This window comes from Rhinolophus sinicus, linkage group LG13 (genome assembly GCF_036562045.2).
Source record: "Rhinolophus sinicus isolate RSC01 linkage group LG13, ASM3656204v1, whole genome shotgun sequence".
In the NCBI taxonomy this organism is placed as follows: domain Eukaryota; kingdom Metazoa; phylum Chordata; class Mammalia; order Chiroptera; family Rhinolophidae; genus Rhinolophus; species Rhinolophus sinicus.
In genome coordinates this window covers 16911917-17158036 of record NC_133762.1, presented here as the reverse complement: position 1 = coordinate 17158036, position 246120 = coordinate 16911917, and the positions used below count along the sequence as shown (strand labels likewise).

The 246120-nt window shown below is 60.6% G+C and overlaps 12 protein-coding genes and 3 long non-coding RNA genes across 54 annotated transcripts; 7 read left to right on the top strand and 8 right to left on the bottom strand.

The window, feature by feature from the left end:
• Nucleotides 1-7121: 7121 nt before the first annotated feature.
• On the top strand, nt 7122-19813 carry ARFGAP1 (ARF GTPase activating protein 1). 11 transcript variants are annotated; one of them, XM_019753477.2, is made up of 14 exons: nt 7122-7280; nt 10241-10304; nt 10510-10619; nt 10761-10932; nt 11367-11467; nt 11939-12025; nt 12550-12646; nt 14011-14067; nt 15410-15442; nt 16371-16400; nt 17153-17209; nt 17688-17747; nt 18221-18291; nt 19169-19813. In XM_019753477.2, the coding sequence occupies exons 1-14, from the start codon at nt 7123-7125 to the stop codon at nt 19476-19478; spliced, it is 1407 nt and encodes a 468-aa protein (XP_019609036.2). In that variant the 5' UTR covers nt 7122; the 3' UTR covers nt 19479-19813. The 11 variants fall into 11 exon arrangements, with proteins under 11 accessions (XP_019609036.2, XP_019609035.2, XP_074173310.1 ...); XM_019753476.2 differs by having other exon boundaries at nt 18215-18291; XM_074317209.1 differs by lacking the exon at nt 16371-16400.
• A 2988-nt stretch (nt 19814-22801) lies between these two features.
• COL20A1 (collagen type XX alpha 1 chain) lies at nt 22802-47817 on the top strand. 8 transcript variants are annotated; one of them, XM_074317208.1, is made up of 37 exons: nt 22802-22908; nt 23575-23666; nt 25708-25818; nt 28731-28874; nt 29175-29318; nt 30652-30810; nt 31105-31224; nt 31832-31996; nt 32506-32670; nt 32928-33097; nt 33415-33544; nt 34404-34549; nt 34637-34760; nt 34953-35092; nt 35523-35652; nt 36078-36220; nt 36360-36489; nt 36886-37028; nt 37222-37351; nt 38384-38419; nt 39491-39629; nt 39929-40071; nt 40242-40351; nt 40819-40977; nt 41095-41172; nt 41635-41721; nt 42313-42366; nt 43766-43861; nt 43957-44010; nt 44124-44177; nt 44415-44468; nt 45237-45308; nt 45918-45953; nt 46074-46140; nt 46289-46435; nt 47178-47255; nt 47636-47817. In XM_074317208.1, exons 2-37 carry the CDS (start codon nt 23585-23587, stop codon nt 47659-47661), a joined length of 3966 nt encoding a protein of 1321 aa, XP_074173309.1. In that variant the 5' UTR covers nt 22802-22908; nt 23575-23584; the 3' UTR covers nt 47662-47817. The 8 variants fall into 8 exon arrangements, with proteins under 8 accessions (XP_074173309.1, XP_074173307.1, XP_074173304.1 ...); XM_074317206.1 differs by having other exon boundaries at nt 38381-38419; XM_074317203.1 differs by having other exon boundaries at nt 34637-35092.
• A 2785-nt stretch (nt 47818-50602) lies between these two features.
• On the bottom strand, nt 50603-61503 carry CHRNA4 (cholinergic receptor nicotinic alpha 4 subunit). 2 transcript variants are annotated; one of them, XM_074317678.1, is made up of 6 exons: nt 60702-61503; nt 59145-59296; nt 56877-56921; nt 56670-56779; nt 53532-54915; nt 50603-51011 (listed from the first exon to the last, which is right to left on the bottom strand). In XM_074317678.1, exons 1-6 carry the CDS (start codon nt 61150-61152, stop codon nt 50886-50888), a joined length of 2268 nt encoding a protein of 755 aa, XP_074173779.1. In that variant the 5' UTR covers nt 61153-61503; the 3' UTR covers nt 50603-50885. The 2 variants fall into 2 exon arrangements, with proteins under 2 accessions (XP_074173779.1, XP_019609057.2); XM_019753498.2 differs by lacking the exons at nt 56877-56921; nt 59145-59296; nt 60702-61503 and having other exon boundaries at nt 53532-54779.
• Nucleotides 61504-79110: 17607 nt separating this feature from the next.
• On the bottom strand, nt 79111-126966 carry KCNQ2 (potassium voltage-gated channel subfamily Q member 2). 16 transcript variants are annotated; one of them, XM_074318044.1, is made up of 18 exons: nt 126477-126964; nt 110117-110207; nt 109247-109373; nt 108723-108898; nt 107913-108038; nt 107095-107205; nt 106250-106345; nt 103734-103828; nt 102588-102617; nt 99243-99311; nt 98957-98986; nt 94993-95046; nt 91388-91611; nt 90667-90775; nt 90061-90192; nt 88053-88160; nt 85526-85649; nt 79111-84571 (listed from the first exon to the last, which is right to left on the bottom strand). In XM_074318044.1, the coding sequence occupies exons 1-18, from the start codon at nt 126770-126772 to the stop codon at nt 83840-83842; spliced, it is 2730 nt and encodes a 909-aa protein (XP_074174145.1). In that variant the 5' UTR covers nt 126773-126964; the 3' UTR covers nt 79111-83839. The 16 variants fall into 16 exon arrangements, with proteins under 16 accessions (XP_074174145.1, XP_074174146.1, XP_074174148.1 ...); XM_074318045.1 differs by having other exon boundaries at nt 90667-90772; XM_074318047.1 differs by having other exon boundaries at nt 91388-91575.
• Nucleotides 113273-117968, top strand: LOC141568286 (uncharacterized). The gene is made up of 3 exons (XR_012491404.1): nt 113273-114186; nt 114340-115648; nt 116253-117968. It is a non-coding gene; the product is annotated as an uncharacterized LOC141568286 (long non-coding RNA).
• A 9989-nt stretch (nt 126967-136955) lies between the features above and the next one.
• Nucleotides 136956-146702, bottom strand: EEF1A2 (eukaryotic translation elongation factor 1 alpha 2). The gene is made up of 8 exons (XM_074318099.1): nt 146435-146702; nt 144862-145092; nt 142897-143076; nt 142094-142390; nt 140554-140704; nt 139127-139383; nt 137970-138204; nt 136956-137355 (listed from the first exon to the last, which is right to left on the bottom strand). Exons 2-8 carry the CDS (start codon nt 145003-145005, stop codon nt 137228-137230), a joined length of 1392 nt encoding a protein of 463 aa, XP_074174200.1. The 5' UTR covers nt 145006-145092; nt 146435-146702; the 3' UTR covers nt 136956-137227.
• A 1838-nt stretch (nt 146703-148540) lies between these two features.
• LOC141568292 (uncharacterized) lies at nt 148541-151803 on the top strand. Of its 2 annotated transcripts, none has more exons than XR_012491412.1 (3): nt 148541-148707; nt 150851-151101; nt 151257-151803. It is a non-coding gene; the product is annotated as an uncharacterized LOC141568292 (long non-coding RNA). The 2 variants fall into 2 exon arrangements; XR_012491411.1 differs by lacking the exon at nt 148541-148707 and adding an exon at nt 149738-149872.
• Nucleotides 151804-154201: 2398 nt separating this feature from the next.
• Nucleotides 154202-155753, top strand: PPDPF (pancreatic progenitor cell differentiation and proliferation factor). The gene is made up of 5 exons (XM_019753490.2): nt 154202-154335; nt 154840-154920; nt 155050-155127; nt 155204-155300; nt 155384-155753. The coding sequence occupies exons 2-5, from the start codon at nt 154866-154868 to the stop codon at nt 155496-155498; spliced, it is 345 nt and encodes a 114-aa protein (XP_019609049.1). The 5' UTR covers nt 154202-154335; nt 154840-154865; the 3' UTR covers nt 155499-155753.
• Nucleotides 155640-162939, bottom strand: PTK6 (protein tyrosine kinase 6). 2 transcript variants are annotated; one of them, XM_019753487.2, is made up of 8 exons: nt 162660-162939; nt 161772-161893; nt 161254-161414; nt 160469-160622; nt 159775-159936; nt 158542-158723; nt 157710-157863; nt 155640-157548 (listed from the first exon to the last, which is right to left on the bottom strand). In XM_019753487.2, exons 1-8 carry the CDS (start codon nt 162887-162889, stop codon nt 157361-157363), a joined length of 1353 nt encoding a protein of 450 aa, XP_019609046.2. In that variant the 5' UTR covers nt 162890-162939; the 3' UTR covers nt 155640-157360. The 2 variants fall into 2 exon arrangements, with proteins under 2 accessions (XP_019609046.2, XP_074174201.1); XM_074318100.1 differs by lacking the exon at nt 162660-162939 and adding an exon at nt 161959-162228 and having other exon boundaries at nt 161772-161844.
• FNDC11 (fibronectin type III domain containing 11) lies at nt 162251-179662 on the top strand. 3 transcript variants are annotated; one of them, XM_019753489.2, is made up of 3 exons: nt 162251-162378; nt 162692-162865; nt 178632-179662. In XM_019753489.2, the coding sequence occupies exon 3, from the start codon at nt 178635-178637 to the stop codon at nt 179613-179615; it is 981 nt and encodes a 326-aa protein (XP_019609048.2). In that variant the 5' UTR covers nt 162251-162378; nt 162692-162865; nt 178632-178634; the 3' UTR covers nt 179616-179662. The 3 variants fall into 3 exon arrangements, with proteins under 3 accessions (XP_019609048.2, XP_074174204.1, XP_074174203.1); XM_074318103.1 differs by lacking the exons at nt 162251-162378; nt 162692-162865 and adding an exon at nt 177032-177115; XM_074318102.1 differs by lacking the exons at nt 162251-162378; nt 162692-162865 and adding an exon at nt 177032-177120.
• SRMS (src-related kinase lacking C-terminal regulatory tyrosine and N-terminal myristylation sites) lies at nt 165098-172675 on the bottom strand. Its single transcript, XM_019753361.2, has 8 exons — nt 172311-172675; nt 168771-168892; nt 167994-168160; nt 167235-167376; nt 166992-167150; nt 166373-166554; nt 166116-166272; nt 165098-165872 (listed from the first exon to the last, which is right to left on the bottom strand). Exons 1-8 carry the CDS (start codon nt 172673-172675, stop codon nt 165679-165681), a joined length of 1488 nt encoding a protein of 495 aa, XP_019608920.2. The 3' UTR covers nt 165098-165678.
• Nucleotides 179663-181613: 1951 nt separating the features above from the next.
• Nucleotides 181614-194954, bottom strand: HELZ2 (helicase with zinc finger 2). Its single transcript, XM_019753470.2, is given in 26 exon segments — nt 181614-182299; nt 182382-182549; nt 182655-182811; nt 182964-183182; nt 183329-183463; nt 183582-183774; nt 183851-183967; nt 184074-184221; nt 184304-184465; nt 184540-184671; nt 184762-184892; nt 185037-186507; nt 186510-186913; nt 186915-187069; nt 187071-187167; nt 187169-187259; nt 187262-187327; nt 187330-188727; nt 188800-188875; nt 189091-189874; nt 190442-191083; nt 191169-191686; nt 192038-192145; nt 192227-192410; nt 192714-193820; nt 194868-194954. Coding segments are annotated over 25 exon segments (8733 nt in total). The 5' UTR covers nt 193766-193820; nt 194868-194954; the 3' UTR covers nt 181614-182174.
• Nucleotides 194955-207455: 12501 nt separating this feature from the next.
• On the bottom strand, nt 207456-229830 carry GMEB2 (glucocorticoid modulatory element binding protein 2). 3 transcript variants are annotated; one of them, XM_074317738.1, is made up of 10 exons: nt 229735-229830; nt 223978-224163; nt 220197-220294; nt 219267-219394; nt 214856-214959; nt 212789-212946; nt 210881-210952; nt 210465-210602; nt 210156-210278; nt 207456-209788 (listed from the first exon to the last, which is right to left on the bottom strand). In XM_074317738.1, exons 2-10 carry the CDS (start codon nt 224106-224108, stop codon nt 209160-209162), a joined length of 1581 nt encoding a protein of 526 aa, XP_074173839.1. In that variant the 5' UTR covers nt 224109-224163; nt 229735-229830; the 3' UTR covers nt 207456-209159. The 3 variants fall into 3 exon arrangements, with proteins under 3 accessions (XP_074173839.1, XP_074173841.1, XP_074173840.1); XM_074317740.1 differs by having other exon boundaries at nt 207456-209785; XM_074317739.1 differs by lacking the exon at nt 229735-229830 and adding an exon at nt 227712-229318.
• Nucleotides 229831-230094: 264 nt separating this feature from the next.
• LOC109459145 (uncharacterized) lies at nt 230095-232607 on the top strand. Its single transcript, XR_002139346.2, has 2 exons — nt 230095-230659; nt 231338-232607. It is a non-coding gene; the product is annotated as an uncharacterized LOC109459145 (long non-coding RNA).
• A 1588-nt stretch (nt 232608-234195) lies between these two features.
• STMN3 (stathmin 3) lies at nt 234196-244810 on the bottom strand. The gene is made up of 5 exons (XM_019753382.2): nt 244490-244810; nt 238494-238589; nt 238073-238248; nt 236522-236713; nt 234196-236028 (listed from the first exon to the last, which is right to left on the bottom strand). Exons 1-5 carry the CDS (start codon nt 244506-244508, stop codon nt 235969-235971), a joined length of 543 nt encoding a protein of 180 aa, XP_019608941.1. The 5' UTR covers nt 244509-244810; the 3' UTR covers nt 234196-235968.
• Between the last annotated feature and the right edge of the window lie 1310 nt (nt 244811-246120).

Genomic DNA, 246120 nt, shown 5'->3' with positions numbered 1-246120 from the left:
AGCGGCTCCCCACCCCCAGGGAACCTCCTGCCCCACAACACCTCTTGCGTCTTTCCTGTCCCCTGGTGTGACCCCCTCCCCATCAACCTCCTCCCTGGTGGGGCCCCAGCTGTCAAGAGCTCAGAGGTACTCAGCCTGGGAGTGACCCCCAGGGGTAGGAAGAGGGACAGGCTAGCCTACCAGGAGCCCTCCCGCCCAGGGAACGTGGGTCCCCCCCCCAAGGCCAGGTGTGCTCTGACTGTGACGAGGCCAGGGTGGCTTCAGGCCTGAGGGGAAGGGATTCCGGAGAGACCTGGGTTTGCTGGCAGCCAAGCTTGAGCAGTGGGAGTGGGAGGACTAGGGGAAAGCCCCCTAGGCAGAGGTGAGAGGGAGGCGGCTGAGGTGGGTCCAGAGGCTTTGCATACTGGCTGGGTTGGACTTATCTCACCTGCCATAGGAAGCCACTGGGGTTCCAGGCCAGGGAGAGCCATGGTCACCCTGTCCTCAGGAGAGGAACCTTGTTCTGAGAGGCAGGAGATGGTCCTGGTCAGGCCTCAGAGGTGTGGGTCCTAAGCAGAGGGACACGTGGGGTGGGGGAGAGGGTCTCCACCAGGTGAGGAACATAGGCAGTCCTTCTGGGACAGCCCAGCAGTGGCCCTGCAGCCTTGGGCAGTTGCTCTTGGCTCCAGCGGCCCAGGGCCAGAGGGTCCCAGCTCCTCCGTGACCTGGCCCAATAGCACCACCAGGAAAGGGCACATGCAGAACACCCGCTGGAATCCGATCCTTGGACCTCTGGGTGCCACTCTCACTGGCCCCTTCACCAAGGAGTCAGCTAAGATCCATTTCCTGCAGCAACCTCAACCCTAACCTGCTCACTGGAGTTTACAAACCACCAGAGGCGGATTACAGGCAGCAGGAAACTGCAACAATGTGAGTCCTAACCAGAGAACAGAGGTGGGCTATCTCCAGGGTCCCCCAGGCACCCCCCCCAAACCAGCGAGGGGCAGGGGGACACTGACAGGAGTCTGACACTTGGCAAGGCTGCCTCAGTCATCAGAATGAGGCCAGAATGCCAACAGGACCCACAGACTAAGCAGGGACTGCAAATCAGGGGGAAGCCCTGCTCTTCGGGTCTGGGGACAGAGCTGGGACAGTTAGGGGGCCTTCTACAGGGCGAAAGCCAGACCCTGCAAGGATGAGCATGGGGCCATTTCTTCCTGGGAGGGGCAGCCTCACTCAGAGAGCTGCAGGACAGAGCTCCCTCTGACCAGGACTTTGTGTGTTCTTTCTTTTTTCTTGCATAATGAACCTGGTATATTAAATTGCTGTGGCAACTGTAACAATGTACTACAAACTGGGTGGGCCCAAACAGCAGAACTCTATTGTGCCACAGTCTGGAAGCTGAAAGTCCCAAATCAGGGTGTAGGCAGGCCATGCCCCCCGGACGCCCTAGGGGAGGGCATCCTTGATTTCCCGCGCTCATGGTCCTCGTGTCGCGGGCTTGCGGCCCCATCACTGCAATCTCTGCCTCTGTCCTCTGCGTGTCTCTCATAAAGATGCTTGTGATGGCATTTAGAGCCCACCTAGGTAATCCGATCTGTCACGTCAAGGTCCTTAACTCAGCCACATCAGCAAAGACCCTTCTTCCAAATTAGGTCCATTCACATGTTCCAGACATTAGAACATATCTTTTTGGGGCTGCCATTCAACACTGCACTTGAAGAGGATGGGCTGAGGTTCTGGGGTGCTCTCCTACACTCCCACCCCACCCACCCAGCAGAGCGGCCGGAACAACAGGATAAGCGGGTCTGCACGCCATTCCTGGGCACTACCCCTGCACGGGAATTGCCTCACCACCATGGAGGCAACACCTGCAGGGCCCCTGCACCATACTGCCATGTGCACAAAATCTCCAGGTGACACTGGAGAAATTTCTATCAACAAACACTCTCAGAACATAGAGGCCCGAGCCCCACAGCTACACAGTGGGGACAGTCTGACCCACACCGGACCAGGTGGGAGGCAGCCCGTGGATGGCAGCATGGGCTCTGCTCTTCCTTTGAAAGAAAATTTGGTCCGTTCCAGTTCACGGCAGAAAAGCAAAGGGGGGTGGCTCCAACATCTCTGTCCTGAAGGGAAAGACCCCCACTGATAACAGTGTTCAGACGCACTTCCCACATGAAAGGGCTTGCACCCTGAACCCACCTCAGCTCCCCACACGGAAAGCTCACCTGGCCCCATGGAGTGTGGAGATGGGCCTCAAAGTGCAGATGTGTGGGCCGCCTGCTCTCCAGTGTCTTGCCCTCGGCTCCCCAACACCTCACATTGCTGTTTGGGGGTCCCTAGAGTTCCGGAAACCAGCCGCCTCCAGGGCTCCAGGGCTGGAGCTCCCAGATGCCACAGGTCAGCACATTCCACTCCTTGGCCTGTGATTGGCTTAGAGGTGGATACACGACCCAAGCTAGTGAATCTCAGGCTTTTGGCTGGGATGTTGGTACAAAGCCACGTTCTCCCGCTGGATGCACACCAGGGAGTTTGCAGCCTTGGGAGCTGCATCTTTGGACCTTAGGATGAAAGTGGAGCTGTAGAGCAAAGAGACAGAGAAAACCGTCCTTGGCAATATTGTTGCGCTGCTAGATCAAGCCTCACCTGAAAGCCAACTTACCACTGAACTTTTCATCACATGAGTCAATCACTTTCTTTTTTTTTTATTTTATTTTTTTTTTATTTTTATTTTTTCTTTTGTTTTTAAAGCCATTTTGGGTTGGGTTTTATGTCTCTAGCAACTAGACTCTGGAAAGATTCCCGACTAAGATAGACGTAGGAGGGGCTGAGGTGGGGTGGTGGGGTCCTTACTGCCATAGTCCCAAATCTGAGCCAACAGGCGGGCAATCTGAGAAGCTGGCCCAGTCGCAACACATTCTTGGCTGTGACTCCTTAGCCTGTGTGACCAAGTGTCACCCAGAACAGCTGCAAGTCCCTGGGTGTTTTAGGACAGAACGACAGGTCGGGATTTCCAGGGACACTTGCGCTGCTGCAGGACGCACAGCCTCTCAAATGAGCAGGGTCACACGTCCCAGCATCCTCCCATTTGTCATTTCCTTCTGTCACAGTCCCCAATTCTCCCTGTGCATCAGTCAGAGGCAGCAGCAGAGGGGCCAGCAGGCCCTCTCTACGTGAGGCTGTGTCTGAGCACTCAGCAGGCCAGGGGCCAGGAGATGGGCATCTCGGCTGGGCAGACCCGAACCAAGCCCATGCTCTGGTTTCCAGATGTGGGGCAAAGCTGTTTCAGGAAGGACCTGGCAGTGGAAAGTGATCAACAGAAGACACAAATGGGCAGAGGACAAACAGGAATCAGGAGGGGATGGACGCTGCCCAGTTGCATGTGTGCCTGGCCCCGCCACCATTAAGAAAGTGAAAACTCACACGTGCTGCTGGCACGGCAAAGACAAGCAGCTTGATGATGCCTGGCCTGGCAGAAGTTGTAAGAAGAGCCACGCTCACATCAGCGCTTTGGTACCAAGGCCTTGGGGACAATTTTGGAGGATCTGCCAGAATTCGCCCAGAGCTTCCACTTCTGGGGGCCTACGCCATGAAACACATGAGCACAGAGAGATCATTGCACAACCATGGGGGTGAGGCAACATAGTAGCAAGAATGGTAACAGTGATGACAACCAAAGGCGCAGTTAGAGAAATTACAAGGTGCACCTGCAGCCAGTAGGCTGACAAGGGAAGAGTTCCTTCGAGCAGGGTGCAAAAAGTGCCACAGTCTGTATGTTGATGTGGGAAAATCAGCTTGGCAGGTCCAGCCCTGTGTGGCCCCAACTGTTTCTTCAGGCTCTACCACCACTGCCAGAGCTGGTGGACCCCCTAGACCTGCTGACCAGGCTGTGGGGCCCCCACGGGGCCACTGACAACCAGCGCTCACAGCCCCACAACCAATTTCTCTGTTACTTGCACATGTTTGGAAACAAACCACTGTGGTTCTGCCTCTGAGACTGGGGCTGGGTTTCGGATCAGAGGGCAGGATGGGCCACCCCACCAGGCCCGAATTCCACTTGCCCTCCTTCTGCTCTGACGACGGAGCAGAAGCTGGGTGCAAACCTTGACTCCATACTTACTAGCTTTTTGACCTTGGGCAAATTACTTCATTGCCGTGGGCCCCCGTTTCTTCCCTTGAACAGTGGGTTCATCTCAGAAAGAGTATGCGGGTTTGCTGTGTGGCTTAAGGGAGGTCGTCCTTATCGAGCCCAGGGACTGACTTTTGGCAAGTGCTCAGGACATGTGGGCCCCTGGCCTGAAAGGGGAATTGGAGACCTCCTTTCACAGATGCGGAAACTGAGTCCAGGAAAAAGTAACACTTTTGCCCAGGCCCCACAGCGACTTCACAGACCACCTGCTCTCATGCCTGGCTGGCAGTGGCTTCGTTCCTGTTCCTCTTGTGAGGCCTGGCTAATGCCAGGAGCCCTCCAGCTCTGTGCAACCATTGACACTGAGGCTTTCGTTTTGCTGCCCTTCAATTCCCTTGTTTTAATCACATTGAGAACTTGGGGATCCCCGGGGAGGAAACCACAACGATGATCACATTACATATGATAAGTGAACATTAATGGACTGCTGGCAGTTCTGAGAGTAAAACAAATGATCTCCGTGTTTTGGATGGACTAATAAAATGCTGTCAGTCTGCCTGCTCCTCCACTCTCCGCTGTATTGCCCAGACTCTGCCCTTGTGCGTGACCATCTCATCTTCTCTGTCACGTGGTCACTGATTGAGCCTGAGACCACAGAGCGAGGCAGAGGCTGCCGCACAGGCTCTGAAGCAGTAGGCTCGCCATGTCCTTGGAAGGGCCACCCCTCTAGTCTTGGCTCTGGAGGTGAATGTAGCCCCAGACCTCCCATAGCCTGGCGTGGGTGGAAAGTTGACTTTTTAGAAAACTGATCAGAAAACTGGAAATCCAGCCTCCACTGCTTGTTTGGTGTAGTTGGTGCCAAATGTGCCCTTTCCAGGAATGCCTTGACTTTTCCTCTTCTCCTTTTCAACACCTTATCTTTCTCAGCCTGCCTCCTCCAGGAAGCCCACTGTAACTAACTGATCCAGCACTCGCCTCTCATTCTCTGAACCCATGGAGCCTACACAGGCACAACCACAGGATCTGAAATCTACACTGACATCTGTGTTGTCTCATATTACCGCCTGTGTAGACCCTATTGGTGCTTTGTCCACACCATCTCAGCCCTTGCCATTTCTGTGAGTGCCAGCGGCTTCTTACTGCAGGAACTGGTGACTCTTCCCATAGAGTGGCCCCGGACGCAGGAGGGTGCTTATGCTCAGCTTGGCACAAGGCAGGCTGGAAGTGCTGAGGGTAAGGTAAGCACTCAGGGCGTCACTCAACCAGTGATGGAGAGAAGGCAGATTAAACTACAATGAGATACCACTTGGTACCCACTAGACTGGCTGCAGTAAAAAGACTGACAAAAGCAAGTGTTGACAAAGATGTGGAGTGACTGGAACTCTCAGACTGCTGGTGGAAATACAAAATAATACAAGCATTTTGGAAGGATGTCAGTTTCTTATAAGGTTCAACATACACCTACCCCATCACCCAGCAATTTTACTTCTAAGTAATTAAGTGAGAGACGTAAAAAATAGGCCCACAAAAAGACATGTACATGGGTTTTAGGGCAGCTTTATTCGTAATAGCCAAAACTTAGAAATGAGTCCAGCGACCATTATGTGAATGGATAAATGAAATGGTATTTTCATTTAATGGAATAAAAAGGAACAAGGCACTGATTCATGCTACAGTGTGGATGAACCCTGGAAACATGATGCTGAGTGAGAGAGTCAGACACAAAAGGTCACATATTGTACGATTCCATTTATATGAAGTACTGAGACTAGATGCACACAACATGGGTGGATCTTAAAACCGTCATGTTAACAGAAGGAAACCCTAAGTACATACCGCATGTCTTACTTATGTGACGTTCTAGAACAGACAAAACTGAGTTATGAGGCTAGACATGAGAACAGAGGTTGCCTCTGATGGAAACGTCCTGTAGTTGATTGTGGTGGAGGTTACACTGGGCATGCGTTTGTCCAAACTCACTGAGCTGTACAAGTTATGGAACGTAAAAATGTTTATACCTGACCATCCCAAGTTACACAGATCCCTAAAAGTATGTGAAACGCAGAAAAGCACAAATGAATAACTGACAACCACCTGCAATTATACCCCTCAGAGATTGCTTTCAACAGTTCTCTGCACAGTCATTTCCCCTCTTTGGGATCCTACTATTCACACTGCTTTACAGCCGGATTGCACCGTCTGTGTGATGTGTCCTCTCCTCTCTCTCTCTCTCTCTCTCTCTCTCTCTCTCTCTCTCTCTAATTTCTCTCTATCTCTGTCTGCAGCTGCGCTCCATACCCACCCCCCACCCTCTCCACCCCCGACTACACCAATGGGCTCAGCCAACAGGAGGCAAATAGGGAGATGGGAGGGTGAGAGGCCAGAGAGGCCAGGTATTTCTTCTTGTGGCTTCTCCTTCTGGTCACCGTGGGCTGGAGATGCCCTCAGACAAAGATGACAGCTCCTCTGGGCAGAGGCCCTAAAGACTCTCTCCTTCCTGGGTACCAGCCCCTCTCCCTCCTCACTTTCCTCGGAGTCTCCCGACGTCACAGCCCTGCTGCTCCGGCAGAATTCCTGTGGTTTCCCTAAACCCACGCACACCTTCCTAACTAGTGCCCGTGTAAACAAACCGTCCTCGAATCATAACTTGAACAGGCCGTCAGTTTCTCGAACAGACCGTCACGATGCGCGTGAACGCACTTCCGTGTCCACGTTAAGGATGGCCGGCGGTCCCCAGGCCGCCAGTTCTGACACAGTCGCTAACCCAGCCCCGCGCAGCAGCGTTGGGGATCCGCAGGGCCGACCACGACACGGCGAAGCGACGCGAAGAGGACCGGGAGTCCGGCCCCAGGGCTGTCCGCTCTGGCCTCCTGCTCCGGTCGGCGTCTGGGCCAACCTGGCATCTGCGCGGCGCCGGGACGCGTCCCCATGGCGACAGGAGGGGGCGGTGCTTCCGGTTCGGCCTGCAGAGCGGAAGTCCCGCCCCTGCCAGCAGGCCCCGGCCTCCCGTGATGCCCTGGGAGGCGCAACGTAGCCGGAAGCTGGTGGCGGCGGGGTGGGCGGCCGGCGAGAGTCCTCCGTGCAGCCAGCTGCGCGACCCTGGCCCGGACCCCGCCCGAGCCTCCGGAACACGGCCGACCCGGCGCGCAGAATCGAGCCCGCCCACCAGGTAAGCGCGCGGCCTGAGGCCCCTGGCGCCCGCCCGCCCGCCCGCCCGGCGGACGCCCCCACCCTGCCGCGTCCTCAGCCGGCCACCCTGCTCTCCTCTGACGCTGCCCCCACACCGCCGCCTCAGCGTCTGGAATTCTCCACCCGTCGCAGGCCCCTGCCCGTCATCCCCCCGCCGTGGGCCGAGCCGCCCCGGCCCCCGGCCCGTCCCTCGGACCCAGCGCCTGGCCTGGGCACAGGGTCGCGCCCGGCCGACTGCGAAGGGCCTTCCAGCCCTAAGAAGTAGGGGTTCCTCCAGCGGGTGTTGGGCGCGTGTGGGGGGGGCAGGGTCCGTCTAATCAGAGAGGGCGGCCTCCGCGCGCTTCCCTTCCCTTTCCTCGCCCTTTGCCGCGGGTGACTCTTGAGGGAGGGAGAAGAAACCAGGAAAGGACTGAAACGTTTTCCGTGTACGTGGATTTACATAGAAGAACTACGTGCTCTTTGTCTGGCCTGTAAAATAAACAACTTCCTTGCAAACCACCGATTTTGAGAAATACTTGTGCAGGTGTCATATTCCGCGTCCTGTGTTTATGGCAGTGCCGGACGGGGCTGCAGTGATGGCCCGGGAGAAGCCGGCGCTTGGGTGCGTTTTGGCCTCCCTTCCCAGGGCCGCCCCGGGAGGAAGTTCGGAAATGCTCTCATTAGTGTGAGAAAGGGCTGGTCTTAGAGACAAGTGCTTTGAGTGCCTCGCTCGGGTTCTGAGAAAGGTGACTCCTGTTTCTGCCTGTCGCCCGTGTAAGGGCCCTGGGGGCGGAGCAGTGCGCTCTAGTCACCCCTTCCAATCTCAGAGGTTGAGGAAGAGCGAGCAGTCTGCAGCCTGACAGGTGGCTTCTTTAATGACCCAGGACAGTGGCTTCCTCAGTGACCCAGGACAGAGTGTCCTCGCTTGGTCCAACATGGGCTGCAGTGATGTCCCCTTGCAGAAAAAGCTACGTTGTGACACCTTGGTTTCAAGTGTTAAGACAGGAGTTCTTAGATCATTTTTCAAGATGAATTAATATTGAAGCTTGTGAAAGTTAGGAGGTGCTGTATCAAACAGCATGTCAGAGGACTCGACGATTCTGACGGGCAAAACCAGTGGCTGAGGGCGGGGAGGGGGGTGTCCTTTTAAATCCAAGCTAAGCCATTCACTTTTCACATGTTTTTCTCTGTAGTGGTTCTGCAGATGTTCACTCTGCTGTTTTCCACGCTGAGAAATGCAGAGCAGGCTCACCCCAGTGCTGACTTCTGTGTGCCTGTGTCCTGTTGGCCAAACGTCAGCCTCTGAGGGCAGGCACAGCTCTATGAAGCCAGGTGTGGAGACCTGTGTCGGGCAGGTGTGCGTGTCAGCCCCACACACTTGCCTGCAAGGGGCTCTCCTGTGGCCACCGTGACACCAGTGTGTGCAAAGGGCTTTGTAGATTCTCACCCCCCAGGACGTCTCGCCATGTGTGTGTTTGCCCACTTCTGCCTTTCGTGCTGTGGAAGAGTACACGCTCAATGGAGTGACAGTATTCCACCAGAGTGGGTGGAATGGCCAACGGCCATACTGGGCAGGACTGTGCATTCATATGTTTGCCTCTGAGGTCGGGTGGTTTCTGGGGACCGTCACATGCAGTGCAGAGAACTCCTGGGCAAAAAGGAGCCTCCGTTGAGCTCTGGTTTGTTTCCATCAAATACAGAAAACAAACGTTTATTTCTTAACTTCATCTGGCTTAGAAGTGGACACTGAGGGACATTGGAGTCCTGGACTCCAGGTTTAGGCTTGGTTGTGTGCATAGTCGGGGTCCCTTAATGAGTCACATGTTTCTGCGTCCCTATGATTGAAGGCGAAGTAGAGGATGGAGCTGCCTCTAGTTTTTACCTGCCCCTCAGCGTGAAGCTCCAGCTGCACCACTGATAGGAAAGCTGGTGTGAGCAGTTCCCTTCCGTGCAGCAGGGAAGTGGTAGAGAGGTGGTGGTGTGGGATGCCCAGCAGTGCAGGAACCAGCTCTCTGACTCGTGTTCTCGAGAGGATGTGTGGTGCCATGTGAGTTACAGGGTACAGCTCGCAGATTCCATTCACAGTCGAGTGAAGGGCAAACGTCAGAAAGGCCACATACCCGGTTGTGGGCTGCAGGTGGTAGAGGTGGCCTGAATCCCAGGCCCGTCCCGTGGTGATGCCCAGCATGTGCCTGACTCCCACCCCCTCCTCCTGCTGGAACCTTTTATTTCGGTTTTCCTGGTTATGAATTCAGTGGGCCACAGGTTGAAGTTGAATTTCCCGAAAGCAAGGAGATACGTTAAGAAATAAGTGGCTTTTTCAGGCCAAGCTGTGTGACTGCCGTTGCCCAGCAGTGTCCCTGTGAGGCGTGGGGATAGATCTGCCCTACTGTGGCCGTGCCATCTGTCACCTCTCTCCCTCCTGCCAGCCAGTCTCTTCATGCTCTTCACATGTCCGTCAGGGCCACCCCCCCACCGCGCAGTAGGGATGGGAGGGCAGGTGTGCAGTGCAGACAACGTGGCTGCCTGTTTTGGAAGGCTGTCAGCCCAGGGCTGTGTGTCGCCCTTTAGGGGGTAATCCGTCTGTGTGTGTGTTAGTAACGACCACCCTTGCTGTGAATGAAGTTTTTTAGAGGACAGGACTCCCTATAACTTATGCAGTTGTGGGGTGCGTAATGCTTAAGCAAAGGGGACACCCATGTTGCCCCGCATGGTTGCATTGCCCTTGGCCTGGGAGCATCCACCTGCTCTTGGTGCTCTCGGGGTGTGGAGAACAGCTTCCCTCGGTCAGCGGTCCCCGGCGCTGCCTGCAGTGACAGCGGCCTCACCCTGCCGATGCCAGGCAGCGTAACAGAACTTCTCTCCTCTGAAGCTGTGTTGTGTCGTGTTCTTGCGCTGACCACCGATTGTCTTGTAAAGTGACCTGTTTGTGAGTCTTACGTTTGTTTTTCTTCTTTGCAGCACCATGGCCAGCCCAAGGACCAGGAAAGTTCTCAAGGATATCAGGGTGCAGGATGAGAACAACGTGAGTGTCTGCATTTCTTTGCTGCTTCCGTTAGGGCTTGCATCCTCGGGAGTCGCTTGCAGCATCAGAGCCCTCCCCCGCTGTCACTGTCTGTCCCCCAGCCAGCCTGTCCTCTGCTCCCTCTTGGGGCCACCTATTGGGTCTTTGGGGCTCCTGGGATCTGGCCTGAGCTACCCCGGTGAGTGGTATGTGGCCCGTTTCTCAGGTGTGTTTCGAGTGTGGTGCATTTAACCCTCAGTGGGTGAGCGTGACCTATGGCATCTGGATCTGCCTGGAGTGCTCAGGGAAACACCGCGGGCTCGGGGTGCATCTCAGGTCAGTGCCCGCTCTGGCCGCTCCGCATGTCCTCAGCGTGCCCGTCCCAGAAGACAGGCGTCTGATCCCCAGCTGGCCTGGGGCAGGGCCCTTGGGTACCTAGCTCACCGCAGTCAGGCTGATCGGTCGTCTGGTTTCTAGCTTCGTGCGCTCTGCCACCATGGACAAGTGGAAGGACATTGAGCTGGAGAAGATGAAAGCTGGTGGCAATGCTAAGTTCCAGCAGTTCTTGGAATCTCAGGAGGACTTCGACCCCGACTGGTCCCTGCAGGAGAAGTACAGCAGCAAAGCTGCGGCCCTCTTCAGGGACAAGGTGAGGACATGCCAGGCTGGCTGGCGGTACCCCGGTGCTCCTGTTGGCGGCTTCAGTGGCTCTAGGAGTTGGGATTCCTGTGTGGGTTCTGACATAGCCATGGCAGCCGAATGCAGTCCATGGGCGTGTGGCCCTGTCTCGTCCCACCCGAGGGGAAGCAGGTGGCTGATAGCAGGGGTGAAGGGTGGGCCTTTCTCCCCAAGCCCTGCGAGGGTGTGGTGTCCGCTCGCCTCCATCCATCTTGGTTAAAATACTCCTGAGGACAGCAGTGCCCACTGGGGGACACACAGGTGGGTCCTGGGCATTTGGGGTTAGTGTCACTGCAGAGGGAGGCCCAGTGACAGTGCTCAAATGAGGCCGAGACCCAGCCCACGACCGCTGCGCCCAGGAGGCTGCACTGACAGTGCGGGCTCTGACCCCTGTCCCCTTGGCAGGTGGCCACTGAGGCCGAAGGCAGACAGTGGTCTCTGGAGTCATCGCCCGCTCAGAACTGGACCCCGCCCCAGCCCAGGACGCTGCCGTCCACTGCCCAGCGGTAGGGGTCATCTGGCCGCTGCTCTCGGGGTCCTGCTCTCAGTTATAGCCCAGTATCCCATGCTGTTGTGGTGACAGCCAGTTGTGAGCTCTTCCCAAAAGTCAGTGGGAGAAACAACACTGTACGTTGCTGTTAGTGAAAATTCAAGACGTGTTTAAAGGGAAATGTCAGTCATCAGCCCAGGGCCGGTCATTCCTGACATGTGCCCATGACCTCTGTGCTGCTCTGCAGGACCTTGCTGCTCTGCAGGACCTTCCTGCTCTGTCCTGCCTGAGGGCTGCCCACCTCCCCAGAGCGCAGGCGCTGTGGGCGCGCTGGGCCCAGGGTGGTCCCCCTGCGCCTTGCATGTCAGAGCTGGTGTTCCCGTGTGAGCCGGCTTGGGTCCTGACAGTACTTCCCAGAGGCCCAGGTGGTGCCGGGTGGGCGTCTGCTGCCCTCTGGTGGCCATACCGACCTTTGACTCCGTTTCAGAGCTCCTGGCCAGCCGCAGAGCTCCACCACCCCCTCTGACAAGGCCTTTGAGGACTGGCTGAACGAGGACCTCAGCTCCTATCAAGGGTGAGGCCGGGGGGCGGGGGGTAGCGGGGTGCTAGGCTGACCAGCGTGGAGGGTTTGGCCCCTCAGGGCAGGACCGCCCCTGCGGGTGGCCAGGCCTATTGCTTATGCACCCGAGCGTGCAGTCAGCACGGCTGCTGGCCCCAGGTCTGCCCAGCGTAAATGGGGGTCTGGAGTGGAGACGAAACCTGCTTAGAAGGAGAGAGTATGTGTTCCTTCCTGGCCCCGCCTGGCCTGCAACGGTGTGTGTCCGGAACCGTCAGCTTACACTGGTGGCTGGTTCTTGCCACCATTGCTTGGTGGCTGTGGGCCTTGCCCGGGCTCCCTGGCTGGATGCAGCAGGAAGGTCTCCAGTGAGCTGAGGAAAACCCGCCCCCTGTGTGCTGCCGTTGCAGGACATACGTGGGCATCCCATGTCCTAAAGGGGTCCTGGGGCCGGCCAGGCCATGGGCCTGTCCTGGGGTCTGGGCGCCGCCCACACCCGCAGCTTTCAGGAGCAGCACGGTGGCTGCTTGTGTCCCTGTCAGGGCCCAGGAGAGTCGCTACGTGGGGTTTGGGAACACAGCACCGCCTCAGAAGAGAGACGACGACTTCCTCAACAACGCCATGTCGTCCCTGTACTCGGTGAGGACGCTGTCCTGGGGCCTCACTCAGGTCCTGGGGCCCCTCCCCTCCCATCAGACTCTCCGTGTGGCTCAGATCCCAGGCGCTTTCAGTCACGCGCTCGCTCTGGTGACATTCACAGTGTTTCGAGTGTAACGATGCATTTCCTCCAAAGCGCTAACGCCCTGGGAGTAAGCTGCGTGGCTGACCTCTCACCTGGCACGGCACCGGGCAGCCCGCCTGACTGAGCCCATGTTGGTTCACGGCGTTGCCCTGTTGGCCAGCCCGGGAAAGATGAGGTTTAGCAGGCAGAGGTTACGTGCTCCTAAGCTGCACGGGCTCGGTATCCTCTGGGGATGGCATGTCCCACCTACCCTCAGCTGCTCCAGTTTAAACCATCATTTTCCAGGGAAACTTACTGTTTTTAAAAAACGGTGTTTATTCATTGCCGCCTCGACGGTGATACTAATTGCAGACAATCAAGGGTCTGCCCGGGGCACTGGTGGGTGCTGCTACACGTGAACACGCAGGAAGGGCTCTTTACGCTGGAGGGACAAGGTCTCCAGTGATGGGTGAACAAAGCGAGTACAGGAGGGCGGGTGTACAGGGAGACACGGAAGCAGTCCCCGCCCAGCTGTCACCTTAGGGTCTGAGTCAAGCGCAGTGGGGTGCTCACTGCCACTTTGTACCGTCTTCTCCAGCTGTGTCAATTTACTCCAAAAACCAATGCACTTCTCACTGAGAGTTATTTACAGCTTCCTTCCCCATGGGGCACCTGTCACCCAGCCTCAGCCCTGCACCCTGGAGCCTGGGAGGGTCAGCGGGAGCCCTGGGCCCGAGCTCGTTTTGCCCACAGTGGCTGCTGAGGCTTTTCCAGGGAAGAAAGGCAGAGTTGGGGCCGGAAGCCTGCTATGGGGAAGTCTATTTAGAAACAGGCCCGCCCTCGAAGGTCGCATCTCCGTGGTCCCCGTGTCAGCCCTTCACTCCTCGCAGTCCCCTCGGTGCCCGTGTCCTCTCCCGGCGCCCTGGGGTTTCTCTCAGGAGGAGAGACTCCGGTGGCACTTACATCTTCCTAAATAGCTTGCATTTGTTTGGGGCCTTAGGAGAAAACAGCCTTGAACTCAGGAGAGCAGGGTGCAGTGCCCCCCGCCCCAGGGTCCATCTGTCCTGAGTGGGTGCCAGGCCTGTACCCCTTGGGAGGCGGTGGGACCGAGAGCCACAGGAGGAGCAGGCACAGGCTGAAGGCGGGGTTGTGGGGCAGGCGGGGCCCCCATGGTGTGGTCCAGGCCTGCCTCTGCCATGCCCTTCCTCTGACCTTGGCGAGGTCAGAAAGCAGCCTCGTGGGCGTCGCCGAGGGACTGGACATGGCCTTTGTCTCTGTACAGGGCTGGAGCAGCTTTGCCACTGGAGCCAGCAAGTTCGCCTCGGCAGCCAAGGAGGGTGTAAGTAGCCGCCCCCACGCTTAGGGCTGTGTCCTGCCACCAGCCAGAGATCCCAGAGCCACACAGTTCTCTGCGTGAACAGCTGTGCTTGCCCGCGTGTCACATGAGCTGGCTCTAATAACCACCGTGTTGAGTGGGGGCAGATGGTGACCCAAACTGCCCCCACCCCACAGTACTGGCATAGGCCCATGGCAGGAGGTGGTGGCCCCGTGGCCCCTCACGTTCTGCCTCCGGGTCTCAAAGCAGTCTGATAGAGTTTTGCCTGAGGCCAAGGGAGGGGGTGGGGGTTTTGGGGGTTTTGTCAGGACTGACGAGTGGGAAAGGGGAACGTGCTCGTGTTCCTGGGAGTGACCCGTGTTCCCGGGAGTGACCCATGTTCCTGGGAGTGACCCGTGTTCCTGGGAGTGACCTGTGTTCTTGGGAGTGACCAGTGTTCCTGGGAGTGACCCGTGTTCCTGGGAGTGACCCGGGCAACTGCCGGGAGGAAAGGAGCAGGTTGGGAAGCGAAGCGGCCTGAGGAGAGAGCCTGTGGGCCGGGCAGCGTGGCCGTGGCCGTGGCCGTGGCCGAGAGCCCTGGGCAGGGACAGCAGGTTCCTGCTGTGCTGACCCTGGGCACACAGGAGTGCCGAGGGCCAACGCCGGGGGGGGTGGGGGGCTGGGGCCAGCCAGGTGCCCGCAGCTCCAGGGACAACCAGGGAGCTTGGGGTTGGCTCTGGGCTGGAGTGAAGTCCCACAGACCACTGCTCCTCGCGGGCCACTGTACCATGCATGCCCCCAGCTGCCTGGAGGGGGCCCTGGGCGGAGCCTGCTGTGGAAGGGCTCCACACCCCTGGCACCACTGCCTGGCCCAGCCCTGTGGCTTCTCTACGAGGCCCTGTCCCTGAAGGAGGGCTGCAGTCGGGGGCCCAGGCGCCTTTCAGCTAGACTGTGTGGCCAGGCCTTTCCCTTCCTTGTTACCATAGTGATTAGCTATTGGAACTGGATCCCGCAGGGCTGTGGGAAAGCCCAGTGAAGGTGGGATTGGGGTGGTCACCCCTGACCAGTGGGCCTGTGGGACCTGTCACCCAGAGAGCGAGTGGGACAGAGTTGGCCCTGGGCACGGCAGGGGCACCCCTTCCCTGCTGGCCTTCCTCCAGTGTGGGGTGGCATCATGATCAGCTTTGCTGGGCCCCTCGGAGCTGGTGGGGCCCTCAGAGCCACAGCAGGGTGAGCTCTGGTGCCTTGGTGGCCTCAGGAGACAGGCCTGGGACAGCGTCTGTCTGTGCCTGGGGAGAACGCGGCCCAGTGAGTGAGTGGCCAAGGCAGGACCGTTGGTCTGAAAACCCGTCTCTTCTGCTTTCAGGCTACAAAGTTCGGATCCCAGGCAAGTCAGAAGGTGAGAGGACGCTTCTGCCCCTGTGCTCGTTAATCTGGCCTCAGGCCCTCAAGTGGCGTTGTCTGGTGTGTCCTCAGGCCCCGCACTCAGCGGAGGGGACATGCTGTGTGCAGCCTGGGCCCCCACAGGCCCCCACAGTGCGCGGGTTTGTCCCCCAAGCTTGCGCCAGTGCACGTTACTTGGGGGCCTGCGGGCTTGGAGGTGGGATAAGACGCTGCAGCCACTCAGGGCCTGTCGGGCTCACACCATCACCCCGTCCACCGCAGCCTGGGCGCTGGGCAGCTGGCCCCTTCATCAGGGAGGAGCAGGCGGTCTGCACCGCTGGGCAGAAGGAGGCTTAGTGTCCCTGAGGCTGTGCTGTGACCCCCGAGCCGGCTCCTGGAGACGGTGGGGCTGACCTCTGTCCCTGGGCCTTGTAGGCGGCACTCGGGCCTGAGCCCCTTTTTCTTCAAGTCTTGGATAGGGCCTCTTGCCATCCCCACGAGGTGCCAGGACTCTGGGCTGGCCCTCCCTCCGGGGCTGGGGTCAGGACTCACACAAAAGGCAGCGGCCACAGGGCTGTCCCAGGACAGCTCAGCTGCGTGGGACCTGCCCTCAAGCCCTGAGTAAAGGGGGGCACCGCCTGCCTGGGGGGTGCTTTGTCACCTCCCTACCCAGGGTCCCTGCTCCACTTCTGTCTCTGAGCCCCCCACTGGGGCCCCTGAATTGCACTCGCTCACACCATTCTGGAAGGTGGCTGGGGGTGGAAAGCGGTCAGGTTCAGCAGCGGTGAAGGTAGCCCCAAGGACCTGGGGGGCCATTGGGTGATTCTATGGGAAACACGACGTTAAGGATGTGTCCTGAGGTGCTTCCTGATGTTGCCCCATGCTGCTCCTACCGCCTTGCTCTGTCTCTCTCTCCCCTGTCTCCCTGTGCCGGCTCGGTACAGTTTTGGGGCTCCAAGCAGCAGCCAGAGCTGGTAAGGCCCCCTGTCTGCTGTCAGCATGCCCCTTCGTCTGTGCTGTGCCCCAGCTGTGGCCTGTTGTGCTGTGCTTACGTGTGCCAACGCTCAGGGCTGTGCACGCTGTCCTGTGGGGGTGCTGATGGCCTGGGGCCCCTCGGGCTACTTGGCGGGGTTTCCATTTCACCTTCAAAGGCGTCTTACCCAGGAGTGAGGGCCTGACAGCCCCCCGCCCCCGTCAGGGCCACCGCTCCCCGGCGTCCTTTCTCACGGTCCCCCAGTCGGCCCAGTCCTACCCCCACCTGAGCGTGATCTCTCCGGTCTGTCCCCTTCCCTGCCCCTAGCCAGCTCCCACAGTGCCTGCTGCAGAGCGGGCAGGCCTCACGGGGCTGCTGATGACTTTGTGCTGGCTGCATCGTGGGGGAGCGTGTTACCTGCTCTTGGCACATGCTGTCGTCACCAACGGGACTCACCGGACTCTGATGGGGCAACTCGGGGTGGTGGCTGGACAGGGCGGGCCAGAGGGCTTGTGCCGGCCTGTCTCTGGGCGCCTTCCCACACCCGGGGCAGTGGTCTGGCCTCTGTTTGGCCAGGTGCCTGGGGACCACTTCTGTGCAGCTGCTGTGAGAGTGGGGGCACATCCTGTGTGCTGCTGGGCGGCTCACCGTCGCTGCCCACAAGCTGGTGCTGCTGTGCTGTTCTCGTCCTGGGGGGAACGTGTTGCCCAGGGGCTCCCCACCTTCCTCTCATGGCGTCTTTCCTTCACGCAGGCATCAGAACTGGGCCACAGTCTGAATGAGAACGTCCTTAGGCCCGCCCAGGAGAAGGTAACACTGCCAGTGCCCGCTGGATGCTCGGGCAGGCTCGTCATGTGTCCCCAGTAGGCCAGCTGGGAGCGCAGTGCCTTGGGTGGGGCTTTGGCCCGTGTTCCCTGTGCTCCTGTGCTCTCCGTGTCCCTCACACTCCCATGTCCCTATGGGCTCCTGTCCCCAGGCTCAGTGAAGTCTGGCCCTGCCGGTGAGGGGTCCCCCTGCTGGGGCCTGGTGGCCCAGACTAGGCAGGAGAAGCTCTTGGTGGTCTGGGGACTTTGGGAGCAGTGCCAACCTGCCTCGGGGAGATTGGGGTGATGTGGGAGACCCCCAGGGGCCGGCGCAGTGCAGGGCAGCAGGGCTGTGTTGTCACTCTGGGGCTGGGGGGCACAGCTGCGAGGCAGGCTCAGCAGACGCTCTGCACCGGTGGGCGTTGTCCTGTCAGTGAAGAGCAGCGGCTTCTGCCCTTGGCTGACGACACTGTTTAATTTACCAGGTGAAGGAGGGAAAGATTTTTGATGATGTGACCAGTGGGGTTTCTCAGTTGGCGTCCAAGGTAGGGTGGGCCCCGCCTTATGTGCGGCCGCAGCTGGCGGTCCCCACATTCCCGTGCGTTGGCACCGAGAGCGGCCCTGGGCCGCCCCTGTCCTCAGACATGAGGGGTCAGGCAGGTGCTCTGGTGCTGACAGCTGGAGAATGTGGGGATGGCTGGATGGCCGGCACAGCCCCTAACGTGTCGCTTCTTTCCTTGTGCCCTCTTGCTGCCGCTGACCGCCCCCCTGGTGAGTGCTGGCCCCCTCTCCTGTGGGGGACGCCTGCCCGCCATCTCTGCCTCCCAGTGCGGGGGTGGGGGGCTGCTTCCTGTGCCTGCCAGGGAGCCTGCCTCACTGAGGGCCATGGCCCCTCAACATCCACCCGGGGTCCCGCCTGCCAGCAGAGCCCACCTGGGGGAACCGTGGTGACACTCTCACTGTGTGTGCTCACGTGTGAGCCCAGGCTGAGCTGCCTCCTGTCTCCTTCCAGGTCCAGGGGGTTGGCAGCAGGGGATGGCGGGATGTCACCACCTTTTTTTCTGGGAGAGCAGATGACTCCTCAGACAGGTATGGCGGGTGACCGTCCTGGCATGGGTCCCCTCTCTGGTGTTTTTCCCACAGGGTCTCTGGGAGGCAGTCAGGGGCCCCAGGGGCCCAGTGCAGTGGCCCAATTCTTTTGACCCTGTGGGAACTGCCGCTGGGGACTCGGGAGGGAGGGGCGGGGCGGGCTGCAGGTGGGAGCAGCAGCCCTTGAGGAGGGTGGCCGTCCTGACCTGCTGTCCGCGGAGTCTGGGTGGGTGCAGAGCTGCCCCCTCACTAGCCCAGTCCTGAGTCCAGCACTTGGGCCTGTGCCTGGGCCCTTCTGCTGGGACGCCATCTGGCTGGGCTTCTTCTCTGATTCATGGGTGGGACCCTGGGGGTCTGATAGGCAGGTGGCCATGGGCCGGGCCTGGGGCGGTGGCTGCTGAGAGGCCAGCCCGGTGGGCGTTGCCGGTCCGTACTCCCAGGATGGGGCACGTTTGCCCTGCCCACGGGCTGATGGCACCACTCTCTTCCTGATATGCTGCTTGGTGTTGTATGTGGCGTGACTGGGTCGGTAGGCCCTGTGCCGAGCTGGCCAGCTTGAGTGCTCTGCGTTTCCGTTTTCCCTTAATCTCTGCAGAGCCCCGATGTTTTAGGTTTGTTCACGCACCCTTCATGCTGGGTGGGCCTGGAGAGAGGGCTCTGGCGGGAGGCCGGACTGAGTGTGCCCACCAGGGTCCGTGTCCGGGGCGCCCTCCTGGGGCCGCACTGAGCCCAGCGTCCTCTGGCCTGGAGCGAGAATGGCAGTGGGGCTTGGGTGGGCTCTTCCCGGGGCCGTGCCAAGGGCACGCTAGGCACTCCAGGTGCTGGGACCATGTCCTGCTTTCGAGAACAGCTGTTCATGACCCCCTCTGTTTCCAAGACCCCCAGACGGCCAGGGGTACCAGAGCAGCTCTGTGGACCAGAGCTTCTGGGAGACCTTTGGAAGTAATGACCCCGCCAAGGCCCACAGATCCCCGAGCAGCGACAGCTGGACGTGCGCCGACGCCTCGGCCGAGAAGCGGAGTTCAGACAGCTGGGATGTGTGGGGCTCAGGCTCTGCGTCCAACAGCAAGAGCAGTGACCATAGTGACGTGGGGGAGGCCTGGGGGGAGGGCAGGGCCAAGGCTGCCAGGAAGCCGGCGACCCCCGCCACGCAGGTGGATGAGGGCTGGGACAACCAGGACTGGTAGGCAGGCAGGCCCCTGGCCCCCATTGGCTGAGTCTGACTTGGCCTCATTGCACTTCCTTCCATCTGACCCAAGAAATCCCGGCCGCAGTGTGAAGACAGCGCCTTGGGCAGGACCCTGGGGGTGGTACTGCTGGCCCACGAGGGGGATTCAGCGTGTGGGGACCCGCACTGGACGGCCACAGCGGGGTGGAGGCCCAGCCGCTGTCCTGCCATCCGCGTCCCTCCTGGGTTTGCAGACACCGTCCAAGGCAGGTCCCCGCTGCAGGCTGGTGCGCTCTAATAAACACCCTCCTGAGTGCTGGTCTGCGTCTGTGACGTGAGACATGAGTGTCCTGATTTCTGTCTGCTTGAGTTCTGTTTTCATAGGAAATGCCCAAGGTTTTAGAGACAGATGCTAACGTTTGCGACAGCAGCTCTGCTGCTGCCGTCCCCATGCCCAACCTGAGCTGCTGTCAGCACTTGGACTCAGCTGTGTCCGCTAAGCCGGGGGCAGCCCCCACCCAGGATGCCCCAGACAACTCTGGAGTGCATTGTGGTCCAGGCGGCAGGCAGGCCCAGTGCTCTGTGAGCTGCGATTCCCCTGCCAGGCATGGGGGCATGACGGCAGGGTGGGTTCCCCAGCGCCTCCTTCCTGAGTCATCGCAGAGCATTGTGGGGCCTTCGCTGGGCAGGGGCTGGGCCATGCCACCCTGGACTCTGCCCGTCGGTGTTCTGAGGCGCAGCCAGGACATCGGTGTGGGCGATGGCTAGGCCTTGGGAGCATGGAGCGAGTTTGCGCCTGGTGGGCTCCAGCACTCTGTCCCCACGAGCACTTGCTGCCCCTGCTGGCTGTCATCTCTGTCGTTTGGCTTTCTCCATCCTCCCAGAGGCACCCGGCTTTGAGCTGCTGTGGGTCGGCCACAGCTGTTCCTACAGTCAAGTACAAATGGGGTGTCCGGTTGCTCCCCGTTGGTCTGTGGTACGAAGCGGTGGTCAGTCCATCTGCTGACCCTCGTGTCACTGTCATCCAAGCTTTCACCAGGCGCATTGTATTCCAGTGGCTGGCTGGCTCTGGGTTGAGACTCTCCAGACCCTGTGCCTGGGGCAGCCAGGGGCGCGCGGCCTCTGCCCTCCACCCGAGCCTATACCCTGAAGCCACTGAGGAAAGTGGCTGACTGGAGGGTCTGGAGTTGGAGTTGTGTCTTCCCGTGGTCTCCTGTGGGTCGTCATGTCCCAGGCGGTGCTTCAGGGTGTGTGGGCTGAGGCTGGAGAGGTGCAGGCAGGTCTGGGTGGGGCGTGCTGAGCCCCATCGCCCCATCCACCTCGCTGGCCAGCTGGGTGGGAGGCAGGACCAGGCTGCGCTCTACCTGGACCAGCCAGGCTGATCGGGACCCGTGTGTCCTCCACTGGGTTAAGCCTCCTGGCCAGCCTCCACCATGTTTGCCCCAGACCCTTGCCCAATGCACGGGACTGACCAGCAGACACGCTTCAAAGCCAAACCGCTGCCCAGCTTAGCTCTCCTTTCTGGAACTTACGAGCAGTGTGGTCTGTGTGTCCTCCCCCTTTGCCCATCCGCCTTTGCTGCCGCCTTGCTGAGCAGCCACCCCCAGCTAGGTGGCCCTGCCAACAGGCCTGCACACCCAGCTGCTGTAGCTCTGCTGGGACCCCTCGCCTGGGCAGGGGGGCGTGGAGGGGGTCAGAACAGGAGCTCCTGGGGCCACATCCCCACCTGCACGTGACGGGAGGGCGTGCACAGCCAGGAGACTGGCTGTTACGCCACCCCCAGAAGGCAGACAGGACTCTCTCAGCAAGGGGCCAGCGCCTGGCTCTGTCCTGCCCTGCCTCAGCTGTGACCTAGGACAGCCCCGACTGCTCGGTGGTCTGCGGGGCGGGGCCACGGGCATGCCGCTCACTGGGTGCAGGGAGTCTGGTGCAGGCACACAGATGAGGGTGGTGGGGTCCAGACAAGAACTCCGGAGACCTGACGGGCACGTGTGTGTGGTGTGAGGTGCATGTGTGTCCCGAGTGACCCTGACCTGTGTCCGGGGTCTGGTGGCTAGGCCGCATGCCCTCTGCTGGCCGCTTCATGGGTCTGCAGAGCCCTCTGGATGGGCACCCTGGGTGCCAGGACACCCCCAGTCCCAGCTCCAGTCGTCAGCACACCAGTGCCGTGTCTGATGGCAGGACACCTTGGGTCCACAGGCTTGGGTGGCTCCTGGGCTACAGCACATCACGAGTCATGGAGCTCTTGTCCTGAGGCGCTCACGGTCAGGAGCACCGGCCGCCAGTGAGAAGCTGGACTCACAATGCTGTCCGCTGTCTGTCTGGATGGGGGGGCCAGGAGGGGCCCTCAAGAGACCTGGGGCAAAGTGGGCTCCTGGGCTGCAGTTTCCTCGCCCAGGCCTGCGACTCGGGCCCTCCCAGCAGTGTTCCCAGGCTTTGAGCTGGTGGACCAGGCAGCAGGGGTGAGGCAAGGCGGTCTGGGGAGAGGAGTGAGCCCCACGGAGTTGGGGACAGGCCAGCCCCCGATCTCTGCCCACTGACCCCTGCCAGTGTCTCGCAAACCTCACTTCAGCCTGAGGGCCCGCGCTGTCTGCCTACCTCCCCCAAAGCGCCTGTCTCCAGAGGCCGAACCCAGAGCAGCCCCCAGCCCTGCTGGGTTCCTGGCAGCCTCTGAGCTCACCCAGAGGTCAGGTCTTCCCACCCCTCAACTGCCTGGGCAGGGGCAGGGCCTGGTGGGTGCCTGGGTCCCAGGCTGGGCACCGCCTCCAAGCACTCGTTCCCAGCTGCCAGGTCGGTCAGGCAGTGTGGCCGTCCCCTTGGAGGCTGGGAGGGCACGGAAAGGGACCGAGCTTGCCTGACCGTGCAGACTAGGGAGCATTGTAGAGGCGTGGCCAGTAGAAAGGCGGCTTGGGCAGGCAGTGGGGGCCAGGGCTCTGGAGACTACTGCAGAGACCCAGCGGCTCAGGTTTGGGGACCTGACCCTGGTGGTGATGCTGGACGAGTGGGGAGGGAGTGCAGGCTGGTGTGGCCCCAGGGTCTAGGTGCTGGTCCAGGCTGCCCCCCATGCCAGCCCCCAGTGCCCACTACCCACATTGTGGCATCCAGGGCCATATCCCTGCTCTGCCTTCCCCATGAGCCCCTTTGGGGCAGACCCTGTGGAGTGAGATGTTTGGCCAGTGCTGTACCCTCCCCGACATGGGATCCCCACCCTGCTGTGAGATGGGGTCCTTCACACTGGGGCCTGTGTCCCCCCTCACTCTTAGAGGGACATCCTGTGAGGACAGCCAGGGGAGGGGAGGAGGCCAAGGGGTGGGCCAGGGGGTGGGCTGGGGCAGTGACGTCAGAGGGAAGGGGCCTTCACGAGCCCGGGCTTCCCTGTGGCCACAGCACGACCAGACCGGACCTGAGCACCCAGGGAGCACGGGACGCCACCCTCGGAGCAGGAGCAGGTTGGGGACTCACCTGTGGTCATAGGGGTGGGTGAGGAGGGCCAGCAGGGATCCGCCGAGCTCTGTGATCTGAGGGTGCCCTAGAGCTTTCAAAAATGGTGGGAGGAGCTGAGCTGGGGGGGCCCAGGGCTCCTGTCTACAGCCATGATCCCGTGCCGCTGGAAGGGGCCCCACAAATGGGGACAGTTTCCTGGGGAGGGCTGCCCCCGGCGGGCTCCCCCAGGACCCCAAGCCCACCTCTGTGGGCCTCCCCCCCACTGCTGAGAGGCCACCCCTGAGAGGTTCTGCTCAAATTGGGGACCCAGTCCCACCCCGCCCACCTCAGCCCTGACAGCGTCCATCCCAGTCTGGTCCTAGTGAGAGTGAGTGGCGAGCAGCGGTCAGGACCCGTGCTGCCCTGTGGAGACTGTCCTGAAGGCGGGATTGGGACTGAGGCTGTGACAGGGCCAGACGCGTTGGGGGGGGGGCAGCAGGGCAACGGGTCTGCTCCCGGAAGCTCCTGCGGGCGCTGGCCCACACTGGACAGGCCCCGGGGTCTCCACACCTGCACGTGTGGGTGTCCGACATGGGCTCAGCCCCCGCCCACGAGCGTGTGGATGGAGACACTGGCTTTGTGGTCAGGAGGGGCAGACAGACAGGGCTGGCTGAGCGGCCTCCCTTCCACAGGGCACGCACCATGAGTGCCCCCGTGCGCCCCCACCTGGGCATCTGCCTCTGGCTGTGGTTGGGTGTCATTCTGGGACGTGGCCAGGGACAAGGTAAGGACGTGGGGTGAGGGCTTCCCGGGAATCATGTCTCTGTCCGCCCCCTCCTGGCCCCCACAGCAGCCGCCTGGACCGAGCGGCCAGGGCAGAGGCCCCACTGGAGAACGAGCTTCTGCCTCCTGCTTCTGAGCCCCAGTGGCAGCAGCTCCCAGTAGGATGCCCACGCCCTGAATAGCTAGGACCAGACAGCCCCAGGGGTCGTCTGTGCTCCCCTGCCCAAAGCCTCGCTCCAGCTCTCGGCTTGACCTTTAGCCTTGCGACCTTTCACCTTGTCAGGGATGCGTCTGTGTTCTGGATTTTTTAAAAACAGATATTAGCCCTCTGTGCACTTAATTCTCTGTCGTTAATGTTTTGTTTTTAACTATTGCACGGATGCCTTTTCCACATAAAATTTTCACTCAGCACAAATCTGCAGTAAAAGTGAGGCCCCAGCACCAGGGCTTGGCTTCCAGCACCTCCCCAGGTTGTTTTAGGCACCTGCAGGGGTCACAGTTCACACCAGCTTCTGCCCCTAGCCCCCACATGTGGCGTCCATTCCCTGTCATGCCTTTTGGTGGTTGTGATTTGTCCAGTGAGGGGACGCTTCTGTCCGACTGCTGCCTGGTGGGCATTTTTGGCATTTCCCTTTCGGGGTGACGTTCATTGCGGTGTCATTTGTAACACCCCAAAAGGGACATGTCCTGGCTGAGCTTGTCCCAAAGAGAGCTGGGTGAGACCGACGCTGGGAGATGGTCTCTGTGTCCTGGGGACTCCGAGGCTCTAGTCACGCAGGGAGATGGCTTTGCCCCCAGCCATGTGTGTCCCTCGCATGTGCCAGCTCCCACTGGGTGACGTGAGGGCAAGAGGCCACATCGCATGATGGTTCTGACGCTGTTCTCTTGGATTACCGCTGAGGTCTCACGTTGGGTCTGAAGAATGCTTCTGCTTTGGGGGCTTCAGGCAGTGAGAGCAGCGGGTATCCCCAACCTGCTAACTGCTTTCTTATTTTGTGGCAGGTCTTCTGTTTGGTTTCACACCCAGGTTGGTGACTGCTGCCTGGGTGGGTCCCTTGGTCCCTGTGACTCTGACAGGACCACCCCAAGGTGGGACCAAGTCACGAAGTGACCCCCGGAAAGGCTGAGTTCAGAATTCACAGGCTGGGCTGCCCCTCACCGGGTCCCTGCAGGCCCTGGGCTGATCCTGGGGTTGCCTGGCCCGTGTGTCAGGGCAGCCCTTCCCAAGACTGGCCCTGGGGAGGGGCTGCTCCTGGGGAGCCCCCAGCTGTCTTCACAGTGCCCTGCCTAGGCCTCCAACAGGGGTTCCCCAGAAGGCAGCCTGTCAGAGGCACAGTGACAGACAGAGGGCTCTTCATGAGCCAGAGCTGGGACCCCTGCTCACAAGTGGCCTTTCAGAGCCCCTCCCCCCCCAAACAGTCCTGCCTTTCAGCCTGACGCCCCAGGGGAGCAGCCGGCCCACCAGACACAGGCTCAGCTGCTTCCCTCTCTGAAGCCATCACTGTGTTTGCCCCGGGCACCCCAGCCCCGCCCTCTTCTGTGCACCCCAGCTCCCAGTGGGGCGTCCAGAAGAAGCCCATCTCTGTCCCGTTATCCAAAAATAGCTGCTTCCGCCATGGAGCTCCGGATGCTTCTCTGGAGGGCTAGACCATGCCCTAGGGCGCAGGCCCCCACTGCCCCCCAGGGGAACAGACCCCATGGGGCTGTGTGAACCCAGCTGTGACCTTGGCAGCTGAGGGACTCAGACTCGGGCTGGCGGGGCGGGTCCTGCCTGTCCCGGATGTTGGCCTGACCCTCACTAGGCCAGACTGGGGGGAGCAGGCCCTCTCCGGGAGCTACCAGGCGGCCCTGGCGCCTTGGATGGTCCCCTCCAGCCCTGGGTGGGGCCTCATTTCTCAAGGTCCTCCCAGGGGGCCATGGTCCCCTCTGAGCCCCCCGGTGGGGCCAAGGCCTCCGTACACGACTCTGGGTCAGTCCCCCTGGCCCCCAACAGCCAGCTAGGGTGGTTACTGGGGGGCAGTCCTGACCACCTGTTTCCCCAGCAAGCGGCCGCCTGAGGCTGGCCGTGCTGCCCGAGGACCGGCTGCAAATGAAATGGAGGGAGTCGGACGGGAGCGGCCTTGGCTACTTGGTACAGGTGAAGCCCATGGCAGGTAAGAGCCTCTGTGAGGATGGGCAGTGACGGTGCCCAGCTCCATGGCTGCTGTACCTGTGCCTGCACCTCAGCGTCCTCATGTCTGTGTGACTCTGTCCCCTCCAGGCCGTCTGCCCTGCCCTGTGGGTACAGCAGGAGAAGGGCTTGAATTTCCCACGGCTGGCTCCCCGGACCTTCTGGTGAAGCAGTGAATCCCCGTAGGGCTTAGGGCCCTCCCAGCAGCTGAGCGGGTTGGGGGTGGCATCTGCCACAGGGTGAACCCTGCAGTTACAAGACGGAGGCCGAGAGGGCCTGAAGGCCTAGCCCAGGCCGGCCACAGAGCGCTGCAGACGCCATCACACGCGAGTTGTGAAAACCGGAAGCAAAGCCCACAGACAGGAGTGTGTAATTGCAGGATGTGGGACAGGGGTGTGAACCTGAGCTCGCCTCCGGGGATGAAAAGGAGACCCCAGTCCTGTCCCCGGCCCCAGCACTCTCCACTCCCACGAATGACCCGCTTGACATGGGCATAGCTTTCTGTTTCCATTAAGCTGAATTCATTTCCCTCATTTTTCAAGTCTTTTATATCTTTCCCAGTTTTACTGAGAAATAACGTAGGGCATGAGGATTTACTTTGTATATATTGTGGAATGATCACAGCAGGTTCGACTGACATCCATCATCTCTAAAGATACAACAGAAGAAAACAAGTTTTCCTTGTGCTGCAAACTCTCTTAACAACTTTCCTATGTATCCTACAGCTGTGGCAGCTGCCGTCACCATGTGGCACGGCACGTCCCTCACTCACTTGTCCTATAACTGGATGCTGTGCCTTTGGACCACCTTCCTCCAACTCCCCGTCCCCCACCCCACCCTCCGCCTCTGGAAATCACAAGTCCCGCCTCTTTTTCCAGGAGTTTTCTTTTGTTTGCTTTTTTAGGTTCCACATGTGAGTGAGCTCACACAGTATTTGTCTGTCTGACCTATTTCACTTAACATGATTCCTTCCGGGTCCTTCCACAGGGTCACCGATGGTAGGATTTCCTCGCTTTTTCTGGCGGAGTGGTACTGCATCACCCCACATTTTCCTTATCCATTTGTCTGTCCATGGGTGCCTAGGCTGCTTCCGTGTCTTGGCTGTTGTGAATCACGTTGCTGTGGACACAGGTGCAGGTGTCTCTGACACAGTGATTGAGTATCCTTCAGATAAGCACCCACAAGTGGAGTTGATTTTTTTGATCTACGTATCCTATCAGTTCCTGAGAAGCATTTAAATCCCAACTGTGGCTGTAGATGCGTTTTTCTCTGGCTGTCTTACCAATCTTTGCTTTAGACGTGCAGGCTCCAGAACGATTAAGTCTTCCCGGCACGCTGAGCCTTTCCGTAGCAGAGGGCCCCTTCCATCTCCCCATAGTGTTCCCACTCACACCACTGTCCATGCCACGGTGCCGGCCCGGGTACTGTTTGCACTAAGAATTTTCCCTTTCCCATCCATCCACTCCGCCTTCCTCCAGTCTTTCATTTGAGGTGCATCTTCTAAGGGGCGTAGAATTGGTATTGTTTTCGTCCAGTGTGTGACAATCTTTGCCTTTTAATTGAAACATTTGTTTCCATTTCCATTTAATTTCCATTACATTTAATTGCCGATATATTTGAGTTTAAATCTACCATCTTCCTATTTTTTTGTTGTTGTTACATTTGTTGTACTTTTCTCTTTTCCTGCCATTCTTCGCTGTCTTGTTGGCTCTCAGCCTTCAGGCAGAGTCTTAAAAAATGTTCTGTCCGGGTTCCTAACCCTCGCAGCAGGAGGGGTGCCCATCGAGTCTGTGGTGTGGACGGTGGGCAGGCATCTGTACAGCAGTGGTCGCAGGGACCACACAGCCATGAGCTCGCTTGTGATGTTTCACGCTTGACCTTTTAAAAATAACGAGCCTGCAAGAGTGCGTGGGGCACGTGGGATTCGGGCTTTGTTCTTGTGCCGCGGCTCGGCTGCATGACGTCAGCGTCCAGTGCGTGGCAGCGGGGCTGGTGTGGGCGCCCGGGCCGGGCAGTGTGCGTGCGGGTGTGAATCCCACCATCTGTGCTTGTCAATCACACATCTGCGCAGGCGGCTCAGGGTTCGGACAGACCTGGACCTGAGTAATTAGACAGTCCCTGAGTAGGCTCAGTTCCCGCTGCAAAGTGACATAACGGGTGGGTGAAAATTACACAGCTTGTTGCACGTGAAGGACCCAGATAGCTGCTGGGCGCGTATTGGGTGCTCAATGAAAGGCAGCTGATAACCACACCCGTGACACCCATGACCTCACCCCTGCCTGCCTGTCCCACCCGCAGCCGCTGGGCCCTGGGTGAGGCGATCACGGCCGGCTGTCCCTCCAGGGCTGGGAGCCCAGGTCCTTCCTCCTGTCTTACAGTTGAGGCTGGAGGGTCACCAAGCCCTTCCTGACATCTGACCGCCATCTGTCCGGTCTGTTCCAAGGACGTGTCCTCTAAGAACAGGGCAGCGTCCCTTGGAATCATTTGTTTTTAATACTTGAAAGCCGTCCCAAGCTGGGATTCCTGGAGTCACAGAGCAAGAGGCGTTTAGAGGCTGGCTGGCGTCACAGCGTCCAGCCCCTGGTGCCCAGGGCAGTCGGGGCCCGGTGCTTCCCATCGTCCTCGCTCACGTACCCTCAGGCGCCCCCAGGCTGTTGAGCTGGGTTCTCACTGGGAGAAGTACCCCTGGGAGGCATTGGTAAAGGACGCAGAGGTACACTCTCACTTGATGTGCCAGGAGTACAGGGCCTCCCATCAGGTCCTACTGGGGAGCAAGGGGAGGGAAAGCTGAGGAGCCTGGGGGATTTCCAGCCCCTGACACACACGCACACACATGCACACACACAGACAGCCACCCACTTGGTGGCCTCGACAGCTCTCCCTAACCCCACCCAGGGGACTCGGAGCAGGAGGTGATGCTGACGACCAAGAGCCCCAAGGCCACGGTCGGAGGCCTGAGCCCCTCCAAAGGGTACACCCTGCAGATCTTCCAGCTCACTGGCTCAGGGAACGTCCTGCTGGCTCGGAGGGAGTTTGTGAGTAAGTCCCCGTTTTCCACATGGAATTCCAGCCTCTGGGGGGTGAGTGTGTGCGGAGGCTGGCGCTGAGCCCTGCTGGCACCTCTGGGCTGGGAGCCCTGCGCCGGAACTCTGCTCCCTCATGCAGCTGCCCACGAGGCTTGCTTAGAGCTCCTGCCAGCCCTGCCAGTCTCCCAGGGACTGGGGGAGCCCAGGGTGTGCCTTTGCAGGGGGGTTGTGCATTCAGGCCCCCCAGGGCCACCAAGCCTCTGCTCCCGCCCTGGGCAGTGGGGTCCTGACAGCCCCTTGCGTCTATCTACAGTTGAGGATTTGAAGAGTAACTCCATGAGCAGGAGCAGCCGGAGGCCACTGGGGGCAGCTCTGGGGCCCACACCCTCCCACGTGGGGAGCCCAGACCCTGATCCCCCAGTCACCGTGGCCCCAAGCCAAGACCCGCCCAGTTTGGGTGAGTCAAAGTGGGATGAAAGTAAGTTGCTGGGGGGAGTGAGTAATTTTTAGCTTCCCACATCTTCTCTCCATGAGCAGAAAGTTCTTCCTCATATCTGACCTCATACTCTCTAGCTTTAACTGAAGCTTGCTGCCCACTCTCCTGGGTTCTCTCAAGCGCACTGGGGGCAGGTCATCCACGAGGGTGTACTTGAGGCCCCAGTGCCTGGTCCCACCATCCGACCCCTCTCAGGTGTCCCCCTGCCTGAGTGTGGCAGGTAAGAGGTGACACAGCTGTGACCTTCCCCAGGTGTGCCCAGCGAGGAGCAGCCTCCCCCCAGAGGCCCTGGCGGGAAGGCCCCTGCTCAGCCCAGCCCAGATCTGGAGAGGCAGAGCCACGCCAGGGCCTCCGTGGGAAGGAGAAGCCGGGTAAAACGGCCAGGGCTCCAGGCTCTGCAGACTGCTGTGTGACCCGGCACAGGGCAGACAGCTGGGCGTGTTCTGCAGGCAGGGCTGTGCCCCCATCAGAAATGGGATGGCCCTGACTCTGTCTCTCCCATCAGACTTGGAATGGAAGGAGGTATCTGCCTCCTCAGACAAGCACAGCCCCTCTCATATGGGGTACTGGGGTCCAGGCCCCCCGCTGTCTCCCAGTGGACATGGGGTCTGCCAGGATGGTCTCCCAACAAAGCAGGGCCTTGAGGGCAGGGCTGTGCCTCCCCGATTAGACGGTGTCCCAATGCACTGCCCTCCCAGGAGCCTCAATGTGGGGTCTGACCCTGGCTCTGGGCTCACCCTGGCTCTGAAGCGCTGTCTGTGCAAAACTCAGGGAGCCTCAGACCCCAGGTCGGAGGTGGGGGAGGCGAGGTTTTGTCTCCCAAGAGCTCCTGGGTCCTCAGGACAAGCCGCCGTCCCAGAGCAGGCTGGTGGAGCTGTCCGCGGTGCTGACCACACCCATCTCAGTGGACTCAACCGTGGGCAACCTCTGCCTGCTGGGCCTGGGTGTTGGCTGGGCGGCCGGGAAGATGGCGAGGCCCCCATAGCAGCCCCCACATAGACAACGATGTCATGAACAGCCCTGCCAAGGTCACTGGAGGGCAGAGGCGCCCGAGCACCTGGGTGTCTCATTAGCTCTCTTTAGGGGGCTTGGAGGGGCTGAGCCGATGGACCAAAGTCCACATGGGGTTTTCTGACTGGTGAGACCTGAACGCCTCAGGAGTCCCTGCCCTCCACGATTCAGCTTCCTTCCTCACTTGAGGCCAGAGCCCTGTGGCCCCTCGCCCCCCACCAACCCCCCGGAAAGAGATCCTGGGGGCCTCGCCCACACCTCCCCTCCTTCCTCTCCCACCCAGCCGTCCCCCAGTTCCGCTGCATGCCCCCCACACCTGCGGACATGATCTTCCTGGTGGACGGGTCCTGGAGCATCGGCCACAGTCACTTCCAGCAGATCAAAGACTTCCTGGCCAGTGTCATCGAGCCCTTTGAAATCGGACCAGACAAAGTCCAAGTAGGTGGGTGCCAGTCCTGCCCTGCACCCCAGCCCTGGCGGGCCTCACAACTTACCAGCCCCCGCTCTGGGAGAAGTAGGGGAGCAATCAGAAGGAGAGCTGCACCAGGCGAGGCGGGGTGGGTGTCCCCACCTGGACTGATGGGATAGCTGGCTCCTGGGAGGGTGTTCTGGAGACTCCTGTGTGGACAGCGGGGCTTTGCACACACTGCCCTCCGCGGTGACCCCAGGCGGAGAGGCTGTGTGTGTCGGCCTCCCACTTGGCTCTCCAGCAGCCATGCTTGGCCCCCCTTCCCAGGCCTGACTCAGTACAGTGGAGACCCTCAGACTGAGTGGGACCTGAACGCCTTCGGCACCAAGGAGGAGGTGCTGGGCGCTGTGCAGAATCTTCACTACAAAGGGGGAAACACGTTCACAGGTCTGCCCCCCCACCCCGTGTCCCCACCCTTGGCTGTCTGCTCAGGTACTGGTCCTGAACGAAGCCCCTCGCTCCATCCTGCACATCAGCCTCCCTTTAAGCCCCTCCCAGATCTGCAGACGTGTGTGTAAACTAGGCCAAGTGGAGTGCTGGGTGGGGCCGAGCCCCATTCTCACCTTTGCAAACAGCAGATCACCCTTATTTGTCCTTGGCGAGAATGTGATTTGTGTGGGGCAGTCACTGAAAGGGAGTAGCTCTGAAGACAGAGCTTCTGGAAGGGGCAGCCAGGAGGTACAGGCATGGCCTTACTGGAAGCAGCCCCTCCGGCACAGGGCACAGTCTCCTTCCTGTTCTCCCATTCTGGGTCTCCCTGCTCTCCCGGAGGCACCAGCTGCTCAAGCAGCAGGGTGTGGGGTGCTTTTCAGGGGAGGGGAGGAGGAGTGCCCGCCCTGCGAATGCCCCCAGCCTGGACAGGCCAGGACTGACAACAGCTGGCAGAGCACGTGGGCCAACGGGCTGGGCCAGTGGTGGCGGGTGAGCAGGGCACCGGGAAGGTGCGAGGAGGGGCGTTTGGGGCCACCTGCCCTTTATTCTCAATGCACCCAAGGCCTGGCCCTGACCCACGTGCTGCAAGAGAACCTGAAGCCCACAGCAGGTCCCCGTCCAGAGGCAGCCAAGGTGGTGATTCTAGTGACAGATGGCAAGTCTCAGGACGATGTCCACACTGCTGGCCGCGTCTTCAAGGACCTGAACGTCGACGTCTTTGCTGTGGGTGAGCAGCCCGGACCCCCACCGGGTGGGCTCCTGGCACAGGTGGGAGTGTGTGCCCCACCGTCATCCTGGGCTGGAGGTCTCGAGGCGTCTCTGAGCCTCTCAGCCCCGAGTCTGTGATGCGGGAGACCAGACTCTGCTCCGGGACCTGGTGACAGTGCACAAGTGAGGACCTGAGCACCCATGGGGGCTCGGCAAGTGGCCCCAGAGTCCCTCGCTGGGGAATAGGCCCGTTTGCTGCATCGTCTGTAGACATCGCCGTTCCCAGCCCCCCAGGGCATGGCACAGCCTGGGAGGGGTCGTGGGGGGTCTGGCCCCACCTTTACACCAGTCCCAGCTGCCGTGTCTCACAGGGCCTTGCCAGGTGACCCCTTCTAGGGACCTGTGGGGTCTTGTATGTGGCTTGGGAAGGCCCCAACCCACCAGGTGACGGGCAGGGTCCCAGTGGCCCGGCTGTACGGTGGAACAACAGAACAAGGGGCACCTCTCACCCCCATGCCCCGCGGGCAGGCGTGAAGAACGCCGATGAAGCCGAGCTGAGGCTCCTGGCATCCCAGCCGCTGGACATCACAGTCCACAACGTGCAGGACTTCCCCCAGCTCAGCACGCTGGCCGGCCTACTCAGCCGCCTCATCTGTCAGAAGGTCCAGGGCAGGAGGCTGCGTGGGGGCCCAGGTGAGCGGGCAGGTGGTGACCATGCTCACAGCCCCGCCAGCCCCATCTGGACACTCTGGGCAGAGGAACAGGGACTGGCTCCCTTAAGGAGCTCCCCGAACCCCCTCACTCCCCTATTCCCATGGCTCCTAGGGGGTCTGCAGCCCCCACCCGGGGAACACCTGTCCTTCCTGGAAGCAGCCGCCAGGGGAGGCAGGCGGAGCTGCTAATGCCAGCTGCCTGCTGGGGCCGTGGACCATGCACCTTTCCTCTCTCAGCTAAACCAGCCTCAGCCGCTCCGGCCCTGGACCCCCTCTCCACTCCCACCAGCCTGGTCCTGAGCCAGGTGACCTCCTCCAGCGTCCACCTGTCCTGGACTCCAGCCCCGCAGCCACCCCTCAAGTACCTGGTCGTTTGGCGGCCTTCTAGGGGTGGTGTCCCCAGGGAGGTGAGAGATGACCCTCTGCCTGCTCCCTGCAAAGTCACGGCTGGCATGAGGCCCTGGGTGATGAAGTCAGCGTGGGGGATGAGCAGAGGGGGCGGCCGTGCCAGAGACCGCAGGCCCGCGGGCGCACCCAGGAGGCCGAGTGAGCAGGATGGAGCATGTAGGGATGTGCTTGCCCGCGATGGCTGCTTGGTGGCTAGGAGCTGCTCTGCTCCCGGAGCCAGGGACGAGCTGCACAGGGACTGACCCCAGCCTCCCCGAGTTGGGCGTGTTTTCCTGCCCTGTACCCCACTGCCCACTCCACCAGGCTGCCATTCCAGGTGGTGGTGGAGGGACCCAGCTCGTCCACGGAGCTGCACAACCTGACCTCCAGCACAGAGTACCTGGTGTCCGTGTTCCCCGTGTACGAGGCAGGGGCGGCAGAGGGCCTGCGGGGCCTGGTGACAACAGGTGGGTGGGGGCGAGGTGGGCGGGGCTCAGGGTGGCGACTGCTGCCACCTGCAGACTCCTCTGGAGCCTGGCACCAGGAAGGGCCGTGCAGCGGGCAGTTATGGGTCTTATCCTGGGGTGTGGGCACCCTCCCCAACTTGCTGTGTAACCGAGGCTGACTCACTGGACCTCTCTGACCCTCAGTGTCCTCTTCTGAACAAAAATGACATCATTTGTGTCATTACCACAACCACAACTAGGACCCATTACTGACTTGCTGCTCACACATTTGTGGAGCAGCCCCAGCCCAGCCTGCTGCCCTGGGCTGCAGCCCCAGGGGCCTTGAGCCCCTCATGACAGCTTCATTATGACATGTCCTGAAAGTCACCATTTAAAGGGTACAGTTCTGTGGTTTGTTGTACAGTCACAGAGATTTGTACCCATCACCACACTCAACTTTAGAGCAATTTTGTCACCCTGAACAGAGACCCTGCACCCTTAGCTATCACGCCAATCCTCCCCCTCTCCAGCCTCTGGCACCCCCTAATCTGCTTCTGTCTCCAGGGGTTTGCAATTTCCGGAACTTTTATATAGATGGGACAACAAGTATGTGGCCTGTCATGTTTGGCTTTCCATGGGCCCTTTGCCCATGGAGGCCATGACCCTCACACCCTTGAACAGAAACCCACAGGGTGGCTGTGTTTCCCCAGACACTTGGCTGTGAGTCAGACACTTGGCCCAGGGCGACTTTGGGGCAGAGACTTAGACTTGTGCATGGGGCACGGCCCCAGGAGCTGTTCTCCTGCCTGCGTCCCCACAGGAGATCCTCTGTCTCCTGGTCCGTGGTATGATCTCTACTGTGCTGTCCCCCCTCTTCCAGCACCCCTGCCTCCACCCCAGGCACTCACCCTGGCCGCAGTGACACCCAGAACTGTCCGCCTCACCTGGCAGCCTTCGGCGGGAGCCACCCAGTACCTGGTGCGGTGTGCACCTGCCGCCCCCAAGGGGGAGGAGGAGGACAGAGAGGTGCGTGGCAGACAGGTGGAGGAGGGAGCCGGCAGGCGGGGCGGGGAGGGTGGCGGGCAGGAGCCAGGTGAGTGCCTGTCCTCACAGGTGCGGGTGAGGCTGCCAGAGGTCGTACTGGACGGCCTGGAACCCGCCCGGGACTACAACCTCTGGGTGCAGAGTCTGAGGGGAGCAGAGGCCAGTGAGGCCCGGGGCGTCCGTGCCAGGACCCGTGAGTGCCCCCCCAACAGGCTGCTGCCCACCCATGGGCAGAGGTGGCAGCCCGGTTCCCCAAGCCTTCCGTGGGGTGGGAGACCCCAAACCCCATCTGGCAGCCCCCTCAGCCCTGGCCACCGCCCATCCTTCCCCCACACACTGCGGGAGGGGTGGCACCGGGTCCATGAGGTCTTGGTCGGCTCCGCAGCACCCCCGGCCCCCCCCAGACACCTGGCCTTCTCGGATGTGAGCCATGACTCGGCCCGTGTGTCCTGGGAGGGCACCCCAAGGCCTGTGCGCCTGTTCAGGGTCAGCTATGTGTCCAGCGAGGGCGGCCACTTGGGGCAGGTGAGAACAGGCCATGTTCTGTGGGGCCACGGCGGGGGGACCCAGCCTGCAGGGGGGCTGAAGTGTCCACAGGGTGACTGGCGCCCTCACCCCCACTCACAGCCTGGTGCAGGGGAAGCCCAGCAGCACTGACACCGCAACTCTTGGGGGGCCCGTCTGATGGGAGTGGGAGGAGACAGATAGGAAGTGGAGCCCTAAAATTACCAGGAAGGTCAGCCCTGTGGAGGCTGAGAGGCAGAAATGCAGCTGATTGGGCTGTTTGACACGGGTGGGCAGGGCCCCAGGAGGCCCCGCCCCAGTGTGAGGTCCCACACCTGCCCCCATTCTGGGTGAGGTCCTGGGCCTGGACCTCTATCTGGGCAAGAGCTGCCCCCTCTCCGACTTGGGGGGTCGGCTCCAGGCCCTGCCTGTGTCCCCACCCGCTTTGCAGACGGAAGCTCCTGGGAACGCCACCTCAGCCACTCTGGGCCCCCTGTCCTCCTCCACCACGTACACCGTCCGTGTCACCTGCCTGTACCCCGGGGGCAGCTCTTCCACGATGACTGGGCGCCTGACCACACGTGAGTGGGCAGTGGTCAGGCCGGGCTGTATCCCTCTGCCCTCGTGGACGGTTCAAATCAACACGTATGCTTAGGTTTCTGCTGTGTGCAGCCCTGAGCCAGGTGGCGACAGGTACATGGACAGGTGAGGTGGTGAGGTGCAGGGCCCTTGAGGGCAGGACACAGCGGCCCCGGCTGTTGAGCAGAGGTGGGGCTGGACCACCTTCAGGAACCAGGCCCGCACTGGGAAAAGGGGACATGTGGCCATGGCAGCCATGTGAGGACTGGGGCCTGCCTGGCCCCCAAGTGTGACCTGTGCCAGCAAAACCTCCTTAAGGAGCACCTGAGGGGGTTTCCAATGGATCACCTGAAGGGCTTCCCTGGGGCAGTCATCACTGATCCAGGCCCTGCCACCCCGGCCTCAGTGTCCCTCTTCCGTCTTCCAGGGAAAGTCCCCAGCCCGAGCCAGCTGTCGGTGACAGAGCTCCCTGGGGACGAGGTCCGGCTGGAATGGGCGGCTGCAGCGGCCTCTGGTGTGCTCGTCTACCAGATCAAGTGGACACCGCTGGGAGATGGGAAGGCCCATGAGGTGTGGGGTGGGGAGAGAAGACCCCCTCCCACGCCCAGCTCCCTGGGCTCCCCCCGCAGTGCTGCATCACGGAGCACCTGCCACCTGTGGCCTGGGAGCCGACCCCGGCCTGTGGACACTTGGCCCCCCCTGTCCGCAGATCTCCATCCCGGGGAACCTGGGCACGGCCGTCCTGCCCGTGGGGAGGCATTCGGAGTACGAGATCACCATCCTTGCCTACTACAGGGACGGGGCCCGCAGCGACCCCGTGTCCCTCCGCTACACCCCCCGTACGTGACCCTCAGCTGCATGGGCAGGAGCAGCCCCGGCTCCCCCACCTCCATGAGCTCGGGACCCTGAACTCCCAGAATCACTGACAGGCGGTTGCACGAGTCCCTGACCCTCTGGCCTGACGACTGGGTTCTTGGGGTCTCCCTGAGCCCTCCAGGCAGGTGTCCCTGGGTGGCTGAGGGTCCAAGTCACCTGGTGTAACAGTGCTCAAGGTGGTCTTGGAGCTGACCTGGTCTGTGCTGAGGCTGCAGGACAGCGGGCGTCATGCGGGGGGTGGGCAGGAGTAGTGGGGGAGGTGAGGATGGTGGGGGGCATGGCAGGGTGGGTACAGAGCTCAGTGGGGGTCTGCCTGTCTTCTGGCCCCGCCCTTGCTGAGCCCCTCCCCCTGTGTTCAGTCAGCAGGAGCCCGCCCTCTAACTTAGCCCTGGCCTCCGAGTCACCCAGCAGCCTGCGGGTCAGCTGGACACCCCCGAATGGCCGTGTCCTCCATTACCGGCTCACCTACGCACTGGCCTCGGGCTCAGGACCCGAGAAATCGGTGGGTCTTGGCGGAGCTGGGAGCCATCGCCCCTTGTGGGCCCCTGGGTCCTGGTGGCAGTGGGGGTCATGGCCCACCTGCTTGTTGAGGGTGCCAGCTCTTCTGTGGTGGCACACACAGACAAAAAGGAGCTGAGTTGCCTAAGAGATCAGAGGCTCTCAGGAGGGGTGGCTCAGGTGACATGGCCCTCCAGGTCACCGTTCCAGGACCCACGAGCCACGTGACACTCCCCGACCTGATGGCAGCCACCAAATACAGGGTCCTGGTCTCAGCAGTCTATGGAGCAGGGGAGAGCACGGCAGTGTCTGCCACGGGCCGGACAGGTGAGCAGGCATGACAGCCCGGACCCTGCCAGGCCCCCAGGCGCCCACACCTGTAGGACCACTCTGCTGGGTCCTGCCAGCTGGACGTGCACCCTGCCACTCCCCGTACGGCCCAGCGCTGCAGAGCTGAGCAGAAGGGCAGTGGAGCTTCCATGTGGAGGTGGAACCATCTAACAGGCTGGTGTGGCCAGGCCCGCAGAAGCCCAGACCTGGGGAACGGCCATCCTTCTCCTCTGTCTGCGTCTGGGAGGTCAGGGCACTTGTCTAGCCTGTCAGAGCAGCCCCTGGACAGGGCGGACAGGCAGGGGGCACACACAGGAGATGACTTAAGAGAGGCCCCAGGCCCGTGGCTGTGGCAGCAGTCGTCCCTGGGTCCCGTCCCCCCAGGCTGGACCCCGGCTGGAAGGGACCTGCTGTCTCTGCTTGTCTGTGCTGGTTTCGTGGACAGTGGCACATGGGAGCACAAAGCCCTCTGAGGCCAGCCTGCCCACCTCTGCTTTCCTGTGTCCCCTCCATGGGATTATCTAGTTCTGGCTTGGATGCCTCGGGGTGGGGACCTCACTACGCATGAACAGCTGTGAAGGCACAGCCCCCTTCCCATTGGAGGGCCCTGTGGGTCCCAGGGTCTGCCTTTGCTCACCCACAAACACTTCCGAACGCCTGCTGTGCGCCTGGCGGGGGAGCAAGCCAGCACAGCCAGGCCCATCGGCATGCCCACCATGCAGCCTCTCCCTGGCCCTGCCATTTGGGGCACGTCGGTGGCTGGTACCCTCTCGGGGTTCAGTACACAGTGGGAGCACCTCGGCTGGTTGCTATTTTCTGGGGGTTGGGAGTGAGAGCTCTGAGATGGCAGGACACCATCCTGTCCCTTCCTCATCCCTGAGGCGTGGGGACCATAGGCCGGAGGTCCTGCGAGGGGGCGCGTACGGCAGTGCAGCTCCAAGCCACTCTAGGACCACAGGGCAGATAGCTGCCCAGGAGGAGGCTGAGGCCCTGTCCACTGACCGCCCCCTCCCTGTCGTCTCTCAGCAGCCTGCCCGGCCCTCCACCCAGACGGCTCCCTCGCAGGTGGGTCCTGGCCTGTGTGGCAGCTGCTCTCCCTCCCAGCCCCCCTGCCCCCACCCAGTTCCTCCTCCTCTCGGGTCCTCGTGGGGAAGGGTGGGGTGGCCTGGGACTGGTCACTGGGACATCAGAGGGTGTTTAGACAGGCAGGGCTCACACCTTCACAGGAGGGTCCCTCCAGGTTGACTGGTGCCTTTAGTGCTGATTCACAGTCCAACTTACTGAGGCTTGTCCAAATTCACTTGTCCAAGGTCACGGTCAGGGTGTGGTGGGCAGAGGCAAAGCAGGGGCCCTGTCCAGACTCCGTGAACCTCTGCTGACCGAGCGCTGGGCGGGAAGAGGGCCTGCCTGGGGTCACTCAGTGTCTTTAGTGCTTTGTGAGTCTGAGACCCTCCCCAGAGAGGGCTGACATGTGGGTGCCAGCTGTGGGGTTGCAGGGAGGGTCGTCCACCCTGATGGCTGAGTCTCCCGGGGTCTCAGACCACAAAGAGTGCAGAGCCCACCCGTGGCTGGGCAGTGGGGACGGGCCAGGCTGCTCACTCCTGCCTGCGCCCGCCCTGGGTGCTGAGCACCCAGTGAAGTGAGATTTCATGCTTACTTTGTGCCATTAACGTTGGAGAAGTCGCAGGTGTTGAGTCGACCAAGGCTGGGCAGGTGGTGGGACCAGCCACTGGGCACCCATGACTCTGCTGGGCAGAGGGTCAGACTCAGAGTCACAGGAGGCTGAGGGCTGTGGGCAGCGGAGGGGGTGGGGCGATGCCAGGTCAGGACAGAGGGAAAGGGCCACCTGGGGGTGCAGTGTGGCCGGAGGGGTCTCGGGGTGCCAGGTAGACTCTGAGCTCCCAACTGCCACCCACCCGAGTGCCGCAATTGGCCCTGTGCCTCTTTATTTTCACCCTCTCCCCATCTCTGTGTGTCCAGTCCCTGTGCGTCCCCATCTCTATCCTAAGCCCTTGGCCTTGGGCGTCTGCTCTCTGCTCCTCCTGCTCTCTGCCGCTCACCCTGACACCTGGTTTTCTCTCTCTTTGCCACCTGCCCGACCCTCCCTCACCTCTTGTCCCTGTCTGTCTCGTCCAGGCTTTGACTTGATGGCCGCCTTTGGCCTAGTGCAGGAAGAGTACGCCTCCATCCGTGGCGTGGCCATGGAGCCCTCGGCATTTGGCCCGACCAGAACCTTCACCCTGTTCAAGGACGCTCAGCTGACGCGCAGGACCAGGTGGGGCAGGGGATGGGCTGGCACACGGGCGTGGACACTGGCTGTGGTGGGGTGGTCTCTGGCCCCGGCCTCGCCTCGGAGGCAGAGGGCTCGGTGCCACACCCTCGGAGCTCTCACTGAGCCCCTCACAGCCCTGGGACGCAGTTCTGTCCCTTACACCGCGTGTTACTCATGGGGAAACTGAGGCAGGGGAGCCCCAACTCAGCCCCATTGGCCCCTACTCGGCAGTCCCGTGGGTCTGGGCTCTGGGGAATGGCCATGACCTCCAGGCCTGTGGCCGCCCCACCTCTGCCCCACAGTGACATCCACCCAGCCGCCCTCCCCCCGGAGCACACGGTGGTGTTCCTGACGCGCCTGCTCCCCGACACACCCCGCGAGGCCTTTGCGCTGTGGCAGATGACAGCTGAGGACTTCCGGCCCATGCTGGGCGTCCTGCTGGATGGTCAGTTGGAGGGAGGTCGGGTGCAGGGCCCAGCTTGCCCCTCGAAGCCTCGCAGGCTGTGGGTCCTGAGCAAGTCCCCCTCCAGGCCTGGCTGAGGCGCGACCCCCACGGCTCTGCACACCCTGGCTGGGCGTGGCAGGGTCTCACAGTTGCCTCACTCGCCCCTGTAGCCAGCAGAAAGTCCCTGACCTACTTCAGCCACGACCCCAGGGCGGCCTTACAGGAAGTGACCTTCGACCTGCCCGAAGTGAGGAAGATATTCTTTGGGAGCTTCCACAAGGTCCTGGAAAGTTCCGGAAGGACTGACACACACGTCTCCCCCTGCCTAAGATCCTGCCCTGCTCTTAGATCTGCCTATCTCCCCCTGCCTAAGATCTGCTCCAACTTCTGGAACAGACCCCCTTGGGCTCTGCAGGACTTGCGTACCTGCCTCCCCACAGCAGGCTGCTCGGCACCAGGGGTCCCCCCAGAACTCCAGAACTTTCCTGACAGTTATCTCTGCCCCTATGGTCCCCTCTGCTTCAGATGCCCCATCTTAATTTCAATTGAGAGCATCTCAGCTCTGCTCTCTGGTCTCGCAAATCCTGGGACAGGCTCGCGTCAGTGTCATGTGGCCGATGTACAGAGGGAAACTGAGGTCCACGGAAGGGTTCCCACGGGGCTTAGGGGTGGGATCAGGCAGCAGGTGATGGGCACTTCCCCCCCACCTGGCCGGAGCTGCGGGGGAACCTCCATGGTGTCTCGCAGGTGCATGTGGCCGTGGGCCACTCCAAGGTCCAGCTCTATGTGGACTGCCGGAAGGTGGCTGAGAGGCCCATCGGGGAGACCAGCAGCCCACCCTCCACTGGCTTCGTCACACTGGGGAGGCTGGCCAAGGCCCGGGGGCCCCGGAGCAGCTCAGCCACGGTGAGCCTCGGTTTTGTGCTGCCTGGCCAGTCGGGGGCCAGTGGACTGCCCGCCTTCCCCCTCCCAAGCTGAATCCCACTGACCTTGCCCCACCCCCCCACCCCCCGTGCTCTGTAGTTCCAGCTCCAGATGCTACAGATCATGTGCAGTGACACCTGGGCAGAGGAGGACAGGTGCTGCGAGCTCCCTGGGTCGGTAGGTGCTGAGTGCCCACCAAGGGCCATAAAATCTGAGGGTAGACAGGCCAGCCAGGCTGTCACAGTGCTGGGAGAAATCAGGCAGGCTTCCTGGAGGAGGCACTGTCCTACAGGCCCTGGGGGCAAGGCAGGGTGGAGTGGCCAGGAAGTCCCCAGCTGCAGGGTGGCTGAAGCCTCAAACTCGGGGGCCCCTGGTCTGTGACAGCCCCGTGTACCCACGCTGGGCTTGGCCATGCTGAGGGCGTGCTTGGTAGTGAGAGGGGGTGTCCTGCCCTGGGGCTTGTGCTGGACAGCCTGAGGGTCGGCCCCCAAGATCAGGTCCCCATCTATCACCCCCAGCCTCCCAGGTCTGAGTTTGGGGGTTCTCTGGACCAAGATGTCTATGGCTACACTGAGCTCTAGGGTCAGACAGGAGCCAGGGTGAAGGTCCACTTGATGAGCAGGGTCTCCCTTCTTCCAGAAGGAAGGAGAGACCTGCCCTGCCTTGCCTTCTGCCTGCCCGTGTTCCTGGCAGACCCCTGGGCCCCCTGGGCCCCAGGGACCTCCGGTGAGTCCAGCATCCCTTCCGCGGGTGACCAGGTTCTCCTGGCAACATCTCGCTGCCACTGGCAGACGAGAGTGGCCCCTCCCATGTCCCTACATGGGAGCTGGGTCCCAGCAGCTGTCCCCAGGCCTGCTGCACACACACTTCACTAGTCCCCTCATTGCCACATCCACTTCTCCTGGCAAGCTCCCCACACCCACTCCCTCTCCAGAGCCGACCCTCTCTGCTGAGAATTAGTATGGCCCATCTTTCCTGGTGGGGGTGGGGGCCCAGGCCCAGCAGGTCTGCAGCACCAAGGGGCAGGCCTAGCCCCTCTGCCCACAAGCGAGGCTCCAGGGCTGTAGTGGGAAGGGGTTTGTGAGCACTGCTCGGCCGTGCACAGACCTCACCTGACTGAGGCCACCTGAACCCCAGTCTGCATCGTGACCAGCGACCAGCAGCTGTAGGGTGGAAGGGTGGACCAGGGGCCCTCACCCAGAAGCCCCTTCCCCTTCTCCACCCCAAGGCAGGGCCTGGCGTCCAGGGCAAGGCTGGGGCCATGTGCACCCCACCTCAGGTGGGCCGTGGGGGACTCAGCCTTGCTTGTACACACAGGGCCTCCCCGGGAGGAATGGAGCCCCCGGACAGCAGGGCTTTCCTGGGCCCAGGGTGAGTCATGGGGGGTCCTGGATCCTACCTCCCAGGGGAGAGCCCCTGGCACATTCACAGGAACACAGGAGTGGGCACCAAGCAGCCTAATCCTGGGGGGGGAGGCTCCCCAACTGGGAACGAGGTGCCCTCCCCATGAGAGGCCAGGTCCCCACCACCCACCCCGAGCATCTAGAGTGGTCACTGGTCTTGGCAATGTGACAGATAAAGATGCGCTGTCATTTGCGTCCCTCCAAGCAGCAACTGCAGCCTTTGGAATTTGCTGGGATTTTCTGGTGGGACATGTGTCCTTTGGCCCTTCTCCACCAGCTTATCTTTCTTCCTGATTCTTGGGAGCGCTCTGTATTTTATGGAAATGAGCCGCTTTTCTGTGATCTGAGCCAAAGAGACTTACCATTTTGTTGTCTTTTGACCTTGTTTATGGCCTTTGTTTCGTCAGCTATATGGGTCTGTCTCCTGTAGCCTCTGCCTTCCTGTCATTTTCTGAAAGGTCTTCCTCGGCCTGAGGGCATACATCCTCCCCAAGTTGCTTCTAGTAAATCCAGTACCTTTAAACATTTCAGTGTCGATTCACCTAAATTTGTTTTAAGGTATGAGCGAGGGGTCTACTTCCTGCTCTCAGGGTCACTGCCATGTTGCCTGCACTTTTATCGAACGGCTCTTCCCTGTCCCTGTCACACCCGAGCTGTCAGACTCTCGTTCCAACACTTAGACCTACACCAGGCAGACTGCGCGCGCAGCTGGTGTCCGCTCCGCCATTACCTCCCCGAGCCCTCGGACCTCTGTATTATGTTTGTGCCCCCTTTCTTACTCAGTTATCCTGTTTGCAATAGTTTTTTTATTCTCAGGCGGTTTTCTTGGACTTTCCTGGTTTAAATGTACATCAGAAACCTGCTCGGCCTCTTTCTGACTTCGATGCTTGTTTCTGTATCTCGCGCCCTGAGTGTGAACACGCAGAACTTTGTCCAAGGACAGCAGGGGGAGCGGACGGACTCCTCCCGGGCTTTTGGATTTTCACATTTACAAGCGAGAATTTTATAGTTTTCTTCATGGAGTTTGGCACGTTGATATGCTTGATTCACAAAAAATATTTCAAAGCATTTTTTCCCTGCAATCTGTTTAAATGGCGTTGGTGTCATTTGTCCTTAGAGGTTTGGTAGAAGGTTCCAGTGAGGTCTGATCTGGTGTTTGGGGTGTTCTCGCTCACCAGCTCTGTGACCTGGAGAAGCGGCCTCGGCCCCGCAGCGGGACCCCCACCCAGGGTGGGCAGTGGCGGTAAAAACCCCTCTGAGGGCCTGGTCTGGATATCACAGGCAGAAGGGCCTGGAAGACAGGATCAGGGGAGGGGCTGCAGGAGGGGCCGGGTGCCTTCTCAGCCCTTCCCTTGCCTGTGCTCCAGGGAGAGCCTGGGCCACCTGGACAGACAGGACCTGAGGGGCCCGGAGGTCAGCAGGGCTCACCAGGGACCCAGGGCCGAGCCGTCCAGGGACCCGTGGTAGGTGCTGCCTCCCCTCCCCTCCTCCTTGCTGTCCCTCTTGCCCTCGGCCCCTCTCTGTCCTCCCCGCTGCCCAGTCTCTATTTCCCCTCCAGGGGCCTCCAGGCGTCAAAGGAGAGAAGGGGGACCATGGACTCCCAGGCCTACAGGTAAGGAGGGGGTCAGACCACACTCGGTGTGCCCAGGAGGGTCTCAGGGACACCACCTGCTCTGCTAGGTCATACGTGGCCCCAGCCTGGCTAGTGCCTCTGTTCTCTTCCAGGGCCACCCCGGCCACCAGGGCGCCCCTGGGAAGGTTGGCCTCCAGGGACCAAAGGTGGGAGAGAAGCCCACCGGGGAGGGTCTCGCGATGGATGCTGTGGGGTGGGGTTTCCTCCGCTGCCCCCACCTCATCCTACCCCCACTGGTGGCCTGGCTGGGGGGAGGGAAGCATCAGCCCGCACATGGTGGGGGGCAGGGGGCAGGCCCTCAGCTTGGCGGGCAGCACGCACAGGCATGGGAGGGGTGTGTGGGGTGTGAGCCCTAGCCCCAACCCACCTTCCTTTGCCCTCAGGGAATGAGAGGCCTGGAGGGCACTGCTGGCCTGCCCGGACCCCCTGGCCCCAGGGTAGGCACCACCTCCCCCATGATCCCTCACCCCACCCACCCCGCCCACACGCCCTGAGCTTCCTTGGGGCTGAACTGAGAGCGGTCACCCCATGAGCGGGAGTCCTCAGTCTCCTGGCTGGCGCCTTCCCGGTCCCTGTGGGCATGTGAGTGTCCTTTGTCCCCGAGGGAGGGGAAGGCCACCCTGGTGAGCAGCTTGCTCACCCCCACTGGGCAGGGTGGCGTGGAAATGCAGCATTAGTGCAGCCCCAGTCACGCCTGCACCCCGACTCCACACGGCAGGAGGGCATCTGGGCCTGACTGTGAATGAGCGTGACCCAGGCCCTTCTCCCTCTGCCTGGGAGGCTGGTGCACCCTCCTTCTCTACGAAGCACCTTCCTCCTGGGGGCCCATGCTGAGTGGGGATCCGGGCAGGCAGCCCAGACCCTGCTGGGATCTCCCTGCGTGGTCCTCTGCTGGGTGCCAGGGAGCCCAGCTGCCCCTTCCATAGGAGCCCACCCTCTGGAGGGCCCAGAACACAGCCAGGGGGCATTAGTGCAGGGTTGTGCCATCAGGCAGGGGTGGGCGGGGTCTGTCCAGGCTGCTAGATGAGCACAGTAGGTCCTGGCCGATCTACGAGGTGGGAGGAACAGGCCTACGGAGGCTGGGGGCAAACGGAAGGGTCTGGTCTGGGTGTAGGACAGTGGTCCAGGATGGGGTCAGGGCTGGAGGAAGGAGGGGCCAGACTCGTTGGGGGCTGCATCAAGCCCTGACCTCTGCATCTTGGCAGGGCTTCCAGGGCATGGCAGGGGCCCGGGGGACCAGCGGGGAGCAAGGACCCCCAGGGGCTGTGGGGCCCACGGTAAGTCCCTTCCCCAGCCTGACCGACAGTGTGGGGCGACAGACGTGTGCAAACTCGCCCTGGATGCTCAGGGATTTCCTGCAGCCAGCACGTCTGTAAGATGAGGCCTGTGCACACAGAGCAGGGGTGTGGGGTTTGCCTGAAGCAGCCAGAGCTGCAGCTGCCCCTGCCAGGCCCTAGACAGATGGCTGGGGGCAGCTAATGGGGGGTGAGGGGTCCAGCGGGTTCCCAGGAGCTGGGGAGGTGGAGGCAGGAGGGGCAGGGGCTGAGCTTGCTCTGTACCGGCCTGGCTGGCTCAGGCCAGGGCGCCTGGCTGTGGGCTGGGGTCTAATTTCCTCGGGGTTCTTCCCCATCCAAGAGGCAGGTCTTTTGCCCACTGGCGACTCCTGTGGCCAACCTTTCAGGGATGATGAATTCTGTCCATTCTCTGGGGTCCTGCATACCTGGCTGCCCTCCTGCCAGATGGACGGGACCCCCAGGCTGCCAGGCAGTCAGGACAGTGAGGGGAGCAGGCGGGGTGGCTGGTGGGCATGCGCAGGGCCCCGGCTTCTCCCTGCTTTGGGTTTACTTTTCTCTGCTGACCTGATTTTTCCTTTTCCTCCCCCTCAGGGGCTGCCAGGGCCCAAGGGGGAACGAGGAGAGAAGGTGAGTGCACAGGGTTGGAGGGCTGGGCGCTTCCTGCAGGGTATGAGGGTGGTGCCAGCCCCCGTGCCCCTGGGCCGGGCGGTCACCGCACAAGGCCACGTGGCCCGTCTTCCCTCGCAGGGCGAGCCACAGTCCCTGGCCACCATCTACCAGCTCGTGAGCCAGGCCTGTGAGTCTGCCATCCAGAGTGAGTGGCCCAGCCTCCTCGTGAGGCCCCCGTGCTGTCCCCGCACTCAGCCTCTCATGACCATGTGCCACAGAGCTGGGGGAGGTAAGGGGCCTTCCCACCCACCCTCCCTGCTGATTTCCTCCCTCTGTCCACCCACCCCTCTCAGCACACATGCTGAAGTTCGACTCCTTTCTCCACGAGAGCACCAGGCCCCCCAGGCCCATCTTGGAGGCCCCCAGGCCCCCTGGTGTGAGCAGTGAGATCCAGCTTCCTGGAGAAGGGGGACATGGTGGCCCCCGCCCTGAAGACAGAGGTACTGGCTTCCTTGGGGAGGGTCTGGAGTGACAATGTCTCCCCTCTGTGGACCACAGCAGCCCCCCCACCAGGCCACCTGGCTGTGGGAACACAGCGCCTCAGAGGTTTATCACTGTAGAGCTGGAAGCCGCTGGCTTCCGGTGCGACCTCAAAACGGCCCTTCCCCCATCTCCCTGAAGCTTGAGCTGAGGGCACCTCCCCACCCTCCCATCTTCCCCTCATGCTCCTCCCCTCTCTCCTTGCCTGGGACACACAGGAGGCTCGGTCCAGTGACCTTGTCGTCATGTCCATCTGACCCAGCTGCTCAGATGCTGAGATAATTAGGGGAGATGGGAAGGAGCTAGTGGGGTGAAAGGGCTGGGGGTGGGGGACAGCCCTGCACCATGTGTGAGGGAGGGGAGCAACTCCTGCCTTGCTCCCTGCTATGCATTCCTGGGTGCAGGGGAGGGCCCCGCCTAGGGGAACCCCCTGCCCGCCCCGCCCATCAGTCCCCCAGATTGTGCCTTTGGGATCAGCACCCCTCTTTGCACCACCTGTCCAGACAAGGCTGGCAGGTGTTGTCCTCCCAATGCCTCCCCCACTGGGCCCTGCCTCCCTCCCACTAAACCTCAGCCACTGAGCCGACCATAGGTGCCTACTGAGGGCTCAGGGACCCACGTCCCCTTGGCCAGCACAGGGGCGCCGAGAAAGGCCGTGTTGCCTCCTGCACCCTCGTCCTAGCGCACCCCCCTCCCTCTCAGGTGAGCCTGGCGCCCTCAGTCAGGTGGGCAGCCCTGGGCCACAGGGGAACCAGCCTCCGGGACCCCCTGGAGGAGCAGGTGAGCCCCACCTGTGGGAGGGGCAGCCGGGGTGGGGGGTGCAGCGAGGACCGAGGACCAACTGTGCAGGTGTGAGCAGCGGGGTGTGTGGGGGCCCAGCCAGACTTGGGTGGGTATGGAAAGCCCCCTAATGGGAGCCCAGGGGGGTCCTGGTCTGGGGTTAGCATGCAGGCGGTGGGGCAGCCCACACTGGAGCACGGCCGAGCAGAAGCCAGGCAGGGGCAGTGGGAGTGGCGCTGGGGAGTCTGTTCAAGCTGAGGGCGCACGCCTCTGCCCCGCTGGACTCACCAGACACTGGGGCTGGATGCATGGCGCTGGGCGGGCTGACCGGTGTCAGCCGGCAGCCGCCTCCCCCAGACCTGCCCGCCTTGTCCGGCCAGGACATTCTCCGTGCTGCCCCGAGTGACCTGCACTTCGCACTGGAGTCCCCAGACACTGAGCTGTGGACGGAGGAGCCTGGAGACAGTGTGGGGAGGAGCGGGAGGTAGCAGAGGGGACAGGCCTGGGAGCCCTGCCTCTGCTGTTTCCATGTTCACATAAACCCGAGTGCTGTGCTCCTCAAGCAAGGTGGCCTCTCGTTACTGGGGGAGGGCGTGTGCTGGGGCCAGCGTGCACCCCTGTCACGTGGGGTCGAGACTCCTCACCCCGTCTCAGAGAGAAGCCTCCGTCCTTCTGTAGCCTCAAGGAACCCACAACGGTCTCCCTGTTACCTTGAGGCTCACCCCTCCTTCCCCCAGCTCCGGACCCCGCAGAGCTCAGGCCAGGGGTCCTTGGCCTCAGCTGCATTTTGAGTCACGCTCAGACTCCGATGTGACCGTGTGGACCAGCCTGTGCATCAGCATCTGAGCATCCTCGGCTCACACCCCAACCTCCACCCAGCAGCCTCCCCTTGGCCAGGCCATCTATACTTGCTCACCTGGAAACCTCGACAGCTGTGGGCCCCAGGTGTCACCTGCTCTGCCTTCAACACCAAGTCGTAGTTTTCTAAACACCAGGAAGATTTGGGGGCAGGGACTTCTTTAGATGCAGCAGTCAGCTAAGGCTTCCCAGGTGACAGTGAGAGAAGGCAGGGACAAAGCAGGGAGTGAGGACGACAGAAGGTTGCAGCAGGGGCACAGCACATGAGAAGCCTAAGGCTGGACCCGGCTGGGCACGACCTGGAAACTGTGGGAAGGTAGATGGCGGGGACAGAGAAGGCCGAGCACAGCGCCAGGAGAGGGCTCAGTGCCAACCTTGGGCGGGCACTGTGGGGAGGGATCTGGTTCTGCCCTAAGAGGGACTGGGAGCCACCAGGGTTCTGAGCAGGGAGCTGCCGTGACCACCTGAAGATAAGAGCTCAGGGAGCCACGTGGTGTGGGACCTCAGCCATCGTCCACTGACATGGAGGTGGCTTGGCTGTGGGGAGGGACTCAGGCAGGCAGCTGGCGAGCCCCTGGCTGAGTCGGGGAGACCCTGGGAGACCCCAGGAACAGGCTGTGGGCAGGAGAGCAGGTCCCAGGTGCAGCCCACCAGTAAGCAGGTGGTGAGGGGAGCCAGCCGGGAGGGTTGGCGAGTCCACACCTGGGCAAGAGTGCTATATGTGTGCACACGTGGGAACCACACGTGTGCATGTGTGAGCCGTGTATGCATGTGAGTGTGTGTGCAGAGATCTGTGATGGCTTCCCGTGGATGACTGTGCAATCGGGATTGGCCCACAGCGCAGGCCGAACTGCTAAGGGCCAGAGGCAGGTCCCTGATCTCTCCTGCCGCTGCGTACATGCGGGGTCTCTCTCCAGACCCAGAAAAGCACATCTACAGCTGGGCCTGTGCAGGGTGGCTCCTGGCAGATACCCGCACAGCTGGCAGCCGTACCACTTATATAAGAGGATCGAGGCGCTTACTTCTGAAATCTGCATTCCAGCTCCCCCTGGGGCCTGTGTCCCCCCTGCATCCTGGGTAAACTCTCCCAGCATCCTGGGGCTGAACCCCAGACGGCCCCCAGGAGGCAGGTGCCCGCACAGCTGGGCTCCTAAATGGGCTGCGGGCCGGGGAGGCAAGAGCGTCCAGGATTTAGGCACTGGGATCTCTGCATCCCACCCCTGGGCACGAGGACCCCCCAGGCCCAAGTCAGGGTCCCCCTCTCACAGGCACCCGGGTGGGGGTGCAGCCCCCCAGTCTGGGACTGGCACGTCAGTCTCTGGTTCATCTATACTTGGCCTGTCCCGAGCTCCGAACTCCACCAAATTATTCTCTCAGTCCCCCAAGTGCCTCGGGGCCTGGTCCAGCCTGCTCACAGTGCCCGAGGTGGGACTTGGACCACTGACAGGAGGAATGATTCCTTCAGCCACCAGGCCTCCTTCTGCCAGCCAATGTCACTCGTCACTTTTGGGGAAGGGGCCACAGTGTCCCTCCCACCCCCACACTTGGAACTTGAGGGTTCCAAAGAATTGGGGCCTAGGGTAGCACTCACCCACCCCCGCCGGCCACCCAGGGGCAGTGTTTCCCCAGGTCACAGGGATCAGTGCTGGTATTACCCCGTCCTCTGCCTTCGGGGGAGGACACTGGGCCCCCAGAACCATTGCCCTTGGGCCTCCCCCCACCTCTGGGCAAGATGACCCTTGCATTCCACGTGACAGAGGCTCCTTGGCTCTGCTGGTCCCCAGAGAATGAGTCCAGAGGCAGGAGGCCATTAAGAGGGGTCCCCTCCACCTCCCACAAAGGCCCCCCCAAGGGACCACACTCCAGAGTGTCCCAGAGTGAGCTGTCCTCAGGGACCCCCAGCCTCACTGTGGCTGAGAAGACCCAGAGTGGATCTCGAGGGGCTGTGTGCAGGGGGGGAGCCCACAGGGAGGTGTGGGGACAGCCTGGACGCTGCTTCAGGACCCTCACAAACCTCCAATGCCCATGGGGACCGGGGTCCCTGCAAAGTGCTTGCACAAGACCCCACAGGACCCCTGGAAGGTGGACGTATGGAATCCCGGAGCCCGGGGGTCCCTCCCGTGTGGGAGACCTGCCCCCTAATTCTCTTCCAAGCATGACCAGGTCTAACAGCTCCATTCCCCAAGGCCCCTCAGACACAAACTTGGGTTTTCACTAACTTACTGAAACAAAACAAAACGAAACAAAACCCCTGCTGGGACCCAGCCTGGCAAATGAGATTTGCGTGTTTGCTGACTTGCCAGAGCTGGCCAAGGACCCGGGCAGCGCCCCCACACCCAGGAGGAGGGGTAGCCATGGCCTCCAGGGGTCCCACAGGGAGGACAGGTGTTTGGGGCTGAGAGGGGCAGAGGGCGTGGTCACAGGACATGGGGACGGCGGGGACCTTTGATGAGAGTGGTCAGACACGCGTCCTGGACAGGAAGCCAACGTGTGGCCATGCTCCCAATAAGCTTTATTAAGACTCGGGCGGTGACACCGCCCTGCAGACAAAAACAAGCATTTACCAGCCCGGCCCCTTTGCCGCTGGAACTGAGCGCCCTGCACCCCCAAGAGGCAGGAGCTCTTCCCAAGTCTGTCTTAGAGTAAACAGAAGGGTGACAGTCTGGGAAAGGGCGTGACCCCGGCTGGTGCAGGGGGTCCCGTGCAGAGCAGGTGCAGCTCTGCAGACGCTGCCGTTGTCATGCAGGCGCCGGGGCCCCGCCGTCCCGGCCCCTAGAGCATGCCAGCCAGCCAGGGCGGCAGGAAGAGGCCCACGGTCCCCAGCAGGCAGACGATGATGAACACCCAGAGGAAGATGCGGTCGATGACCATGGCCACGTACTTCCAATCCTCCTTCACCTGCAACACAAACACGGCGCTCCTACCACTGCCCGGCAGCCTCACAGGCAGCAGGAACATTCTAGAGCCTGGTGCTTTCCGTGGCAAGTTCTCCGTTTCCTATCCTTGCCAGCAGGGTCACAGGTACACCAGTACAGAGGTGACAAGTAGGGAAGTGGCCTGTCCAGCTGAAGTCTGGGCTCAAGGACCCTGGGCTGCCGAGGGGCCAGTGCCTCTCGGGGCGAGCGTCGGGGGCCGCTGCTGTGGGAGATGTGTTTGGCACTGTGCCCCACGGCACCTGCCGGGCAGGATGTCTGAGCCCCCAGGGGTAGAGGTGGGCGGGCTGCCTTTGGAGGACACCAGGGCCCAGCTGCCTTTGGAGGAAACCAGGGCCCAGCTGCTTCGCGGTGAACATGGCTCTGGGTTTGCTAACGGTGGGCGGGGCGCTGTGGAGATCACGGAGTGCACCCCCATTGTGCAGATGGAGCAAGCGAGGCCCTGAGAGGGGCCGCCACCCCCGCAGGCCGTGCAGGACAAGGGCCAGGAGGACCCTTGGTGACAGGGCCTAACCTGCAACCAGGGCCTCAGGGCCCCCATGCTGGACAGCGTCCGAGCATGACTGCCCTCCACTCCTGCCGTCCCCGCCTTGGGGCAGGTGCTCGGAGGCCAGCTGCCTACGTGGCCGAGGCCCCTCACTGCCAGTGGGGTCTCTCAGCTTTGTCCCTAAAGCCCCTCGAGGTGGCACAGCCCTAGGTGCTGTGAGCAGAGGGGGAGGGGCCCTGGGCTTGAGGGGATCCAGACCGAAGCCATAGGGTGGGCCATGGGTGCGTGCACACACACGCATGAAGCACGCTGAGCACGTAATCTGCGGTCGCTCACTTGAAGAAGGTGGCAATACTGTCCCACAGAGAGGTGGGGACACTGAGGCCCAGCGTGGCTGTGGGGGGAGCAGACCCCAGTTCAGGATGGCTCCTACCCGCACCCCTGGCTCCACCTGGCCTGAAGCAGGAGTGACATCTCCCTGGGTAACCCCAGGAGCAAAGGCTCAGGGGGCCTGGCAGGGCCACAGCGGGTCCTGGGGGAGGGAGGGCAGCCTGGCGGTGCCCAAGTGATGGGAAAGGAAGCAGCTCAGGGCCTGGCCAGCTGATCAGAGGGTCTGAGAGGCCTGGGCGAGGGGCAGGACTCAGCGTTTCTGTCTGTGGGCCCCTCACTGGCGTTTTTTGTCAGCTTTTTAAAGTCATCAGAGGCGTCCTGATGGTTTAAACCAAACCAAATGGCCTGTTTATTCACAGGAACCCTGAGCGCCAACAGGGTCACTTATAAATAGAGTCCACCCAGGAGCCCGCTGTCCCCACTCTGCCTTTCATCCGCCCCCGGCGTCCCCATCCTGAGGCTGCGACGCCATCGCTGCCCAGAGCCGCCAGGTTCCGGAACCAGAAGCAGGTCTGGCAGCCGGAGCGCGCAGGCGGTGGGGACACGGCACCCGACCCTGCATTCCACTGAAATGGTTCTGATCTGGCGCCACTCAGACCCGTCACCAGTCCGGAGGCGTCTTGTTTTGAGAGCTGGCGGCAAAATGCTGTCCCAGAGCTGGCTGCTCCCGGGCAGAACTTTCCAGAAACCTCTGGACCGGCTCCACAGCCTCTTGGGACTCAGTGGGGTGATCAGGGGAGACTGGCTCACTCACTTCTCGGGGGTCACTGTGTGGAAGCCCTGCTTCCTTTCTGGGGTTCACTCGGCTACCAGGACAGGTTAGTTCTGATAAACCAGCTCAGCCGAGACCCCAGGAGGCTGTGGCCCCTTCAGAGGAGGCAGAGGGGACGAGGAGGAGCCCCAGATGAGCTGAGGGTCAGGGGAGTGTGTGCACTGGGGTCAGAGGAAGCTGACACAGGGCTGGGCCCCAGGAGAGCAGAGAATGACTGACAGGCGGGCAGGCAGCGCCCTCCCCCTGCTGCCCCAGGGCTGGCCCTGCCCTCCGCTTCCGCCCCTGCTCTGAGCTGGGGACTCACCATCAATCTGGACGCACCCTCAAGCATACCCCGAGATGCGGCTAGCAGAGCCAGAAGAGCCCAGAACTCAGGGAGCAGCCCCACCGTCTCCTGCACCCCCACCCAGACTGTGCTCCCCAGCTTGGGGCTGGCCTGAGGGCCAGGGCTGTGTCCCAGATGCCCCCTCCTCTCTTCCTGCCAGGCCCATCTGGCTCTTTTCAGCCCCTCTGGGGCACAGATGAGGCCAGTGGCCCCTCCCTGCTGCCCACAGGTTCTTGTATCCTGGAGCCCAAAGGAGTGTCCCCACAATGTGCTCCCAATAGCCACTCTGGGCCACCCACCCCAGCTCCACCCCAGGAACCCAAGTGTTGGCGGCTCGGGGAAGAGGGAACAGGAGAGTGGGGACTCGGGCTGGCAGCCTGGGTCTGGGCCCAGTTGCTGGATTTTTTCACTGGCCACTCCCTCCCTCAGAGCAGAGAGGCCAGCTGTGAGTGTCCGCTTGCCTCATTTGGGCCAGGGGCACCTTGGGATGCAGCCAGGGATGGGACCTTACCGAGAAATCTGTGTCCTCTGCCTTCAGGTGGTCTGCGATGTACTGGACGCCCTCGACTGCCCGCGTCAGGGCCGGTGACAGGGGCAGGTGCCGGGGTGAGGCCTTGGTGCTGCGGGCTTTCAGGGCAGCGTTTGGGGACCCTCTGGACTGCTCCCTCTTGCACTTGCATTCGCACGGAGAAGCCTGGTCTGGGGGTGGGAGCTCTGCTGGGGGGACCTTCAGGGAGGCGGGGGAGCTGGCGGTCTGGCCATCAGCCTGGGAGGCGGCCTGCTCTCGGGGAACGCAGTACTGGATGCTGTGAGACCTGCACCGGACACCGCCCTCGGCTGCTTTGCCAGGGCTGGACATGTGCTGGACGCTCAGGGACCGGGCTTTGTTGAGCCCGGCGGCCTTGGTGCTGGTGAGTGAGCAGAAGGGGCCGGGCGAGGGGCAGGGGCTGGCTTTCTGGGCCTCTGAGGGCTGCAGAGCGGGGACCTGGTCAGAGGGCAGCTTGCAGGCAGGCTGGGGCCTGACGGGCTCATCCAGGGGGCCACAGAAGGACCGGCTGGGCGAGGGGCCCCAGCTGTGGGCTCTGCTTGTGTGGTGGGGCTCCCCCTGGGGCTCGGGCTCGGGCCAGAGGCGTGGGGCACCGGCCGTCTTGTGCATGGACTCGATGAGCCGCCGGCAGCTGTCCTTGACCACAGACGGCCGCTTCATGAGCAGCAGGCGTGGCATTGCATCCAGGAAGACCCGACGCACCCAGGCGGGCATGCTGTGTGTGCGCGGGGAGCGGTGGTGCACGTTGAGCACGAAGACGGTGATGACGATGGACAGCGTGACGAAGATCATGGTGAAGAGCAGGTACTCGCCGATGAGCGGGATGACCAGCGAGGTGGACGGGATGATCTCGGTGATGAGCAGCAGGAAGACGGTGAGGGCCAGCAGCACGGAGATGCACAGCGTCACCTTCTCGCCGCACTGGGACGGCAGGTAGAAGACGAGCACGGTCAGGCAGGAGATGAGCAGGCAGGGGATGATGAGGTTGACCGTGTAGAACAGCGGCAGGCGCCGGATGACGAAGGCGTACGTGATGTCGGGGTACACCTCGGCGCAGCACTCATACTTCCGGGTGTTGTAGGTGCCCACGGCCTCCACGATCACCCACTCGCCGCTCTCCCAGAAGTCCAGCTGGTCCACGCGGCTGTGCATGCTCACCAGGTCGATCTTGGCCTTGTCGTACGTCCAGGAGCCGAACTTCATGGTGCAGTTCTGCTGGTCGAAGGGGAAGAAGGTCACATCGATGCTGCAGGAGCTCTTGTAGATGGCGGGGGGCGTCCACTGCACCCGGCCGTCGTGGAACAGGTGGGCCTTGGTCAGGTGGGTGACAGCGAAGTCCCCGTCCGCGCTGGGCAGGGAGAGAGAGGGAGGGGTGAGACCTGCTGCCCTGCCCCCCACCCCTGTGTGCCTGCCATTCCCATTTCACTGGTGAGCAAAGGAAGGCGGGTAGCCTCGCCTGGGACAGCACTGGGCAGAGCTGGCTGCTGGCCCTGGACATGCCACTCGCCTCCCCGCCTCAGCCTGCTCTCCCCTACACCGGGGGTGACACACAAGCGTGTGGGTGATGATGATGGCGAATGTTTGGGGCTTGTGGCAGGGACTGGGGCCAGTGTCCCCAGCTTCCTCCCGGGCACCCTGAGCCTCCATGCCCATGGAGTAGATGGTGCCTCGTCCCTCCCAGTCCTACGGCTACGAACAAGTCTGTATGGGGAACCACCAGGCAGCCTGGCTGGCGATGGAGCCATAGCCCACAGGAGACCCCAGCTGGCCTGGCTAGTCACAAGGAGGCAACAGTGGCCACCCCAGGACCCTCGGACCTTCCGTGCGTGGCACCCAGCACCCTGCTGTGGCCTGGACCTAAAGGTCCCCAATCTCCGAGCCCCCAACAGCCTCAGTCGGTGCCCACTGACCCCCTTGCACCCTCCTGGGCTGGCCCTCCTCCCATCGGGCTGGCTCCACACAGACCACCTACATGAGGAGTGGACACAGAATGGCCTCATCTCGTTTACTCCCTTCCCCTGGCTCCAGCTCTCCAAAAACCAGTCTCACCCCTTTGAGGCACAAATTCAAACGTGCTCACAGGACAAATGAGCAAACGCCTCATTCAGCAAACACTGCGGGGACCTCAGCAGCTCCCTCTAGTGGTGTGAGCTGGTGGCAGCCCATGGCACGTTCCAGAAGATCACGGATCCCAGGGGCTTGGAATCCACGCCCAGGGCCTCAGGTCTGGGTTTCTCCACCCACAAGACGGGAAAGGGGCCTCCTCAGTGGCTGTGGCCCAGCCAGCATCAGCCTCCAGCCCCAGGGTCCAGGCTCACCCACCCCCCAGCCCCATCCAGAGACGGCCTCGGCGCTGACCACAGCCCCACAGAGAAGTAGGGTGCACTCCACTCCTTCCATAGGTCCTGGCAGGAGGAGAGAGGAGGGAACTTGGCGGGGCCCTCCGCACCTCTGGGCTGCAGCCTGGGGGGCTGTACAGGCCCCAGAGCCTGTGGGAGAGGTGCGGTTCTCCCCAGGGAGTTGTAGCTCCCCCTGAACCTGAATGCTCCCCTGGGTCCCAGAGCATTAAGCTGATGTGTGTTCCCTGGAGCTAAGGTCCTGGGGGTGGGGCTCAGAGAGCTGAGCGTGGGCCCCAGGAAGGCTGGGGGGCACCAGGGATGTGGGTGTGGGGCGGGAGGATGCAGGGCTCCTGGTTCAGACCCGGTGGCTTTCAGAGAGCAGAGAGCCTGCCAGGGGCAGGGGGAGAAGTGCCCCCCCAAACTGACCCCCTAACGCCCCTGAAAACCATCTCCCAGCTCCTTCATGTGTGGCTGCTTTTCTCGCTGCCATTACTGGAATCAATTAAGTTGAAGAAGAACCCAGCCGTTTGTAATCAGATAATGTTTTGTAGGTCAGGCCCAGCGCCCACGGCCCTGGAATGGGCGGGGCAGGAGCCTTTTGGGGTCTGGCAGTGGGGAGAGCAGGGGGCTGTGGCCAGAAGGCCGGAACCAGAGGGAGCTAAGTGCTTCCAATTGCTGCATTGTAAGCGCTACGGAATCCCAGGCCTGCGTGCAGCTCAGAGCGAGGTGGCCCAACCTATCCGCTAAGTCCCCTGGGGCTTACTTGTTGTACAGGACGATGTCTGGCCGCCAGATGAGCTCGGAGGGGATTCTGATGGAGGTCACATTCTCATAGTCGCCGGGGTCCCAGCGCAGCTTATAGTCATGCCACTCCTGGGGCAGGCAGGAGGAGAGAGTCACCTGAGAGGGCGTGTGGGGTAGGGGCAGGGGGTGGGGGGTGGCAGCGGTGGGCGTGTCCCCTCCCACTCACCTGCTTCACCCACACATTCGTTGTCATCATCTGGTTCTTCTCGTCCTAGGACACAAATGAGAAGAAGGGAGGTCGTAACCCCTTGGTGACAGTGATGGGACACATCTCTCTCTGGCCCTGAATGCCCTTATCCACTAGGACAGGCCAAGGTTGAACATGGGGAGGGAGTGAGCACCTCATCTCTAGAGGCAACCAAGCCCAGGATGGCAGGCCCTGAGGAGACTTAGGGATGTGGGGACAAGGACCCCTGACTCTTTCCAGAAGGAAAGCGGGGACAGTGTTTAGCCGACTTCCTAGGTGGCTGGCACCTGGCCCTCCCCCAGCTACGGGCGGGTGTGTGGGAACGGGAGCCGGCTCCTGGCTCCTCCTGGACAATGTTGCCAGCCAGAGCCCCGAACCGGTGCCCGGCAGTCCTGCCCTTCCTTGTAGGAGGCCAGCCTGCCCCTGCTGTGCCCCAGTAGCCCCCCACCCCCACCCCCAGGGATTTTCAAGGTGACAGGGCCTGGCCTCCTTCCCCAGTGGCTGTGCCTGCCCCCGCCCTGTGTGTGAAGCGCTCTCTGTGCATTCTTGCAAAGTCAGCCCAGGCGGGGAAAACACCCAGCCGCCTCAGGCTCCTGGTGGGGTGAGTTCACACACGTAAGCTCGCCTCCAGACACAAACCTGCGGCAAAGGCACAGGCTGAGGGACTCAGAGGCGGCTGCCCCTCCCACCACAGCATGGTGGCCCTGCAGCCAGCACCCAGGGCTCCAGGGAGGCTGGCTCACCAGCATGCATGCATGTGTGGGGCCTGTGCTTGGTCAGCCCCAGGGCCACAGCACAGCCTGGGAGCTGGTCCCTCCCTGCCTGGCGCTGCCACGGGCCTGGGGTCTTGGAGCCGGTGTACTCCCTCCTGGCCTCAGCTTCTCCTGGGCATACTGGGGAGATGGGCGGTGCGGGATGTGAGGAGTGAGCCCCAGGGAGCTCAGGTAGGCAGCCAGGCTGCTGTGCACCGACCCTTAATCTTGAGCGGGCGGCCGCCAGCGGCTGCCTCCACCAGCTACCACCTTGTTTGCCGTGTTTGCAAACCCCAGCAGGTTAAGGAACCCTGGGCACCTCTGGTTGCCTCCTGGCTGTGGCCCAGCCAGGAGCACTTTGCAGGAACCGTCCAAGGACCTGTTCCAGGTTGCCTGCTGGCAGAAGCCTGGGCATGGCTGAGCACAGGGCAAGCTGGCCGGGTCTCCTTGCTAACGGGACCCATGTTGGCCCTTTCTGTCCTTCTGAAGGTGACCACAGCACCTCCCACCTCCCAAAGCCCCTTGGATGTTGCCTTCTCAGCCCGAGGAGGCCACGCTATGCTCAGCCCATTTCACAGATGAGGAGACAGGCAGGCAGCTGAAGATGTCACCATAACGGCCTGACACAAGGGCCTCCAGAGCCCTCACAGAACCGACCCGAGGCTGGGGTCCTGGCAGCGGAATGGGGTGGACATTTGGGGGTATCTGCAGCCCCCTGCAGCTGGATCCTAGTGTGGAAAACCCCAGCCCTTCCAACCCAGCCGGCTCAGGACCTCCTCATGGTGAGTGAGCCAGGCTCCCAGAGGCGCCTCCCCACCAGGCAGGGGCACACACGCCAAGGCCCTTGGGACCCCCACCCCAGGCTGTGTACCCAGCACCGTCAGATCACCCCCGCAGGATGGGCCCCACCCCAAATAGATGCCTCAGCACCTCCATAGCAATGGCTACTCAGAGACTGGACCCCTGCACCTTTCCAGCAGCCCCCTGGGTCCCTAACCAGGAAGATAAACACCCCAGACCTGTCCATGGCTCACCTGAACCCCTGCATTCTAGACCGGGCATAAGGGGGCCTCCTGGAGCAGCTCCAGGTCAGCCAGCACACAGCTCGCACAGAAGCCCCTGAGCTGGCCACGTGCAGGCCTGGGCAGCCGCCCCCCACCCCCACGACCCCCACAGAGGCATTTTCTGCTCTTTGCTTCTGAAGGTGGCCTCCCTGACCCACTGAAAACCTGGCACTTTGGTTTTCCGTGTGGGGGAGGGGAGAGGAGGGCAGGGCCTGGAGCAGGGGTGCACAGGGCCTGCCTGTTGTCGGAACCCCATGGCTAAGGCATTCCGCAGGCCTGGACAGTAGCCCTTCCAGCTCGTCCAGACTCCCCAACCCCAGGGCCACCTCAAGGCTGGCCTCCCAGACACAGGTACTCCTGTCAGGGGACGCTCTGTCACCATGTGTGACAGCCAAGGCCCACAACTCCCTGCCCCCCACCCCCACACCTACCACGTCAATGAGCTGTGCGATGGACAGGCCGAAGTGGACCAGGACCACGTCCGAGATGTTGGCCACAGGCCGGGACCACTTGTTGTAGCCAGAGAAGAGCTTTCTCAGCAGCCGTTCCTCTGCATGGGCCCGGGTCTCCACGTGGCTGCTCGCTGGGGGACCGGCAGACAAGGGCTCAGGAGCAGGTACTGTCCAGGCTGCACTCAGCCACCTGGCCTCCTCCCAGCTCCTCTCAGCACGTTCCTCTCACCTCAGGACATTTACACCCTCCTCCAGGCCTCGGGTTCCCCTCTACCCTGGGAGTAACTGTCATGTCCTTAGGGAAGCCTTGCCAGACCTCCCAGACCCCTCAGGCCTTCCAAACACCTGCATCTCACACAGAAGTGGACAGCTGTTTCCACAAGCGCTGATGTGGGTAAGTCCCGTTGGAGGCTGTATCTCCAGTGACCAGCAGAGTGCGAAACCTTCTCAAAGCACAAGGTGGGGGTCAGTGCAGGATGAGGGACAGACGGCAGTGGGGCAGGCCCAGGCGGGAGATGGAGGGGGGTCAATGAGGGTCCACACACCCACAGCCTGCTCCCTGAGGCTGCCAGCAGCGCTGATCATCAAATTACCACCTAGAAGGATCTCTCTCTCGTTCCCTGATGATGTGTAAGGGACATTTTAAGTGCTGACTCTGACAGCGAGCCCAGCATCCTGTGTTCTTGGATGGACACACAGATTGACCTCCACGAAGGCTGGGGGGAGCCCCCCACTGGGGAGGGCCTGGGAGGAGCCCTTCTCGTACAGCCCACCGTAGCCCAAGGGTGCTCTGTGGTCTGCAGGCCTCCCTGCCTCCCCTGGCGCCTGCATCATGAGGGGCTTGGGGGAGGGGACAGGAGCCCTCCTGCTTGCCTTGCTCACCTGTGAGTCACAGACAGGACTTGAAGAGGACTCACACACCCCTGGGGTCCCTCCTGGACACTGGACACTGCACCCCCAGCCCAGAGCACCGACCTGGTCTCCTGTCCCTTTGACCAGGAAAGTGTAGCCACTTCTCAGTGGAGGCCAGGGCTTCAATTCCCTCCACTTCCCCTAAATAGCGAGGTGCTGCCCTGGGTAGGGGCGGGGGGACGGACTGGAACTCCCTCTGTCCCTCTGAGCCTGGGGGAGCAGAAAAGCGCAGAGGCCACCCCTCTGATCCCTCCCAACCAGGAGCAAGCATGGGGACAGGGTCTGCAGTTTAATTTGGCCAGATGCGGGCAGGGGAAAGACGAGATGGACCCCACCTCCCTCAGCCCTCGTAGGAGTTTCTGGGTCCAGCTGTTGAAACATCAGCCCCCACCCCACCCAAACCCCTCTCCCGCATTCGCGGGCACGTTAACTCCTTCTGTGCCGGCTTCGCCGCGCCGCAGGACAGCCTTTGCGTTTCGGGGGTGCGGGAGCCTCCGCGGCTGCCCCGTTGCGCGCACCCGCGGTTTGGGACCGCAGCCAGGAGCCTCCCCTCCTCTGGCTTCCGAGGTCCTGGGCTGCCCTGAACGCGGACGAAAGGGGGCCAGTCCAGAGCCCGAAACTTACCAGGCAGGAGGCCGATCCCGAGAAGCAACAGCAGCGCCAGAGGCGGAGGTGGCAGCGCCGCCGGGTCCTCGAGCTCCATGGCGCACCGAGCGGGCTCTAGACGCGGGCGGCTCCTGTCTCCGCCGCACCCCCGCTGCGAGGCCCGCGCGCGCCCAACTTCATGCACCCCGCGCCGCGCCGGTCGCTCCGTCCGCCTGGTCTGGCTCGGCCGCTCCTCCCGCGAGCGCGGGACTGTGGGCTCAGCGGCGCGTCCCCGCCCGGCCCTGCCTGCCTCCAGCCGGCGGGGACAGGAGGAGGGGGAGAGGGAGGTAGCCGGAGGGAAGGCGAGGGCGGGAGGGGAGGGGGAAGCGGGGCCAGACCGCGAGCCGACAGGGGGCGCGGAGGCTGGGCTCGGCCCGCACGGGGTAAAGTTTTCCTCGTCCTCCAGGGGCTGAGAACGTGCCCGAGTCATGGGTGGGGACCGTGGTCACTGCGTGCTATTGGGGGATCGCGGCGCAGTTCTGGTTTCGGACGGACCACGAGGCACCGACCCCCAGTCCCGGCTCCCCGCAGCCTGCCCGGAAGGGTACGAGCACCCAGGGGTTTTGGGAGCGAGGAGGGGTGCCCCGCACTCGTCTGGTTAACTCCATCACCCCCGCCCCGCTTTGCAGTTTGGAAATCACAAATCCCTCATCATCTGCCTGGTGAGGCGTTCAGGAAAGAGCCCACCCCTATCGGCCTGTTCCCGGCAGACCAGGCAGCGCCCAGTGGGGAGCCCAGGCCCTGCGGCCCTCCTTCTGGGGAGAGGCAAGCCACATCTTGCTGCCTCCTGGTCAAGCCTGGGGCGGGAGTCTCAGCCCCACCTCCTCGGGCCAGCGAGCCCTGGACTGCCAGGGCGTGAGGGCACCCCCCCACCCCACGCGCTGTGGGCAGTACGGAGGATGTCAGGCTCAGGTGCCTGGAGAACAGACTCCTGGTGTCCCCGCACAGATCTTCAACACTGTGGGCCTCAACAGAGGTTCCGCGGGCTGCACTGCTTGACGGGCAGGGTCTCCACCCTCAGGCAGGTCAAGGTTACCGCCCACAGAGCAGCAGGTGCCTGGATGAAGGCCTGGGAGGGGCTGCTTTGTGCGATAGAACCAGTCTGCAGCGAGGGCGAGGTGAGGGGCGCTCAGCAGGAATGAGATGGACAGCCATCCAGGGCTCTGCGGGGAACCAAGCCCCCCAGAGACTTCCCTCCAGCATGGGGGCAGAGAGAGAAGGCACCCCGCCCCTGAAGGGCCAGAATGTCTGTCAGCCCCTGCGCCCATCTCTCCTGCCCTGCCCTCTCCACCTCCCCGTTCTTCTCACTTGTCCACTGGGGCAGGCACACACAGAATTTTCACATGCTGGGCCCTGAGTGTCCAGTCTCAGCTGCTTGCTCAGGGTCTGTGGGCTTCCCAGATGCTGGCCCAAGCCTTTGAGAGGTGTGGACTCACTGGGCCCTCACAGCACCCTGAGGAGGTGGGCTCTGGGCTTGTCCCTGGATGGGGATGAGGAAGGGGATGCCCAGAGAGGTTAAGCCACGTGCCCAAGGTCACACAGCCAGTAATGAGATTTCAACCCAGGCCACCTGCCTTCAGGGTCTGCAACCTGGCTTCCTCTAGGCCTGGGGCATAGCATGTCCCCAGGCTGGCCTGTGCCCCTACTGAGATGACCTCCTGGTGGCAGCCATGGTCTGTCCTCCCCTGGAGCCAAGGGAAGTCTGCCCTTGGGGAAGCCCCTTGAACCTCCCAGCCCTGGTACATTGCCCTCCTTTGGACCAACCCACAGACCTAGAGCTGTAGTCCCTCCAAACAAGACTTCCTGTCCCCCTTCTCCTCCTTCTTACACACCAAAGCCCCTCAGGCAGTGCCAGACACTGGGTTCTTCTGGCATTGTATGCTCCTTCCATGAGCCAGCTCTGTGCTAGGAACCAGAAGGTTCTGCAAGCTGAGTGGAGAGTGGGCTGAACCAGGAGCTGGTGAGCAGGGCCTGCCTGTCATTGACAGAGCACAGGGAGGGTTGGAGGCTCCCAGACCATTCCCACCACGTGGCAGGCAAAGGCCACCTCCTCCCAGGGCAGGGCTACCTGCCAGAACCCCCCTCTTGGGGAGGGGTCCGGGGAGGGTGATGAGTGTGGGAAAGTGCGTACAGCCTCCTTTGTCTGTACACGCTCTCTTGAGAAATCCCAGCACAGACAGGACAGTGCTGCATGGGGCGGTTTACAGAGCTGATTCCACATTCTTTTATTAGTGGGAGAGGCCAACCGTGCTCTGGATGGGTCCCTCCCAGCCATGTCAGCACCCCTAAGAAGCAGAGGTCACCATTACGCTCCTTTGACGATCTAGGAAGGTGAGGCATAAACAGTCTGTCACTGTCTGATAAAGTGACATTTGCCTTGTCCTGTCATCCTGTGCACACAGATCTCTTGAGGTGAGGAAGCTTCCTCATGCTTCTGCATTTGGGCTCATCCGTTGGGACTTAAGGTTGGGTGCTCCCGAGAATGTTAGAAGAGAGAAGGGTGCATGGTGAGCTGGACCAGTCTGTGAAGGCTTCCTGGAGGAAGGGGCACATGGGATCGTAGCCCCAGGGACCATGGACATCCACTCTGCCATGCACAGGGAATAGCCTGCAGTTTGCTTAAGTTCCAGATTCTGGCAATTCCCGCACGCAGCCTATTCAGCCTGGGTGGAGACCCCCAAACCTGTGATCTGTGACTGCCACCTCAGGCAGCCCTGATGCTGGAGGCCTCAGACTTGGAGCTGATTTGGCCCAAGGATTCATGTAGCAATCAGGCGGGGCCTCCACCCATGGCCAGGGCTCAGCCTGGCGTCCTGGTCTGGGCAGGTGCTGGAATCGTCCCCAAGGCACACGTCTCTGGCGAAAGAGGCCCTATGTTCTCGGCAGGAGCAGCACACACGCAGTCAGCTGCCCTGCTTCCCCTCACTTTGGCCAGCTCAAACAGTGGAGATGGTGCGCTTGTGACCACTCCCACAGGTAAGTTCAGTCAGTGAGCCCAGCAAGGCCAGCAGACCCGTCTCCCCTGGCGCCCGAGGCCAGGCTGGGTTAGCGCCAGTCCTCAGGGCTCTGACATGCACACTCTCACACATCTGTCCAACCTCATTTGGCTTTCCCAGAGGATTTGCTAATGTGGCAAGATTAATCGGGTCTAACTCATTAATTTGCACAGCCCTCCCTCCCCACCTGGGCCCGCTGGAAAGCACAGAACCTAGCAATCATCGCATCCTCTGAATTGGATCCTTACTCCAGGCCTCTAGGCCCCTCCCTCTGGCCGCTGCTGAAACTGTTTCTGAGGGAAGGAAAACGTGGTTCACAGACAAATGAGACCAGCTCTGGAGAGGGTACCTCCATGCCTGAGTCCTCTGAGGCAGGATGGGGTCCTCTGAGGCCAAGGGGAGGGGGTGTGGCGCAGGCTCCCGGAGACCCCTCCCCACCTGCACCCCCACCCCAGCCAATGTCACACTAGCTCCAAAGGCTGCTGCTGAAAGAATGTCATCTCTGCAGGAAGGCTTCCCCCCTGCTGTTGCCCTCTCCACCCTCCACCCTGTCCCAAGGACATTTCCATGGTAACCAGTTATTGGTATAGGCAGGGATTGGAATTAAAGGTGGGAGCTTCGGCTGGGTGCCCAGTCTGAGCTGCATGATGTGTGGGGGAATCATGCAGAGGCTGAGGGAGGTGACCCCGGGAGGGGACAGGAGGGGGCCCATCAGCACCAGAACCCAGTGGGGCTCCAGTGACCCACATGAGCCCAGGGGCAGTGATGGTGAGCTCAGCTGGGTGGCAGAGTCCTGCCTGTTCTCCCACAGCCCTAGAGACTTCTCCCACCTTCCGCCCGGCCTCACCAGAGGGGCGGGGGATGTCCATCCCTGCCCTGCTCAAACCTCTGTCCCCCCCAGGTGACACTGTACCAGATGTCCCTCCATTTCTTCCTAGGGTCAGCCACAGTAGCCCTTGAACACCAAGTACCCCTGATGGAGGGGACCCATGCGACGTGCAGCGCTCCCTTGTAACTAAACTTTCCAGAAGTGTTTTCTCTCACCCCACCTCCCCGACTTCTGCTCCATAACCAGCTTCACGTCTCTTCCTAGTACTCAGCACCACCACACATATTGCATGTCTTCTGTTGCCTCTCCCCTGCCCCCACCCTGCTAATAATGTAAGTTCACGAGGGGAGGCTCTAGGCTTTACACACAACACCTGGCTCTTAGTAAGGGCTGGGTAAATGTGTTGAGTGAGTGGCTGGATGATGGATGAGTGGGTGAATAGATGATTGTCAAGAAGATACAGGTGAGGCCAGGTCCATTTGGGCCCCTGTGTGCTGCACACCGACCCCCAGCTGGCCCAGACACTGCACATTCAGGCTGGGAGGACCCAGGTGGTTTGGGTTGGTCCTGAACTTACAGACAGGTGATACCAGGAGGGAGAAATGATGACCATGTTGGGTCAGGCAGGAGCAAGGCTGCTGGGGGTTGGGGAGGGGTCCGAGAAACGCTCACCTCACTGAGTTTCCTGTCATCTGTCAGGAATGGATTGGAGTGACTTTGGTGGTTCTCGCCTCACTAGGCCTGGCGAGGCCACTCTGCCCTCCCTCTGATGCCCCTGGCACCCACCGTCTGGCTGCCCCCAAAACACTCTTCTTGGCCATTTATGCCCGTGAGACCCTCCCCTAATGCACAGTGGACCCTGCCTGGCAGAGCCCCGGGCTGGGCCTGGCGGCATTCTCTCCGGGCTATTAGGAGGACCGAGCCTGGCCTTGCATCTGATCCCTCAGCAGGAGCTGTGGGCCAGCACACACTACCGGTGAGTAAATTAAAGGTGCCGGTCCAGCCCCCAGCCACCCCGACCGCTGCGTGGGAACAAGCATCCTCCTGGGCTAGAGGCCTCTGCTGACCACGTCTCCCAGGCTGGCTCCTCGTGTTCTCCAGGCCCTGTGGCCTCCCCGCTCTCAGCACCAGGGACAGCTCCACCCACCTCCCAGCTCCCAGGGGACAAAGACCATCTGAGGCCATCTTTGCCCATTTCTTTCAGCAAAAGTTTTGAAAGCCATAGCAGGAGAAACGTGGACGCTGGGGCCATATCTCCAAAGGGGCAGTGCCCCCCTTTCCCCAGCTGCACAAGCTTCCAAGCAGACCCCTTACACAGACACCGGTGCCAGTCAGCTGGAGGCCACACAGACTGGGGTGAGGGGTGGGACAGGGCAGAGGGCAGCTCTGTCCAAGCATCACCACCTAACACACCAGGCACTGTCTTGCAAAGGAGGCTGGACAGCAGCGCACAGCAGGCCTCTCCCCGAGGACTGGGGTAAGCCGTGGACCCCAAGCACATTTCCTCCTGGCCCAGGGTCCTGGGCGTCCGTCCCTCAGCCCTGGCCTGGAGGTTGTGCTGCCCAAACCGGCAGCTGCTGACAGGCACCCTTCCTGCTGGGGCTCCGGCCTAAGCTGCAGTGTCTTGGCAGCCCCCTTATCCCTCTGAGCCAATCACGTGTGGCTGAGCCCCATCCCCAACCTTCAAAAGCAATCCTGCCACAGCTGGGCTTCCTGTAAGCTGAGTGTCATCCTTGAAACCTGCAGGATCTTCTTAGACAGCCATTGGCTAGGTTGCCCGTCACGGCTGTAAGTGTGCCTGCCCCCGCTCCACACACAGACATGCCCCTGCCCCATCCATAGACCCCCCAGGAGGGCTGCAGCCTCCAGGTGGAGCAGTCTGCAGAGTGAAGACTCGGTTTGTAATGAACACGAATGATTGGGCAGGTGTGTCTGCGTCCAGGCTCGCAGTCGACCCAGCAAACACAATGGGTGCTTAGACGTGAGTTTAAAATGCTGGCTCTGCCCCTGCCAGCCAGGCATCTCTTTGAGCCTCAGCTGCTAAGTGGGGGTAGTGACAGTCCCCAACTCATGGGGCCATTGCGAGGATGGAGGGGGGCCAGGCCAGCCGGCATTCAGTACCTGGCTGGGTGTCTGGCAGTTGCTGACTTGTCACTGCTGCTGTGGCTAAAATTGCCATTAAACAGAAGCCACCTGGAGATTCCTGCTCTGCCCTTCCAGGGGAAGGTCCATGTGCCAACAGCTATAGGGCTGAACTCAGGGTCACAACTCAGGTGCCTTCAGAGTCCAGGCATGGAGCCCCAGGGCCAGGCCCGGTGTGGGCCCTGCCACCTGCCCCAGGGACCACAGCGTGTGCAAGCGGCATGTGCTCAGGTCTGGGCCAAGGACCCCCACACAGGGCTCCGTCGCAAACAGCCTAACAGCCTAACAGAGGACCCAAACGGCAGGTCTCTGGGTGCCCGCCCCTCTAGCCAGTGGACACAGACCACGGAGCCTCCGGCCACACCCCCGAGGCAGATGTTAACAGAGAGAGTTCAGCTCCTTGTGAAGAATTGTGTCCTGACAGGCCACTGGCACAGAAAAGCCCTTTGTCCCGGCCAGCTGGCCGCCTGCCAATATCTCCCTGCCTGAGCCTTGCAGATGTCCCAAGGGTATCGGCTGAGGGCCAAGGGTCACCATGTCCCTTGGAGGAGCAGGGAGGACATGGTCAGAGTGACTGCCGGTGACTGGAGAGCTGCTGAGCAGAGCTGAGGCCCTGCAGGGGAAACTGAACCTGCCCTTCCTCCTTCACATCCGAGACACCTGCCCTTGCTCGGCCCCAAACCTGGCACCAGTCAGAGACCCTTGCCGCTGCAGATGGAGCTCTGCCTGGGGCCAGGAGCCCCCACCCCACTCTGAGGCCTGGCCCCTCTGGGCCAATGGAGGAGTCACATCTGGGCTTGGCCAGAGCTCCTCGCGCGTGCTCTGCAGCGGTGGGGTCTCTCTGGGGTCTGAGCTGCCTCAGGCCCAGCGGAGGGGGTGGGAGAGGAAGACCTTGCACCTCCACCCAAAGTCAGCTGGACAGTGCAGGCCCAGAGGCAGGCAGAGAGCCTGGAGGCCGTAGGCCATTTCCTGGGAAGTTTGCGCAGGGAACGCGTGTGAAAGCCTGCTGGTTGGTGGGAACTCAGGTCCCCAGACCCAGGGGCTGATCCCAGTGCAGTGGCTGCCTCCCTGTGCCAGGCGGGCAACTGGATCTTCTAATCAGCACATCCCGTCCATGGTGCTGTCCACCCACCAGCACTGGGCACCCGAGAGGCCTGAGGCCGCCCAGCACACCAGGGCGCTGGCTGCTACTGCGCCCTCCTCAGTGGGCCGCCCTGAACGCATGCGCTCTGGGGGGGTCTGCTGCTGGCGTGCTGCCTCGGGACAGGTGGGACAAGGCCATCCTTAGCCCCTCTATGTGCCAGGCACCCCAAGGACCCGGGGTCAGATGGGGCTGAGCAGGGGCGCTGAGCAGTTGAGGTGGCCGGCCCTGTGGACCCACCGCTCTGGTTCTTGCTGTTTGTTCTGTGCCTGGTTCACGGATGTGCTGAGGTCCAGCTGGACCCTCGGGTTCTCAGCCGGCCGTCATCCCTTTTGGACATTCAGCCTCCGTACAGTGAGCCGGAAGCCAGGACTGGGTGAAGTCCCTGTGGAAGGAGACGCAGAGCTTACTAATTAGTTCTTACTGATGAATGTACTGGCTCGGACCCCGCTGGACACATCCCCTGAGCCAAGCATGGGTGCCTGTCGCTCGCATGGAAATGCTGTCCTGCCAGGAGGAGGGCAGCTTGGCTCCCCTGCCCTTGGGTTTCTGAGCCCATCCTCATTGTAGGGGCGAGAGCAGGGGAGAAGGGGTTCATTGTAGCGTGGAGCCCTTTTTCATTTCCAGCATGTTCTAACATTTGTCACACCAGATGGATTGTCACAAGCATCTGGGGTGGCATTATTATTCTGTTACTCCCATGATGACAAAGCTGAGGCCATCAGGCCAAGGAGAGGGCCGGACTGCCCACCCCCAGCGTCAAGGCTCCGGAGGCCTCCTGCCGCCCCCCCCCCACGGTCCCCCCAGCTGTGTCCAGAGCTGTTTGTTCAGGAGAACGCCTGAAACCCAATTCTGCTCCCTGTTGACAGAGACGCGTCTACAAGTAGCCGACCATGGCTCCAAAAACCAGGAGCCGGAGCCCAGGCAGCCAGTTGGGCCTCAGCTACCTGGGTGAGAGGGCGGGCTCATGAATATTCCGGCGTCCCCATGGCTCTCGAAGGCTTTGGCCCCTGCTCTCTCAGCCCCTCCCCCACACCCCTCCCCCTGCCAGCCACCAGGAGGTGGTGGGTGGCCGGCCTGGACACCTCTGCACCTGAGCCATCATACCTGTTTGGCCATCCGGGTGCCAGGGCCCCACCCAGTGCCTTGTCTCTCTCCAAAGTACCTGCCGCGTCCCTGGCCAGTTCTCAGGGAGGTGCTGGGCCTCGTCCCAGTGCTGGGTGAAGATACTCACCCTGACATCGCTTGCAGAGTTTAAATACATTTTTCAGCATTAGAAATGCAGATTTGGCCGTGGGGAGCGTGTCTTCTTTGGCTCAGCCCCCTCGAACGGCATTTCCACCACTGAAGGAGGGGCTGGTGGCTCCTTCTCATCAAGCAACCAGCACGAGCCCAACCTGGACGCCACTCTCTGCAGCTCCTCATTCTCTGAACTGGCCGGTAGGGGGCATCACCGCTGCCCCGGGATGTCCCTGTCCCCAGGCCCTGTGCTAGGCCAGGAGGGGTGAGGCGGAGCCGGACAGGGGCGATGAGTGGTGGAGGTTTCTGCACTTCTTCACGGGGCCTGCGGTCTGGCTGTCTGGGCTACAGGGAAATGGGCCCCTCAAAGCCTGGGTCCCAGGTCTCACGTCAGGGCTGGGTTCTGCCTTGGCAGCTCTGTGGGGACATTCAGGCTAGAAGAGGGGGTCTCTGCCCCTCGGTGAGCTCAGCCGCGCTCCCCCCCCCCCCCCCCCCGCCTCCAGCGCTGTTCTCACCCTGTGGGCCTGAGAACGCCCTCATAGCACCTGCCACGCAGACGAAGGTCCTGCCAGTCGGGGCTGCCCTTCACCTTCCAGCTCACTGGCCACTGCCCTCGCTGCTCTGAGCTCCTTCCTGCCTCCTCTGGAGGTGGCCAGAGGCTGAGCTGAGCAGCTGGAGTGTGTGGGTCCCTCATCTCCAGGCTCGGATGCTGTGGTTCTGGGGGACAGACTGTTAACTCTGAGACAGTGGCTTCCATGGGATCCCTATGCCCAGACAGCCTCCAGGAGGTAGGTGTGGGGGAAGCGTACCCCAGGGCAGGGGGTCCCTTCCCCCCAGAGCCAGCAGCCAGGGCATCCCATAGCTGAATCTTCAGCAACCATGACACGGGCATAAGCTACCACGGCCGAGACCATTGTCCCAGGGGCATGGGACGAGGCGACCTTGGATGACCTTGCCTGCTCAGGCCTCCTGGGAAAACCTGTGGGACTGACTCCTGCTGCAGCCCCTCCCACTCACACTGATTAGGATTTGACAGATGACTGTGCAGAGGGAGAGGGCATGTGAAGGTCAGAGGCAGCGCTTTGCGTGAGCACGTAGAAGGACAAACATTCATCACGATTAACATCGCACAGGGAGCGGCCCGCAGGAACCCCGATGTTGGGGAGACAGGCAAACAGCGGCTGGGACCTCAAGTGGCTTGTGGGGAACTGGAGGAGGGCTTTTCCAGAAAAGGGAAAGACAGAGAAAGCTGGGGTACCCCTGCAAAGTCCCAACCCACAGAGCTTACAAACCACCGCCCTGAGCACAAAGGGACCCCACACTGCCTCACCCTACAGACCATGAGGTCCCCTTAGACCATGTGTGCGGGGGAGCCTGCCCCCTCCAAGCAGGGGATACTGCTGCTGGAGACAGGGTGGTGGAAAGGGGCTCCACCCTCCCCATTTGCCCTCCTGCAATCCTGCCAGATGACGCCAGGCTGTTCCTAAGCAGGTGGGTTCTGTGACTTGAGGAGGGCTGAGACCACATGGTCACACAGGTCTACCTGTTCTGATGACAAGCTGTACTGGTGCCACAGTGCAGCAAGACAGCCACTGTTCTGCCATTCGCCACAGGCCATGCTTGGACCAGGGTGCTTCAGGATACAACGTGCTCTGCCCAGGAAGGACCCCTGCCCACTGCCCACTGCCCTGCCCAAGAAGGACCTCTGCCCACTGCTCTGCCCAGGAAGGACCCCTGCCCACTGCCTGCTGTGCCCTGGAAGGACCCCTGCCCACTGCCCTGCCCAGGAAGGACCCCTGCCCAATGCCCACTGCCCTGCCCAAGAAGGACCTCTGCCCACTGCTCTGCTATCTGGGAAGAGCTGGGAGGGACTATTGATGGGGGACACAAGCACCTTGAGTGCAGACACAGAGCAGGGAGCTCATGTGCCCACCAGAGGGACCAACCTGACGGGCGCTGGCACTGTGACCCTACTTGGCCTGGCTGAAAGCCTGGGGTACCCACACCTCCCCAGCCCCGGTGTCTGCCAGGAGCTCCACACGGGGGGAAATATGTTTACAGACCGGAGTAACCAGCAGTCACCAACTCCATCTGGGCTCTGTCTGGGCACCCAAACCAAGGAGCAGACAGAACGCTTTGAGTCCTCTGCTGGTTTTGCTCAGAGGTTTTTAAATAAATAGTTCTAGCCGGTGTGGACCCAGGTTGATCCACCTCCAGCATCCCAGCAATTTCACAGTCACCCAGGAGGAGACGCTGCCCCCGCCTTCACCCTGTTCTGTTCAGAACCACATTCATCTTTCAATACCTCATCAGAGACCCTCTGGGGCCCATCCCCCAGCCTGTGTGTGTTTCCATAGCAACCTGCGTGTGCCTCTGTTGGTCACATCTCATCAGACTGTGAGCTCTTTGAAAGCACGGTCCCCGACCTGGATCGCTGTGCTGGCCGGCAGATTGGGAGCGCAGAGGGCACGATGACCCCAAGCCCAGCCCCCACGGGGACAAGCCGGTGACCAGGACACGGTGCCGTGAGCCTCGTGTCCACAGCCTCATTCATTCCAGAGTATGTCTTGAAGACAGAGAGACAACCTCCCCCTTCAGCTAGAGTGAAAGGGGGCCCCACAGGACACACACATCACCAGGGACAAGAGGGCAACCTGGCCCTGGCCCTAGGAGAGGGAGGCGGGCGGCCAGCCCTTCAGTGGCGCTGGGTGGCTGCACCTCCGTAGCCGCCTGCTCACCAGAGGCCTCTGTCTGCTCCCTCCCTCCTGCTGCCATGATGAGATGGGGTGGATTCTGGCCTCCAGCTGAGTGGCAGCATCACTGTCCCAGTGCCAGTGACATTTCTGGAGCAGCCAATTTGCTGCCTGGGGGGTCCCTGTCACAGCAAGGCACTCAGGATTCCAGGCCCTTGGAAAACTCCAGAGACAGCTGGTGGAGCCAAGCAAATGCCAGCAGGAGGTCCGCCTGGGCCTGGGGTGCGACAGAATCCTGACTCCTCCATTTGATCTCTAAAATGGGGCCACCAGCACCCCAGGTGTTTGTAGCTGTCGAGGTCCGTGCCCTTGTCCTGGGGAGTGTGTGCTGGACAGAGTCGGGTTGCAGAGGGAGGGTGCCGCTGGAAGGACAGATGGATACACAGAGTGGGGACGTTCCCAGCCTAATGTAGATGGAAGGGCTGCACCGGACGGGGGCTCTCAGGCCCCACCCGCAGGGGGAGGGCGGCACAGCCCCTGTGCCCACGGGTGGCATTGGGCAGATGGAGCTGGGTAGGACCAGGAATCCCGTGGCTGTGCATCCTGCCCCGCAGAAAGGTGGTTCCCACCGTGAGGGGCTCTGGGGCCCCAGACAGCTTGAATTCTGAGCCCTGGTTCCTACACTGTATGTGCAGAAAGGCCCGTGCACACTGCACCTGGATGCCCGCCCCACGTCCCCACTGCGTGCAGCTGTCATCCAGGCTGGGCCCCTCCCAGAGGGATAGTCCATCTGCCCTTGACCCAGCCTTCCTTTCAAGTCAGGGACCTGCAGCCAAAGGCACCCTGTTCCCCGGCACAGCTGCCCAGGGCAGCCAGGTGCCCTCCCTCCTGGCCCCCAGTGGTGGTGACAGGCCAGAGTCCTCCCTGCTGACGTGCCTGCAGGTTTCCACATCACCGGCCTGTCGGTGCTGGCAGGGCTATCTGAGAAAGAGGCTTATCTCGGCCGAATTGTTTTTTTAACTCACATAAAATATTTATGTGAGCATTTCTCGCTGCCTGGAGAAAAGGACTCTTTCTTCCTCAGTCACCCCTTCAGCCTGAGGGGGTGACAGCCAGCCCCCTGCAGTGACCCCAGGGTGCATGCAGGCTGGCGGGGGAAGGTGTCTCAGGCCTGGGAACTTGGTTTTCCGAGTAACCTGCCTGGCACAGCCCCAGCATCAGTGCCCACCCCACACGACGGGTTTTCACTGCCTGGTGTTCCTCATTCTTTGTATTGTGTTTTATTTCCTTAGTGGTACAATGATTGGAGATTTACTTGGCGTTCCTGAATTACAAAACTGAAGTGTGGTGCCTGTGACCACTTCTGCAGCTTTACACAGAGCACTGGGTTGGGGAGTCTCTCACACTCCCCTCTGCCTCACTCCCCGTGTCCTACCATCGGCCTGGATTTAAAGGCTGAGGCTTCCGGGGGCATCACTGCTCCTGGCAGAACTGGGGGTGTCGGGGTGCAGAGAGCAGGGTGGGGTCTGAAGCACCTGGCCGCCCTGCCTGTGGCTGTGGGCAAGTGGCTTCCCCACTCGTGTCAAGTGTCGGCGCGAGCCACAGGGAGACAGGCTCTGCTGGCCAGTGGTGTGCCTCAGCTTCCACCGGACCAGCCCTGATCAGCCTCCCTGCAGCCTGGGGCTTGGGACCCCCTTCCCCCCAGGGGACGCGGAACAACACAAGCAGGGCCTGCAGCTGAGCTTGGCTGGACTGGAACCCAGGGCCTCACACCAGGACGCTGGTCTTTACCTGGGGGAGGGGACTCCCTTGGACTCCTCTGCATGGCTCTGAGCCCCTTCACAGGACAGAGCTCTGAGGTGTGTGTTCTCTGACCATGGGGCCAAGGAGATCCGAATCTGGAGACCACCACCCCAACTCTGCCTGTCCTGAGGGGTGCACCTTCTGGAAGTGCACGGGCTCACTCCAGCCCCTGGGAACACCAAGTTCACCCCAGAACTCACAGGAGCCACTGCAGAAGACGGACTGCTTCCAGGCATCGTTGGCACTGAAGGTTCTGGGAAGCCAGGCCCAGCACCCCTCCTGTCCCAGGACAGAACCCCTTGCCTGGTGTTGGCCCTCCATTAGCCACTCCGCCCGGCAGCATTCACAGCCACCTCTCTCCCTCCCACCCCAAGCTGAACCCCCATCAGAAGCCTGGGGAGGGGCAAGGCTGTGAGGGCAGGGCTGGGTCTCCTCCCAGCAAATCTGCTGCAGAGCCAGGCCATGCCCCTGCCCCTGCCCCCCCCCACCTGCTCAGTCCCTCAGGCTGACATCTGTCTGCAGACAGCCAGCCAGCCAGCCTTCCCCACCGGGAGCTTCCAATGGTGGTGCTTCCCCACCATTCTGTGCCCTCTGCGTGCACAGCATAATCTAGGAGAGGGGGCACCGAGTCACCAGTGCTGCTGGGAACGCGACCCCGCTGCCTGGGCATCGACTGTGCATGTCCTGTGTGGGGGCTGTGGTGCAAAGGGGAGCAGGAGCCAGCGCCTGACCCCCGGAGCTGACCCAGGAGGGAGGCACCTACACGATGAAGGAACAGGGTGTGATCAGGTTCATAGGAACACGCCCTGACGCCAGCCCATCAGGGAACCTTCAGGGGGGAAGCCGCTCCAGAGAGAGGCTTGGGCAGGATGGAGGTCGGGTAGGGGCTGCAGGTTCCCGCAGCACCAGGTCTGCCTCAGGCAGGGACGTGGGGCCGCCCCTCACAGGCTCACTGCGGAGCCAGGAGGATTTGGTGTCCATGCCTCTCAGGAAGGAAGTCAACACAACCCCACTGCACTGCAAATGTCAAACCTATCGTGGGATGGAAAATTAGCAACTCTGAATGTCAGGGAGGGAGTCTGACGTGGCTGAGCTGCTCTCCAGCTCCTGGCCAGGGGACGCAGGAGGCGGTGGCTAGAGCAGGGCCACCACCAGGCACTCACTGGCCACCAGACGCTGTGAAGCCAACACACACGAGGGATTTGGTTTCTGGACTCTGGTCTCTGGTGGGAAGCCCCATCCAGGGACATCTGTGCCAGAAGTAGAGCTGAGAGAGCCTCCCTCCAAGAGCAGGGCTGCAGATGACAACATCTGCAGATGATAAGATCAGGGTCTGCCATGTCCAGGCAGAGATAAAATTTAACCAGCACAAGGTGAAATCTGATCCAGGGCTTCCAAACAAAAACCTGAATTCACTATCCTAGGCTGAGATTGAGTCATGAGAAAAAGACTGAAGGTATTAGTGGACCACAAGCCACCCAGGACAGAGTTTGACTATATTACAAGAGATCTGTTTGGAATGTGGCAGGGGATAAGGCCATTGGCCTCGGCCAGGTGGGTGCCCTGAGGTCCTGGGGCCAGTTGTGGGCTTTACTCTGAGAGGAGTCTGGGTGGCTGGGCTACCAAAAGCGACTGTCGTGGGTGTGACACAGCCCGTCTGAGGGTGGCGAACAGGCCAGGGCAAACTGAAGCTGAGTGATCACCAATCCTGGAGCTATAAGACTGACAGTGCACTGAGTCAGAGAGGAGCTAGGTGACATCTGAGGAAGGGCTGCCAGACAGAAGCCAGGACAGCGAAGAGCTGCCCCCATAGACCCCTAACCCATTGTCCCCTCAGCCCCCAAGCCTGGCAGGGGTCACTCACCTCTGCCACTAGGAATAGGTCTGGCCTTTGGGGTGAGGCGGCCAGACCCATCGAATGAGTGACCTCCCGGGACTGCTCTGAGCAGTCGGCCCCAGAGTCCTCCCTGGAGGGCTGGCCGGCTGCAAACACCCCCCACCCCGGGCTGATTGCGAGATGACCAGTAGGCCTTGCCCTCGACAGAGATGAACGCCCCCACGGGCAGTCACCAGGACGGCCTGGCCTGGCTTGCATCCCAGCACAGCCCCTTTGCGGGGCACCGAGCGCACCTCCACAGCCGTCTCTGTGCTGCGTCCCCGGCAAGGTTTCCTAGCTGCTGTCCAGGGTCCCGAGGCCCGTGTGCACCTCATCTCCACTCACCCTGTGACCAGCACGAACCTACTCAGTGAATGAATGCATGAATGAATGAAGTGTGGTGGCCACTTGCTGAGAAACCTTCAGGCCTGTTGTAGAAATTGGGGCTGGGCCAATTCTGAGAATATCCCCTCAGGGCCTTGGGCCACCAGGACCCCGGGGGGTGCAGGCCTGAGGGTCCCCTGGGGCTGTGTGAGCAGCCAGGTCCACGTCCTGAGTGAAGGTTAAGGAATCTAAGGCAGGAGATGATGTGCCCTGGCCTGGCTGTGGGCTGGGTGCAGGCGGCTTCCATGGCAGCCCGCCTCTGGGCGAACGCTGCCACCTGGTGGCATCCCGCACACAATGGCTCTGGGGCCCTGAGGGCAGCGGTGGGGGGGTGTCCATGCTATCCCGGGGAGAGTGGCGTCCTCAGGCATCTGGCACACGTGGGGGTCGGCATCACCCCAGCAGCTGATCCTGCCCAGGACGTCAGTCCCCCCCATGTCCTGTCACTCCACTGACCACGGCCCCTCTGGCACCACAAACACCTCCAGGTCCTCTGTGCCCTGTTCTCCTTTGGGCACTCAGAGACGCCTGCAATGCCTGCAATGTGCCCCCTCGCGACGGAACCCCCATGGGATGTGGGTGACAGCAGGCAGAACAGTGCATCTGTGGGGGCGTCTGTGCTTGTGTGGGGGCCTCGCTGAGGTCACCACGGAGCAGAGCGTATATTTAGGGTGTCATCTCGTGGACAGCTTGTCCAGGGCGGGAAGAGGGTCAGGAGGTGGAGGAGGGGCCGGCAGCCCGAGCGCCCTAGCGGCCACATGGTAGGCAGGCCATGGGGCCGCAGACTCTCCCGCCCATGCCCCTCAGCCAGCACCACTGGCAGGCAGAGCTCTCCCCCAGGGGTCTGCAGTGGCCCCTCATCTGAGCCCAGAGCCATGCGCCCTGGCCCCCCTACTCCATTCACAGCCCAGAACACCAGCCTGGAAGCCACTGGCTCGCCCACCGACTGGCCATCTCTGACTCAATCATCTGCAGCCTTGCCCATCTCCTCGGCTGTGCCAGGTCAGGTGCTGGGAGTGGACAAGGTGCCTTGTGGGACCCAGGTGACAGCTCGGGAGTGAGGGGGGACATACAGATGGTCCCAGAAACCAGGGTGGCTGAGTTGGGGGACTCCAGAGGGCAACTTAGTTAGGGCCCAGCTCCACCGTGCGATCTGGTCACACCCCAGGCAAGTTTGGGGGCCACATCCTGTCCCTCCACTTACCTCTGACCAGGGGCACCCCAAGCTCTCTGTGCTTTGGTTTCCTCCATTGAACAATGGGGTGATTGGTGATGATACCTCATGGGTGATGGTATGCATGCCATCATAAGGGAATGGGGTGCATGCCTGAGCGGGTACGTGGCCACGTGGGCAACACACAGAGAGGGCAGGGAAAGCTCTGGGCATGTCAGGGAGCAATGGGGACCACAGGGCCACAAAGAACCTAAAACGCCTACCATTCCCTGCATTGCTCTGCTCATCCTGCCATCAGCTGGCAACCAGTATCTGGCCCAGGGCCTGTGAGCGCTTCTGGGAACAGAACTGGGACCGGCTTGGGTCCCCCAGGGACCTTTCTCTTGCTTTCTTGGTGTGGAACCCCGGGTTTAGCTGGGCACGTGGCACCCAGTATAAAGGCTCCATTTCCCAGTCTTAACCACAGACTGACTGGGTTCTGTGGACGTAAGTGGAAGCCGTGTGTGTGTGTGTGTGTGTGTGTGTGTGTGTGTGTGTGTGTGTGTGTGTGAGACAGTGTGCCCTTCCCCACACCACCTTCTGCTAGTTGGAATGCAGGTGCAATGGCTACACTCTGCAGCCACACTGGCCCATGTGGTGACCCTGAGGAGGAAGCCATGTCGAACCGAACAACAACACAGGAGGGTCCTGGGTCCCCAGCACCACAGTGCCACCTGCCACACTGGTCGAGACAGGCTCCCTCTGGACTTGTAGACCATGAGAGACAAACATGAGTCTATTCTGTTGAACCCACGGTATATTAGGGTTTCTCTGTTAATCACAGCCAAGCCCAAATCACCCTACTCCTAGGTGACAGTTCCTAGAAACAGAGAAACTGCTTGGCACAAAAAAATAAGGTATCCAGTTCAAACACTGCTATGGGGAAGCAGATCATGACATTCTTCTCCCATGGCCATGGGGAGGGAGGACAGAGGTGGGCTCCTGCCTCAGCCTCCTGCACACAGCATGGAGAGGCTGCTAGAGAACTCCCAGAGTGCACTGGAGTCCGGGTTTCACGGTCCCCCCAAACTGCTCAGAAATCAGGTAGAGTGAAGTGTGCCAGCCCAGGTGTCTGAGGGCCATGCCGGCCGTGGTGGGCCCCCGAGCTCACAGCAGAAGTTTCCAATGTCCTGAGATGGTTCTGCAGCCCTCGGTCCCTTGGCTCTAGTGGGGATGGGCAGGGGACGCTGGTTAATGCTGTGAGTGAACAGAGGTGAGCCCAGCCTGCAGGCAGGAGCCAGCAGCGCCTGGAGCACAGCCTGGTTCTCCCCCAAACGCAGTCACCCCAGCCCAGAACTTCCTGGAAGGCTTGTAACACAAAGGCTTCTTGTTGGTGGCCCGGGTCTGCCAGGCCCTCCCTACCTCCAGGACGTCTGTGAAGGGGCTGGGTGCCAGTCACCGGTCACTACCTCTCAGGCTGCTGAGCCCTGCTAAGTTGCTCTTATAGGTTATGAACCCCAGGGAGCCCCGGGAGGGTCTGGTGGGGACGGACTGTCTGGACGGACAGTCTGGAGGGCAGGGGAGGCACAGCCACTGCAGCTCAAACCCACACAGCTGGGCACTTGCCGGGGTCCCTCCCAGGGAGATGGAGGGGCGCAAGATGGAAGAGGAGGTGGGTACAGTGATAGGGCAGGTGCCAAAGACAGTAGGGAGTGGCTCTGAGGACAGTAGGGCAGGATGCCTTCCCCAAACGCTGGTGGACCCCTGTGCACAGAGCCCATGCCCAAGGACCAGGCTAGCGTTTCCTGGGGGACCCCGAGGCTTCTGTCCCAGGACCCCAGCTGCTCCTGACAGCGGGGAGAAGGGTCACAGGCAGCAAGCCTGGGATGGAGGGGGTCGGGGGGGTCGGTGAGGAGGAAGATCTGTTGTTCTGAGCCATCAGTTGGGGTCCTTTGTTATGGCAGCGACAGGACACTGACAAAGCCCAGGTCTTGACCGTGGAGAGTGTGAGGCCCCCGCCCCCCCACCATGGGAGCACAGTGAGCTCGTGGAGTCTGTTGATGTCCCTACCACGAGCCTGTGCCACAGGCCAGCAGCCCCGAGAACGTGAAGAGGAAAGAGGTCACACGCTGTGCAGGTTGAATCGCTGCTTTACTAAGTGCACAGGTCTACTGGGCACCCGAACGCGTCCCTGTGGCAGTAGAACTCTCCTGAACTTTCCATGTGCGTCCCTGCCGCCAGATGCCACACCCGAGGTCCCTGGGAACCTGCGCTGGGCCCGTTGTCACGGCACAAGCATCAACCTGACAGTGAGTTGAGTGAGTCAGCATTGCGCTGGTCCACAGAAAACTAGATTCATTCCTGGGCGTCTGTCCCTAGAAAGCGACAGTGTGCGGCGGCGACACGGTCACGGAGAGAAGGCCTGCTTGCTACGGTACAGGGCACACTGTGCTCCAGTGTGCGGCACACGCAAGGCATTATGAAATATTCTTTGGAGCGTGAACGAAAGTGCAAAGACAGCCAACAGCTCAGATGGGGAGACACAGCCAGCTTCCGGCTGGTGGTGACAAACCATCCGGACGGCGCAGGGAGGGGACGCAAGCGGGTTCCAGGAGGACGTGCGCTTGGAGCCCCCAGCAGGTGTGAAAACTGGTGTGAGGCCTGCCGCCACTCGGCACCTTCTATGGAGCTGCTCCTGCAGGCCGCGGACAGGACAGGCCGCCGACGCGGGGTCTGGTGTTGGGGCCTGGCAGTCACCAAGGGGGCATGGGGTGACCTCCGTGAATTCCTGTCAACGCGCATTAAGGCAACTTTATGAAACACGGTCAGAGCTGTATGTGGGGCACGTGGCAACGAACGCACCCCAGCCTGGGAGCCCCACCCCCAGGAGGGTCCCCTCCTATCTGGGCACCTGATCTGCCTGTCCCAATGTCCTCCACCAGCCATGGGCACCCACTCAAGTGTCCAAGACAAGGCCCACCCAACTCTTCCCACAAATGACCTTAGAAGGTGGTAGAGAGGGGTCTCACCTCCAGGAGCATGTCTCACTCTCTACCCTGTTTCCATCATCACCTCCTCCTGGGGTCTGCTGTCAGCCCCTCCCCTCACAAGACGGCAGACTCGAACGACCAAGGGCCCCAGTCCTGCACGCTCCAGAGGCTACAGTGCCCTGGCCTGGGCAGCCAGCTTTCCCAGGTCCCTTGGAGACAGGAGCGGTGTGGGTCCCCACCCCCCCTTCCCACCTCCTTCAGGAAGCCCTCCTTGGTTGTCTACTTAGTGCTTGGCAGGAACCCAAGTGGAGCCTGTCCCTGGGGACAGGAACACAGGAGGGAAGCTGGCCTGGGACACCATCCCCAGGACACTAAAAGCAGACAGCCCCCCTGCAGGGCCCCCCAGCCTCCCTGCCCCACACGTCAGTACATATAGGCAGGTGGCAGGTCTGTGCACACCACCTCTGAGGGCAGCAGAGGACCACATCAGTCAGGGAAGGGGTGTGTTGTTCTGGGCCAGTGTGCACTGGGCACCGAGGGCATGGAGCCCCGACGGCTCAGAATTGGGCCCGCAGGGTACAAGGTGCCCCCAAGCCCTGCACGGTGGGTTCTCAAGGTCAAACCATCCCTCTTCACACTGCATTCGTTTCAAGGGCTTGTGACGTCGGAGGATGTGGATACTGCTGTTTTGTTTGCTCCTGCAGCCTGAGACCCAAGGGCAGGTGGCTGCTCCCACCGATCTGTACATTATTTACAATTCGGGGTGAATATGAGATAGATACAAATGCCAGCATTTCTACAAAGGCCTCCCAGCGCCCACCAGCCCTCTCGGCTTCCGGAAGCGTCTAGAAATGTCTCAGAGCCAGGTCCTATCCACAAACATGGGGGCAAGGGCACCTGGTGTAAGGGTATCCCCTGCGCACGGATGGCCGGTGAAGGGGTGACCCCTTCTCTCCCATGTTCACATGTCAAATCCACAGCCACAGGGTGGGGGTGGCGGGCTCCAGCCAGGTGAGGGAGAAGGGAGGTTAAAATAACGCTGAAGATGCGTGAGGCTGCCTGGCTGCTGATGCCCTGGGCTCTGAGTCAGGTGATTAGGGGCGGGTCTCGGCTCTTCCTATTCTGGACATTCGGCCCCTATGAAGCAGCCCTCGCAGCATGGGGTCCTGAAGCCTGGGGCGGCTTTCAAGCCCCCAAAGTGGGCGGTGTTTGCTGAGAGGGCAGCTGTGGCCTCCTGTAAGGAGGGTTCATGGGGGGAGGCAGGCCCAGAGGGAGTCCTCTGCCACCTGGCTGGGGTCCCCCCATCCCTCAGGCAGCCCAGTTTGAGGTTTCATGTGGACAGAAGAGGGAGCTGTTGGGCCAGAGCACACCAATGAAGACAGGACAACATACCACCTGGCAGTGACAAGGCTGGGCCATGGGCCAGGGGGACACGGAAAGCCGGCCAGCACCCCAGCCTCACATTTGGACACCCCACAGGTGACAGGACCTCCCAGGCCCAGCCCACGCTGTTTCTGGGCATTGGCCACCCAAACGCTCTATGGCTGCCCGACCAGCTGTGGGGGTTGGAGGGGGATAGGGCACATGGGACCCAGGAGCCCAGGACAGCCAGGACACCCTAGGCTTCAATGTCCCAGGACCGGCAGTGACCCCTGAAGTCCTTAATTCCTAGTGACTTACAGCAGGAAGAGCCAGGGTGAGGGGTCAGACATGGGGCCGCCAGAGTTAGAAACACGCTATGTGCATATGCGCAAAGGTGGGTGTGAGCATGCGTGTGTGCCTGAGTGTGCACAGAGCATGTGTGTGGGGGGTGCTGCATGTACACAGGTGTGTGCGTGAGCACGGGTGCAGCGTGGGCAGGGGGGTGTGCTCCAGCTAACACATACGCTTGGCCTGGGAATGTCGGCTCTCAGCCACACTCGTGTCACACACACACCCAACACAGTGCACAAGCTTCCTGAGGAACATCCAGCCTCTGTCCTGTCACACTTCTCTGAAGACAGGGACAGGCAGTGGACGGGCGCTGTGGGACAAGCGCTGCTCAGGCCTGGGTCTGGGGGCCCCGAGAGGGAGCCTCTCCCCCAGCATCCCTTCAAACCATCTCCCACGCAGCTGTGGTCTCCTCTCTCCAAGGGGCAGAGATGTTCCGCAGCAGACTTCACGCCCTTCTTGCTGAATGGGGCACCTGACAGTCTAGCCCCACCCCTTCCTGTTGCCACCTCAGGGACACCTGCGTCTGGCTGAGCTGCTCTGGGGACAGGACGCACGTCACAGGCCAGCTCCCCCTGTCACCAGAGGCACACAGCGCATGGAGCAGGTGGGACAGAATGCAAACCTCTCTGAGGTGGGGGAAAGGCTCCCCTCCCAGCACGAGATCCCACAGGGGACACAGTTCCTGTTGCTGGTAACCAGTGCAGGAGCAGCCCCGGGGAGCTGGTGTCAGATGTAGGCGCTCAGCTGCTGTGCCTGCCTGGTGCCTGCAGCTGGAGGCCCTCCCACGGGGACAGACAGGGAGGTGCAGACCCCAGCCCCGACCCCCCCAAAGGGAGCAGCGGGCAGGGTGGCCACTTGCCTGGGTCACTTCACACCAGCCACACCAAGTGCCAGAGGTGTCTACACTGAAGAGACTTTGAATCACCGCGGAGGTGGCTTAGCTGGGCCCAGGCCTGGCGCACACGGGGTCCCTGCCTCAGGGGGTGCCAGCGCCAACTTGCTGTTCTGTTACCTCAAACACCAGGCTCCCCACATTGCCTGCCTATGGGCTCCCAGCTCCAAGCTGCTGCCCTTCGGGCTCAGGTACCAACGAGAGGAGGGTGGGGGTGGGTTCCTGCTCCCCAGAGACCAGGGTAGGGATGGGTGTCCATGACTCCCAAGACACCAAGAGGCCACAGCTAAGGGACCGGTCAGTGGAGGAGAGCGCGTGGGGACGGTCAGCTCCAGTGAGGACAGCACCTCCCACAGGACAAAGCTGCCTTGGCCTCTGGACGGGAAGGGGCCTATAATGACACGTGGGGGCTTTGAAGGCTTTTCCCAGTGCTTATATATCGTCCAGGCCTGGCTTCTCTCAGGGCACCAAGGGGGATGCAAGAAGGATGGCGTGCGAATCTGTCACCACAGCCCACCTAGTCCAGGGACCCTGCAACAGAAGCCCAGCCCAGAGCAGTGCCCCCAACTACCCAGCCCGCTCCCACACTGGGTCTCTAGACGATAGCTGGCCACAGCCCGGTGACTAGCGCCCGGCCAGGGCCGAGCGCGCCCACCCCCAGGTCTCCTGCGGCCAGGACAGCCCCCAAGGACCCCCTTCCAGAAGCCTGAGGAGCAGGCCCTTCCCACGAGGTCCAAGAGTCACCATGTTCCTGTGTGGTCCCGTGACCTCGCCCCTGCTCTCCAAGCCAGGGTCTTGCACTTAGGGCTGCTTTCCATCACAGACACTCAGAACCCAGGGGGAGGAGAGGGATGGCGCTGGCCGCTGACCGGCGGATCGCACAGGTGGGCACCCAAGAGGCCAGGGGGCATCGTCCCAGCCGTGCACATGACATCCTCAGGGGGACAGGCCTGCCCCTTGCTGGCGCCCCCTCAGGGCACTGCTCTGACCCCACGCCTCTGCATGGCTGCCAGGGGTCTGTCAGGGGCCTGTTCTCGGCCACCACCCAGCCCTGCACACATGTGGGCCAACGGTCTGCAGAGTGAGCACAGCCAGCCTGGCTGCCCCTCGTTGGGAAAGAACTTTTGTCACCCTTCACTATGGAGACCAGAGAGCCCCCTCCTGCCCGCATCCTGCGTGGCACCCACCATGTGACTCTAAGAAAAGGCCCCCAGGGTCCCACCTCAAAACCTCAAGGCCAAGAGTCAGGGAGAGGCCGCAGGGGCCTCATTTCCGGGGCCCGGCCCAGCCCACATCACCGAAGGGGCCCTCGCCTGTGGCCGAGCGCGGTGGCGGCCCGCATGGGGTGCAGAGGTCCGAGTCTGTGTCTGACTCCCCCTCGGCAATGTAAGGTCTGACTTTGGCACAGGGCGCGGCGGCCGCATAGCAGCTGTTGAGGGCGTCCAGGTTCTCCTTGGACTGGGAGATGCTGAAGCCACTGAAGGAGCGCTCCAGCTCCTCGTGGTCCACGGACGGGATGGAGATGGACGTGTCGCTGTCCCGCAGTGCGCCCTCCTGGGGCCGGCAGGCGGGGGCATCCTCGTGCCTCAGGAACTCCGCGCTCGCCCGGTGGCCCCCGCCATAGGCAGACAGCGAGCGCTCGTGGGCGGGTGGGGGCGGAATGCGAACCAGTGGGCCGTGGTCCCCCACAGGCGAGGTGCCCTGGCCCGGGCGTGGGTGGCCCTGCTGCTGCCATGAGGTGGAGGGCGGGCACTGGGCTGGGAGCGCCACAGGGGGCGCCGAGAAGTTCTTGTGGCCGACGGAGCTGGTGGAGCGGACGAGCTTGACGATGCAGCCGCTGCGGTCGCCCTGCTCGCGGCTGTCCTCGGGGCTGTGGTACGGAGGCGCCGGCTCCGGCTCCTTGGCTCCGAAGTACGCCTGGGTCTCCGAGGGCGGGATCCCCATGCGCTGAGTATAGATGCTCACCAGGAAGTCCAGCTTCTTCTCCATAGACAGCACCTGTAAGGGAGGCTGCTGGGGCCGCTGCTCCCGCACAGGTGGGGGCACCCGGGCTGCTCCACGCACAGGTGGGGGCACCTGGGCTGCTCCCCACATAGGTGGGGAACCTGGGCTGCTCCCTGCAGAGGTGGGGGGACTTGGGCTGCTCCACGCACAGGTGGGGGCACCTGGGCTGCTCTCTGCAGAGGTCGGGGGACTTGGGCTGCTCCCAAAGATGGGACCTCGGCTGCTCCCCATATAGGTAGGGGGACCTGGGCTGCTCCCTGCAGGTGGGGGACCTTGTCTACTTCCCAAAAAGGTAGAAGCATCCAGGGGGCTCCCCGCAGAAGTGCAGAGGCAGCAGGAAGCAGTCCCAGCAGCAGCTCAGCCTCTGACCCCACCTGTCACTGCGTGTGGCCTCAGGGCTTCAGAATGCCGGACCCTGATGCTTGCCTGGGCCACGTTGCTGCCCACCGTGAGCCCACCCCTTGGAGCAACCTGCACAGATGGACGGCACCGCCTTTCCCTCCTTGGCTCCCAGAATCAGAGCCCAGTGGAGGGCCTTGTGAGTGGTTTCTGAGGACTCGCTCCCAGGAGAGGGCAGTGGGGACAAGGCCGCCAAGTGTGAGAGAGAGCCACTCACAGGCCTCAGTACGCAGCGTCCCGCTGTGCAGCGCCCCCTCCAGGCAAGGGGACGGGGCACAAATGGTGCTCCTGACCCTTAGGGTCTGCGGCCCTGAGGGTGCAGCTGCAGAAGGTGTCCAAGTACAGCACCCTCAGCTATGAAGGGCCCCACGTCCCCTGAAGCTTGTGGACCCCACCTGCAGTGTCCATCTCAGATACGTCAGGCTAAAAGGCTGGGCGGCGCTGCCCCGCCTGTCCCACCTGCTTCTCCACCTTGCCCAGGTGGCCCTCCCCGACCTGTCCCACCTGCTTCTCCACCTTGCCCAGGTGGCCCTCCCCGACCTGGCCCACCTGCTTCTCCACCTTGCCCAGGCGGCCCATCATGCTGGGGTCCTCGGGCAGCTCTGCCTCCGCTGGGCCCTTGGTGCGGTCCTTGTCGGTCATTGCTGGGCCCCGCCCCACGATCTGGTCCACTCTGCCAGGAAGAGACCCCGCCCCCTAGCATGAGTTCGGGTGGGTGTGGCGGCCGAGGCCCTCTCCTCCTGGGCCAGGCCACAGCCCCCCAGATCCAGGCTCCAGGCAGAGCCCAGAGTCAAGGGGGCAGCTGGGTGCCAGGACAGATGGGCGCCGGGCGCCTGGTTCTCACCCTGAGCTCTGAGCCCTTGGGGTCTGTTACCCGTTCACTCCATTGCAGTGGGCTGGCACATTAGTGAGGAGTAAAGTAAAGGGAACTGGGGTCATTCACCCCTCAGTCCCCTGCTAGACCTGAGCCCCGCCCCCCACCCTGAGCTTTACTCCTTCATAATGTGTTACAACCCTGGGCCCAGCTGGGGCTGGTGGGGACAGTTAAATGTCTGCAGCAGCCACAACAGAAGCAGGAAGGACGTGCGGCTCCGTGCACCAGGACGGGGAGCGAGGGGACACAGAGCAACACAGGAAACTGCCCATGTACAACCAAAGGAGGGGACAGACAGAGCCACTGCGAACCAGAGAGAGGGTGTGTGTGCATGTGTGTGTGCACATGCGTGTGAGATGCAGAACACAGCTATGCTGACCTCCAGCGAGGCCATAGGTCCTGAATGCTGACCAAAGGAGATGGAGGCTTCCTTTGGGGAGGGGACTTCTGTGTGACCATTGAGGTGTTCCCCGACCCCCATGCTGAACAGGAAGGGCCACTGAAGGGCTCGGCAGGTATGTGGACGCTCACTCAGAACAAAGGTCCCAGCTGTCTGGCAGCCGTGGGGTCAGCGGCTGTGGACCTGCCAGGGTGCAGCTAAGCAGGATGGTGACGCAGACCACAGCCACACAGCCCCCACCTCGTTTGTGGCCTGGAGCACCCTGCACAAAGGTCACTTCTCAAGTTTGGGGTGCAGGAGGATGCTGCTCCCACAGCCCGGCAGGGGCCGTGTGAGCTGGGCAGGGCTGCATCTCAGTCTCCTTCCTGACCACAGGGCTGCCCTGACTGACGGAGGGCAGGGGGCTTGGGTGATTTGTTTCCTTCTGTTGCATGAAGCAGAAGAGGGGTTCAGGCTTGCGTCAGCCATGGTGCAGCCTCCTCATGCTTCATGCGGGGCTTCATGCTGGACTCATGCGCGCAGGGGTGGCGTGGGGGACCCTCAGGCTTCAAGCAGACCCCAGTGGAGAATGGAGGGCGAAGGATTCTCTGGCGTTTCTGCGTCCATACAGCCCAGGCACAGGTGCTCAGCGCCTTTGCCCCCTGCCACATGACGGGCTGCCTGCATGGCTGGTCCCCATGGGGGCCTGAACCAAGAGCTCAGCCTGAGAGGGTCCTCTGGGAGCCTGGGCCACCCCTTCCCCTGGGCCTCAGGCTGTTAACCCCCAGGTGACCAAACTGTCCTTCTGGCCCGCTCTCTGAGTGAACGTGTGTGCCCTCTCCCCGTGGTGACCCAGGAGGCCTGGGGTGCTCCGAGGACCAGCAGGACCTTCCCAGCTCATGGCTCTGAACCATCCCCAACAGGAGTGTCCTTGGGGCTGGGGGACATGGCAGAGCAGGGGACCCAGAAAATACCATCTGGGGCTGCCCTGGGTCAGGCCTGCTCCCCCGGGACCTCCTCTCTCCTGGGACAGCTGCCAGGTGAGATGCCCGGCACACAGGCCTCCAGGACGCCCCGGGCCCCTCTGCGCCCCAGCTATCAGTGCAGCCAGGTACATCCCTCCTCACCCTCAGATCTCTGCCCTGGGGGCTCCACTCTCCCTTGGCCAACCAGACCTGCTGGAGGAGTGGGATGGGTTACAGTGTCCTCTGAATGGCCCCAGGACGAAGTCTGAGTGTGCTAACTCACCACCTAAGGGTGCCCTCACCATGGCTCCCACCGGCTGGACGTCCACATTGGTAATTCTAGTTGCGACGCTAATGGTGGGAGACAGAACAGAGGCCCTGGGCTCTCCCTGGGCCCCCAACCCTCCTATTTATTCACAAGTGTTAAAGGCAAGAGAGGACACACAACCTGCTCAGACCTCACCACAGCCCTGGTCAACACCCCCTGTGGGCCTGAGCGCCAGTGGGTGCGGTATGGACACTGGGGTCCTCGAAACCCTGCCAGTCCTCCCTGCACATCTGGACACAGTGCATCCTTGTGGAGCTGACCCTCTGGTCTGCCCAGAGAGCGCCCACCCCGAGTGGACATCGCAGACGGTGTCCATGGAAAGCTTCCCCAGGATCCTGCAGGAGGGCCCCCAACACAGCCCGCCTGGCCCTGCAGAGGGACGGCCTTCTCCCAGGCGTGGCTTTGCCAAGGACAGAGAAATATCCCCTCCATTCTGTCAGAAGAGCAGTGCGTGTGCTGCCGTCATGTGGCCTGGAGCACAGGGGACTGGCCATTCCAGAGACAAGGCAGGAGAGGGTTGGCATCCTGACCTAGGTGAGTACTGGGGTGACTCTCTCGGAGGGGCCGTGGGTCCTTTGGTGGGGTACTTCTTGTGCCGGGGAGTTGAAGGGGGTGGGGGGCCCACAATCATATCTATCCTGGCGAGTAAATGAGAAAAAAGACACCAGCAAAAGGCATCGTGAAGCAACATGAAGGGGGGCGGCTGGGAACTTGCAGAAACAGAAGGAACAACCCAGCATAAAGCCACAAGTGACATGTCTTACAACTCTGTTCTGCTCCGAACAACGCAGTGGATGCCAGGCTCGCTGATCTTCCCTGTGTTCAAGCGAGCACGGCCCGGGCGGCAGAGCCTGCCCGGCGAGCATGCACGTGCACGGGCGGGTCGCAGCTGGCACACAGCTGGGGCGCCGGCTAAGAACAGCACTAAGGACGGCCGGCCATTGACAGACGGCCGGCTCCCTGCGTGTGCGCCTGGCTTGCTTTTCCCGACAGAAAGGGAAGGATATGGACAGTTGAGGACAGAAGACTGGTGAACACGACAGCTGTGGTGACAGATGTGGGAGGAGGGCCGGCAGGCAGGCGCTGGACTGTTCCCACACATACGCGCAGTCTGCTCACACGCACACGTGCACTCACACGCATCACTCACACGCACAGTCAGTGTAGACACATGCACACACGTGCACTTACATCACTCATATGCACACACACACCATTCACATGCACACATGTGCAGGCTCACACATTCATTTGCACACACATAGCGCAGATCTCATGGATGCTCTGGGAGGACTGAGCAATAGGCCTCCTGGCCTGAGCCCGGGTAGAGGGAAGGGTCACCCTCTGACCCCCGCCCAGTGGGAGCAAGTTAAGGCCCAGAAAGACCCCTGGCTTGGCGTCCTGGAACAGGACAGGGGAAGTGCCCCGAGGCAGCGCACACCGACTTCCTCAGAACGAGAGCTCCACTCCTGCCAGGGCGCTGAGAGTTGGACTGTCCCCTGACCCCCAGGACTGTGCCCTGATTGTCCAGGGCTCAGGTATCCACAGAGGAGCCACCTTGTTTGAGGAACTGTGGGCAGGGATAGGGCTCCAACTGGCAGGAGCATGTGGCCACTTCAGGAGAGACCACAACACACGTGGCCTCTTTCTAAGCACCACAAACACGTGTGTGCAGGGCTTGTTTATAGATGTGGAGGGGGGTGCCTATAAGCACATGTGTACTTGGTGTGAGCATGTGTGTGACTTACGGGCACACACATGTGGCCATGAGACAAAGAACGTGGCTATGTGTACGTGTGTGTGCTGCCACACGTGCACACACGTGTTCATGGGTGTGCTGGTGTGTTACCTGGGCCCTTGCTCACGTCTGTATACACATGTGTACAGGTGACCCCTGGGGTAGGCACTGGAGACAGCAGTGTGTACCCTGCTGTTGCCCCACCTTGGACACGCATCCCAGCCCCACTTCCTGCCCAGAAAGTGGAAGCCCAGTGTTGGGGGTGGGTGGACAAGCCTGCATCCAGGAAGAGGGGGTGCCAAGTAGCATCGCTGCTGCTGAGGGAGCCACGAGTACCCCACAGCTTAGTTTCTCACCAGGACTACTTGTCCCCAGCACACATGCACACATGTGCACATAAACATGTGTGACATACGGCACCCACAGCCCAGCATACACAGGCACGGGCACACAACCACATGTGTGAACTCATACATGTGTCCATTCACACATGTGTGTGCAGTGCACACAGACGTGAGTGTGCACAAACACACACACACTTGCCATCATAGTGTGGGAGGAGGGGAGAGGAGGGAGAGACAACAGAGATTTTAAAACAAACAGCAGAAAGCCCCTGTGGGGCTGGTGTGGGGCTGCAGAGGTGGCAGCAAGCAGGGCTGTCCACCGCCCTGTCCACCGCCCACCTCTGGTGGGGAGCAAGCGAGCCCCCCTCACTGCGCCCGTCTGTCTGACATGAGTCACGCCAGTGTTGGCCGAGGACCGGCCTCATATCCTGGGGGCTGGGCAGGGAGGGCTCTTGCCTTGACTGCAGGTTTTTAATGCGGGACAGCATGTCCAGGTGGCCGGCTGAGTACTGCTCGATCACGTCCATCACGTCGTAGGGCCGCAGGCTCTCCTTGAACTTCCGCTTGGACACCAGGAACCTCATGACACTGGACGGGGACGGGTGAAGAGCCATGAGCCCCGGGCAAAGACCACTACAGGCCACACTCCAAGCAGGCCGGCTCTAGCATCCACCTACCTATGGCCCTCTCAGCGTCTCTGAAGATGTCCACTGGACAATTGTCGCTATTATCTGGGCCACGCACCTACCACATACACCGGCCACTCTTGGGTTCGGCTGTGCACATAGACCCTCATCCACCGGGACCCCCTGTAGGGTGGCTCCTGGCCGTTCACTGACAGCCTCGGGAGCACTATTCCGGAGACGGGCCCTTGACCACTGTGGCATGTGGTGCCTTGTGAGCCACAGGGAACCGGGATGAAAGGTGTGTTAGCCACAGGGTGTCCCAGCGGAGCTCGTGCCCTCACACCAGCCCCCAGAGACCTGGTCCCCAGGGGCAGAGTGGACCCGCCCCTCGCAGGGCTCTGTGAGGGCGGCCTCACCCCGACTCCATGCCACTCACCACACTGCTCGGATGCTGACTTTCAAGCCCGGGGTCAGGTCCTCTGTCACAAACTCGCAGTTACAACTCTTATTGTCATCCACGATGTCCTCCCCTGGGAGGCTTGCTTCTGGGTGGAAGGGATGCAGCCCATGAGGGGACAGAGAGGACTGGTCCTCTAGCCCCGTGGCACACACACATCGGAGAGGGTTTCAGGGAACCTCTCAGCCTCTCCCACACGCCCTATCTGGCCCAGGCGCTCTAGAACCCACCCCGTCCTTTCTAGTGGCCCACGGGGAGTGCGATGTGAGGGTGCAAGGGCGTCCCTGAGAGCAGATGGACGACAGACAAGGTGGCATGCGCCCACCCAGGAACGACGCCGCCTCAGCTGTGCACAGGAATGAAGTTCTGACCTACAGTGCGACATGGGTGAGCCTGGGAAATGCTCAGTGAGCAGAGCCGGACCCGAAAGCACAAACACTGCATGTCACCGTGTCCAGAAATAGAAGCGGACCAGCAGTGGCCGGGGCTGGGGTGACTGCTAGTGGGGAGAGGCTCCTTTGCAGGGTGAAGTGCCTGGGACAGGACGCAGGTGGTGGCTGCAGGACACAGTGAGTGTGCCCTGGGCTGCTCGCTCTAAAGTGGCTAATTGTATGTTATGTGACTCGTACCTCAATAGAAGGAAAGGGAAAAGCAGGTGCTGCCCCGGGACTGTCCCCTGGGGGCGCTGGGCCCGACCCACCTTCCGAGTTCTGCCGGGACGCAGCACCCTTGACCCGGAAGGCCTGCCGTGCACGGCTGCGGTCTCCGAAGCTCCAGCTTTTCGGCACCTTGCTCGGACTGTCCTCCAGGCTCTGGTCAGCGCTGGGCGACCGCCGCACAGGCTGGGCCTGCGGGGACCCCTTCCCCTTGGCAGCCATACCTCGGGGGCTGGAGAAGACACGATCTTTCAAACTGACCTTCTGACTGCTCCCACGAGGACAGATGGACAGACACACACAGGGAGACAGCAAGAGAAGTCACTCTGGACAGAACACTGGCACCCGTCATCTGCCCTCAGCTGATGCAGACCCTGCCCCAGAGAAATGCACACTGAGGGCAGCTACCATGGAGTGGAGCCTGGGTGGGGAAGGAGGTCGCAGGGCGGGGGACACGGCCGTGGGTGGTCAGCTCCACCTCGGGCTCCCGGGCCGGGAGTTGGTCAGCAGACTCTTAAATCACTTTTGGCTGCCACCAAAAGAGACATTATCCTGCCAGGCCTCCCTCTCTAAGGTGACACCCACAGCAAGACGGGTCCCAAAATGCCCAGCAGGTGTGGCTTCTCCCTGGACACCTCTGTGGGCGCCCAGCCACCCCCACAGTATCGCTTGCTGCCCCTCCACACCCTGTAACTGCCCCACAGTCAGGAGGGGTGAGGACTGCAGCTGACCCCTGGGCCCCTCTGTCAAGCCCCACAGAGCAGTGTGGCCTGGAGCAGGGGAATGAGAAGCATCCTGGAGGTGGGGGCCGGCCCGTCTCCCTTCCCAGGCAGCGCAGGGCCATGCCTGCCCCCAGGACGCGTCCGGGAACCGGGTGGGATGGAATGGGTGCACCTGCACTGCCGGCCACCTCTTGGCTGTTGCAGGCTGTCCAAGCCCTGGCCCGAGGCCACCGAGAGGGGGCGACCACAGCTGGCCAGCCACAGCCCTGCAGGGGTCCTGGGGCCTCCCTGTCCCCATGTCTCTTGGTAACTGTGGAGATGGGACTGACCCTCTGGGCAGCAGCCAGGAGACAGGGGTGATGGCTATGGTCAGGGTACAGCCACTTGCTTCCTCTCACTGGGCCCAAGGCAGGAGGCTCTTGCAAACTGTGAACCTGTTCATGCCTCGCCACATGCAGGAGCCATAGAACCTCCTAGAATGGCCTCTGAACAGGGCCCCTCGCAGCCCCTGAGACCTGTGACAAACCTACCCAGCAGGCTCAGTGGGACTCCCTGCCATCCCTGGGAAGACACCTTGCCTGCTAATCCTCAGACACCACCAGCCCCACCTCGGCTCCTGGGGGTCAGCTGCCTCCATTGGCCCCAACCGGGACCCACAGCTGAGAAACGCCCCTGAGACGGCGCAGAGATGACCAGCCACAGAGAATAGGCAGCCCACCATCCAGTCCACCTAACCTGGACACCGAAGCCAGATCCACACCTGTCCCTACCCCCCAGGCAGCTGAGACTGTCTGTGCTAGTTCAGGGGTCTCTGCGGGATGAAAAGCCCCCGTGGCCGATGACTCTAAGGCATGAAGCCCCTGGGTGTCCTATGTCCCGTGACACAGGAATAGGCATCAGCTTGCTTAGGACACCAGCCCCAAGCCCGTAACCACGGCACCCAGTGCAAAGCATCATTGGGCTGGGGGGCACCGAGGGGGCTGGGGGCACCAAGGGGGCTGGGGGGCACCGAGGGGGCTGGGGACACCGAGGGGGCTGGGGAGCACTGAGGGATGCTGGGAACCAGGCACCGTGGGGACATCTGTACAAATGAGCTCTCCTCTGTTCTGTTCCCAACAGAGACCACCAGCTGGCCCAGGGAGACCATGAGAAGCGATGGCCCTACCGGGAGAGCTGGGGACCCCCGGCTGCACCAGCTGCCCCATGCAGCCCAGGAGCCCCAGGGACTCGGCCCCACAAGGCTGTCGTCGAGGACAGACCCACAGGAAGGAGCCTTCCCTGGTCCAGCCTGGCCCCACCGTCCCCCAGCTCAGACAAGGGAGGCGCTCTCTGCAGAGGAGACCACAGTGTGGACACCTGGACAGCCGGTCGTCAAGGCTCAGTGCCCACAGGCACTCACCCCACACCCCAGCCAGCCTGGAGCTGTCCCAAGTCCAAGTCCCCAAATGGCCAGTGGTCCTGCAGCTATGAGGGGGCCCTGCCTCACCTTGCAAGCCAAGGACAGAAGCAAATGTGTGGGAGGGTCTCTGGCCTCCTGACCCGGGTGGGGGAAAGAGCGGTGGCTGGGCGGCACCCTGTTTGACAAGGTATCTTGAGGTGTCTGCACTTTCACATTTAACTGGGGCCAAGGAGCAATTAGGAGGGTCTGGAGGACAAACCGAGGTCCGCTCACCTCCCCTGTGGCCACTCCCCCCACACACACCTAGGGCAAAATTCTAAATATGGAGCCAGCTGTAAATTGGGACAGGGTGAAGGAAGGCACCAGCTGAGATGGACTAAACACCCCCGTTCAGCACAGCTAGGGCCCAGCTCAGCGGGGTTGGAGCGGCATCCACAGAAAGCTGCCTGGCCACGGCCACGGATGGACCACTGATGCCCAGGGAAAGTGGGAGGATGAAGTGACACTCGTGACTTGTGCACAGCAGGATGGAACTTGGTCTGGAATCCTGGCCCTTCTGGTCCCCACGCACCCCCATCACAGCGCCTGACCCACAGGACCAGCCTGTGGCCAGAAGGACAGCCTCTGTAGGCCCAGATTATCCCTCCTGGGGCTGCGAGTCCCCACACAAGCCCAGATCCGGGAACACACAGGGATATGGACGGGCCTCTGAGCCTCTCTCCGGGCGCAGAGGGATTCAGACCATGCACGGGTACAGGGGCACAAGCATGCCGCCCGGGCCTGACCCTGCAGCACGGCCCCTGGTGCCTGCCACGCGGCACCACTGCCTCTACGGTCAGCACCGACCACATGCCATGACAACAGGACAGGTGAGCAGCTGCCCACACATTACAGGGCTGCACTGGGCAGGGTGTGAGGCGGGCAGGAGGGAGAGGGGTGTGGGTGGCACCCAGAGCAAGCAGGAGGACAGACGCTTCCACACACCCGACAGCAGACAGTGGACGGGAGGGAGGAATGGTGCAGGCAAGGGGCCCCAGGTGCAGGGCTGGGTGGCGTCTCCACCGTCCGGTTTCTGGTTTGCCCTAAGCCAGGCCCGCACTTAGGAAGGGGAGCCGTGGACGCCTGGCTTCCTGGTGGGCCTGACGTGTAAGGACTATGACGAGCCCGGCACACAGGGCGGAGCTGCCTCCGGCAGGTGGGCGGGCGAGGCAGCCAGTTAAGGGGCAGCTGTCCTCGGGTGCCTAGTAGAGGTGCTAGATTGATGCCTGGAGAACAGGCTCGCCGAGCAGTTGGGACCCGGGGCCGTGCCCTTTCTGGGGTTCAGAGCCTCTGGACTGGGCATCCTTTGGCGCGGAGAGAAAAGGGTGCTGGAATCAGGGGCAACCTAGCAATCCCCCGTGAGCAGCCAATCAGAATTGGGGCCCAGGAGCTGGGCCTCTCCCTGGCTCATCTAGAACCTCTACTAAGCAGAGTGTTTGGAGCAGCACAGCCGTGCAGCAGTGGTCGTCCGTGCGACGCATGGCGGTACCTAGAATGTCCAGGGCAGCATCCACACAGGCCCTCTCTGCACGGTCTGCCTTTACTGGAAATGAGGAGAGCACAGTTAGTCCCCAGGCACCCGCGGCAGGACACGGCCAGAGGGAGCCTGGGCCGGCCGGCCAGTGAACGGAAGGCGCAGGGAGCCTGGGGCGCCACACCCCCTGGGGCAGCTCTGGGCGCAGGGCCCCAGCTACAGCATTCGCGGCTGAGCCAGGGCAGCCAGGAAGCTGCACATAGTCTTCTGCCAGCCTGGAAAAGAAAAGAGTGCCCTATTTTTGGAGAAAAAAGAAATTCCCTGTTTTTTCCTCCAAAAATACCTTTTCCTTTCAGAGTTCGAGTTTGGGGCCACGTCTTTTTAAAGATGTATTATTTTTTGCTATATTCATGCGAACAAAAAAATAATACATGGACTAAGACTTTGCAAAAGGCTTTTTCTAGATGGACAGGGTTCCAGAAAGCACACATTTTGGGGAGGAAAACGTGCATTTTGGCTTCACAAACCAATCGCCGAGGTTTCGCCGAGCCCAGCCAACTGCCCAATCAGAACTGGGCCTCAGTTTACCCAGGAAGCACTGGCTGCCTCTACCTGGAGGGAAGCTAAGGAGAAGGGGGTTTGGGGGCTCCTGGATTTAAGATGATGGCAGAAGTCAGTTCATCTCGGGTCCCACAAAAATCCGCCTCAGTGAGCAGAGGTGGACCGGCCAGGCGGTTCTGCAGGAAGCGGTCGGTCCGCCAGAGGTGGGCACGCCCAGGCCTCTGATCCTGAAGACTTATCTCTGCCCCAGAACGTGCACACTCTTAAGCAAAACTGAAAGCAGCAAACAAGAACTAGAGAAACGCTTAGTTCTCCTGGAGCCTCTCCCTCCCCATCCCCTTTTGCAGCGTTTGCCTGAGACACTAGTTCTCAAACTGTGCTCCCAAGGAACCCCACTCACAGGAACCAGCTCCAGGAGGGAAGTCCACACGTTCGTTGTAAACATTGGTGGCACCTGCTGGTGTCCAGGCACCTCTCCCCACTCACTGATATGGGACAAGCCTAGCTAACGCCAGCGAGCACGCAGGTCAAGCGTTCTCGGGGGCCCCTGCTGCTGCTGGCCCTCCCCGAGTCTCCTTCTGAGGAGGACCCCCACGTGCCCCGTGCCCTGTGAGCTTGCTCCCTGTGGTCCTGCCCTGTCACTTCAGCAAAGAACAAGACTCTGGGTGGCTTGACCCTGGTGGGAGGGGGTTGGGGTCCAGCTATCCTGGCGAGTGCCCCCACATGGGACAAGCCTCCCTGTGACCTCCCACCCACAGATCTCATGGCTCGCAGAAGCCCCTCAAATTTGGGGCAAACATGTCAGCCACAGGTCCACCAAAGCCTGGGGGGCAGCTATAGACGAGGACCCCTCAGCCAGCTCCTCCTGGGGTCCCAGGCCTGTGTGCAGCCCCCATCCTCACCTGGAGGCCCCTGCCTCTATGAAGGAGAATGGTGTGGGGCGTTCTTGCCTCCAGCTCCTTTGAAGGGTCCCAGCTTTGCCCAGCCCCCAACCAGCTGTGTTCCTTCAAACTCCCAGCACAGTCGTCTGCTCTGGAAGCACCTCCCAGGGCCGCTTGTCCCCACACGTGTGGCATGGTCTGCTATGGTGACCGTCCCATGCCTGGCTCCTGAGCACGTGAGACTGAGGGGTGGCTCATCAACAATTTTGTTTCAATGAAAACTTAAGCAGCCACACGTGGCCAGTGGCTTCTGTATGGTGCAGCAGAGCCTGAGGCCCTGACAAAGCTGGGGAAGGTGAGCCACTGCTTTGGGGGTACAAGGACCCCCAACTCCAGCCTGCTCCCTCTGGGCTCCAGGCTGGTGCTGGGGTGTTCCTGTTCACAGCAGCCAACCAGAGTGTCGCCCTATCTGAGAGCTGCTGGCATCCAGCCCAGGGCGCCCGGGCCCGAGAGAGTGAAAGAGGCACCACAGACACTCACCAAGACCAGACTGGACAGACATGCCTGTGACAGGAGGGGCCCACACGGACAAGGGCGCAAAGCGGCTGGGGGCTGGGGGCAGTCAGAAACAGAGAGGCACGAAGGGCAGGTGAGGGACACCCGGGCATCGCAGCCCGAGACCCGTGGCTGCCCCAGGCCCCGGCCCCAGCCCCAGCGCCTACTGCCTTGGTCTGGTGCCAACACAGCCATGGCGTGTGCCACCATGAGCCAGGCCTGGAGGCGTCTCACAGGAGCTGAGTGAGTGTCGTTGCGTCCATCTGCGCTTTACGGTACAGGATCCCTCTGGCCGGGCAGCCCAGGGCCGCCCACCCCTTCCTGGGTACAGTAGCAGAACAATTTCCCGCATGCCCACTATGGTGCTAAAAAGGGGGTGTCTGTGGCTGCCCCAGGTCAGGGGACAGAAACGCAGGCCTCAGTTACCTGGCTGACAGGTGTGCCTCCCAAAATGAGGCTAGGCCAGCCTGGCTCTGGGGGAAGCCGCTGGGTCACAGTGGGCGGGACACATGACACACAGGGAGGACACGAGGATTGGTGAACGGGAAGCAGGGAGCATACCGCAGAGCCCGGGGCAGGGGTCCCGTGTGTCCTCACCTTGAGTCCTGCTTTCAGGGTCTGCCACCTCATCCCCAAAGACAGAGCGCACGTGAAAGGGGCCCAGGAAGGGCAGTGACATGAATAAAGGCACTTGGGGGCAGGCGAGATTTCCAGATTGGGGGAGGGGAGGGCAGGAAAGGAGAGAGAGAGAGAGAGGCTGAGACGAGAGCATTGCGGGGGCCAGAGTCAAGTCAGGCCGAGAGCATAAGGAGCCGCCTCGCCAACGCCACAGCGGCCTCCGATGGAAGGTGGGCAGGTAGGAGGGGCAGTGCTTCAGACCACAGAGACCGGCCCGCCTCGCCTCCCGGGGCTCAGGGTCCCTGGCGCACAGGGGCAGACGCAACATGACGGGAACTGATAAGTGGGGGCACCCCTTGGGGTGCCCGGCGATGCTAGGCAGGCGTTTTCCACTCCACCCTGAGGACAGCCATGCCGTCGGCTCCCCTTGCAAACCCACCCTGTCGATGAGAACACAGGGGGCTGCACCCACTAAAGCAACTCTGGTCCAGTGTTCATTTTCTTAGCCTCTTTGAGGGGTCCCATCACTGCTGCTCAGGGCAGAAGCAGTGCCCATCTTTTCAATTCCAGGCACAAGCCGGCATTCCCTTTTCGGGGATCTGGGGACAGAAGAGTGTGCCCTTCTCCGATGGACAGAATGGGTCATCTCCCCCACCTGAGCGGCCAGCTGAGCTGCCTCTGGTCCAGGAGGGCACTAACAAAGGGCGGCGTCTCTGGCAGGAGGTCCAGGGGACCAGTCTCACTCTGCAGTGCGTGGATGAGGCACTCGGGGGACCCCAGAGCTCAGAGAACTCAGCCAGTGACAGCCACGCAGGCTGGAGTTCATCAGACTTGACCTGTGTGATATGATCTGGATTTTCTTTTTAACGCCAGGAGAAGCTAGGCTGCCATTACCCGCCTCTCCACCCTCAGCAGAAGCTGCCTGCAGAGTCCCTGCATGGGGTCTGTAATCTGCCTGCTGCAAACACAACGGTGGGGACCTGCAGCCCCCCAGGACAGGAGACCCTGCTCAAAAGAGGAACCCCCTGCCACTCCCTTCAGAAACTTCAAAAAACCAGGAACGCCATGCAGGCAGTGAGGAGCCTCCTCAGAGGGCCCCCCTCCACTGTTGGACCCTGACCCAGAGAGGGAGGGAGACACCCCTGGGTTTCTTACCCAGCCCTCCTCCCTCTCAGAAATCCCTGCCTTAGGGGCCCCAGGGCTGCTCTCACAGGAGACACAGGAAACTGATTTAGGGGCCCACATCACCTCCAGGCAAGGGTCCAGACACACAGCCCCACACGGGAGCTCCCACAGGGCCCCGCAGCAGCCCTTGCTTCCCTGATGACATGCGGTGCAGACACGGGAGGCAGGCAGGCACTGACCTGGGAGAGGGCTCCGGCTGGGGCTCCTTCCTTCAAACAGAAGCGACAAGACAAAACTGTCAGCGGCTGACTCTGCCAGGCCCGCCCCACCGGGCACGCCCTACTGGGCACGCCCCACCTAGGGACCAGTGGGCAGGGCACTCCAACGTGACCAGGCCGTGGCCAGCCGGTGTGGGGCATCCTGCCACTGCCTGCCCCTGCCCAGCTCTTGTGAGCAGCAGGGCCCCTGGGTTGGACGAAGACACCTGACCCCCAGGGCGCTCCAGCCTGGAACCCCTCCTCTGACCTGAAGGTGAGTCCGGATTTACTCTTGAGGTTGCGAAGCAGCTCCAGCTGATTGAGCGGTGGGATCAGTCTGAGGGGAGAGGAGAGGCCAGTGAGCTCCCGCCCACCTGACCCCCAGGGGACATGTCACCCAGCTCTCACCAGCCTCTTTGCATGTGGGAGCCTGCTGTGTTAATGCCCAGGGGACATGAGGTGTGGCCTGTCATGGGCAGAAAGTGGGGAACTCCGTGGCAGGAAGACCTGGGGCACCATCTGCAGTGTCTTGGCTGCCCCTCTCCTGGGGCCTCAGCCCTGGATGTGGGCAGTGGTCAGCACGCCCTGCAGCAGGGTGTGAATGGTCCACAGGCTGTCCATCAATGGATACCCCACCCCTGACCGCATGGAGCCCGTGGGCCGGGCACTGGAGGACTGGCAGGGAGCCATGTACCCTCCCCTCCCCCTTCCCAATCCCTGCAAACACAGCACCCCAACACATTTAGGCTCTCAGACCCTGTCTGCGGAGTCCAGTGGGGCCGAGTCATGGAGGAGCTTCACTGCACTGCAGAGGAGTCGCCTGGATGGAGACCCTGGACCACATTTGCTCCGAGGCCCCTCCCCCCAGATCCAGTCGCACCCACCCGGGACACCCTCACACCCAGCCTGTCTGTGGGCCCGGCGTGCAGCCGCTGCAGCCACGCTGGTCACCGGGCAGCTCCAGGCAGGACTTCCACAGAAGCAAGCTGAGAGTAGAACCAAGACGCCGCCTTGGGGCCAGGACAGGGATCTGCAGCCTGAGGAGTCGCTGGGGAAGCCCCAGGCTCCTCTGCCTCCCAGAAGAGGGCCTGGAGCTCCTCACCCCACACACTCTTGGCCACTTCCTGCCCTCACACAGTTACACCTGCTTTTAAGGGGGAAACAAACACCCTTCACCCTGCTTGATCCCAAGCCCTGGTCTCTCCTTCCTGACCCAACCCATCCCCACCCCGTGACACCCCACCTCATCCTGCGACACCCCCACCCATTGTGACACCTCCACCCATTGTGTCACCCTCACCTGCTGTAACACCCCACCCACTGTGACACCCCCACTCTGTTCTGTGACACCCCATCCCACTCTGTGACACCTCCACCCACTTAATAACCCCACCCACTATGACACCCTCACCCTGCTCTGTGACACCCCTACAACATTGTGACACCCCCACTCAGCCTGCTAGAGCCCCAATCACTTCCTTAAACCACACTCCAAGACCCTCACCGAGCCCCTGCACCCCAGCCCTGTCCTTAGTCTCCATCCTGCTGGACCCTGGGGACCCCTGATCCCCCTAAGCACCCCTCGGCCCTTGTCCAGCACTGTGTCCAAGCCTCTCCTTGGTGTCCAGCCACACAGGGTCCACCCTAGCCCCTCCCATGGTCTCCTCCTGGGCCTGCCCCTCCCCTCCTATGTTTCACCGACACCCTCTGCCTCCAGGCCCGGCTGGAGCCCACCTCACCTGGACGTACACCACCCTCAGTGTGACCAGTCTTTGTCATCTCACGCTCAAATACTCAGGGCTCCCCATTGCCTCCAAAATAGAGGGGTCATGGACCTCATGGCTCCCAGGGCCCTGACGGTGAGCCCACCAGTCCCTGCTTTGCACACACCCCTCCCTCCACCCAGGCCTAGCTAGTCACTGCTCCAGAAATGCTGGGGAAAAGTGCCCTGTGAGTACTATCCGTCCTGCCCGCCCCTTCCCCCAGGGCTGACCTGCCCTCCTGGGTCAAGACTAAGCAGGAGGCCCGGGCAGACAGTCACTTATGCCATGGGCAGCAGAGTCCCCAGGACTGCACATGGGGGCAGAGCTGGCTGCCCCAGCCCCCTTGACCACCCACCCACAGGCCTGGAGCAGAGACCCTGGGACAGCCCTCCCCCCTCGGCCCACACACACGCAGGTCCAAGGTTGGGGACACGCAGATAGGATATCATGCACGGACGAGCAGGGGTGTGCGCACACCACACACAGGGACACACACACACACACACACACACACACACAGCCTATCCCCTCCCAGGGCGGTCAGTCATGGAGGACAAGGGCCAACAGGAGCAGGGACACATCAGGGGGGCCTCCACCAGGGAGAGCAACGGCTGGCCTGGGGGTCAGCCGGCTCCAGGACAACTACAGCCACCCAGGCCTGGCAGCACAGGGAGGGCGTCTGGTGAGCTTGGGGAACCTGAGCTGCTGGAGTAGATGAAGGGGCACCTCCCGGGTCTAGGAGCCCGTCAGGGCCTGAAGCAGGGGCTCCTCAACTGCCCAGGCAGCCTGGAGCCCCAGGAGTCCTGGGTCCACAGCCAAGGAGGGGGACACTGCTCCCATCGCCACCTCCTCTGAGTGAGGCCTCTGGGGTCACTGGTAGAAGGTAGGTGGGTGCTGGGAGCAGAGATGCCCGTGGGCACGCAGGTCCCACCCGCCCACAGACATGGCCCTGGCCCTGGCCTGCCCAGTGTGGCACCTTCCGGGAGTGGAGCTGACTTTCGAACACGGCTCCCACACAGGGTGCACAAAAGGATGAGTGGCCGCTGGAGGTGCCGAGAAAGCTGCTACGCAGGTCCCCCAGCTCTGCCAGCACAGGGAGAGGGCTCTGCCGGTCCCCCAGGACAGTCCCAGGGCGCCACAGGGAAGGAAAGGGCCACCGAGAACTGCACTGTGCACGGGTGAAACTTCCTATAGCAGCTCAGTGCCCCCAATCTGAGCAGATCACCCGTTTGCTCCCTTTGGGAGACAATTAAAGGTGCAGAGGAGAGAGCCGTGTGCAGACACAGCGACCAGAATCTCCTCCCAGGGCCTGCATCTCCCTCCCACTGCAGTGGGAAGATGGGGATGTGTAACCCCCAGATGGGGGCCCCATGCAGGCCAAGGCAGAGGCTGGGTGCAGAGCGGAGCTGCCTGCCAGGAGCCAGGGGCTCCGCTGGGGTGTCCCCCGAGTTGGCATGTGGAAGCCCCCATCTCCACCTCTGTACTGTGCATAAGTGGGCCCCTGGGGTGGGAGTGGAGGTGCAGGAGAGGGACCCCAGCCAGTGAGACACAGCAGGAAGCAGGGCAAGAGACAGCAGACCACCTGGGACTGAAGGAGCCAGCACACGAAAGCAGTAAGGAGGGTGACGGGGACAATCGAGAAAGGGCACCAGGGGAGGTAAGGAAGGTGAACTCCAGGCAGGGGCAGGGTTACAAGTGCAGTGCCCTGCCTCGGTGCAGGGTCCGCAGGCTGGGACGGGGGTGCAGGGTGCTTGGAGGGATGGCCGCTGGCTCTGCAGACCAGGGCGGCCCCATGACAGTCACAGAGGACAGGAGCACACCACACACTTTCTGTCCCATGCATTTCCTACCTGGAGGCCCCGTAGGTTTGAGCTTGCGAGCTTTCAAGTGTTTTCACACACACACACACACACACAAGGGAAAAGAACAGAAATTTTTAAAGAACGGGATAAGAAAAAGAAAAGGAAAAAAAAATAGTTGAGGAGAGTGGGGGGAACAACAGAACAAAAAATTAGCACGAGGGCCATGGCCGGGAGGGCTGGGAGCCCAGTACAGGGGGCTCCAGATGGATGCTGATGGGGTGGGGGGACCCTCTTCCCAAGTGACAAACCCCCACACAGGCAGGTGGCAGGTGGGGCTGGCCTCTGGCCTGCCAGGCCATCACTGACTCCAGCAACCTCAGGAGGACCCTGCCCAGCCTGCTGTCAGGTGGGGCTCCGTGGGTGGAAACCCCCAGGGGTGTGTGCAGGGATCCTTACCCTGTAGGGTGGAGGGGAGGCCGGCAGGGTGGTGCCCACCCACCCAAGGGCATCAGTCCTGAGCAGATGTCAGGTGGCCCCCAGCCGCCATCACCTGAGACCTCATTCTAAGCAAGAGCCAGGCACAGACAAATCCTGAGAGCGGCCACACTCTCGTCCCAGCTGCCACCTGCCCTTGCCTGGAAAGCTACCTGCTGACCACATGGCCTCCGCCAACCGCCCCCCAGAGGGGCCTTCCCATCCCTTCTCTCCCACCTGAGGGCACCTGGGGTGTCTGTCCTGTTGGGGAAGCCTGGAAGCCCAGGATGTATAGGTCGCCTGGTCCTAGAGCCTCAGTGAAGGCTGGGGTCACTCTCCTTCCCCCACGCAGAGACACTGGTCCTCATGGGAGGACAGAGGGTCAGGGTGATCCTTCTAAAGAGTGGGGCCATTTACCTCGAGCTCTCTGGGGGGGGCCTGTCTTCGCAGTGCCCACATCTCAGTGCCCCCCATCTAGGAAGCTAATCAAAGGGGATGGAGGTGAAAATAAAAGCCATGAGCTATGAAACAAAGAGCAAAATTAACACCGAAATAAACCACACACAGAGCTCCTTCTTGAAAAATACATACATTTCAAAGAAAAAGAAACAAAACAAAAATAATCAGTCAAAATAATGAAAAAAAAGATGGGGTTTCAGAACAGACGGGAAGTGACGGGCCATGAGGCGTGGTGGCTTGGGGCCGTGGCCGTGGTGGTACCTGTACATTGGCACGGTGACCGTGCGCTCGTAGTACTGCCACGTGGAGTGCAGGTCCGTGCGCGACAGGTTGGTGGCGTAGAACCTCCAGGCGGACTGGGGAAGAGATGCCAGCAGGGTGGGCTGCGGGCCGGACTGAGGGCCCCTCCCGCCTCTGCAGGGGCCTGGGCGCCTCTCCCGCACCCACAGCCTCTGTCACCCTGCGTGACCACCCACCATGGGCAGGCGGAGCACAGAGGGAGTCTGTTCCTTTCCTGGTCATCTTTCCTGACGCCTGGCAGTGATAACCTGGCATCGCAGTCACCGCCTGACTCCCCGCCTTGAGGGGACGTTACACTGGGCCCTTGCGACCTCAGAAGCTGGGGGCAGGGGACACAGGCCTCCATCCCCACACGTGGCAGCCACAGCCAGTGAAGGAGTGAAACTGAGCACAGTGCAGGGTCCTGGCCAGCTGTCACCCATCCTCCACCTGGCCGGGCCTCCGTTCCCAATGTGCATGTGGCAAAATGCACATGAGAAGAGTCACTATTGCGGGTGACTGGTTAGCTCAGGTGGTTGGAGCGTAGTACTAACACCAAGGTCACGGGTTTGATCCCCGCATGGGCCCCTGTGAGCTGCGCCCTCCTTAAAAGTCAACTATGCCATTGTAAAACATTAAAAAAAAGAGCCACCATTGTTGTGCAGCTGTCACCGCTACATAGTCCCCCATTCTCATCACCTCACAGTGCAGGGCTCCCCAGCCCTGTTCCTTCCCCGCTCCCGGGGCCCTGGCAACCACCAGTCTGCATGGTCCCCACGGACATGCCGAGTGTACACACTCCCTGCCGCAATCACATCATACGCGGCCTCCTGCGCTGGCTTCTCTCACTTGGCATGTCCCCAAGCCGTCCACACTCAGCGCGTGTCAGCACTTTTTGTCTAAGGCTGAGCAATATTCAGCTTAACTGGGTAACACGCCTTCATCCACTGATGGACATGTGGGCTGTTTCCACCCTTTGGCTGTTGTGAATCGTACCGCTACAAACATTAGTGCGAAAGTTTGGGTTGAACACCTGTTTTAAATTCTTTGGGGTATATACTTAAAAGTGGGATTGCCAGGTCACGTGATAATATTCAATTTTCTAAGAAGCCACTGAGCTGTTGTCCACAGCGGCTGCACTATTTCATGTCCCCACAAGCAGTGAGTGAGGGCTCCATGTCTCCACGTTCTCGTCAACACTCTTCTATTTCCATTTTTATTTTTTTTATTTTAGTCATCCAGGTGGCGATGGTCTCTCACGTTGGTTTTGATTTGCGTTTCCCTGATGACTAATGACATTGAGCATCTTCTCACGTGCTTCTTGGCCATTTGTTTATCTTCTTTGGAGCGATGTCTACTGAAGTCCGATACCTATTTCTTACCTGGGTTTGTTTTTTCATTGTCAAGTTGTAAGCGTCCTATATACATTTTGGATACCACACACTTATCAGATATGTGACTTGCAAATGTCTTCTCCTATTCTGCAGGTTGTTTTTTCACCCTGTAGTGTCCTCTGACGCACAAAAGTTTTTAATTTTGATAAAGTCCTATGTATCTACAGTATATTTTTGTGCTTTTGGTATCATTTCTAAGAAACCAAGGTCATGGAGATTTACACCTATGCTGGGGGTAACACTGGGTTTGGAGTAAAGGACACGCCGCTTACAGGAGTGTGGCAGTGCCCACACTGGACCCATCTGGACCGAAAGATTCATTGTCCTTCCCTGATCTGCCCACACTAGCGAGTGCAGGCCAGGCTTGTGGTGAAGGGGTCAGCTGGGAGAGCAGCCTCTCCAAAGCTGTTTGCCCCACTATATGGGTGTCTTTCCAGGACGCCAATGTCCCCATGTGTCTCATTCCCGAACCTGTTCCTTCCAGGTTTTTCAGTCTGTCTGTTGCTAATCTCGTGTGCTGCCCTGACCCCAGTGGCTACAGCTAGCACCTGCCTTTGTGTTTGACAGACACCATCTGGGAGGCCGCTCCATACCTGAGAAAGTTTCCAGGTGAGTGACACAAAGGCAAACACTGTCAGGATGGCTCAGGAAGCATTGCCGGACATGGAGTGGCCACTGCACCCCTAGCAGAGCTGGCTGAGCTGGGGCTGCACAGACGCGGCTAGAGCACCTACTGGCTACCTGAGTGGGGATCTCTGAGCCCCGACTGTGTGCAGCATGGGTGGGATAGCGCGCTGCCTACCAGGGCGCTGTGAGGGGCAAGCTCGGTGGCACCTGTGCCGGCCTGGCCCAGGACCCGGGGCCCACACAAGACAACAGCCGGCACCGGCGTGGTCACTACGGTGTTGCGCTGCTATACGGCTTCGGCGCCTAACTGGGTCCTCAACACACGACTGGATTTCCCACGCCCGACACATCCCCTCCTGCAGAGGGGCAAGGGTGCGTCCACAGACAGGAACGACACCGAGCAGAGCTGTGCTGCTGGACACGGCGGGACCGGGCCAGGGCTTCCACTGGCCCGGAGTGGGGGCCGCCCGGACTCACCTGGATCAGGCCGGCGGCGGGGTTCCGCCGCTTCTCGAAGTGCTTCTGCCGGTGCTGTTCCTGCACTTTCAGGGCAAAGCCAGACCCCAGGATGCCCTGCAAGTCACCGGGGTCAGGCGGTGCCCTGGGCCCACGGCCCTTGCCTGCACACTCCAGGCTCCTGGCTCCACCTCCCCTACTCGGTCCCTAATCGCCTGGAGACCTGGCTGGGGGTAACACTGGCTTTGGGATAAGGGGCATGCCGCTTACAGGAGTGTGGCAGTGCCCACACTGGGCCCGTCTGGGCCCAAAGTTCAGCGTCCTTCCCTGATCTGCCCACACTAGCGAGTACAGGCCAGGCTTGTGGTGAAGGGACCAGCTGGGAGAGCAGCCTCTCCAAAGCTGTTTGCCCCTTACCAGCTGCCTCTCTGCCCTGCCCGGCCATGGGTGGAGTTAACAGAGCCCTTGGCCCTTCTACAGGAGATGGGGTCTTTGGTGCACCAGAGACCAGACAAGGGATCCTTGGCACTGCACAGCACTACCACTGATCACAAGGGCCCTACTGGCCAATGCCACCAAACTGCGAGGAGCTGACAGTGATCAACAGATGCAGGGTCACAAGGCACAGCTTGGGGACGCTTAGAGCACTCTGATGGAGCGTAATGGAAGCTGCCAGCTCTGGGCCAGCACAGCCACCACTCGGGGTCCCAGGAAGGGTGCCTCTGTGCACCAAGCTGCCACCTCCAGCTCCCAGAGGATAATGGACTCTACTGGGAGCCCTGCTCATGTCCCATGTCCCCCCTGTGGTCACATGGGGAGCCCAAGACTCTGCCCCCACCAAAGGCAGGAAAGGAAACAGGACTCACGGCAGGAAGAGCAAAGAAGGAGACACCAATGAGGGTGAATGTTGCTGCCAGGAGCCTCCCGTTCCAGGTCTGGGGGTACTTGTCTCCATAGCCAATGGTTGTCAGGGTTATCTGCAGGACAGTGAGCCTGGTCACCCGCCAGGACTGGCACTGGCCATGTAGAGGCCCATGACCCTGAGCTGGACACTCCTCCTCTGCTTACACAAAGGGCTCACTTGCATCTTCAGGGCAGGCTGGACGCCGGGCGGGGACAGACACAGAGGCCAGCCCCTCCCATACCTCCCCCAAGGGGCCCCAGTGAGGCCAGGGTCGGCATCAGCTGACCTTCAACCCTGCAACAACTGGACCAAAACTCCCGAAGTCCCTCCTCCTTTTCCTACATGCAGGGGTGGGGGGAATCACCCCAAGACTCTGTTCCCGGGGCCCACGTGGGAGACACCAGGAGGCAGCTGTCACGCTTGGCACAGTGGGCAAGCACAGTGGCTTCACCCCAGGACCAAGGCCGCAGGCATGCAGCCAAGAGGCACAGAAAGGGCCAGGGGCCTGAGAGGGAACAGTGCAAAGAGGGAACCGCAGGGGTCGCGGATGGGATGGGGCGCAGATAAACAGTGCAGAGCCAAGGGCACCTTCATGGGTGACTCGTAAGTTCAGGCCAGAAGAGGGGACGGGCCAGGGGAGGGGAGGAAGTGGACCCCCTAGGGCAAGGCGTGAGGTAGACTGCTTCTGGTACATTGGGGGCCCGGGTGAGGGGTGGACGGGGGCCCCCAAGCAGGGCCATGCGTCCGTGAAGGACTATGGCCGCAGTGGCCAGGACTCACCAGGCCCCACCAGAGCGCGTCTGCATAGGTGTCAAAGTGGTCGTTCTCGCCTTTCTCGGCCAAGTACACCAGGAATGAGGCCAGGATGAGGCAGAGGAAGCCGATGTACCAGGCGGTGACCAGCTCCTGAGAGACAGCATGTCGGTGCTGGTCCGCCTCCAGCCGTCAGCCTCCAGCCGTCAGCCCCCAGGAGCTCCGAGGCCCGGCTCCGAGGCCCGGCTGCGAGCCGGGGGCAGGGGTGGCTGGTCTCCCAATCTCAGCCCTGGGTGTCCCCACACCTGTGAACCTCACACCTGGGAGGACAGCGGCTGAGGATGGCCCAACATGCACACCCACCCAGGTTTGGGAGGGTCCTCAGCTGGTCGAGGCCATCAAGCCAGAGATTCTTGGGTTTGAGAACCTACCCCACCTTCCCTGACTGTGTGCCTTCTGGGGGAGCCAGCACCCCTACCCCAACCTGCTGACCAAGCCTCCATCCCAGGGCTCAGACAGAAAGGACAGTGGCGAGAGCGCAGCTGGAGCCAGTGAGCCCACCCACCACCAGGGAGACACAGCCCGGCAGGGCCGCGCCCAGGCCTCCTGGGGGCTCCCTGGAACAAGGGGAGGGGCTTGGGACAGGACGCGGGGCTGCAGCTGCAGCCGCCTCGTGGGTCCCAAGGCCAGCCTAATCCGACAGCCACTGGGGTGCGGATCCAGGTGCAGCCACCAGCCACAGGGCGGGTCACGGAGCGGGCAGGGGCTGTGGGTGGTGCGGAAGGGTGGGCTCACTAGACAGGCGGGGCCACGGCCGTCCGGCGCCTGCGCACTCACCTTGCTGTGGGCGTAGACCACCGAGCCCAGGAGCTTCCAGGTGCCGCCCCGCCGGTCCATGCGGATCATCCTCAGGATCTGCAGGAAGCGCAGGCTGCGCAGCGCGGACGTCGCGAACACGTTGCCCTGGGAGCCAGCGGCCAGCACGGCGATGGAGGCGACAAGCACCATGATGTCTGCGGAGACGCGGAGCTCGGGCAGGCGGCCTGCGCCCCGCCTGGGGCCCGCGGAGGCCAGATGGCCCCCAGCCCGGATTCCGGGAGGACGGACGGACGGACGGACGGGGGAGCGTGCAAAGTGCCCGGTGTGCGGACCAGGACCACGGTCTACCGGGCCCAGCCCTGCCCTGGGTGCTCCTGGCTTTCAGGTCTCGTGAACCATGAGCTCTGACACCAAGAGGGAGGAGCCGGTCCTGCGGTCTCGCGTGGCCTCCAGGGCCAATGCGGACACCCAGCTCCTTCCCCGGGGCACTGACAGTCCCTGCACCCCCACTCTGCTGCCCCCACCCCACCCCCAGGCCTCACCGATCACACAGAAGGGCTTCCGGGCGAACTTGAGCCGCCCCCTCCAGCCACGGTACCGGCAACAGCAGCCCGCGGCCCAGATCCGCACAAAGTACTCCACGCCAAACACCACGATGGTCACAATTTCCTGCAGGGAAGCCGCAGCTGAGCCCCTGCAGGGACTGTCCTGTGCGAGCTGCTGTCAGTGTGGGGGGGCCCTCCTGTCCTGTGCGAGCTGGTGTCAGTTGGAGGGGGACTCCTCCAAACATGGGGCAGCCCCAGGAAGGACAGGAGAGGGAGGGCTCTGGTACATTCTGGACCAAAGAGTCCCCTCCGTCACCAACAGCAACACAGAAATTATACTGTGGTTGCCATGGCGCCCGCCCCTGCCCCTCACTGGGTTGCTGTGAGCAGCACAAGCCCCACCCTACCCCACACCCACATCTGCCAGGGAACACCGCCATCTCCATGGTGGAGGAGGCCACCTGGGCCCTCGGGATCCAGTGAGAAAGAATGTGGGGGCCGTGGGGTGGGGGCTGTCAGGCACTGTGATGACACAGGGTAGGGACCAGGCCGGGTCCGGCTGGGGTATAATGAGGTGCTGGGGTATTGGGGAAAGGGAACAGTGTGAGCTGCGGATGCTGTGACAGACAGTGCAATGTCACCAATGCCAGGAGAGGAGGCTGGGAGGGGCTATGGGGTCACCCAGCTGGAGCTGAACAAGCAGGGCTTGTGGGTGCATGGAGAATGGGGGTTCCTGCCGGGGAGGAGACCAGGCTTACGCAGGGAGTGGGACTGGGGTCAGGGGGGACCCTTTATCAGAGGCTCCATAGCAGTGAGCCAGGGGGACAGAGTGCCAGCTTCCGCATCCGCCTGGGGGGAGGGGCTCACCAGGATGTACAGCGCGCCCTCCGAGCTCTTCTCGTATTCTTTGATGGTGGAGAACACGGACAGCACGAGGCAGGAGAAAACCAGCAGGAACCTGAGGATAGAGGGAGGCTCGAGGCCCAGGCCCAGATGCGGGGGCCCAGGACACGCCCACAGCCACCCCCCAGGACACCCCATAGTCTCGCCCACACCCCTTGTCTGTCTGCTCAGCCGGACAGCATCATGCTTTGGGAAAAGCCCCAAAACTCTCAGAGACAGGGAACAAGCTGTGCCTTCTGCACGGCTGGGAAAGTGAGGACCAAGGGAGAGCCCCACACGCCCCTCGAAGGCAAAGGTGGCACTCCATACCTGCCACATGTTTCCTCCTTCACAGCTGTCCTCTCCAGGCTCAAAGGCAGAAACATTTCTCTCTTGCTATTAAGACTGGCCTTCAACGCAGCCACCTAGCACCCTGCCTGGGGTCAGTGTGGGGGTCCTGTCCACAGACTCGCATCAGCCATGCTGGTCCCGACAAACGGGGACCAGGAGCCACTGTGCAGCCAGCATGGACACCAAACCCCAGCCAAAGCCACAGCCAGAGTGTCCAGCCAGAGCAGACAGGGTGGGGTGGGGCCTCAGGAGCCAGCCCCTGGTGGCCGAGGACCTGGTCTCCTGAGAGGCACAAAGCACAATGTGGGGAAGCTGGCAGAGGGCCCCACACCACACTCCTCCCACGTGTCCTCACCACCCGGACACCCCCATCCCCCCAGGTCCAGCTCTACAGGCCCCAGGAGTCGAGACCACCAGCCTCCCAGTGGGGGCAGAGGGACTGAGATGAGGCCAGCAGTGTGAGGTCCAACCTGAGCCTGGCCACAGGGACACTGACGCAGGCCAGCCCTGCCCTGTCTGTCTGGCATCCTGCTGGCACCGGAGCCTGGGCTGCACTGAGTGTGCGCTCAGCACCAGGGAGCCTCAGCCGGACCCCGGGCACCTCCAGCAGCGCTGCCCATGCACCCTGAAGAGGCCTGGCGACTGTGCAGACACAGACCCCCCCCCCCCACGGGAGTGTGGACATGGCAGAGGCACTGACAGCGGGTGACAGAGGCGCAGACAGTGCCTGCTGGCACAGATAAAACACAGGCAGAGACACAGTCACATTTCAAAACCACAATTAATTTCCTTTGCTCATTAGACAATTCATTCAATTAACTACGCCCTGGAAAAGAGTCCAGAGAGTGTGCCTTATATCCATAATTCTCTGTCGCCTGGCGGTGTCTTCTCCCAACCCGGCTGTGGGAAGGAGCACCTACACCCCTGGGGTTCGCCAGGAGTGGAGGATGAAGGATTCCAGGGTTCTGGGTCTGGACCTGAAGGTTGGGCAGTGGGAGACACGAAAGCATCACCCAGTGAATAAGGGGCATCTACATGCAGCTCGGTCCAGTGCTGTGATGTGGGCGCGCAGGTGAGACATGGCACCCAGGGGGCTCCCTGAGGAGGTGTCCACGAGGACAGCTCCTGCAGGGTCAAGTAGAGTTGGTGGGACCAAGCGGGGAGAAGGAAAGGGTGTTCCTACAGAGGGAAGGACAAGTGGGGTGGCCAAAGTGGGGAGCATGGCGTGTCCCAGGACCTGGCAGAGGGTGAGTCTGACATACTGGAGAACAGGGCACTGTCATCCCCATGTCAGGGACACAAAGACCCACTCCTTGTACCGTATAAAAACATCTGTCCGAAGTGACAAGAGAAGGTCCAGGTCCCAAGGTGACTAGGCCCTCTCCACCCTGCTTCCTGAGGGCAGCTCTGACTGGTATCTCAGAACATTCCGGAATGGCCTGGCCATGCTATAGGGATGGCTGTGCAGCCCTTCCCAGCAGGCAGTGATCGGGGTCGGGAGCCATGCCAGCAATTCGGAAGACAAACCCACCCTCCCCGGAGGCCCCACCCCGGAAAGTACCAGCAACAGCTCCGGGCTTGTTTATGAAGTTCTCGAACAGACTGTCACAGATGGTGGGGGGCAGGGGAGGAAGGAGGCCCGCATGCCCACACCCCAAGGGGGAGGGAGAGACCAGGAGGCGCCCTGCCACGTCCCCAAGCAAAGACGGCAGATTCCCATGACACAGGGCACCCACACGCCTCGCCTGCAGGCCCAGGACAGATGGGCGTCAACTCCAAACGCAAGGCCTCCCTCCTCTCTGCCACTTCTCCACGCAGCTGAACAGTGGACAAGACACTGCTTCCTGTCTGCAGTCACCTGAGCACACAGCAGCACGCCTGCTCCCTGATGGGGAAGTTAGAGACGGAACACTGAGGCTCCGTGAGGCTGACAGGGCTCTGCCCCAGCTCCCTGGTCCCTGGGCATAGCCTCCTCCGTGACCGTGACCGGGGCCACTGCACGGGGGGGGGGGGGGGGGGGGGCAGCCGCAGGGAGCCTGGGATCTATCTCAGACAGGAGGGGCCGCCCTCTGCAGGACGATAGGGGTGACCACCTGCAGCGATGCAGCCCATCGCAGGGTCATCCTGGGCAGATCTGGAGCTTCCCGCAGACGCAGATGCGGGGAGTGGGGTGCACGGCAGTGCTCCTGCCTTCCCCCCGCTTCCTGGGTTCTGGCTCCTGACAGACTAAGAAGGCACCCCTCCCTTTTCCCCTTTCCACCCCCTCTGGAGATACGAGGGACAGCACAGCCCTGCTGTGGCCCCTAGGTGGCCCTGCATGGCAGGTGAGCAGCCCCCCCGCCCCCCCCAGGCTGGGACTAACCATCAGCACCATCCCGGGGCCCTGGGGGGAGTTCCCAAGCCCTTCAGCCCAGGAACTGTCCAGGCTGCACCGAAAGGAAAGTCGAAAGATGGGAGGGAAGAGGAGGGGAGGGGTTTCCAACGGCAGGGCCTGCGGTTTCTGCAGCCGCTAATTATGATAATGAATTAAAAGTCAGGACGCTCCCCTAGCAGTGGTTGCCAAGGAGACAAGCCTCTCAAGCAGCTGGTCCCCAGCTTCTAAGGGCCAGGACGGGGGGGGGGGGGGGGGGGGGGGGGGCCAGGCAGGGTGGCCGGCTAGGAAGTGACCTCAAAGGGGTGCTCACCTGAGCACTGGCCACCTGGAGAGCGAGCCATGTCCCGAACACACCCAGGCCCAGTGCCGGCCAGAGCACCCCAGTCACAAGCAGCCACACGGGGTGTCGGCCCGGCCCCACAGCACATGACCTGTCCCCCCAGCAGCAGGACAGGCCTCCCAGATGTAGGGGGGCTTCCAGCCAAGCCTGAGCTCTGAGCAGAGAGGGACCCTTCTTTTGAAACAGAAGGGGGCGTGGCAGGGTCCTGGGCAGGGAGGGGCCCAGGGCAGGTGGAAGGTGATGGCAGCCAGCAGGGTGGTGGGGGCAGGAGCGTGGGCAGGAGGACACCCCTCAAGGTGGTCCTGGGGCATATGTGCATTCTGTCTGCACCTGCACACTCAGGAGGGGGTGCCCCTACACCTCCAGAGAGACACCCCTCTGCTTCCGTCTCCGCTCCCCCTCCCCCATCTGACTGCAGGAAATCTTTCTTTTTTGGAAAAACATGACAAAGTCACTGCCGCCTCCTTCCGGATTCTCCCTGTGGTGGTGGGGGGGAGGGCGGAGCAACAGGGAGGGTGCCTGTGCACAGGCAGAATAGAGGCCCCCCCCTCGATCCCCGTGGGTCCCCTAGCCAACTTCCTCCTCCTTCCAAAGACTGACGGATTATTAACCTCATTTTACATATTTAATGAAATAAACATATAAGAAGTAAATGGCAGGGGTGGGAGGAAGTCATGTCACCAGCGCCCACTCACTGCACCCCCATAGGCTGCTCTGGGGCAGAGTTGGGAAAGGCAGGTGGGGCGGGGTCCCCATATCGAGCCCCCACCCGCAGCCCCACAGGCTAGAATCCGCAGCAGCTCTGCTGTACACCAGGCATGTGACAACCCTGAGGCTGGAGGCACGTCATTTTACAGACAAGAGAAAACGAGGTTCTGAGGCAGCTCGGCGGCCACGCGGGGGGCACCCCAGCACCCCTTCCACAGGAGGGTCTGCAGAAACTCCCCCTCCCAGAATGCCATCCATTCCTATCAGTGCCCAGGACCCCAGGTGGGCAGCCAGCATGAGGCCACAGCAGGTCCCGCCCCCAGACCGGAGGCGGGGCTCCCCAGGGAACCTTACCCCCCCTCGACCACAAGGACTGCAGTTGGCACTGCAGCCTGGAATCTAATTTTGCCCCCTAATAAACTGCTCTGCCTTCAGGACCCACTGACACTTCCAATCTGCCCGAGTGACAGAAAGCCCTGCTGCTGACAGCTGCTCCAGGCGTGAACCAGACGTGAAGAATCACTGAGATCCCGCCAGGGTCGGAGAGAGCGGAGCGGAACCCTCTCCTAAGGCCAAGGCTCACCCACATAAGGTCCCCAGCCCCCTAATCCAACCGGGCGCCTATCTGAGCCTGCCAATTGGAGGTTGGAAGGTTCTGGTAGCACCACCTGGGCCGAAGGCTGCGAGGAGGTGACACAGGCGAGCGCTCAGAACGCTGCCCTCCCTGTACACAGCACGCGCACGATAAACACCTGGGACCTGACAGGCCACATCTCAGGAAGTCCAGACCCTCGGAAGGCCCAGCTCCTGGCTCAGCATTTGAAGACTCCGCCAACGGCCTTGGCCAGCCTGTGGCCGCCTCTCCCCCCGCTGGCTACATAGCCACTACACATCCACAGCCTTTTAGCACCAGTCCCCCCAACACCAGGGCAGGAGGATGCTCTCAGGGGACCCACGATGCCCCCCACTAGCAAGCGACCCCAGGATGGCCAGTGTCTCTCCCGAGCATCAGCCGCGGGCTCTCTCCAGGACGGGGTTGTGGAGCTCGGAGTCCTCCCTCCCTCCCTCCCCCAGCTGCGCCCTAACCACTGAGCCATCAGAAGGCCCAGGTTCATGGGGACCCCCGGGCCATTTGCCCAACACAGACCTCTGCCCCTAGAAAGAGTGGGTATCCAAGGTGAAGCCCAGGTGCTCTGGGAGCTATGGGTGGCTGTCCCCACAGGGCCGGGCTCAGAGGACTCCACAGCATGGGCAGGAAATGCACTGACTCAGCACAGGGAAAAGGCTCTTTCCCAGGTGCCTCCCACCTGATCCCAAGAGACCGAGGTGAGTTATTCTCCATTAGTCACCTGTCCCCACACAGACCACAGGGCTGGACAAAGGCTCACTGAGGGTGCTCCCCCATCCTCCAAACACCCTGGACTCTCCCCCTGCATTCCTGGGTCTCCTCCACCCCCACCCTTCTCATAGATGGTGGCAGCACACCCAGGCTCACAGCCTGCAAGCAGGGGGTCTTCCTGGGCGTCTCTCTCCCTCCCAGGACCTCATCTTGGCTCTTCCGTCCAGGATGTCCAACTGTGTCCCATCTCTCTGTGGCCTCATTCCAGCCACCTGCGACCGCACCACCACTAAGACCAGAGGAAGTGTGCCGGCTGCCCCTGCCTGCCCCTCACCAGGCCAGCTTCCTGCCCCAGGGCCTTTGCACACACTCCTCCTGCTGCCCGGAAGTCTCGTCGATCAGCAAGTCAGTCATAGGGCCACTTTCTCCTTATCCCTAGGTTTCATTTTCAACATTTCCTTCTCCAAAAGGCTGCCCAGCCCCTAAGTCTTCCCAGCCCACTCTCCTAGGGGGGGCGCTGACCCCTCCTAGTGCGGGTACCCTCCAAGCAGGGCTCCACCGCTCTCCACCTGCTCTGCTCACCCAGACCCCCATGTGCACAGCCACAACCCAATCACAGGGGTGGCCCATGCATCCTGACAAGTGGTGCCCAAGACTTCCCTCGCTAAGGTCAGATCCAGCTTGAGAGCAAAAGCCCACAGCCCCACTCAGACAGGCTCGATGGCACGCTGCCTCCAAACACCGCTGGATGGGATGGGATGGGAGCAAAAGATCAAGAAGGGGCCCGTGGACAGGAGGCCTGTGTCCTGGTGGGACTGAGGGCTTCCGAAGGCAGAGCATGGGGGGCCTGAGACTGGGAGGGACACAGCCCACCCCAGGGAGCCCACGATGGGGTGGACGCAGCTCACTAAGGAGAAATGGCAATGTGTGTTCACACAGAAACTCAACACGAACGTCACAGCAGCTCCATGCACAGCAGCTCACAGAGAAACAATTCTGTCGCCCACAGGTGAATGGACAGGTGACGGGATGTTGGAATGCTCTCAGCCTTGATCAGGAATGACACACTGACATCGGTGACACATGATGAATCTCAGTGAGAGCAGCAGACACAAAAGGCCACACAGTGTGTGACTGCTATTACACGACATGTCCAGAGCAGCCGACCCATTCCCAGGGGCCAGAGGGGCCCTGGGGACCAACGGGCTTGGTGTTTTCATGGAGTGATCAAGTCTTGACACTAGAGAGCTGGTGGTTGCCCCCATTGAGAATACACTGAATATCACTGACTTGTTCACTTTAAAATAATTCATGGTGTGTTCTATGAGTCTTACCACAATTAAAGAAAAGGAAGAAAAAGAAAGGAAAAGGAAAAGAAAGAAGAGAAAGAAGACAAAGCCACGCTCTCAGGTCTGCCCCAGGCAGCGCCCTCCCCATCTGTGCAGCGTCGCCCTCTGTGACAAGCAGACTTGGCTGGGAGAGCCGCACGCCTGCCATGTTGTTCCCTCCAGACTCCGCCATGGCGGGCACCAGCCCTGCTGGCAGTGGCTGCATCCCGTCATCAGGCAAAGGACGCCTGCTGAAGCCCGACCTTTTCTCCTGAAGCCTGGACACAGAGTGTGCGCCATCATGGGGGGATTAAGGGTGTCCCTGACTTTGGGGGGCTCCCCTCGCAGAAGTGTCTTCTTCCATGGCTTACACTGGGCTCTGCCCTTGTGAGCCGTGGCCCCCCAGTCCCAGCTCACTCTGGGGGCCCAGTCCTGGGGTGTGTCCCCCATGCCTGCCCATCCTGAGCTCTCCTGACACACACACTCCCAGCACAGCACCTTTGGGGTCCCACAGTGCCTTCCTTCTCTGTCCAAAGAGCTGGCCTGAGCAGAGGGTCACCATGGCTGACTCCTGCCCCTGTGAGTTCCACACACCCCTCTCTGCTGAGCCCTTGGCCTTGTCAGGTGGAAGCCCTGTGCAGGAGCAGGGGTGGGGAGGGTCACCCAAGACAGTGGCACTGCCCAGTCGCCCCTCTGAGGTTGACAGTATGGCCAGACCTGCTTCCCACCACATCAGTCTACCCCAGACTCAACCTAAAGAGCCTCCAACCAGTTCTGGTTGACACCCCCCAGTCCCCATGCTCCCATGGCTCGTAGCTCTGGCACCCTGGTCCTCTAAAAACATCCCTAGTGAGTGTTCTCTCAGCCTTCACTTGCACACCTCCAGTGATGGCAGGCTAACCCATAGGCAGGACCTCATTTTAACATGCCCCGCAGGCCAGCCTCGGTCCTGGACCCCAGGCGTGTGCTTCCTCAGGGTCCATCCTCCAGACCAGTACCCACAGCCGTTGTCTCCACCCCAAGCCACTGAGCCAGTGAAGACCCAAGGTGAGGGCAGTCGGGGGCAGAGCCACCTGGTCAGCTGCCCAGGAAGCACTGGGACATACCAACAGAGGCACATCTAATTCTGTGAGGAAATTCCCACAATACATCATTAGAGAGTCAGCATCCTATCTTGTTTAAGAAATGCATAGATGGGCACAGATGCTTGAAAACACTTCAGAAGAGACAAATGTTCTTCCTTGCGTTTTCCAGCATCTTCCCAATTTTCTACAATGGACCCGTGTCGTTTTTGTAATCAGAAAAGATAATAAAACACAACCAAGTGTTTAAGAGGTCACCAGCGCTCCCTTGCTCAGACTGTGTGGCGCTGTCTGCCCACTGCCTGGGTCAAAACCCTTAATTTCCTGCACACACATTAATCCAGCTCTTGGCTAATTAAACGCGGGTGTGGGAGAGGTTGCCAACTGGGAAGCAGAGAACCCTGGGAGCACAATGGGCTGAATCTGGAAATGGAAGCAAATGGTCCAGACGAGAGCTCTGCCATCCAGCCCCTTCCCCAGCGGCAGCCAGCGGTGGGCCAAGACCCCACTCTCCACGGGCCAGACTGGTGCCCACCAGGAGATTTAGCCGTGGGCTTGTGTTCAGGACCACGGGCAGCGCCCCTGCCAGGAACCCCAAGCACATCAGGTCAGGCCCTGCCCTCCTGCTGCAAGGGACTGTCCTGGGGAGCCATCGGGTCCCTCACGGGCTAGGTCCCTGTGGGTGAACAAACTCCTAATCTCCGTGGACTGAGCCAGGCTCCTGTGGCGGCCTGTGCACCCAAGGGGCCCAGCTTAGCGATGGGGCGCAGGCCTCACACACCAATCGGCACAGGGCTCGCCATGGCTCCTCCCACATCCACACCCCCTTCTGGTGAGCGCCTCGGTGCTTCCGGAAGCATTTCACCACCTCCCGCCCAAACCTGGGGTCCGAGGAGAAATTGGCCTTTTCCTTCTACAAACCCTTCGAGTACTATTTCCAGGCCTAAATGTTAAAGAAAACTCAAAAGTTCTAAGGTCCCTAGTTAGATCAAGACAGTCTCCGAGTAGGGGGAGTGGCTTAAACAGGACTTGGGGGAGGGAGGGGCCGCACTCTGCAGACAGCCAGAATAATCTAGAAGGATGCTCCCCGCAGGCCAGGCTCACAGAGACTCAAGGCTGGCGGCCTGGGACACACCCACCCTCCCATTTCCCCCAAGTGGAGCTACCACAACCCCCAACAACCAGAGCTTCTGCAAAGAGTTGCTGGAACAGGCATGGCCCTGCCCGCCCCAGCGTCCCCTCCCTTTGGCCAACCCACTGCTGGGCAGCGGGACAGAGGCTCTGGGCAGCCAGTGGCTGGGGAGAAGCCAGAGCCTCCTCACAGGCAGGCAGGTCACTTGCCCAAGTAGGGGTCTCCTCACTGCACACGGGGCTGCTGAATAAGGCCGCAGCCCCTGCAGCCCACCACCTGCTGGGCACACACTGTGGCTACACCACTGACCTTACCTGGGGCCCCACACCTGGGGGTAAATGACAGCAGGTGTGTGAAGCACCTGAGAGGCATCGCATCCCATCCCCGTTCTCATGGCAACACCCATCGTCCCAGAGACCGCTGGTTCTCACCAGTTCCTAAAGAACACAGTGTGGGGCGAGGAAACCCCCTTTCCAGACTCCCATGACTGAACCCCACATCTGACCAGAGCCCAGACTGCTTTTGCAGAAGGAAAACCCCCACGCTGGGACCTGCACCCCAGTCCTTAGCGTCACTGCACCCCCCACTCTCCACAGCAGGGCTGGGGGTGGACCCATGGGCTCCTGACCAATCCCGGCATACTCAGCGAGATGACACAGAACAGGGTGCAGAGAGAGCCACACAAACTTACAGGGCAAGTCATTTTAGAAGCACCGCATTCTCCTGGAATATTGTCCCTATGGCTCCCACCTGGGTTCAGCAGAGCCTCCAGAATGCAGGTCCCAGTACAGCCAGAGCTCTCCCATCTGGGGACACTGGGACCCCCGAGATCTTCAGCCCTATTTCCTTCTGAATTAAAAGCATGGTCCATCCCAGCCTCAAACAACGAAAACCCCAGCTGCCCACCAGCTCCAGACCCGTCCATTTGGGGAACGGCCCTAGGTCCCTCCCCTCTGCCTCTGTGGCCGTGGCTTTCTTAATTCACACGTGGGGCAAACAGGCTTCAGAAACAGCCATCTTTCTGAGGTAAGGACAGCAGACTCACTTTGCCTGCTCACTGCTGTGTTACCAGCTGCCAGGGAAGCGAGCTGGGAGCAGGTCAGCGGGGTGCATCACTGCAGAAAGCAGGGCCAACACGGAGACGTGAGGGGAAGGCCTGGCGGCTGAAGGGCCCTGCCCAGAGCTGCGGCTGTTTCTGCAAAAGCCTCCCCCCAGCGTGGAAGACGACGTTCTTTGGGGACAATCTCAGGTCTGCTTCCCTGGTTTCTACCTGAGATCCAGCCAAGCTGTCCCAGCTTTGCGGGGTGGATTGGACCGGGCCTCATAACAGGAAAGCCCGCCCTCCTCCAGCACTGTCCGTGCATCACCACACAGGAGGTGGCATTTTAAGGGGCTGCCGTGGCCCGTCAGCAGATTGCTGTGAGAAAGCTCAGCTGAGCTCCAGCCCTGCTTGGCAGGCGTCTCCCAAGCTCTGGGGTCAGTGCCCTCCCAAGGTGGCTTCAGCTTTGAGCACAGGGAATGGGAGCCCCACAGTTCTTTTTAGTCTAGGGGTTCATTGGTACAACCTGCCAACAACGCTGTTTTTCAAGCCAAAACCGTCCCTGTGTACATGCGTGGAGCTCAGGCTGTGTGCGCGCAGGCCATTCCGTGGAACAGGACGGCATCTCCCAACAGTGCAGGGCACACCGTCTCCTTAGGAAAGCAGCCAGTTCCCTGCACAAGTGTCAGACCCGGGCCTCGTGTCCAACGTGCGGCCTCACGTCTAAACAGCAGCCTCAAAGCCCTTTGTAAAACCAGCTCAAACTGATCCATTCCTGCTTCTAACAGGACCCAGAACCAAAGTTTTCCCCACTCACGAGTATCACTTGTAACTGCTCTGCCCACGGGACCAAAGCACCAGCCATGACTGAACCGGAAGCAGGAACCTTTTCAGAAGTGAAGGGGCCACTGTCCAGGAAGGTCTGGTGCTGAAACCCCTTAAGTCCAGCCCCGACCCTGGATGGGGAGACGGGTTGGAGCCTTGCCTCCTGTCTCCTCACCTCGGAGCTCGCCAATAAAAACTCTTTCTCTTCTCAAAAGCCAGTGTCACAGTATTGTCTTCTATGCGTGTGGGGCAGCGCGCCCCAGCTCAGTAACACCTTCATCCAGGCCCAGCCACTGTCGACGGGGCTGAGAAGTGGCCAAGGCTGGGCTCAGGGACAGATGGCCGAGGGTGCCGTCAGCACATGCCAACCCTCATCTGCCGGGCCCTCCACTCCCCATTCAGGACGTGGCCTTTCATTCTGCTGGGCCGCGGTCATGGCGACGACGACAGCCACAGCTGCGTGGACGTCACACACAGCTAGCAGTGCACTCAGTGATTCACAGAATCGTCACCCACGTTACAGACGAGGAAGCTCGAGGTCCGTGCATGCAGGATCCCAGCCAGGCTGGCCCAGAACCCACGGTCCCCACCCCTCACCATCCTCCCAAACACACCCTCTGAACTGTCTTCACATGATGCATAGTGGACCTTTTAATACACCTAAAAGAGATGGGCCTGGCCTCAGTGAGGGTAGCAAGTCGATATCTGTTACTAATGCACGTTCCAGCAATTTCCATCTCAGAATGATCCCACATTTATACCTGAAAACATTTAGAATGACCCGCCTGCGAGGTAACCCATGCAGCCCAGTCTGTAGTGTTTAACAAGATGTGGGATACATGCCTGGCCTGGTGAAGGGGCAACAGCCCCCAGCCCAGGGCCTCCCCACCATCCTGAGGCTCTAATAGGACTTGGCCTGAGCCCCCCGTCCAACCTCAAATGGGCATTTGGAGGGCTCAGAGCCATGCTGAGCCCAGTCCTCCCCTCTGAGGGGCCCCCCTCCCCCCAACTCAAGGCCCTCTGTCAGCGCCTTCCATGAAATGCCCAAAGAGCTCTCTGTCCTCTGGGCCCTGTTCCTTCCGTGGGTCGCTGAGAACACCCAGTTCTAGTCGCTCTCACCAGCATGGACTCCGAGCACCTTGTCATGTGATGGCCACACGTGGACACGCTGGGTGGGCATCGTGGATGGGCAGGAGCATGGCATTAACTTACTGACTGAAACAAGCTGGGGAAACAGCACCTTCAAATGCCCTGCCCACCACTGGACTCAGCTTATGCTCCTGGAAGTGGTCAGTTTCTTCAAAAACATCCGTGGGCTTAAGCATCCTCGGGCCCCTGGAGCAGGGCCCCCACGTGGTGGGCACAGGGTCAGAGCAGGGGCACCCACATGGCGGCTGGGAGCCTGCTGGCCAAGCCGTGGGTGCCCCCTTCTGAGTGTCCACCGAGCCTAGTTTTAGTATGTGACTTGGACTGATTTCTAATAAAACCGAGATTCTCTCTGCTGCAACTGCGAAACACAGGAGCCAAGCTTCCTACCACCTATTACCTTGCAGACATGGAATGTGTGGAGATTTACTGCTCGGTGTCATATTTTACTGTCGTAGATTACTTTCACTTCACATTTTTGGGTGAGGGTGGGAAATCCTGCAAGGAGGCACGAGGCCTCCAGACAGGCTGGAGGTCATCCAATAGCCCAGGTTTCCCTTGGAACCACAACTCCAGGCATTTTCACCTTCCGGGAAATTTCCATAAGATTCTCCTGCTCCTCGATTGATAGACATTTCCTCCCAGGACCTCAGGGAAGTTGGCCATTCAGACTCCAGTTTCCCTCTTGGAAGCACAGAATGCTCCGTCAGCGGAGAGAGACCCTGGCCACATCCCCCAAGCCTGCACTCACCCCCAAATGCAGTCACACCAAAGAGGACAATGGCAGGTGTGCGGCCCGAGGCTGAGGAGAGAGGCTCCACCTCCCACATGGGCCTGCACTCCAAGGGCAGACAGGTGAGGGGGGCGAAAATGTGACTGCACTGATTTACCCAAGGCCACCCAGGGGAAGGCACCCAGACTCCACCCCGATGCTGGAAAGCAGGGAGGTAACCCCTGACCCTGCAGCCCCTAGCCACAGGCCTCTGAAAAGACGACAGAGGACTTGGTGGCTCAGCCAAGGGAAAACAGCTCAGAAAATAGAGCAGGTCAAGCCCCTCCCACTGCCCATATAGGCGGTTTCCGTCGGCCTGTTATAAACAGTTTCATCCCGGCAGCTCCAAGTGGCTTCTGGATGTTGGCAAGGTCAGGCAACCTGTGCCCCAAACACTCACCCTTTCAGCTTGAGTGTGGCAACTCTGGAACTCACTCAACCTTTCTTGGCCTCAGTTTCTCCACCAGTGAAATGGGGCGACATGAACCTCTCGCAGGGAGAAATTCCTGAGACCAGCACACAGTGGGTGCTCAATAAGTGTAAGTTCTCTTTCCCACTCCCACCTCAAGCCACATGGAGACCAGACCCTGTGATGGGTACTACCGGCTCCCCGTGACTATGGGGACCTGGGTTCTCCAAGGTCCCTCCCCTGTGGGCATTCCTGGAGTGGACACACATCCCTGACACGGTGGTTTGGGGCCTTTTTGATGGCACTCACACTTTGGGAAACTCGTGCAAACTCCAGACCCTATACCTAGCAAGTTGTCTCACAGAGATTCCCCACACTCAGGGTGGACAGACCCTGCCCAGGGACGAGAGGGTGGAAGATGGGGGGAGCTTCTAAAGGGTCGTGCCCCTTCCCACCCATACAGCTCAGCGCCTCGTGCACAGCCCCCCACTACTGGCAATGTCTGAGGAGGCCGTCCAACCTGCTCATACAGAATTCCTCCTTGAACCCCTGTGCGCCCCGGGGCACCGCCCATATCTGGGTGAGCAGTCACTCGGGGCAGCTCTGCCCCCCGAGGGCCCATTCCCCATCCAGCACAAGCAGAGGAAGGGGTCCTCCAGGGACCTTGGGGCTGGCAGAGGCGGGTCCAAACTGTTTCTGCCCAGGCGGGCCAACACCTCGTTGTATCAAGGAAGGCACCTGTCTCTAGAAGTGCTTCTGGAAAAGCTCACGGACAGAGGAAGAGATGGCCACGGCTCCACGCCCAGAGCACATCTGTGGAGAACACCCCTTCCGCAGAGGGCAGGGGCGGGTGGGGGCACCTGGCTTGGCGACCACCAAGCCTGGGGGCCACAGGGCAGCCGCCTCCCTCCCCTCCTCTGACAGCAGCTGCCCCTGGGATCCACTGGGACACTTCCACCTTCCAGAAAGCAGGCTTTGGGGACAAAAGGCCAAAGAAGTGGCATACGCAGGCTGGGCGCTACCCCAGACCCCGGGACTGGTCCTCAGTCAGGACGGTCTGCAGCAGCAAGACTGCCAGCCCTGGCCTGTCCCTGCCCTCCCCTGCCTTCCCCAGGCCCTACTCAGCAACAGTCCACCAACCGAATGATACACAAGCATGAGCCAAGCCGGTCTGTCTGAGCTGGGCGAGGGAACAGGGGCACAGGGACAGCGGGACACTCGGTCCCCAGGCCAGAGGTCAGCATGGGGAGGCAGTAAAGGCCTCCTGAGTAAGGGAGGGGCGGGGCCCCATGTTTGGGCTGGAAGTAGGGACAGTGGAGAATTCCACAACTCAAAGGGGGGACAGGGGGGATGGGCCATGAGCATCAATAGCAGGTTAGATATGTCACCACTCAGGGACAGCCCACTGGGCCAGCCCTGGGAGTTCATCTCCACCACGCCCTGGGGGCAAGGAGCAGCTGTGCCCACTGGTGATGGGAAAACTGTGGTCTGCTGAGATTCTGTGACTGGACTTAAGTGACTAAGAGAGCAGCTGCTGGAGACCCCTCCTGCCTACCCCATTCCCCAGGAAAAACCCCTGCGACGGGGTTGCCTTCCCCTGACTCTGAGCCACCCACTGGTGAGCTGGGGGCAAGGGGAGCTCAGAGAAGCCTGTGCCCTCAGTGGAAGGATGAGGAGGGGCCTGGGCAGGCCGAAGGGCAGGGCTGCTTTGACAATGAGGGCCAATGCCCCTGAAGCCCCCACACATGAACCCCCACCTGTCCTCATGCAGGGTTACCCCAGGAGACAACACAGAGACTCCCCCCACCCCCCACCCCCCCACACGCATACACACACGAAAGCAGAGCCTGACCCAGGGACCCCACACACTCTGCTTCTGATTCTGGATGCTGCAGCTTTTAGGAGGCAGTAGGCACAGAGGGGCCGACCATTGCAAACCGAGACAGGGAGAGAACACTAAGGACCAGGGCCAGAACCACATAGAGGGACCCCAGGAAACGCTGCCAACCAGGGACTCTCATGCCCCAAGCACAGTAAACCCTCCAGAAGCTACACCATGAGTCAGACTGGGTCCCGGCTGCTGGGCTGTGGGGGTGGGCTCTGTCCACGTACTGGACGTCACCTCAGGCGAGGACCTCGCTGACCAAAGACTGGCCCCCAGCCAGGCAGGAAGGAGGTGTCAGGGGTGGGTCACTGGTGAGACACAGGGCTCTTCAAGGATGAGCAGCCAGAGCCACCTGGGGGGAGGGGGCAGTGGGGCCTGCTGCTCTTGGGATGCCCAGAGAGGTTGGGCACTGAGGCTGGACCCCCAGGACACCCTCCCCCACAGCAGCCTGGCAAGTCCCTCCCAGGGCCTTTGACCCCATCCCACAGAGGGTCTGTCCAGGGCACAGAGGCCCAGGTACATGGACGCATTGAATGGGTCACAGGCACACACCCCTCCCATCCCAGGTGGGTACATGGTCAGTTGCAGAGTTTCCCAGACTCTGCCCCTCACTTCCATCCCAAAACGCCTCTTTCATACAAAATGGCCGAGTCCTGGCCCCAGTCTAGCTGGGATGGGAGGGGGAGTACCTGAGGGCTCCGCAGCTGTGCACAACAGCACAGGACGCACATGCACACACCTGCACAAACACAACACGAATACTCATGTGCACACAATGCCAGTCAGCCAGCCAGCCGGAGCCGCAGGCCCTGCCCCAGGGGCCAGGACTTCAGGAGGGCTGGGGAGACAGACAGCCCCTTCTAGAGCCAGGGCTGGCAGGCCCCAAGACAGCGGCACCCCTCCTCCTGGGTGTCCACTGTGCTAAGGAATCCCGAGCCGGGAATGTGCAGGGCATAACAGGCACACACCTGCTCCTCCAGCTAAGAGCTACAGACAGGGGTCAGGCTGCCCTGGGGCAGGGGGAGTCACAGATGCAGGCAAGGCCAGGGAGATGCGGGCGCCAGGGGCAGGGGGTCAACTGTCCTCAGCCTAGGGCTGAGGGAGGGGAGTAATGTTAGCACCCCTCCCCCATTTCCGCAACCCAGAAACTCACTCAAGTCGAAGTGAGCAGCTTGGAGGGACGGGGAGGGTAGGCCAGCTCTTCCCCCCATCACCCCCATTCCTTGGGGGAACCCAGCCCAGGGGAGTGCCGGGCCTCCAGATCCAGAGGCAGGACCGGCAGCGCCGCCCTCCATCCCCGCTGGCCCTTTGTTCGGTGCAGTGGCCATGGGGAGGGGCCTCGGGGCAGAGGAGCGAAGGACGCGGCGCCGCACACCCAGTTCTGCGGGGGAGGGGCTGATGCAACCCAGCCTGGGGAGGAGAGCCAGGGCCCTCACCATGACCTGAAACCCCGGGCCCCAGAACTCCTTCCTGCGGGAGCTCTCCACAAAGCTCTCCGATCTCCGCCCCTCGCTTTACCCAGGACGCCGTCCCGGCTCGGACCCCAGAGCACGATGTGAGGGACGCGGGCGCTCGGACACACGGACCGCGGTGGCCGCGGCTGGCGGGCACTCACACGTAGGCGTGGTAGACGAAGGCCCAGCCGCGCGGCCGCTCCAGCACGTTGTACAGGAAATTCTGCAGCTTGCGGTAGAAGGCGTTGCGTTTCGGGGGCTTCCCGGCGCCCGCGCCACCCGCGCGCGGCTTGCTGAGGATGCTGCCGCGCTTGGGGGCCTCGGAGCCAGCGATGAGCAGCGCGCCATCCCGGGTGGAGTCGGGCGCGCCGGGGTCCAGCCCCACGAAGCCCACCTTGAGCTTCTTCTCCCCGCTCGGGCCGGGGTACACGCCGCCGTTGCGCGATTTCTGCACCATGGTGCTGGCGGCGCCCGGCGGGCGGGCGGGGACACGGGCTCAGCGGGAGCGGCGCGCGGGGGGCGGCGCGGGCCCGAGCCTAGGCCCCCGGCCCGGGAGCCGCATGGCCAAGGCGGCGGCGGCGGTGGCTCCGCGCTCCAGCCGCCCGGGCCGCGCGCGGAGACGCTGCGGCTACCTCGCTCCGCCCGCCGCCTCGCCCCGCCCCCCGTTAACCCCTGCGACGCCGCGCGGGCGGCAGGAGGGCAGTGCAGGGGCGGGAAATGAGAGGAGCTGAGCACCCGCTGAGCCAGGAGTCCCTGCCACCCAGCGCACCCTTTCCCGCTTCCCCCACCACTATGCCCTGACGAGCAACGCCGGACTCTTGGTCACCTGTGAGGTGGGCAGGACCAGGCAAGCACGCGCCTGAGCGGCCCCAGCGCCCTGAGACTGGACACCTCGGAGCAGGGCTGGGGACTTACGGCTCCTGCCAGGCTGTTGGTTAGATGGCCCCGCCCACAGGAAATCTAGTGCTCTTGGCCTCTAGGTGGGCCCCACATGAGCCCCACCCCGTCCCTTCGGTGTGCAGGAGGCGCCTGGGGAGACTTCCTAAGAGGCAGCCTGGACTGGGCAGGGGGAGTCCGGGAAGAAGAGGCAGGGGAGAGGTTCCCCGCAGGAAGTGGGGCAAGGCGGGCAGCGAGGTGGGGCCGGACTCAACCTGCAGGCCTGGGCTTTGTCTGCAGACCCCAAAAGGGGCCTGCAGCAGGGGCAGGAGGTTGGAGGGTGGGCCCCAGGGCAAGACCCAGGCCTGAGGCCAGTGGGGACACTGGTACCACAGCCCAGGATAAAGGAGGGCAGGCTCTGGACACACATGGCGGACTGTCCCCTCGGTGGGGAATAGGTACAGGTGGCCTTGCCCAGTCAGGGAGCCAGCGGTGTCCTGGGGAGTCCCTGTGGAACCTGCTGCCAGGAGACCAAAGGCACTTACTCTCCAGCCCCTGAGGGCTCCCTGCTCACGGATGCTGTCAGCGTCCCACCATCCCCCACTGGAGCCTCCCTCCGCACCTGGCTCCCTCATCTGACCACATTCAGCCTCTTCCCACATTCACCCCACATGTGGGGTCCCCCCAAGGGAAGACCCCATTTAGTAGCTGGCGCTGTCCTCACCAGTGACTCAGCTCATAAAGCAGCGTTATCCCTGCCCTTCGGTTTCCAACGTGAGTGGCCCGGCCGTGTGGCCTTTGTTTTTTCAATTAGGCAGAAAACATAATGGTCGATGTAGGCACAGTGCTAATTTGTGAGTCATTTAGAATGTCGGGGATGGACTGCAGCTTGTGCCACACACACCTGTGCACACAGGCACATCCCAGGGGCTGCACTCCTGACCCCCACCTCCCTGCCTCCATGCCCAGTCATTAGCTATGAACACCAGCACTAGGTGGGTTTGACCCCAATGGCTGACATTTTTCAAGTGCGTGAACCCCTGCTGAGCCCAGGCTGAGAAAGAGGCTCCAAGAAGGTCAGTTCAAGGGGAGGGGGAGGGCCTGGGTTGCAAAAGAAGGAACAACCTGCGTTCCCCACACAGCTGGATCCACGAGGGGGTGGTGTCTGGCTGACTCTGCTAGTCCGCCTCTGAAGAGTGACAAAGGAGGACTGGACAGTCTTCAGAGGACTCGACAAAGTACAACACAAATGTGCAAACTCTGGGAGGGAGGGGCCACCTCCACTGGTGAAGGGGAAGCCCAGACTATGAGGTCCCCTGAGCTGGGCCTGTTCCTCCAAGGGAGCCCCTTCCTGGGGGTTTTTGATGCAAGAGAGAAGTGTTCCCATGAAGACACAATGCCCCCGGGGGCGGGGAGGCCCCTCCAGTGGGAACTCCAGGCTGGCAGGGGAAACTGCTCAGATGCAGGTGGACATCATGTCCTAGGCACTCTGTTCTCTTGTCTACAAATGGCGCTTTGTAGGTTCTGGAAGGCGTGTCCTGCATCCAGGTTTGAACATCTCTGCTTCTTCTGTTTAGAATATCCTTTCAATGAGCTGGTTCATTGATCACTTGTTTTCAATTCTGTGTCGTGCACTCCATGGGCTGTGCATGGCCAGCAGTCTGGTCACCGGTTGCCCCTACCCTGTCCCCCCATGCAACTCAGGCAAAGCAAGTCATGCAAACACTCAGTTGGGGTGAATATCATGCAAATGATAGGAATCCCATTTATTTAAAAATAGATGGGAAAAGCTTTCAGGCTCAAGCCATCTTTGCCAAGACAGCACTGAGGCTCCAGAGAAGAGGAGTGGAAAAATTCAGATGCACACTTCAGAAGCCCATGTCCACTTTGAGGAGGCGGCTTTCACTGAGACTTTGGGGCCGGAGGCCCGCGTCCAGCACTGCGGCGGCCAAGCCGGGAGCTGTCCTTTCAGCACCTCCCCGCTGAACACTGTCCCAAAACCTTGTGAGCCCAGCACACTTCCTTCACCCCGTCCTAGTGGCCTCCTCCTTCCGTCCCCCATATCACTGGCTACACTGAGCCACCCAGCACAGACTAGTGAGCTGACAAACTTGATGGTGGCCACTGGAACCCCCGCCCGTCCCCGGGGAGGTCGCCATGCAAGGCCTGCTCCCCTGCCTCTGGGCGCATCTTGCCACTGTCATGTCTCCCAGAGCCTGGAATAGATAGAGCCCATGAGGAGTGGTCAGTGGATGTCACGGCTGCTGGCAGCAGAGGACAAATCAAAGCACATCTACATTGTTCCCTCGGGGGGACACACACGGTAACCTTTCCCGCAGTGGTGCAGTCAGAAAGCAGGCTCAGCATTTCCTGCAAATCTCTTCGTGACCCTGGGGGTCGTGACTACTCTCACAGCATTACCATTGGACGGTGGGACCAGAAGAGAAGGCAGGGGAAGCGGGTGGGGAAGAAAGAGGCTTCCACCGGCCAGCTGACCTGACCGAGGGTGTCAGCAGCAGTGAGGCTGTTCCTGGGGTGGAGGTGGAGGTGGCCCATCTCCAACACCCCACAGGTCTGATGCTCTGTGGTCACATAGGACGTGTTGACATCCAGGTATTCAGCCACGCTGGAGTTCCATGGGCCAGTGACCATGTGGACACTGGGGGCAGACACTGCCAAGCAGAGTTTCCCATTTCACCACCACCCCCATCTCCTCCCAGGAGAAAAGGAGCGAGCTCCTGCCCCAATCACAGGCCTGCACAAAACAGATGGCCCTGGCAGAGGCCCAGAGGGAAAGCTCCCCAAGGCCGAGAAACAAGAAGAAGGGACAGGCTCTTAACCACTTCGCCTGGGTCGGAGCTTGGTTGTTTTAATCATATCATTGAGCGACAGGAAGTGCCAGCAGACAGAAAGTCCCAGCCCTCCCCCAGGAATTCTCGTCATTAGGAGGAAGCGCTGTTATCCAGCTCATGGGGAGCAGGAAAGTGAGGAAAAGATTTAGTCTTTTTTTTTTTTTTTTTTTTTAAGGAAGGCACAGCTCACAAGGGCCCATGTGGGGATCGAACCGGCAACCTTGGTGCTACCAGCACTGCGCTCTAACCTCGCTGAGCTAACTGGCCACCCCTAAGGAAAAGATTTAAGATACGGAAGCATTGATTTTTTAAAAACATCTTACACTAAACTCAATAAAAATTTAATTTATACTTTTTTTAAAGGATCAGAGCTCTCAACAAATTCCCCAGCTCCTGGCAACCCAGCGAATCATGTGAGGAAGCTGACACCTACTCCTCAGCCGCCAGTAACACCACGACACCACCTGTGATGGCCGAGATGGGCTGGGCAGTGAAGGTGGCCTGGACACATGGGAGCAGGGAAGTCAGTCTGTAGAATCTGCGTTCTCCAGGGAACCGCCTGCTGAGTGTTCCCACGATCCCCTCAGTCCGCTGGCCAGCTTCCAGGAGCAAGGGTGGTATTTGGGAGGTTCTGTGTTTTGTCATTTCCAGCCCACAGGCTGTCGCGTGAGGCATCCCACATTCCCCTTCCCACACCTCTGGGCAAATGAAGAATCTGTGGAAATCATCCCCCTTCCATAGCAGATAAAACGTGAGGAGCAGACAGGCCCCCCAGCTCACACGTGGAGCGTGACGTTGGTGCCCGATCTCTACCTGCCAGCACTCCCAGGCACTTGGATGATATTCAGACTCTTTCCTCACCACTGGGTCATCACCTGTGTGATCTAGCCCTGCAGCTCTCAGACACCCCACCTACTCTGTCCCCCCTTCCACCCCCCTTGCCCCCTCTGCCCCGGTGGGCACACAGGAGAGCCACAAGCAGGCGAAAGAGCCTTTGTGTGTACTGTTCCCTCCGCAGGGATGCTGTCCCCTCCCTTGGCCCCAGAGGTCCCTGTGCATCTACTCAGGGAGGACCTGCTTGGGGGTCCTCCCTGAAGTGGGACCCGCCCTTCCTCAGCTCTGCTTACTGGTCACAGTCTGAAGCTGTTATTTATTTGCTTGCCTCCTGCCCACCTCCCCACTAGACAGGGAGCTCAGTGAGGAGGGCCGTGCACACGCTCATGCCTGGCCCAGCCACAGAAGCTGCTCATCCATGCCATGGACAGTCTCTGTGCCCTAGGGCTGGGCATTGCTGGGAGCCTCCAGCTGGGATGAGCCCGCCATGGTGGGCCTGGGGCTTGTGTGGCTCAGGGATGCTGGCGTAGGCTGTGGGACGACATGGGCGTCTGCAGCTCTGGGCCGTGGAGACAGGCTCCCCGCCAGCAGAACGGTCAGCCGGCCTGCCCACACACAGGCTGTCGGCATCTGGGCCCTGGCTGCCCGCCCATGGCCGGCCCAGGCTCACTTGAGTGCCTTGTTTGCTGGCCAGATGTCCAGCAGGCTTTGCACAGAGAAGCCCAGTCTGGGGCAGAGCCTGGCGGCTGTCCGAGTCCCCACTCCCACCCACCCCCTCACCCAGGACAAGGTCACCACGTGTTAAGCAGGGGAGTGGTGGGGAGGGGAACAGGAACCAGCAAACCAGGGACACATCAGCCCAGATAGAGCTGGAGCCCTGGGCCAGCACAAAGGGCTCTGCCGGGGTGGCCCGATGAACCACTCTACCAGCAAATAGGGCCCACCCAGGGCATTGCTGAGGACACAAGGTGCTGACTGCAGGGCATGGCCCGAGGGCACCCAGACTGCTGGACCTAAGCCAAGAGGACCCTGCAGAGCAGTGAAAGATCCTGGGGCATCCAGTACAGAGCAGTGTCCAGGAAATGGCAGGGAGGTGCCAGGGCGACCCCAGGTCCCTGCTTGCTTTCTTATAGACCCTCCCATGGGGTGCAGCTAGAAGGAATGATCTTTCAGTGCCCCCAACTCAGACATACTGACGGTATCCTGTCCCAATGTCCCACCCATGGAATGAGAGCCATTTAGGCCATTTCGCTCTCACCCAAAGAGGTGGCTTTGGACCCCAGGGTGCATCTGGGAACGTCTGGAGACATTTTTGGTTGCCATGACAGAGGCAGGTGCTACAGGCACCTAGTGGGTAGGAGCGGGCCTCCTGCAGTGCACAGGACAGCCCCCACCCCCGCTGTGGGCCCCACAGCCCACAGTCCAGGCCCAGACCCTGGCATGGCGAGGCAGTGATCACAGCTGGGCTGTCCTTGCCTCATGCAGCTTTGATGGGTGTCCCAGCCGCCCATGGCTCTCCTGGGTCTCCTCCCCAGCCAAACCCCACAGTGAGACCCCAGGAGCAGCAGGCTCCCACAGCTTCTCCAGACACCGTTCTTCCTTCCTCCTTGGCCCAACCCAGCGGAGCCAAGAGTCTCCTGTAGCTCATAACCCTGCCAGTCCAGTCGCCTGACCGGCTTGCCCCCCAGGGCTGCAGGACAGGGAGAGTTGCCCAATGCTGCCTGGGTCCTGCCACCCATGGTGCCTCCTCGGGGCTCAGCCCAGATTCCAGGCTGCCAGCCGTCAGTGGAGGAAGAGCCAAGACACGTGCTCACACACACATCACACACACGTGCTCTCTCTGGCATGTATGGGCACACAGACATGCACACACTCACTGCCCCACCGCCCAAGGCCACCACGTTCCCCACACTGCACACAGCCCCACACAGATCTGCACAGGTCCACGCCCAGGCCACACCCACACAGCAACACACAGCAGACGCTGGGTTCACGCACCAGAGGCACGTAAGCAGTCCAGCACACCACGGTACCACTCCAAGGCCCCAGGAGGAGACATACCCACAGGTACCCACAAAGACGTTCACTCACCGGTGAGAAATGCTGGGGTCTGAAGCCACTGCTAGGGCCATCCTGCAGCCGGGGGGAGCGTCGGGCGCCTCAGGAACGCAAGGGCAGGAGACAGGTCAGACTTGGCCAGGTCAGCGGGACCCGCAGCCTCAAAAACTCATGAATTTTTCAGAGGCCCCCAAAGAGCAGATTGAAGCTGCCAGTGGGGTCCCAGTGGATCCTGCTGTGGGGGCAGAGCCCCAGAAAGTAGTTTCCAGGCTCTCGGCCTCACATAGACAGGTGCTGGCTCAGGTAGTAAATGGCCATCAACTGTGATTGCATGGCCATCAGCTGTGGCTAGTTGGCCGTCAGCTGTAACCAGTGAGCCATTGGCCACAATATAACTGCTGTGGCTACGCTAGAAGAGAGAAGAATGGGGGCTAGCAAGAAGATGGCGGCTGGGCTGGCAAGCGCAGATTGCAGTTAGGATGGCTGGTTGCGGACAGTGTGGATCCAGCCTCCAGTGAGAGTATAGTGCCGCGAGAGAGAATATATTAGTATGACTCCCCTACCTATGGCTCCGTGGGTGTTCCTTTTTGGCCTCACCATATCCTGCGTTCTTGTATGGGGAGCGGGAGCAGAGACCCCGCCGGACGCCCAGCACGACACCTGCTTTCAATTATTCACCAGCCAGTGGAGGCTTCTGGGCCTGCTTCACAGAGCCCCGGCTCACCATCAGCCCTGCGGTGTCACACGGGTACCTCTCTAGGCCTCCGAGTCCTAGGCAGCCTCGGCAGCAAGCCAGGAGTGAGCGTCCATGGGCCCCACTTGGGCCTGGGTCCTGAGGCTGTACCACCCCCCACCCAGGACACACCGTCAACAGCCCACACCCTGGCCAGCTGCCCACCCGGCTCCCCAAGCTGACACCACGCCCCCTCCCCTGCTCCCCGCCCACCCACCAGCTCCTCCTACCCCTGAACTTGCACCAGCCGCTGGCCACCTCAGCCCCCTCTCCAGACCCCGACTCCAAGGGCCGCACCCGGGGCACCTGACCACAGCGGTCATCTCACCTTCCACATTCAGGTGCCACCTGCTCTGTCCTCGGCTTAGCTGGTGGAGCTGGGACTCAAACCTGCACCCTTGCCGCCGGCACTGCCGCTGAGATCAGCAGTTCTCAGAGGATCATCCAGGCGTCCGGCTCCCAAGAACCTTCCAGAAGGCTCTCAAGGTGAAAACCGTGTTCACAACAACACTCGTGTTCTGTCTTGTGCAGGAGAGTTTCCCAGGAGCCATGCTGTGTGTTTCTGCATTTTTGTTTTTTGTTTTGTTTTGTTTGTACTTTTAGTTTTCAAAGTTTATTTGGTGTTTTTGTTGGTACGACACTTGATAGTTGCTTGCATTATTCATATGTAGACATTTCTTTTTATATTAAATTTATACATATATACATAGACGTTTCTATTTATATTGCAATATACTCTGATACATATAGTACATAAAACAAGATCCTTTAGAATACCTATGCATTCTTGTTTTAAATATTCCTGTTATCATTTCCAGTACACTAAGTATCCACAGATGCAGCCTCAGTGACATTTGACACTGAGAAGGCTTGAGACCCACCTGCCCAGAGTGTAATACAGGGGTCTCTGCCCGTGCCCCACCCAGCCTGGCCTCCTGGCAGGCGGGCACATCTCACCCCAGTTTGTCTCCCAGGCCTGAGGTGTGGCCAAGGCCTACCGTCCCCAGAAGCCCTTCACAGAGTGTGGGCTGCTCCAGGGACAGCCTCAGATGGGACCCCTGCCCACCTCCCTGCTGGCAGTGTGCTGGACGCTGCGGAGCCCCCTACCCGGAAGTCAGTGGGAAAATCCTGGGAGAGGAGCTTGCGTGTGCTGCCACCTTGTGGACAATTGGAGTTACTGCATGTCCCCACCTGGCTGAGCTCCCATCTGCCTCCTCCAGTCCCTGTCCTCTTCCCCCGCCATGGACCCCACCCTGAGCCCAGCACCAAAGACAAAGAGATGTCCAGAGCCCTGCCAGGAGTCAGACCTGGGCACTTGAGCTTCCTGGGCCTGCCTCCATCACCCACTCCAAAGGGATGTCCAAGGCCAGGAGACTCTCTTCAGAAGCCCCACCCTCCACCACACTGGTAGAAATGGGGACATGCTCCCAGCTCTGTCCTCAAGCCCTCACAGGAGTCCACAAGCCTAAAAGGACTGTGCCCCCATTTCAGAAACACACCTACCTGGAGGGCTGGCAGTGTGGCCTCCAGCACAGGAGGGCAGGTGTCTGACATCGCCCCCCCCCACCAGTGGCTTCTGGGTAACCAGGGTTCCCAGAGTTCCCAACAGCGATGGCGATGACAGGGTGAGGAGCCCCTCAGGGACCACTCAGGGGGCCTCCTTAGACCGCAGTCTGGAGCCAGGTTTTCAGTTCTACCCTGTCTCAGGCAGGCAAGTTTCTTGGGTTTGACCCCAATTCTAACTGGGCCAAGTGGGTAAGGACAACGCCCTGGGCAGACAGGCCCTGCAGGGTCACGCCAGGTCCCCCCACCCGCAAATGTGGCCGATGAGGTTCAGGAAGGGACAGGGCTAAGGACAGTGGCAGGAGGTGCCCGGATCCCCTGGGCAGCGTCGCCAACGTATACAGCCCAGTTTGAACATCAGGTAAACAAGTGTATTCACATTTGTTAGTGACAGTGTTGTACGAGACAGATTTGTATTAAAAATTATCCTGTTTATCTGAAATCCAAATTCGCCTGAGTGTCCTGTGTCTCGATTTGCCACCCTCCGTGGAGGCCTCTGCAGGTCAGCACAGACCCTCCGCAGGTACCACTGACCCTCATGTGCCCGTCTCTCCCAGCTGGCAGCACCGCCCACCCTTGGCTGCATCACCCAGCATAGTAAGATCTCAGGGCCCAGTCCCTGGGACCTGTGGTATGTGTGACGCATGTGGCAAGAAAGGGTTTTGCGGAAGTGACTAAATTAAAGATCTGGAGATGAAATGATCCTGGATTATCCAGGTAGGCCTTCAGTGCAATCTCATGTCCTTATAAGAGGGAGGCATGACACAGAAACCGTGTGACCACAGAGGTGGAGATGGGAGTGATGCAGCCACAAGCCAAGGGACATTGGCAGCTGTCAGAAGCTGCAAGAGGCAAGGAACGGCCCCTCCTCTACAGCCTCTGAGGAAGCGAGGCCCTACCAACACCTCGATTTTGTCCCAGGGATACTGATTTTGGACTGGGAGAGTCCTGTTGTTTTAAGGTGACAGCCCAAGGTCATTTGTCACAGCAGCTCCAGAAGACCCACACGCATGGGCCTGCAGCAGGCCAGTCTGCACCGGGAGCAGTCGGGGGTCCGCTGAGCCCACCCTAGCTCCTGCAGTGCCCACACATCCTGCTTCCTGGAGCAGGAATGGCTGGGCAGGGAGTGCTGCATGCACCTCTTTGCTGACAGAGATCAGGGCTTGTCTGGAGATGAAGTCCCTGGGTGTGCAGAGGGCCAAGCTGAGCAGCAGGATGAATGTGATGCTGCCTCCAGCCACAAGTGACCGCTCGGGATGGGGTAAGACGGGGGTTCCAGGAGCATGGCAGCCTGGGAACCCAGGTGAGGAACAGTGTGTGTGTGAGAGGCAAGCATTCATGGGGGAGGATCTCTCAGCACTCATTGGGTTCAGAGACCCCCAAAACATTCAGCTCCCCTTCTGCAGATATGAAGTGACCGGTTCTTTGTCCCGGATGTCCCACTGGGGCAACTCCCAAGCCCCCTTATGACAAGCCAGACCAGCTGGACTTGGGGTCTGGCCTCCTGGGCCGGGCCACTCACTGCAGCCCAGCCCACCACCCACCCTGGGTAGGTCGGGAGGACACCTGGCCTGGTCACCCACAGGGGTGATGAATGCCGGTGGGACAGCCAGGCAGGAAGGAGCTTGGGGAGAGCGCAGGGGAGCTGGAGAAGGGGTCCTAAGGAGAGCACTCCCGCAGGGTAGGCAGCCCTCACCCCACCCGGAAGCAGGCGCACACCGCTGTGGGATTGCTCAGTTTATTGGTAAAACGGGCACTGAGCGTGGTGAAGGCTGGACGCGGAAGCTGGGGCGGTGGGGGCGCTTTTCCTCTTAAAGAACTTCCACTGGACCTTGATGGCGAGCATCCAGTCGCTGACGGAGAGCCTCTGACAAGCGGAGGTGCAGACATGCGCCTGGCAGGGGTGCGGGGCACCGGGGCGGGGCTGGGGCCGGGGGCAGGGCGGGGGGCTGGGCGCGGCGCCGACTGGGAGGGTCGCGCCGCGGGCGCCCGCGCTTCACTTGCCCGCCTTCTGCGCCTTCTGCGCCGACTTGGTGACTTTGCCAGCGCCGCCGCTCTTCTTCTCCACGTTCTTGATGACGCCCACAGCCACCGTCTGCCGCATGTCGCGCACAGCGAAGCGGCCTGCGGGGAGGGGGCGTGAGGGGCTGGTGGGGGCTCCCAGGCTCCGCCCACCGCCGGGCGCCGGGATGCAACGCGCACGCGCAGCATCCTCCGCAGCCGGGGCGGAGGAACCTCACGCTGAGCACCAAGCTCTCGCGCCTGTTTCCAGGTGTGAGGCACGGAAGCGGTGTGGCTCACGGCTCCTTACAAATGACTGGCTTACAGGATTCGACCAAGATGTTACAGCCCGTGAACCGTCCTTAGCACACGCCTTGGCGCTGTACGCCCTTTAGCTCTTTGGACTATGGCCGGCCACCCTGCCTGAGGCAGCTCGCCCAGGTAGGGCTGTGGGTTATCCTGCGGAGACCTGTCGGGCAGGCCAGCTGGAGGCGGGCGGTCAGCCCAATTCCACCACTAGACTAGCTGTGGGCCTTGGGTGCGTCATTTACGGCCTTCATCTGCAGAGGAGGACACCATCCCAGGCCTGCCCGGCAGGGCCACCTGCGCTCGGCAACACGAGGCCGTGGGTCTCTTGCTGAGCTCTAAGGGCAGCAGAAAAGCAAAGGCCCCGCCCCTCTGCAGTGGCCCCTCCGCCTAGACGGCTGCCAGAGCTGCCCTCCCTCACATGCACTCACCGAGCGGCGGGTACTGGGAGAAGCTCTCCACACACATGGGCTTCCCCGGGACCATCTCCACGATGGCTGCATCGCCCGACTTCAGGGACTTGGGGTTGTCCTCCAGCTTCTTGCCGGACCGCCGGTCAATCTTCTCCTTCAGCTCGGCAAACTTGCAGGCAATGTGGGCCGTGTGGCAGTCGATGACAGGCGAGTAGCCAGCGCTGATCTGCCCAGGGTGGTTCAGAATGATGACCTGTGGGCAGAGACGCATGAGGCCGTCAGGCAACCTGGGGTGGGCACCGGGGGAGGACCCCAAAGCTGGGGAGGCTCCGGCCCACCTCCCGGCTTCCTGAGGCCCGGACTGCTGATCACGGGGGACCCACCCCTGCCATCCTGGCCCCCGAGGTGCTCACTAAGCATTGGGCAAACCCTGAGAGATAAACAACTGACAGGTGCACTGTTTGAAACAGCCAGTGGGCAGCTTGTACTGTCCACCCTGGCCAGAACTAAGGCAGTAGGATGATAAAATTGGACTTCAGTTTTTATATTTCAATTATACCGTGTCTCCCCGAAAACAAGACTGGGTCTTACAATAATTTTTGCTCCAGAAGACACATTAGGGCGCATTTTCAGGGGCTGTATTATTTTTTCATGTATAACAATCTACATGTATTCAAATACAGTCATGTCATCTTCTGGAACATCGTCATAATGTACTAAATGCATCCGTCTGGCTGAGATCTTAACCGGGGCTTATTTTCAGGGTAGGTCTTATTTTGGGGGAAACAACGTATCTCAATAAAGCCCATTTTTAAAATCGTTCTCATGTGAAGAGGTGATCGAAAAAGGTTCAGTGACAATGCAGAGAATAAAGTATTAGAGAGATGTCTCGCACTAAATTAATAAAAGTATTTTCAGGACGAGTGGGACCTCAGTGAGGCCCTGAGGGGCAAGCCTGGGCCACCCAAGTCTACTCATTCTGTGCCCTCAGCCCTGATTCAACCTCTTCCCGCCTCAGTAGCCTCATTGGTAAAGCGGGGTCTGAGTTCTCCCCATGCCAGACTAAGGGGGTGTCAAGTGCTCGGCCGGCTCCAGGCAGCCCCTGACTTCACTGAGGACAGCCTGCTACCACCCTTGCAGGAAAAGGCCCCAGTGGCCACTGCACAGCCGCCCACCTGGGAGGTGAACTGGGCGGCCTCTTGAGGAGGGTCGGACTTGCTGTCCCCACACACATTGCCACGGCGGATGTCCTTGACAGACACATTCTTCACATTGAAGCCGACGTTGTCGCCGGGCAGGGCCTCACTCAGTGCTTCGTGGTGCATCTCCACCGACTTCACCTCCGTGGTGATGTTCACGGGTGCAAAGGTCACCACCATGCCCGGCCGGAGGATGCCCGTCTCCACTCGGCCCACAGGCACGGTGCCAATGCCTGGGCCAAGAGGAGAGGCTGTGAGGGGCAGGTGGGGCTGAGGGGGGCCCTGGTCCTCCCGGGCCGGTGGGGGGCATGGCCACATGCAGGGAGCAAGGGGACTGGGAGACCCCAGGCAGGGCAGACACTGAGAGGTTCGCACAGAAGTGGACGCTCCCGGACCCCATCAGAAAAGGAAGGGACTGAACCAGAGAGAGTCCCCAGGAGGGGGAGACAAGCAAGGAGAGAGCCACCTGGAACTGAGAGCCTTTCCCTGAAGGAGGCACTGTGGGTCCCTCCGCTCTCTGAGGCCCCTCCTTGTGAGGTGCCAGCACCATAGAGGGTTGAGGACAGCCCACCTGGGATTGCCTGGCTGGGCTTCAATGCTGCTGGTCCCGGGGACTATCCCTGAAGGGGCGTGGGTGCCCCATGCTTATCACAGGTCTGCTCACACTTGTGTGGCTGCCCAGTGGGCGTCTCATCTACCCCAGGGCGTGGGAGACTCTACCCCATTTCTCTGGCTGTGATAGACGCTTATGTGGCTTATATTATGATGGAGACTGAGGCTGCTGGCTGTTCTCCACGCATGACACTCCCACCCTGCACATGGGCCCCCACATCTCTAGCTACATTTGTTTATGGTTTCTATATCACCTCATGAACAGCATTTCTCATTCCTGGAGTGGATCGTGTCTCCCACAAGAGTGGGACCTCCAGGGGGAAAGAGAGTATGAGTCACCCCTGTGCCACCAGCTCCTGGTGTAGGGCTGACCATTTACCTGAAGGGAGGAAGACCTGACAAACACTGGACAGATCAATGGATAGTGGGTGGGTGGGTGGATGGATGGATGGATGGATGGATGGATGATGGATAAATGGATGGATGCTGGATGGATGGATACTAGATAGATGGATGGATGGATAGATGGATGCTGGCTGGATGGATGGACGCTGGATGGATGGATGAATGGATGGATAAATGGATGGATAAATGGATGGATGGATGGATGGATGGACGGTAGGTGGATGGATGGTCCCCCAGACAGCGTGCAGCGTGGGGGGAGAGGCAGAAATAACCTGGAGCTCCTAGCTGGGGACCCTGGGCTCAAGAGAGGGGTCTGAAGGGCAGAGCTGGCCAAGGTGGACTGGGTGCCTGCAGTGGAGCAAATGGAGCCCTGCACCCCCACTCACCGCCAATCTTGTACACATCCTGCAGTGGCAGGCGCAGAGGCTTGTCCGTGGGGCGTGTCGGGGGTAGGATCGTGTCCAGGGCCTCCAGCAGGGACACACCACTGGCATTCCCTTCCTTACGCTCCACTTTCCAGCCCTTGAACCACGGCATCTGAGCAGGAGGAAGGAGGCACCCGTCGTAGAGACCGCCTGAGCCCACCCCACCCTCAGTTCACACTCCCACCATCACAGAGACGGGGGCAAGAAGAAGCAGAGCATCCACCTCATCCCAGACTGCTCAGACCGGGCTCAGATGGATGACGACCTGAGGTTCGGAACCAGCCCCTCCCCCCTGTAGCCCCCAGGACCCTGGCCCTCAGATCCCAGACCCAGTCAAGCACCAGGGCACAAAAGGCCAAGTCTGGCCCACGGCCAAGCTAGAGGCATAGATTCCAGCCTCAGCCCCAGAGATGCTGACCATCCCCAAGCAAGGCAGACACGTCACTGCCCAGGGCGTCTCCTGACAGCAGACCCAGCGCCCTCCTGGCACAGAGTCCCCCTGGCCCAGCTGCCACAGATCGGGAGGAGAAAGGCCAGCAGCACTGTGCCCCACGTCCATTCCCAGGTACTACATCCTCCAGACAGCCCAGGTCAACGGTGGTGAGGGGGCCCCATTATCTAGCAGGTCAGGCATGGGAAATGTGGGGGTGGGGGTCCTGTCTGCCTCTCCAGGAGAACAGAGGGTGCAATCAGCTCACCCATCACTATGTGAGATCCCATGAGGGAACGTACAATCCACAGTGCAAACGTGCAGCAGAGCAAGACGGGGTCCCTCCAGCTGCACCCTCTGACAATGGGGCTCCAGGGCTATCTCCCTGGCTCTCCCTCCACACCCACCTCCAACAGTGTGGGTGGCTGCAGTGCTGGCTAGAGTGAGTGGCCGCCCTTCTGGGCCAGGTTGTCCTCTGGCTTGACAGTGCCTAGGCACTTGCTTTCGGGTTCCACAAATTCAAAACAACCAGGCTCCACTCATTACCTCCTGCCAAGTCAGAGTCCCTGGGACACTGGCTGCCTGAGCCACAAACTGCCCAACTGACCAGCAGAGAGCCAGCCCTCAGCCCTTCCCAGAGCCCTACCAGCTCCAGGCCCCAAGAGGCTCCTGGGGGAAATGAAAACTAACCCTGCCATGGCCGGGCTCCTGGAGATGGGGTGCATAGACCCAGGCCCCGGCAGCCACTGGCCTTGCACTGTCAACCTGGGGAGAGTGTCCCTGGCCAGAGAAAGGGCCAAAGAGACCTCTGCCAGCCCTGCAGGGAGGTTGAGCTGAGGGCCAAAGCCCTGGACCCCAAAGAGGCTGGGGCACCTCACCAGGCTCACACACCCACCGTGGGCTGGCACCCATACACACACACGGTAAGGGGGACCAGGAGGGCCAAGATGGGCCAGGGCACCAGCCCTCCCAGCCTGCACCCCATCCTACGTGGCCTGACCTTCGACCCCGTGCTCTAGGCCCTGGGGGAGAGGTCTGAGCACCCCACCACCTGCCCCACCGGGCACTCACGTTGGGTGAGGGCTCCAGCATGTTGTCGCCGTGCCAGCCCGAGATGGGCACGAAAGGCACGGTGGCGGGGTTGTAGCCGATCTTCTTGATATACGCGCTGACCTCCTTGACAATCTCGTCGTAGCGCTTCTCGCTGTAGGCGGGCTCCGTGGAGTCCATCTTGTTGACCCCCACAATGAGCTGCTTCACGCCCAGCGTGTAGGCCAGCAGCGCATGCTCCCGAGTCTGCCCGTTCTTGGAGATGCCTGCCTCAAACTCGCCCACTCCCGCTGCCACGATCAGCACTGCGCAGTCCGCCTGCCCAGCAGGCCAGGCACAGTGAGCCCCAGAGCCCGCCTCATGCCCAGGCCCCTCCCAGTAGCTAGGGGCTTGGGCAGTTGCCTGGTGATGGGACCTGGGGATTTCGGCCTTAGGGGCAGTAGCGGGGGCTCATCCATCTGTCTATCTGTCTGCCTCTGCGAATGCCCGGGCAATGTCAGAGATTGTCTGAGTCTGTCTGTATTTTTGCCCACATCTCAGTGACATCATCCTGGCCTCTGTGTTTGTCTACCCGCACAGGTGGCCCTGGCAGTGGCTCTCCTTACAGGTTCCCTTCTGGCTGAGATGCTGGGGCACTTAATCAGTTCTTTGGGGGACTCTGTACTAGGTGGGGCAAGTAGTGGCAAAGGTGAGGGTTTCCTGCCCTGGTGAGGAGGCAGAGGAGACCCAACTACCCCTCAATGACTCCAGGGTCCCCAGTGTCCCCTGACGGGGTACCCTTGCCCCACCTCCAGGGCCTGGGTGGCCTCTGCAGCCCTGCCCACCTGGGATGTGCCCGTGATCATGTTCTTGATGAAGTCGCGGTGGCCTGGGGCATCGATGATGGTGATGTAGTACTTGCTGGTCTCGAACTTCCACAGGGAGATGTCGATGGTGATCCCACGCTCGCGCTCTGCCTTCAGCTTGTCCAGCACCCAGGCATACTTGAAGGAGCCCTTCCCCATCTGAAGGGGTGGGGGCGCAGTTCAGGGCGGGACCCAGGACTCCGCCAGCATGGCCAGCGGGTCCCCTGGGCCATGGGAGCAGCATGTCACAGCACGGAGGCCCGGGTAGAGGCAGAAGATAGGCCCCAGCCCCTCTCACCCCCGCTTGGACCCTGGAACTCTGCACCCATCTCTGGAATAAGGGAGTCAGACGCAAGGACCTCTGAGGGACACGCAGACCTCAACCTGCCCTGCCCAGGCCCAGCCATTCTGTCTCCCCAGGTCCAGCCTCCAGCCACCTAAACGAGTGCAACTCAAGCATCCACCAGTAGGTGGCGCAAGGGCCTGGGACCCGCGTTTGAAGAGACTCCGCCAGGCGGTTTGAACCACTCCCCTGGCTGAGGGCTCCCCCTTTATCTGAACCCGCGGACCACCCCCCACACACACACACCGCAGATCCCTGCTTCAGCCAGAGGCAGACAACACCACTGTGTTTCAAGCTGTCAAACCAAAAAACCCGTCTGTGATCTTTTCTAAGGGGAATTAAAAAAGAAAAAAATCAGATGAGGTTGCAAGGAAAGGCCTAGCTTTCCAGCTCTTTCTACAGCCAGCCAGACTTTCGAACAGCTCTGATGCTCCTCCTTCCCCTCCTCACCCCACCTGAGCAAGGGAAGCAAGGCCGGGCTGCTCTCTGCAAACAGGTGTTTGCAGAGAGACCCCCATGCCTGGGGCCAGGCTGCAGTTAGGGCAGCAGCTGTGGTCACTGCCCAGCTGAGCAAAGTTCCCTGCCAGGGCCGTTAACAGACCTCTGCCTGTACCCTCCAGGGAAGCTGCCCAGCCAGGACCACACATACAGGACCCAGGTAGATGTGAACCACATGCCCTGCAAACACCCTCAGGCTCCCCCAAACGCCAGACCCACAGGGAAGGAGTGACACAGCTTTTGGGCCCCGGCTTGGAGGCAAGTAGCTCAGAGCACCGCCCCCCCCCCCCAAACAGGTTCAGCCCCGGTCTGCTGGGCCCAGCCCCACCCACTCTGTCATCCAGGTGAGAGACTTCACAGCTGCCCAGACAGGGCTTCTCCCAGAGCTCAGGGCTTGGGGTAAGGGGTGCAGAGAGCAGACACCCCACTCCATGGCCATTTCCCACCCAGGGTCTCAGCCACTTGAGAGGAGTAGCTTCCAGAAAGAGGAGGTCAGCCCATGGGACCCCTCTCATCCTCCCCAGGCAACCAAGCCTCCTCAAAGGGCGCCACTCTAGACAGGCAACCGTCCGGCCCGGCACGAGAAAATGGAGCCGATGGGCTGGGTGCCCATCAAGCAGCTATTAATAGCTGCCCTGAGTCCTGGCTCAGCCCTGGGACAAGTGAGGGCAGTGCCATCTCCAGCCCCAGACCTCAGCCCTGGGGACACAGGAGCCCAACCCCGGGGGCCACACAAGCCAGGGGCCAGGGCCCTCGATACCAGTTGACAGAGAGTTCCAGAGCCTTCTGTGGACCAGTACAGGGCAGAAATGCAGCATCCAGGCCACTCCCTTACCCTGGGCCAAATCCAGCTGGCCATCCCACTTGCCCCACCAAACACATTCTCAGAGAGAGGATGCCCCTGCTCCCCCATGCCACTCCCATCTGGACCCTCTGAGATGCATGTCCCCCACACAGGGTCCTTTAGGGCTCATGCCAGTCTTGAGATACACTGAGCCCCGTGCCCAGGGTCAGGGAAGGTGAGCCCAGCCTCCCTGTGGGAACTGTCCCCAGGGTGGAGACAGAGCTGGGAGCCCCCTCCTCCTGGCAGGGGCAGGGCTCACCTCGGCAGCCTCCTTCTCAAACTTCTCGATGGTCCTCTTGTCGATGCCCCCGCATTTATAGATGAGGTGGCCTGTCGTGGTGGACTTGCCTGAGTCCACGTGGCCAATGACCACAATGTTGATGTGTGTCTTCTCCTTGCCCATTCTTCCCGGGGTGTGGGGGCAGCTGCACAACCTGGGTTGCTCTGGCTTGGGCTGGGGTCTGCTGAGCAGTGATTCTGTGGGTTGGGGCTGGGGGACAGGCGATGGTCTCAGAGGGGAACCTCACAAGACATAGCCCTGCACAGGTCAACGTCACATCTCTGCCCACAGACCGGGCCCCCAAGACCGAGCCAAGTCCCCAGGTTTGGTGGGGAAGGACGAGCCCCCTCCCAGCCTGTGCCTGACTCAGCTGAGCCAGGTGGCAAGCCCAAAGCCCAAACAGTCCAATCTGCTGTAGATATCTGGGTGTCATGCTCAAGGAGCCCCCACATGAAAGAGTTTAACCCTCATCTGGAGAGACTGAGAAACACCAGACTGGACGAGCCCCATGACCAGTCAGGAGCTGGGTGATGAGTCACCCTGACAGGCTCTCCAGTGCCCTGTCCCCGCTGCTTGCTCCCCCACCAGGAGTCGTGGGCAGGGATGCTGTACCCTACCCCATGCCACCCCCACCCAGGTCTGCACGGTGCAGCGATGGTCAATACCTCCCACTCCCCCCCTCTAGCAAGGAGGGTGCCATCTTCCTCTCATCCCTGCCTGCAGGCTGGCACCAAGGGACACAGGCTGGGCCAGAGCTCCAACAGGACGATGCAGTGCCCAGAATAGCCTGGGCCCTCCCCAATCTGGGCAGGGGGCAGACAATAGGGCAGGGAGGTGGGCGTCCCTGCTCTGTCCAGAGGAGGGAGAATCTGGCCCCAGCAGGCCAGCTCAGCAGGTGCTGAACAGAGATGCCTTCAGCCTGGTGGGGACAGGGGGGCACCACGTCCCCCTTCCCTCTGGTCAAGGCCCAGGGTCACAACCCCCTGCCCCATCCTGGAGGTCAGTGGAGAATCCCAGGCAGCCCAAATGGGGGCAGGCGCTGGAGGAGGAAAAGCGCACAAACGGCTCACACTAGGGTGGGGACACCAGGTGGACATTGTTGGGGCCTGGGGAGGGGGCCAACTGAGGAGGCCCCCAGGTCTCTCCGACCCCCCTTCCCCCACTCCAGTTGCCAGGGCTCCCACAGCGGCTGGACCCCAACCAGCCCCCAGCACTGACGACTCTGCCCAAAACCAGCAGGGCCCGGGGTGGTCCCAAGGTCACAGCAGCAGGGCGATCGCCACCGCCCAAGAAACTGGCCCCTGCCGCCGCCTCCGCGTAAACAAGCGCTACCGCGGAGGCCCCCCCCTGCCCCCTCCCCCCGCTCCTGGGTACCGACCCCGGGTGCCGGGTCCGGGAGCGTGGGGTGGGCGGCCAATCCCCGCGGCGAGCAGCGCAGCCTCGCCAGGAGCAGGGCCGGCCCCTCTCTGCCCCCAGGACCGGTCCCTGGGGAGGGGTCCCTCTGAGGAGGGCTGGGGGCGGGCGCGGGGACCCGGAGACCGCGCGTCCTTACCCAGAGCCGAGGTCTCAGCCAGAGGGACTGGCGGCGCCGGCGCCGGCGGTTTTATCTCTCCAGGAGGGGTCCGCCTATTGACGGAGCGGGCGCGATGCACTGCGCCCCTGCAGTACGGCAATGCGGTACCGGCGGGCGGGGCCAGGCTGCGCGGGGCGCAGGGATACGGGGACCACGGACCCGCGGACGCGCGCGGGCGCGACGGGAACGCGAAAGGAGGATGCGGAGAAGACGCGAGCTACAAAGGCGCAGAGATGAGACGCGCCCGGGAGGGAAGGAGGGAGGGAGCGCAGGCCGAGAGAAAATAGGCGGAGGCGGGCGGGGGGCGGAGAGCTGGGGGCAGGGAGAGGGGGACCGAGAGGAGGGAGGGGCAGAGATGTGAAGAAGCGGCAGGCGAGAGGTGGCTAGAAACAGAGGACAGATAAAGTGTCACAGACGCCAGGCTCAGGCACACCCGGAGAGAGAGGTGGAGCGAGAACAAGACAGAAAGACACTTCAAACATAAAAGGAGGTCCCCAGGGATGGGACCCGCAGGGACCGGGGCAGGTGGGGTGGGGGAGGCGGGATGCTGGGCTGGGCAGAGGAGCACGTTGGGCCTGGGGCTGGGGGACAGCCTGAGGTTGAGGGTCTTGGCGCTGGTCTGCCTGCATCTCCCAGGGTCAATCTGGCCCCGCGTGTGGTTGGTGCCTGTTCTGAGGTGTCCCCAGGATGCGGCGCAGCACACAGGATACGCAGGCCCTCCTAAGGGGACCTGCTCCCATGTGTCTGCCACATGGGCTCCCCCTGGCAGGCCTGAAAGCCAAGCTTCTTCCCACCTGGCCTATGGTGTGGCTGGGGAACGGTGTTCTCCAGGGTCCCCTCAGCTTGGTCAAATGGCCTGAGGTTCTGTCAGCACATCCACTCAGACCATCCTCCCTTTGAGGCCTCTGGAGAGGACCATTTTCCACCCTGCGTCCTTCTCAGTGCAGGGACCCTCAAAGCCTGGCCCCAGAGAGCTTCCAGGGCTGGGTGGGTGTGTGGGTGGGGCTCCCAGAAAAGCAGAGCTCCCCAAGGCAACATTCAGCGCCCAAACAGAGACTTAGGCTGTGGCCACTCAGCTTCTCGGCCTCTCGTTCTGGGTCCTGGTGGGGTCAGAGTGCAGGCCACAGACAGCCCTGTTCCACAGGAGCTGGGAGGTCCCTGAGGGTGCTGGGCAGACCAGGGTCGTAGCCAAAATGGGTTTTAAGAAGGGGAATGGCAGCCCCGTGTTATGTGGACACCAAGGTTATGGGCCTCCGGGTGCCTCCATCCTGTGAATTCAAGTTTACTCATTATCACAACACCCATAGCTGTCCCCCTCCTGCCCGGATCTGGAGGACACGTGCATCTTATTTGTCTTTGTAACACCCGTTCTCAAGAAATGTGTGTTGTGTGAATGAGAGCAGAGGCCCACCGCCCAGCACCTTCCACTGGGGCGATGCAGTGGGGCCCCCCATCATGGGACCCCCCCCACAGGTCAGGAAGTAAAGGGGGTGCCAGGGCAGCAGTTGGGGCCAAGCAGGTCTGTCAGGCCCATGGGAAGTGTTGCTCAGGGAGGGTCTGCCCCACCCACAGACCCACAGACCAGGTGGGGAGGGGCAAGCAGATGACCGGGCAGTTTCCAGGGCTGCTGATACCATCAAACAGGAGCCAGGAGTTAAAAATAAATGGCTGGTGAGAAAGCGAGGCCCACCCCACCCCTGTCCAGCTGGTCTCTATATTTAATGCATCCCTCCTGCCTGAAGGTTACTCAGGATTTGGAAGGTGCTGGGATTTGCTGAGGTTGGGATGGGTGAGACCAAGGGGGCAGTAGGCAAGGGTCCCTGGGGACACCCACCCAACGTCCCCTGAGAGACTACTAGCACCCAGGACCCTAGGCTGCCTGCGGCCTCAGAGGGTGTCTGTCAGACACCCTCACACAGAGGTCTGAGCCCCACCTGTCCACTCCTGGCTCCCCCACAGCTGTCAGCTGACAACCAGATCGCCCTGGGTGCCCATGCTGGGGCCGACCTGCGCTGGAGGCATTTGCTGCACAGAGCAGTGGTCAGTGCCACTGCAATGCACAGTCCTCCTGAAGGGCCCGCCCAATGACCTTGGGAGGGGTCTCAGGGGTTTTCTCCAAAAAGCCTCCGTATCCCCAGGATGTGCCCATCCACCCAGCTGGGCTGCCCCACAAGGCCCTGGGGACCCAGGCAACCCAGGCGACCCAGCCATCCGGACAAACTCCAGCCACATGGACTGTGAGACTAAACAAGGTATATGTTAAATAGTGACACACCTACAGTGCAAAACAGCTACACAGCACCAAAGAGCTACTAAACTGCCTCTAACTGCCCAGTAGTACTTAGTGACTACTAACTACTGAGGAGTACTGAGTGACCACTGAACAGCACCAACTAACCACCAAATACTAACTTGCACTGGACAGCCTCTAACCACGGAGCAGCACTGAACAGCCTCTAAATACTAAGCAGCACTAAATACCACACAACCTACTAAACGGCCACAGTTGCCAAGCCTTGCCAGTTCACCAAGTGCCAGGCAGGGCTGCCCCAGGACCCATGGACCAAGAGCCAGCTGGGCACAGAGGGGCAAAGCACAGTGCCCAAGGTCACGGAGCAAGGAGGTCAGAGCTTGCAGTCGGCTTGGAAGGCCTAAGCGAGTGTTACCTCCGGACAGAAGCCGGCCGGGTTCCCACCTGTGCACCCCACCCTCCCCCAGGTCAGGCTTGCCCCTCCCCGCACCCCCCCTTTTCTCACATCTGAGCCACTGGCCACAGTGACCCCATAGCAGCCAAAAGGGGGGGCAAAGCAGGGGAGGAGCTTTAGCCAACCAGGCTGTGCAGCCTCACAGCTCACCTTCTGGTGAGAGAGGCACGAGGAAGGGGTACCAGCCTCGCTGCCACAGCCCGCCCTTTGGCCCCCAGGCCCAGCCAACCAGCAGTGTGGGGAGACACAGGCAGGCCCCTCTTTAGCTGGCTGGGGTTTGGAGCCTGAGGAAAGAAGATCCAGCTAAAATTAACTGTTCTCAAGCTGTCAGCCCTGGAAATAAACCCGCTTCCCATTGGCTGTGGGTGATGTCACCGCTGGTTAATAATAACCTGTGAATGCATAACTAGCCACCTGCGATGTGCCTTCCTGTGGGGCCAGGCCAGCAGGTGGAGCTGACAACCCAGATACTGTCAGAGGGCCCAAGGCAGGGCAGGGTCAGGGCAGAGTGAGCCCTCCAGCCTCTCAGAAGGACCTCCACCCCCGGCCTTGGGCCGTGGGCTGCCCTCTGACCCCAGGGCATGGGTGCACACCTGTCATGCATGCGTGGTCTGGCACATCCTGCCTCAGTATACCTGGGCAGCAGGACCCTGAGCACAAGTTTCCCCGAGCTCTCTGGGCCCAGCACCCAGAGGACGGAGCTGACTACCAGGTACAAATTCAGTGGCCTCCATGGCACAGAGGAGCTCTTAGCTATGGAGCTTTCTTCCGAAAAAGCAAGGTCATGTCTCCTAAATGGGGGAGGGGTGGAAGGAGGCAGGGGCTGGGGCTGGGGCAGGCCACATGCCACATGCACACCGGCTAGGCCCCCAGGCCAGCCAAGGGCCCCACCAGCCAGCCAGCCCTGTGCTTAGTCCCTGGGCTACGTGAAACAGGGAGTTGGGGTGACACTCTAAGTAATCCAGGCACCCAAACACTCCACCCTACCAAATCCAGAGTGTCTGGGAAGGTATGAGGCTGACCTGAGTCTGCCCGGGAAGCCCAGAGAGGGGCACACAGCCCGTCAGAGCGGGTGAAGGGCAGCCTGGCCTGCCCCCACTTCTCCTGCCATGGGCCCTTGGGCCACAGAAGCTGTCTGGGGCCCCTTGGCACCTTCTGCAGCAGCAGGGAATCGTTGCCATAGTGAAGGCGCAGGCAGCAGGGCAGGCTCCTCCCCCCAAGGCCCTCGCTGCCGAGGAGCACGGGTGGCACCTGTTTGGGAGGGCAGTCTGCAAGCGCCGGAGCTTAACCTCTGCCCCACACAGGTCCAGCGCCACCTGCTTCCACGAAGCAGACTGCCCGCAGCACTTCCCCTCCGGCACCAACGGTGGAGGGGTCTGGTGGGCTCTGGTGGCCAGCCAACCAGAGAGCCTAGGGCAGGAGGCAGCCCCTGCAGTGGGGCACTGAGAAAGGGGAGGACCGGGGAGGGTCTGCAGGCCCCTGCCCCCTCCCTGCACAGTCCCCTCCGGGCCCTTCCTTCCCCAGCTGGATCCAGGTCCTCCTTGGGGCTGACCAAAAGCAGAGCTGCCGTCCTCTGCCAGTGAGAGCTGAGGCAGAGGCGACAGTGCTCGGCCAGCCTCCCACCCCGGGTTCAACGGGAGGAATTGAGTTCACTGGCAACTCAGACCCATGTTCCCAACTCTCTGAACAGCAGTTGGGGTCCCCCTGCCCGAGAGCAGGAGACCTCACGGCAGGCAGGCGTCTTGGGAGTGAGCAGACGCAGGAGGCCACAGCGGCATCGTTCTCCCCTTCTTCTGTGGGTGGCCGAGACCCAGAGCCTCCTTTGCCCCAGGAAAGGCCCTCCCTACACCGGCAAGACGGAGGAGACTGGACCTTGGTGGGGGAAAGGACAGGACAGGCACGGAGGGAGACTCTGCCTCCATCACTGAATTGCACACTTTGGTTAGTTTTACATTATGGGAACGACCTCAGTAAGATTCGGGTATTGCAACTCTCTCTATTTTTATTTTCCAAAAATGTTTTAGTTATCGTAGTTCATCTGTCTTTCCATATTAATTTTAGGATCTGTCTGTCTGTATCTTAAAAACTCTTGCTAGGGGCCAGCCCAGTGACTCAGGTGGTTGGAGCTCCGTGCTCCTAATGCTGAAGGCTGCCGGTTCGATTCCCACATAAGCCAGTGGACTCTCAACCACAAGGTTGCGGGTTCGATTCCTCAACTCCCCCAAGGGATGGTGGGCTGCGCCCCCTGCAACTAACAATGGCAACTGTACCCGGAGCTGAGCTGCGCCCTCCACAACTAAGATTGAAAGGACAACAACTTGACTTGGAAAAAGTCCTGGAAATACACACTGTTCCCCAATAAAGTCCTGTTCTCCTTCCCCAATAAAATCTTTAAAAACAAACAAACAAACAAAAAACTCTTGCTGAGATTTTTGTTGGAATTGCATTTAGACATCATTTTGGAGGGAATTCGTGTCTTTTCTATACCAGGTCTCCACTTCCTTAGATCTTCTCTGATCTTTTCTATTAGCATTTCATTTTGGCACATGTTTTGTTAGGCTTTATACCTAAGTGTTTCATGGTCAGAGGGTTGCTATTATAAAAGATTTTTTTTTTTTTAAATTTCTGCTTCTAGCTGTGAATTGCTAGTATGTGGAAATAGGATTGGTTTTTGTGTGGTTACCTTGTATCTTGTTAATCTCATTCATTCAACTGGCTTTTTTGTGGATTCTCTAATGCCAGATCATCAGGTTGCCTGTGAATATGGACAGTTCCATTTCTGTTTCTTGCCTTATTGCAGTGGCTAGGACTCATGAGACATGTTGGACAATTGAAGCAAGGCAGGACAGAATCCTGGGGCAATCCTGGGAGAGAATTCAGTCTTTTCCATCATGTGCAATGTTGGCCGTACTTGCTTCATGTTCTCATCGATGGAAGACATTCTGCTCTATTCCTCCTTTGCTGAGTTGTCATCATGAATGGGTGTGGAGTTTTGTCACAGCGGGTGGGGGGAAGGGGAAAGCAGCTCTTCCTGTGGGTGGGGGCTCTGTGGTTTCTTGTTCCAGAGGATGGCTGTCAAGACCCCAACTGCCCATCCCCTTTTCTTTCCTCCCCAACCCCCCACGCTGAGCTTCCCATGTCTGAGCCCAGTCCAGGGAGCCCAGGGAGGCATGGGCCTGGGTCCCACGGGAAATAGATGCTGGATGCAGCTGCCTCAGGGCCATCCCAGGGGCCTGGCACTGTTTGTCACCCTCAAGGAAGGAGGCACTGCCAAGATCTCAGGGGCAGGACTGCCCTGGCTATAAGGTGCCCACAGAGTGACGGCTGGGCCTGCCACATGAGCGCCCACTCCCTGGCAGTTGCTGGGACATCTTGCCCTCTGCTCCCTGCCAGGAAGCAGGACCTGTCTTCAGTCTCCCCATACCCACAGCCCAATGGACCAGGGCTCCCTGCAGCCTCAGGGCTGCAAGGGTCGAGTCAGGGCCAGAGACCCTCACCCACACATGTTTTGCTTGGAGACCCTCCCCAGCCTCCCTGCCTGACTCTCTGGACCCTTACCCTAAAGCAGGTGCTGCTGGGCTCAAATCCCCACCTCTCCCTGCATCTTTGTGAAGCACAAAACATCAAATCCCAAATCCCATCACACGTCAAGGCCACCGGGGGCTGCCCCTTGCTCAGGGATGGAGTGAGATGCTCCAGTGCCATAGGGAGGGCGAGGGGGACAGGTGCGTAGGAACCCAGCAGGTGAGGCAGGGCGCTGCTCTGCCACCCATCCCAGGATAGCACGTGGTCGGGGACTGGCACCAGAGCAGAGGCCAGCGGGGAGACGCTGCTTCCACAGAGTGGGCAGCTCCCCACGGCCCTGAGCAGAGCTGCTGGCTGGCCTGGCACAGCCCTTGGTGATGTGGTTGTGGTGCCTCTGACCCACAAGGGGGTTCAGGGCTTGGTGAGTGGGTGGGGAGGTGGAGGATGTCCCTTAAGAATGAAATTTGATTTGCACTAAATTCACACCTAGTTTATGATCCAGAATTAGCCCCCTGGCGTGGGCAGAAGCCTGCCAGGACGTGACTGTGGCTCTCAACCAGAATGAGAAGAGACGATAGTCAGCTGTGAAGTAGGGTTTGGGGCTGCCATGCCTCAAAACCTCTCCTGCATGGTCATGTGTCTCACTCGTGTGTGCAAGTGACCCCCCTGTGTGAGGCACCGTTATCTGGAAAGCCCCTGAAAGATCCATCCCCCCCGGAACTGTCCTCCTCCAGTGGACCAGCAGGGGCCTTCTGTGGGGACCCCAGGAAAAGATGGAGGAGGCGGAGGAGGATGAGAATTATTGGGGACAGGTAACTGCACCTCCTCCTGGGGTCCCCCAGGCCACACTGCTGCCTAGGCCAGGTCATAGCCAGGTCAGCAGCCTCTACCCCAACCCAGACAGATGAAGGGCCACATCCAGGGACAGCCAGGGCTGAGTTGAGCAGACGCCGGGCTTGAGGACTCAAAGCACATAGCATCTTCTGGATACCACCCAGCGCCCACAGCTGGGGGGAGGGGATGCCGCCGGGGGCCCACCTCTGGCTAAAGGGCTGGGCGCCAATGAGCAGATGCCCCCATCTGCCCTGGGTGATCGTGAGTACAGAGTGGAGGCCAGAGAGGGCAGTGCGGAGGATGGGCCTGCAGGGCTCAGCCGAGGGCTTGCACAACAGAAACCAACCGAAAGTGCAGGGCTACTGTCCAGTGCCCCTGCCGCTTCCACTTCACAGGGTTGGACAGGTCAAGAAAGGCTGGGGCTTGTGTCCGAGAAAATGGCCAGGGCCCAGGAAGACGGGACAGGCCCTCCTCTAGGACGGGGGCAGGTGGTCAATTAACCACTTCATTCTCAGGATGCCCTTCTCCGACAGACGCTGCGGGCCTGCCTGGCCTTCAGCGACCGCTTGCCAGACCAGCCAGGCCGGTGGGGCGTGGCCTCGCAGGGCCTGGTGGGAGGGGCCGGCGCGCCCCGCTCCCCGTGACGCGAGAGCGGAGCCGGGATATAAGCCGGCAAGTCCGCGCGTGCGCGTCCCGCGCCTCTTGGTCGTGGAGCGGTGTCACGCGGTCTCTTCTGCAAATGGGCTCCGTGGCCTAGCGCCCCCGTCCCCGCCACCCGTGATCTTGCGCCGAGGCCCGCGAGGGGTCCCTGCCGAGGTGAGGGCCCCGGCGGCACGGGGGTGTGGTCGAGCGGCCCACTAGGTGGGCGGCGGGGGCGGCCCCGCGCGCGACCGCTGGTGGGACGGACCGATCGGCGGACAGAGAACGCAAGGACGGGCGGGCACGGGCCGAGCGGTGCGGGGTGCATGGGGCTGAGGGAAGGGGGTGGAGTGTGCGACCGAGAACTGCGTTGGGCAGAAGGAACGGGCACCGGGGGGACGGGCTCGGGGCCTCAGGCTCGCTGGCCGCAGGCCCGGGCGGGCGCCTGGCCCGTTCCTGGAGCCCCAGGTGGCGGCCCCGCGCACAAAGCGCCTTTGTTCCGCCTGCGCGGCCGGTTCGGGCTGGTTGGAGCCGCCCGCTCCCGGAGAGCCGGAGGCGGTCTGTGAGTTCCGGAGCCGCGCTGGGATCGGTAAATAAACCCAGCCTCGCCGGTCCTCCCGGGAGCGCCCTTCCCGAAGGGCGGCCGGTTACCAAAGGGGCTCCCGACCCCCGTGTGCGCAGGTTTCCACCAGCCCACAGGCAAGAGCATGGCAGCCATCCCCTCCAGCGGCTCGCTCGTGGCCACCCACGACTATTACCGGCGTAAGTAAGCCCCTTGCCCACCCCGACAGTGCTGACCAGGACCCCCCACCCAGCTTGTGCAGGCTCCGGCCCCTTGAGCACCCCTGTCTGGGTGGGGACTGGACTGAGCACGAGCTGTCTCCTTTCCAGGCCGCCTGGGTTCCACTTCCAGTAACAGCTCCTGTGGAAGTGCTGAGTGTCCTGGGGAAGCCATCCCCCACCCCCCAGGTGAGCTCAGGGAACATCTGGAGGGGTCACCCCAGGAATGGGCAGCAGCACCATGACCCCATTTCGCTTCTCTCAGGTCTCCCCAAGGCTGACCCGGGTCACTGGTGGGCGAGCTTCTTTTTCGGGAAGTCCACTGTCCCATTCATGGCCACAGTGCTGGAGTCCCCAGAGCAGTGAGTCCTCCTTCCTAGGGGCCAGTGTGGGCGGAGGGAGCGCTTGGGAGCAGCCTTTGACCACACCTTCCCCCCATTCCTAGCTCACCATCTCTCCAGGGCTCCAGCAGCATGATCGCCTGTGACCTGGCTCGGGAAGCCACAAGGAAGCAGCCTGGTGGCCAGCCTAGCAAAGCCAACGCTGGGCCCCCATCCTGAGTGGCCACCACCAGCCACCAGACTTCCAGAGGCGCTAGGCTCTTTTGAGCCCCCCACCCCCCAACCCCCAAAGGCTAGGCAGGCCACAGCAAGCAGAAGCAGTTGGGTTCTTTTCTATCAAAACAGCAAAACACCAAAAAGGAACTTGAGAGCCTTGCTCTTTACTCCGAGCCACACGTGAGCCTGCTGCCATCCCGTAACCGTGTGCCTTGCACCAAGTGGCAAATAAACAAGCAGCCAGGTGGTGCATGTGAACCTTGTGTCCTGAGGGAGGCCAGTGGGACCAGTGCACACTGCTCTCAGTCTCCTCATTTCCTGGTGGGGTGAGGGCCTGGAACTGCCCCTGGGCCTGCTTGAGTCTCCTTGTTGGGGGGCTACCTCTGGGCCTGGCTCAGAGCCCCCCAGCGAGCTCCTCTGATGAGTAGGGTGGGCACCTGGGAGAGCTGGCAGCCCAGGACTTGGACAGGCCACTAAGGTCAGAGTTCTCTAGGACACTGGGAGGCTGGGCTCCTGGCTGTGGGTTTGGGAGCCGTCAGCTGGGGGACCCAGGACCCCTTGAAGGACCTTGATGACGACCCCTTGGCACTGGGGAGGGAAGTGGGGCAGGACTGAGGCTGTGCTTCCGACTAGTGCAGGGCGAGCACTGGCCGTGCCGTCTCCCAGGGGCATCCATCCCATAAGGGTGCCACCTCCTCTAGTACCTTGTAGGGTACACTCTGGACTGGGCACCCTAACCCTGGGGGATCAGGTCCGTGGCCCCAGGCACCCAGAACCAAGGTTGAGGGGTAGGGAGTGCGGGGGGTGTTCCAGAGGGGCCTTCCCACCATGGGCAGCCAGCTTTGGGCACAGTCCACCTCCCGGAGCTGGGAAGGGTGGTTGTGTCTCCTGCCTGCCATCTCATGTCCACACACCTGCAGTGATCCCGCAGAGACACTGACCCAGGTCTGTCGGCCAGCTTAGGGCTCCAAGAGAGGGCAGCTTAGTGTGTGTGTGTGTGTGGGGGGGGGTTCTGAGGGGAGTGGCTTTCACTGGCTACTGGGTGGGGCTCCGTGGGCCGGAGGGACCGCCCTCTCCTTCCCCCAACCCCTCTGCTGTAGAAAGCTACATGAATCCATTCCAAGGCAAGTGTAGGCTTGTGGCCTCCCCCAAGAGTGACAGTCTCTGTCCTTACCCTCGGTGTGTCCAGGCAGGACGGGGGCAGCCTCACCCGGGTCCCCTGCAGTCCCAAAGCTGGTGGTCAGTGCTGAGTCTGGATGGTGGTGGGTCCTTGATCCCACTGCGAATGGTTGGTGAGCAGGTTGCCCCTAAGGGATAGCCTGAGCCCTGTCCAGTCTTTGGCCACAGTGTCCAGACAAGGCCCCCAGAGCCACAGATGGCAGCGACTGATTGCTGAGGCAGGAAGAGGGACAGGTGTCCTGGCCCCAAGGTAGCAAACAGCAGTGCCCCACCACCAATCTGCACCTGTCTGCAGCATCCTGGGCATTCCATGCCCAGCCCCAAGTCCAGAGGGCAGGAAGGGGCCAGATGGCACGGAGAGGGCAGCCAAAGACCTGTCCCCGCTATGCACCGCCCAGGAGGCCCAGCCTGGGTCCTGGCCGAGCTGGTGGGAGTTAGTGCCAGAGTCCAGTCCACTCCTTTTGGAAAGGGGCAGCCTTGTTCCTGGAAGTTTCCAGAGTTGAAGTCAGCTGGGAAGACTCGCACTTTCCAGGAGCTGGTATCTTGGAAGGGCAGCCTCAGGCTCGAGGCTGCAGAGGGCTTCGTCCCCTGCCCCAGGGCAGCAGCCTTGGGTGGAGGAGCTCGTGTCCCACCTGAGCTGCCACACGTTTTTGCCAGCTCCAGGGCAGCAGCAGGGAGGGCCGGGCTCAGAGTGGGTTCTCGTACCTGGTGAAGGTGGAGAGCTTCTCCCGCAGAGCCTTGAAGCCGGGCCTCTGCTCAGGCTGCCTGTGCCAGCACGTCAGCATGAGCTTGTATGCAGTGGGCGGGCACTCCGGAGGGCAGGGCATGCGGTAGCCTGAGTCCACCCTCAGGAAGGCCTCGTGGTTGGACATGCCTGCCGAGGGCAGGACAAGGGTGTGGGGGCTGGGAGGTCACTGCCCACCTGCCTGCCCCCCCCCCAGGAAGTCACCTCCCATTGCCTGCTGCCTCTCAGGAAGCTTTGGGCCGGGCCCTCCCCATCTGCATCCCACACACACTCAGAATGGGGTCCAGTACCTGCATAGGGCGTCTGACCCCTGCTGAAAATCTCGTGGAGGAGAACCCCAAAGGACCAGACATCGGATTTGATAGAATAGTGCCCTCGGGACAGTGCCTCTGGAGCCGTCCACTTGTAAGGGATGTTGCGGTTGTGGGAAAGGTAGACGTCCTCCTGCAATCAGATACGGGGGGGTGATGGGGACTGGAGGGGGTCTGCCAGCTACCCCGCAGCGTGGGCAGGCAGCGGGAGCCAGTAGGCACTGCCAAGTACAGGCCCCCATAAGGGAGATGCCGTCCACCTTGCAGATGCTCAGGCCCTGGGCTGTGGGTGCAAAGGAGGATGGGAAGAACTGGGGAGTTAGGGTCATGGCAGGCCCAGAGGTGGGTCAGGGTGAGCCCGAGCAGGACACTGACACCATGGTGGAGCCCACGGAGGTGTTCAGATCCGTGAGTTTGCCCTGAGCTTACACGCTCCTGGCCCCGCCCCCTGGCTGAACCACAAGGTGCCAGGGCAGTGACACTGAATACGCAAATGAAGGGTGGGTCCCTGCCCCTCTATGGCCAGCCAGGAACCCTGGGCACTGGGCCCACCCACTCAGCAGAGACTGGCTCCTCCACAGCCCTGGACATCTGTGTGGCTTCCCTCTCCTCCTGTGGTGCCTGATACCTGCTCCTCCAGCTCTGATAGGCCTGCCAGCAGCCTCCAGACCCCCACTCCCCCCAAGGGCAAGGCTCTGGCTCCACGCCCAATATCCCACCTATCAGAGCCTCAGCCCTCAGCTTCCTGTCCCTGCTGAGGGGGGCAGGGAACCCCATGGGAAGCCCCGTCCCTGCCCTCGGAGGGCCCTACCTTGATGAGCCTAGCTAGCCCAAAGTCCCCCACTTTGCAGATGTTGTTCTCCCCTACAAGGATGTTTCTGGCGGCCAGGTCCCGGTGAATGTAATTCTGTGACTCCAGGTAACACATGCCCTCGGCCACCTGCGACGCGATGTCCACCAGCTCTGAGACAGGCAGGGCTTCCTCGTCAGAGTCTGCACAGGCAGGAAGGGGAGGCCAGGGTCAGCAGGTCCACATCCTCTGTGCCACACGCTCTACTGGCTCCTGGGCTCCGGAGGGCTGGGGCAAAGGGCAGGTGGCCTGATGTGAAATTTGGACAGTGGACCCGCCGCTGCCCTCCTGGAAGGCAGCTCTGTGCCAGCCCAAAGGCGGTTCACACGCACGCTGTGCATTTCCCTCGGAACCTACACTGATGCGATGGGGACTCAAAGGTGTAAGGACTCAAAAAGCTTCCACAGGCCACTGGCCAGATGGATGCAGCACAGCTACGTGGGCGTGTGCTGGCAGCGGCCACGCTTCTGCGTACAGTTTTACATTTAGAGCTCTTCAAATGTTGGTGTAAAGACATCCCCAAGTACACACATCACACACTGGATGTCACTTCTCCGAAGCACATCTTTTCCCGTTTTAATGTCTCTGCAGCCGGGCTGCCTCTGCACCCTCACCTTATCAGCAGCGACTGTCTGGTTTGGGTGATAGGAAATCGTGGGGGCTTCTTGCAAATGGTACCTCCAAGTCCGTGAGACATGTCGTGTGTGGGAGTGTGTGTGCACACACATTTGTGACTGCACAGGTGTAGTGTGCATGGGTGGGCAAGTGTGTGTTTTGAGTTCAAGTACCAGAAGGAGGGATGGCCCTTTTAGGAAGAGAAAAGCAGAGAAAGCCAGGCCCATGGTTGTGAAGCTGGCAGGTGGGTGGGCCCGCCGGGTGCGGTAATAAAACAGCCTCAGTTAACCGTGGGTGGAGGAGTCAGGAATGGCTTTCCTTGTCTGATGTGTATTTATCTGTATTTTCTTGGATTCCCACAATGAACAGATGGTACATTTATCACAAGGTATTTTAAACGTTCCTTAAACAGGAAATGCCTGACAGAGGCACCAAGAAGTTCCTGGCCGTCCTGTGCGTGGTACGGCGTGATTGGGGCTTTCTTTTTCTTTCTTTGTGTGTCTCTCCCCTCCCCTCCAGGGAGCATGAGCCACCCTTGTGCCCTGAAAGGAGCCCGCGTGCCCCCCCCCCCCCGCTCACCACGCAGCAGCTCCAGTAGACTCCCCTTGGCCATGAACTCCGTGATGATGTACACGGGGTCCCCCACGGACGCCACGGCATACAGCGCCAGGATGTGCTTATGCCGGAGCTTTTTCATGGCCTGCACCTCCGCCTGGAACGTGTGCTGGTGCAGAAGGTCGTCTGCGGGTGGACGGCCACGGTGGGTGAGGCCCCAGGGAGACAGAAAAGGAAGAACGGCTCCTATTGCCGCTCCCAAGCCCGGGTGCAGGGACAGACGCAGCCCGGTCTACAGCCCAGCACCCTCCCCGGTGTCTCCATGAGGGGTCCACGTGCCCACCCTCTGCTCTCCCCAGACACTGGGCCCCTGATTCCTGAAGTGTGGGGTCCCAACCCCTTGGTGCTTCCCAAGGAGATTGATGATACAGGAACCTTGTCAGATCTAGTGGTTTTAGTGGCTTTCCCATCACATTAGATGTAACATCCCCTTTCACAATAAATACATTTAGGTGAAAACATTTACAATTGAAGGAAAATGGCACCTCCATACGCTTGTGCCACATGTGGCATAAGTTGGGGCAACGTGTAGCAGAAGGCCCATTAGGGCCCCAGGTTGGCTTGGCCCCCACCCCTAGTGAGTGAGGCCAGAAGTCCCTGTTGGTGGGGCTCCAGGGGCAGGGTGGTCAGGCTGAGCCCCTGGCCAGGGGCCGCTCACCTCGGGCAAGCACCTTAATGGCCACTCGGACCCGGTCTCTCCAGAGCCCCTCGAAGACCTCCCCGAAGTAGCCGGACCCCAGCTTCCTGCACAGCGTGAACTCCTCCTGGGGCCTTTCCCAGTCGGTGCAGTGGGGCAGGGGCTCTGGCTGGTGCTGGCGGAACACAGGCCAGGGGGTGTGTGTCATCTCCCAGCCCATCCATCCTCAGGAATTCCCTCTGACCCCAGCAGGGGGAGCCCCTTGTCAGTCCTCAATTGTAGGGGTCCGGTCGGCTTGTAGGGACCCCACAGGAGGGTCCCCAGTGTCTGGCATGTGGCCGGGCTCTCCCAGGGGATGCCCCTTGCGGTGTCCTGCAAACACTCTCCACCCTCACCACATGCTCTGGGCCAGTGACAGTGGCCCTGGTGCCATTCAGACAAAATTGTCCAGCTGCTGGCTGGGGCACATGGATGGCTCTTGTCCCCTGGCTTCCAGGGTCCCAGAGAGACTCAGAACATGGCAGGAGCACCTCTGACCTCTGCTAGCCCAGGGTTGAGAGTGACCCAGCAAAGGAGGGCCCGTCCCCTGCCCCACCCTCCTGATCCCATGCCCAGCTCTGTACGACCCCAGCTTCCAGGCAGCCAGAGGCTCCGAGTCCCCTCCAGCTGGTCAGTGCATCAGGACCCACACCCACCCTGTATGGCCCTGACGGGCCGTGTCATTGAAAAGAGAGGGCTGTGGGTGGGCAGGGATGAGGCAAGGTCTGGCCAGGTGGGCTCAGGCAGGCGTGGTGGGGCAGCCCTACCTTCCTGCAGGGCGAGGTCAGCCGCAGGCCATGGGAGAGGCTCTGGGTCCTGTGGTGGTCCACGAGCTCGGGCAGACTGGAGAAGGACACGGCCTCATGCAGGTGCAGCCGGCCGGCCCTCTGCCAGATCTTGTAATGCCGTACGGCCTGCCTGTCCCGCACTGGGGTGGGGGTGGGGGGTAGGGCACACGTGAACAGGCATGTGTACCCTGGGCCCCCCACCTCCCAGAGAGGAACTCACAGGCCAGGGGTGTGAGTGGGCACATGCCTGGGATCCTGCCCTGTGGCTCTCCCAACATTGAAAGGAGTAAACGCAGGCCCACAACCTCAGGGACAAGCCACCCAGGTGGGCCAAGCCTCAGAGTTCCCTGGGGTGGGGCCGTGATGTCCTGGACGTGGCAGCCCGATGGAGGGGACAAGCCAGAGGGACCCAGCTCTCCACATGCAGGATGGAAGGGTTTAGGGGCCGGGAGACCCAAAGCCACGCAGGGCAAGCCCACAGACCCTGGAGACTATACCAGAGAGCACGTAGTCCACACCCTGCTTCTCGCTGACCCTCACCAGGAAGGCCCCCTGCTCGTTGCCGTCGGCCTGCAGTCGGTACAAGGCTTCTGAGCGGGAAATGCATCCGAAGAACCACCTGGAGGGGTGTCCAGAGCCCACGCTGACCCCACTCTGACCCCACCCTGAATCCCAGCCACTCACCTGACCCTTCATCTCATGGCCTCCACGCTGCCCAGAGCCACCCTGATACTGTTGCCGACCCCAGAACCCCTCCTTTGCCCATAGTGCGCCCACAGCAGGCTGCCCTTGTGCTTTGAGCATTCTGGGCAGTCCCTCGGGGCGGCCACTGCCTCCTGCAGCCACCTTGCTAGTCACAGGGCAGCCGCGAGGGTGCAGGGAGCAGACACCACAGCCACACCCCAGACGACATGTTGCAATGACCTTCCTCCCTCCTCTAACTAGGTCACACATCTGGTTTCGGTTGTCCGGAAGGCGAGTGCAGCTCGGCTCCCACAGGCCCAATTCCACCTCGAACGCCTATGAGGGCCCTGTCACTGTTGACCAGCTGCCCAGAAGCCCACTGCGGCCCCTTCTGCACCCTCTGGGTCCTGGCACCACGAGGTGACTGTGGGGGAGGGGCCGCACACCTCCACAGCCCACCATCCCCAGGTGTCACCCAGTAAAAGCCCAGTCAGCACTCCCGGGATCAGGACGGTCCCTGACTGGGGACCAGCCCTGACTGGGGCCACAGGTAGATGGAGCCATGAGCCCCCACCAGCCTTGACCAGTGCTGCACCCCTGCCCCTCCCCAAAGCCCAGCGGGTGGTGCAGCAGTCCTGCCCTGAGCATTTGAGGGGCTGCAGGGAGTGGGGGCACCTTGGAGGGGGCGCAGAGACACTCACGGCTCAGACTGCACCGTCTCCTTCTCCGCCAGGTAGTTGTGGGGCACATAACCCTGGCCCAGGGCCCTGCCCGCTGCATCCAGCCGCGTGGCCCACCACCACTCCTCCTCCTTCCGGGCCACGTGGAAGAGGTCCCCTGCCTGGAAGCTAAGCTCCTCGTCTGTCCGGGCCGCAAAGTCCCAGAGGCCCACGTATGTGGGGCCCAGGTAAGCCTGGCCCTGGGACACCATGGCAGCTGCAGTGGCAGGACCAGGCCACCTGGCCTCCCTGCCTATCACTGGGCTGGCTGTGAGCAGGGGCAGGTGGGGCCAGCCCTGACAGGCCACACCTGCCCAGCCGGGGAGCCGGCCCACTTCCCTGTGATGAGGCGGCCTCCCCTGGCACCCTGGGCACCACCCTGAGAGCCTGGCAGCTCCCACCTGTCCTCCTACCCACCAGGGCCGGGTCAGTCTGGGCACTGCTCTTGCCCACCTGCCAAGTGACCACGTGGCTGGACCTGAGCCCCAGGGGAGAGAGGGCACAAGGACCAGTCACACAGGGCCCTCCTGGGGTCCGCCTTAGGTGGGCTAGAGGGCAATGGAAGGGAGCGAGGCCCATGGACATCACCCCCTTCCCAGACCTCTAGGGCCTGAGCCAGGACCGATGGGCAGCAGGTTGCCAGCAGAGTCACTGCTGGAAGCCCAGGTGGGCACTTCCTCTCTTCCTTCCCCACTCTCTGCACGTCCTTCTCCCCACGGAGCCCACCTCACACACCGCTGACCACGACGGGGAGCTGCAATGGCCGTGGAGGCCTGACCACTGGTCTATCAAGAGACAGGAAGGGCCTGGGGTGACGACCATGGACCGGGGGCAGCCTGCCAGCCCGGGGCCTGAGAGAGGTGCCAGGGCCTCTGTGCCCTGATGCAGGACTGTGAGCACCATGGCTGCTGAACCCTACTTGTCGGAGCTCCCCCTTCACTGAGAGGAGGAGCAGGGGCCTGTGCTACAACCAGGCGACAGACATGCTGTGCTGACGGGGGAAAGAACAGCAGATGGGGGCAGGGGGTAACGGCTTGCGCTGAGCCCATGGCCAGGGGACCTCACTGGGCACAGAGGCGCCCGGGGTGCCGCCTGCGTCACACCAGGAAGCAAGAGAGTTTCGAGACTGAGCATCTTGGCCCCTCCCAGAGCCTCTGTGCACAAACCTGCCCAGCGTGTGGCTGGGGAGACACCCAGGATGACCCCCACGCACACCTGCCTTCTGGCCGGTCCCCACGCCCAGCACATTCCTTCCCTCTGAGTCTGGCTGCCTGCCCAGCCCTCCCCACAGTAATCACAGCTCCAAGCAAACAGGGTGAGCCCTTAGGAGTGGCCAGAGCCCCTCGGTCCGGAGAACAGAAGGAGCTCATCTTGAGCCCTAACCCTCTGGGGCCCACACGTTCAAGCTGGTCCCTGGGCTCTCCCGGGACAGGATGGAGTGGGTCAGGGGCTATTTATTCCCTGGGGTCCCAAAAAGCTCACACCAAACCCTCCCACCCCCACCAGCCTGGCGTCCAAGGGTCTGAGGAGCTCCCACCTTCTCCACACTTGGCCTGACCCACAGCCAGACGGATCTGGGCCCTGAAGTAGCCGGTTCCTACCTCCTCCCTCTGTGTTGCTCCCACGGGCAATGACCCCCATCGGGAAGCCTGTCCACCCCGCTGCTCCAGCCCCGCACAGCCTCTGTTCTCTGATTGGCCCTGCACTCAAGGGTCCCAGCTCCTCGCTCCACAGGCAGGGCCTGTGGTCAGTGATGAAAGCTAGCCGTGAACTGTGCATGTTCCCTCCATGGTGACTGAGCTGAGGGTGGCCACGCATGCCTCCAGCTTTTTTGTCCCCACAAGCCTTCTGGGGCGCAGCTGCCAGCATGGGGCTCCCAGGAGGGTGAGGGTCGAGCACCCCGAAGGCAGACCCCACCTGCACAGTCCCCTGCCCCTCCATTTGTTCACCCAGGGTGACCTGGTGACGGCAGCCGGGCAAGTGAACAACTAACGGTGCACAGCCCGCCCAGCTTCTCATCCAGTGACGTCAGCTGTGACTTGAAACCAGCCTGGGTGGGAGTAGGCACACTCTGAACAGGCTGCTTCCTTTCCCCAGGGAGCTGTTTGTCTCCCAGTTGCCCACGCCCCATGGCATCCACCCTCCACCCCTGCTTGATAGCACCCAGACCTGCACCACGGAGGCAGAGACGCTGCTGCTTCTCTGACCTTTGCCCCATCCCCGGAAAACCAACCATGAGGGTCACCCACCCCCAAAAGCAGCCCCCTAGATACCGTCCTTACCTTGCGTGGTCTGCCCCATCCCGGCTCTGCCACGATGAACCAAATGGTGGCCCACCATCAGCGGCAGCCCCTGCTCTGATTTGGGTTGGGGATGGGGGCTGAGGCCCGTGTGTGACACACCCCTGTGCACATGCCTGAGTCTGTCCATCATATTTATTGACTGCTGCCTCCCTGCATGCACAGGGCTGCACATAGGAAGTGGTGTGCCCCTGGGAGGCTGTGGCTGCCCTCAGCATGTGCCGCGTGGGGCCAGGGCCTGGCAGCCCCAGCACCAACATGGCCCCGGTGGGACTTTGGAGAAAATTGGGAAGGCACGCCTCTCACTCTTGACCTTGGAAGGGAGTTGAGGGGGTCCAGGGCAGCCGGCAGTCCCAGGAAGGAGGGAACTTGGCCCAGGCCCAGGGCTTCTCTGTCCAGTCTTTCTGAGGCCGGAGCAAACACAGGCCCCACCCAGCCTTCTCTGCTGACCCCCACCCACCAGGGACACTGCCATTCCAGGCAAAAGACATCAGCCCCTCTGTCTCCACGTGGGTGTCTGCATGTTTCTGCCTCGAGCGCACACACATGCATGTCAGCATGTAAGACCCGTGGTCAGGAGCTCTGCAGGCTGATGGCTGTTCTGGACAGTCCCGCACCCTTGCACGTGTTGACGGCAAACATTATCTGGGGGGAGACCCCACGGGGAGGAGTGGCTTAGCCCTGGCATCCAGTGCCCCAGGTCATGTGAGGGTGGCATGGAGACACCTGTGGATGGTGCCCAGCTTCTCCTGAAGCATGGTGAAGGCCGGCCGCTCCTCGGGGCTGCCCTTCCAGCACGCCAACATGAGCACATAGACCTCGGCTGGGCAGGCGGCCGGGCGTGGCAGCCGGTATCCCTTCGCAATCTGCTGCAGCGTCTCATGGTTGCTCATTCCTGGGGAGGGCGCTGATGAGAGCGGCTGGCGGGGGCTGCCTCGCTTCTGCCTAGGGGTCACCGTGGAGACCCCCTCACCCCCAGCCAGACCCTGCCAAGCAGCAACTTTGTGGCCTGGTGCTCCTTGCAGGGTGAGCAACCCCCAGGGCAGAGTGTGCCTCCTCCCTGGGGCTGGCTCGCAGCTTCCTCCCTCAGACGCCACCGTCCCTGTGGAGGCCTTGCCTCCTCCCTCGGGCTGCCCACCTTCATAGGGACACTGGCCGTAGGTGAACACTTCGTACAGCAGCACGCCGAAGGACCAGACATCCGACTTCTGGGAGTAGATGCGGTAGTTGGCTGCCTCGGGTGCCGTCCACTTGACGGGGATCTTGGAGCCACTGCTCGGGGAGTAGACGTTGTCCTGGTGAGAGGACACGGGTGGTGGGCAGGCGGAATGGTGCCCTCCCCTCCCAGCTGCTCCCTCTCCCTGTGCAGGGTCAGCGGCCCAAGCCCACACTGACCTTGAGCAGCCGGGCCAGGCCAAAGTCGGCCACCTTGCAGGCCAGGTCGTCACCCACGAGCACGTTCCTGGCGGCCAGGTCCCGGTGCACGATGTGCCTCTCCTCCAGGTAGCTCATGCCCTCAGCCACCTGGCAGGCGAAGTCCAGCAGGGCAGGTGGGCTCAGGGCCCTGCCCTCGGGGCCTGGGGGGCAGGCCGACAGTCAGGGACCAGCGTCATCCCTGTCACTTCCCTCTGTGCCTGTTTCCTCATCTCTGACCGGGTGAGAACAGCACTGCCCACCAAGGTCGCGGTGAGCACTGCACACCCCCAGAGAAGGCTTGGGGCAAGCTGCTCCTGGGCCACTGGCCTGGGCCCCCAACAGAGGCCAAGGACAGAGGAGGACAAGCGGGGCAGGGTCTCCCGGGTTGGGCTGGGCCCACACTGAGCACAAGCACACACAGAGGCTGGGCCCCTACTTGCACCCCCCCCCCCCGCCTGGTACCGCATGCTTTGAGTATCCCTCCACAAAGCCCAAGCCTGGCCCAGACCAGAGGTCCAAATCCGCTGTTGGCCAGAGCCCACTACCACCCTCTGGGCCATGCCAAGAAGGGGGCAGGTGGCCGCAGGGCAGCACTCACTGCCCAGGAAGGCTTGCAGGCTGCCTTTGCACATGAGCTCCGTGACAATGTACACCGGCTCCCCGGCGGAGCACACAGCATGCAGCCGGATGAGGCGCTCGTGCCGTAGGCTCTTGAGTGTCTGGATCTCCTTGGCCAGGTCCGTGAGCTTCATGTCGGCTGCGGGAGAGGATTCTGCTCAGGATTCGTCCACACACACCCCCACACCCCACCCAGGGTCCGGGAGAGCAGGGCCTCACACACCTGATTTGATGACCTTGACGGCCACGGGCACAGAGCCGAGCCAGAGGCCTTCCCACACCTCCCCGAAGTAGCCTTCGCCCAGCTTCCTCCGCAGGGTGAACTCGGAGCGTGGCCGCTCCCACTTGTCCCACTCGGGGGGCTGCTGTGGGGGTGGGGGGCGCTCAGTGCCTCTGCCCGTGTTCCCGGGCAGAGTGGGCAGTTTCTCGGGGGACCAGGCCTCTGCGCCTCCATCCCAGCACATGTTCAACACTGGTCCTGGCTGGAGCGAGGGGAGTCAGGTGCTGACCACCTCCCCGGGCCTGGCCCCAATTGCTTCTAGACCTAAGTGGGCTTTGCTAGTGGTGGACACCAGCCCACAAATACTCATTACTGGCCCCCGTGGGCTGTCATTATGAGACCGGAGGAACTGGGTCGCTGCCCGGCCCCTGCCCTTGTCCCTCTGCAGGACCGCTGGTCTGGGACGGTGGCGGAGAGCTAGGTGGGGCTCCAGTGCATGTGTGGACCGTCTCCCCCAGCTTCCACCCTGGGCCTTCCCCATATGCCTGCCCTGGAGAGCTGGGCAGCACCCCCACCCAGGACTCCCCAGAAGCAGAGACATGACACGTGTGAAAGCAGACCCGACCTGGGGCGGGGCCCCAAGCAGAGCATGGAGGATGCGGCAGGGGTGGGCCCCCAGGCCTTTCAGGTCCCTGCAACCCCTAGGTGGGCCCGGCCCAGCAATGGGCAGCCAGGCAGGCAGTGTGGGGGGGGGCGGCCCACCTGGTGCACACAGGGCTGCAGCAGTGGGTTTCGGATCAGCTTCCAGTTGGCCTTGTAGTAGGTGAGCAGCTCCCCCAGGTTGGGAAAGAGACGGCCCTTCTGCAAGTAGAAGCCGCCGTCGGCTGCCATGGAGATGCGGTAGTGGCGGACTTTGGCCTGGGCCCGGACTGGGAGGGGCAGAGAGGGAGGCTGTGACCAGACCCTCCACCACCCAACCCGGGAACCGGGCACCGGGAACCGCCACGACCCTCCTCGGACCGGCAGGCCCTGACACGGCTGGAGCAGCGCATTGCAGGAGGGAGTGTGGGCAGCTGCAGGCCAGAGTGGGCACACAGTGGGTACTCGGTGAATGACTGAGTCTGTGAGCAATGAAGGCAGGAGGATCGCGAATGAGGGAATGAATAGTGCTGACGTGATGAATATGCAAGTGAGTGAATGGATGGACGAGTGTGTGAGCACATGAATGCATGAGTGCATGAGTGAATGGGTAACTGAGTGGGCGAATGGGGGGATGGATGGATGGGTGGATGGGTGAGTGAGTGAATATGTAAGTGAATGAATGAATGAATGAATGAATGAATGAGTGAATGAAGCAGTGAGCAAACCCAAGAGGTGAGCAAACACCAATGGGAGTGGTTAGGCCCGAGGTGGGGCTGGGCATGGGTAAGGGACCGGCAGTGTCCAGGGAGCAACCCCCCCAAGGTCAAGAGTGTTCTAGCCTGACGGGGCTGGCCAGCATGCCTCAGGGGGACAGGGGCGGAGGGGCCGCCCGAGTACCTGAGAGCGAGTAGTCCCCCAGGCTGCTCTCACTGGGCCGCACGAGGAAGGCCCCTGGGGCGTTGGCCGGGGACAGGAGAAGCTGCTGGGCCTGGGCTCGGCTAATGCCACCGAAGTACCAGCTGCAAAGGGCGGGCATGGTGGTCACCAGGCAGGTCCAGCCCGAGTGACCCCTGTGCCCACACCCCACTCTGTGCAGGCTGAGTGTACCCCCATCTCTCAGGGAGGAGTGCCCGTGGTGCCCAATATGAGGTCCCAACCTGGGCTCTATACCGGCCCTGACCCCAGTGCTCAGCCTCCGGAGTCGTTGGGCACTGGACAGGGGGACTGCTTGGGCCGCCATGGAGCTGACACACCAGCAGCAGCAACCTGTGTCGGCTAAGACTGTCCACTCACCTCAGCTACCGGCTCTCCGTTAGTTCTGCTCATAAAGTGATGGCCAGCCCTGGCCACAGGCTGAACCTGTCAAACTCCAGACTGCGAGTCCCTATAAGGGGTGGGGGTCCACTGGGAACGAGGGGGTCCTGATGATGCTCAGATGTGCGGGTTCGACTGTAGGAGTGGCCTGGAGGACCATGGGTGCCACCTGGCTGGGCATGGCCCACATGCCTTGAGAGGTGGACAAGTGGGGATGGGAGAAGCAGGCCTGAATTCTGGAGCAGCCGGGAAGGGCCTGGAGGAGGTGCTGAGCCAGGCTGGGCAGGCGATCAGGAGAAGCTGGGAGAGAGCTGCAGAGGCTCGAAGCATCGCATGTCCACCTCTGAGGGGCTTGCACAGCACAGACTACCTGGCTCTCTGCACGTGCCAAGCACACTGAGGCCACTTCGAGCGCCAGGTTGGCAGGGGCTCCGTGGCACCCACTCCTCGGTCTGCATAAGATTCCAAGAGGCCAGGAACCCTCACACCTGAGCATGGGGTGGGGTGGGGCCTGCTTGGGGCTCCCCCATCTGATACCCCATCTGGGCCAGCAGTCCGCCTGAGTCAGGCCACCTGTGGCTCCTGGCCCTACCCCATGACCTGTGTCTGTTCCCCAAGGTCCAGATGGGAGAACCTCACACCTAAGTCAGCTTCCCACCCTGGAGCCTCCTGCTGCGTGGGGTTCTGGGGACCCAGTGACAGGAGGCCTGCCTTTAAGGGGGAACCACAGATGTGAACACATCCCTCATTCACCCTGAGGGGAGAGCACGGGTTCTCAGAGCAGCTGGGGGACCCAAAGCATGACTCTGAGTGAGTCAACACAAGATGGGGTGCCCCAAAAGAGGGGACCAGTTGGGCAAAGCTGTGCTGTGGCAGGCAGGCGGGTGCTGCTGGAGCCTGGGGCGAGGGCAGGGCCTGGCAGGAAGGGGGCGGAGCGAGACCTGTCCTCGGAAAAGGAGACTGCCCACCCTGTGAAGCTGTGGGGAGGGGCTAAGAACCAACACGGCCAGAGCCCCTGGGCTGGGCTGGGGCTACAGGGAGAGAGAAGCCCGAGACAGGATGTGGTGGGGACAGGATGTGGTGGGGTGCTGGAGGTGGTGGTGGAGAGGCACAGGTCTGAGAAACATCGGGAAGTAAAATCAGCAGCCGGAGCCGGCAGACAAGGCTCAAGAACATCTGGGCCTTAACATGGGTCCCTGCAGGCTCAGGGACACGTTGGCTGGGGAGCAGGGCCTCTTGCAGCCAGGCCCCGTTTTCCGGGCCGCACCTCTCTGGCCAGCGGGCCAGGAGAGCCTCTCAGGTGTGGTGGGGCTGCAATAGACCCTTGCCGGACAGCAGGGCTGCGGGGGAATGAGGAGAAGCAGAAGCTTCCCCACCCCCCAGCCCACCCCTGGAGCCCCAGGGCCTGGGGTGCAGCTGAGGCCCTGTGCATGCCCTGGGCTGCAGGGATGTTCTTGGGGTCCCTCCCTGGGGCGTGGGTCAGTGGGTGAGAGAAGATTGTAGGACCCTCAGCAGCTTGTTAGCAATGAGGCCTCACTGTGGGGGTTGAGGAGCCTCAGCCACCCATCCGGTCTGGCCTAGGACAGACAGCCAGGTGTCTGGGGCTAATGACCCTGTGACAGGCGAACCCTTTCATCTGCAGCCCAGGCAAACAGTCATTAGCTCTTCCTCCTAGCAGCTCCTCCCACCCCCCCAGCCCTGCCAGCCTCCCCGAAGATGCTTCTGGTCCCTCTACACCTGGAGTGACTGTGGGCCCCTTCCCCCTCGGTATGGCCTCCTGGTCCCAGGCACAGGGTGGGGGCCTGGAGTGTCCTCAGAAGACACCTTCTTGTGACTCAGTCTTCTGCACATCCCCCAGGAGACTGGGAGCCCCAAGCAGTCCCCAGGAGGCCCATGTTGCTGAGTGAAGCTGAGACTCAGTGCTGGTCTGCAGAGGACACGTCCAGAGCTCAGGCCTGGTCCAGCTGGGTGCAGGACCAGGGCCTGGCAGCAGGGCAGGGCGGCTGGGCAGCCGGAGGAGCCTGCCTTTGCTGGCCGTTCACCAAGCAGCTTCTGGCCTGTCCTCACCCAGCACTCCACCTCCATGCATGTGGGGCTGGGAGAAGGCGTCTGCCCCCAGTGGTCCCCTCGCCAATGCCCCATGTGGGGTTGCAATGGCCACCACAGCCAGGCTGACCCACTGCATTCAGGGGAGACAGGCAGAGGTCACAACCAGGATTTGGTTGAGCTTGAGGACCATGGACCGTGTCCGCGGCCATATGCAGAGCCGTGCTCAGAGCCAATACACAGCTGTGCAAGGGGTCTACCCTGTCTTATGGACTTGGAGCTTGAGCCGAGAGGTCACCTCCTTTGAGGAGCCCTCCTGGAGTAGCACCGGCTGGCTACTCCCTGTGATCACCGACTGGCGTGCAAACAGCCAGGTGTGTGTACTAGCCACTTCCAGCCTGTGGACTGCCCAAGCCCTAGGGGACTCAGGCACTCCAGGGGGAACGGGTTAGGGTTCTTCCCCCACCTGTGTCCACTCTCCAATCAAGCCTCTTTGGGAGCAATCCCAAAGGCCAGGGTCATGTCTGTGCCATACCTGGTCCAGTGCAGGGGAGGGGGCCTGGGTGAATGTGGATGGGTGAGAGAGGCAGGTAAACATACCTCTCTGACCCAGTTTATCACCCTCTCACCCCCTCACAGCACAAGGGGACATGTGGCGGCCTCTCTGAGCATTTGTGCACTCACGGGGAGCTCCAGGAGGACAGGCACCATATCCATCTCTCGGAACTGTACACCAGGCCCTAGCCCCCTGCCCTCCAAGCAGTGACCGCTCAGCCATCATTGTGGACTCAGAGCCCCCAGGAGTGCTCAATGCCAGGGCTGAGTCCCTGTGTGAGAGCAGGAGGGCCTGGCCAGAGCCCCAGCATGGCTGCCATGTTGGCTGCCTGCCTGCCTGACAGGGCATGTACACACGCCATCCAGCTGACCTGCCGCTGGAGCTGACCAGGGCACACAGTCAGTATGATACGTGCAGCCCACTGTGTGCTCATGCTGCACGTGCGTGAGCCGATGGCTGAGCGGCGGTGCCCAGGCTGAATCCTGTGCTGCTTCCTGACTCCCAGAGCAGGTGGTACTCACGGTTGGTCTGAGAGCGTGTCAGAGGTGGCCCTGGCCACGTACGCGATGGGCACGAGCCCCATGCTGGGCTGGCCGGAAAGTCTGCGGGCAAAGATGTAGTCGCCCTCCTCCTTGAGGGCATAGAGCCTGTCCCCGCGGCTGACGCTCAGCTCATCCGTGCACCGTGCAGTGAAGTCGTAGAGCGCCCTGAAGAGCTGCCCAGGCACCGCCGGGGGGGTGCAGGGCTCGGCAGCAGGGGGCTCCAGTTCAGTGTTGGTGTCAGAGTCTGGGAAGCCAGAGATGCTGTCATCCGGCGTGCCTGCGGGCCAGATCTTGTCCCAGAAAAAGGACAAGAAGGCCAGCCGCTTCCTGAGGAAGGGCTCCATGCTCCCGGGGCGTCCGGAGCCCGGTCACCACACTGCGCCCTGGGCCCTGCAGGGGAGGGGACTTCTGACGAGGGAGAAACTGGAAGGGCCGGTGGGACGGCAAGTGTCAGAGCTTCCCTGAGTCCATCACTGTTGGCAAGGGGTGTGGGTGACAGGTCACTCCAGAGGGCCACCTGCCCCCTTCCGGGCTGTTCAGACCGGGTTGGGACGCAGGGTGGCCCTCCAGCCCCCGGCCACACGTCAGCCGCTGCTTTCCTTGACCTCTAGGGTGTCTTGTGGGCAGGACTTGTGCTGGGCTGCTCAGAGCCACTTGGGGCTGGGGCAGGAGTGGCCCTGGGGCAGCCTGGGGGCGGGGTCTTGGGCGGCTGGGAACGTGGGACAGCCCCCTCCCTCCCCCACGTGCACCCCTTCCTCAGGCCCAGGAAGTAGGGGGTGGCTGCCCTGCCAGGCGGCCAGTGTGACAAGGGGAGAAGGGTCATGCACAAGTGCACCCCATGCCAGCCCGTGACCTGAGTCCTGCCCTCAGAGAAGGGGGCTCCATGAAGGGGCAGCCCCTGCGCAGCACCAGCTGTTAGCTGCCTAGCCGTGCACTGGACTTGTGTGGGCAATTACTTGGTTCTTTCAACATGGGCCAGATCTTGAACATCATAAAAACCCCCATGCAGGGCAGCTGGAGTTTCTTATGGGGTGGGGCTCAGTAAGCACAGAGCGGTGAGTGAAGAGGGGTGTAAGTTCAGGGTCACCCTGGGGAGGAGGCTCTGACCTCTGACCGCCCTCAGAGATGTGAACTGGGTGATGGAGGGGTGGCGGGTGAGTCCACAGAGGGCCTGTACCCACCGTTTGCTCCTCTCCCCAGACAGCACCAGGCCCCCTGCACAGTGAAGCAAGCTGCCCACTGCCCAGGTCGGCCTGTGCCGCTGGGCAGGGTGGGAGAGCAAACCCAGGCAGCCTGGTTCTGGTTCCGGTTCCAGGAGGGGTTCCAGGGCGGGTGTCTGGGTCTGTGGGTGGTTCCCAGCCCCAGGTAGCTTGCTCCTTCTCCCCCTAGACCAGCCCCTTCAGCTCCCGGCATCATTATTGAGCCCATGTCCCTCTTCTGACGGTTGCAGACCCTCCTTCCACACCCCACACTCAATCAACGCCCAAACGTTGTCACGTTCTGTGAACGGGCCCAACAAAAGTGAGACAAGTGTCTATCCACCTGCCCCCGAGAAGCAGCAGACCCTGGTGTCTGGAATGCACCCTGGGGGCTCCCTGCCACCATTGGGGGAGCAGCTTGTACAATTTGCAGACTGTGATGTGGCAGTGACACCCACCCACCATGGGCTGAAGGGGACAGGGAGACCGAGGGGACCGAGTCTCCATGCAACTGAGACTCATCCTGTTGCAGAGGATGGGGGTGGGGGGTCAAGAACAAATATTTACAAACACAGAATTAGGGGAGACCTGGCAGGGCCTGCAGTGCCCGCCCATCACCTGCCTCCACCCACCCACCCCCACCTCCCCGTATGAGCAATTTGAGTTTTTACAGATGGGTTTTCCTTAAATCCCAGAGGTACCCGACTTCTCCTCCTAGGCAGCCTCTGACCCACCAGCCAAAGGGAGGGCCCCACTTATGCTGGCGACACTCGAGGTCAGCATTCAGAGCACTGGACGCTTTCCTCCTGGAGATACCCTGTCCCTCAGAGCCAAGGGGTCCGGCCTCTGGGACTGAGGACATTGCTCTGATGGTCAGAACAGGCAGGGAGGGTCCTCCTCGGTCTTCTGGTGGGGCCCCCTTACCCTCACCTCCTCCATGGGCCCTAACCAAACCCAGAGCTGGGAGCTAGCTATGTGAGGGGCGGGCCCCCGGACAACTCTGGATGTGGTCAGATGACCAGGTTCGAATCCTGCTGTCAGACTCACTAGCTGCATGCCAAGGTGCTGAGCTCTCTGTGCCTCGATTTCCCCATCTGTGAGAGCACTGAGCTCATAGCGGTGCCATAGTGAGGACTCAGACCAGGTCTGCAGGGTGAGGAGCGGCCATCCCAGGCATTCAGGCTGCAGTTGGCAGTGTCACCACACCATGGCTTCATGTGTGTTCTGTGGAGGGCACACGATCGGGTCTCTGGGGTCCAGGTGCAACCCCTGCCCCCAGGGCTATGACCTCACGACCACCAGGCTCACCACCCCCAGGGTGCCGGGTCTGCCAAGGGCAGCAGAGCCCAGTGGCTGCAGACAATGGGTGAGACAAAATCAGCTGGCCCATGCCTGGGAGGAAGGCCCACTAAGAATGCACATGGCCGGCCCTCGGGAACTATGCTGAGCAGAGAGGCTGGTCCCGGGGGCTCCACGCTGCACGATGCCACTGACGCTCTCCCAAGGACACAATTACAGAGATGGACCAGACTAGCGATGGCCAGGGGCAGAGGAGCCACGGGGTTGGTGAGAAAGTAGGCGCGGCTATAAAAGGCCAAGTGGGGGCCCTGTGGGGACAGGGCTGTCCTGCCTGTGGACTGTCAGTGTCACTACCCTGGTGGGATCCTGCTTGGCAGTTCTGAAGAAATGGGCAATGGGTTCATGGGGTCCCTATGTGATGTCTCACAACTGCGTGCCATCTACGATTACCTCAAAATTCAAACTTTAATTTCAAAAAATTAGCGGATGAACAAGAGAGAAAAAGGGCGTGGGGCCAAAGAGATGGCAGAGGTTAGGGACATGCCTGGTGCAGAGAGGAAGTGAGAGTTGCTGTGGGTGGTGGGGCTGGAGTCATCTTCCTCCCTCTGCTTTGCATTTTTTCCCCCTTTCCAAGTGCCAGACTCCCCCACTCAACCTTCAGACAGCGCCCCCCTTCCAAACAAACCAGCCCTGCCCCTCAGAGCCCTAACAGCAGCAGCGGCTCTGTTTGCTAAGTTAGGGCCCAGGGCGGGGTGAGGACGGCAGACACAACACCACTGGCTCCCTCCCTAGGTCCGACCTGATGGGTGCCTGGCCAGGGGAAGCTTCCTCCCAGGAAGGGGTCCCCTGGTGGGTGGGGGTGCACTGGGGGCAGCTCTGGCCACAGAAGTCTGTGAGAACTCAGGGACAGACGCCCATCCTGGCGAGGCCACCACTGACCTCTGAGGGGGAGGAGATGGGATGACCAGGGTCAGCCCTGCCACCTCAGTCCTCCGCAGGTGGGCCAGGAGTGCCTGGGGTGTCAGGCTGACCACAGCCGGTGGCAGACTGTCGTGCGGGGCGGCCTGCGGGATCTCTGCTCCTGCTCCCCACATAAGAACCCAGGATGTGGTGAGGCCAAAAAGGAACACCCACGGAGCCATAGGTAGGGGAGTCATACCACTATATTCTCGCTGGTGGCACTACAGTCTCACTGGAGGCTGGATCCACTCTGTCCACAGCCCACCATCCTAACTGCAATCCGCGCTTGCCAGCCCAGCCACCATCTTCTTGCTAGCCCCCATTTTTTTGCTAGAGTAGCCACAGCAGTTATATTAGTGGCCAATGGCTCACTGGTTACAGCTGACGGCCAACTAGCCACAGCTGATGGCCATCCAATCACAGTTGATGGCCGTTTACTACCTGAGCCAGCAACTTTCTATGTGAGGCCGAGAGCCTGGAAACTGCTTTCTGGGGCTCTGTCCCCACACAGACCCTGGCTGGCCGCAAGGTCCCAGAGGTCCAGAGCCCAGCTGGAGGTGACAAGTGGGGCTCCAGAGGCTGAGAACACCTCTAAGGGGTTCCCCGGAGCTGTGGATACCCCATTTGTCCAGAGCCGGGTCAGGGGCAGTGGCTTGGGCAGGCCGAGGGAGAGGAAGCCTGCTCTGGCAGAGGCAGGGCTCCTGACCCTGCTGTCAGTTCACATGGTCACAGTCTCTGGCAGCTCCACCCAGGGGTTCTGGGCATCGGCCCCCACCTGAAAGCCTGGCACAAGGGCTCCGGGCTGGGTCCCCAGCACAGAGGGGTGGCCGGCCTCAGTTTGCTCCTGTCGGTGGAACCCTACTGTGAACCTGGCTTTCAGACCACCACGGTGGCTCCCAGGTCGGGCCTCTGGTCGCGATGTCCCGAGTCCCCAGAAAAGAGAGCAGAGTCTATGGACAGACAGTGCCTTCCAAGCTGAGACTCGGTTGAGACCGGCGGTTCCTTCCGTGGAGGTTCCTGGACCAGAAAGACCGACCCGGGGCCGTCTTCTCGCAGCCCCTCAAGTCTTGGGACCCGACGGGGCGGGTCTCCCCCGAACCCCACACCCGACGCCCTGGGCTTCCTCCCACCTCCTATCGCCCCAATCCCCCACCCCCACCCTCCACCCCACCCCCTTTCCCGACCCAGTGCGGCGTCACAAAGGCCCACGGTCCCTATGGCAACCCGCTGGATAGCGCAGTGCGCAGCTGGGCTCCCCAGCTCTGCTCACAGTCAAGCCGCAGGCTCTGCCCGCTCAGGAGACAGGGCAAGTGGGTGCGCTGCAAGGTGGGGTACGAGCCTGGGGAGGCTGAGGGAGGTGGGGAGGCGGACTGGTGGGAGTCGGTCTTGGGGAGGTGGGCGCGGCAGGTGGGGGGGGCGAGGGGTGTGTAGGGGCGTCAGGAAGGCGGGGCCTCTGGGGGGGCGGGCCAGGGCGCAGGGCGGTGTCTTCCCGTTTTCCACCTGGGAGACTTGTTAACGACTGGAAACATTCTGACCGTAGCCAGATCCAGGAGCGAGAGTTCATTCCAGAGGCCAGAGCTGGACTTAGCCCGCGAGTCCTGGGGTCCTGGTCTCGCCTGACTCCCCACCCCAGATACCCTTCTGCTGTGCCCAGGGCCTGGTCTGGCTACCCTTCCCCAGGAAGGTCAAAGGCTGGTCTTTAGGGAGGGAGGCAGACGCCTGGACCTTACTCTGCCACTTGGTGGTGCCTTCTTGGGCACGTCACCCGACCTACAGGCTGTGTCTGTAATTCATCCAAGCCTTGGCTTGCTGGGACAACCTGAGCTCTCCCAAGTGAAGCCGCTGGTCCCTGGGGATGACGAAGACTTGGGAGGGAAGCCAGGGATGCTGGCTTCTTGTTCAAGGAGCCCAGCTTGCAGGGCCAGTACTTGTGGACTGGCAGCTTGCCCCAGCTGCGCCTGGGACCACAGCTGCATCCAGCTGTGAGGGGCCCTGAGGTGCACTGGCCCCTCCCACTGACACCCAGAGCTGGGAACCTGGGGGGCAGGGAGGCATGGCCCAGAAGGAGGGTCAGGCTCTGGGGTCAACGGCAGGGCTCAATGCCTGGACTGAGAACAAACTCAAAGCGTTTTAGCCTCGTGCCCCATCTGTGAGATGGAGTGACAGGATCTTACAACCTCATGGCCTTTCCTGTGGAGTCAGTGAGCTCCCGAGGGCACATGAGGCCCCAGGACGTAGCAGGGGCTGGGTAACTAGGAGCTGGCATCGTGAGGATCCTGAGAGCTGAGGCCTGGGGCCAGCCTGCCGCCCATGCCGCTCCTGGTCATCACGGGACTGCCTTTGGGTGAGCCTGGCTCTGCTCTGTACCTGCAGTGAGGCCTGGAGGGTCTGCAGGGCAGTGGTGTCCCCGGGGACGAGGGGGTGTCTGGTGCTGCTCAGACAGATCACACTGCTCTCAGGAGCCTGAGCAGCATCATGACCCCACTTCAGATGAGGCACCGAGGCCTTTGCCAGGCCACACAGCTGCTCGGCAGCTGCCTGTGTGCCCAAGTCACTGTGGCCTCAGGACTCAGGGCCTCAGCCCTGCCCTGTATCCTTACAACAGCCGTCAGTAGTGTTTGCCCCTCCATGCCTACTGTCACCCAGACTCGCAGACCACCCTGTTGGCCCTGCAGGCAGCCTGTTCTGGAAAGAGGTGTCCTTATAAGCTCCTCCCCCCAGAGGGACAGAGGGTCCGGTGTAGGGGGCACACACAGACACTGCCCCGGGGGAGCCGCAAGGGGCAGCAGAGGACAGCCTGCTGGTCCCAGCTGACACTCCACCCTCCACCCCACCCTCCCAGACGATGGATTTCAAGGTGACAGGCCTGGGCCTGGACAAGAGGCGGCCGGACAGTCCCCAGCGCTTCCTGGACCAGGAGGAGGCTGAGGAGGCCGAGGATGGGCAGCTGCTGGAGCCGCAGGCCTGGAGGACCTACATGGAGCGCCGCACGGCGCTGCGGGAGTTCCTGACCTCCGAGCTGAGCCCCCAGCTGCTCAGGCGCCACCACGCCCGAGTGGAGCTGCTCCGAAGGTGCTCCTACCATGTTGAGATCCTGCCGAAGCACCTGGCCCTGGGCGACCAGAACCCACCGCTGCTGCCCCACACCATCTTCCAGCTGGTCGACCCCTGCAAGTTCCAGCGCATGAAGAAAGTGGGCGCCGCTCAGGCCAGGATTCAGCTGCTGCTGCTCGGAGACCTGCTGGAGCAGCTAGACCGCGGCCGTGCCGCGCTGGACGCCCTGCTCGAGTCGCCTGACCCACGGCCCTTCCTGGCGGGTTGGGCGGTCGTGGAGCAGCGGCTGACGGACCTGTCCGCCGTGATGGACAACTTCCTGGCAATGATGGTGCCTGGGCGCCTGCACATCAAACACCGCCTGGTGTCTGACATCGGTGCCACCAAGCTCCCCCACATCCGGCTCCTGCTGAGCACCAAAATGCCCGTCATGTTCGACCGCAAGGAGTCGGTGGCCCACCAAGACTGGGCCACCCTGCGCTGGTTTGTCACCATCCAGCCGGCTGCCCCAGAGCAGTTTGAGCTGCGATTCAAGCTGCTGGACCCACGGACACAGCAGGAGTGCCTGCAGCGTGGCATCGTCCCTGTGGCCACCTGCACCTTCGAGATCCATCACCTGCTGCCCGACCGCGTCTACAAGTTCACGGTCAAGAGAGCCGAGAGCTACACGCTGGTGTATGAGCCCTGGCAGGACAGCCTCACCCTGCACACCAGGCCAGGGACCCCCGAAGGGCCGGCCCCCAGTCTGCTGGGCAAGCCGGGCCACCCCTGACCACAGCTTCCCAGAGATGATTTTCTAATATTTATCCATTAATAAAGAGCAATATAAACACACAATTATAGAAACAAAAGTTCTAAAGGTGGAAGCAGCCACATGACTGCTTTCTGATTTGGTGCAGCCCGCCCACAAGACCCAGGCCCCCGTCAACCCCTAGTCCCTTTTCCAGGGGGGACCCAAGCTGGACCTTCCAGAACAGCTGACCCCTGGAGCAGGCCAGGGGCCAGGGATTGGGGTTTGTGCTGGGTCATACAGGTCCAACCCAGAGGTCAGGCTGGAGTGGGAGTTCGCCAGAGAGGTGCATCCAGGCACACCAGCAGGGGCTTCCTCATCTTGGTGCCTCCGGTCTGCGGCCCAGCTTCACACCCTCACCCAGAATGGCAGCTGACCACAGGCCACCGTGGGGCCACACAGGTCCCCTTCTAGGAGCAGCTTTGAGGCTCGCTTCCTGATTTGGCCTAGGCCGAGCATTGGGCTGTACCCGCCCCACCCCAGCTCACCTGCCTCACTGTCCTGAGACTCACCTGCTTCTCCAGCGGCCACCTGTGCTCAGCTGCCCTCCTTCAGTCCAGCTCTGCTCCCTGCCACCCCATGTGCCTTCCGGGCTTTAACACCCCTTCCTGCAGGAAGCCCTCCCTGACTCCAGGTTGATATGGTACCGACTCTGCCTCAGGCGCCTGCTTCTCCTCTATTCAAGCCTTTTCACGAGATAATGGTCAAGTTTCTGAATGCTTCTGTGGCTGCCCTAGAATACACCTGCTCTTCCAGGTAGGGCCATCCGGCTCACTCCAGACCAATAGTGAACACACAGGACACGTGGCCCTGGGGACCCCTTTTTCCCTATAATGTCTCTCTGTTCTCTGTGACCTCCTGACCTATCTGAGACCCCTGCTGCCACTTAAGAGAGGCCAGGGCCCAGCTATGCCTTCCTCTGTCCAGCTGGTGGCTTTGGAGGCATTGGGGGCTCAGCCACAAACCAGCAGATGTTGAATAGCCCAGGTCAGCCGGCCTGCAGGGGGGTGTGCTGTCCCAAAGAGTCCTGGGGAATCATTTCAGACCCGGATGGCACGGATCTGCTGACAGCCTTGGGGACTTTGGACTTAGACTTGGGGCCAGCCTCCTAGGGTCAGAGTTCAGTGGGTTGGGCACGCCTGCAGCACCTGGACACAGTTCACCAGCTGTGGCCCATTGTCACCAAGCCAGCCTCCCACCCAGCTTTCTTTGTCCTGGCAGTTGACCGTCAGCCTACCGGCTGCGTCCTCAGATGTGGAGCCCTGGTCCCCTCGGCATGTTCCCCATCCAGCATCTGCTACAACAGGCTTGTCAGCCTCAACAACCACTTTGCAACACAAAGCAAGAGGAAGGGCCACCCTCTGTGCCCCCCCCCCCCAGACCTCAAGAACACACAGAGAAAGCATTGAAAGCAGTCTTTATAATAAAATTAATGTTGAATCATAGAAGACTGCAACAGATACAAAATTGGAATGTAGAAATTTGTAGAAAGCATTAGAATCAGACAGACACAGAACGTCCCTGCCACAGGTTGGGGCAAGCCCCCCCCCCACCCTGGTGTAAACAATGTTTGCAGCATCCCCCAGCCTGTGGGGACAGTGAATTGCACTAAAACGCGGGGTCAGAGATACCTCAGGGTGGGATGGGCAGATATGGAAACAGGGCAGATGTACCCTGAGGGGCAGGTGAAGGGTCCCAGCCCTGCAGGCCTGGGGGATGCGGGGCCCAGGTCAGAAGCACAAGACAGCCTGTCTTGGAGCGGCCGCGATCCCAGCGCCCCCGCATGCCCGTGGGAGTACTGCACACACTGCACGGCCAGGAGGGGCGGGTCCTGGCAAGGCTCTGTGGCCCTGGTTCCCATCTGCCTTTCCCCTGCCAGCCTGGGTGGCACCTGAGGGACACAGGGCAGTGATGGCAAAGAAAAGGCCCTCACTTCCAGGAAAGCCTCTGCCTTGAGTCTGGGCTGAGGACCCTGTTGCAGTAAAAAAGACAGTGACTTTTGGTTTATTTAAAAATAGAAAAGAAAGTTGTTTCATGGCTGTCACCCACAGTCATCGGGATGGCATCCAAAGGACAAAGTGCAGCCCCAGTGGGGTTTCCTTCCTGACTCCAACCCTTCCCAGCGACACCAGAAGGTGTCCCGTTGGTCCCGGGGTCTCCACCCCCACCCCGACATGCTCTGTTACCAATGTGGCAGCAAAAGCAGGTCAGCAGGGAGGGGCGGCATCCACGGACCCTCTCCCCTCCCTCCTAAGTTCATGTTCATGTACACGGCGGCAGGGTGGCACCTGGCCTGCTCCCCGCCGGGCACAAGCTGACTCCAGAAGCTGGTTATTGTGCAGCACCATGGCCAGCTGCCACAACCCCCGCCCATTCGGCAGGCAAGGGTGGCCAGGAGGTGGCTGGACGGTGGCTGGCAGTGACCACTGAAGGCACATGGGATTCTGCAGAGGGGGACTTGCCGAGGCAGCCAGCACGGAACCGTGTGGGACTTCTCCTAGCTGTCGGGCAGCTTGAGGGCAGTGGACAAGTGAGGAGCTTTCACAACGACACAGCTGGCCTCCTCCGGACCTGCACCTGGCTGGCAGGTACGAGGTTTCCCTGGGCCTCGCAGAAGTCCACGAGCCGGCGCCACAGCGGGCAGCAGCGCAGGAGCAGGTGGTCCCCTGTGAGAGAGGACTCAGTGGCCGCCCCCGGCCCGCCGCCAGCAGCCTCCCCCCACCCCCGAGGCGAGGGAGCAGCCCTCACCGATGAGGCAGAGCCCCTCCTGGGCCCGGGTGATGGCCACGTTCATTTGGTTGGGGTCCACGATGAAGCCCAGGAACCTCTTCAGCCAGCCCTTAGTCGGCCGCTGGTCCAAGCCGTTCTCCGGGCACGAGCGGACGGTGCTCAGCAGCACGTAGCGCCACTCGCTCCCTGGGGGGCAGGCACGGTGAGGCCCAGGATGGGGCCGCTCACCCTGCCGCTGGCGCCCACCCTCCTGACTCGCCACCCAGAGCCCTGCCCCAGAGCCAGTCTCACCCTGGCTCTTGGTGATGGAGCACACTGTCACTCCGGTGACACCCTCCTGTGCAAGTTTCCTGTTGATCTCGGAGGCCTGTGCATTGTAGGGCGTGAGAATGGCAATGTCCTTGGGGTCCACCGTCCTGTCCAGGGTCAGCTGTTTGGCGATGCGGACCTGAGGAGCCGAGAGGGGGCTGGCAACGACGGCTCTGATGCCGCTCCCACCCTGGGTTCCAGGGCCTCCCCTGTTCCTTCAACTCCTCCGCCACCTCCTCCAGGATGCCCTCCTTGACCAAGGGGCACCAGAAGGGTCCGCCTGACACTCACCACCTCTTTCACCTCCTCCTGGTTGGCCTTGGAGTTCTCATGCCCTTCATCTGTGGACACCAGCAGGCTCTGCTCGTGGCCATGCACGTGACCAAAGATGACACAGCAGCTCTCCTTTGCGGCATGGCCTAGGACGCTGGGCGGCCGCCTCAGGCCCTGCCAGGTCTTCAGCTTCTTCTGGTAGAACTCCATGGAGGGGAAGGCACAGATGCCCTCGTGCTGCAAGGAAGGACATAAGCCAGGGACAGGCCACCTGTCCCTGCTGTGGCCCCAGGAGGCCAGGCTGGACGTAGGAGGCTGGGGAGCAGGCCGCCACAGCTCTGGCATGCCCGGCTCAGGAGCGGTGCTGGGCTGGGACGGCTCACCATGCGGTACTGTGTGTCCAGCATGTAGGCATCCCTGTGGTACCTCTCGAAGAGAGAGCGGTCCAGCCCCAGGCTCTGCAGGTGCTCGTTCTTAACCACAGGTCGCAGCTGCTTGTGATCCCCAAGGAGAACCACCTGGAGGGACAGACAGACTCGGTCCTGACAGCCCCAGGCCCACGGCCGTCACCACCCCTCCACGCCGCTGCCCTCTGTGCGCTCCCTGCACCCCAGGGGTGAGGCCACACCCAGCGACCTTCTCAGCCTGAGAGAAGTTCACCAAGGGGATGAGGGTCTCAGGCTCCGTGGCCATGCCCGCCTCGTCCACGAGGATTTGCCGGACATCCAGGTTCTTGAGCGTGGCTGAGGCCGCACACGAGCATGTGCACAAGATGACACTGTGCTGGTCTAGCTCGAACTTCCGGGCCTTCCCCAGGATCTTCTTATACCTGTAGGGGATGCCATCTGGTCACCCAGGGCCCCCCCCCCATGCCAGGACACAGCTCCATGGCCCCGGCCACTCACGAGTTGAGGTCCTCCTTCGAGAAGACCTCCCCTTTCTGCAGCCGGGCGTCAAAAGCCTTAATTTCTGTGGCGTAGGGGTTGGAGGCCTGCCGGATCCGGTGGTGCAGGCTGATGCTCCTGGTGGGGGGAGACCTCTGTGAAGCCGTGTTGCCCCCTGCCCAGGCTCAGTCCTCTCACCTCCTCCCAAACACAGACACATGGACGCACAGCTGAGAGGCCGCACCTGAGGCTCTGGTTGGGCCTCCCCTCCCCAGGGCTCTTCTTGAACAGTCCCCTGCTGCCTACGCCCGGCACCGGGAACTCGGTGGCCTCAGCTTGCTCGCTGTACACGCGAAGGGGCTTCAGCTCCGCTCTCTTGCTCAGGAGCAGTCCTGGGGGCAGTCGGAGCGTGAGACACTGTCTGCTGGGCCCAGCACCCCCAGGCAGAGCCCCCACATGGCCGACCCAGTGCACCTGCCAGGACGTCCACCGACTTGTTGGAGGGGCCACAGTACAAGATGCAGGGTCCCCCCAGCGTCTTCTCCCTGCTGGGGGGGCCGCGGGCCAGCCCCTGCTCCTCATTCAACTTGTGAAACCAGAATACTATGTGGAAGCCCACCACCGTCTTCCCCGTGCCTGTGGGCAGAGAACGGGGTGGACAGAGCTCCCACCGGCCTGCCTGCACGCCCCCACCCCCAATGTGGCCCTACCTGGTGGGCCCTGGATGACGGTGAACTGCTTCCTCAGAGCCTCTCTGACGGCCCCGGTCTGGCTGGGGTTCAGCTTGTGGCGGCCTCCAGGGATGTCAAAGGTCTGCCGCTCCAGGAACCTGTGGGGGGCGCCTGAGGGAGAGGCCAGGCCTCCCTGAGCTCTGGTGCAGGGCAGAGCCAGGTGGAAGGCAGGGGCCCGAGATGCCGGAGGGTGCCACCTACCTCTGCAGAGGGGCTGCTGGCCAGCTGGGTGGCGTGGAGGGTGGCGGGGCAGGGGGAGCGCGCGGCCCAGGGCAATGCTGATTACCAGCGGGGACGAATTCTCCAGCTCACGCACGGCTTCTTCCTTGCGGCTGGGGGCAGGTGGGGTGAAGATGGACATTGCAACACCAACAGGACCCTCCCGGGGAGGGGCTGCTGCCCCGTGAGCCACCCCCTCCCAGAAGAGGAAGCCCGGACTTCTCACACTCCCTGTCCACCCCATGGAAGCCACTCACAGGTCGGGAAGCTGCTTGGGCAGCACTTCAATGGTGAATTGGGCGCCAGGCCTCAGCACCTCTTCCGGAACCTTCTCCATGGCCATGTGTTGAATGAAGAAATGCACTTGTTTGGGGGCCTCTTGCCGGCCCTCCTTTGGATTTGAGTCCCAGTCCTCCGTCAGCCCGTGGGCCACCCAGGTGTACGTGTCGGGGTCAATGCTAAAGACAGGCCCGAGGCTGCTGGGCCCGTGGGCTGCAGTGGCGGCGAGGGCTGGCAGCCCCTCGAGCCGGATGCAGAGGTAGCAGTGTGCCCAGCTGATGTCAATGCAGTGCTCGCGGAGAAAGGCGGCCTCCAGGCGGAAGGTGCCCTGTAGCTGCCCAGGGGTCGTGCGCTCTGCATCCCAGGTCACAGTCACGTGCTGCAGCGTGATGGAGTCGTTCTCGGCCACCGTGTTGGTGGCCGCCTCCAAGGAGCAGAACGGTGCCCACACGCGGGAGTAGTCTTCCACGCTGCCACAGCGGTCCTGCCCCGCCTGGGGCGTGTGGCCTGAGAAGCAGTCGCCTGGCCGCTCCACGTGCTCCAGGCAGAGGCTGACACCAGGCACCACAGTCCACAGCTGCAGGGTTGGTGCGAGGATACCCCGCTGCAGGGTGGCACTGAGCTGCACCTGCAGCACGTCCCCACTGCCCAGCTCCCGGGTCACCTCCATGAAGTGGCCACAGCGGCTGCGCACCACCCGCCCCACCTCCCGCCCGGGCGGCTCCACCGTGCCCCACCCCCGCACAAGGGCCGCCGCCTCCGGCCACCGCTGCTCCTCCACCAGCTCCAGCAGCTGCTGCCATAGGGCAGCATCCATGGGCAGAGTGTGCGGGTCAAGCAGGGCACCGGGCAGTGGGGGGCACGGCCCATTCAGTTGCACTGAGTAAATGCGGCGCCGCCACACCAGCTGCAGGCCGGGTCGGCTTGCCAGGCTGTGGGGGTGCTCAGCCAGCTGCAGGAAGCGGAAGTACACCGGGCAGGGGTCGGGCAGGGTCTCACGGTTGGCCGGGAACAAGAGCTTGAAGCAGCGGGCGCCCTCCTCCACGTCCACTGTGAAGCCCAGTTTGTTACGTGGCTGGGCCTTGAGCCGCGTGGCCACGTGCAGGCTGCGGGCCTGGCGTTGGTAGCTCTGGGCACGCAAGTTCTGGCGGTTGAAGTCATGGCATAGCCCGTCAATGTCCCTAGCAGAATAGGAGGGGCCCCCCTGGCCCAGAGCCAGCAGGATTTGCCGCTGCAGCACCAGGTCCAGGTACCTGCGGAGGGGCGAGCTGGCCCAGGTGTACCAGTCCACCTGCAGTGAGTAGTGGTTGGCCGGCTGCTGATCGCCCTGGCTGGAGCGGCTGAAGGTGGAGCGGCCCAGGGCTTTGCGGAAGTCCAGGCCCACGGGAGCCAGTGAGGGGTGCATGTCGTCCGGTGATGAGGTCCACCAACCCCGGACGGCATCTCTGCGTGGGCTGCATGCTGGACATGCCTCCAAAGCGTGACCAGTAGGTGAAGCTGCGGACAGGGCGGTTGCGCCCATGCAGGTGCTGGCGCGCGCAGTGAGAGGGGGGGGCCAGTTGCGCGCTTCTCTCTCAGGGCTTCGAGCTGGCTGCTGCTGGGCGGGGGGCTGCCTCCGCGTGTGCGTGTCCGTCTGGGGGCGCCGCTGCCCACCAGGAACTCGGCCACCAGTCTGTTGAACTGGATCATGTACTCTTTGACCATGGGGGCGCACGGAAGCCTAGCTTGCTGTCTGTCCCCCGGCTGCTGCTAGTAGCAGCAGCACAGGCGCAGGCGGCGCAGCACACACACACGGGGGGCGGCGCCACCACAGCACGCATCCACAGAGTCCAGGTGTTCCGGCAGCTCTAGGCCCCCCCGGCTCCCTGATCACCTGCACAGCCTCCTCCTCCTCCAGCTGGCGGTTGGGGGGAGGGGAGGAGGGTGCAAAGCGCAGGCTCTTGAGCTGGTCACTGCCCTTCTCGAAGAGGGGGAGGAGGAGAGGAGGCGGCGGCGGCGCGGGGGCAGCAGGAGAGGAAGAGAATGGCAGCAGCCGCCGCGGGCAGCAGCATGCGCGGCGGGGGGGCAGCAGGCATATAGTGCGCGGCGCCCTGCCTGCTGGCCTCCACCCAGCGGCCCCCCCCTCGGCACGGCTGGGCTGGCCACATCGGCAATGTGCACACCCACCTCCTGGGGGGGGCCCAGGTCCCGGACGCCAAGTCGTCCCAGAGAGAGGGGGGGGGGGGGGTGTCGGTCAGGAAGCCACGCCACGGCTCCCCCCCCCCGACAGCAGTTCGGCGTGGTACTTCTGCAGTACCTTGGAGACCACGGCCGGGTCCGGCGAGGGTTCCCGCAGTCCGTACTCGAGGTCCAGGATGCGTAGGCCCTGCTCCCAGGTGCTGGCCTCAGGCAGCACCTCTAGCACGATGCCCAACGGGTAGTAGAAGCGCTCCCGCCACAGGACGACGCGCACCCAGAATAGCCGGCGGCGCCAGGCCTGGGCAGGGAGCCGCTCCTCTGTCACCCGCTGAAGGCGGCCCCTCTGGAGACGGTGCACGGGCACCCGCTGCGGGTCCTTCAGATCAGCCACGAAGATCTTGGTCACGGAGACATCAATGGGGGTCATGATACGAGGGTCCCACTCGTCCATGCGGCACACGAACGCCAGCTCTTGGCTCCTCCGCTTGAGCACACCCAGCACACGGCCTTGAGGCCGCCCGGCAGGACCCCTGTCACCACCAAGGACCTGGACCACCACCTCATCCCCGGTGAAGGCCATCCCGCAGTGCAAGCGGCCCCTGACCAGGATGGGGCCGGGGCCCGCGTCGTCCAACGGGATGGCCGTAGCCCGCTCGAAGGTCTCCTGCATGAAGGTGCACCGGTGGTGCCTCTCTGGCTCCAGGCGCAGCAGGTGGCGCAGTGTGGCCCGCGGCAGGGACACGTACTGCCGGGCCTGCTGTGGGGATGCAGGACTGGCAACGGTATCCAGCAGCCCATCCTCCCTGACGGTCACGGTCACGTTCTGGCTCTCATCCAGGAGCTCCTGCAGGATGGGGTCATCGGTGTTCAGCTCCCAGTCAGAGGGCCAGAAGTCAGACTCAGCGTCCTCGGGGTCCCCGGGGTCGTCATTCTCTGTGGCCGCCGAGTTGCCTGCTGATGCCACGTCCCCGACTGCTGGGTACCCCATGACCTCTGCTTTCTGTGTGGCCTCGTCTCCTGCCTCCGAGGTCTGGGGCGGGACTGCACTCCCCTTGGCCACGGCCTCTGGCTCCACCTGCGCCACCGCTGCGTGCTCTGTGGCTGCGTCCCCTGCCTTCCCCTCCTCTGGGCCAATGTCCCCGGCCACCACTGCCACAGCTTTCTCTGCTGGTGGGGCCGCAGGCTGCAGGCAGCGGGCCCAGCGCTGCCTCTGAACCACACCCTGCTCGATCTGCTCCAGTGACAGGCTCTCGGGGCAGACACTGCGATGCTGCACACACTCACGAATGAAGCTCTTCCAGAGCTTGCTGCAGTCCCCAAAGGAGCAGAGGGCCATGGCGTCACCTACGGCTACCACCTGGGACTGGGCGCGGGTCATGACTGTGTTGAGCACCCGGGCATCTGTGAAGAACTCCAGGCCGGGTGCCCCTGGGCTCCGCAGGCTGTGCCAGCTGTGCACTGCGCTGAGCAGCACCACCCGGAACTCCCGTCCTGCAAGGGGGTGTGGTCAGGCTGCGCGTGTGCCCGGGGCTAGCCCCGCCCTACCCACCACCCATCACCCACCTGGCAGGATCTCAAAGCTGCCCACAGACACCTGGCCCAGGTTTCTCCTCCTCAGCTCCTGCCTCAGCGCGCTCACCTGGAGACACAGGACCCGGTTGGGCCCGTGAGCGGTCGGTGCGCGGTGAGGGCCCCACGACAGCCACCCTTGGTGCCAGCACACAGCTCACGTGCACATCACCCTGGGCCCCTCTTACAGACGGGGAAACCGAGGCGAGGAGGCCCAGCCGGGGGCATAGGCCCCCAGACCCCAGACTGGGGGCTGGGGAGGAGCTGTCTGGGCGGCAGGCTTACCTGGGCACCATGGGACACGACGCAGATGTGCCTCTGCTCCCGGCCGCCCCAGCAGTGGGGCCAGGTGTTGTAGATCTCCTGCACCTGCTCGATGACCTGGATGACCTCGGCCGCGTTGAGCCACGATGTCATCGACATGTCGCGCTCGGGGCTGCCGGCCACGTGACAGAACATGAGCGGGTAGCGCCGGGGGTGTCGCGGGACCTTGCCACTGGCGTGGATGGGGGTGCCCCTGGCCACATAGAAGTGGCGTGACACGAAGGCGACAATGACCTCGGTGGAGCGGTAGTTCTCATGAAAGATGATGCGGCTGCACTGGGCCACCTTGTGTGCCTGCTGCTGGTAGTGTTGGAACAGGCGGTGCAGCAGCGTGTGCCCGGCCGTCCGGCCCGGGGCCACGCTGAACAGCCGGGGCGTGACCTGCATGTGGTCGCCGGCCAGCACCACCCGAGTGCCCAGCGGGGCATAGCGCAGCGGGGTGAGGGCCTCGCACTCCAGCATCTGGGCGGCCTCGTCGATGAGAATGTGTGAGAAGAAGCCGGCGGGCACCCCAAGCTCACGGGCCTGTGACGTGGTGGTTACCACAATGCGGTGCTGCTCCAGCTCCGCGCGCGTGGGTGGGCGGAAGGCCCGGAGGTCCTCGGTCAGGCAGCAGTAGCGCAGCGTGGCTGCGTCTGTCTGGCTTGGTGGGCGGTCGGTGTACATCACCCGCAGCGGCCTGGCCTCCGGGTGGCCGCTGCTCACGTAGCTGTGGAAGTGCTCCTGGATGTAGATGTCGGCCGCGCTGAGGGGGAGAGGGCACATGGGGCCTTGGCGGCTTGTGCGAAAGCGCATACTGTGTGCCCAGCCCTGCCAATGCTGGGAGTTCAAAGGAGGCTACAGACCCATGTCCAAGCCCCCAGAGCGTAGATCTGCGTTCTCTTAAGAACAAGGGCAAATCCTGGCCCGGGAAGTGCTAGGGATTCAGGCCACATGCACCCCCCCACTCCACCCCGCCCAGAGCCCGGCGGGGACACGCACAGCCCCCCTCCCACACGGCACTCTGCACCAGGCCTAAGCACACACGTCCCCTGGCCCTTTCAGTCCAGACTCACTGGCTGTCAGGGAGAGTCCCAAGGATCAGTGACTGGGACTCACCCAGGGACGCACCATGGGCCCAGTGTGCCCAGCTTGGGCTCACTCCACCACCGGCCAGGCAGCCCTGAGACATCTGCTCTAGCACCAGCCTCCCGGCCCTGTAGGGAACCTAGGAAGCAGCCAGAGCCCCAGACCCCAGGTCCCCTTTCTTCTTTTGGGGTGACACCACCACAGCAGCTCAGCTGGGCCCAGGCAGCAGCGGCTGCGGGCTCACCTGTTGGTGTGCGTGCAGATGAGCACCTTGGTGTGGGGCTGTCGGATGACCTCCAGGGAGGCCATGGCCAGTGTGTAGGTCTTGCCTGTCCCGAAGGGGCCGTAGATGAGCAGCGGCGCCACGGGCTGCCTGCCCCCAGGGCTGCCGCCCGCGATGAACTCCACGGCCAGCTTCTGCTTGCGGTTGCCCTGCAGCGCTGGCGGGCTGGGCCGGGGGCGGGGCAGGGCACAGGCAGACAGGTCGGGCACCACCAGTCGCTCATGGGGCAGCGCATCCACTGCCTGGTGCCAGAGGCGGAATGTCAGCGGGTCAATCTGGAACTGCACCTCCAGCACAGGGCTGGCCTCGGGCTGCAGCCCCAGGGCCTCACAGCAGTGCGCGGGCAGCAACAGCCACCGTGCCTGCTCGGAGCTGGCCCGGGTCTCCAGCTGCACCTCGAACACCGTGTGGTCAGGGGCGGGCACGGGGGCCACGAGGGCCGTGCTGACCGCCCGGCTCAGCAGGAAGCCCTGGTCTGTGTCAGGTGTCAGGGAGGAGGGGATGGGGACCTCGGCATACAGGGCTCCTGGCGGCGGGAAGAGCATGCCAAGGGCTGGTGTCTGCAGGGCCGTCTTCAGGGACACAGCGCCCCGGAGGTTCAACCTGGTGGGGGACATGGCTCAGCTGACCCAGGCCGGAGCTCTGCAGCCGGCCCTGCAGCCCTGCCCGCCCGCCGGCCCCTGCTCACTTGGCCACCAGCTCTTGCTGGGCAGCCTCCTCCTCGTAGAGGAACTGGTGCATCCTCTGCCGGTAGTTGGTGTGGGACAGGGGCCCCGGGGCCGGGCCGCTGCGCCGGAACTCAAGGGCCAGGGCTGGCACCTTGTACTTGGCCATCAGGGCTGCCTGCTCCGCCGTGCGCTCCACGCCAGGCACCACATGGCGGTTGCCAGTGTGCCAACGCTCCAGCTCCTCACGGTGGCCGGGCGCCGGTGTCCCAGAGAGCCCGGGGCAGTGCACCTGGCCCAGCTGCAGCTTCAGCTTCCGCAGCAGCACCGGCCGGCGGCCAAAGTCGAAGACCACCCACTGCTCGAAGGTGCCAAAGGAAGCGCTCTGCACGCACACCCCCACCCGGAACTCGGTGGGGTGGTCGGGCACGCAGAAGCGTTCCCCCTGCGCGTACAGCTGGCCCGGAGGGAGGCGGGGGACCACCAGTGAGAAGGCTGCTCCCGGCTCCTGCTTGAGCAGGGCCACATGTTGCAGGGGCTCCTGGGGAGAAACTGGATGGTGAGTGACCCCGGGCGCCAGCCCACCCATTGGGGTCCCGACTAACACACGGCCCTGCCCCACTTCAATTCCCGGCTGTGACCCCACCAGAGCGCTCAGCTTCTCTGAACCTCAATGGTTGCCTCTGCAAGATGGGGTCACAGAGCCTGCGTAGGCCCCACGGACGCTGAGTGAGGTGAGCGTGCAGCATGGGGTGCTCTGCCAGACACAGCAAGGCAGAGGGTACGGGAAGACGACGCACACACACATGCACACGTGCACACACGCACGCACACATGGGGAGGCTGTGCAGGGCAGTGGCTCCAGCTGTCTCGCAGCTATGCTGCCCCTCACCTCAGAGTGAATAACGAATGTCCAGCTGTGCTCAGTGTTCTTCTCCTGCGCCTGATGCATCAGGGGCTGGCTGCAGGTGATGGAGACGCCATCGACATTCTCAGCCAGCTGCACAGGGAAGCCAGGCTGTCGTCAGGGGCCCTGGCCCCTGCCTGCCCTGCCCCCACCCACTCACGAGGCCCCACTCACCACCAGGACTTCGGTGCTGCTGCGCTGGTACTCGTCCAGCAGCCGCGCCTTGTAGGGCACCAGCCCCTCCCGCCAGGCCTCCTGCTCCCGCAGCTTTACCGTCTGCACGCGTTGTGTCCACTCCTGCAGCTCCTGCTCTGAGTGTGCCTTGGTGCAGACATCCCCATACTCACAGAGGTCAGGCCTGGGGGTAAGGGAGGCCAGCAGGCCATGCAGGGTGAGGCACCCTCAGCCCAAAACAGGCCTATGGGGGGTGGGCAGGAACACATTCCAGGCCGGGAGCAGGGCACTGGCGGGACCTGCTCCGTCCTGTCCACTCCTGTGCCCGCAAGACAAGGTTGACAAGAGCGGCTTGGGACCAGCTTCCCCCCACCTTCCCCAAGACGCACGAGGTGCCAGGTGGTCACAAAGAGAGGACAGGGAACCCCTGCTTGTAGCTAAAGGTGGGTTCATTCTCCATCCCCAAGCCCTGCCTCACTGTCCTTACCTGGGGCAGAGCTCGAAGGTGGAGAGCCCTGTGGGCGGGCTTCTGTGCTCCCAGGACACAGCCTGGTCCAAGACCACCATCTGTGCGTGCTCCACAGATGAGCAGTGGTTCTCAAAGGCCTCCTGGGAGTGGCAGGTGACCAGGCAGGCGTGGCAGTACAGCTGGACTCTGGGGGTCTGGCCGTGGCGGGCTGTGTGCCTGTCTCCCCTGGGGGCTGGGGGTGTGAGCAGGTCCCCCCGCTGGAATCCACCCAGCTGCTCAGCCTCCCACACTGCCATCTCCACGGCACTGTGTGCGTACTGGCAGCGGGACACTCCATGCCGGCATGGCCGCCCGCGCTCCACGAACATGCAATAGGCCAGCCTCCGGCCGTACGGGGGCCGTGGCCGCACCTCTGTGACCTGCTGCTTGCGACGGCCCTCGGAGCTCACATGGGTCAGGAGCGAGGGGCAGGCTCCGTGCTTGGGGCACCGGCCCTGGGGGTCCACAGGGCAGAGGCGGGGAGGGCAGTGCCGGAAGCAGTGGGAGCAGAGCAGCTGGAAGTGGCCACCAAACTCCGTGAGGATGGCACCTGCAGGGCCATGCAGCCCGCCCTGGGCCCTGCCACCCTGCACCGCAGCCTTCAGCCGCAGGCGGCGGACGTTGTGTTCGCGCTCAAAGGTCCAGACCAGCGCCTCCTCAGGGCTGCGGGCAAAGGTGCACCGGTTGTGGTGCCGGCGGCAGCCCTGGCCTGGGCGGTAGTAGCGGCAGACCTGGTAGCGGAGGGGCCGTGGGAAGCTGGGCCTTGGGTCCACCTTGCGCCAGACCCTGCTCTTGGCGGATTGCTTGAAGCGAGCCAGCAGGATCTCGTGGGTGCAGCTGTGCTCCACTGCACGCAGGACGTAGGTGCTCTCGTTGAGGCGCTGTGCGCAGCGGGAGCAGCCCAGAGACAGATCCAGCCGGGCGCACAGTTTGGCCAGAATTGGCTCCTGGGTGGCTGTGGCGCCGCTGGGCGATGGGCCAGACCTGGGGGACGCCATCTCCGATGCTGGCCTGACTCTGCGGGGTGGCATTTGAGGCTCACAGGTTCAGCGGGTCCTCTGGAGCCGTGCACCCTGGAAGAGAAGTCTGGGACGGGAAGCAGAGAGAGCAAGGTCAGGCCCTGAGGCCAGGAGGGCTGCCACCTCCAGGTGGGGGCTCAGACACTGCCTCTCTCTCAGCAAGGGGCCGAGGAAGTGGAGCAGCAGGAGATTTCTCCTCACAGGACAGGAGAGGATGAGTGATTAGGTCCAAGGAGGCCCCACTGACCTTGACCCAGCCCAGACCCCTCCCCTTCTGAAGGGTCTCTGGGCCCCTCTCAAACGCAGCCAGCTGGCTGTGAGGTTGCCCTGGCAACAGGAGCCCTGGAGGCCCCGGGACTCTCAGGGCTCCCCCAGCACCCCCCAGTCTGTGAAGGGACAGTTGGCTCCTGGGGACGGTGCACCCCACCCACGCCTGTTTGGACAGGGACTATTTGCCTCCCATGGGAGCAGTGGGGATGCCCAGAGAACACAGCATCAGAACCTTGCACAGAGGGGCCCTGCCCAGGCGGTGCCTCTGGGGGTTCCCCAGCCAGCTGGGCCCAGAAGGGGGAACTGGCTTCTGCAAACACTGCCAGTTTCCTCTAAAGGAAACTTTCAAGAGAAACTTCGAGGGCGACACAAAGATGTGTAAAAAGGAAATGATCTGAGGTCAACCCTGAGTGGAAAGCCTGATTCCTCCTAAGTGAGAACTGGAGTCCCCTCCAGGCCGAGACCGGGAAGAGGTCCCCAAACCCCATGGGTGTTCAGAGACAGGAGCAGCTGCAGCCGCTGAGGACAACGCTAAAGGGTTGGGAACTTGGGGTCCAGAGGTTGCCCCCTCCCAGGGGCGGGCGGGGGTCAGGGTGGTGAGGCTGCAGGGCGACCCGAGGGGAAGCCCAGCGCTGAGTCAGCACCCCAGGCTGCTGGCCCAGCGGCTGCGCCTTGGTGGGGGTCCCTGGGCACCAGCCCCCTACTCGACTAGCACCGCCTGCAGCCGGGAGCCGCAGCCCCCTCCTCTCCCTGGAGCCCGCCCGGGTCCCACTGAGGCCCTGACTGTAGGGAGGGGGCGCTGGCAGCTGCCACCCACATCGAGACCCCGCATCCCCGTGCTTACCCCCCATTCGGCCGCGCCCGCCGCGCGATCACTTTCGATTCTGCCCCGGGGGTGACTCAAACCTCTGACGCCCGAGCACGGAAATTACCTCACTGCCCCCGCCCCGCCCCCCTCCCGGCGCCGCCCCGAACCACAGCGGTCCCCGCCCGTCCCGCACCACCAGCGCCCGCGGGATTCGAACCGGCGCCCAGGCTCCCAGATGCTGGAGCGCGCGACCCTGGGCAATTTGCCTGGAAACCAGAGCATGGCGAGAAGGTGTGACCAGCGTGGCGGGATGGGGTGGCCGCAGCACCCCTTTCCTCCGGGGAGTGTGGACCGACCCGCAGGGCTGCTCTGCCACCCGCGCAGTCCTCAGCGGACTCGGGGTCCGTGCAGGAGGGTGCTTGATGTGGAGGGAGAGCATGCTGGGAGGGGGGAGGGGCTGGAGCTGGGGGCGGCCCCCACCAAAACAGCCCCACCCCCTAAAATGCACCAGCCAGCCTGGGTCCCAGGGGACCTGCCCTCTCACCTGCGGAGGGCCATACCTGGGGTCTGTCTTCTTACCTGGGGAGGCTGTAATATATCCAGCCCTTAAAACGCAGGGAGGGTGTCTGGGCTGCCCCAGGGCTTAGAAAAGAGTGAGGGAAGGTCTCAATTCTTCACTGTAGGACGAGCAAGCGGGGAGTGTTTTGCAGCTTAATTGCATTGGGTCCCCCTGTGCAGACACCACCCTCAGCCCCACTTGAGAAAACAGATGCACCCTGGTCACTGGCAAAGGCTCAGCGGCTCCCTGATAACAAAGCACCCAACCCCCACGGTCACACACCTGATCCCAGTGGTCCCCACCTCCCCGATTCACGGATTCACGTCCTGGCATGGTCCCCTTGAGCCCTGAAAAGGACCGAGCTGTGTAACCAACAGACCTGGTGGAAATGACGGGGTGTGATGACTGAGGCCGTGTCATGCGTGCTGCCGCCTTGCTCTCCTGGGTCGCTGCTCTGTAGGGAGGCAGCCACCAGCTTGTGAGGACACTCAGCCCAGTGGAGAGGCCCAGGCCAGGAGGAACCAAAGCCGCTTGCCTATATCGCCAGGTGTGTGTGTCACCTGCAAGCGGACCCTCCTTCAGACAACTGCAGCCCCAGCTTGACTACTACATCACGAGACACCCCAAGCCTGAGCCGCCAGCCATGCCACCCCCCACTGTGAGATAATAAGTGGGTGAGATAATAAATGTGTATTATGCTTTTAAGCCACCAAGTTTTGGGGGGCATTCCTCACAGAGCACTAGGTAACTGGTGCATCAACACAGTCCCTGAAACAGTAAGTGCGTCTATCTCGGCACAGGCAGCATCCTGCTGGGAAGGACAATATGGAAGCTTCCTGTTTAAGTCAGGAAGCAGGTGGAGCAGGCCATTTATAATCGGGCCAGGAGCCCAGGAGCCTCGAGACAAACAGCAAGTTACTGAACAGAACAGAGGAGTAAACACTTGGTAAACACGAGCAGCAGCAACAAAGGACCCCAGACGAGCCCTAACAAGAAGCATGCAAGAGCAGCCGCTATGGAAGGCAGTGTGGAGGGTCCTCCAAAAATGACAAATAGAATTAATGTATGACCCAGCAATCCCTCTCCTGGGTATCTACCCCAAAAATCTGAAAACATCCATAAAGACACGTGTGCTCCAATGTTCATCGCAGCTTTGTTTACGGTGGCCAAGACATGGAAACAACCAAAATGCCCTTCGATAGATGAATGGATAAAGAAGTTGTGGTATATATACACCATGGAATACTATTCGGCGGTAAGAAAAGATGAAATAGGACCATTTGTGACAACATGGATGGATCTTGAGCTTGTAATGCTGAGCGAAATAAGTCAGACAGAAAAAGCAGAGAACCATATGATTTCACTGATATGTGGTATATAAACCAAAAACAACAAAAGAACAAGACAAACAAACGAGAAACAAAAACTCATAGACACAGACAATAGTTTAGTGGTTACCAGAGGGTGAGAGGGGATGGGAGTGGTAGATGAGCGTAAAGGGGATCAAATATATGGTGATGGAAGGAGAACTGACTCTGGGTGGTGAACACACAATGTGATTTATAGATGATGTATTACAGGATTGTACACCTGAAATCTATGTAAATTTACTAACCATTGTCACCCCAATAAACTTTAATTAAAAAAAAAAAAAGAAGAAGCATGCAAGAAAATGGACAGTCCCGGAGAGGCTCAATGGAACACCATGCAAAATGGAACGAACTGCTACGTTCTTGGAGGAGACATAAGATTACTTAAAGATGTCACCTCTTCCTCAATTTGTTTTAGGAAGGTGTTCTTCATACACATAGGAAAAACTATCCTAACATTTATTTTGAATCACAAAAGATGCCAAATAGCCAAAGCACTCCTGAGAAAGAAGAACAAAGCTGGAGGTATCACACTTCCTGATTCCAAACTATATTATAAGTCTACAGTAGTCAACACAGTGTGGCACTGGCATAAAAATAGGCACATAGGCCGGGGGACAGAATAGAGCGTGCAGACATAGCCCACACTTAAACAGTCAACTAATTTTTGATACAGGTGCCAGGGACACAATAAGGAAAGGACAGTCTCTTCAACACATGGTGCTGGGAAAACTGGATAACCACATGCAAGAGAATGAAACCGGGCCCTATATCACACCACTCACAAAAATTAAATCAAAATGGACCAAAGACTGAATGTAAGGCCTGAAACCATAAAACTCCCAGAAAAAAAACAGGGAGAAGCTCCTTGACATTGGTCTTGGCAAGGAGTCCTTGCATGTGACACCAGCAGCACAGGTGACAAAAGTGAAAATAAGCCAGTGGGACTGCATTAAACTAAAGAGCTTCTGCACAGCAAAGGAAACAGTCAGTAAATTGAAAAGACAAACCTACAGAATGAAAAAAAATTTCGCAAATCATATGTCTAATGAGGGGTTAATATCCGAAATATACAAAGAACTCATACAACTGAATAGCAAAACCCAAAGAATCTAATTTTTAAAATTGGCAAAAATCTGAAGAGACATTTCTCCAAAGAGGGCATACAGATGGCCAACAGGCATTTGAAGAGATGCTCAACGCCACTCACCATCAGGAAAATGCAAATGAAATCCACAGTGAGATACCACCTCACACCCGCTAGAATGGCCATCATCAAAAGGACAAAAAAGTGTTGGCAAGGACGTGGAGAAAAGGGAACCCTTATACAGTGTTGGTGGGAATGTAAACTGGTGCAGCCACTGTGGAAAAGTGTGAAAGTGCCTCAAAAAATTAAGAATAGAACTACTAAATAATCCAGCAATCCCCGTTTTGGGTGTTTATCCAAAGGACATGAAATCAGGGTCTCCAGGCGGTATGTGCCCCCGTGTTCATGGCAGCATTAGCCATAACAGCCAAGACATGGAAAGTATCTGTCTGTCCACACATGAAAGGATAAAGCAGATGTTACACACACACACACACACACACACACACACACACACACACTATCCAGCCATGAGAAAGAAGGAAATCCTGCCATTTGTGACAACATGGACCTCGAGGGCGTTATGCTCAGGGAGAAAAAGCCAAATACCATATGATACTGCTTGCATATGGAATCTGAAACAGCCAAACTCTTCAAAATAGAGAGGACAAAGTACCAGACACAGTGGGGTTGGGATGTTACGTAAGGTACAGACTAGCCACCGGCACATGAAGTCTGGATCCAGCCAACAACACTGTGTTATAAACGCTAGAGTCACTAAGACTAGATTGTAACTGTTCCCACCACAAAAAAGAAATGTTCAGTGTGCGAGACAGACGTGCTGGCTAACAGTGTGGTGTCAATCAATTAGAAACGTATCAAAGCCACACGTAGACACCTTCAACTTATACAATGGTACATGTAGTCACAGCTCAATTAATTTGAAAAGAAAAAGGAACGGAGGATACTAGTCGCACCACACATTAAAACACAGTAAAGCGACTGGCAGAGTGTGGTTCTGCAGAAGAAATGGGCAAGCATGTCAAGGTAGGAGGAGGGGAGTCCAAAAACAGGCTGAAACGCACACAAGAATTTCATACCTGCTGACAGATGTGCTTCAGATACTGGAGAAAGACGGTTTATTCAAAAAATTCTGTAGAACAATTGGTTAGCATCTTGAAACAAAAATGGGCAGGGGGATGTCTACCATCACCTGACAGCAAATCAAACAGCAGCTGGATCAGAGCTTTAACAAAAGAACCAATCAGCCCTCGAGGTACCCGCAGAAACCACGGTGGGATGCGGGGACGTGTGCGTTTGTTTTTGGCAATCTCAGGATGGAGGGGGCAGCCCTGGCAGCAGCATGGCTCAGGCCAGACTTGAGGCAGCAGCATGGCTCAGGCCAGACTTGACCTCTGTCCTGATGGAAATGCTTACACCATGAAGTCGACAAACGCCACGAATCCTTGCATTTCTTCTGGGACAGCCAGTTGTTAAGCATGTCTCAGCGGTACAGCACTAACAAGTTCACCCAACACAAATAAAAGTTATTTATGGAGGAAAAAGCCACAGTCCAAAGCCACACACACACACACACACACACACACACACACACACACACACCAATTACACTTCCTATCACAGCTAAGGCTCTCAATTAGTGAGAACGCATTCTGGGGTAAATGCAAACTACAGAGATGATATTTGTCACTTCTCGGACCAGGAAAGGCCAACTGGGGGGTTAGGGGGTAGCGCCCGTCAGAGGGACAGGGCACAGACCCTTCCACCTGTGAGTCTGCAGAGGCTGGCGTGCCAAGTGCAGCCTATGCTGCCCCCCACCCCAGGACAGCAGGCCTGAGCCCAGGGCCTAGGGCCGGGTGTCCATCTTCTTTGATTGGCACCCTTGCCCTGTGCCAGGGACTATTCCAGGCCATAACTTGGAAGGAATCATTGCAAATATTCTGCAATGTTTTTTCCAAGACAACTTGTTAAAGAGGATGCACCTTCAGTTAAAAAAAAAAAAAAAAGACAAGGGAAAAAAAAAAGCAAAAAACGAAGAATTGAAAAAGACGTAAGGTGCAAAAAGTCAGCTACAGAAATCAGAAGTAAATTGTGGCTGGGGCAGGAGGAGAGTTACTTTTTTCCTCTACCTGTTTGTACCTTCAATTCTGTATCAAGTGTATTCCTGGCTCCCTGTGTCCACATCCCTCTGGGTTAGGAGCACAGCTGTCCTTTCCAAACTGTTCAGGAATAGACTGAATGCAACCAGCACAGTTATAATGATGATGGAATGTGCACGGGGTCTCAGAGCATCTCCCGGGATACCTCCTGTGACAAGGGAAGACCGTGACCCTGCAGCGGAGAGCCGACCAGGCCCCCTGGGCCAGGGGGTCAGGGCTCACGAGCAGGACAGGCTGCCGTGCTGAGCCCAGGCGGGCTCACCGAGGGCACGGTCCCCACCTGTGGTTCCAGCCAAAACAGCAAAACCTCAACCCATCACCAGGAAACACCACAGACCCTGCACAGTGAGCCCCCGCTCCTCGAACGGTCTAGGTCATGAGGACGGAGAAGGACGGGGTGAGGAGGCAGCCAGCCTGGAGGACACTAGGGGCCATGAGCTGTGAAGCATCGCAGCTTCCCAGGGACTTGGGATCACACGAGTGTGAGACGAGGGACGGGCACAGCTCGAAGGTGGCCTGGGGGTCAGGAACATTACTGCATTCCTGGCAGATGACCATCTTCTATAACTGACAAGTCCCTGCTCCCGGGCAGCGTCCACTTACGTGTCGGGTGGAGGATACCCTACCCTCAGGTGGTTTCAAAGTAGTTTATGACAAACCAGAAGGGACCAAACGTAAGTGATTGGCAAATCTAGATGAAAAAGATGTAGAAGGTCTTTGCACTATTTTTGCAACTTCTGTGTGTTTGAAAGTATATCAAATTAAAAGTAAATAAAGCATGCAGCCACCACCTCCATCCCCACCAAGACCAGGCCTTCCTCACCCAGCATATTCCAGTGGATAAGGCTTGGCCCCTCCCCTCTGCGGCCCCCACCATCACCCAGAATGGGTGGAAAAGCCCCAAATACCTTCCTTCAGCAGGACTTCTGCAGGCTGTGAAGTTCCTGTCTGGGCGTAAATGGGTGACTTGGCCTGGTCCTCCCAGCTGGTCCTAGCAGCCTCTGCTTACTACTCACCTGAGCAGAACTTTACTACCAGGTCCTGTACTCAATGACCCACCCTCCCAGGGACCCACCCAGGGGCCCTCCCACCCAGTCACATGGTCACACCCTGGCCTGGAGGACTGACTGAGTCTAGGGTGGGAGGGTCCCAGTTTAGCGGGGGGAGGGGCACAGCCACAGGACCACTTGGGATGGTCCTTCCCCATGGGGAGGTCATGGGGAGGTCATGGGGAGGTCATGGGGGCCTGAAAGGGGCCCCTGAAAGGCCTCGGGAAGGTCCACGCAGCAGCCCTGCTCTCTCCCAGTCCTGACCCCACAGCCCAGTAGCGTCCGTGCCTGCACCTTGGGTTCCTGCCTCCACCTGTACACCCCTCCCCATGCTCTGACCCCCTGGAGCCCCCAGACCAGGCCCTGGGGGGAGGCTGGCTGGGGGGTGTGGTGTTGTGGAAATGAGATGACCTGGTAATGATTTAGGAAAGTCCCCAAACCACCTGGGGAAGAGTCACAAGCCCACCCAGCCCCTCCCTGAATTTGATCAGACCCCTCCCCTCCTGAGGTGACCTGTTGGGGATTGGGGGCTTCCTCCCCTGTCCCCTGAGTGTCACTGTCTCTTGCTAGCCCTCTAGCCCTGTCATTCTGGGTGTCGTTCCCCCCTCCTCGCCTCCCCCACCCCGTGGACTTGGGCACCTCTAGGGAATGACCCGTGGGAGGGGGCCACACTCAGGATGGAGGAAAGGCAGGGTATGGGCGCTCCCCACCACGTGGGGGCAGCTGTCCCCCACACCCATGGCGCACCTGCCGTGACCCCCACCCACCGCGGGGTCAGCTCAGCGCAGGTTCCAGGTGGAGCAGGACAGGAGGCGGGGCCTCGGCCAGAGCGGCAGTCTCCTCCCTGGAACACAGGGACGTGGCCAGCTCCTGACGTCAGAGGTTCAAGTCCACCCTCGTGGCCTCTGGGACTCACTCCTGTCACCTCCCTCCTGTCACCTCAGTCCTGTCACCTCCCAGCCAGTCTGGCTCACACCCTGTGCCTGCAGGATTGTCGGCTCAAGAGGAAATCCATGATGCTGGAAAGTTTACTGCACGGCAGGTGCCGGGCTGGCCGGGGGTGATCCCTCTCGCGCAACCCAGTGTCCAGCAGACCCACACACACTGCGCAGGAGCAGGGAAGGCCAGCTTCTCGCAGATGGCGCTGGACGGCAGCAAACAGCAAGGAAGATGTGAACTGAGGCCCTGGCTCCATTACACAACTTTAACTCGAGATGGGTCACGTAAATATGAAACAAGCATCTATTACACTCCTGAGCCTTGTGGGTCATTTCAATAGGGACCAGCGGGCAGAGCTGTGCGCAGCCTCGAGTGGAAGACTCAGATTCAGGGGCTTGGCCATCTGAGGCTCCTCTCTCCACCGGGGCTGGGGGCTTCGAGCATCTGCTCTGTGTCTGCCTGGTCTCTCCAACACGGCAGCTCAGGCTGCAGCGCGGGCTTGTTGGGAGACAGACACAGAGACCGACAGGGACAGACACGGGAGAACGAGAAGTGTAGGTGGAAGCAGCCACCTGCTCCCAGTCCAGCCGGGAGCCACACAGCAGGACGCCTGCCACGTCCTAGTCATTAAAAGTGAGTCACCAAGCCAGCCCACATCAAGGGGGGAAACGAGACTCCAGCTTTTGTGGGAGGAGTGTCAGAATCTGTGGACATGTTGTAAAGACACCACAGCAGAGAGCCCAGAGTCAGCCACACTAGGAAAACAGGGAGGAGAGAAAACTCGCAAACACTCAGCCCATCTGACAACTTAGCAGGAGACATGGGTCACCATGAGTTACGACCGGGAGACTGAGTCACTGAGTGGACTTTGAAAAAAGAAAGATAATACAGCTGCTACTTGCTACTCACCAGAGATGCACCAAGACACAATATGGTTAGAAATATGGGAAAAAGATAAGCCGGGCATCTACAGATCAACACTAAATCGATAAATGCTGACACAGCAACATTAATTTCAGACAACCCACCAAATAAAAAGGACCAGGAAAGAACACTATTTAATGAAAGAAGGAATCCACCAGAAAACAGTGTTTCTCAAACTTTTTTGACTGGGCTCTGAAACTAAAGTTTTCTAAAGTGCTACTTTTACTGCAAGAGATGCACTCTGTTCTGTTGTATTCTGCTCCTCTTTGTTTAAGAAAACAGTCTTCTTAATTGGATTCACAACCCACTAAAATGTGTTGCCACCTGTTTCACAAACACTAACCCAGAAGCTGACCATGAACATGTATATGCCTGATACCCTACCCCTAAAACACATAAAGCTCCCAACCCGATCTGAAGATTCAAGGCAATGCCGTCAGACCCCAGCCCGTCACTGTGCGGACCTGGACACACGGACTCTGACCGTCACACGGAGAGCAGGCAGAAGACCCAGCACGGCTGACACTACTGAAAGGAGGAGCCAGTCGGAGGACTGACGCCCCGGGCTTCAGGCTCAGTCTGAAACTGCAGTAACCGAGACACCGCGGTGCTGGTGAAAGAACAGGCAACAGATCAGCGACAGACTGGAGAGCCCAGAAACAGACGCACACGGTCCAGGCCACTCACCTGGGACAAAGGAGCAAAGACTGTCTCTTCAGCAAACGCTGCCGGAACCACTGGACACCCACGTGCAACAAGACGAATCCACACCCAGACCTTACACCCTTCACGGAAATGTATTCACAATGGACCACGGACCTGAGAGTAAAACGCAAAACCACAAAACTCCTAGAGGAAAACAGGAAAAACCCAGACGACCTTGGGGTTGGCGATGCCTTTTTACACACACCACCAAAGGTGCGATCTGTGAGAGAGAAAACGGATGCGCTGAACTTAATTAAAATTAAAAACTTGTTCTACGAAAGACAAATATCAAGAGAATGAGAAGACAAGCCACAGGTGGGAGAGATATTTGCAAAAGCCACATCTGATTCAGGACTGTTTTCCAAAACATACAAAGCACTCTTAATACTCGATAATAAGATGAAAAACCTGATTTAAAAACCGGGCCAAAGACCTGAGCACACCTCGCCCAAGAAGATACACAGATGGCAAATAAGCACAGAAGATGCTCCCCATCTCGCCATCAGGGAAACGCAAATTAAGGCAACGAGACAGCCCTGCACCCGTCAGGACGGCCACGACCCAGAGCACCGACACCACACGCCAGCGGGGACGTGGAGCCACGGGATCCCTCAGTCACTGTGGGGAGAGCAAACGGTGCAGCCGCTTTGGAGGACAGTTTGGCAGCTTCTTACAGAGCTAAACATACTCCTAGGATCCAGCAATCACGCTCCTTGGTATTTACCCAAAGGAGCTGGAAGCTTGTCCACACGAAACTTGCACACGGACGTTTACAGCAGCTTTATGCACAATCGCCAGAAGTTGGAAGCCACCAGGATGTCCTCCAGTGGGTGATGGATAAACAAACCGTCCATCCATCCAGACAGTGGAATATTACTCAGCACTAACAAGAAATGAGCCGCCAGGACATGAAAAGACACGGAGGAACCTTAAATGCACATGACTAAGCGAGAGAAGCCAATCTGAAAAGGCTGCACCCGTGTGACTCCAGCTACACACGACCTTCTGGAAAAGACAAAACCAAGGAGACAGTGAAGACCAGTGGGTTCTGGGGGGGGGGGGATGGACGGGGGAGCACAGGGCACTTTCAGGGCAGTGAACTACTGTGTGTGACACTGTAATGGTGGGTACATGACATCACACGTGTCCAAACCCACAGAACGTCCAACAGCGAGAGGGACCCTAATGTCACCTGTGGACTCTGGGTGACAATGTGTCAACGTAGGTCCATCTATTGTAATAAATGCACCATCTGGTGCAGAGGCAGACAGTGGGGGGCTGTGCACAGGGGGTGAGGGATACAGGGGAGTCTCTGCACCTTCCGCTCACTTTTGCTGTGAATCTAAAACTGCTCCAGAAGGAGGAGACTGTCTCACCTCTCAGAAACCCACAAGTCAAGCCGACCAAAGAATAACTACAGAAACCCCCAGCAAGTCATTAAGCCTGATCCGGAGGACGAATGTAGACACACACTTGGCCAAGAGAAAACACACTTGTTTTCAGGCACATGTGGCCACTAACCGGAACTGCTGAGGTTCCAGGGCACAGGAATGACAGCTTGCGTGACTTCTGGAGGGAGTCAAGTGTCCAGGCCCCGATCCTGGTGGAGGTGGCAAGGGCTGCGGGAGGGCCTGGGGGTTCAGGTGTCGGATCAGACTGTAGCTGAGGGGTGTGCAAGCGGGAGACTGGTTAGTGAGTGGCCTTAGCCATCCTGATGACACTGTGCCACCTGGCAGAACGTCACAGAGTGGAGGCAGTGGAGCTCTCTGGAGGGCTGAGGGCAGGCTGGGTGGTGGTGCCCCTCCTGAGACAAGAAGTCGAGGGAGGCAGGCATAGCCACAGGGTGCGCCTGGGGACATTCGGGAGACCAGACCCCACAGCAGAGGGCAGAGGCTGGGGGACATGTGGAGGGAAGGCCAGGGAGCGGGCTCCCTGCTCCCTGGCGAGGACACTTGGCATCAGGGCACTCATTTGGTGAGCACCTGCTGCACACAAGCTGCTCTTCCTAAGCCCCAAGCCCCCGCCAGCTACACCTGACATGTAGTGCGAGGCCGGTGCCCAGAGCATGGGTCCTCTGTCCCCTGCTGGCTGTGCTAAGAGGTTGCACCGGCGCCCTTCCACTCTCCTCAACACACTTCCAATTGGCAAAGAACCGGGTTCTGATGGGTTTCTGCAAATCGCTGGAGGATAAAAATTGAGTCAGGAGGGGCGGCCTTGACCAGGGCTGGGACAAGAGGTGTGTCTACACTGGGCAGCCCACAAACTCTGCCTTCAAGCTCCCACGGCCTCCCTTCCCTGGGCTGTTCTGGACCCTTCTGAGCAGCCGCTGTCCAGCCCAAGCTGATGTGCCTCCCACACACCGAACCCTAGAGGCCACCCTTCAGGCTGGAACTCTGCAGGAGGAAGCGTGAGCTTTGAGCCAGGCTCCCTGTCCCCCTTGGTCCAGGTGCTGGGGGCAAGGGGTCCCTCCTGGAAGCCCCCCGTCTGTGCTGTGGGCTGCTTCTCCAGCACGTCTTCCATTGCAGTCAGTAAGGAGCCCACCAGCATGCCCCACAGCCCTCCTGTGCAGTCCCACCTCCTCCAGGGTGTCCATGGGCACTCGGACCCCATGGGGGCACCACGCCCACCCCAGTGCTCAGGCCAGCCTCCTGAGACCCTACCTCTAAGGCACGGTCCCCTCCATCACTGTCAGGCCATGGTGACCACCCTGCCCTGGCCACAGGCCTGTTCCCGTCACTCTGGTCTCTCCCGGCCGCCGCAGAGCTGATACCGCCCAGGGCCCCCTATTGTGCCGCCTGTGCCCAGAGAGGGCAGTGGTGCTCAGCATGCCCATGACACTCTCCACTCCCAACACTTCTTGGCGGCTGGTTCATGGGCCCCAGGGCGGAAACCCTCTGGCAGGAGCCTGTGCCCTGCTCAGGAGGTAGCACTTGACCACGCCCCTGGAGTGGACGCCCGGGGCAGACGCCAGCACCAGCTGCCCACCAGGCTGCCGGGCCTCCCCACATGTGCCCGCTGCTAACACGGCGAGGGGTCCGCACATGGCTGGGGGGCTCTCCTCCTGAGCCAGAGTGGCCTTCAGAGTGTCTTTCACAGGTGGTGTGAAGGGTGAGAAGCCAGACACAGCTGCACCCGCAGCCTCTGCAGCCCCCGGCCTCAAAGGTCAAGGCACTACAGGCAACGGGGGCTCCCTGTCATGTCCCACGTCCGACTCAGGTCCAGCGAAAAAGAGCAGACTGCTTGCTCCCACACCCACGGGACGCCCCGCCTCCCTGGAACCCGCACTTGCCTGCCCTCTTCCCCACAGGCCCCCAGCTGCCTGCCTGAAGCCAGCATCTGCCCCAGCCATGGCGGACACCTCTGCCTGTAGTCCTGGACCCTGGAGGCAGCAAGACCCTGACTCTGGGTCCCAGTGGAGCCCCCAACTGGGGGTGGAGAGCACAGCAGAGAGGGCAGACACCAGGCCGACTTGCAGGGAGCGGGCTCGCGGGCGGCTCTGCCACCCTCCTGACAAGTGGCCCCATGTCCGCACTGTGGGAGGGGGTCATCGGGCCGGCCACACATGGGTCAGGAACCCCTCACACGCAGGACCCAGGGACCCAGACACTTCGGCAGGGCCCGCTCAGTGCTGCCACATTACCAGTTACGTCTGCCCACCTTGGAAGTGTGTGAATACACAAGCACACACTGGGGCCACAGCAAGGCACCTGGTGTCACTGGGGACAGTGGAAGAGCCGTGGCCCCCAGACCACACTCCCTCCAGAGAAGGTGTGGTGGGAGCTCCTGAGCAGTCTTCACCATGAGACGGATGTGAATTATGAAAAACATTTTTATTTTAAACCCAAGCACCAAACAGGTACTTGCAAAACAACATAAAAAGTAGGACTCAGATGCCCGCCCCCACGCTGCCTCTGAGCACCAATGAGAAAAACCACCTGGGACCTGCCTTCCCAGAAACCCCCGCTGCAGGGGCTGCAGGCGAGGAGGGGCCGGATGGCAGACCCTCCCTCACCCAGGGTCTGGGGCCCTGGCAGCACAGATGTCCCAGAGCGGTGTCCCAGCCCCGCTTCCTAACGCACTAACGTGCTGTGCACGGCTGGGGGTCAGTTCTGGAGCTGCTCACGCTTGTCTGTATGGCTCTGAAACACACTCCTCCCAGTGGCCCGCGGCCTGAGGGCTGACTGAGCCGAGGGCTCTAAGGGCAAGCCAGAGTCTTCTGTGGTCGGGCCAGTGTGGCCTGGGGACAGGCTGGGTGGCCACACCTAACAGAACTCCGACTCAGTCAAGATACGCTTGGACAAGAAGCAAACAGCACACTGAGCCCAGGACGCCTGTGACAACATCCAACGTAAAGGTGACAGAAAGAAAACAAAGACAACACCTCAGGAGCTTGACGTGGGGGCAAGGCCCGCTGAGGGGGGCTCTGGGCACTTGATGGACAGAAGGACGGACAGAGCCCAGTTCCCTTCAAAGGGCGAGGGCCCTCCCCCAGGTGGGGACCCAGGGCTGCCAGGGTGACCTGCAGCTGGCCACCTGCCTGGTCCTCATGAGTCCGACCATGGACGGCCCACGACAGCCCTGCCGCGAGCGTCCGGTCCCCACGCTGACCAGCACTGGGCCGGGAGCACTGGGTGCAGCTCCCCCTCCAGGGGGTCCCAGGGGCTGAGGCCGTCATGGCGGCCCCACCAGCAGGCTGGGCATGGGCCGATGATGAGCACACCGCCCCCCAGGACAGACGCCATCGCAGAGCCACACCGGCCATCAGACTCCCCAGGAGGCTGTCCCAACAGCCATTTTGTACAAAACACTCTGGAACCCAGAGCAGATTCCGGAAGCCTAGGCACTCAGCATTGTTTGGGTTGAAAATGCTAGAAGTCTGACTCTTCCTAGAAGCCTTCTAAACCACTGACTGGAAGCCCGGCGGTGCGTGTGCAATGGCCCCTGAGCGCCGAGCACTGCCAGGCAGGCAGGGCCCGTGGGGACTGCGTGCTGCTGGGGCCCTCGGCCCCTCTGCTCAGGTGGGTGACCCCAGGCCCCACATGCTAACCTGTTCTGGGGACGGAGAGCAGAGTGCCAGCCGCCCTAAACCTACAGAAAACTGCGGGAAGAAACCAAATCCATAGGATCCATGGCTTTCCACACTTGGGGACAGTCCCCAAGACATGTGCTAGTGACGTGCCCCAGCTGCACAGGCCGCCGTGGGCCACTCCCTGGCGAGGCATCCGCGCCCTCCCCCGCCTGGCTCCTGACCGGGCCCAGCGTGTAAACAGTGTCAGTAAGCAACAGGTGGAAAAATATATTTCCCAAGAAAAAAGGGGAAGAGGCTCAGAACTCGAAGCCAACGTCACAGGTCGCTGTCACCTTCTATCCCTCTCCTCTCGGTCTGTTTGGCGTTTCCTCTCTTTGGTTCAGCAGCCCCATGTGACCGCCGGGCGCTGGCACTGTGCTCCCACGGGCCACGGCCTGAGAGGCGGCCAGTCCTGAGCCCACGAGGGGCCGCTCCGTCCACCAGCAGCTACTTGTGCCCATGGCCCTCTGCCATGGCGGCCACCTCGATGGTGGCCGAGTGCTCCTCAGGTCCCGGGGCGGCCACGGCGCTCTCCACGGCCCCCGTGGGCACTGTCAGGACGGTGCTGCCTCCCGGGGACACCTGGGCCACGCTCTGCAGGGTGGGGCCCAGGCCGGGCAGCGTGAGCAGCTGCAGTGGGCTCACCACCTTGACCACAGTGCTGCCGTCCTGCATGGCGGCCGTGCTCAGGACCGTGAGGCTGGACGCGTCCGGGTGGATCTCCACCGTGCTGGGGAAGCTGCTGCCCGACGAGGCCAGCACCGTGTAGCCCCCAAGCAGGGGCGAGGCAGGCGAGCTGGGAGCAGCAGCCTGCGGGGAGCCCTTGCCCAGCACGGGGGTGGGCAAGGTGGACACCACTTTGCCGAGCGGCACGCTGGTCAACTGCGGGACTGGCAGCCCCGGGCTGAGGGCGATGGCGGCCGGGCCGGATGTGGCCCTGGCGAGCCGCGGCCGTTTCATGGGGGGCGGCAGGGGCACGGGCGTGAGCGTCATGAGCACGTTGCTGAGGTGCTGTGACTTGTGCTTGAGCTCCTTGGCCCGGCGGCGGTGCTCATCACACTGCTGCTCCAGGGCTGCTTGGGGGCAAAGACGGCGTCAGGCCGCACGGCCAGCCACCGGGACCGCGTCCACAAGCCTCTGTCTCCCACACTCCCCTCCGCCTCCCTGTGCACGGACACTTGCTCTCGGGGCCCCTCAGAGGAAGTCGGTCACAGGGCGCAGTAAGCAGCCCGCACCACGCGCACACAGGCCGCCTCTCCTGGCTCCACTGCTTTCTCCTGGAGTCACGACGCAGGGCCTCAGGCGCTCTGCACAAGTGACTGTGCTCACACAGTGGCGGTCGGTGCATCACTGCCCGCCGACAGCGCCAGGTGCCCTCCCGCCCTCCACAAGCAGCCACCCTGCGCGGCTGCGACAGGACACACGGGCTGCACATGCACGCACCTGCCAGGTCGCGGGCGTACTGCTCCCGCGAGCGGTCCATCTGGCACTTGTGGCCAGCCAGCACCTTCTTCACCAGGTCCAGCATGCCGAAGTTCTGCACAATGTTGTTGAGCAGGACGGCATCTGCAGGCGACACGGGCGACTGGCACGGTGAGTGCGGCCCAGCTCACCAGCACGGCTCTGCCTTCTGCTCCCCCAGCTCAAGTGGCACAGAGGGCCTGAAAGGGCGGGGCTGGCCGCCCACCCACACCAGCTGCAGGGCGGCCCCAAGGGCAGTGCCCAGTGCCACAGGCAGATGCAGGCCCTCACCTTGGAGCTGTAGGGGAGGGTCCTGGACCCGCTGCTGCAGGCCCTTCATGGTCTCCACCAGCTCCTGGTGAAACTCCTGGATGACCTCGTCCAGCAAGCCAGCGTCCTTGAGCCCTCGCCAGAAAGCAAATGTGTCGTCTGGGAGGGAAGGAGAGGCTCAGAGAGCAGAAGTCCCACACTGGGCCCCACTGCAGGCTTCTAGCCACAGGAGGAGCAAGGACCTGCCGGGAGGACACACCCGCCCTCCCCCTCCCACCACTGAGCTGGCCAAGGCGGGGCCTCGGGTCAGCGGGCAGGAGACAGCCTCGCAGCACTGCCCCACCCTCCGCAAGGACCCCACCGTGGGCCGCCTGCCTCTCCCAAGGGCCCCCGCCCCAGACCCCCACCCAGGAGAAGCCCACAGGAAGGCCCCGCACCTCCAATGGCCGTGCTCCAGTCCCCGGGGTCCTCGCAGGTCTCTATGGTGATGGTCGCAGGAGACCCGTTCACTGCAACCGGGACGACGGTGGGTGAGCCTCGCGGCAGGACCCCACCCAGCGCCTCGCCCAACGCCAGCTCTGGGTCTGCCCCTGGCGCCGGTTTCATGAGCACACGCAGTGCAGCCACGATTCACTGCCTCGCACCCTAAAACTCTTTTAACTGTCTCCTTGCAGGCACCTCATCCCAGACACGCACGAAGGACAAAGAGCTGACGTGACCTTCCTTGAGCCTGCCACCCATTTCCAACAGCGTGGGACGTGGCAGCCTGCGTGGGTGGGACCTGCGTGCCCAGGGCCACCCTTCTGACTGGCGGGGTCACTGCTGCTCGGCTGGGTCTGCCCCTCATCGTGCATCTCAGTTTCTCTCTAGTTCTAGTTTTCTATTTGGAAGAGCTGAGACTCTAGGAGACGCACAAGCTGTCACTCGGTCTCTAGGGCCGACAGCGCACAATCATGGGAAAAGTGTCATCTGAGAGTGACCTGGCTTCACAACACGCTGGCGACTGGCTAACATCTGCGGAAGCGTTTTAACCATAGGCATATGTCACCTTGTCCACACCCGACAGAGGTCGTGCCGGGGGTGTTACGTGCTTAGAATAACGGGGGGCACGATGTCCCGTGGTCTGGGCTGACACAAAATCTCTGACTAGCTGCACAAAGGGACTCTGGCTGAAGAAACCACCACCAACGTAACGTGAAGTAAAGCGACAGACAGACCAGTCCAAACCAAGAAGGGACGACAGAGTTCAAGGAGCTAAACCTGCTGCGGCCTTTGCTGGACATGCTGGGCACTGACTGGGGCACTCAGAGCCTGGTCCTTAGGGACCAGCCACCCCAGCTGACCCCACTGTGAGGCTGAGGGTCTGGACCCAGGAACCCGGGGTGGCCCCATCCTCATGAAAGCCGCCAGCCCAACAGGACTGGGCTGTGCGTGCGGATGTGTCTGGGGGGCGGTGCTTTGCGGGGACCCCACCACTCCCCGCACTGCCTGGGCCGTCCAAGGAGCCAGACCAGAGCGCAGCCTGGGACTCTGGTCCAGAAAGAAGCTGAAGGACCAGTACCCCACCCACTGGACAAGGACAGCTGACAAATCCAGCCCTGCCGACTGCCAGCTCTGCGTGTTCCTGGAGTTTCTGGGAAAGACTGCAGCACAGACCAGCTGTCAGCACGCAGCCCGCCCACCGCTCGGGCACACGACGGGACCTGACTGCTGCCCCCAGGCCCCCTCTCCTTCCTCCAAGTACAGGGCAAGGTCTCTCAACTGGCCATCATCTGGTCAGCAAGGACAGTCCCTAGCCACATGGCAGCACACCCACACTGACCTGTGCAGGGACAGTGTAGGGACAATGCAAGTGACATTACCAGAAACGTACCACCACCAAATCAATAGGTAATACAAGTGGGGAACTTAGGACCTAATTTCACTTGGACTTCAGTTTTAAGAATTTCTCTACTCAATAAGCTACAGTGACTCGGGGACATAGTCTGTCCTGCTACAAGTTAGCACCAGACCCCAGCACGGCAGACTCAAGGGGCAGCAACACGGCCGAGAGCCAAGTGCTGCGGGAGATGCAGGTGCCTCCGGGGGCACGGTGTGGGCAAAGCTGGTGGGCTTTGGTACCCCTCAAACGCCCCTCTACATCCGAATGACGAGATTTTATAATAGAAGTGACTTCAAAAGGAAACACGTGACTCTTCCCTGTCTCTGAAAACAGCAGTTCAGCCCGACTTCCCCAGAGTGGAAGGGGGCGGCCGCTGGCCCGAGCCGTGGGGCACGTCCACCTCCTGTGCCCTCGACAGCCAGCCGAAGAGTGGGCGGGTCCCCCGGGCTGGCGTGGCACATACCGTCAGCCGTGGCGGGCGTGAGCGGGAGGTACTCGGCGGCCGTGGGGCTGCTCAGGGACACGCGGGCCCCCGAGAGGTCGATCTTGGTGCTGCGGCAGGTGTTGGAGCACACCTTGTCGTGCTGGTAGAAGTCCAGCTCCCCGGAGTCCATGATCTTCCTGTGCAGAGGAGACCAGAGTGTCACGTGCACCCAACGCCCAGCCGCGACTGCACCCCACAGTGCCCGCCCAGCCCCCACTAGCATGTCCTCAGGTCCCCAGAGGAGAGGAAGGCCGGATCTGGGGGGCAGGCCCCAGGAGGGGCGACCGAGGCCGTGCCCCAACAGCCCCCGTGCAGGCTTCTCCATGCCCAGGACTGAGCTCTGCTGGCCGTGCGGACACTCGTGACAGCAGCACGCAGCCCGGACTAGGGGAAGCAAGACCACAGTGGCCGGGGTCCTGAGGGAGCAAAAAGGCCCCAGGGGGCAAACTATGGTGACACGGCTGTTGAAGGTGGCACAGACCAGGAGCATGGCGGAGAGGCCCACCAGGAGAAGCCTTGTGCCTCTGCCTTTGTGCTGTGAAGTCGACCATGAAAGGGTCTAAAGTAGGGGTGTCCAAACTGCAGCCCGATCCATTTTTTATTGGCCCACAGCAAATTCCAAAAATATATTTAGTTTACTGAAATAAACCAGGTGAGGCAATATGTACTTCACCTCGAGTGAGTGGCCCGGCTGTTTGTGTATTTTACCGCATATGGCCCTTGGTGAAAAACGTTGAAAAAAGTTTGAACACCCCTGGTCTAACGGCTCCACGGTGCGTCACCGCTCCCTGGCCTGCTCTCCCAGCAAAATGGCCCATCGCCTCCCACGGCTGTGCCACCCAGCCGCTAGCTAGGAAATCAGGGCCAGCTCGATGTGCACTTGGGGACAAGCTGTGAGCGCTGCGGCAAGGCACCCCCGCTTGCTACGGAGGAAACGTGGGCGGCGCCACTGGGTCTCGGGCTCTGGCGGCTGCCCATCAGGCCCCAATGGTGGTTCACGGGGAGAGCAAACGGACAGGGCCGTGGTTGGGGCCCCCAGGGATGCCCACAGGTGCTCCTGTGGCAGCAGCATGTGCCAAGGACCACATCTCCCGGGGCAAAGGGCATGGGAACGCAGTCCCTGCCCCAGCCAGCGACCAGATTTAGCTGCAGCACACAGACCCTGTCAACATGGCTCTGCATGGCCGTGCGCAGCCACGGGACAAGCACAGGCAGAAGGGCAGGAACGGACCAATGGGCTGCCCCTGCCAAACCAGGAAGGGCGAGTGGCTACCCGCAAAGCAGGAAACGCTGCAGCATGAAAACCACGTCGGCATTCCTGGTCTGCTCAGGCTCCTTGGAAGGGGCATCGTGCTTCCTGCTTCACAGGTACCACAGTTGCTGTGACAGGCCACACCCCCGGGCGCTCCCGGAACCTTCTCGGTCCTGGATCTGATGTGTATGTGAAGCAGCCAAGAGCCGTGCAGGCCCCACACGACCCCGCTAGTGTCAGGTGGCAGGTGGGCGACTCCTTCCCCAGAGCACAGCATGCGTCAGAGCCAGGCCGAGACCCACACATGCTCAGTGGCATGAGAGGGCGAGGGGACAGGACCCTTGCAGGGAGACCAGCTGTGCCAGAAAGGACAGTGTCCGAACAACTGGCCAGACTATTGCACCGCAGACTAACGAGAAGTGGGCTCTTCCCCCACACTCCCGGGCCTGGGGACGCGATGAGGGACGCTGCCACCGGTGACCTGGGGGCTCTGCACGTGCATGTTAGTAAGAAGAGACACGAGTAAAGAGCGGGGTGGGGGGGAGGCTGCGTGAGAGGTGCGGCCTGTGCAGACACTGATGCACTGCCACCTCTCACTGTGAAAGTCACAAGGGCCTCCAGGTAAGAGCCAGAGTCCAAATGAGACAGCACAGCTCCTGCAAGCCTGGCCGTGTCACACTGCACAGGGTGTGGGCGGAGCAGCCGAGCACGAGGCAGCTGGCCTCAGCTGCGAGCCCCAGAGGCAAAGGGACGAGCACGGAGCACCGCCGCCCGCCCGCCCGCCCAGCACCCACCTGAGCATGATGCCATTCATGCGGATGGCTCTCTTCCAGTCCTTCAGGGTGGACTTGCCGGCCAGGTGCACGAACTCCTTCGGGCTGATGACGTGCTGCTCATACTGCGGAGGGAAGCACAGGGGTCAGACGGGGCCTCCTGCCCAAGCTGCGTCCGAGCCTGGCCAGGCCGGGCGCCCGCAGTGCCGCAGACTGAGGCTGGGGGAAGAGCAGCTTAGGTCAAATGGTGTGGCCTCCTGCACAGGCAGGGGCTGGATGGAAAGCTGAGCACCTGGCCGCTGTCCCTCTAAGAATACACCGTGGGCCTGGGGCCAGGGAGATGAGGGGACCACACCCCTCGGAAAGGTGTGGCGTTCTCCCTCCAAACAGGACTCACATCTTATACGTAACTCGTTCAGGGCCCCGTGTACAGGGTGAGCTGTGCAGGTTCCTTCCGCCTGTCCTGTCCCACACCTAACGGCCCCGCACAGTGGAGGAAGCACACTCCTACTCTTCTTGCCCTGACGGGCACACACGTCCACTTCACAGTCTAGAACGGTCCTCCCTACTTAGAGGACTGGGCCTGCTGCTTTCACCCACTGCTGGGACTCAGATGGCCTGAGGATGTGAAATATCCTATTCTTGTGAAACAAGCAATTATTGGAACCAAAATCAAAACAAAACTGTGTTTACTTAGAAAACGAGCAGCGTGGGATGGATGAGTCAGCAGGTCTCACAGAAGCAGAAAGGCAGGCTCCCGCTGTGGCCTCCAGGGCTCCCCCCAAGGTGGCCTCCTGGGGGGCCCTGCTGACCCTGCCTGGCCTGGCCCAGACTCCCCAGCCGCCAAGCAGAGCACCTCAGCTCTGTATCGCCACCAGACATGTGTCAGCCTTGGCAGATACCACCAGCCAGAGAACTTCTGTGGATGGGAGCAACTTTCCTAATTTCCTGAACACGTGCCCCTTCTCTCACTGAGTCCAGGAAGCCAATGGATCCCCCACTCGGCTGGGCGGGAAGACTCACGGCCTGGCCACCACCTACCAACAGGAAGTCCATACAGGCCAGCCTCTGCCCCTCAGACGTGCGGCTGTCGCTGGCCATTGCATCTGACCCTCCCTGGCCATACCCGTCTGGTCCGTCTCCCCCTCGACCACCTTCCCAGGTGCTGTCGTCTTCATCGGCTAGCGGTCACTCTTTGCGTTCCCGATTTTCCTCTGCCAGTTAGGAAGCTGCACTGTGCTCAAGGTGGACGCTGTGGCCACCTAAGCGGTCAGCATCCAGAGCTGTGCAGTCCCACTCAACCCTTGCCGACCCCACTGCCACAGGTCTGACCCTTCGGAACGTCCCTAAGACGCGCTGTCCATGCTGCAGACGGTCACGCTGCGCCTGGCCCACATTCCCACTTCCCTTACTCTTCACACATCCTTTCACCTGAACCTGCTGGATCACCTCCCCGACGCCCGCATGCTCCACACGCCTTCAGCGACGACCTGCTGGCCGTGGACACAGTGGTGTCCGAAAACGTCAGCCCCGTTTTGGGAGCTGGTGTCGCCATGCACAGTCACTCCAGCTCTCTGCAAAAACTCGCTGTCGGGGGTCCTCGCGCCCGAGCAACTGTCTGCTCCCATTTTTGGGGTCTTACCTCCTGCTCTGTTCCACGACGTGCTACCTATGGTACCCTCTTGTTTTGTTTCCTTCTTTTCATTTGGCGATTGTTTTAAACCCACAGGTCAAGAGCAAGAACAGCACCAGTGCTCAACTATCTGCACCCAGTCCCTCATACCAACGCTCCCCGTCCAGGTGCCTACACGCGATCGCTCCCAAGCTGTTCAGGGTCAAGTGTAGGCGTCGGCCCGTTGCCCTCAGCACAGCAGGCCCATGAATCATTTGACGAAAAAAAATCAATTCCCGCCCGGGCCACTGTGTATGTGGAGTGTCTGCGTGGGTTTCCTCCCCCATCCAGATGTGCAGTGAGGCGAATGATATGTCTGCCTCGTCCCCATCGGAGCAAATGTGAGTGTGGGTGGCCCTGACATGGAATGTCTTCTGGGGAGTGGGGGTCCCATCTGTGCTGTGAGCCACCTGCTGGGAAAGGCTCTGCTCTGGCCCCCACGACCCTGGACTGGAAAATCAGGTTGGAAAATAAGGATCTGATTTTTTTTAATTCATCTTCCTTGAATGTGTGTAGAGCTTACATGGATTTTCACGTTTAACATTAGAAGTGTTTGGGGTCTTCATTTAGAAGTTTGGTGATGTTTCATGACCAGAAATATGCCATAGGAAACTATCCTTGTGCCTCGGAAACATGGGCTCGTCACGCAGCGTTTTACACCCGCATCTCCACAAGCAAGCCCGTCGCTGACGCTGAGGACTCGGGTGCCTCTCGTCGGGGCTCGGACGAGGTTCTCTCGTGTAACTGCGCTCTGCTGTCAGCACACTGTCTGGCCCACGGGCAGCATTCAGACTTCAGCGTCCCAGGGATGGCCAGCGGCGACCTCCCTCTCTGACGCAGGACCCAGCCTGGACCCTGCTGCACCAGTTGTCCCCCTGTGTCCGTGAGCTCCTCAGCCACCTGTCATCCTCACCTCAGCGTTTTTGCAGCATGCAGGTCAATGGTGTCACAGACGGTGGCTCAGTTGGTCTCTGTCTGGTGTTTTCTCACGAGTACAGTCAGAATTCCTGCCCATGCAGTCAGGAGACCCACCATGGGGTCGGGTCTGTCCTGATGTTAATGCCTACACATCACAATTAGTCAATGCCGACATGCCAGCTTCCCGTGACAGCTCCTGTTTCCCTGTGGTTGCTGCCCGTCAATGGGGGCGCTGAGACGAGGCAGGTTCCTGTTCCTTGTCCGCCTTGCACCCACTCACGGTCTCTGGCTCCCTCTTGCCCATGTCCATCAGTCGCATTCTACTAGGAGAGCTTTACTGCTCACATTTGACATAAGTAAGTGATGTGAACTGCACTACAATAAAGACAGGCTTGCAGACGCTTATTTCCCTTGAGTTAGAATCCAAACTGTCACTAGTTGTTTTGATGTTCAGTTGTCCCAGGTGGAGCCAGTGAAGGCCCCAGAGCTTTCTGAAATGCAGTTGGTTTTTTACTTCATTCAGTCTGGATTTGTTGTCTCCTGAACGATGGCCTATCTTCCATTATGAAAGTTCTCAGACCCACTCTCTTCTCTCCTCCAGAACTCAGATGCATTAGGCTCTCTCATACCTCCGCATCCCCTTTTTACTTCTGTGGATTGTCTTCTGGATAACTTCTTTACCTCCATCTTCCAGTTCACCAATTCTCTCTCCAGCTTTACAGCCTATGTGCTGTAAAACTTATCCACTAACTGTTCAATTGTGACCAGGTATTTCATTTCTAGTTTGTTTTTCCTCATCTGCTTATGCTTTACTCATATTTAATCCTTTTTTCTACCTCTTAAAATAAACACAATTATTTTATATTTTGTGTCTCAAAATCCCAACGCCTGACGTGTCGTGGGTCTGATCTGCTGTCTGCTTTCTGTGTGCGCTCACTCAGCTGCTTCATTTCCTGGTGTGCCCAGTGTTTCTATTTTACTGTGAGGTGTTCCTTTTCTACCTGAGATAGAAATGAATTCCTCCAAAAAGCATCTTTCGTTTGCTTCTGTTAGATTCCCACGGGAACTGCCAGCCAGGAACCCCTTACAACTAAACTCTTAACCTTCAGGTTCAGGCCACGGAGCAACCCTTCAGAGGGCCCTTCTTCCCCTGTGCGCTAAGCTGCGAGCAGTTCTCCTCGCCCAGGGTGGAGTGGGGCTGGGGGGGGTGACTCGTGGCTACCCCTAACAGAGGCAGAGCCCTTTGGAAGGAGCAGCATTACAGGGGACAATCCTGCCCCCACCGACACACCCTGGGAGACCATGGGCTTCATCTCCTCATCCCCAGGCCCGCAGGGCTGAGAGAACCAGTGTCAGGTTAAGGCTGTGTAGGCAGAAGACAGAGTTGGTGCCCGATCCCTCTAAATCCCACCTTTACTTGGGCCCTGGGCCTGAGCATTTCTTCCTATTTTGCCAGCTTCAGGAGGCAACTTACCTAGGATCTGGGGCTGCTTTCAGCACCACATGGGTCTGGGTACCTCAGCTACCATGCTGTTCACCCTACTTGACTAAATGGGTCCTTGCAAAGCGCAGGTTTCACCGCCCTGCCAGGGAAAGCCAGCTCCCCAGCTCAGCAGTCACGGCAGCCCCGGGTGTGAGCCGGCTGCTTTCCCTGCCTCTCCCGACTCCTCTGCTCTGGTAACAGTGACAATCCTGTAGACCTGAGGCCGCACTGCCCCCGCAACCCCCCAGCACACAGACTCTGCCCCTGGCTCCGCCCAGAGGCCCCACCCTTGGGGCAGGGAGCCCATTCTCGGGCCTCACAGTGGTTGTGCTGTGACGGCCGCCTGGCACAGAACCCACCTGAACACACTTCACATTGATGCCGGGGCACACAAACTTCCTCCAGATCAGGTTGGCTCTGCTGTCCCCGCAGGTAATGGGGTACACGATCTCAGCCTCTAGATTCTCCTCCTCTTCGGCCATCTTCACTTCTCACCAGGTGCCATGACAGGGAAGGGGTAAAACAGAATCAGTGACAACCTCCCCACAGCACTTCCCACCCAGAAACCAGAAATTATGGTGCAGGAAGAGCTGAGATGTGACCAAGATAGGCAGGGCATGTCCCACAAGTCCCAAGTTAGAGTTTCAGATAGATGCACAATCAATTTAACTACAATAATATTAATACAATTACCATGTTTCCCCGAAAATAAGACCTAGCCAGACAATCAGCTCTAATGCGTCTTTTGTAGCAAAAATTAATATAAGACCCAGTCTTATTTTGCTATAAGACCGGGTCTAGTACAATATAATGTAATATAACATAAGACTGGGTATAATGTAATATAATACCGGATCCCATATCACATAAGACCCGGTCTTATATAAGACTAGGTCTTATATAATATAATATAACATAATGTAATATGATATAATACCGGGTCTTATATTAATTTTTGCTCCAAAAGACGCATTAGAGCTGATTGTCCAGCTAAGTCTTATTTTCGGGGAAACACGGTACATTAAACCGCGGTTCAGCTGACAAACCACTTAAGGACACGAGATCAAACTTCCCTTGGAATAATTCTGGAGAAACTTATCAGCAATGTTCTGAAGTTTGGAAGCTTCTAATGCTACCTAGGTGTTCACAGAATTTTCCCTGCCAGCCACTGGGAGTTGTAATAAGCAGGGCTGCAGAACTGGGGCGTCTGCAGTCAAGAGCCCCCCGCTGGGACTGGAGGGTGGGCCCTGGGGAACTGCCCCCGCCCCCGCTGCCTATGGGCTCCCTACCTAACACGGCCTCCTTGAGCTGTGAGGACGCTGTGAAAGCAGCTGCTGCGGCCGCGGCCGCATTCTCCGTGTCCATGTTATCTTCGGCCAGGTCACCCCTGCACGAGAAAGGGAGACAGACATCAACACGCCCAAGGACAGGCAGTGTTCGTGCTGCTGCATGCCGTTTCGGTCGCACTTCCTAACTTAGTCCAGAAGCCCAGGGGCTGTGCAGGTCAAGGGACCTGGCACAGACAGCCACTGCCCCCAGCAGGTGTTTTTCCAAATGGCCTGTTTTGTTCACGGAGGCATCTCAGGCACCCACAGCAGCGCCAGGGCACGTGACACCTGCAGGACACACTTGTGGAGGCGACCGGCACCTCCATGGGAATTCTTACCTCCATTTCCTTCCCTAATAAAGCATTTTATTTCTATTATAATGATTTCATAGGGTTACAGAAAATACCAAAAAATACAAAATTTTAGAAAGAAGGAAAAAAAAAATCACCCATGGCCTAACCTCATCTTACACCAAAATAAATTAGACAAATCAAATGTAAATATGAAAGGCGAGAACATAAAGGTGTTACAAGGTAAAAAAGCACAATTTTCAGAACCGTTTCAAAGTGGTGAAAGGTTTTCTTATACGATACAAAACCCAGAAACAAAATAGATGATACATTTGTCTCAAAAATATAAAAGCCTCTGTGTGTGGGGAAAAAACACCACCACCAATTCTTTTTAAAAAGAGAGAACTGGGAGGAATGTTCACAGAAGGCAATGGCTGGTTTCCTGCTGCGACATGAAGAGCCCCCACGATCCATGTGAGCACAGCCCAGAGACCCGTGGGACACGCAGGTAAGGTTGCTGCCGGGGCCACCTTCACCAGCAGTCTGTGGGAGACGTCACACGCAGGTGGGGACAGACACGCGATGCTGTGAGGAGACAGATGCATGTAGGTCCTGGGTACGGGTCCCCAGGTGAGCTCGTATCAGGAATGGCTCATGGCATCCAGCCCCCCAATCTCAGCAAACACCCGAGCCCCTAGGGGGCAGCTGCTCTCAGGGACCGGGCTGGGTGCGAAGACAGTCCAGTTCCAACTGGGAGGAGCAGGGACTCAGGCCACCTCCTGTCCTGGGGGACGCTGAGCCAAGAAATGCCGAGCCACGTGCCAGCACGGAGGGCAGGCGGGGACCCAGGAGCATGGGGATGTGAGCCGGGGCAGAGGTGCGGCGGGGGAGAAGGAAGGGAGGGCCCCCTGTTGGAGCAGGGGCAGGAGCGCAGTGGTAGGGCTGTGTGTCGGAAAGGCCACTGGGCGGTGGGGTGGAGGGGGGAGCGCAGGGGCCGGAGACGGCTGAGAAAGCAGTGAGAGGGTGCCAACTGGAACCCCCAGCAGCACAGAGGACACAGAGCCAAGGGGACAGGGACCCCTGGGCACTGTGGGCTCTGGGCTGGGGGCACGATGAACTTGGGGTGAGAATGGCATGCCCAGCTGCCGTCTGACCAGGAGACTTTGAAGTATAACCAGCCCACAGAAGGCTGACTCCAGGGGCAGCATGGAAACGCCCAGGGGCGTCCCCTGAGGTTCGTCCCTTCAGTCACTGTTCCCAGGAGCAGCCACCCTCCTGACTGCCCGCACCACTGAACTGGGTTACAGCCTCTGAACTTCCGTACACAGGCCAAAGGTCTGAGGGCCCTGCTGTGCAGACCGCACTTCATGTGGGTGGCCAGCCAGTCCGCTCCACAGAGATGAAATCACCGGGTACCACTCGGCAGGTGTTTGTCACAGTAGGCCTGCAGCTCAGTGAGCCCAGGGCTGAGCCCACACGTGGGGTCATGGCGAACCCTAGGATGTACGGGGACCCAGGGAAGAGGAGGGTGGTGAGGGCGGATGAGGGCTGGCATCTACACAGCACCAGGGAGTGTGAGACCCCAGGAGAGGCCACCCTGGAAGCAGAGCGCTGAGTGCCGGCTAAGACACCCGGGGTCTGCCGGTGCCCCTGGAGCTTCTGGGGTGGGTCAGCGTGGCCAAAAGAGGAGCAGCAAACGCAGGGAGGCTCAGGAGGGAGGCTGTGGGGACCCCACAGGGAGGGGCCTCTGGGGCGCTGGGCCTGGAGCTCTTCCCACCGCCCCTCCTGTCCCCCAGGACCATACCTCCACCCCAGCCCATACCCTCCTTTTATCCCTCACAGGCGTCTGTCCCAAGCAGCTGCCTGTACACCGGACCCCACCTGCTCCCTACAGGCCTGGACTAGCACAGCTCAGAGCTGCCCCGAGATCAGCACACACCACGTAGGGGGTCAGGGAGAACCCACATCCTGGCACATCTCCCCATCCACATCCTCAGGGCTGTTCTCCCGTCCGACCAGGTCAGAAATGAGTGCTGACCAGAAACGCAAACTTGGGGCTTTTGGGACCGGCTACCAGTGCCTCCTACAGGAAGAACAGCCCTGGGAGAGTCACACTGACCAGGGTGCGGAATCAGAAAGGGAACTGCCCTGTGAAGCCAGGACCCTGGAAGGCAGAGATGGGGGCAGGACAGGAGCACGTGCTCCTTCCACACAAGAACTGGACAAGCCCTCGGAGGAAGTGAGTCAGGAGTGGAGACACGGAAGCAGGACCCAAGAGAGCCCAGCACTGAGCAAGCAGAGCCATGACTCCTGCCACAGGCCGTGGGCAAACAAGATGGGACACACGGGCTGCCGGGCTCCCACCAAGACGGAGGGCGGTCCAGGAGGGCTCCAGGAGGGGAGAGGTTGCCCGGCTGCCTCGCATAGCCAGGAGCGAGCGGACACTGTGGGAGCTGCTGGCTTCTGCAGAATGCTACTTTCTTGCCAGCCTCGGCTAGGCCAGCCGTGCCTGTTGCCATGGCACAGCCATGGGCAGGAGGCAGCCCTGCGGCTTTCATAAACGAGGCACTTCGCCACACTCACTGGTCGCAGGCCTCCTGGTGGGGTGTGGGAGGTCACTGCAGAGCATGTGGGTAGGAGCCACAGGCGCGCTGTCCGGAAACCTGGCCACATGCACACAGACGGGGCTAGGACGGGCATTTGGTGGGAAAAGACAATCAGAGGCCCTGCATCTTCACGGCTCGGTCACGGTGCCGGTGAGGCAGGTGACGGAACCAAAGAGCCAGTGTCCAGCACTCTGCCCGCTGGAGGGCAGGGCAGGGCGTGGCAGTGAGGACAAGCCCCCAGGCCAGGCCACCACACAGCAGCAGGGCAAAGAGGCCAAGCTCTGCCTGCGGCAGAGCCGTGCTGAGGTCAGTCTGAACAGAGCAAGGATGCCGACAGGACAGGGAGGCCTGCGGCAGCCCAACCCCTGGGCAGCCCTCCCCGGGACGGCAGAGGCCATGGGTGGTGCCATTCTGCCACCACGAGGACGGGCCCACATATGGGGACGGCAAGGACAAAGCAGCAGCTAGTCTCTGCCCGCTTTCTGCCGACTAAGATACACGCCGTCCATTGTGAGAGGGAAGGAAGCAGGCAGCACGAGAGTGCCAGGGACTACACTCTTCAACTCCATTTAGAAAACGTTTCCCCGCTGCCATCTAGTCCCACTGATCCCGCTGCGAACTTCTCAGGAGAGAAATGACCAGGTACTTCCAGAAACGAGAACCATGTGGCAACAGTGACGCAGGGACAGGGGCAAAGCTGAAGCATCACCTGTCCCGGCGATGGGGTGCCCCCACTTATCCTGCACACTCTCCACTCTCATCGAACCCTGAGCTCAGCTGAGAAGGGACTGAGGGAAACTGCTGACACCTAGGCCAGGCCAGACGCTCGCTCAGCCCCGTCCTCACCCGTGAGCCGCCAGGTTGGTGGTCACCAGCACCGTCTTCACCTCCTCCACGCCGCTGCCGTCCCCCGCGGTGTCAGGTGTCGTCACCACCACCACCTCCTCCATGTGGACACTCACATCCGGGGTCGCCATGGCTCCGCTGTGGAGGACTCCCGGGACTAAGTGTCACTCCCCAGGGTCTGTGGTCCTAGAGGAAACAAGGCACAGGTCACAGATGGTCCCCACAAGAGCTCACAGCACGCGTGTCTCCAAGTATCCCTCCTTCAGTCCCAACATTTTTGACTGAAATGACAGCAAGAGAAGGGCTATTCCCGGGCTGCTGGTTCTGGTGAGGATGCAGCGAGCACGACTTGCCCGTCTTGCTGCTAAGAGAGCTAAGAGCCCCGAGCAGGGACACGAAGGAGGCAGAAGTGCAGCAGACCCTTTGGTGAGCCTCCCACTGTCACTTGTCCCTGTGTCCCCTGGCTGGAACTCAGAAGCTGCCTGTGTCCCACAACTGTGCACAGACAAGCCCTGTCTCTGGTTTGGGGAAACGGAGGGAAATCCATGCAACCACCCTGGAAAAATGTCTGGAAGTTTCCTATGAAGTTAAATATGCTCTTACCATGGGACCCAACAACCCCACCCACTCCTAAATATTTGCCCGAGAGAAATGAAAACACGTTTACTCAAAAACCTGCACATACATTTTTATGGCAGCTTTTTGCCTGTCAGCAACTGGGAACCATCCAAATGCCCACCAGGGGATGAACGGACAAACTGTGGTCCATCCATACAACAGGACAGACTCGGAGATGAAAAAGCAAACCTGGAGGAACCTCCAGAAAACTCTGCTGAGTGGGTGCTGCACTGCGGATCCATTTACACGTGATGAAGGAGAAAACCAGGGCTGCCAGGGGCTGGGGAGGAGGGCATGCGTGTGCATGAAGGGACAGCACGGGAGGCTGGGGCCGACCTGCCTGTCGTGGGTTCTGACGGTGCTGATGGCTACACAAAGGGGTACATGTGCTACACCCACAGGACTGCACACCAAAAGATAAGCTTTAGTTTACCTTTTTAGAATCTTTTTTAAAAACTAAATTGGCACACACACACAAAATGCTACTGCGCCCTCACATAGAGACCAACTGGTTTTCCGATAAGGGCACCAAGACCATTTGATGAGGAATGGGAACAGTCTTTTAAACAAACGGTGCTGGGAAACTGGACATCCACATGCGAAACAATAAAGCTGGGCCCCTACTTCACACCATATACAAAAATCAACACAAAATGAGTCAAAAACCTAAAAATCGGAGCTAATACTATAAAACGCTCAGAAGAAAACACGGGAAAATCTTCATGACACTCGATTTGCCAGTAGTTTCTTTGCTATCACACAAAAAACACAGGCAACAACAAAAGAATAAGATGAATTAGACTCCATGAGAATTAGACTGTTGTGCATTAAAGGACACTCTTAGGGGAGTGAAAAGGGAACCTAAGTAAGGGGAAAAGATATTTGCAAAGCATATCTGATAAGGGAGCAACATCCAGAATATAAAAAGAACTACAACAACAACAAAACCAATTTAAAACAGGGGTGCAGGACTTAGAATAGACGTTTCTCCAACGAAAATATACAAACAGCCAACGAGCCCACGAAAAGGAGCTGAGCATCACTGGTCATCAAGGAAACGCCCGTCAAACCACAGTGAGATGCCACCTCACACCCAGCAGGAGGGTTATTATAAAGAGATAGAAATCAGAAAATCAGTGCCGTCAAGGATGTGGGGAAACCGGAACCCTGTGTGTGGCTGGGAGACAAAACAGTGCGGCCATGTGGAACAGTCTGAGCTCCTCAGAAAGTTCAGCACTGAACCGCCACCACCCCCAGCAATTCCACTTCTAGATACATGCGGCCCAAAGAAGTGAAAGCAGGGACTGACTAACACAGATACTCAGACACCAATTTTGTAGCAGCATATTCACAATAGACAAAAGGAAGGAACAACCCACAGGCCCATCAGCAGATGAATGGATAAAAATGAGGGGTGGGGGGAGGGAGTCAGTGTTTAATAGGGACAGCGTGGCAGTCTGGGAAGATGAAGTTCTGAGGACGATGATGGTGACGGCTGCACAGAAGTGTGAACGTGCTGAACGCACACTTCAAAATGGTTAAGAAGGTACATTCTGGGGCGGCTGGTTAGCTCCGTTGGTCAGAGCGCAGTGCTCTTAACTACAAGGTTGCCTGTTTGATCCCCGCATGGGCCACTCTGAGCTGCGCGCTCCACAACTAGATTGAAACATCCACAACTAGATTGAAACAACTGCTTGACTTGGAGCTGATGGGTCCTGGGAAAACACACTTAAATAAATAAAAGTTAAAAAAAAAAAGTAAATTCTGTGCTGTCTATTTTGCCACAATAAAAAACAACTTTTTAATGTTATTAGAACAGAATTGACTTAGTAGGACTACATAAAGGATACAAAGTAGAGAATATAAAAATTTGCTAAAACAGAAACATTTTCAGAACTTCACTTTACCACACTTTTTAATGTGCGAACGACATCACTTGCCTAGCACTGAGGCAAACAATGAGCTGTCCAGCCAGTGGACCACCTGGACTGGCACACGTGGGGACCCGCCCGCCCAGCGGTGGGAGCCGACTGCACTCAGCTGGTGGGAAGCTCTACAGGAGGGACCCCCACCTTCCTCTGAGCTCCTTCACAGTAATGAGCCTTCCCTTCCCGCCAGAATTAACTAGCCCACATTCAACACCACTCGCAAAGCTTGGCCTCCAGGGCTCAGGTTTTTGCTGCTCACACTCCACCTACCATGTTTCCCTAAAAATAAGCCCTAGCCTGACAATCAGCGCCAATGTGTCTTTTGGAGCAAAAATTAATATAAGACCCAGTCTTATACTATAGCAAAATAAGACCGGGTCTTATATTAATTTTTGCTCCAAAAGACCCATTGGCGCTGATTGTCCGGCTAGGGCTTATTTTCGAGGAAACACAGTATTTTATCTAACAATTTTGTGAACGTCTGCTGGAGGAGAACAAAAGGTCCTCGGGCCCACCTTACTTTTTTGGTCTTGAGACTCAGCAGGACCTGTGGGCTCCTCTTTAACTAGGAATGGGTCCCCCGACAACCCCAGGAAATGGCCACAGGCAAGACAAACTGGAGAACAGAAAGAGCCCTGAAGTCCCTGGCCACCCATCGAAAATGACGGCACTCTCATCATTTACCCTTGACCCAGAAATGCAAGGAATCTAGGAATGTAGGTGATCTGAAGGGGGGGGATGGTGGTTAACTACTGCCAAGAAAACACGCCTTCTCAACGAAAAGGCAAGGACAACTGAAGAAAAGACCGCGTGTTCCATGGTCTCCCTGTGGAGAGCGGTGTTTGTTAGTGCGCGGTCGGTTCCTCAGAATCAGATTGGGCTTTCTATGTCTTCTGCAAGATCATAGTCTTTTCCTGTGGACGAAAAAGTGGTTTTAGGAAAGTAACCTCACAGGGGAGCTGGTCACACATCCCTCGCTGCTGCCGGGTCATGGTGCGTGGGCACCAGCCTAGGACTTGCGTAGTTGAAGCCTCACCTTTGCCGTAAGCAGCCCTGTCCACTGTCTCTGTGCATCTAGGTTCCCATGTCTTTGAAATGCCCGTCAGATCCTCCTTCTAAAGCATTAATCTGAACTCTGTAATCCCGTCCCCGCCTTGCTTTCTCCCAGCCCCTTGTCATCTTCCTCACCTTCCCTCCTTAATTCCAAATGCATAAAAGCCGCAAAACTGTCATTTCCGGGAAACATTTTTCTCAGTTTGATGAGATCTTGCTTCCAGGTGTATCCTGTTTGGCTCAAATAATTCTAAAAATTCTCGACAGGTTTGGACATTCTTACTTTAACACTTTCATAAAAATATCACTAGAAACACAGCAGAGGTCACACACCAGTGTCCCAAAAGCGTGATTTCTTTGATCCTCACAGTGTTTCAACAGTTTTCTTTAGTTGCCAACTTTTTCAGTTTACAAGGTTCACATGAAAAAATTTCATTTTTCCAGTTTCTCTTGAAAAATGTCAGAAGAGGCGATCCCTGGAGGTGGTGCCTCTCGTCCTGCCTTCTGCGTCCCCACGTGGTGGGGGGAACAAATGTACCAGGCTCTCAGGTCTCAACTACACCCTCCGTGTCTAACGCAGCCAGGAATTTGTCTGGTGGCTCTGAAGACACTTGAGCAGCCTCCTTCCCAGTTCAGGCCTGAAATGGCTTGTTATCTTAAGGCCTAGATTTGAATGTAGTTTTATAAATGTCCTAAATTCACAGAACTTGTATACATATGCATATACACAAATATATGTATACAAATTCCTCCCCCATCCAGTGTGTCTTCCCACAATTTTCAAGATACTTCCTATGAAGAAATAATTTCTGAACCAGCAGTCTGCTTAATCTATCTTGTTGGGGTTTATTTAATGCATTTGATTTTACCATTAATAAGACTGGCACTGTTTCTGTACTGTTGGTGGCATTGTCAACTGGTGCTGCCACTGTGGAAAACAGTATGGTGTCCTCAAAAGACTAAGACAGAACCACCATGTGACCCAGCCCCACCTCTGGGTGTTCATCCAGAGCAAATGACAGCAGGGTGAGAGACATCTGCACCCACGCTCAATGTGACGCTCTTCACCATGCCAACATATGGAAGAATGCAAGTGTCCATCGATGGATAAAAATGTGGTGTATACAAAGCATGTTAGCTTTAAAAAGGGAAGTTTGGGCATACGTCACACCAAGGATGAACTTAGAGGACACCACGCTGAAGCCAGCCAGACACAGGACAAGTCCACGGTATCACATCTCTGAGGAATCTAATACTGAAACTCAGAACAGCAGACTGGCCCGGTGCTGGTGCTGCTGGTGGTGGGGGGCTGGTATCAGTCACACAACTTGCGGTTGTGAGATGAGTCAGTCCTCGAGACACCAGTACAGCAGTGTCCTGTTCTGAAAAGGCGGTGGGAGGGCAGATCCTGTCCAGTGTTTGTTTCACAAAATAATAAAGGAGTGGGAAGAAATTTGAAGGTGATGGACATCATTACTGCTCAGGCTGGTAATGGCTTCCAGGGTGTACGCTTATCTCCAAACTGAAGTTGTATATTTCAATTACCTACAGCTTTTTATGTGTTAAAAGAAAAAAAAGATGTAATGGAAACCTGAAGTGTTAGCAAAGAAAGAGAACTTGGTTCAATGGCAAAGTCAACCAGCTGAATGGATTGTAAGTTAACAAGCGTGTAACAGGTCACTAGCTAAGGGCCCACAGAGACGCAGCCCCTACCAGGACCCCCACTCCGGTCCCCACCAACGGGCCGAACGCGGACGGCTCCCACCCGGGCTGTGCCCACCACGGGGGCCCCGTGCTCACGGCTCCCCCCCGCCCCCCAGGCCCGCGGGGACAGGGCTCCCAACGGGCCGGGCCCGCGCCCACCCCCGGGGCCCGCGCGGGCGCGGCTCGGACCACCCCCAACCCCCGTGGGCCCGCGCCCACACGCGGCGACACCCCCAGCCCCCGCCCGCCGCCTTCCGGCAAGATGGAGGCGGGCGCCGCCGCCGACGCCGCCTGACGCGGGCCCGTGACGCCCGTGACGCCCGCCGCGCGCCGCCGCCCCTCCCCCGCTCCCCTCCCCCCGCCGTAACGTCCTGACGCTCCGCAGGGACCCCTGACTGGACGGCGGCGCGCGGCGGAGCGAGAGGCCTCGCCGCGGGGGGCGGCGGGCGCTTACGTGGGCCGCGGCCGGGCCTGCGCGGGCGCCGGCGGGCGGGTGGGTGGCGGGGCGGGCGGCGGGGGCGTCGGCGGCGACCGCGGGCTCCGCTCCTTGTTGGGGATTCGGCGGCGGCGGCGGCGGCGGCGGCGGCGGCCCGGGCGCGCGCTTCCTAGTGACGCAGGCGGCGGGGCCGCGCACGCACGGGCCAGGGCGGGCCCGGAAACTTATTTGGCGCTCGGCGGAGAGGCGGACAGAGCCGAGAAATAAAGCCCGGCCTGGCGCGACGCGCGTGCGTGCGGGCGGGGGCGGGGCCGCGGAGCCCTCGCTGGGTAGCTCGTTCCGCGGCCCCGCCCGCGGGCAGACCTGCGGGGCGCCCACACACCTGCGGGGTCCCGGCCAACCCCTGCGTGGGTACGAGCGGGGGACAACTGCGTAGGAAGACTTGTTTAAAGACTGGGGAAATGTGCGTGAACAGTAGCGACAAAAACCAGATGCAGGGCCGCTCCTCCTCTCGAGCGTGTCGGAGGTCCCTACGCAGAGACGCCGGGAGGGCCTGCGCGAAAAAGCAGCGCGTCCCTACACCCTTCCGCTCGGCGAGCCCAATCCTGCAGTTACGTTTCATTTCTTACAGTAGCAAGCCTTAGGGCTGTGACATTTTTATCTGATCTACGCAGTACTATACAGTGTTTTTTTAAGTGTTGGCCCCCAGCCGCGCTGTCCGTGCTGTAGCCACTGGACACGTGTGCATTTAAAATGAAGAACATTCGGTTTCTCAGCACTGAGCCAGGAAAAGCCCAGGTGTAGGGTTAGGGACGCGCTGAGCACTTTGCGCATGCGCGCGCTCTGGGTAAAAGGCTGGCATATAAAAGGCCTTGGGTTTTCCAGAATGGAAGACGATAAGCATCGTTCAGCTTTTATGGAGTTCCTTTGACTTGGGAGCCAGGTACAACCGGGCCTTGCTGCTTGACTGGAAGGTGCAGTGGAGGCCCCAGGGTGGTGGTTGGTGGGATTCATTTGCCGCGCCGAGAGTGGGGTCAAGTTGTGAAGCAACCTGCTCTTGGCCTGAGGACTTCCGGAGGAAGCCAGCGTGGCGTTGGGCACATTCTTTCATCTTCCGGTGCTCCGGCACTCAGGGTAGTGCCCAGAGCTGGACCGAGGCTGTCAGTTCTCAGAACAGGGCAGGCACACCTGAGCTCTCCTGATCTGTGCAGTATCGTCGCTCTTGCTGCGAGCAGCTGCCCCAAAAACTTGGGTGTGGGATGAAAGGCTGCCGGATCCCTGAGTGCTCCCACTCGGGAACAGAGAAGGCAGGAAACAGATGTCTTGTTAGGGCCAAGGCATGTTTACACTTTAGTAGGAAGACACCTGAAGGCCATCCTGGCACGTTTTCAAGCAAACTTTATTTCAGTGATGTTATAATTAGGAGCGTTGCACTTCCATTCTCCTTTCAATAATGTAGAGTGTACTCAAGCCAGTGATGGGAAAAGTCTTTCTTTTTAAAGATTAAACTGTTGAGGCTGTGTCAGTGCTGGTATTTTATTATCCGGTAAATATGAGCAGGGATGTGCCTTCTCTGTTTGTCATTTATCTGAGTTAGCCTGTCCTCACGTTCTGGACATAGATGCCAATAAAGTCAACGGAGAAGGCCCAGAGGACACTGGTCCTCCCAGGGGACCAGGCCCGTGACATCGTGTCTGCACCAGGAGACTACTGCTCTCCCGTCTGGAGGAGCAACGGCCGCGAGCCCAGGGTCTGTCGGTACACCGGATTCTCTGTCCCCGTGTTTCCACTGCTGCACGACCTCAGGTCTGACACTTGTACCTGAACTCGCCTCTTCTGTCTCCAAAACTGCGAGGTTACAGCACTTGGCTCCACTTGGCTGACACTAGGGACTTGCTTTGGGTGGTGGGGTGCTGGTTCCTCCCCAGGAGCACCCATAGGAGATGCCCTGCCCACCCCAGGTCCCAAGGGAAGGGACTTTTGCTCTAGGTTTGTTACAGAGGCGGGGAAACCACTGTCATGCAAGTCGCCGACTTCAGACCCTGCACCCCGAGAGGGGGTGTCATCACCAGGCCCCAAGATGCCCTGTCCTCAGGCTCCAGACCACACAGGAGAAAGGTAGGCCCAGTTGCCCAGCAACCCTGTCCCTTCCCTCCGCAACCCTGCAGGCTCTCACCACTGTGGCCCCGAGCCCCCCATGCCGGAGTAAAGGTTTGGCCAGCACAGGGCGGACCAGCAGCTGATGTAAGAGCCTGTGGCATTCATCAGTAGGGCTTCAGGGCACGTTGCGGCCAACTTTATAAGAAACTACCCCTCATGAAACTTCAGTTCAGTATTAAGGAACAAGCTATTAAGATATGCTTTCCTTTTCCAACCACCGAGCTCCCAGAAGCCACAGGTTTTTGTCATGTACTGCAACCATTCTATTTTTTTTTAATTTCATTGTTTTTAAAATGTTATGTTACTATGTAATGGGTATATCGTTTTAAAACGAATTACTATTTTTTTAAATTTCTGAGTTTTAATTCTTAATGTAACTGTCAATCCATATAATCCACATAAACAAAGCTCTTTAGGGGTCCTCCATAAACGTTTAAGATGGTAAGGGGTCTGTGAAACCAAAAAGTTGGAGTTTCTGCAAAAGTCCTAGTACGTAGCTCATAACAGATGATTATTCAGCCGTTGGAGTGGCACTTCCGAAGATGGGAAAGTGCTGACATCGCTGCACAGTCCTCAGGCCCAGATGCTGACACACATCGCTGCTGACAGGTGAGCCCTCTAGGGGGAAGCAGCTTTGGTGGGTCAAGATTTCTGTCTTTACCTTTGCAGTGATGCAGTGAACATGTGTTAACAGAAAAAAAAAAATGTAATAAAATAATGCCTACCCTGTTTTCCTCATAGTGGATATTGTGAAAAGTTGAAAGCATTGTTGCACATAACATGTTACTGACCAGCCTGCAAGTTCTCCCAGGGCACGGGCTGGTCTCCCACCCATCTCCGGTCTCCTTAGTGATACCCACGTAAGTACTAAGCACTCACTAAATTCGTGTTGAGGACACAAATGCATGAATGTTTTAACATTATGAATTATATACCTACAAAACCTGCTGTTTTTGGTTGAATTGTGTCCCCCCAGAGATAGGTTAAAGTCCCAACCCCCAGGGCCTCAGAATGTGACTTTATTTGAAAATAGGGTCCTTGCAGATGTGATTACTGTAGTTAAAATGAAGTCATATTGGATTAGGGTGGCCCCTAATCCAATGGCTGGTGTCCCACGGAGACAGACATGCACCGGGGTAGACAGCCATGTGACCCCAGAGGCTGAGATTGGTGTGATGCATCTACTGGCCAATTGCCAGCATCCAGCTGCACACCGGCTCCAGTTTCTAGTGCCAGGGGAGAACCGCTGCTGTGTGGAGACCATCACAGTGCCAACCACCAGGGGCAGAGGTCCAAACTCTTCTACCCTCCGCATCCTGGCATCAGAGTCGCCAAGGAAAGCACAAGGCAGCCGAGCACCCAGCAGACGTGCTTTACTCACGCAGAGCAGACAGACAAGGTCCTTTCCAGCAGTGGGCCGTGCCCATGCCAGCGGGCGGTTGGCCTGCCTGCACCCCTTAAGCCCGTTCTTAAGTGGCGCTGCAGGGGTTGAAAGATGGTCTTCCCAACAGAGAAGCTAGGAGAGGCAAGGGGGATCCTCCCCTGCTGATTTTGGAGCACAGCCCTGTAACACCTTGACCTTGGACTTCTGCCCTCCAGAATTGTGGGAAAGTAAGTTTCAGTTGTCTTAAGCCCCCCCGTTTCACGTACTTGTTACAGCAGCCCTAGAAAACGAATATAACTGCTCGATAGCAAAATTATTTTTCTTTAGCAAACAGAGAAACAGCCATGATTTGTATGACTTTTTTCCACCTGACACTGCCTGACAAGGAGATGTGCAGATGGCTGGAGGACGTACCTGTATGGGGACAGGCACCTGTCCATGCTACCATTCCACCCACTTTGCTGGACTGCCTGTCATGGGGGGCAGGGACACAGAGCCGTGGGGCATGCACCTGGGAGTCTAGGATCCCCCCACATCCTAGCAAGACCCACAGCCCTGAGGTTGCAGTGAGAAGGGCAAGCTTCAGACCTCAGACCCTGACCTTGGGTCCGTAGCACCAACCTGGGCCAGCAGGTAGGCTGGGCCCTGGGGAGAGTAGGGACAGCCCCAGGCCAGCCCCGCCACAGGGCCCTGACTTCTCCCTCCCACGCCTGCTGTCTCCTGGAGCTCCGAAGGGGAAAGTGGGCTTGTGTGTCCTTTATACATTGATTCCTTCAAATCGCTGTTGTCACTAGAACTAGTCATAATCACGGTAAGAAGAGCTTGACAGCTGGGCTCAGTTCAGAGCTGCAGCCACACTCACCACTCACTCCCAGGCAGCGGCCTCCCAACCCATCCCCCAAGGATGCAGGACGTTCACTGGGATGGCGCAACTGTTGCTTAAACACACAGGGTTTTTTTTCTTTAATCGTTCATTTAATTTTAAGTTCACTTTCACTACGTGATGAGATGGGTGCATATTACACTAGGCTTTCACTATGAGAGAGCTGCCACGGCTAAAACAAATACAGCCCTCAGTCCCTTTCCGCTTCCCTTTCTGAGTCCCACAAAAGCCCCATGTGGGCACTGCTGGGTTCCACTCCTGGCTCATTGTTCCCTCTGGAGGGAGGCTATCTGGTGGGTCCCTACTTCCCCCTAAGCCCACTACAGGGGACCACCCCTTGCTCCCTGGCTTGGCCCCCATAGGTTTCTGTAGGATGTAAGCTGGGGCTTTGAGGGCTGTAGCCACCTGGTTTCTGAGGTGCTGGTCCTGGGTCCTGCAAGAACCTGTAGTCTGTGCCTGCACACTTTCCACCAAGAGGATGGTTGCAGGGCACCTGCCCCCAGGACCCAGCTGTGGGGTAGGACTGCTATGGAGAAGGGGAGGATGCTGCAGTGGCACAAAAAAATGGACAGCCCTCATGGCCAGGCAGGTGGCAGTCCTCAAAGGCCGGCACTGGGGGATGTGGCGGTCCCCGGGGCTGAGGGAGGGGAAGGAGCCCAGTCCAGGAGGGGGTTGGCAGGGAAAGCCTAGAGTCAGGCCTCCAAACTACAGGCTGGCCAGAGGGGGCCATGAGCCAGGAACACCAAGGATGGAACACCAGCATGGGGAGGTGGCTTGGGAATCCTGCCCCTGCCCCCTGTTGTCTGCTAGGGGCTCCCTGAGGGCCACCTGTGACTGTCACTCATAGGTGGCCAGAGGTGAGCCTGAAAGCCCAGTGGCCAGAGCATCGTGGGAGGGCACAGGGCACGGGAAGGGGCCAAGACTCCAAAGGGCTCTAAGGACAGGTCTGCAAAGTGGAAGGAGAGGACAGATGGCAGGAGCTGGGCTTTCCCCACACAGGTGTTCAGCCAGAGGCTCTTGGAAGGAGGGCACTTCTGGAAGGAGGGGCCAGTAGGGAGTGCCATGTTCCCCACAACCGTCTAGGCACAGCAGCCTGCTCTTGGGTCCCCGGTGGAGAGTGCCCACTCCCCTGAACATTCAAGCCAAGCCACATCCCACACCACCCCCATGCCAGCCACAGGTAATGACTGCAGGTGGTCCATACAGGTGGTCTCAGGACCCCTGGGCGATCACGCTAAACGGTGCTGCCGTCTCCACCCACCAGTTCCACTGCACACGGCTCCCAGGGCTGGTCACCGTGACAGGGAGGTCTGGCCCCACACTGCCCAGAGGTCCGTCTCCCTTTAACTTTTCCTCTCCCTGTGTTGAGCTCCTCTCCGACAGAAAGACATGCACGTGGTGTTGCCTTTGCTTCTTGGTTGGGGAGTGGGGGCTGGCTCAGTGGATGAACCTAAGTGATAAGGTGCTTACAGGACGACCCAGCATAAGGTCCTGTGTGTTCCTGCCACCACCTCTGGATTTACTGAGGTCACCATCACATCTAAGATGGCCACCAAGAGGGGACCCAGTCACTACCCTGCCTGGTACCTAAACTGAGGGACCGTGTGCTACATAGGCCCTGGCGGCTCCTCCAGGGAGAGCCTGTGGTCAGCGGCTGCCACAAGGGCTGGACAGCTCAGGGTGAGGAAAGAGAAGCATGAAGCTGGGACTGCAGGAGGAGAGGGAACAAAAGTCGCATCTAGACAGAGTTGAACAAAACAAAACCAAAACCCGCATGTGTTCTTGTCTCGGCTCGGGATCCAGGCGCCGCGGTGCCCAAAGCCCCTTAGCCCGACATCTCCTCTCGCTGCTCCTTGTTCCTGCGCACTTCGGCCGCGTGCAGTTCCTGCGGGGACGAGGCGGGGCTGGGTTGGCGGGTGGGGTCCTGCGCTATCCCCACTCGCAGCGGCAGGGCCCTGCCTCACACCGGACTGGCCCCAAGCAGGAGTTACCGGAGAGCCCGGCTGCGGGAGCGCTGGTGGTGCAGTGGGCAGGCACCAGCCAAAGGAAGGGGTTCCTGGGCGACTTCCCTGGGCCCCAACCCAAAGCAGCTCCTCCCCGTCTCCTAGCGCACACCGGGAGGCGCTTCCTTCCGAGCACGGCCAAAGTAACGACTGTCCTGCGTTACTGCGGTATCGACTGTGTCCCAGCAGGCCCGAATAACAGGCGTTCGTTCGTGCACCGCTGGAGGTGACCAGTAAGAAGTCCGCTGAGACCCTCCTGCTGCCCCCACCCAGCGCCGCGCCTGGAGCCCCGGCCCTCCCAGCCCCGCCCCCGCCCCGCCCCCGCCCCGCCCCGCCCCCCCCCCCGCCCCGCCCCCTCCCAGCCCCAGCGCGCACCTTCTCGCGCAGCCGCTCGCGCAGAGCCGCCAGGTGCGCCTCGCGGATCTCCTTGCTGAGCTCCATCTTGTAGTTGAGCTTCTCCTCCGCCAGGCGGCTGAAGTTGTTGTTCTCCTCCAGCGCCTTATGCAGCACCTCGCGCTCGTGCTCGCGCCGTTCCGCCAGCTGCTTCAGCACCTGCGCCTCCTGCGTCTGCGCGGGCGGCGGGTGGGCGCGCGTGAGCGGCGGCCCGGGGTACCCGGTCCCCAGCCCCGCGCCCCCAGCCCGGACCCCCATCTCGGGCTAAACCCCACCCCGCCGCGCCCCCAGCCCCACCCCCCCGCGTACCCAGTCTGTCTCCTCGCGTCCCAGCCGGGCCTCGGGCCCCCAGTCCGGAGCCCCCTGCGCTGCCATTCGGGCGGGCCCAGCGCCCATCGCCCTGCTCTGCGGCCCTCTGGACACATGTCCTCGAGAAGCTCGAGCCTACACTGTCCTGCGTTGGCGAAGGTGACCTCCTCTCTAGTCCCGGTTTGCCTGGCCTTCCCGAGTGTGAGCACCAGGTGCTGGGAGACTCCTCAGCCCCTACCCTGTCGGTCTGTCCATGGCCGCAGAGCTGCCCCCGCCCCGCTAGGCTGAGGGCGCCCAGGTCAAGAAAGCCCGTCCCCGCGGCTGCTAGGTGGACCTGCGCGCGCGGCGCTCTAGGAGAATGTTGGAGCAGAGGAGTCTAAACTTGGGGGCTGTCACTGAGCCTTCCGTCTCTTCTTCAAACGTTTGCCCGCTGAACACCAAGGCGGTTCCTAGTGCGCGCCAGGTGCTGAGCTTTCTAAGTGCTGGGGGCGGTGGACGAGCCCCCAGGACTGCTGGGGAAGGCACCGAGCTGGAGTGAGCAGCCTGGGGCTGCTGCAGGAGGAGAGACTGCCTGGTAACCCCGGAAGGAGAGCCTGAGGCTCCCAGGGGTAATTAGTCTCCTTCAGAAGGCCGCTGGGCCCCCATGTGCCAGTCCCTACTAGTAACTTTGTGAAGCCTACGCCCCCAGGTTTCACTGGGACCTGCTGTAAGGTGGATGGAGCCACTGCCCCTGTCCTGTGAGTTTGGGCCCCAGGACCCCAAGACTGACAGCACTTCCTTTTCTGTGTGTTTCAGTCTCGGAGGGACTGGTGTGAGATGAGGGGGCAGAGAGGGCCCTGGAGCCCTCCCCACTTGTCCCGGGGGCTCTCTGAGCTCCCAGCAGGTCCGTGTTTGCAGCCGCAGCACACAGAGGCCCTTCCCTCTCATTCCCTTCCCAGGAGAAGGATGCTTGCCCAGCCTCGTGTCCCAGGGCCACCAACTGACGCCCTCCTGGCCATGGCCAAGGGCACCCCGCCCCTCCAGCTGGCTGCCAGTTGGGCATCCTTTCTCCTTCCTGCCTCTTTCTAATCTCTCAGGAGGAAGTGCCGGGAGCCATGCGACCCTCTCCATCCCAGGCCGACCACCAAGCAGAGGCTTGGAGCACCCTGCAGCTTAGGGTCCGTGTCCACGGCCAGCAAGCCCTCCTGGCCACCTTCATCAGGACAGATGGCAGGCCCTCCTTACCTTCCTCCGCTCCTCAGCTGCTTCCAGCCGCTTCTGCAACTCCTCCAGGGAGGTGTCCTTCCTCTTGGGTGGGGAGGAGAGCACGGGGCTCTCCGGTGACAGGTCGGAAGGGGACTTGAGGATGACCTCAAAGCTCTGGCCAGAGGCCCTTTTGTCCAGCTGCTTCACCTCCATGTCTGTGAGGCAAGAGCAGATGGGAGCTTCAGGAGGGCCAGCGAGGAGGGGGTGGGCTGGGGCATGTTCCCAGCACACATCCAAGCCAAGGGCTGAGTGAGGGGGTGTGGCTGCTCATGGAGGTCCCCCCAGGCCTGAGCCCCCAGACTGGCCCCTCCTCCCAAATGCCCCCTCTCCAGCAGTCAGCCAAGCCAGGGGGTTGAGAGACCACAGGAGAGGGAGCAAGGCACTGGCAAGACACACTCACCCCCATACTGGTAGATGGTGTTGGGGTGCGGCTGCGAGTAGAAGCAGGAGCAGATGAGTGACAGCACAGACAGCTCCTTCATCTTCTCCTTGTAGGCTGTGGGCAGAAGCCAGTGTGAGCAGCCAGCCGGCCGGCCCCTGCCCCACCTCCACCTCCCTCCCCATCACTCTCCCATGCGTCTCCTGCTCCCACATCTCTTCTCTCTTTCTCCTCCCTCCCAGACATTGATTCTTTCCCTGGGCACGCCTCCCTGTGGGCCACCCGCAGTGCCCTCTCTGCCCCTGTCTGTCTGTCTGTCTGTCTGTCTCTCCCGCCCTCCTTTTCTCGCGGCATTTTCTGTCTCTTCCCCGTCTGTCTTTTGTTCTTTCTGTATGTCTCTTCCTCGCTCTGGGTCTGTGCTCATCCTTGTCTTTCTGGTTCTGCCTGTCACTCTCCTTGTATCTTTCTCTGTGTTTGGTCTTTGTCACTGTGCATCTTGCTGACTTTCAACACACCCTGCCCCTCTCCCCACATACTTCTGCCTACCCCTTCCTACCCTGGCCCTCTCACAGACACTTTTCCCCTTGGGCAGACGAGGCTGACCACATGACTGGGCCGGCACAGACGTGGAGCTTCCGCAGGCAGCACTGTCTTGGGCTGTACATTTGGGCAAAGCCCTCAGACCCTCTTATCTCCTCCCCTTCCGATTATCGTGATAGTAGTGCTGTCACCCCATGAAACCCTGGCCCTGGGCCCTTGGCAGACACACGCTTGTTGCCCATACCCAGGGCCGAAGGGAAGGGAGCTGTCCATTCAGCACCACAGCCCGCCATCTAGCCTTGCCGAGCAGCAAGTACCTACAGCCAGTATGCCTACTGCCCAACCAGAAAAGGAGTCGAGCCTGGAGGCCGAGACCCTGGGCCCTGCCTGGGGGAGGGGAAATGCCCACTCTCAGAATGGAAATAATTGAGCTATTCGCAGCAAGCCAGGCTCCAAAGTGGACACATTAGACCAGTGTCTCATCAGTACTCAGAAATCCTGTATGCCCAATGCTGTCACCCTCACTCAGTTACTGGGCCCAGGTGTCTGTAGTGACTTGTCCAAAACTCCTCGAACACAATCCCAAGTGGCCTGTGTTCTTTCCACCACTCCAGCAGGTCCAAAGACGAGGAGGCTCAGAGAATCATGTGCGGCCTCCCTGGCTGGACAAGCAGGTATAAGTCTCCAGAGAGACACTCCAGGGAGAGGGCATCTGGCTTCCAAGAAGGGAAAAGCATGCAGTTACCTACAGCATTCTTCAAAAGGGCAGACAAGAATTTGGACAAGTGTATCGAGGGACAAGAAACCTTCTGATCAAATTTCACACAAGATAGTGTTTTTAAAATGAGTGAACATGCAATTGGGGAAAGCATTGTGTAGAAACAGGACACAGGAGAGAAACGATCAGGCCCTGGTCTGAGGGGACACTCCCAGGGAGCAGGGTCCTCCTGTGACCAGCACAGAGAATGAGGTCATTTGATGTAAACATCCTGATGGCCCAGACTCTTTGGGAGAGAGCCCGAGAGGCTGAAAAGAGAACACAAAGGTATCCTGGGCAAGCTTCAGGGAGAGCCTTTGGGGAGCTTGTGGGGGTGGGGCAGGAGCAGGGCAAAAACACATCCTAGTCATTTGTTTTAAGAGGGTGGAAGGGAGCGAAGGGAGGGCCAGGTGGGGGCATGCCTCAAAGGGAATTCTGGTCTGCCTTGTCAGTTTTATTTTTTTACAAGCAGAATCTATTTATGTATTACTTATGTTATTAGAAATTAACTTCAAAAAGGAGGCAAAGGTGTACATGACAGGGCATGTGATGGGAGTTAGAGGGTATAAGGCCAGGCAGAACCAGCTCACCAGGGGCAGAAGACCAGGAGACACTTGGATGTGTGGAGAGACTGCAGAGGTAGCCAGCCCTGTGCTCAGAAGGGAAGGTGGGGAGGGGAGCAAGAGGGGGTCTGGATCAGGGGGCATACCTGGGTCCTGGGAAATGCCAGGGAAGAGGGGACCCCATCTAACCCTGCCAGCATCTCCCACCCTGGGAACAGACACCAGCCCTCAATCCTGACCTTTCAGGTTGTCCTTCCTTATCACATGTCAAACCTCTGAACGGCTTCACCTACAGGCCAGGACCCTGGGGCCTCACAGCTGCTCGAGCTCCTCTCTGAAATGTTCCCGGGGAAAAGGAGCTGTGATTCATTACAGACAAAGAACAAGTTTACGGACAGATGCCAGGAGGGCTCCCCTCCAGGGAACTGTCACTTTAGCACTGCACTGTCAGGAGAGAGGGTACACAAACGGGGCTGGAGACGGAGGTCACGCTGTGCCCAGGGGATGTGTCTACCTGGGAAGTGAGGGACTGTGTCCTGCAGCTGCAAACAGGGACACTGCTCAGTGTCTGAGGGCCACAGAGCTTCCCCAGGTTGGTTTCTCCCAGGTGATGGCCTGTGAGCAGCTTCCTTCCCAGAAAACCCGTCCTCATGAAGCCAGGTGGGAGGAGGCTTGAGAGTGAGGCCTGCTCTGTGGTCTGGCTGCAGGTCAGAGGGGACTGGCTGGCAGATGGGAATTGGCAAATGTGGAGAAAAGGAGCACGGGGAAACCCGCATGTGTGCTGGAGAACAGGGCCGGGCTCAGCTGCAGGCAAGGCAGGCTGTGCCCATCTTTTTAGAGCTGGAGGCGCTTAAAGGTCATATGTCATTGCAGAGAGAAGAGGTCGAGACCCAGGCCCATCCAGGCCACCTCTCCACAGACATAGCTCAAGCTGGAAGGCCCCCAGGGCCTCGAGGCATGGCCTGCCTTTTCTACCCCCTCAGGACCCTTCCTTCTGCATCACTGGCTTCAGGGGGTCATTAGAAACAGGTCTCTGCCATGACCCGGACGGTTTTCATCTCCCTCTTATATTAAATGTTAAATATGCAAAAATGCACATTGGCCTTTGGATCCTGGATCCTGGATGAACACGAGTTAGAAGAAGTCACCAGGCCAGCCTACAGCAGCATGGTAATAACACTAATACACTGGCACCCATCCTCCCAACAGACCCTCAGGACCAGCCTCAGCCTGCCCCAGCAGACACCCTTATCAGCCTCACTTCTACAGAGGAGAAAAGGAGGCTCGGAGAGGGCGAGTGGCCACCCAGAGTCACACAGCATGCCGTGTTGGGTCATGAGCCCAGACCTCTACTGCACTTTCCTGTGGGAGCCTCATAGGGGCAGGGCTCTGTCCAGAACTGGGAGGGCAAGGGACCCACGGGTGCCCACTCACCCCTAGGAGGGCTCTGGGGGCTGCCGCTAACTGCTCCCCAACAAAGGGAGCTCATTGCCACTCAAGCTGCCCCTCTCTCACAAGTGGGAGTCACCTCCAACAGTGCCAGGAGCCCAGCATGGGGGAAATGGCTGGCAGGAAACTGGTGAATACGGCTACAGAAGTCACGCTGCTTGGCACGGACTTGGCACTCACCTTTTGCCAGGCATCAGGCCAGGCACCTTTCCTGAAGTAGCTCACTCAGCCCTCAGCACAAGCCTAGGGGAGGTGCTGTCACTACCTTCCCCATCCCAATGGGGAAACTGAGGCACTGAGCATTTGGTAGCAGATGCAAGTCCTCGTGGCTGATGGAACCGCATAAGGTGCTGCATGAACGAGTCTACGAAAGGGTGTGAAGAGCTGAGCACCTGGCAAGGACACCAAGAGCTGGCCACGGCTTCCCAAGTAAGTCCAAGAGCTCAGCCCCTCAGGGACACTCATGGCAAAGGCGGTGGGGAAGGTTTTCAGTCTACACGGGAAGGGAAAGCTGCGGGCAGTCCTGCAGTGGCTATGGGACCATAACAGATGCTGACTCTCCGCCCTGGTCACCAAGACCACACACAGCCTACCAGTGAGCACGACAGGCACCCTCCACAGCACGAAGGCCGCGGCTGTTCCAAACAGAGAAGCCACAGCTGGAGTTCATTTAAACTGGTTTGGCCGCCCTTACGCACACTCTCAGGTGGCCACTTCTGGGCCAGGCCACTGTGTTATCAAACTTTGATGGGTGGAGAAGCTGGTGGTGAGCATTCTGTGGGGTGGCACTTGTGACGGAACCGGAAAGACCCAGCCCCTGTGGGGTAGGCCAGGGGGAGGCTGTCCAGCTGGCACTGCAGCCTGTCTTCCAGGCGGAGAGCATGCTGGACAAGATTAATCAACTGCATTTATGTTTTCCTTTTTGACACCAATGGCAATTCGGACACCCAGAAAAATCATGGGACCAAGCGTGAATCAGCAGTGCCCCAAAGTCAGGCAAAGAAGAGAGGGCTGGTGTCGGGGTTTTGAGGTCAGAGGGTGTCTGTGCCCAGCTCTGAATGCCATAGAAGGTGAGGCTTTGGCTGCATCCCTTCACCGCCTAATCTCAGCCTGCTTACTTGTCAGATGGGTGGCAGGAATGAGGCCTATTGACCAGGATTTTCACTAACAGGGTGAGTGAGAGAAAAGGCTGACTTCCCCTAGTGGCTGCCCCTTGTCCCGCAGCTCAGGCACAGGTGGTGAGCAAGGATCCCCTCAGGGGGGACATGGCAGCACTCTGACCACCCTCATTTGATGGAGGAGGGTATCATTCTGCCCAAAGCTAGTCCCAATATCTCTGTGAATGTCAGCGAGAGGGCAGGGGGCCAGATGAAGCCCAGAGGGACTAGACTCTCAGAAGGGGTGGGGAAGGGGTGTAGTCAGTGACGCACGGTTGTCCCTTCCCAGACGGATGCAGAAGTCACCGGGGTCCTGGAACCCGGAGGGCCTGAGGGGCGGGGTCAAGGAGAGGCACACGTGGGTAGGCGGAGCTCTGGAATCAGGTTAGCTAAGGAGAGCGGATCACGACCACCTGCCCCCAGGACCGAGGGAAGAGTGGGCAGGAGTGCAGTTCCTGGTCGGAGGGGGAGACGGCGTAGAAGTGGGGGGCCGCCTGCCCCTGCCGTCCCAGCGCCGAGCGCAAAGATGAAGCTGGTCCTGGGGCGGCTGGAAAGAGCAGACTGTTCTGGGGGAGAGCGAACCCCGCGTCCTCGCTCTGGGGGTCATCTGGCAGTTCCCCCACGTCCAGTATCTGCCCGGCGTCCACCACCTCACCCGGCCCCGTGCCCGCCCCTCCGCCGCAGCTCCGCGTCCGACTTGGGCCAGGAAGGTGGGGGATCGTTGCCCTCGAAGGCGGTGGATTCGCAACTTGGGTGTCGGGCGGCTGGGAAAGGAGGCGCAGACCACCCCATCCTGGGCGTGCTTGGAAACGGCGGCAGCCCCTCCCCCATCCAAACCCCGCTGCGCATAGGGCGGTGGCTCTTTTTAACTAGAACGGGTGGCACCATGTCGCAGAGGGTGGTCCCCGAGCTAGCAGCAGCGAGGGGAGGGGGCAGCGGCGAAGTGCGAGCGCCGCTCTCCCCGGTCCCAGCTCGGGTCCCTCTCCCCGTCCTATCGCAGCACCCCCTCCCGGGCGCTCCATTGGCGCAGGGAGAGCCCGGCGCCCCGCCGGTCCTGGGCTGGGGCTCCCACAAAGGTTCCCACCCTCTTCCCTGCCCCCCGCAAAGGCGCGGTCCAACCAGGGTCTGTGGTCGCCGGACGCGTCAGGGGACCCCGTCTGCACACGCGAGCGCTCCCACCCAGGGTAATCGGCCGCGCCCCTATCCTGGGAGCCACCCTGCCGCAGTCGTTCCAGGCCCTACACGATGTCGCCCCAAAGGGCAGTGCGACCCCGCGCCCAACGTCCCTACCCCGGGCGCTCCCCAGGTCGCGGGCCCTGCCCAGCGGCCCACGCCCGCCAGGCCGGAGCCTCAATCCCAAGCCTTAGGGCACCGGGTCGCCCCAACACGCGGCTCTGAACCCAGACGCCTGCGGGTTCGGCCCAGTCGCGCCCTGAGCCCTTGCAGTGCGCGGGATCGAAGATGGGAAAACAGAGCCTTCGGTCAGCCCCAGCCTCAGGCGAGGCCAGACAATGGCCTCTGCTCAGACCTGACGCGGGGCCGGGCGCCTACCGGACACGGTGCTGGCCATGGTGCTGGCGGCGGCAGGGGCTGCGGAGGCCGAAGAGGCGCGGGCGGCGGCGGGAGCAGCAGTCGGCTGAATGCTGCAGTGCTGGGGAGGGGAGGGAGGAAGGAAGGGAGGGAGGCGGCGCGGCGAGGGGTAGAGAGAGAGCGAGAGAGAGCGAGAGAGAGCGAGAGAGAGAGAGAGAGAGAGAGAGAGAGAGAGAGAGAGAGAGAGCCTGCCTATAGCAGGGGCTGCAGCCGTCAGAGGAAGACCGGTGACGGAGGGGGAGGGGAGAGCAGCCTGGGACGCAGGCGGAGTACTGCAACGAAATGCCCATCCTCCCACCGCTCACCGCAACGACCTGCCGCTCCCTTAACTTGGCTTTGTGCAGGCTGAGGGGTGATGATGGAGACAGCCCCTATTCCCCAGGATGGGCCCAGCAGGAGGGGATGGCTTCAACCTGAGGGTGGGGTCGGAGATCGCTTCACTGAGGCAGCTGGAGGCTGGGAGGCACCTTCTGTGTGGCCAGGTCTGTGCTGAGGGGAAAGTGTGTCATGGATGGTGGAGTGGGGGCTGGCCTGGAAGCCCTCTAAGAAGCATCCTGAAGGGTAAGCAGATTCTGAGGCAGAGAAGAAGCAAAGTAGGGGTGGTGCCCAAGGGCCTAGGACAAGGGCTTCGAAGGTAGAGGCGGGTTCCAAGCCCAACTCTGACAGCCACTTGCTGAACTCTCTGGGCCTCCATTTCTCAGGGTAAGATGACAATGACGTCCCCAGGTGACGGAGGACAGGTGTACACATTGGTCAGTGGGCGGGTGGGCGCTCTGCCTCCCCTCCTCCTCTGGGCTCAGGGTTCTGGTGGGTTCCCACAAGAGAGAGCCTGGCAGAGACAGTGGGTCAGTGGAGCCTGCAGCGAGGCCTCTCCTCACTTTGAATAGGCAGTCAGACAGGTGAAGTGTCATTCCCATTTTGGGGACAGAGCCATCAAGGCCGAGAGAAGTGCTTGCTCCACAAGCAATTCAATCCCAGGGCCAGGAATAAAACTCTGGGAAACCTCGGGAACCTGCAGAGAGATGAGGTAGGCTCAGAAAGGTGAAAGACGGGCAAACCTAAGGGTCAGAGTTGCCTGGTAGAGGGCCAGCAGGTATGTACATGACCACACCTTGATGTGCACACATGGCGCGCATGTGGCTGGCTGACATCTGTCCAGTGGTCCGCATGGTGTTGTGTCCACTGTGGGAGGCCCACAAACCTGCCAGAGCACATGCTCAATTCCAGTTATTGGCTTGGTCAAGATTCCTGTGCCTGTCGAGTGGGACTTGCTATGGCCAGCCTCGGTTTCCCTTCCCTCTCATCTCTCAGGGCTAGGTTCAGTACAATGACAGTTATGTATTATAATTTATGAGGCTGGGAAGTCCCTACTTGTGATGTATGACCAGGCAGCTCATGCCTCAGCTCAGGGTCTTGGGGCCCTCAGCTCCAGCTCTGGCCCAGAAGCCTGCCACGTGTCTGGATGCTGGCCTTCCCTTCCTTGGCCTCCTGGGGGGATGAACACTGCTGCTCTCAGAAGATGGGGGTTGCGGAGGTGAAGAGGGTGACTCCTGACTCTGAGACTTGCCAGCTGCTGGCTTTGCGTAGTCTAC

Excerpts from the sequence above, each read along its gene's own strand:
- ARFGAP1 (XM_019753476.2), top strand. The coding sequence starts at position 7,123 with ATGCCCTGGGAGGCGCAACGTAGCCGGAAGCTGGTGGCGGCGGGGTGG. Across the intron at positions 10,305-10,509 it reads GGGTGCAGGATGAGAACAAC|GTGTGTTTCGAGTGTGGTGC; the intron begins GTGAGTGTCTGC and ends CCCGTTTCTCAG. Across the intron at positions 17,748-18,214 it reads TTTCTCAGTTGGCGTCCAAG|GTCCAGGGGGTTGGCAGCAG; the intron begins GTAGGGTGGGCC and ends GTCTCCTTCCAG.
- COL20A1 (XM_074317205.1), top strand. The coding sequence starts at position 23,474 with ATGGGCTCAGCCCCCGCCCACGAGCGTGTGGATGGAGACACTGGCTTT. Across the intron at positions 32,671-32,927 it reads GAGGCTGCGTGGGGGCCCAG|CTAAACCAGCCTCAGCCGCT; the intron begins GTGAGCGGGCAG and ends TTCCTCTCTCAG. Across the intron at positions 41,722-42,312 it reads CTGGGCCCCAGGGACCTCCG|GGCCTCCCCGGGAGGAATGG; the intron begins GTGAGTCCAGCA and ends TTGTACACACAG.
- CHRNA4 (XM_074317678.1), bottom strand. The coding sequence starts at position 61,152 with ATGACTCGGGCACGTTCTCAGCCCCTGGAGGACGAGGAAAACTTTACC. Across the intron at positions 59,297-60,701 it reads CGGGATCGGCCTCCTGCCTG|CGAGCAGCCACGTGGAGACC; the intron begins GTAAGTTTCGGG and ends CCGGTCCCCCAG. Across the intron at positions 56,780-56,876 it reads CGAATGTGTGGGTGAAGCAG|GAGTGGCATGACTATAAGCT; the intron begins GTGAGTGGGAGG and ends TGCCTGCCCCAG.
- KCNQ2 (XM_074318044.1), bottom strand. The coding sequence starts at position 126,772 with ATGGTGCAGAAATCGCGCAACGGCGGCGTGTACCCCGGCCCGAGCGGG. Across the intron at positions 103,829-106,249 it reads CCGCCGCCGGCCTGATCCAG|TCCGCCTGGAGGTTCTACGC; the intron begins GTGAGTCCGGGC and ends TCTCTTCCCCAG. Across the intron at positions 99,312-102,587 it reads CAAACCTACGGGGCCTCCAG|ACTGATCCCACCGCTCAATC; the intron begins GTAGGAAATGCA and ends CTCTCCCCTCAG.
- EEF1A2 (XM_074318099.1), bottom strand. The coding sequence starts at position 145,005 with ATGGGCAAGGAGAAGACACACATCAACATTGTGGTCATTGGCCACGTG. Across the intron at positions 140,705-142,093 it reads TGCTGGAGCCCTCACCCAAC|ATGCCGTGGTTCAAGGGCTG; the intron begins GTGAGTGCCCGG and ends CCTCCTGCTCAG. Across the intron at positions 137,356-137,969 it reads CTCCCAGTACCCGCCGCTCG|GCCGCTTCGCTGTGCGCGAC; the intron begins GTGAGTGCATGT and ends CCCTCCCCGCAG.
- PPDPF (XM_019753490.2), top strand. The coding sequence starts at position 154,866 with ATGGCAGCCATCCCCTCCAGCGGCTCGCTCGTGGCCACCCACGACTAT. Across the intron at positions 154,921-155,049 it reads CACCCACGACTATTACCGGC|GCCGCCTGGGTTCCACTTCC; the intron begins GTAAGTAAGCCC and ends TCTCCTTTCCAG. Across the intron at positions 155,128-155,203 it reads AGCCATCCCCCACCCCCCAG|GTCTCCCCAAGGCTGACCCG; the intron begins GTGAGCTCAGGG and ends CGCTTCTCTCAG.
- PTK6 (XM_019753487.2), bottom strand. The coding sequence starts at position 162,889 with ATGGTGTCCCAGGGCCAGGCTTACCTGGGCCCCACATACGTGGGCCTC. Across the intron at positions 161,894-162,659 it reads GAGACGGTGCAGTCTGAGCC|GTGGTTCTTCGGATGCATTT; the intron begins GTGAGTGTCTCT and ends ACACCCCTCCAG. Across the intron at positions 160,623-161,253 it reads TGACCTCGCCCTGCAGGAAG|CACCAGCCAGAGCCCCTGCC; the intron begins GTAGGGCTGCCC and ends GTGTTCCGCCAG.
- SRMS (XM_019753361.2), bottom strand. The coding sequence starts at position 172,675 with ATGGAGCCCTTCCTCAGGAAGCGGCTGGCCTTCTTGTCCTTTTTCTGG. Across the intron at positions 166,555-166,991 it reads CCTGCAAGCCTTCCTGGGCA|GCCCCGAGGGCAGGGCCCTG; the intron begins GTGAGTGCTGCC and ends CCTGCCCCCCAG. Across the intron at positions 166,273-166,372 it reads GCCTGGCCCGGCTGCTCAAG|GACAACGTCTACTCCCCGAG; the intron begins GTCAGTGTGGGC and ends TCCTCTCACCAG.
- FNDC11 (XM_019753489.2), top strand. The coding sequence starts at position 178,635 with ATGGATTTCAAGGTGACAGGCCTGGGCCTGGACAAGAGGCGGCCGGAC.
- GMEB2 (XM_074317738.1), bottom strand. The coding sequence starts at position 224,108 with ATGGCGACCCCGGATGTGAGTGTCCACATGGAGGAGGTGGTGGTGGTG. Across the intron at positions 212,947-214,855 it reads ATGAATGGCATCATGCTCAG|GAAGATCATGGACTCCGGGG; the intron begins GTGGGTGCTGGG and ends TCCTCTGCACAG. Across the intron at positions 210,279-210,464 it reads CCCTCCCCTACAGCTCCAAG|ATGCCGTCCTGCTCAACAAC; the intron begins GTGAGGGCCTGC and ends TGTCGCCTGCAG.
- STMN3 (XM_019753382.2), bottom strand. Across the intron at positions 238,249-238,493 it reads CACCATCTACCAGTATGGGG|ACATGGAGGTGAAGCAGCTG; the intron begins GTGAGTGTGTCT and ends CTTGCCTCACAG. Across the intron at positions 236,029-236,521 it reads GCGAGCGGCTGCGCGAGAAG|GAACTGCACGCGGCCGAAGT; the intron begins GTGCGCGCTGGG and ends TCGTCCCCGCAG.